We start from the raw sequence: 236,800 nt of genomic DNA on the forward strand, positions 1-236,800 counted from the left end.
CCAGCTGGAAAGCAGGACTGTAGAAAAGAACCTGATGGGCACCAAGCTGAATATGAGCCAGCAGTGCACCCTTGCTTTAAGACAGCTACTGGTATTCTGGGATGCATTAGGCAGAGTGGGACCAGCAGGTCAAGGGAGATGTTCCTTCCAGTCTACTCAGCACTGTTGAGGCAGCACTTGGAGTGCTATGTCCAGTTCTGGACTCCTCTGTACAACAAAGATGCAGAGCTACTAAAGAAAGTCCAGCAAAGGGCCACCAAGATGATTAAAGGACTGGAGTATCTCTCTTATGAGTGATTCTGTGCAGTCATCACAGAAGACTTAACCAGGCTGGAAACAGAAAAAGTGGATCCTTCAGTAATGGGCAAATAAATCAGAAAATTCCAAGTAGAACATCATGGTTTCCCTTAATAACACAAGGCAGTACATTGCCTCAGTTTGGCCTTCCTTCTAAAGGCACCTGATGCAGAACTGAAAATCACCTTTCTCCAAAACAGGTTCTTCAGGATTTCTCATGCTGGGAGCCAAAGCCTGATAAACCTTAAATACACCTCTTTATGGTGGATTTCAGCAGTGATCCAGATCCCAGCACAATCAACTGGAGCCGTCATTGTAAATACCTACTTTCTCATACATATCTGCAACTGGATTTTTGTCTTACAGTCTTTTTCCATTGCTGTAGAACATATTCTGATCAAATTTCTGAAATTAGTTTTCAGAATTTCTTGTGGCACAAGCACGTTCAAATTTCATATTTACTTACGCTTGATTACCCTATGATGGAAAGTAAACTAAACCTCCAGTGTCTTAGACATGTTAGGATTTCTTTGTTGCTGTGATGTAACCCTGAAAAATACACACTGTCAAAATTAACTTAATAAAATAACTTAGTTAAAAATAAGTCAAATTAAAAATAACTTAATAATAATCTATTTCATTTTCCATCAAACATTTTCTTCGGCTGAAATATTTCTACATTTCCAGTAAAGCATTAAAATGTTATCCTATTTGAAAGTACTTTCCAGTCTTATGCTGTGGAAGTTTAACCATAAAATGTAGTGTGTAATTTAGGACATATCACTGTTTGGTTGACTACATTTTTACAGAGTGATTTCTTCTTTTTTAAAAAAATAATGTTCCTGAAAGACTGAAGGTATGTGTAATTCCATGTTGTAATTCCATTACTTTGTTACAGACAGATCTGGAGAAAATGTGCTGAATAAACTGACAAATCTGATCTGAGGAATGCTTGTGGGCAAGTCAGCAGATTGACACTCTAAAACAAAAAGCACTAGGTCTTGTTTCGCAAGGAAAGGCTCTCAGCAGTACAGAGTTACGTAGGAGACCAAATGGCTTTCCTTGCCCTCTGAATGCAGGGCACTCCACATACTCAGATACACAGTCTCCATGGGCATTTCAGGATCAAATTTTGTCCTCTAATGCACAAGTGTCCCGTGCAACTCCTTGGAAGTTACCCAGGGCATCTGATGGCAGACATTGATTTTCCTTTTCTTCTTCACTAAAACATTCCCAAATATTGCCAGTTTTCTTAAGGTCTTTTGCTTGACCTGTGACTGCTGAACTCTACCCAAAGCAGACAAGATGATGTGCTATTATTTTTCATCACTTTTTGCCCTTTGGGGCTGCTCTTCCATTTCAATCAGTTGATGTGCTGAGGCTTGACATACACCCCACCCCACCCTACCCCCGAAATTCTGAATCAGTGACCTAATTTATTTTGTAGCCTTTAAAGAAAATTGTGGCAAACCTACACGGAAGGAAAATCTATACCCTGCCAGAGAAGTGCACAGAACACTTTGTAGCATTAAATATAAACAAAACACCAAGATCACTTCAAAGTGACTTCAAGGTCCCTGTATAGAAGTTCTCTATAAAGTATTCCAGGAGATAGAGCATGGTTGGTTCTTGGAAGGAACCAGCCATGAAGGTGTAAAGTAGCAGATGAGCAAAAGACAGCAAAGCTGCCACCGCCAGGGAGGTAGTGGATAGCTGCACTGGGTAGCAGTGACAAGTACTGGATCCCTTTCAGCCTGGCCTAGAAAAAGGAAGGTTGGTGTTAAAACAGCACAAAGCTAGTCTACTGCCCACTGCCTAGAAAACAGCTGACTATTCCCTCAGCTTCATTTGAGGCTGATAGGAAATAAGAACAAGAACAGAAGAGTAGCTTATGAACCTATTTGTTCATCATATCTGTGAAAATGAAAGCCCTGGAGGTCCTGGCTCAGCCTGCCTGGACCTGGTTTCCTAAGGGCTCTCAGAGGCATAAGACCTTCACACATTCATCCTTGGGTGGGAAAGCATGCTCCTTCATTCAGGATTGCTCACGAGAAATGAAAAATGTTACTACTGAAAAAGACCCTACAGGATTGTTTGAAATTTCAAATATACCTGTTAGCACTTCCTTTAATATTGAGCAGCAGTCAGTATCCCATATGAATTTAACTAAGTAGTTTTTGAGTTTGAAAAATGTTCTAGACTTAGTACTACAGCATATCCTAACTAGATACGCCTCTGGCACCCATCAACAATGCTGCCTTCTCAACCAACCACATTTTTTAATGTCCATTCTACTTTATCGATTTGGAAAGACTCTTTCAGCTTCATGCCCTTGACATCTCAATACTACTTTACAGGTGAAATAAAACTGTTCCCATGATTTCTAGATTGACGTTATACAAATGATACATAAACTATGATAGTGTATTATTGGTGGCTTATTTAAATTTGCAGTTTGGTTTGCAAGATGAGAAAATGCAGTAATTATATTCTGGCTTTTCACTAGATATCATTTTAACTTAATAATAATCCATTTCATTTTCCATCAACCAGTTTCAACATTCAGTTGAAATATTTCTACATTTCTGGTAAGGCATTAAAATGTAATCAGGCAATCACTTAAAATATACTCCATATGTAATCTTTTATCCTCAAACAAGATGATGAAGCAGAAAAAGCAAATGCCACCAATAAAAAGATCATGGTAAATCATTTGATACTGATACAAGCATTAAAATTTAATTATTTAAAATCATTTTTACCCTGTCATTTACAAAAAGTATTGTAATGCTAATCATGCAATGTACTCCACTGTTTCTGAGCCAGAGAATGAAATTCAGACTGAGCAGAAGGGATATCTGATGTACATCCACTCATCACCTGAACAAAATAAAGGATGTCAGATATTGACAAAAATCTAGATGGCCATCCTGTTCAATGCAAAGTGAAAAATAGTACTTTAAAGAATCCTATGTAATCCAAATCTCCCTAAAACAATCCCTGGTTTGGGGGTATTAACTTTATATAATCAGGTTGCTACCCAAGAAATATTGCTTAGACTTACAATCAAAGTGTGAAAATAACAGAAATTCACGAAAGCTTGTCCTTAACCCATGCAGATTATAAATCCTTGGGGATGTACATGATTCCAGAATTCACTAGCACTCATAGCATGGCATCTGATGGTGCCTGAAAGACAGCATGTTCCAATTAAAAACATATGAGGTAAGAACATGTTTCTCTTGCAGATGGTTCTAGCTAGCTAATGTATGCATTTCAGCTGTCAGAAGTTAAACTAGTTCTAAAATAATTTGAATTAGACTTCAGGGGAGTAAGAATATGCTAATTTTCTTATCAAGAAGAGAATGTTTGCACAAAGTTAATGTTACAGGCAATTTATAGCCCTATCTGGTTTCATTTAAAGAACTGGACCCCACTTTTTATCTTTTTAAAGACATCTGAAATAAATGAGCATAGAAGTCAATAACTGGCTGTGTGGTCACAGATTTTTCCAATGCACATAGTGCATTTTTATATGAACAGCAATTGCATGACCTACAATTTGTCTGATAGTTTTGTATTATACTCATCTGGGAGTTAAGGCTCCCAAACTCATTTTTATTTGTCATCTAGACTGTGACTTAAATTCTAAAGTACAAAAAATGACATAATGGCATTAGATTACCAAGATGTACCGGTATTTTTCTGTAATTCTGCTTAAGACAGGAATACAGTATAATGATAACAACAGCATAACTTGAGATGGCCCTCTCTTTTCGTATCTATAATTCATAATGTGCCTTATTTTCAGGGTGATTTACAGGTCAAATTCTCATTATTTTTAATCTCTAAAAACAAGTTCTTCAGAACTTCCATTTTCCATGCAGAGTCTAGTAGCAACAATGCTCAATGTGCAAAGCACTGAGAGCTTGTCAAGTGAAAGGGATTTTTACAAGCACAAGATGATATTTAAATGCAAGTATTACAGTGTTAATCCAACAGGTTAACACGTATTTTAACAACAGTAACTAAATTATCATTACTATCATAATTTAAATCAAAGGACAGCCACATTATACATACGTGGCTTGTGTAGATATGAACTAAATTCTTTACTGACTTAAAAAGAAAAAAAAAAAAAAAAGCTGGTTTAGTGTTTAGCATGTACTGCTTTACAGAAGTTTAAATTAAAAGTTTTTCAGGATTTGTCTTGACCCCTTGGTCAGGAGATTTCTGAAAGATTCCCACTAGCCTCCATGTACTGCTTAGCTAAGTACCCTCAGCAGGAAAAGGAGAAAATATCTAAACCTTTAAATAGTGCAGATTGCAGATTGCTTCAGGGAACAAAATATAAATCACAGTGTGATTTATTAAACATTTTAATGGAGTTTTTACTCACAAGAACATGTCTAAGCTTTTTAACAAGAAGTTAAGCAAGCCAGCAGTTATTGCACAAATCTAAGAGTAAGGAAGACTTCCCATTGTCAGCATCACCAGGGACCAGCAATGTGATCATAGCAGTCAGACAACTTCTGTTGTACGAAAGAGTGCTCATAAAAACTGTTGAGCTGTCTTTTTGAAAAGCACTCTAAGTGTAATTCAGCAATACATTAGAAAAACAGTGCAATTGTGATATATGGTGAATATTAGATTTTTTTTTTAAATGAAATTACTCACTTTTTAGTCATTAATAATGGGTGGATTTCAAAAGCAGGGTAACAAATTATTTAAAACATAATGAATGGTATCATATTTTATAAAAATCTTCAAATGCAACAACTGTAATTCATTTATGTTTCTTCCTGAAAAATAAAGCAGTGAGTCCAACCACTGCACAGTAACCAAATCATGGTGTACCTAAAATCAAGGACTTGAAGGAAAAAAGGACAAGCTGTAGTAAAGAGAACCTTCCAAACAGGTAAGGATGAAGTCCTGACTCAGCAGTGAAAGTTGTCTATCAGCCTCTAGTTTTTAACCTACTGTTATGGGCAAATCCAGTCTCTCACTAGTCCTTTTGCTGTGCTGCTGCAACAGCCATACTGCAGCTGAAATTGCTGTGCTCTACTCCGCTTTTAGTGCAGGAATCCTCACATGGACCAGAGCCAGCGGAGCTGGCTGTGTGCAGTGCGGCTTGGCACTAGGAATCATACAGATGGCAGGGACCATGGTCAAATGACACTGCACACTGCCCTTGCACTGCCAGAACAGGCTCTAGGGGACTGTTCAAAAAGTGGAAATTAAGTGGCTGCAGCTCTCCAAATAAATCAGGCCTATATTCTCCCAAGGTCCTGGACACCTGACTCCCCTTAGAATAGCAGCTTCTGTTATGTGTAATGATCTGTGTGCTTGTCACTGATCATGGTAATATTTTTCTACAGTGTCGTGGCCAAGAGCATTTCTGGGAAAAGGGTTTAAATTTACCCTCCTAGAACCAACACTTCCCTTGTCCACAGCAAACGCCCCAAGTACTAGGTGATTGTGTAGGCATGTGAGGCGGGGGCAGCAGCAATGTACTGTCCAGAAAGATACTGGATTATGGTTGGACTCAATGATCTTAAAGGTCTTTTCCAACCTAAATGATTCTATGAGTCTATCTGAATTTAAATACCTTATTAAGTGCAGAAGATGGAGTTTCTATGTTCCTGTGTCATAGAAATGTAATCTTCTAAGTTACATACTTTAGTTGGGGGTATATGGGAGAAGGGGAAAAGAGGGAAATGTAAGTCTCAGATATGCCTTTCATGTTTTAGGGGCTGATTCCCCCAGTCACCATATGACTATGGTGAATCCCATTCTGCATCTGATCTTCTCGGAATTCTGTCTAAGTCCTATTTCGAATTTCAGTTCCCTTGGTAAATGCCTGGCTTGAAGATTTGAGTATGTTGATACTTTGAACCCTTTTTAATCATGATTCTTCATTAATCCAGCTCCTAGAAAACAACTTTTCTAGTACAAACTTTTTTTGTTTGTACTTTAAAAAAAAACAGCCACCAACATCCCAATGTTCTAAAAGCAGCAACAGCGTGATGAGGCTACTTTCAGTACCTTTCTGTGAGGTCCCATAAAAATTAAATAAAAGTTAAATTCTGCTAGAACCACTTTCTATTTAAAACTTCTTAATAATTAATTAATAAAATAGTAGATTTGAATGTGCTTACTGGGTTTTTTTATATGTTGTTATATATAGGGGAAAGTATAATTACTAAGTGTATTAAAACCACAGTATATCAAAATAAAAACCTGATTAAAACTCTGGAGATACTTCTCTTTTAGATTTTAAATAGTCCTAAAGAAAAATATTGTGGTGATCAGTGGACTGAAAGCAGCCCTGCAGAGAAGGACTTGGGGATACTGGTGGATAAAAAGCTGGATGTGAGCCAGCAATGTGTGCTCACAGCCCAAAAAAGCCAAGTGTATCCAAGGCTGCATCAAAAGAAGCACGGCCAGCGGGTCAAGGGAGGTGGTTCTACCCCCCTACTCCACCCTGGTGAGACCCCACCTGGAGTGTTGTCTGTGTCCAGCTCTGCAGTCCTCAGCACAGCAAAGACACAGACCTGTTGGAGCAAGTCCAGAGGAGGACCATGAAGATGATCAGAGGGCTGGAGCACCTCTCCTATGAGGAAAGGCTGAGAGAGCTGGTGTTGTTCAGCCTGGAGAAGGCTCCAGGGAGACTTTATAGCAGCCTTCCAGTACTTAAAAGTGGGCCTACAGGAAAGATTGGGAGAGACTCTTTATCAGGGAATGTAGTGGGATAGGACAAGGAGCAACAGTTTTAAACTGAAAGAGGATAGGCTTACATTAGATACTAAGAAGAAAATCTACTGTGAAGGTGGTGAGACACTGGGAGAGGTTGCCCAGAGAAGCTGCAGATGCCCCATCCCTGGAAGTGTTCATAGCAGGTGATAGGATGAGAGGAAATGGCCTCAAGTAGTTCCAGGAGAGGTTTAGGTTGGATATCAGGAAATATTAGGGAAAATGTCTTCACTTAAAGGGTTATCGAGAATTGGAACAGGCTGCCCAGGAAAGTGGTTGAGTCACCATGCATGGAGGTATTTGAAAGACATGTAGACGGGGCACTTAGGGACATGGTTTGGTGGTGGACCTGGTTTTCTTAGGTTTGCAGTTGGACTCCATGATCTTAAAGCTCTATTCCTTAATTCTCTGATTCTTGCCTTTTCAGATTGGAACTGATTATTCTTTCCCCTTAACTGCTGGTGTTTTGGGGACTTGCCTGTGGTACTGAAGCCCAGCCCATGGGAAGAGGTCACGCAGAGCGGCTGTGTTTCTGGCTGCACCCTGGAGAGCTGCCACCCACATGCACTGAAAAGTGGATTCTGAGATGGGCTGTGTCCTTGGGAGGAAGCCTGTGCCTGTGGGATGCTCAGCCATGGGGTGAGAGGTGTAGGGAAAGGCTGGACTGCTTTCATGGGGCAGTGTTTATCTCCAGTCAAGTGAAACGGTGCTGTTGGAACTCTCTGCCTTGTTTACACTGTGCATCTTGGTGCTCTGCCTCATCGTCATCTTGCAATGTTCTGGCTGAGGCACAGACATGACATGGAAGGAGCTGATTGTCCTCACTTATGCATACCTTCTCTCCCCAAAGCTAAAGGGGAACAGACAAGATCTTTGGGGTTATGTTGTTTTATTGGACTCACATCGGACATATTAGAGGAGCTGTAGAGAGGGAATGCCAGAGTCCAAAAGTGGGAGGAGGTGCCTGGGGCTTGATCAGTGTCATCTGGAAGGGGAGAAGTAAGAAGCAAAAAGGGTGACCATCGTGCTCTGTTCTCAAATAGACTTGTCTTCAGTGAAGGCTATCTGGCATAACGAGCTGATTTGTGTGCATTTGCCCTTTGTTGTGCATTGCTGTGTGCATGCCTGGGCACTTGTGGCTAACTTCCCCTGTCCCAGTGGCACACTTGTTGGCAACCTTGTTGTGTTATCAGGACATTTCTAATGGTGTGATGCTGTTACTCACTGGCATTTCTTCCCTTTTTGGGGAGGAATGTAAAGACAAGACAAAAAGGTTTAAGGGCAGGTGAAATACATCCCTCAAGTGTTTTTAGAGTGCCACTTAAAGCAATGATCTTGTGTTTGAGACACAATGGAGTGACATACCTGATCTATCTGGCAGGGCAAGCTCGTGGCTAAAGATGAGCTGGAACTACATCTTGTTCAAAGTCCAGAGCCCTTCTAGTTCCAGACAGACTTTGCTAGATGCCCCTGCCCTCCTAGCTGATCCCCAGAACATGAGAAAGGTCTGCTCTTGAGTCTGCTTATCCCTTCTGTGGTGGTGTGTCCTCCTGAAGAGCTTGTGGTGTGTGAGCACATATCGGCATGGAATGGCTGAGCTAGTGGGGAGGCAAAGCTGTTTTCTCTGGACTCCCTTTGCTTAGCTTTGGACCAAGGCAAGGCAGCAGGCCTTGCTGTCCTGCAATATGTCACTCCAGTGAGGTGGTCTTAAGTTCTTAGAAGCCCCATTGGAAGGGGGAGATGCTTAAGGGCTGGTTGTTTCAAAGCAGAGGAGAGGTGGGCAGGCTGCCTTACCTTTCCCAGGCAGCAGTTTGCCAGCCCCAGCTTCACTGTTTTGTTGCCTCCAAGTCTACTTCTGGTTCCCATTGTGTACATGGGAGACCTTTTTTTGTAGATGTCCAGTTCCACCAGGGGGAAGGCAGCGGGACCTGGCATCTGTAGGAGAGGCAGGGAGCTTGCTGGGTACAAAAGGTAAGTGTTGATTCTCGCTGAGTGTCCAGGCGGGCTGTGCTAGTTGAGCTGGCTGGCCGTAGGAGTGGTGTGAGAGGCATGGAGCCATTGGAAGAAGGGCAACTTCTGTTCCTCTGCAAGGAGGCCAATTTTTGGAGAGGGAGGCGGGAGATTCCCATTAGTGCCAATGAACGTCACCCCACCAAAGCTGTTAGTTTTGGAAAGCAAGGGACCACAGGTGTCGACAGAGCCTCCCCTCTTCTGCTGTTAACAACAGGAAAGTCAGGAGACTTATGAGTTTTTGGGTTTTGCTGCTGGTGCAGGGAAGTGTGCATTAACAGCAGCTGCAGCAGGTGCTGGAAACCTTCTGCCCTGAGGAGAGCAGCTGAGCTTCAGCTGCTGACATGAGAGAGCAGAGCAGCATAGCTCACCTTGGAGAGGTCTTCAGCAAAGCCATTGTGCTTAATCTTCCCTTTCATGGAGTAACATGGGCTGGCATGGGTGAAGGCTGTGCTAGGTCCCATCAGCCTAGGCAGGATGTAAGGTGTCCCACCATTATTTACAAACACAACCAAGGATAAGGTTACAGAGATCCTGAAACAGGTACTATTACACCTACAGGTCCACATAGCAGTGGATGCCCTGCCCCTCCCAGCCCGGGCAGTGGGTTATAGTGCAGAGAGCCCTTTGTGACCTCCCTCTGTGACACTCCACAATGTGATACTTAGCTAGCGTGGCCATGCCCTGCAGTGTCTGATGAGACAGTGACTGGACAGGGCAGGAGCATGGAGCACAGTCCTGTGTCTTTCAGTGTGGTGGTGAGGGACAGCAAGAGACAGATTAAGAAGAACCTGAGCACAGTCGATGTCTTTCACTGATGCCCCTGGCAGCCCCACAGCACTGAGGTGTTGCCATTAAGCTGCCCTCACCTCCTCCTCGTGCTTTCCCCTACTTTACAGGATGAGAGAGAGAGCCCCCAGCCACCCCAGGGTGACATGGGAAGAGGGGGCTCCCCAGGAGAGCAGCTCTTTACCAGAGCCCTGTGAAGTGGCAACAGACCAGTCACAGCAGACCAGTGAGTGATGAGCACCCCCAGGGCTGGGCAGGGTTGGGGCCAGCAAGCAAGTGGCTCGATGCTGGGATCCCGCTTCCTCAGCACGCTGGCAGCAGGGGTCCTGTGGGCAGGGGGTATAGCAGTGCTCAAATGCCAGGGCTGCGAGCCAGTCCCAGCACAGCCGCCCTCCTTAGCCATGCGGACTGTAAAGCTCTTTTCACCATTTGGGAAGCTTGCTGGCAAAGATGCTGTGTCCTACTGACTCTTCAGTGTTGCCCCTCCATGTAGGTGAGACACTGCCAGAGGAGAATCCAGAGCATCCAGAGCTCCAACCAAGATGGGATTCTAAGAGCACCTGGTTGCTTTCTTCACTCGACAGCAGTGACATGACTTGATGAGTACATGACCAGGAGCTCCTGTCTTGCTGGGACTCTTGTCCATGGCATCAGCAGGAGGTTTGTGTGAGCAAGGGGACCCAGAATCAGTAGGGCTGCCATGGACTCACTGTCCTTGGGAAGAGGGTTCCTGTTGTCCTTGAGAAGGGACTATCCAAGGGTGGGAATCCAGTGTCCCAGCAACAGTTAATGCCCTCCTGGCCACCAGCAAGCCCTGGTTCTTTGTAGGGCAAACAACAGTGCACATTATCCAACCTTCCTTTCTCACCCTGGGGACCCTCTGTTCTCATCCTCTGCCCTGCAGAGACTGCAGTCTCTGCTTCCAGCTTTTCTGCGGTCCCTGCTGCCAGCACTGCCAGGCATCTCTTGCCAGAGCTGCTCATACTGCCATCGCGGCTCTTGGCATGACATGTCTCTCCTCCCTCCCTTCCTCTCATAGGTGTTTGGAGAGCATCCAGCATTCTCAGAGGACAGAGATCATCCTTGTGGCCACTGAGGCCTTGACAGCACACAACATGTATGACAGGCAAATGGCCATAATGGCCATGGCCACAAGAGACCTTGCCTCCTGGCTGACGGATGTAGGTGCACTGTGGCTGGATTGCCCTGCCCGTGAGCCCTGCCAGGCGTTGTTCCTCCTTCTCTCCCTAACACAGCTGTTTTGGGAACCTGAAGCCATTTCAAGGCAGCAGAGATGCATGGGAAGGGCAGCAGTTTCAGTGGCTGCTGGGGAAATGGCTGTACTCCAGTGGCAGCACCATACTCACCTGTCTCCCCTCCAGGTGCCAAAGATCATGGCATACATCCACAAAAATGTGAAGTGCATTCACACAGAGCCAGCCAGGTACAGCCTGGACTCACTCCTTCTCCTGCTGACTGACCATCACCCCAGGGAAGTGTGCAGGAGCTTGTTGAATACCTCTCCAGCCTGGGACAAGTACTGGCCCTGACATCCCCGAGAGCTTCTTCCCTGTGAGGGGAGGGGCCCACAGGCTCTCTGGCTGCCAGGCCCATGGAAAAACTGCAGGGAATCCATGAGGACCATGGCCCTCCATCCCCATCCCACCGGGCTCCCCAGCCCCAGTGGGTCGGTCAGGCCTGCAGCAGCCAAAGCTGGCCAAGCCAGAGCCCTGCCACCATGGTCCTCCCTGCCCCATGGGGAACACCACCTTGGCCCCCTCCTGCCTCCTCGGGCAGGGTCCCCAGGCATCCCAAGTGATAAGGACAGGAAGGGCCAGGGCTGCCCACAGCCTGGTTCTGTCGAGGCTGGTCCTGGCATGACACAGTGGCTGCGGCTTCCCTGCTGAAAAAGCAGTCTGTATCTGCAGTGCTGTAATGCTCTCACTGATGCTCAGAGGCCTTGTCACTTTGCAGGATGATGGGCAGAGCATGGTCAATTTAATGCAGGTCCGGGTGGTTTTTCACCACTTCACAACAAATGAAACTGTGTTTCATACAGGCAGGACAAATGCAGGTCCTGCTGCCAGATGTCATGCAAACCCTACAGTATGCCACCACTGACACCAAGTTGAAGGGCCTGGCTGTCTTCAGGAATGTGTTGCGGGTTCTGAAGAGGCATGAGGCCAGCCCCATTGCTCTGAAACTCTCTGAAGAGCCCCTGCATCTCTTTGATGCTGTACGGATGCTATGGGAGCCTTTGCCCCACCAATGGGCAGTGGGCAAAGACAGCTGCCACTGGGCCCAGTCCTCCAGCAGGGCTGCTCCCCTCCTCACTCCTCTTGTGTGGCCCATTGGAGGCCTGAGGCCATTCAGCCATGGCTGCAGGTGTGGCCTACAGCTCCAGCACCCAGAGCTGACCCTGGAGCACCTCCCTTCCCATCAGCCACACTAATGACCCTGCTCACCATTGGGCAGGGAGCAGCTTTTTGCTGAAGTCCTCCCATCCTCCTTCCCACCAGAACTCCAGCCAGGTGCAGCAGCTCTCCATAATCCTCTGTAGAGATGTGATCAGTGTGGTGGTGAGGGACAGCAGGAGACAGATTAAGAAGAACATGCAGAAGAGTCTGATCCCGTTGTTCTTCCATATGAATGACCAGATCGAGAGCATGAGCAGTGGTGTGGGGAAGGGTGTGCTGACACCACAGAGGGGGCCTGAGCATCAGGGGTGAGGGCTGCTGGCAGTCAGACTGTTGGAATATGTGTCACCTTGGAGGCCTCATGGCCTGAGTCACTGGGGACAGGGCAGATCTTCCCTCCTTCCCTGCACTGGGCCTACCACTGCCTTCTACCCATCCCCCATTCAGCCCTCCTCCAGTGCAGCCTGTAGGAAAGGTACCTGCAGACCCAGCACAAGCAGGGCTGGAGAACCTGGCACAGACATTCCCCAGGTCTGCCCTGCCTGGTCCAGCAGGAATTGGCAGCAGCCTGTGGTCACCACACACACAAGTACCTACAGGCTTCCTAGCTGTCCCAGCAGGTGTCAGAGGACAGGGCTTGGAGCTCCAAACCCTGTCCCCCAGGGCTGTGCCCAAAAGACCTCCATGCTTTGGGCCAGCACATGTCCCAGCTCCCACAGAGCAGGACAGCCCCAGGAATGAAGCCCTGCTCACCCCAGGTGCCCCTGCATTGGGCCAGTGAACTTGGTCTGCACAGAGGGGTGCAGCACTTGCAAGGGGTGGAAAGCCAGCTTGTTCCCCAGCCCGGGGCAGGGAGGGTGGTGGGAAGGGGTATCAGCCAGAGTGGGACTGGCCCTGCACCCTGGAATCAAAGCTCTGTCTGCCCAGAGCCTGGGCATGAAGGAGACAGGGCAGCCGCAGCTGGAGAGCCAAGTGCCCTCCTGGGTTATTCCTGTGGGGAGGTGCTGCTGGTGCCCATCCTGCTCCGGTAGCTCTGGAACTCCAGCCATTGCTGCCTACAGCAGCGGGCCTACACCTCCTTTGCCCTTCAGTCTGCTCCCCACCCCTGGCAGCGGCTCAGCAGCTCTTGAGAATCTCTGTTCTGTTGGATCTCCTCACACAAGGCTGGGAACAAGGCAGGAAGGTTGGAAGTAGTTGCTCTTTAAGGTCCCTTCCAACCCAAACCATTCTATGATCTATGACCTCTTGAAATAAACATTTTCCCTTTCTATGTCAATTTATACCAGCTGTCTAAGCATCCTCCTGCCATCATCACTGTAACCTACATAAGCATTATTACAATCATACTGGTTATTTTTATATTGGAAACCAGTAGATTTCTCATTTATTTTTATATTGCTAAATATATTTCTTATATAATATTATAAACAAATTTATTCATGCTACCATTTTCAAGTAGTGGACTTCAAAATTAATCAAAATTTTCGTCAAGAATAGGAGAAAATTGTTTAATAAAACCACCAGAATAAGTCAATTACTAACTATCTGAGCATTTGCTCTCTAGTTTTAAAAAACCTTTAAAAAAAAAAATAATACGTTTCCCTTGTCAGATAATGGATGAACGCAAAAAATGTTCAGGCTATATTTCGAATAAATGTTTATAACAATGAAACTGTTCAACTTTAAGGGAAAGAAGAAACAAAGTAACACAATATAATTATGCTGAGTGTTCATTAAGAAATTGGTGTTTGACATTACCAGTTTATAGAAGATGCAGTTTTTAGGTTCTGTATTAGCCTTGATGCTGTTTATCACATTCTGTCAGTCAGAGTTGCTGCAGTCCTTGCTGAGAGCCATAGGGAGCATGTGCAAAACCTCCTCTCACCATTCCAAGTTCTTATGAGTGTTCGTCTTCTGGGAAGTGTGACAAATCCTTCCTTCTATAGCAGGCACTGCATTTACTGGTATTTTTTACTGTGTTTTCTTTGAAGGCTTGTGGCAAATTCAAAATATGTTATAATAAAGTAATACAAAAAAGAATAAAAATAATTGCATTAACTATTTTTCATTTAACTTAAATATTGATCTGTTTGTATGGTACCTCTGGTATATTTAACAAACACTTTAAACCTCAGGTTTTTATTATAACCTATAATTTAGATAAATAATACAAACTTCATGGGTGACACAAGACCATGATTGTGGAATTACTGTTTGTTCAGGGTTTTGTAGGATGAACTATTCATTACCAGAACTCTACTTTTGATCTCACACAGATGAGTTGAAGCTAAAAGTTAAGCTTCAACCTAACTGCTACTGCTTTTTGCTAGATATTTCTGACATGCTGGTTACACACAGTGCTGTTTTAAGACTTTGGCCCTCAAATCCATAGCTTGAAAGAAGACCGTAACAGTAGTCCTATACCTCCTATCTGTTCCTTCAGAAATACCTTTAACACACCGTGCAGCAAGTGCACTAGAGCTCTACGTATGGGTCAAGTCTAATGCATAGGGTGCACGCAAGCACCTAGTGCCCAGGAACTTTCAAAAAACTCCTTCTGATCCACAGACTGAGGACAGTACATATATGTATTATGCAAAGTGCATATGATGATCAATTATTCTAACAGAAAAAAGTCATCAGGAAGTTTGAATAGTATGACAAGGAGAGAGGGATAATCATGAAAAACTAATTTAATTTTAATTTTCAGTGTGAGGAAAAAGAGTTTAAATACAATGCTAGGGAGCTAGTATGGGATTCAGAGAGGGCGAATAACTTGGCTTGACCTGTATGCATGTATCAGGAAGTCCATTAGAAATCCTCAGCCCACTGTTCTGGTTTAAAGTAATGTGGGGGCTGTATTAGCTGTGGACAGGCTGTGAATAGAATGACTCTTTCCTGCACCCAACATGCCAGCTGCAGCAGGATCAATTGGGAAAGATAAGGAAGACATCAATTAGGCCACTTTTATTATCCATCAAAGGGTGCTTGTTCTAGGAGTAGGTTCAACAGAAAAAAGGTTACATTTTTGTCATTGGCTTTTCAAGGACAGAAAAAATAGGTATAAAGCAATTCACACAGCTGTACAGAGATCAAGAGGCATAGCCAGTGAACCTAAGGGAGGATAGTTAAAGAAAAAGATTTAGAAGAAAAATGAGGAGCTTCTGTTTCTCACTGAACTTCTAGACATCTACTTTCATTAGAAATTAGATCATCATTGCATTATCTCAAGCTCTCCATTGTGAAATGCTAATAGTATTTCTAGGTTTTGTTCTGTGGCTTTGACCTGATTTCCTTCATACTTTCTCAAAACAAAATGATCTACTCCCAGCAGAATTTTTGAAGCCTTTACAGATATAGGGTTATAAATTGCTTTGGCAAAATTACAAATAGAACATCTTAGCTAATGTGGATGCTTTGAGACAGACTTTTTTCTGGGTTTTGGCACCACTCATAGAAGCTTGTGATCCTTTGTCTGGCTTATCTAATTTAGATCTATGAAAATGGTTTCAACTGTCTTCACTTTTCACACCGTTCTTTAGAATCGAAAGTCCATGTGTAACAGGTGCTTATCCCAGAATGTCAGTGTCCTGGTTTCAGATAGTACAGGGTTGACTTTCTTCCTAGTAGCTGGTAGTGCTGTGTTTTAGATTTAGGATGAGAATAATGTTGTTAACACGCTTATGTTACTGCTGATCGGTGCTTTCACAGAGTAAAGGCCTTTTCTCTTCTCACACCGCCTGCCAGCAAGTGGGCACAAGAAGCTGGGAGGGCACACAGATGGGACTGCTGACCCCAACTGACCAAAGGGGTATTCCATACCATATGACATCATGCTCAGCATATAAACTGGGGGGGAAAGCTGACAGAGGGCTGCTGCTCAGGAACTGCCTAGGCTTCAGTCAGCAGGTGATGAGCAATTGCACTGTGCATCCATTTTTTTGTATATTCTAAATTTTTTTACCATTATTATAATTATTCATATTTTCCCTTCATTTTCTGTCCTGTTAAACTGCCTTTATCTCAACCCATGAATTTTAGGTTTTTTCCCCAGTTCTCTCACTCATCCCATTGCAGTGGGTGTAGGGTGAGTGAGTGGCTGTGTGGTGTTTAGCTGCTTGCCATGTTAAACCACAACAGTCTGATAGACTTTCCTATCCTATTTTGGAACATATTAAAAGATATTTGGTATTGCATCTACTACTGACTTCTCTGTCCCTCTTTACAGTCAGTTTAAAAACTGTACACCATATTCTGCATTTCCTCTCTATGAAGCAATGAATTTTCTTAGAAAGAGCCATCAAATCAAGTTCACAAGCTGAGACATATGATACAAATAAAATAGAGTCGTTTATTCACAGTCTTTTGGGTGTGGGAAACATTGAACAAGATGCAAGATAGCCAGCATTAGAACATGCCATGAACTGTTCATTTAAGTGCAAGAACATGGATGACAAAGAATAATGCTTCATTTCTTGAGTGTTTTGTATGTCTTTGACTAAAGGAGAACGGCTTTCTGAACTACTAAAAGGATTTGTACTCACTGTCTTAAACTGCCTGTAAGTAAATTCCATTTGGGGTTTTTTTGCTTCTGCATTTCAAATTTGGGACAGGGCCATAGCTTATTGGTAGAAGAATATATTTCAGCCTGTAAGTTTCATGAATTGATGGCAAAAGTCTCTTCAAAGAGTAGGCCTTTAAGTTAGTATTGTAGTCATCTAAAAAAAATTCCTTAGCTCAGTTATCTGTCCCTTCTCATAAGTAAATAGTGTTCTGAATGAAACAGCTTTATTCAAGCATCACTGAGAAGAACCTAAAACCACCGTAAAGGGCTGTATTCATGGCTGTAAAGAATAAAATCTTAGGTGGGATTTTTCAGACCTGCCCAACTAATTCAATATTTAAAATACATATATCCCACCTTAATCTCAGTTATATAAGAGCTGAAGGGGGTCTTCCAGTAACAATATGGTGTTAGCTGCTTTTAAAGCCTTCTTTGTCATATTGAAGTTATTTTAAATTAATTGCAACTTCTGTAACCATGGAAAAGCCAGTACAACAAAATTCCTGTCACTGGTGCCTAGAGGAGATAGAGTGATGCAATCTTCACTCTCTCCAGACGTTTATGGATGTATACAAGACGTTTATGAAAGGCTAAGCAAGAAAAGAAGATTGATGGTGACAGTGTCAGGATGTATCTATAGACCTAAATACTGGAAAAATAATTTGTGAGGGTAAAATGGGGACTTTATCAGAAAGGCTTTTGTCCCTTGAAAGCCTCATACACTAAATCCAAAGCCTCTGAGTGTTAAATACACTTCCCTAAAAGGGGACTAGAATTTTAAAACAGGATTTAACATCCTTAGGAGTCTTTCTACCTCCTCCATTTCCATGTCCTTTCAGAAACCCATCTCTACATGCCTGTAGGAGTGATCATCCCAAAAGGATCAACTGTGAATAATCTGTGAAGCAGCTTGTATTTGACAAATCATTACCATATTCATAAAGTAGCAGCTCTGTGGACTTACAGGGCTGGGTACCCAGAAGCTGCCACAGATCTTTCCTGCCTTTTCTGAGCTGCACTCTGATAATGTTCCCATAGACTAATGTCCTAATATTTAGTATTTTGTGTATTATATAGCTTTATTTGCATTATTCAAAGTCCCAGTAAACTGGATGACTACAAGATGACCACAAAAAAAAGTCTCTGAGAGAAATAAATGGTCACATTCTCATATATGACAGTTCTGTAAATGTACACATTTAAATGCTTATTTCAAAATTACTTTGAATTGTAAGGCTGCAAAAGCATTAGTAATAAAACTATTGAATTTTTGGTTTAGTATGAATTTTTTATTCATTGGAAAAGTGAGTTGAAATTGCTTGGAGCTACCTTCTTAAATAACTTCCAGATTGAACATGTAGATTTTGCATGCAAATAAGACTGAGAGATTGTGGCTACAAATAGCTATATTTAATTTGAATATGCAAAAATAGTATTTGCATGTGTGAACTTTACTAGAAGGCGAGTAAGAGAGTTTAAGAAACAGGCTTGATATCTGTGTCTACTAATCTTCTGCAGGATGGCAGGAATATTTATCAAACAAAAGACATAGGAATATCAGGAAATTAAGAAATTTGAAAACTAATGGAGGAAAAAAGGAAAAAAATGCAATTATAATCCAGTATACCCATAATTCAGCAATCAATCAGATTGTACTTTATGAAAATAAAGCTTCACAAGCATGAAAAATAACAATAAACATATCACAGCTTACATTAGCCAAATATTTGTCAATGGCAAGTTGGTAGATCTTGCTTTACTTCAGATACAGTCCTTGGTTTTTTACTGAGTGTCCTACAATTCCATGCCCTGGTTCTGCATCTGGATGAAGTTCAAATTCTATTCCTGATACCTGAGGAAATCTGGAAGTTAAGAAGACAAATACTGGAGAGGAAAAAGGAATAAATAAATTCAGATCAACCAGACTTAGAGCACAAAAGACATATTCTTAAAATAACAAAATTAGTAAGATCACACTTGCACCAAATATCCTATCATTATAAGAGTATATGAAGGAGCAGCTGTTACTTTTCTTGCCAATAGTCCAGCACTGATCACCTATGTTAAGACATTACCAAATGAAAGGTATTGAAGTTTTTATCCTATTTTTTATATTTGCATAATACAGTAAAAATATTTAAAATGTTTGTTGTAGGGAAGTAATCATTATACTTTGTACAAATATGACACAAGGTTTGTGATACCATTATCAGCATTAAGTGAGACATTTCAAGTGTCTAAGACAACTACTATTTTCATATATGGGTAGAACAGATGGGATGATCGCTTTACAGACTTTCCATCAAGAGCTGGATCTGTAAAACTCCTTTTAAAAAATGTCCAATAGTTGTCTTCATGTAATTCTGACTACTAGCACTGGATCTGCAGCAGGGATGACAGCAAAAAGATGATCTATAGTGAAATCTTCTGCTTGGTATATTCAATTTAAACAAAGGGTATATACAAAATCATAACAGACAATAATGAAAATTCCTGTAGGATTTTTCTTCCATAAACATTTGGCTAAATAATATATTTCTGTGCTGAAAGATTTAAGGTTAGGTATGGTTTAAGGTTATGCTAAATAAGAAAGAACAAGTGTTAAAAATTTGTTGAAATAACAATGATGGAGGAGTCAACACTGCAAAGACGTATACACATGCTTAACTTCATGTGCGCTAAACACTTTAAGAAAATTAAGCAAACATCTTGATTTAATGACTTCTATAGTTAGAGGTGTGTTGTGGTTTTTTTTTTAAATGTTGCACACAAGGGTAGATGGAGAAGCCAAATCTCAATCATAATCCCTTCCATCATAAAAAAATGACAAAGCCAACTTATAACCAAAGCCATCTGGGCACTAGGTGAAAAAGTGATTTAAAACCAAAAAGACTAAACCAAACCAAAATAGTATACAGACAGTCATTATTAGCAAGGGAGAAACAGAAAATGAAGACAGCAACACAACCAAAACTGATTGTATATGAAGACTTGTAGAAGCTTTCATTTTTTAAATAGTTCGGTAGCATTTCAATTTAAAGCATACTTGGCAAAACCAATTCCTCTGCAGATTTAATAAGATCAGGGGTTTATATGTGGGAAATGTGTTCTCAAATTGCTTCTTATTTGATTGAGGAGTGGAAATAATTGCAAAAATATGTTGCTGTCAAGACCATAACCGGAATTTCAGCCAAGCTATTTTGTCTCATTACAGTGCTGCTGTAGGAAGTATCATTCTTCACTCTTACCGTATTTGCTCTACAAACACAATATGCTTGATTCCTGCCTTGGATACCATATACTTTAAAAGACAAACAAATAAAAAACCAATCAATCCACAAATACTGCATAAAAAAGCACCTATTTTAAGTAATGGGAATCACCAATACAATCTAACCTATATATACCAATCTTAAATTATTTCTCATAAGACTATGTGGTCATATATGCACCAGTACAAAACTTTAAAAGACATCTCTGGAGTTTATCTAAGCAGGGAGCATTCCAGTCTAGCATTTCTTCTTACTATATCTGATATAAATGATTTGCAGATAATGATAATGGACAGCAGAAGTGATCAAGATCTGCTGTAAAATGATAAACCCAAGACATTCCCGCAAGAGTAATACAGTTCTATCCATCATTGTCCTTAGGAAGAAAGCTTGACTGGACTGCCAGAGGTGACTCTGCAGGTGACTGAACTACGGAACTCCATTCTTATGCAGGGAATCAGTTCTCATTTTCAAAGGATATCTGTGTTTTACTTGTGAGCTTTGAAAAGTTGAAATTATCTTCTTTTGGGGTTTTTTTTGTGTTGCCTTTGCCAAGGGGGAGGTAAAAAGATTCAAACGATTGTACTAAATTCTATAAGAAAACTGAGAAGAATTTAGTCAGAACTTGAGAATACATGATAACAGCTGATAACCATGTACGTCAGATTAATAGGTAGTAGCTTTTTGCTTAAATCCGTTCTTAGAACCATCACTACCCACCATGCATTTCCTAAGCAATTTTTCTAACTATTCTCCCAGTCAAATGTTCAAAACAAAACCACCTGTGGTCAGCATCAGAAATGTCTTTGCAGTTTAAAGACAGTTAAAATCAGGGATTACAATCAACTTCACAGTCAACCTAACTTTCAACATAGTTTTACTGTAATGTGTGCTAGTATTTAGAATCTCTTGTGAATACCAGTGATCTAATTAAAATTGTCTTGTAATCTCTAGAGTCCCCTCAGGAGCTGAGAATATAGCAGATGCTGTGCTACTACAACATGGCAAAGGCTGCTTTATAGGAATGTACCTGTGGTTGACTATAAATGGTATTAGTGCTGCCTTTCAGAGAAAACAGCTTTTAAAACTTAAATATTGTTGTGGTTTAACCCCAGCTGGCATCCAGGCATCACACAGCTGCTTGCTTACTGCCCCCTCACCCAGAGGGATGGGGAGGAGAATCGGAAAGGAATGTAAAACTCGAGAGTTGAGATAACAATTTAATACATGAAACGAAAGCCGTGCACACAAGCAAAGCAAAACAAGGAATTCATTCACCACTCCCCACGGGCAGGCAGGGGTTTCAGCCGTTCCCAGGAAAGCCGGGCTCCATTGCACGTAACGGTTACTCAGGAAGGCAAACATCATAATAGTGGATGTCCCCACCTTCCTTCTTCTTCCCCCAGTTTATATACTCAGCATGACATCACATGGTATGGAATGTCCCTTTGGCTAGCTTGGGTCACCTGTCCTGGCTGTGTCCCCTCCCAGTTTCCCGTCCCCCTCCAGCCCTCTGGCCGGCAGGGCCCAAGGAACTGAAAAGTCCTTGATTAAGTGAAAACATCACCCAGCAACAGCTAAAACCATCAGTGTGCCATCAACATTGTTCTCACATCATAGCCAAAACACAGCACTGCGCCAGCTACTAAGAAGAAAATTAACTCTATCCCAGCTGAAACCAGGACAAATATTTTGTCAGAAATATTTTATTCACAGTAGGAATACACCACACAACTCAACAGCAACAATCATGTAAGGGATTTAAGTATAAAAATCTAGGGATTAGGGTGTTACAGCAGTATTACTAATAAATATCTGTAATAAAGGAAGGTTCTTATGGATGGTGATCTTTCAATTAGAAAATCCCAACATCCATAAAACAGAATGTTATTGATTGCTGCATTCTTTCACTCTGTCATTGCTTCTGCCTGTTGAATGAGTAGCTATGTCAAGGATAAATTAATTCATATTAATCTATATACCATTCATATAATTCATATGACATGTAATTCACATACTATTATAAACTGATTTTCTCAAGAATTCAGGAAGTAACACACAGAGGGATGTCAAGGGTACTGTCTTCCACTATGAGCTTTCCTATGTTCTGCAGATACAGTAATATTTTAGGATCAAACTGGATAAACAACAAGATTTCTAAATGCCATTTTCATAGGTGATCTTAAAACTAATTTTATAAGGTAATGTATTTTAATAGTAATCAACTCATGGATGCACTAGAGTAACCTTCCATTAAAAATTTAACTTAAATAATTGGAAAAAAAAAATAGGCCACATTCCTCTGTGGTCTAAGTTTACTGAAGCCAGTCAAGTTGTGTTAGGAAGAAATACAGATCTCATTTCAAGATAGAAGGGCAAGTTCACAAACTCCTGTTAAAAATAAACTGTATTTATAAAAGCAGGAAAATCCCATGGCCACAATGTAAACACCATATAGTTAATTGCATCTAGAATAATACAGAATAGAGAGCGCTTACAGCTTCCCACCCCCTAAATTCACACTCAGATACAGAGTCAGGATGCAGGCATGGTAAAGTTCTAAATCCAGGAATATGGAGATGCTTTCTGTCCCAATATTAGTGATATGGCCATAGAAAACTATTGCTTTTTTAAATAAATTTTAACCTAATTCTTATTAGCTGTTTATTTTTTAAATAACTAATTAAGAAAATCACACCCACCTGAAGGTTCTGAGTATACATACTGATCACTGATTTTATACATAAATGTTTTTCTGAATTTCCCAGAACATCAATTTTTTGAAAATTATACTGAAAGAATTAACCAAAGTTTCTTTTATTTTTTTTTAAATTATAAATTCAGATTTTTTCCATAATGCGTGTTCATTAATCTTTTTCATTTCATAATCAGTCACGGCCAACTAGTACCAGATGTACTCCATGTATATGCTGTACAAGTCTGACACTTCATTTGTGTCATAAACTGTGAGAAGTTCTGCTCCTTCTGTTTTAAGTTTTACAGATGTTTCATTAGCTGCTTTGATATAACCTGTATAGTTTAGGTTAATTTGTTTCTAGTAGCAGAGATATCTAGCTTGTTAATCCAGTTTTTATACTATTCCATTTAACTACTTTATTTTTATTGTGCTGTGACCTAATGGTTCCAAAATAAATCTGTCATATACATTGCAGAGGAAACCTGGAAAACTGCATTTGTTGTACATACTCATCCACAATATCCAACACCAAAATCAAACGCATGGTTTCCTAAACGTAAGTTCAGAACATACTTGTTAAAAATTAATACAAATAATTAAATTTTAGCCAAGTGCCACTTTTTCTTATCATTCCCCATAAGCTAGAGATTGAGGAAATATAAACTTCAGCTTGTCCTTAAAACAGACTCGATAGGGGGACTTAGACTGTCTTCCCCTTATTTTAAAAAAAGCTGGATCAATTCAATTTATTTTTGCAGCTATGCTAGATACACAATTGTAAAGACATTTTTGTTCACCTTTCAATTCACAAGTTATATAAATTGAAACAGTCCTAAATCATTCTTATGGGAGCATTATATTATAAAGGCTCAAGGAAAAGTTTGCATTTAATGCCCAGCCAGATAGCTGAGGTAAAAAAAAATCTCTCATCTTAGTACGGTATTATTTTCTGTATTGAACGTGAAATAATATGGAGGGAAAAAAAACCCAACACTATCAGTAGCCTACAAAAAACCATTAAATAGGACAACAGTAGGCATAAGAAATACTGGCCACAGTATTCTCAAATCTGTGTATGTTACAGAATCCTACATAAAGGCAGCACTAAGTGGGCTTTTGGTACAAATCCTGGATCTGCTACTGGTGTAGTCCCTGAAAATGTCCCTCTTCAATGAATTATCCTAGCAGGTTCTGGATGCTAAGCTGCTTCTGCAGAGGATTTAATTGCTAAGGGCAAAATCCCAATTAAAATGGAAATAATACTAGCATGAGTAGAAGTACTATTTAATAATATGGATATGATGTTAGTGTGTACACAGGCACGTTTTTTGGATACAATTATGGTACGTTTCTTTGAAAAATATCATCTTTTCATGTTTCATGTTGTACACATTCTTGTTTTGGATTATATGTAAAACAACAGCAGGAAACCAAATTTCATTATAAGGAATTAGATTTACTTCCTAAAAATTAACTAGCCTCTGAGCTTTGCAAAAGAGTAACCAGAAATAGTAAGGACTGAAAAAAGACTAGCTGACGTCATCCTTCCACCCAACTAAATCCACAGATACATTAGGAAATGCAGAGCAAAACAAAACAAAAAATCCATAATGACAAAGAATCATCTATTTGACATATTTTTGTTTTCCCTTTTTGGCCCATAAGAAGCTTTGTGCTGGCTTAGCAACCCTAAAGGACCTTTGCCTTATTTATACAGGCAGTTGCCAAACAAACTAGCTTGTGTTGCATTATTTCTGGGTTACCGCACTGTTGTTTTTGGTAGCCAGTTTTGTTGTTTACTAGTTCTGAAACTATTTGTCACAATCTCATTTTGGAGTCTGAATACCTGCTGCCCCCCAAAAAAGCAAAGTCTGTCTCAACTAAGAGTCAATTACTCTGTTTATTAAACATTATTTCCTTAAAAAGCACACTTTGGATGGTTTTCCTGTGAATTTTCAAAGCAGATTTAGGCCAAACTGAGAATCTCACATAGCACTAAATGGTCTTCGATTTACCTGCAGTAATGGTCCTAAAGTTGCTACAAGAAGCACTTAAGAGTAGAGATGAGCCATTTTCTTTCTCAAAGAAGTTACTGCTGATTGGTGAGTTTATATTATGGCCTCATACTTGTGGGATACAATTTTCCTTTTACTTCTGCAGTCTTAGAGGCAAATTGTGTCTCTTCTCTCATTCCTGAAGAAGGCTGTCCACTTGTAGGAGGAGTTTTAGGGAAGAGTCTGCAAAAGTAAATGCCCTACAGCCTATGTATCCTATGAGGCTGGGCTCTGCAGAGCACAGACGTACTGTAGTACACTTCTAACAGGGAATGGTACAGCCACAAAGATGCTGCATTTACACAAATCACATGCTTGTCCTGCTGCGACAAGGTCTATGCTGAGGATTGCAGAGCACTGCTTCAGACATTGGATCAAAACAATGTCTTTTTACCCATCACATCAAGAATTCAGGCTGTGTTGACAATGCAAAGACCACAGGCTGCATTAAGGTAAGAACACAACTTATGTTCAAGAAGCTGCAGATGAAAACCCACAACTGGGAATAAACCAACAAAATACAGGTATTACGAAATTCAACTTACCTTAGATTCATTTGCCAAAGACTGCAAGTGGGCAGCACATTTAGAGTAGGAATCATGTATTTTCCTTTTTTGCTACACATAAAGGTGATGGATTTAAGCAGTCTCCACTAAAAATACTAAGTGGATTCAGGGAATCGAACTTTTTATACCTGTTGCAAGTCTACAAGGAAAAAACAAAATAAAACCAGGCCCACTTGAAACACTTTTGTGGCTGTTCATTCATACTTGTATCTTCCTTTTCATTGCTGAATTAGTGAAGTTTTCATTTGGCATTTCCTCAAAATAACTGAAAATATTTACAAATAAAACAGATGAACAATGCTTAGAACACTCCATTATTTTTCAAATGTCAATAGCAGGTGTTGTGTCAACAGAACGCGAGCAAAAAATAGAGAAAGTCTACAGGAAAATGTGGACTTGCTCTTTTTAAGCATCCCACTGACTTGCGTTTTCTCACTTTGACCTTCACTCCTAAATAGCTGCTTTCTTAACATTTTCCATTTCACTTTATTTCATCATTCATAAGCATTTTCTGTTGCTGCTTAGTTTTTTCCACTGTTTCTTCATGTCAGTATGTATTTCTCCTTTTCCTGTCCTTTGTTTCTTCCCCATTTCTTTATTACCCTTCTCTTTAAAAGCTGTACAAATTTCTGGAATACTCAGTACCACTGATACTGCTGTCATTAAATCACTTTGCCAGTGCTCTGTTGGGAAAAGGATTTCCAGTAACTGAATGTTAAGAAATGTTGCTTCCAGCAGTACTGAACTTGGAAAGTGGAAAAGATGCTGAAGTAAATAGTAGCAAATACACTGGAAGAAAGCATCTGTCTCATGAATTGATAAATAAACTTCCATGAAGTGAGAAACCCTTTCATAAGACTAGGGAAGGTTGCAAAAGCAGAAGTTTTTACCTCCTATAGGAATATTTATAAGTTATTATTTCTTATGAAGCTGACAATATTTTTTTAATCCCAAAAAGTCTAAGAAGAACAGAGTTGAAAAGGACCTTGAGGAGTCTATAATCCAATTTCTCTCCCAATCCCAAGGGGTGATTAACAACGTGTGGGTAATTTCTGGCAGATTGTCTACACTTCTCTTAAAAACCTTCAGTTAAAGTCTTCTGTGGAAAACTAATCCAGTCCTTCACTATCCTTAACATTAAAAAGAATTTTCAATCTAACCTGAATCCTTCTGCTGAAATTTATTATATATTTCAGAATAAATAATATTCTGTGATGCCAGAAAAAAAACCCCACATTACTCCTTTCCTTATGCTGTAGCAGGTTTTGTACTTGAGAACTGCTGTTTTCCCTCAGTCATCTACTTCCAATACTTCCAGTCTCTATGGAGTTCACGTTTTCTAGCCCATCTTACAGTGTTTTCTCCCTTTCTGTTCTCTCTGAGTGCCCTACATCTTGCTTGAAGTGCAAGGCACCAGACTGGATAGGTCTTTATCAACTGGTAAAGCCAAGACTGAGTAAATACTAGGTAGAATTACTTCACATATCTTCCTACCTGTAATGCTAATTCTGCCTCCTGTGTGATAGCGGTTTTCTTACTAATAGCTTCACCTTCATATCAAGAAAAATGCCTGGCTCCTGTTCTGCAGGGTTTTACCTACACCAATCTTACCTTTGTATGCTGGAAAACAAAGTGCAGTATCTTACACATTCCCTTACGCAATTTCATAACATTTTATCAGAAGGTATCTTTGATTTGTCAGGATCACAATGAATTCTCATCGGTCTAAGTTCCAGCAGCTATCCTTTTCACATTCATGTCATTTGATTTTATAAACATATTCCCAGTACTGTCATCTGAGGGATACGGGAAACACTGAACAGAGCTGGATTCTCAGCAGGCCTCTGCTGAACCACACTGATGTTAACCTCATGTTAAGAGTCACCCATTGATCACACCTTGAGCTGTTCAAACAATTTTGTCCTCCCTTAGCTTTGGCATTCCACAGGGAGAAGGGGAAGAAATAGTATATAAGCAGATATTAATCCATCATATATATATATATTTAGATATATGTATCTGTAGCATATATTCCAAACAATTTCTCCAGTCTGCTGTGGTCATTTGTGATGAACAAAGGCAGGTTTAGGGATCTGGCCCTGTAAGGCTACTGTATATTGTAGTCTGTGTCTGCATATGAATTTTTATGTAATTTTAAAGTTCATTTATATAATAAATCTTCCTCTCATCATGCGTTTTAGTTTAAGCAGGGTAAGTTTTTAATTTTGCTTATATTAGGAGATCTGACACACAAACTTCCAAACTATAGTTCCAACTGTGATTTAGAAGAACAGAACACAAACCTATTCTTTGAACACACAGAGAAAACAGATGGGAATGAGGACAACAGAGAAATAAGTGAGAAACAGAATAAGAAAAATAAGGACAAACTATAGAGTAGAAGGATAATATGAGACTAGAAAAACAAACAGAAGATGAAAACAGGCCAATTAAAAAACTGTATGGCATAAAGCATGAAAGAATTAAAGCAAAGAAACAACAGGACAAGGTTAAAAAGAACAGAAAAAAGAAAAGGCAAGAACAAAAATGCAAATCCATGAAACAACACTGAAACCAAGCACTTATTTCTTTGCCTTTATACAGTAATTCAGTCCTATATTTTTAGGATAGTAGTCATACATTCTGTCACATTAAGAAGAGGGGTTTCCTGAAACCCTTTATATGTGATCAGCCTGTCAGTTTCCCAAGATGAAACATTTGTGTCTGACTAGTTTGTCTATCTGTGTTTTGACAGCCCACTGTATCGCAGGGTGATTCCACTAACATACACAGGGACCGCCACAGACAGCATCACTGGGTCAAGTCCCTTGCAACAACTACTCAAACCTCCGAAGATTTATACAAAATGAACTTCAGCTGAAGACTTCTATTATACAAAGTACGAGTTTGTGACAGAATCAAGTTCAAAGGTTGCCAGTGATAATACACTGACTGTAAAATGAGCTTAAAACAACACACTTAGTAACAGCTAGCATGGGTTAGTCACAGAATCAAGTTCTTACCCAGTAGGTGTCCCTATGTGGGACAAGACAGGTTCAGCCCATCGACTGATCCCAGGAATTACGATGGAGTCTTCCCTAACTTCTCCCCTCATTTATCCACTTTTTGTACTTCACAGTACGTTGCACATTCATTGACCATACACAGGACTGGCTACAAGTGTCTCGCTTCTAATGCAGATCAGCGCGCATCCTCATACAGCACTACGGAAGCTTTCTGCTAACACGCGTGCTCCCCAAATGGGGTTTTGCCCTCTCTCGGGGGGCTATTTGAGTCAGAGGTCGCAATCTCCCACTGCCACAATTACCTCTGTCCTATTTTCAACTAATTTTCTGTTGATGTGGGGGGGTTGCAACACCTATCAGCTTGTCTCCTTTTGTGGCCAGAGCTTTCCTCACTTGAAAGCTTCTTTCTGCATAACTTAGATAACAGTGTTCTTTTCACCATCCATTGTTTGTTTCCCGTCCTTCCCAAGGCTGACTCCCTTGATTAAAAGTCCCTTCCTTCTTCACTTTCAACAACTTTAGAGAGTCAGCTTGACCTAAACTTTGTGCACACATTCGTTTAACACATAGTTAAACACTAAAACAGCATGTGATAATTCGTGAGTTTAGATAACAAGTCGCCCTCCCCTTTGGACTTATTCCAGTTCAGGGCCAGTCTGTTTTCTCTGCATTTAGGTGGAGCTTGAGTGACTCCAGTCACACACACTTCTGTTAGGGGCTGGTGTCGCCTGCCCAGTGAGGTGTGGCAGTGCCCCAGAGGCGGGTGACTTTGGGATGGAGGTGTGCGTTGGTGTTGCAATGAGAGTGTTTCATCTAAGGAAATTACTTAATTTTAATAATTAAATAATTTAAATTTAATAATTTCTAAAAAATAAATGTAATAATTACATCTAAGAAAATAAAAACGGTCGGCTCCGCAGTGGACATCTTCTCATGTATTCTTGGTGTGACAACCGCTATGCACGTATCAGCTGTGTGGTGCCATCGAGTTCCCGTTCCCGCAGGGAGCACAGCAGAGCCCGGCCGCGGGGTCTCCGCTCCGCTCCAGCCTCCGTTACTCCCACCAGCAGGTGCTCAGACGGCAGGGTGTGTGGTTAGGGAGCCGTGGCCAGGGAGATTCCGTCCGTGCCAGCCATCCTGAAAGCCATAGCTGCATTTTACCCTAAAAACATTTCTGTAATACCATGCTTCTACTAGGTCCCAGTTTTCTCTAATTCCAACCTCCCAGCCCCCCTACCCCCCAAGTAATTTTCCCACACATTCTCAAATCTTTAGATCTTTACTGGCAGCACAACAGCTTCAGTGGGATTGTAAAAACATATTTCAAGACAAGGATATGCTAGATCTTTCCAAATCTCTGCAAGTACTCCCACATGCTGTGTCCTTTTCTCCATCTAAGTAAGATACATTAAAACTGAGCTGCTTTGGTGTTTGGTTTGGGGGTTTTGCCTTTGAAATACATTTTCAGAAACATTGGTCCCGGTGAATATGTCTCCATAAACCCTCCCTCTTCAGGATTCATAATCATGTTTAATTATTTTTTGACTCTTATAAAACTGTTTATTTCACTATCATCCAAAGCCCAAGTCAGAATTATTAGAAAAGGTTCTTATTTCCATCACCTGCAAAGCAGAAAGGAAGAGGAAGAATTAGAGGAGATGGAGGGTGCCAGCCAGAACCTTCATCCATGTGTTTTGCAAGTTCCAAGCAATGCAGCTGCCACCACAAGGAGAAGGCCACTTCTCTTACCCATAAATCTCTCCATCACCTCAATAAGCAAGCAACAAGGTAAAACTGCAAGCCTGCAGCAGCAAACCAGCACAACCACACTACAATAAGTATTACCAAACTTCCTGCACAGGTAAAGAGAGAAAATTAAAGCAATCTTCAACTTACTATAGTTTGCAGAATCGTGCATATAATAAAACAACAAAACTGAAAATCCCAGACAGCATCTTCTGAGAAGCCACCATTCTACCATTCTAAAATACTGGGGTGAGAGGATCTTTCATTTGCTTCCATGTGGATAAACATGCTTTTTTTTTTTTTTGGTTGATTTTCATATTCTTTTTCTCATATTCTTAAATTCCCTAGTTCTAGTTTTCCTTAAAACTCTCCCTGCTTTCAGTGAATGTCCCTGGAATAACATCAGGCAGTACCATCATTCTTAAACCTTTTCTAGATTTTTTTTTTTAAAATGTAATATTTGAAGGTCAGGAAAGCAAAAAAAGGAAGGTCCTCATTCTTATCCTTGTATGTCACACATGCATAGCCAGATTCTCAGAAGTGCCCAGCATTCATCAAGAACAATTACGGGTTTGGGTTTCTTTGTTTTCAGTTGAAAATTATACCCATGAAACGAAACAAAAATGTGAATTTAGCAGGTTGATGGGCTTGGTTAAAGCAGGTTGATTGCTGATTAAGGACAAGTACAACAAAGGCACTTGGCAGTATATTAAGAATGGCTTGGCTTCAGTGCAGCTACTCAGAGGGGCAAGGCTAAAAAGCTTCTAAGGCAGAACAAGAGCTCAGGTTTCCCTGCTGAAATCACTGATCATTTGATTCAACCCACAGTGCATTTTCACATAAAAATGAACTGTGCTGCACTTACCATGTACCAAAAGTACATTAAGTCATTGTGGTGAGCTGTAACGACACTTTCATGGAAACCACATAATTTTCCATGTGATTTAAGCTTTCATTAAAGAAAATATGAAATTGTGGTTATTAAAATAATCTTCTAAATGTGAAAATGTATTGAACCTGCAGGGTAACAGTCAGGATGATGGCTCTTAAGGGGATGTGATCCATTTCTGTTCCTTTCCATAAAACATTAATTCCAAAGTGAAGTAATGATAATTTCAAAAATCAATGTTGTATCTCTTCTGACCATTTAACATAAATGTGCAACAACAGAATAACTGAAATTGAACTCAAAGTTTGCTTTGTAGGACTACAGTATCTCTTTCAAGCATGCAGTTAGTGAATAGTTATCAGGACAGGAATGAGTCAAGATAAGAAGTAGCCAGTACAAAGGCCAAATTCAGGTGGCAAACAGAGGAGGTTTTGGAGTACTGTTGCCTCCAATAAATTTACTAATTTTGAGTTGTATTTTCATCTTCTTATAACACAGAATTTTATCAAGATGACTAAGCCTGACTGTGCAGTTTGATTTAGTTTCCAGATTTTCATTAATTTATTAGCTCTGAGAGTTATATTTGGATTACTCCTTGTGATAATCAGTGAAGCAGTGAAGTTTTACTATCCTTGACCTGCTTCTGAAATCTGAAAAGAATTGTCCTTCTTTAAATGTTACCAAGCTTTTGCTTTTTAAAATCTCAGAAGAGAATAGCAAAAATATTATAAAAATAATATTTCTTTTAAAAATGTACACATGCATCCTACTAGCAAGATTCCTCTCATTGGTATGGTTTATGTACTTGCTATTTCATTGCTGAGCGCCTGCCATGTGACTAGAAGATAGTATAGACACAGTGGCAAACCATTTCTCATGCTGAATAAACAAGGAATTTTGTATAGAACTTTTATTTCTAGTAACCACATGGGTCTACAGAACAACCATGGACATGATTATGACTACAATTTTTGCTATCTACTCCACTTCTATAAATCATACGAATTTTTAAAACATTCCTGAAGATGTATTGGAGGGTCTTTGTATTGGGCCAGGCATTTTTGCTGTAGGACTAAAGGGAATGAAGATTATTTGGTTTTGGTATTTATGCATTATTCTCAGATCCTCAAAAGACTATACTTGGGGGTTTTTTAATTAAGTATACATTCTCTGAATACACAGGTGATTGCAATTTATACTTTTAATAAAAAGCCACAAACCCCACATATTCCTTCTATGCATTCATCTGGCAGTTTCCAACCCACTATATGCCAAACATTGCATTTTTGAAGCAGCAAAGCACTGATAACATCTATAGGCACTGATTTCTTAAACATCCATGTCTTACAGCTCCTCACAAATCCGTGTTTTTTCTTTTCCATAGGTCTTCCTATTCTACTTCAATAATACCAATGTTTTACTTTAAGAGTTTAATCTTCACCATGCCATAAATAATGTACAGATTTATTATATTTAAGACTTTCTTTTAATATTTTACTACCCAGTCATTTACAAAATTTGTCATGGGATTTTTGATTCATAAGGAATTTAAATGATATCATAAAACTTAGTTTGTAATTGTTAGCTCCATTTTTATGCTTTATGACCTCAAAGATAATTTTCTTGGGTTTTTTACAGACATTTACAGGAAGATTTATCAGTGGTCTTTTTTATCTTCCATTCATCGTGGGGTTTGCATTTATGCAAGATTCTCTATCGTAAAAAGATAACATTAAGGCAAATTTAGATTTATTTATTGCAACCATTCTGTATTCTACTCACTACACTAAAACTAAAGGCAAATTATTCCATTGATACCTTCATAATCAGAAACTAATGTTAGCCTTGTTCTTTTCAGAAATAATACTTAATTTCTGCACTTCGAAGTTTTGTTATGCTAATGTTTATTTTTTTGAAGTAGGCATTTGTTTTTTTCTCATAACAGAAGTGCTGCTTACATTAGCATTATTTTAGTAGTATTATGTTTTTTAAAAATAATTCTTTATAAATTATTAAATAAATTTTATTTTAATAAATTCACCACTCAGAGGTGAAAGCAAAAAATATCTGTTGTATGGGCTATTTTCTTAGATCTCTTTATCATTAAACCCTATAATGTGCTGGGCAAATCTGCCTAAATATGAAACAGTTATCTAGCTACCTGAGTGTTCCCACAGATATTTCCATATAAAATCATGTTGAAATTACACATTTAAATACATGTTGTACACAAAATAGAGAAGGTGAGAACATATCCTGGATTATCTGATATAGAATTTATTTCATTCTCTGATTTAAGGAATACAATAGTTTTCAAGTGCCTAAAATCTCACAGTAATAATCTCTAGTACCCTCAGTACATGACTTAAGTGTTATAAAACTGTCTTTTGCAACACTGACAGAGAAGACCGGTAAAACAGACTAAACCATTTTGACATTTTTGCTAGCTCAAGCATGTTGTTTCATGCATTCATAACCAGGAGCAACATGCCTATACCGGGCTGACCTGCAGACAGACTCACTAATCACTGCCTTTTTTAAAAACTTTCAGTGACTGCAAGGGAAATAAGCCTCTTCCTCAGCATCTCCACTGCTAATACAATGCATGGACATTGGTTTTCTTAGTAAACTTGGAAATTGTTGAGACTGACACAAGAGAACTTAGGAAAATATTACTTTTCTTTACAATCTCATCAAATATATTGCTAGTCTGTGTTGAACTGTGGCTATACATTTCACAGGACAGAGATGTCTTTGCTTTGAGGAGTATCTACATAAATTATCTTTAGACATTTCAAAAAAAAGATTCAATTACTGTATTTGGAGTCAAAAACATTGTATTGACTTTTAAAGAGACTATAATATTTTTCTATATATTGGTGTTAGACTAGTAGACACTAAAAATATACTAATGTACAATCTTTGCTACAAAATGATTTGGCTTGCTAAGCCCTGAACAGAGCACAGGCAGAGGAGAAGGGGTGCAGGGATCTGGCACTGCTGGACTATCTCTGAAGGTAGGAGGGTCAACACCTTGGATACATAAAAGACTTATTTAAGGAGCCAGGCCAGAATAGTATCTCCTGTGGTACTCCTTTCCCCAATATCCCAGCCTGTAGGAAATAGTTACTAAAAAGAAATGCCCACTGAAGCTGATATTCTCAAATGCGTTATTACACCACTGTTTATGAGGGTTAAACCGTCTTACTCCACAGTAAACCTGGTACAAAAACGGAGCACTTCATCTCCAGACATTGATCTGACCCTGCCTTTCCAGGGAATAAATTTGTGCTTTGTTTAAAACATACTATATTTACTTAGAAAGGCAGTTCACTTCCTTTCAAAAAATATTTTAAAGAAATCTGAAAAAGTCTCTGTTGTTATTCTTAAGTATTCATTTTCAATCTAGCTTTAAAACTTGCATTTTGGTTTTCTGTCCTAATGAGATCATGCAGAATTACTTTATTTCTTCAGTGCCTGTGTCATGATTTCCTGTTCTCTCTCTCTACCTCTTTCTACAGAAATGGCCTTTTTCACCTTCTCTATTCCTTTGTCTCTTTTCCAGTTTATTTTTTTCCTCCAAAGACATCTCCTCACATTTCTCAGCTAACCAGCATCTCTTTCATAACTTATCTAGTCCATTACATTCTACTTTCTCTTGGAAAATATTACCAGATGCCAATGACCAGAGAAATAAATGGATTAGACAATGATTACAACAAAACAGAAGAAAAGAAACTCCCAAGCAAAAAGTTATCTCAATTCATTTTTTAGGATAACAATATAGGCTTGGTATAGCAAAAACTACATATTTATTTTTATTTAATTATGAGCTGTGGAGTTGCCAAAGAATTTGACTATGTAATGGGTCAAGTGTTCTCTGAATTTGTTTCCAGGTCACCTACCTATGGTCTTGAGAGGATGCTGCGGGAGGGAGCAACAAGCCCCTGCTTGTTGCAATCCATTAAACATCAGGAGACGAAGCTAGCATAAGGCCATTTGTGACAGGAATCCTAGTTTGAACAAGAGGACAGAATCATGCCTGTCTTTGCAGGAAAGTGTTGCAACATATATACCCTCTGTTTTCTCAAGAGAGCATTTTGTTTCCTGGTCTTTTATACTGTCAAACTGACTCTTACTGCTCCCGCAGCCCACCCTGTGATAGCATTTGGTGGCTTAGCTTGGAGCTTTTCTCCCCAGCCGCAGAACTGGGACACCTATAAAAATCATTGCATCTTACATGTCCCAGACTGACTTGTTCCCTGTCACTCCTGCTTCTCCAAGATAACCCTGGGATGCCATCACATTCCATGATGATTTCAGAGATCAGCTGGAAGAATTCAGAAAACATGCAGTCTTATACATTACTGGTATCACCAGAAAGAATCACCAGATCCACTTCTAAATGTGGACATATTGAAGAAACAAATACTCAAAGCAAACACAGGGTAGGTCACTGGGACTTCAAAACCATTCCAGATGTTGGCTGAAGGGCAAAACTCAGCTGTGACTCAGCTTTATACAGGGCAGATATATCCACAGGAACTAAGCTCTAACATTTCTTAAAAGTCACCGAGACTTCTGTCATTGACTTCAAGGGACCAGAAATTCAGCCAAGACAGGTAATGTACAAGCAAACATGCTGCACTCTATGGCAGATTTATTATTATTGTTGTTGGGTTTTAGAATCAGTGTCATTTTATTGTTGCTATAAGACTAGAAATACACTGAAATAAGACTAAAACATATGGCTAAAGTGATACATAACCAACGACTGAAACAGTAGCATTAACATGGCATAGTACTGTGTTTTAATTTCCCTTTACAAATATATATTTTGTTCTGTGTAGGTGTGGGGACATGTTGATTTTGCTTTTTGCCAGTATTAAAAATATTTTCCTTGTCATGAGGCTATGGTTTGTCTGTATATAGAAGCAATATGATGCCCTGGCTCAAAGCTTGTGTTCATGCAGCACCAAATTCAAGCATTCATTTCCTATGAGTAATAAAATAAAGTCTGGAACAAAAAAAAAAAAAACCAAACAAACAAAAAACCTACAAAAAACCCCAAACCCAACCAACCAACCAAAGTGGTGCCCTTAAAATAGCACTTGCAAACTCCAAGTTCTTGCTGCTCTGGGTGCTGAAGATCTAGTATGTTTACAACAGTAGCATCAGAATTACAAGGTCATTTTAGTTTTACCTAAAGTGATGGCAATGCTTGGAAGCGCTGCAAATCCATCAACATGCATCAGTAGCTTCCATTTCTGGGAAAACGGCAAGAAATGTCTAAAAAAAGTTTCAAAGTAGACTAATAGGCAATGTCTGGACTCAAGTAGATACCAGGTGTCTGTGTTACAGTGATGCTCAGCCCAGCCTGAAAAGAAGCTCTCAACCTGCCAGAGTGCCATCGCTGGCATACTCCGAGCTCCTCAGGAAGACTGCGTTTCTGTGTGTGGCGCGTTTGCATCCTTTTGGTATCAAGAACATTACTGAAACATAAAAAATCCCTTTTATTTAATGTCCTGAGGAACTAAAATTGTACCAGAAGTGAGCTGAACAGCCATTAGCTACCCGGCTACGGAGAGGTGCAGGACCAGCCCTGGAGCTGGAGCTGGCCCCGGCCACAGGTTGCCCCAGGGCAGCGCGGTCCCCTCGGTCCCCGGCGAAAGCGGCTGGGACACGGGGCCGGCACAGCCCCGCAGCCGTCTGCTGGAGGGGCTGGTGCCAGGGCCGGGGGCGACTGCGAGCATCAGCCTGGTGAACTGCAAGCGCACCGGCGAGCACAGCGGGAACAACTTCTCCAACGGATTATTATTTAATCTTTTCTATAAGGCACAAGTACGATCTACAGCGTAGCTGCACCTCACTCCCCGAACATTTTTCTCTAGGACGTTTTCTAGCGGCAGAAAACAAGTCTGAGCAGCGAGCCAAGCCTTTGCTAAGGACAAAAATATCTCCTTGGTAGGCGCGTCGAAGATTAGTGCCGACAACTTCGGCAGAGGCGGGACGGGCGACGCGCGGCCGCCCGCAGGCACGCTGCCCCGCCGGCTCCCGCAGCGCCGCCGGCCGCCCGCAGGGAAGGCGCTGCCGGGCCCCTCCCCGGGCCGCGCACCGGCAGGGCGCTTCGCCCCGGCCCCGGCGCGCCTCCCGCGGCGCCCGGGGAGCGAGGCCCCGCCGGCGGCGGCTCGGGGGGCGCGGCGAGACCCGGGGGGCGGCTGCCGCCCGCGCTCCCGCCCCGCGGGGGCGGTACGCTGTTGACAGCGTCAGGCCGCCGGGCCCCACCGGCCCTCGGAGCCGCTGCCGGCGGGCGCCGAGGCGGGAGCGCGGAGTGGCGGGGCGGGCTGGGCTCCCCCGCCGGCAGCATCGGGCGGGTTCCGGCGGCCGGGGGGAGGCAGCCCCGCTCCGCCGGGCACGGCCGCGCTCGGCCCCCCCCGCGCCGGCTGCTGGAAGGAGGGCGGCAGAGCATGCCACCGGCGGGGCGGTTCCGCGGGGACTGACATGCTGCTGAAGGAGGGAAGGCGCCAGCCCCTCCGCCTCTCCCTGCGGTAGCGGAGGCGATGCCGCAGGGCGCTCCCGGGGCTCTCCCGCAGGCGCCAGGCTATCGCCCGCAGCAGCCGCGCTCGCTGCCGTGAGCGGCGCCGTGCGGCCGGGCCGAGGCGAGCGGCGCGGGCCCGCACCCCTCCCCGGGGCGGCGGCGGCGGCGGGGGAAGGCGCTGCCCGCGCCCGCGGGTCCCCGCGGCGGGCGGCTCCGCGCGGCGGATGCGTGTGCATGAGCTCTGCACCGAGCGGGCGCAGGAAGCGCCCCCGCTCCGCCGCCTCCATCTTCCAGGGCAGCAAGACCTCGCCGCACGGCCGCGACAGCGAACGGCGGGGCAGCGGCTCCGACAGCGCCTACCAGACCCAGAGAGCCCTGGACGACTGCAAGATGGTGGGTACCACCGGGGGCTTGCCTTGATTCTCATCGTTCCCCAGCGTTCCCGTGGCTGGCGGCGGTGCCGCTCCTCCCGCCAGCTTGCCTATTCTCGTCACGTGCAGCTGCACTATTTTTAAAACTGCGGTCCCCGTCGCGGGGTGCTGCCCTGTCGCCTCACTCGTGGCCGTTCGAACGCGGGAGAGGGGAGGAGGGAAGGGAGGACGAGCCCCGCGGGGAGCCGGGCGGGTGGACGCTGCGGGACGGCCAGGACGGGGACCGGAGCCGGGCGCCTTGTCCTGCTGTTCCCGGAGCCATCGCCCCAGTACGCGCCACCTTCGTGGTGCTGCCAAGCAGCTGGATTTGCTTTTTTATAAATCCGGCCAGACCTCCCCCCAGATTTGGTGCTCGCTGGAGCCTAAATAGGTAAACAGTTGCTTCCGCAAGGTCGCTGCACTCGCTGCTTGCTGTCTTATGCAGCGACCACGCTCTGGCTCTAAAACCCTTCTAAAACAGGACTCACAATTTGCGGCCCTGAAATTCTGTCCCTGGCGTACGTGGTACCTGCTTCCAGTTGCCCCAGAGCAGCTGGTTGCAGTTGTAAAACTGTCAAGCACCTGCATCCATATTATTTTTGGACTGTCACGTTGTGGTGTGACATTTTCCTCCATTCGTGTTAAAAATGTTTGGATCCTGACACTTTCTTCCAAACCAGCGCCATATACCACATGTCCAGCTCCTTGAGCTACAATCAGCTGGACATTGGGCCCCAGAATTGCTTCTCTAGCCAGTGACAAAAAGTAGAAAACAAATGAAGTTGCAGCTACTTTACTTGCAAAATCTGGATCCCGCTAAAGCTCTGTCCAGTAGTGTTGGAAATGTACCTGCTACAAAAGCTGCCTCAGTGGCTCCATAAATACGCCCAACAAGTGGGTCCTGCTGGGGCCTGCCTTTTTTCTCACTGCTGACAGCATCATGCGGCTAGTTAAACAAGTGCTAGGTTTGTAGAATCCACTGAATAGAAATAAAATATGGTTTACAGATGGGTTGTTAAGGCGCAGTAAGAGCTGGGAGATAAAACCAGTGATGGGGTTTTTTTCTTGTTCTTTGTCCTGATGCTGCAACATCAGTGGTTTTGTTTTCCGTGGCAATGCTGAGGTGGCTGAATGTGTCTGGTTCAGACAAGGGTTGTCAAGTGAGAACTGGCAAAATGTGTCTGGCACAACCAGTTACCAGCTGCAGGATGAAACGCTTTTTGCTTACTGCAGTATAATTATGCTCTGACACAACATAGTACTATTTTTTATTTCTCTCCATTGCTTTCGTGCATTCTCTTAAGCTGCAGAGTAAGAGAGTTGAAGCCAGGTTTAGCAAATACTGTGCCTAGAGCTTTGTTTAGGGTGTGCTTTTGGTTTTGTTTGAGGTTTGGGGGTGGGAGGGTACAGGTGTACTGGATGCACTGGGGTTGTTTCGCTGCTCCAGAAGCAGAGAAACCTATTGGCTACTCGTTACAGTGAAATTTAAGCGTGACCAAAAATGGGTCCAAATACTAGTTCTCAGTTATATGGAGTAATTACAGTGGCATCCATGAAGAGTCAGAATGTAATACTGCAGGAGAAGCAACTCATTTGTTTTCTGAGTATGAGTATTTGAGGGCTTGACTTTAAAAATTGGTAGATCTGCTAGAAGCCAGGTTTTAGCAAGCTTGCATATTGGGATATGTTGAACTCCCAATGGTAATGGTGGCTGCAGAATTAGTTAGTCTTGTCTGGTTTTTTGTAGTTAGGAAATTAAGGTCAAATTAGCAAAACACACATAAATAAATATCCTGTTCTATTGCTCCCAGCCTTCCATCCCCGCCACCATGTGGAGCAAATGGTCTGATATGCTTTCTTTCAAAAGACAGCAAATGCTTCATTTGCTTAAAATACAATCCCACATATGTGGTCAGTGGAATTACACAATAATGAACTTTCCATCACAGTAAAAGTTACCCATTTATCCAATAGCATCCATGTGTATCTGCTGAATATTAGATTTCTGTAAAGGCTGAAGTGTTTATTTACTTCTTTGTCTGTTTTTCCCACCCATGCATTGGAAAAAGTGCTTTCTAGAATCCTAACTGGAAAGTGCCTATCTGCCTATTGCCTTCTCAGAGAGTAACTTCGTATCTGGGTTATTGCAGTTAACTCTGCAATCTGGGTTAGAGGCCAGTGACAGAACAGAAATCGTTACAAAATAAATTAGCAAAATCGCCAATGTAAAAGCAAATGCTACATTCCAATGGCTAATTGTGCTGTTAATCAGGAAGCAGGAGGAGCAAAGGTAATAATTTCTGGAGATATTTTTGTCTTTTGTGATAACAAAAAATAAACTTATGCTACTAGTAAAACAGCTGGGTGTTTGTCTGCGTAATATTTAAGACTAATAACTTGAACACTTTCAGAGATTAAAAGCAGAAACACTACTTTCCTGCAAAGGAACATTTCTAGCTCACAGAAGAGGCAGCTGCCGAGGAGGCCCTAGTCATTTCTTAAATCTTGGTCTCTTGATCCTGTATGCCATGAAATTGAGAGCAGCAGGAACAAGCCCCTAGATAGGACGGGTTTTTTTATTTTTTGAAAAAACTTCATTGTTTTCGCTAGTGTAGTTAAATGTCTCATGTAAGTAAATCCTCTTTGTTTTTCAGCTTGTCCAGGAATTCAATACCCAGGTGGCTCTGTATCGGGAGCTGGTCATTTCCATTGGGGATGTCTCAGCCACCTGTCCATCTCTGCATGCAGAAATGCACAAAACTCGAACCCGAGGATGTGAGATGGCCTATCAGGCTCATCAAAAGCTAGCAGCAATTTCTGGGTAGGAGTCTACTTATATTTAATTAAAGCTGTACTCATATGCACATCTTTGCTAAATACTACAATTTGGGAACTTGCAGCAAAAGCATTAACTTGTGTTTCTGTTTTAGGCATAGAGACATATGACCATAAATTCTTATAGAATGCTCATATCCTTATGATAGTGCAATTTTGGGTCAAATTCTGGTCCTCTTACCAAGATGGTATCCTACTGATTTCAGTGGGTGCTTCTGTGTAAGACAAACAGGATTTTACTCTGTATCGAGTGAGAAGCCTTGCCTTTCAAGGGTGACATAGCAATGGCTTTCAGCCCAGTCCTTTGTTGGATATACCTGTTTGAATAGTTAGAGACAACTAGCTCAACTAGAGACTTAACAAAATCAGGCAAAAAAATAATTAGGTGAAAATTATTTGAGGGAGGGGAATACAAATACTATTGTGAAAACTTGTGTTTACAGTCTGCTTGTATTTAAATCCTTATTTGTATTAAAATAAGGACTGAAGCTTTGCCAGCATATAATATTTTCATGTATTGTTTGATATGGCATCGTATACATTCCTTTCCAGGGTGATAGAATGTATCATCACATACTTGAGACTATACCTGAGGAAAAGATAAACGAGCATAAGTGGCTGCGTCTTACAAAATGGGAATTCACTGCTTACACAAAGCCTAATTATTTGTACGTTCTTCACAGTATGGTGGTCGGGGCATTTGTGTTAACACATGTGCCTCCTGAGTTGTGCCTCTCTGACTATACTTTGTTAGAACTTTCTGCACCTGCCTCATCCACCATATATTTTTTTGCAGCTCTGCCTAAACCCTGTTGAAATTTCTTTCATCACTTCAAAGTATATGAGAAATCTGTCATAGGTTTCGTATATAAGGGAAGACCGCAGTAACAAACTAAACATAAGAAAACACTAGTTGGTCATTTTAGAAGAACTGTCAATGTTTTGAGATGTGATTTTGTGCAAAGATTCTTAAGTTGATATTGTGACTTCAGATTGGTTCCTCAAACAAAATATGTGCTTTTAAGTTACTAAAGTCTCTGAGAATTAAAAAAAAAAAACAACAAACAAACCAACCAAAAGATACAGTTCTGTTTAACCAGTGCACTAAAAATGTGGAAGAAAACAGTAGTGAAATTGATCTTGTGCACTTTCAGACTCAAAAGGGAGACTAATACAAACCAAAATAATATATCTGAATAGCAGAACCTAACTTGTATTTTCTCTTTTTTTTCTTTACCATAAAGAAAAACATCGATACATGCTCATTTAGAAGTGTGGAGTTTTTTTAAGTAATCGTTTCACAATTGGGAGCCTGTCATATACACAGAGATGTCCTGAAGGTTGTGCAGTTGCTGTGAGATTGACATTTAGCTAATCTAAAACTGTTTAAAATAACTGTGATAATGATGTGATATCCGTAACAACTGGTAGGTGTTAGAAACCCTCTGGAAATTACTTATTTGGTTTGACAGACATTTTACAAGATGTGCTTCACATCCCCACCCTCCTACAGCTGAGGAAAGCCGTATGAGCCAACTTAACTTGGTTGGTGTATCTGTGAGGAAAGATGGGAGATGAAGGTGCAGAAAGGATTCATGGTAGAAAAGAAATAGAAGAAGAGGAGTAATAAATGGTCTCAGAGGTTTAGTCTTTTGTTTCAGCACGAAGAGTGATGTGCCCATGGCATAGGATGTGGAATGGGAATCTAATTTGGTAGGAAGAAAAAGTGTCAGGAAGAAAAATACTTAAGGACAGGAATGTATTAATTCATCCTCAGTATTAAATAGGCAGGAGGGTAGTGTATTGCTCAGAAACCACTGGTAGTCAGCATATGGGACAAAGGCTCATTTAGTTCACAGCTTTAGTTCAAAATGCTTAGCACTACACTGTGTGAACTTCTGGGTAACAGAACCAATTCTGTCTTCCAAGGCTTGTTAAAGAAAGCCTGTTGCGTTCCCACCCAGAGAGAATGATAGCAATTAGCTAATTATGTTACTAGACTGTAAAATTTCATTACATATCAGCATTCTGTTAGTTAAGCTCATCAGTAATGTTCAGTTAGTCTCTAAGTGACCTGAGCTGTTTTCCTTTCAAGAAGTTGGCATCACTATCTAGGATAGCATTAAGTTCATTAATCTTGTTTGTGCTGGTATCTTCCTTGGAAAATTAGCAGACAGCTTAATTTTATGCTTATTAGGATTTGAGGCTCTTAAATACATTCCTGATTCAGGCAGTTGCAAGGCACTTGTTCCTGTTCCTAACTTACCTGTTCTACAAGACTAGGGAAGGTAACAAAGAGGAAAAGTGCAAAGACTTGGAAGGAAAGAAACAGGAATGGATTCACTAGAGCTGAGAAAGGCAGTTCTGGAAGAAAATCTTGGAAATGTGGGAGTGGAAAGAAATGCTGGGATGAAGATGGTGCATTAGGAACTAAACACAGGATAGAAGACATGAGGAGGAAAAAACTTTGATCACGGGCATATCAGTTCTGGAATTTTGGACGGACATCAGGGTAGAACAGTGGTATAACATGAACAAGAAGATAAGACTGCAGACCTAGCTGTAGAAAAAGTATACACTGATATGCCAACAAAAGGAAGGGAAATGGAGGAAGTGGAAGCCACTACATTTTTTTAAAAACAGAGAAAGAAAGGAAAACAAAGGAGATGATGAAAAAGATAAGGAAGTAACAAGAAAACAAAATCTTACAAAGTCTGCACTGGATTAGACCATATCACCCCATCTAGCTCAAAGCTGACAAGTGCTGGTAGCAGAGATTTCATAAAAAGTCATATAAAAACCAGGCCACACATAGAATGATGCCTTCCCCAGTATACTTGCCACAGCACAGCAATCAGTAATTTAGGGGTTTCCTGATCAAAGGCTGCATCTGAAAAATCAAACCTGACAAAAACGAGTTTTCACAGATTTCAGGATTTGTCTAAATATGAAGGCCTTCTACTCAGAAAATGCTGAGGATTAATAATGACATCTTTACACTGTGGTGTGTTTAGAAGTGTTGCAAATTAATTTATGAAGAAAAGATTATTGAGAAAGGAAACTTCACATTCAACCTCCAGCTTAATAGGGCCTCATAGCTATTACATCCTCTTCTTAACTTGCTCTCTTATGATTTTTCCTTTTAGAAATAGATGACATTTTATCAAAGAGCAGATGCATGCCTGAATTTACCAACACTATCATGGCTTTCAGGGACTAAAGATTAGAAATAAAAATAATTTAAATTGAAATACACTAGTTCTAGTAGGAATGCAAGTCAAAATAAACTCTTCTTTCAGTGTTGATTTTCTCAGGACTTCAGGTCAATTCCTGCTCACCACACTGATACTAAAAATTCTTAGTGATTTTTAGTTACCTGTCATCTGACAAAAGTGTGTAAGGGTTGGTCCTTTTATTACATTTTCTGCTGTATTAATGTATCAGAAATATCTCAAATTAATTACATTGTGGGCTCTTGCAGTCTCAGATGTCGTAGTCGAAACTGGAGAAAGTAAAGGAGCAAGAAAATGAGTCAGCATTATTTTTTCTGAAGGAAAAGAAAGGAAGAGTACTTGTAACAATAGGAAGATGGGTGGAAGAAGTGTGAATCTCTGTTTTGGAAGGGGGTCTTCTTTATGGGATGATGAAAAGTAGTGGTATTTTAGAAGTCATCAAATAGAGAGCCAGCTTTATTGGTGAAGTATGAGTCTGGGATGTAAACAGTAAGATGACTCAGAACTGTATTTTAAGATACAGGTCTGCACAACTGTGTACACACTTCTGTAAACGTCCCTTTCATATTCTCAAGCACTTGATATGCTTACATAATGCAAGTACTTCTGTGTGCACTTGGCACACTGAAACTAGAACTGGCAGTATCTCTGTGACAGTCTGATATGTATGTTGACAGTGGCATTTTTTTTCCATAAAATGAAACTGGAGCTCAGTTTCCAGTGAGGAGCTCAGGGGTGCGTGGCAATGTACATCTGTGTGAACATAGCTTTGAAAGTGGTTGTCCTCTCTTCTTCAGACTGGTGTTGCAAAGTCCAGAATCTAAGGTGAAATAAATCCCTACACCAGTACAGGCTGGAGGCCAACCACCTGGAAAGCAGCTTTGCAGAGAAGGACCTGGGGGTTCTGGTGAACAACAGGTCGAACATGAGCCAGCACACTGCCTCTGTAGCAAAGAGGGCCAACAGCATCCTATGCTACGTTAGGAGGAGTTGCCAGCAGGTTGAGGGAGTTGATCCTTCCTGATCTGAGGCCATATCTGGAGTACTGTGTCCATTTGTGGGCTCCCTGGTAGAAAAGAGAAAGGGACATACTGGCGTGGGTCTAGTCAATGGCCATGAAGGTGATTAAGAGCATGCCACATCTGGCATAGAAGGAGATGCTAACAGACCTAGGATTGGTTTAGCATGAAGAGAAGGCTTGGAAGGGGATCTTATCCATGTGTGTAAAAATACCTGATGGGATAGTGTAAAGAGGACATAGCCAGACTCTTAATCAGTGGTATCCAGTGAAAGGACAGCAGACACAAACTGAAATTCAGAAAATTTGATTTAAACATTTTTAAAACCCTCTTTTTTTACTGCACAGTTGGTAGAACATTGCAAGAGGTGCCCTGAGAGGCTGTGAAGTCTCCATCCTTGGAGATACTCAGAACTGAATTGGATGTGGTCTTCAGTCGTCTGCTGCAGACGACGTCACTGCTTTGAACAGCACTACGTTAGCTCTAGATGTCCCTTCTGGCCTGTAGCAAAAAGTCACTGTAAATCTTCTCATTAGGAAAATTCCAAGACAAAGTTACCTTATTTGGCATTGAGATGCATATGTTACTTTTATAAAACAGTGGTTAATGTGACTTCCCCTGAGTTCAGGAAAAGTTAAAGAAGTAGACCTAAAAAATCATGTCCTGATTGTATTTCTGTCTTTATTGCAGTACACAAAAATGTTACCGTAGTGTTGCTTTAAAGTACATAGGTTTAGGTAATCTCTACTTTTCCTTTGCAACTACAGTAGACCTCTGATGTTTTCAACAAGCAATAGAGGGTGATTTTTCAAACCTAATTAATATTAGATAAATTCCTAAGGTTGTGTTCAAACTTTCTATTGACAGCCAGTTGTGGCCAAATTCTTATTAAACTGTCTGAATTCTGCCCAAATTATGACACTTTAAAATTATTATCTGCTTTCTAAAGTAAACAAGCAAACAAAAAAGACTGCTCCAAAATATTTTATAAATTAAGAGAAAAGGAGACTTCAGGCTTATAACTTAATGAAAGCTGCATTAAAACAGACATAACAGAAACCATTTCAACTGTTTAGCTTCAAATGTTAAATAAAGCACTGCTGGCAGGCAGTATGGTTGAGCAGAAAAAACTTAGCAACACTTAGCTCAACAGGGAAGAATATTTATAATCCTGAATCAAAAACAAGGTTATGCCAGCAGACAGAGCAACAAGCTAGAGCTCTGCCTAAGCTATATACTGGTCAAGCAGCACGTGTGGAAATCTCTGCCCTCCCTATATGCCTTTACAATAACTGCCATTGTACTCTAAACATACATGTCAGAGTGGGGAGAGTGAGTACTAATGTTGATCCCTGGAGTTCTGAATTACAGGCACTGCCCCTGTATCCTACCTCGGTTACAGTTAGCATTGTGTCAACAGCCAGATGAAAGTTAAGAGCAAGGTAAGTGCTTCACAGTGGTTGTACCATGATAACAGTATGTGGCCTGATGAGAATGTAATTAAATATTAAAAATAATGTGAAGACATGTAAGAAAACAAAGAAAGTGGTTGATATTCAGTGCAGGAATCAATAATGTTATACATGGTAATACCAATAACATAACAACGCCTGAATTCATATGGGGCTATTTGCCAAAATACTGCAGATACTTTAAAGAGTAAGACCTTAAAAATCCTATAAAGTACAAAATGTGGAGATTCTCTGCTTCTGAAAACTGTTGGAAATATAAAACTTCCCGTTTGCACTCACACGTGTATACTAAGATCATCTCAGTAAGTTGTTCCAGTCTGGCAGGCCAGGTCCCACAGTTCTTATAGTCATTGAATAGTACCTTACTCAGCAAGTTGTCCCAGTGGCTTAACTGGGACTGTCCAAAATGAAAAGAGTCAGGGAAATTTTTATCTCCCTTCAGAGAAGAGCTTTCGGGATCTGGAGCAAGTTCATTACTGAGCACTGTTATTGTACAAAATGTCGTTTTCTCTCAACCTTTACATTCAGCTTCTGTAAACATTTACTGTGACTTTCTTAAATGGTTACAAATTTCTTGTGATTTTGAGCTTACCACTTTCTAAGGGCAAATTCTTACTGTGTTAGTTCCACTTTGTCTGGAATATCTTCTGATATATTCTGATTTCTAAGTCATGAAGTGACTCCAGACCTACTACTGTGTATCAGGGACTGCACCTGTTCCAGTGGACTCAAATCACATTTTTGACTAATGGGAGTTGTTCTTCATGGGAATGTTTTGGGAAGTAAGTTCAGTTACAGGTATTTAGTGAACATACTCTTCATGGGCAAATTAGTGCACAATAGTGCACAGAGTATACCGTAGCTTACTCCTTTCTCAAGAGAATAAGGTGCACATACAAGTATTCTCACTGGATTCCTTTGCAAAAATTTCTTTAATTACACAAGCCACGTGCATCTAAAATGGTGGAAAGGGATACTGAAAAGCTAAGACCATTTTCTATGGAACTGAGCTCAGGTGGGTTCTGTTGTTGAGAATAAAATTTACTCACTTTAAGTTGCAGGTTGAAAAATAATTTTAGTCAGATACTTCCAAGTTTTAATAGGCGAATCCAGAAAGCAAATAATGGAGGAGAAAACAAGGTTACTTACTAAAGCTAAAGTTCTCAAAATAGCTAACCTCTATAGACTCACTTTTCCTTTGTACCTTTGTCTTTGGAACTGTGCTTTAATAGGTAGTTGGGACTTAGAAGATAGAAGGTATTAGTATCTCCCTTTATAGATGTGTCTTTCATAACTGGAGGCTGGATTTAGTAAAGGACAAATATACCTAAAAGTGAGTTTAGTATTTACTTCTCTGTGTCCAAAACAGCACTTCTGTAAATCCTGGAAGTTCTACATCTGCAGTTACACAGTGTAGTTTAGTTTTGACAAAGTGGAAGAATTTAGCACCTTGCTTAACAGTAAACCTAATCAGCAGGCAGAAGTGAGGCATTCTTACTTGTCCAAGCTCTGACGAGCTTGATCTCAGAGGTGCTGTCAGAGCATCCTCAGAGCCTGATGCACACTGACAGTTTTGGACTCCTCACAAAACACAGTGGCACCTGCCACTTTCTTTTATAACAAAGCTGAAGGTGAGCCAACTTAATTTCTAGACCAGTTATACCTGCCTCCCAGAAAAATGCCCAGACTACGGTCAGGGGAAAGTGGAAGCTAGAAGTAGTATAGATATCATCTTTGTCAGTCACTTATTTGCCCCTTTCCTTCACCGCACGCTCCACTGGCACATGCACAGCACTTTCCAGTGCAGCACTGCCACTGCCAAGACACTGAAGGACGGCACATGCTGGGTAAGCAAGACAGGTAAGCCTGCCACTCGTGTGAGGGGCCCCCTACAGAAGAGAAGCTGTGTCCCAGCCTGGCAGCCAGGGACTCTGCCCCATGCTCAGGGGTCACCACAAATAGTGATATTCTCCCTGACAGGCATAGAGCAATGTAGCTTTTCCTCTGTGACATGACCTTAAGCTGTGAGGTAACTGCGGGAAAGGAAGGGGCACGCTGCCATCATCTGACCCAGCAGGCAGAGGGTTGTGCACAAGGGAGGGAAATGGTGTAGGGGTCTGCACTGTGCTTGCGTTTCAAGCACTGCCAGTGCAGGTAAACTCTGAGGACTGACTGTTAAGGAACTTCCTTCGTGGTAAGGAGATCTTGTATCATAGTCCTTGCTCCCATAATTTTTTTTTCTGTGTTTTAAGCAGATAAAACACATAAAGATGCAGGGGAGCAGGGATTCAGAACTCAACATACATGCTGAGTATTCTTCAGCATTCTGCATCCTCAACCTGGTGAACTGTAAATTCATCTACACAGTACCGTGGTCTAGGTTTGGAGTAGGCTGCAGGTTTAGGGTGGTTTGGCTTCCATTTTGACATGCCTTCTGCACTCAGCACTCCATTCTGGGTCCGGAACTCCAGCTTGGAAGAGGATACTGAAAAGGTGTCGGTGTATTTTCAGTCCTGCACTGGAATGCCCTTCTCTGCTGTGCACAAGCAGCATTCCACTAGAGTTAGATTCCAGGCAGTTTGTTTCTCTAAATCTAACTCAGCAGTAATGGAGTACTCCAGTCATAAGTAACCCTATTTATCTGTAGCAATGGTTGAAATAACCACTCTTACACTCCTATTTTGACCGTACAAACCTTTTACATCAGAAATTGAAGTGAAGAAGAACAACACAGGAACCAGGGAGATTTGGGAACTGAATAACATGGGCAAGGTCACTTTAGAAATGCTGCAGAATCAGAGCTGACCTTTTTCAGACAATTCAGTGTTTCTGCAAGCATTCTCCTAACTTCGTGCCCTGTTTTGTCCTTCCTTCAGAATATCTGCTATCACTGTTGGACATAAAAAGCTTTTGAGATGTCTTCTGTAAAAGCAATTTTCTCAGGGAGTAATCAGCCAGAGGATCCAGCTGTTAGGTATATCTATAGAAGCAGGAACTGTGGGGATTTTGAGAAGCCTACAGAATTTAAGTGTTGACTTTTTAAACAGTCACTGTTACCTTCGCTTCACTCCGGATTTTCTCATACCCTCGTCTCCCTTGTCATCCCTTCAGTGGTTTTTTTTCTTGTCTTATTTTTGTCATAGCCCATCTCCAAACAGTAATGAAATTAATATCACGTTTGCTTTGTCACATTAACTATTTAGGAATTTTGGAGGGCAGAGAACTGAATGTACTTACAACAAGCCCTGTGGAATCCACTTACCATTACATATGTGGCATTACTGTAATAAACATGATTAACGAGAAGAATTAATGTTTTGAATATTTTTTTGTTTTGGGAAAAATCTTGAAAATCTTTCGTTCAGCTTCTGGCTGATGTTTTAGATGATTCACGTATTAAATAGGTGTACCGGTGGTTATTATCTCAAAAAAATATTGTGTATTATTTAATGTTTTTACAACATATTTCAGTCTTTCAAGGAAAGGCATAATATTCAAATCATAGAATCACTTAGGCTGGAAAAGACCTTTGAGATTAAGTCCAACGATTAACTGTTAATTTGTCCTGTCACTAATGATCTGGGAGAAGAGACCTACCCCCGCCTGCCTAGAACCTCCTTTCAGATAGCTGTAGAGAGCAGTAAGATCCCTCCTGAGTCTCCTCCAGACTAAACAACTTCAGCCGCTCTTCTAAAGACTTGCTCTCCAGACCCTTCACCAGCCTCATTGCCCTTCTCTAGACACAGTCTGGCACCTTTATGTCCCTCCTGCAGTGAGAGGCCCAAAACTGAACACAGTATTCAAGGTGCAGCCCCACCAGTGCCCAGTACAGGGGGACAATCTCTGCCCCAGCCCTGCTGGCCACACAGTTTCTGATACCAGCCAGGGTGCTGCTGGCCTCCTTGGCCACCTGGGCACACTGCTGGCTCATGCCCAGCCGGCTGCCGACCAGCACCCCCAGGCCCTTTCCCACCAGGCCCTTTCCAGCCGCTCTGCCCCAGCCTGTAGCGCTGTGTGGGGCTGGTGTGACCCAGGTGCAGGACCCAGCACGGAGCCTTGTTGAACCTCATACAGCTGGTCTTGGCCCCTCAGTCCAGCCTGTCCAGATCCCTCTGCAGAGCCTCCTGCCCTCAAGCAGATCAGTGCTCCCCCCAACTTGGTGTCGTTTGCAAACTCAGTAAGGGTGCACTCAATCCCCTCGTCCAGATCATTGATAAGGATACCGAACTGGCCCCACTACTGAACCCTGGGCAACACCACTTGGGACCAACTGCCAGCTGGATGTAACTCCATTCACCACCACTCTTTGGGCCCAGCCAGCCAGCCAGCTTTTAACCTAGTGCAGAGTACACTCGTCCAAGCCATAAGCAGCCAGTTTCTCCAGGAGAATGCTGTGGGAGACAGTGTCAAAGGCTTTACTGAAGTCCAGCTAAACAACTTCCACAGCCTTTCCCTCATGCACTAAAAGGGTCATCTTGTCATAGAGGGGCATCAGGTTGGTCAAGCAGGACATGACTTGCCTTTCATAAACCTGTATTGACTGGGCCTGATCCCCTGGTTGTCCTGCGTGTGCCATGTGGTCAGCTCAGGATGATCTGCTGCATAACCTTCTGCAGCACCAAGGCTGACAGGCCTGTAGTTCCCCAGGTCCTCCTTCTTGTAGATGGGCATCACACTGGCTGACCTCCATCTTCTGGGACCTCTCCAGTTTGCCAGGACCGTTGACAAATGATGGAGAGCGGCTTGGCAAGCTCCTCAGTACCCTCAAGTGGATCCCATCCAGCCTGATAGACTTGTGCACATCTAAGCGGAGCAGCGGGTCACTGACTTTCCTCCTGGACTGTAAGGACTTCATTCTGCTCCTCCTCATCCCTGTCTTCCAGCTCAGGGGGCTGAGTACCCAGAGGGTAACTGGTCTTGCTATTAAAGACTGAGGCAAAGAAGTACCTCAGCCTTTTCCTTGCCCTTTGTGGCAATGTTCCCCACCATTTCCAGTAAAGGGTGGGGATTATCCTTGGCCGTCCTTTTGTTTCTAATGTAATTGTAAAAACATTTTGTGTTATCTTTTATGGTAGTGGCCACCCTGAGCTCCAGCTGGGCTTTCACCTCTCTAATCTTTGCCCTGCATAACCTCACGACATCCTTATAGTCCTCCAAAGTAGCCTGCCCCTTCTTCCAAAGGTGCTAAACTCTCCTTTTTCCCTGAGTTCTAGCCAAAGCTCTGTTCAGCCAGGCTGGTCTTCTCCCCCACCAGCTCGTCTTTCAGCCCATGGGAGCAGCCTGCTCCTGCACCTTTAAGAGTTCCTTCCTGAAGAACCCTTGGCCCTTCAGAACAATCCTCCAAGGAACTCTGTCAACCAGGCTCTTAAAGAGCCAAAGTTGGCCCTCCAGAAGCCCAAGGTAACTGTTCTGCTGACTCCCCTCCTTACTGCAAGAATCAAAAACTCTGCCATCTCATGATCTCTATGCTGAAGATGTCCTCTGACCACCACATCACCCACCAGTCCTTCCCTGTGTGCAAACAGCAGGCGCAGCAGGACATCTCCCCTGGCTGGCTCACCTACCAGCTGTGTTCAGACATCTTCCACATATTCCAGGAACCTCTTAGACTGTTTCCACTGTGCTGTATTTCCAGCAGACATCAGTAGGTTGAAGTCCCCCACGAGGACAGGGGCTAGCAATCCTGATACTTCTCCCAGCTGCTTGTAGAATGTTTCATCTGCCTCTTCATCGTGGTTGGGTGGTCTTAACAGACTCACCAGAATATCCACCTTCTTCGCCCCTGCCCCCACTTCTTACCCAGACAATTTTATTATTGCTATAGTATTTCCTAAATAAAACATGTAAGATTACATTTTTATCATACTGTTTTCCTAAATTCTTTCTTCAAAAAATCAAAAAATTATTTCAAATGCCAATTTGCTGGAATTGTAGGCCCTAACACAACAGCACACAGTAACGCCTGTATGTGTCTTGGCATGTCACAAGTACAATCAGTTAATAAGCACTTCCTGAGCAAAAACCTGAGTGATACTAACTTATATCTGGAAACATAGGTTTAAAATGGGATTTAGAACTAAGTTTTAAGAGGTATATAAAAGACTTACAAGTGCTGCTAATTATGAGTCTTCCGTGTCATGCTAATGATCCTATACCCAGAAAAATCAGGGGTACCAGAGAACCTGGTTCAAAATCATTATTAGACCAATCCAAATTATTTTTTTCATTTCAGTATTTCTGAAAGAAAATTTCTTTCTTGGCAAAATTTTGCAAAAAATACAGATCCAATTAAAAGTTGCAGTTGCGCCGATCTATAACCAAGACAGTCAAGAAGAGCACCTTTATGCCCCTCCTTTAAGCCCACTGCTTTGAGATCTGTATCACCAGCATATTTCAGTAATTTTCTTCTCTAGATTTTTACTGAAACATAGCTGATGTCAAAGCTGAGAATTTAGCCATGAGTTTTAAGTGCTTCTTTCCTGATAAATCTCTTAAATACTATTTCATTAAGAAATCCCAGATGGCTGCAATTTTTAGTGTTAGAGACTCTGTTTACCTTGGTTCTGTATAGCTTGGGTTATATTGTTTTCAGAAAATTACTTCTGATTCTCACTGAATCTTACAAATCCAGACTATGTTAGCAGTATGTTCATATATCTTATAAGAAGTGAAAACATGAGATAATGAAGTTGTGTGTTAGAAAAAGACTTCAGCATGGGCTCTTAGAATTCCACATATACTAGGTTTTTGCTTGTGATTTCTTAACTCCCTTTTTATGTTTTGGACTGAATTATTATTCCTGTTAATGGAAATATTTTTACCAATTCTTAATAGTTCTCAACATTCTGAAACACTTTTCTCTAATTCAAAAAACCAGTTGTGATTCTGTGCCCCTCACTGAAATCAGCCACTGCAGTTGCTAAGTTAATTGTGCCAGGACCATGCAATAAAGTGCATGTGCTTCTCACAACCCATGTTCTGTTGTGCCCTGCCAAGTGTTAGACTTCCTGCGGAGTCATCTAAGAAAAGACTTCGTATTTATCATAAACTTTGGTGCATGGAGGTTTGCTCTAGTAAGATGTTGAGTACCAAACAAAAAAGGAGAGCTGCTCTCAGCATCAGCAACTTGCAAGATCAGTCTCCAGCCAAAGCAGATCTCAGATTTTTAGGTTTACACAGGGAAAATTCCAAGCAAATCCAAATTTATTATAAGGTGTGTAAAATCTGTTCTGATTTTTCTAGTTGCTTTATAGTTCTGTTTTGTAACAATTAAATATTTGAAACCATACCTGGGCATTAAGGTCTCAGTCTCATCAGAACAAAGCATTAAATTAAGCATTCCTTAATCAGGAATCCTTCCAGTACTATTAATAACATTATGCATAATTTCACATTTCAAATTTAACATATACTGAAGTGCTGGTTGTTATTGAATACTGTTTCCTTTTCACTGGATACATTTGCAGATCTACATTTAGATTTCCTACATAATCAATTTGTATTCAATGTAGTTCTTCATTGTCTCTCTTACGTTTCATTTTTTACCTTGCTGTTCTTGTCTTTCATATGAATATTTTCTGCATTAACATTTCTTGCCAGCAGATTTGGCATAAGAGTTCAAATACTGTCATATGATATTAAATTATGTGCTCAAAGTTGTTGAAGAAACTGCTTTCCCATTGCAGAAGAAAACAAGTTTGCATTTATTGGGTGAACAAAGAGATGCTGACTCTTTGTATCTCCCTCATGGCAAAACAGATCATTGCAAATGTACTGTTGGTAACCTCCTCAGCATGGCAAATGGTTAAGTGGCAAAATCCTTAAAAGTGCCTTGTTTATATAGCAGCCTCCAATTATTTCTGTGAGTTCTGGAGCTGTTACTGTGGTGAAGCAGAGCTGTCCACCCATATGCATTTACATCCCCTTCCAAAAAAAATCCAAGAAAACAAGAAGCTGGTGCTTTGGGATAGTACGACAGCTCTAACCATAGCCCTTTACAGACTGAGCAATGTGAGGCTGTGTGCTGAGGAACCAGTCTCCTGCAGGCTGAATAACACCAGGACCCTAAAGTCATGGAAGTTTCAAAGGCTGGGCATTTAATTTAGCTGCAGACCTGCTTGAAGTAGTGTGTGTACAGCCTTGATATTCATTTTACATCATTCAAGATATGGAAATGAGTGGTATGTCTGTACAGCTGCTAATACAGCATATTGGATGCCCAAGGAAGACTTCATGGAGGCATACTTGTTTCCCAAGCAGAAATAGGCATTTCAGAGAGGAAAAAACAGTAACACCAGTTCGCAAAGTCAAGTGGAGACTAGAGCAAGATTCAAAAACCTGAAGTGAAAAAAATGCAGAGTTCTTTATGCTAAAGTACTGCTTCCTGAACACATTTTATCAACAGATGGTTTTAAAAATTTCTTTCTCCATATATAAATTTAAATTCAGGAAGCTAATCTATATCTTTTTTCTCTTTCCTTTTTTTTTTTTTTTTTTTTGACACATTCAAGTTTTCTCACAGTCTCTCAGCTGTGATTTTTAACTTGACTACTCGTACAGATTTGGTCTGTGAAATATCTGGTAGGGCTGTGTGAAATACTTCTACTAACACTGTACCACAATTTCTTTTTCACTTGGAATACCATTATATGGAGGTATGTGGATATTTGTGTTTAAAAAGATAAAAACATACACCAGCGCGTAAGAATGACCTATTCAAAGCACTCCTGGAAGCATGTGATACATTCAGAATCCCAAATACTAACTTATTCTGAGCAACCTAGTAATGATCTGCCTGGGGGATTGCTTTCCTTCCAGTTTAGAATTGTAGCAGTCACATTGTTTGACTAGCAAAAAACAAAGAAAAGGTATGAGAATGCATGGATCTTTTCAGTAATTGTTGATGCAATATAGCTCCCATCCAAATCCCAGTGAAGCTTACAGAACATTTTTCCTTTAGTTTCCATCAGTAGTCCTTAGACCAAAGTGTTCTGTCATATTTTTGAGGAAATGCAAATACATTGTTCCTTACTGCTTCTCATTTTACCATCTCTTCACATCTGCTCTGTTTTTCTTATTTTGAAACACAGAAAACCAGAAATCTTAAGTTACAAATAACAAGTATCCAGATCACGCAAATGCTTTATGGAATGCCCTTTGAAAAAAAAATTATATTAAAATTTGTATTTTAAGTAGGTACTAGAGACAGAAAGAAATCAAAAAGAGAAGTATAAATGAAAGCACTGATCTGGTTTAGTGTCCTGTGTATGGTCAACAGCAGATGGCATCACTTGCCTGCAGCAGAATTCCTTTTAAATCCAGTATGTTAGTATGTTGTGACCTAGATCCTACAGCACCAAATACCCAAAGCATTTCATTCATTTTCAAGCCTTTCTGGGAAGTCTGACCCTACTTGTCCACACAGATCAGAACAAGTATCATAGATCACCCCACAAGATAGTTGTTTTGATAGTTACCAAAACATTCTCTTCCCAACTGTTCACCGGAGGAACTACACAGGAGTACAGGTTTTGCAGACTTTTGAAGGAGAGTTTATAAATCATTTATTAATAAGTAGTAAGTGATTAAGGGACATTTTAAAGAACTTAGAAACTTAACTGAAAGGGGAAATCCATAGGCAGCATGAGTTTCAGCTGTCTGCCGTCAAGTTCTAAGAGGCAGTATGGAGGTATAATGGGCTTGAGCCTGGTGGTTATCTGTGCTGTCACTACTGTTTATCAGAGAAATTCATTTGAGAACAACTTGCTGATGCTGACAAGGCAGGATGCTGAATAGTAATTTCTTTGGGAAACATGAAAATTTTCACATATACCACTAATCTGACTCTTTCTTGGTTAACAGACCTTTTCTGAAAGGTCTGTGTTGCAGTTTGGGTTTATTTTTTGCTTAGTATCATACAATTTGAGGCAGTGAGGAAGTGAGATCTTTTGTCCAGCTGAAGCTAGAGCTAAGCAAGGCTGACTTGAGCACTCACCCAAAGATTCCTTTCATCTAACTGGACACGACCTCATCTCAACAGGGTGCCCGATAATGTGCAGGGAGAAAGATTCTGTTCAGCTCATTTTTGGCTAGTGCAGAAGTCTTATGGATTTCCCTAAAGTAAAGGCCAGGGACAGCCAGCTGAAGGAAAGAAAGATGAAAAGGAGGCTTAGAGTTAGCTTCTGCACAGGTTTGGTGGTTAAGCCCTGCGTTTATGGGTTTTTTTAAATCTTAAAATAACTCAAAAGCATAATTGAAGATACACAATTTTGCTTGGAATTCTGAGTGCTTAGAAGTATCTTGTCGGGATATTAAGCTTAGCTAGTGTGGTAGTTTAGCCTTGGCCAACAGCCAAAATCCCACCCAACTGCTTGCTCACTCACTCCTCAGCAGGGTATGGGTAGAAAACAGGAAGAACAGGAATGAGAACACCGGGTAGAGAGGGATAAAGACAGGGACATTGCTTACTGACTGTCCTTGCAGGCAAAGCAGCCTTGGCTTGGGGAAGATTAATCTTACTTATTGCCAATTAAAATAAAAATAATTACTGATATGGGTAAAGGGAAGCAAAAAGATAAACATTAAAACAACACCTTTTCTGTCCCCTTTCCGGTGCTCAACTTCACTCCAGCGGCTCCCCCCACCTGAGCAGTGCAGGAAGGAGGGGGGGGCAGGTTTGCGTGTTATGGTCACCCCCATAAGGGTTTGCCTCTCCTTCCTCCTCACACTTTTGCTCTGCTGTAGTGTGGGCTTCTCCACAGGCTGCAGTCCTGTCAGGGAAATCTGCTCCAGTATAGGCTCTCCACAGGTGGCAGTTCCTTCAGGAATATCCATCTGCTCTGATGTGTTCCTCCCTGCAGGCTGCAGGGAAGATCTGCTCTGCCATGGAGAACCCCCTCCTCCTTTCTCTGACCTTGTTTCTCACTCTTTGTTCCCTCTTCCCCTTCCCCTGTGGCGATTTCTGCCGGTTTTTAAAATAAGTTTTCAAAGAGGTGCCATACACATGGCTGATGGACTTAGCTGTGTCCTGCTGTGGGTCTGCTACGGAGCTGGCTGGAACCGTCTGGAACCAGCTGAAACCAGCTGGAACTGGCTGGAGCCAGCCATGTCCAGCACAGGGCAGCCCCTGACCTCCTGCCACAGCCGGCACCCTGCTGCTACCACCTACACCCAACACACTGTCTTGCCTAAAGTGGAGTGAGTTTAAATACAATTGCTTAATATTAGTGCTATTTTACTCAAGCCCAGGAAGCTTTACCAAGTGATTGTAATCAGTTTTGTTCTCTACTTGAATCGTTTGGATAGTCCTCTGGTAATTTATTTCTTGCCCATGGCTGAGTTCAGCCAGCCAGTAAAATTCACTTCTGAGGGAACAAGTCTAGAAAATTCTGGTCTTTGATTCTAATAATTTCAAGAAATACCGCAAATACTGAATACACTTCTAAGTACATGCATAGCTTTTAAAAACAGTGTGTGATAGTTGTTCCCCTGATAACATAAACTCAGGGGTGTGGAAGAATCACAGTATTTATTAATTAGTAATTAAAAATCCTTTTTAAAAGTAAGGTTACTTCATCTGTAGTCATTGTCTCATGTAGTGAGCTTTCAAAAGAATTTTGGAACTTCAACATAAAAAAAATAATAGAAGACCAGTAATATAAGTGATGCTGTATTTTTTCCTTTCCATATTGAAAATTACTGTAATTTGCAGGTTTATCAAGTAACTTCTGTGTAAGTCAGTGAGGTTTTCTTGTGTAGATAAGAAAAGTGTATTTCCTACTGTTGTGGCTCAATTGTTCTAGCATGGAAATATCTAAGTTGCCATCAACTTGGCAGTTAGAAATTTCTAAAATATAAGTCACTGCCCTGTGCTTTTATTCCGCTTGTATTATCATATACCCAGATTGGCTCTATCAGCCTTGTCAGGGTAATTGGAGATTTACACTGGTCTAACTAAACAAAATCTGATTACATGTCTTCTGTTACTGAAAGTACTGTTGTAACGGCTTCAAAACAGCAATCTGTTTTAACAGAAACAACATTGCAACCATTTATGGGTCTACTAGAAGGAACTATCCCTGCTTTTCCTCTGGCTGGACTGGGATGTGATATAGCAGTTGTATCATGGTATTGCAGCACATTAGTAGAGAACAAAAACGAAAACCCACGTGAAGTGAAACTGGCAGCAGCTTGTTTGAAAGACATATTTAAAAAAAAAAAAAGATCTTAGCACATGAGAGGAATACAAATAAGAATGTTTTCTCAAGATCAGTTTAGAAGAAAATATTGTTGGATGACTTTTCTACTTACATTCCAAATGTATTGGCAAGTCTTTTGTTACCTTTAAAGATGAATGGTTAAGTGAATAAAGGTAAGCGATGTGTTTAAGATCAAAAGCAGAGGCAGGTTTGGTAGGCTATTGCACCTAAGCTATAATCAGAGTGGCCTCTTGCCTTCAGTGTCTATAAGGGGATTAAGTGTCTCATCTCTGCAGTATTTGTCACATTTTCATTCTAGCAGAAGAACCATAATGTCTGAGGTAGGTCTTGTTTCCAGATCATCTTTGTAGTTGCTATATATTTCTAAACTGCAGTGTGCCTGATACTAGATTAAAAGACGATCAGCAGCATAGTATTTGTGGACAGTGATTTTCCACAGTTTATCAAGCCAATTTACATTCCTTTTTGTGGGAAGTACATATATGGGGCATAAGGCAGAATCTGATGAACTCATTTTCACTTTGGATTTGCCAAACCTTTATTTTCCTGTAGCTATGTCTAGGCAGTTCTTTCAGCTCATAACATTTTAGAACTATTGATATTGTTCATAAAAATCATACTTTTCATTAGTTAAGCATAGAATTTGTCAAAAAAAAATATGTTACAAAATGGTGTATCAAACCCTTCATATAAACTAGCTACTTTTTTAGCCAGAGCTAATAACGTCAGTATGTATTTTTAAATATTGTTGATAGTAAAAGTAAAATGCAGCTCTGTTGTAAATGTGTGACTAACATTTTTAAGTTAAATTCAGAATTAGACTATAATCTTTGTTCAGTTTTAGTAGTCTTTAAGTTTCACTAATTCCAGTGAATACTGGATACCTGTGGGAATTCAGGAAAACCTGAAGGTGTTTTTCAGTTGTAACCAACATTTTGGCAGTACAATAAAGTAATGTCAACTATATTGGAAAAAAATTAAAAAATTGAATGGATTTTTCATTCTACCTTTTCTTGTTAGGGAGGGGCATTTAAATCTTGGGGTTTGTGTATTTTAAAATTACTCTCCAAAGAGCTGCATTCACCTTTCTTATATACTCTATATACACTCTATATCCTGGATACTATATGGTTGGTATAAGAGCTCCCTCTCTAGGTTTTATTTTAAATATCAGCTTAGGAAAATACAAAGGAAAGTAAAATCCACCCCTTGTCAGTGCTTCATAAACATATTCAGTTGTACATGACCTGATTTTAAAAAGCAGGTTTTTATGGGAAAAAACCCATAACCATTCAATTTTATAAGTATGAAAATGTAATGTTTTAGATTTAAGTTGTATTTACAAAAATTTGTACTTTTACTTTTCATAGCAGCCTGGTAAACTGCATAACTTAAGCTACTGTTATATAAAGGAATAAACCAGAATTTGCTCTTTTGTAACTACTTTTAATACATGTCGATATCAGAGCTCTGAAACTGTAGAAGTGTGGCTCACAGTAGCACGAGTTTCTTATCAACTGAGTAGTGTTGGTGTCTTTGAATAAGGACTTCTACCCTTTATGACGCCCTGGTGGTATAGTGTCCATGTGACAACTACAGAAATTCCTAGTAAGGGAGGGACATGATATTTGAAAGTATTTAATATACAACCATCAGCATAATTTAGCAAAGACAGAAAGAAGGAAGATCAGAGCCAAATGATCTGCTAGTTTTCCCTAGGCATCAGCAAGTGTTTCTTGGTCAAGTAAGTAATAATACAGACCTCATGATAGGAAATGTCATTGTTAGTGTTAATAAGCTAACCATCTGACTTTCTTTCATACAGTTATTATTATTAATAACAAAACAAAAAAATCTCTGTATGATGTAAACACATTCTCATAGTTCTATTTGAAAATCAAAGACTAGTTTTTTCTAGTGAAGATCAGGCAGGAGAGACATGTGACAGTTATTATGCAATATGCCAGCTTGTATGGACCTATAAATTTTACCCTGCATGCAGAATACTTGCATAAGCACATGTACACCCATCTCACCATTCCCCCTTCCTCATGTATAGGAACACATGTGTCTTGCCACTTCACTGGCAAATCAAGAGGCTTACTCAGAGGCGTAGAATTCCATAAATTCTATCTTTCATCGCTTCCTATATGAGCCATTCATTGCATTCATTTTGTGAAAGGCAGCAATGCTCCCCTGTCAGATGAAGTATCCCCAAGAAGCCACAAACTGCATATTCAGATCCTCTAAGGTTTACCAGAACTTCTTTATCTTACCTAAGTGGATAGAAAGAAGCAAGAAAATTTCTGCTCCATAATGGATGCAGGAAGCAAGTTCAGTTTATTTTCACAGCCTCGTGGCAGCTGTGCTCAGAAGCCAGAGATGAGGAGCTGGACTTTGGCTCATGGGCCAGTACTCAGTGCTGTGCTAGCTCCCATGTGGCCAGCTGCACATAAGCTATTAGCTCTGTTGAGAACATGATTTAGCACAGTAGTTGTATGAGATTGTGTTATGTGAGATTCTCTTTAAGTGGTTTTCATATAGAAATCAGCTGGACTGACTAAAACAGAGGTAGCTGACTTTGGGGGGTAATAATACAAGTTTGCATTAACTTTTTTTTTTTGGTAAATAAATACAAATTGGGTATAAGCTATTTAATAAGAAACATACCATAATCAGCATTCTAGTCCCACTAGTCCCCTGTTCAGCATTGCTCGTGGCATGAGACTGAACGTATTGAAGTAAAAAATTACCGAGTGGAGGGGAATTGTTGACACTTGTAAGGGAAATTTTAAGACCACTACACAGAATGTACTTCAGGGATTATAGAAGTCTTTATGTTCATCGTCATCAGAGCATGTGTCTTTCAGAAATGAAAATGAGGCCTGTATGCATGCATAGAAGAACATTGTTCAGTTGCAAGCTAACGGAATTCTTGTGGTCATTACTGTAATTAAGCACTAATTAAACAGTTTGAGACAATCAGTGAGGGTAGTAGCCTGGAAATAATTCTTATTGTATAAACTGTGGATAATTAAAAATATTTTGCTTGGATAACACTGCTGTTACTCTGAATTTGCATACAAGAGAAGAATTTTGCTTGCAGTTCAATTACAGATGCTCCATATTCTTGAAAAAACAAGAATGGGTGGGAAAATACATCTATCATATGCTGCGATGGAGAGACAGGGCTGCTTGATGCAAGCAAATGTCGATTTATTGTACACAATCACGAGTTTATATATGTTTTCAGAAGCTGCGCGCTTTAAACAGATTGGTTCTTTAAGCTAGGCATTACATACTAGGCAATCCCCGATTGGCGGTTAACTACAAACAAAGGACACTTTAAGTAAGTGTTTACAGTCATCAATTAACAGCAAGGTGTTACCTCTCCTTGGCACCATCCATCCCCCACTCCCCTATCCTCTCTCGGCATGACTCACCCTGTTAATTGTTACCTATTCACACTCCGCGTCCTCCCAGGGTTCCTGACCTACGAGCTCGAGCACATTCCCCTCAGCTAACTGATTGCCACCCATGGTCCTGATTTCCAGGCCCCCTCCTGCAATCATAGACATTTCTAGTTCTTATTCTCATGATATTCATTAATATAGCCTACAAGAAAAATAAATCAGATTTACAGCAGCAAAAAAAACTTAATTAAAATACCTATTACTGTGCTTTCCAATTACTTTTCCAGCTCATTTGTGAATAGGAAGTCACTGATAAATTTTAATTGGCTTATGAGCCAATCATCTTGTGTATAATATCTGCTTTCTTAGTCTGCACAATTAAAAATGTGGTCAATAAGACCAAAGACATTTTAAAGAAAGGTTTTCACCATTTTTGCTTCTTAGAAATCAGATAGCTGTATGAGGACAATACCATTTTCTTGCAGCTGTGTGCAGACCCTCAGTCTTTTTGCCAGTGACATCCAGAAGGGAAGAAGTAGATTCAACATCGTAAACAAAGTTCATGTAATGGCCATGACTTCTAAAAAATCAAAGTATTTCTAACACTTGAAACGATGCAGAGAAAAATAGGACAACCATAATCCAGTGTTATCTGATTGTGATACAAGGAAATTATATTTCCATGATACATGTCCTTTTAGTGATAGACTTGTGGTTAGAGAATCCTAGCTTTCAGAGGAGTTTCACAGATTCAGCTTTACTTGCATGAAAGAGTGGAGTAGATCTGTATCTCCCTATCAGAAAGAGGTCTCATCACTGAGCAGAAAAAGGTTATCATTACCATCTGTGGTGGCTTTATTTCCACTTAGTGTGTGAACATTGATGGGGCAATGCCCTGCAGGTGGAATAGGCAAATCAGTGATTCATTTATCCATTGCTAGTAGTTCATCTGCAGGAAAGAGGAAATCCTGCTCAGAAAGAAAAGTTTAGGCAGCTAGGAAATATGCAGAAACTGAGTGTGCTTGGTTGTATATTGGTGGGACCTCAAGACTTGGGTATTACATGAAATAAGCAGTAAGTCTGAAGAGCTATATTTTGGGCCTGGGTGCTAAATGTGGAAAGTGGAAATGGAAAGAAAGAAAAAAAAAAAAAAAAAAAAAGAAAAAAAATGGAAAGAAAGAAAAATTTAAAAAATGGAATTCTGCACTTCTAAATCTTTTAGTAATCCTTCTGTTGGTAAGGATAAAGATGACTGTTATGTGTGCTCATTGGGAAATAAGCTGCAACAGTAAGTGATGCAGACAATGGAGGGAAATTAAAGCTGTTACCTCCATCGACTGCTTTAATTCCATGGTGCTGAACTTGAGAACAGTGTTAAATGCACATGTAAGAATACATGACACTAAAAAATATTAAAAAATCTTACCTGTAAGCTAAAAGGTAGGACAAATCAGGATAGTAAAAGCCACCAAGAGGCCATGTATTATTTAAATATGTATCGCATGGTTCTTAGATTTAGCTACCAGAGAAATAAAACTGGGTATATAAGACCGAAAGTTCAGAAAGTTAAAATACTATTCCAGAGGAAGAAAACTTTATATACTGTACTTTTGCTGTAATTGGCTAGTTGCTTGTTTATGCTGTGTTTGGTCAGATGTATTCTGTAAGGTTACATTAATTCCTGAAACTGCCTTTTACATCAGAATCCTGTTCTGCTCTAGATTCATCCAGTTTTGTAGTAACTCTTTTACCAAAAATGTTGAAATCATTAGGAGCAGTACATGCAAAACAAAGGACTAGATCTGGCCTTGAAAATGCTGGTACAATTTAGAAATAACAGTCTGCTGCTGAAAAATTGCTCCTGATTTATACTAAACCAAATTTATATCTAAGCATTATGTGTTTCATCTGCTTTGGTTAACACCAATATGATTACATTAAAGCCCCTTCTTGCCATCTGCCAATTTGAAAATAAATGCTATTAAATTTATGGTTATTGTTTATAACAGTCCATTTCTAATCAGCAAAGTGATGACAGATTGAGTTCATACAGCAAATAGGTAGGTTACAAATGAAAGAAACAGCACACGCAACTGCAGAGAAAGTTAAGATTTAACTCTTGTGAAACCAGGACTAGATACTGTGTATCAATGCAAGATAAAAAGTACTAGATACTTGATGCAAGGTAAAAAAGTGTAAAACATTGTAATAAATAGAGCTTCTAAGTGTCTTGAGGAATTTGCAGGTAAGTACAGTCTTGAAAAAATTAAGTTCAGTTTATCCCAAAGCCATTTTGTTTGCATGTATGTGTGTTATAATGCTGTGTGTCTTCTAAGCATAATTTTCAGCATTTGAGAACTATAATTCTTTATTTTGTTACACTACTGCTTGTGCACTCACTAAAAAAATATCTATGTTATTCCTATCCTTTGAAAAGAATGTGAGATTTCAACATGGATCCATTTCTAGGAAATATGTGTTTTCATACGCAGCACAGGACTTGATTCTGAATAAACAAAATCTGTCAGGTATCTTAATTTTTCAGGAAAGTTATTCAGGGTCTTAAGGTTATTAAATGTTTTCAGAGTTGGAATCACTGAGGATAGGAATAGATATTATAGGAAGCAGCTGAAAAGACATCCTCGAGTGTGATTGCTGTTTGTTCTGCCACCATAGCTTTATTCTGTATTTATGACAAGATGCAGGAAATGGCATATCATGCATGGTATAATTTGTCAACAAAAAGAGACTTCACTTTAAAAGTAGAGATGTAGATGTGGCTTAAGAGAAGTGCACATATTATAGTCTGGCCAAAAGAAATAAAGCTGCTGGGGTGGGCAGGTGTATGTTATTGCTCCTGAGGTAACATGGACCACAGCAATTGTAATTTGTACTCCAGTCAGTTTTGTAATGAATTAGCAGGTGGGACCAATCTTCCTTCGTTCCTTCTGATGTAAGTCTAGCATGATTTCTTTTCAATCTTCAGTCTTTTCCAACCTTGTCTTTTTTTTTTTTTTTTCTCCTTTTTTGACTTCATTTTTTCCTTGTTTAAACATTCTTGATTGTACGTCTTACCACTACTGTGGTTCTTAGCAGGTCTCATTGGCATGTACAAACACCAGTAGTCCTCCTTCATGTGCTGTGGAAGTGCTAGGGTTGCTTTTTGCTTTTAGGAAGGTTCTTCCCAATTCTGTGAAACCTTCATGGTCACATTTAGGTTCTGATGCCACTTGGGGGGACTCCTGTCCTTGAGGACCCTTGAGAGCCTTGGAAAACCACAGTTTCTTACTCACTGGGGGTAGATTATGGCAAGTCCTTGCATCAAATGTTCCTTAAGATTGCTCCTTTCTCCTACTCACCGAGTCAGATGCATCATGGCCTACCTTATACCGAACCTATTTTCTTACCCTGGGATATGACTAAGTCTAGTCTTGGTGTCACTGAAATTGGTGGCAGAAGATGCATGCTTTCTAGGCAATGTGTGGTCTCCTTCATTAGAAATAATGGTGAATCTCAAACAGAGGAATTAAAATGTTTAGCTATTCAGTATTCATTTGAACCAAACTTCAGTAGGACTGTATCAACACAAACTGATAGGATTTTCCTTAAAATTGAGTCTTTAAGCTTTGTTCTTAACAAAAGACCTGGACTTAACATTTTGACTGGACCCTGGATCTAGATGCAAATAATCACCTCTTACCTTAGGTCAGAAAGAACCTATTTTACTGGTTAAAGTAGACATTGTCTGCTGTAGGTCTCAAAGCCTTTGGCCTAGACTGGTGTTAAGGAATTATTTGACCATAGCAGCCCAATCTAGTGTTGCTGCACATAATTTGTCAGATAAATTGCTTTTGTTCCTGTGTGGAAATCCACAAGTCTACTTCTACTTCATATGCAGGAGGGTCTTTTGAAGCATCAGTTTAACCATAGGAAGGTCAATCACTGTAAAGAACGTTAGCAATCTTTTTATTGTGAAAGCTTCATTTATATTATTCATAGGCTAGAAATCTGAAAACATGCTGAAAATGTTTTTTCATTTCTTAGCAGTAATATTCAGAAGTACCATTAGATTCAGCTTATTTAGAAAAGCAGGTTCCTCTAGTTACAAAATATAGTTTTGAGGGTTATCTTACCATTTAACACCACTATGTAGCAAACCAATAACAAGAATGTCTGAGCATGTAATGGCTGAAATCCTAAATCTTCAGTCTTACCATATGCTTCCCTATTGACAGTACCTTTGGAAGAAGCATTGAAAACCTAATTCTCAGGTAAGACTGGGTAAATCCTTGGTTAGCACTTACAGAAACAGTTAAGTTTATGAAAAACATACTTCCAGTCCTATTCTTAACTACTTTTTTTTCTCCTTTACTGCAGCCCAGAAGATGGTGAAATTCATCCTGAAATCTGTAGACTATACATCCAGTTGCAGTGTTGCTTAGAAATGTACACAACAGAAATGCTGAAGTCCATATGTCTGCTAGGATCACTGCAGTTTCATCGGAAAGGTATTGAATTGCACAAATATACAGACACTCGTTTTAAAAAATTACAGTCTTTGGGGCAGGCACTGGTATTCATGAAAGACAAAGCACTGTGCTGGTTTTGGCTGCGATAGATTTACTTTTCTTCATAGTAGCTAGTATGGGGCTATGTTTTGTGTTTGTGCTGAAAACAGTGCTGATAATACGGAGATGTTTCTGCCACTGCTGATCAGTGCTTACACAGAGCCAGGGCCTTTTCTGCTTCTCCCACCACCCCACCAGCGAGCAGGCTGGGGGTGCACAAGAAGCTGGGAGGGGACACAGCCAGGACAGCTGACCCCAACTGACCACAGGGCTGTTCCATACCATATGATGTCATGCTCAGCATTTAAAGCTGGGAGAAGAAGGAAGGGAGGGACTTGGGAGTGATGGCATTTTTCTTCCCAAATAACTGTTACAGGTGATGGAGCCCGGCTTTCCTGGAGGTGGGTGAACCCCTGCCTGCCGATGGGGAATGGTGAATGAATTCCTTACTTTGCTTGCCCACGCAGCTTTTACTTTACTTGTTAAACTGTCTTTATCTCAACCCATGAGTTTTCCTACTTTTACCCTTCTGATTCTCTCCCTCATCCCAACCGGGGGGAAGTGACCAAGGAGCTGTGTGGGGCTTAGTTGCCAGCCACAATTAACCACAGCAAGCACCAAACTATAAAATGAACTATACCACTGAAGCTTTTCAGCTACTGAAGAAAAGCTGTATTTCTGTTTCATTATCATCATTCTTACAGAGGTATATCATATCAGGTACATATCACTAATGTCCTGACAGTTTAGAAGTCTGAGATTTTTTTTAAAAGAGTGGTCCCAAACGTTTTAGTTGTCATTAGTCAGACTGGTGGGCAAACTATCTTAGTCATTTTATTAGAGGTATTTGTTGGGTATGATATTTGAGGGAAGGTGTTTTGTGGAGCAATATGGTATGGGTTTAGTACTAAATTGATCCCTTACTACCCAGCAATGCCAGCTTATAGCATAAGACAGATAAATACAGCTAAAATCAGCCCACCTTTATAAAACTAGATGCTAGATTCAGAACTAATATCTACCTCATAGAGTATTTTTACACACAAAGGAGATGTCCTTGCTTTAGTGAAAATGCATCTTTCTAATGATTATATATATGATTAGCCACCTACTGAAAGGAAGATGTAGAAATGCAGATAATTTACTAAATAGGGGCATTGTAACCTCTGTTACTCAGTGGTGGCATACACTGATTGGGACTATATCTGTGCTGATTCTAACTACTTTTTCCCCAGATAATATCTCAGCAGAATATACTAGTTAAAGACAAGACAAAGTTCTGTAGTGAACTGTGATGATGATTTTGTAATGAACCTTACGTACTTCCTGTCATGTTGAAAGATCCCATAATGTTTTTTTCACATCTAGCTATAGGATACAGCTAAAGCCACTGGTATTTTTGATATGAAGTTAAGAACTGGAGCTTTTTAACTGCTCAACTGAGCTTCTCAGTGATTTTCTCAAGTTGGAAAGAAATCTATAAAATAGGAAGAGACAGAAGTAACAGAGACATTGTATAACAAGATCCCAATAGCTGCTAAAATTAATCATAATTTTTTATTGTGCTACATTTCCTAGCATTGGCTACAGTTGTCAAACCACTATCTGTAATTGCAGAAAAGAAAGTAGCCTGAAGTGACCTGAGTAACCCTGATATGTCTTCTTTCTCCTTTTTACCTCTGGATGGAGACTACATTAATAACTTAAACTAAACACCAACTAGATGTCTAAACTTGAATAAGATGAATTACAGCATTACACTATGGGCCAGCTTAGTTCCTATCTGGCAGTACTTTTGATATACACTGGTTCATCATCTTACCATAGAAGAAGTCATAGTAGCTGTTCTGCCATTGCTAAATAGAGTAATTTTTGGCCTATATCCATATAGAGACTTGGCTCCAAGTTTTTCTGACATTCTTTGAAAAAAAATCATAATAGGCAAAAATTCTATAATCACAGAGATTCAAATATTTTTAATTTTGGAACTGAACCAATAGAACATTGCTCTTGTATATTAAATACTTGGTATTTACAACACCTAGAAGTATTGTAAAAGCATCATGCAACAAGGGAAATTCCAGTTATGTGTTAAATATTTTTTCACATTGAAGGTAGTCATATACTAGAATAGGCACCCAAAGAGGCTGTGTAATCTCCATCCTTGGAGATACTGGTAACACTAAGAGCCTTGAGCAATCTGATGCAAGTTGGCCATGCTATCACTAGGGTATTAGACTAGGTGACCTTGAAACGTAGTTATTCTGTGTTCTGCCAAAACATATTATTTTCCAAGGAGTAGAATGAACCCATACCTTTCTTTAATTCCTTTACTTAGGGCAAATGGAACTGCAGTGTAGGCAAAATGCAGAAATTTATCTCTAGGAATGAAAGGAATGATGATTTCACCATTATAAAATATATGGTGTTGCTGTTCATATATAGCTTTTTTATTTTTTCACCTGTCTAGTTTTTCACCAAGTGACCATATTAAAAAAATATTCTTTTCCTTGTGTATGAAGAGTACTACCCTTAGAAAATTTGCTTAATTCATAAATTATTGTGTATGATGTTCTTCCTGTGTCTTAAAGCTCATTTTTGAAGGTATTTTCCATTTGGATGTAATATTTTCCATTTTCTAATCCTCTTACCTGTTGGGTAAGTGGTTTGTTAGTTTTTTAAATCTTCCATGAGATTTCACCTATTTATGTTTTCACTTGGGAGCCAGCAGAGATTCAGGTAGAATGACATGCAGGCTGTTCTCAGCAACTTGCAGCTAATAGATAGTAACGTGGATACTGGTATCTTGACCAGACGTTTTGAACCATACTATAGAACTGATAAAGTTAAGGCAGTGGACTGATGCTGATGCTCTTTTCCCGAGAGAAACTCAGCCAGTGCTCCCTGAAATGCTACACGATGATCTGAAGGGCTGGGCTTTGAATATTTTCTCTTTCACATCACTGATCTTCTCATATTTTCTTATCTTTCTGTTCTACTGAACAAACATTCCTATATATACTGTATAGTATATATCAAGCTTCCTGTACAGAAAGGCCTTGCACATTTACAGTGGTTTAGATTAATTTACTGCTGTCATACAACCTCTGCTAGAAAAGTCTGATAGTTTTATTTCTTTGAGATATAACAGTCATAGCGGGGCCAAAAGCCATTAATATTTCCAGCTGTGTTATGCAGTAAGTAAACAGAGGTAAGTGCTCTCTAATAAATTTTTTCTAAGACACATACACCACAAAAACCCAATGCTGAAAATATGTTATGATTGCAAAGTTCAACATTCAGAAAGTTTGCAGAGAACACAGTGAAATGTGCTCAAGTAGCTTTAATTCAAGCTTTTTGTAGTTACCAAGACTTTTGTTACCTAATCATGTATTTTATTACTTTTTCCACAATCCCAAGAGTCTAGCTAACTAACTTGGCTAACTAATTTGGCAACATTTACTTGTGCATACATCTTTCTTTTATCCTAATTGTTCAGTGTCATGTATTTATTGCACACAGTTCTGTGCTAAAGGCAAAATCCTTCTCTTCCTCAGACCTTTCTCAGTAACTCATACACTGATGGGAGTGTCTTCAGAACAGCCTTGAGTAGTGAGGTAGTAGCAATTTTTCCCATTGTAAGGAAGGAACAAAGAGAGATTAGGATTGCTAATTTAGAATCTGAGATTGCAGTGCACTTTATGCAGTGCTGTGTGTTCATAGAATAATTTTTCAGTAGCAGCTGAGCACGAAGAGTCTCTGGGTTGAGCAACCAGACAATTAGAAATACTTTGTCAGTAACTATTTTGAGGTTCTGAGTTTAAACAACTTGGATAGGATCCCATGAGAACTTTGGGTACATATAGAGTCCATTTTTCAGAGTAGCACTCTGAGAAACTCTCCTGTCTCTTCCTGCAGTCCCTAATATGATGGTTTTAAGGATCTTGCTGTCCCTTTTGACATAGCAAATACCTGCTGGAGATAACTACAGCAAAGACCTATTGGGGGGTGGGGAGTGGCAGATACGGGAAATGGTAGCTCATGTCCCAGCTCTTCCAGACAATCTTCTGAAACTTCTCACTGCATTTGTTCACCTAGTTTTCTTCTGCATCATTATCACACTCTGGCAGAACTTCACTAAATAGAATCATCTTAGACTTTGTCAAGCAACAGATGGGCCTGCAGCTTCTTTCATAATTTTGGTTTTGCTTTTATTTGTTCCCCTGCATCATTTGAATTACATAGCTTTGTGCCTTGGGGAGCACTGTCACAGTTCTTAAACCTAGTAATACTTACTAAAATTTGAATTAAGAGTTTCATGGAAAGTAAGATACTCCGAAGGAGCTTAGGTACCCCTCTGAAGTGTTTACAAAATTCAGCTCCAATTCCTTTAAATGTTATATGTCTACTTTATTGCCATTGCATGTTCCCAACATTGACTATTCTTTGGATTAAATAATCAAAATGTGGCTTAGCTAGCAAAGTCTTAGAGGAAGTAGTTGGCATAATTTCTGTCCATGGAAGCTGCTGAATGTGATTATGCTTTTTCCAGATTAATACAGAGGTTGTCAAGGTCCCACACTGAGAAAACTTAGAACTACCTCAGAGTTCTTAAGTACACTTCAGCATACATTGCTGTATTCAGCCACAAATATTTTGGGGTCAAAGGTTTTCACTGATACCTTATAAAGAACTTCATTGCATTTTTAGTATGTAAACATAACAGATAAAAGAGCTTTGCGGATTCGTGTTTCCACAATAATGACATATTCCTTTCATTGTTAGAAACTGTAAAATATTATTATTATAATTGGATCATTATGGCATGTCACTGTGAAAGTGTACATTATGGAAATCTAATGTCTATAAATGTTTATATAGAAACTATTCATTTCTTAGGATGCTTTACAGATACAATTGACTTGTTTGGTTATATCAATACATATATTAGAAAATGTCTTAAAAAACCCTAAACTGGAGATTGCCATCATTCTATTAGCTAGCTATGCACAAGGCACTCGTTGTAGTAGTTAAGGGAATAAGCCCATATAACAAATCAAAGGCAAGAGGGGACAGTTAAAATTAGCTGGAGGTGTTTTCCAGAGCTGAAAACATGCTGTAAAATTAGTTAAAGCTACCTTGTCAGAGAAGGACAAGGTTTGAAACTGGTTGTCATTTAGGCTGAGTTTGAACAAAATAAGTCACTGCTCACCTGTAGTTATAAGAATATCATTATTATGGTCCAGAATCAGTTCAACCTGTTATATTGTTTGTAACTTGCTGAAAAAAACCGTACACACATGGAGAGGTAATTCCTGCTGCCAGTTATTTGCACATAGCTCTAGTCATTTTAGTAGAATTTGAATATCTATGGGAAAAAATGAGTCCAGGATACATTAGATTCCGAGAATGTTACAGTTTCTTGGCCTCAGAGTGTTTTCTTTTTTTCCTGTGTGTTTTTTCTTAATGTTTATACTTTAATAATTTCTCAGAACAAGATGCAAAATACTTTAACACTTATAACCTATATATTGTTTATTCTTACCATAAGCCTATTTGGAAGCCTTGAAGAAAAAATCACAGTTCCGTTACTGTAATTGTGATGTGTGGTCCCCATGTGACTTAAATAAATGTAGCTGAGGGCAGAATCATACCAGCTGAATACTTAAGTAAGAAAGGGAAGAATTGAGTCTTATGGGAAAATCATTAGGCTTTTGTGATGTAAATTCAGACTGAACTCATTCCTGCATTGTTGGCACATCAGAATGATACCAAATCACAGATAACAGTGTATCATGTGCCATATGAGAGGTTCAGAGCATAACTGCTGTTTTTCCAATATGTTTTGCGATAACATGTATTTCCCTAAAATAGTGTGTAAGAGCCTGTGATAGCTTATATTGGAGATTACAAAAATAGACCCTACGTTCAATAAAGGGATTTTTGTTTTATTTGACTTTGTTTAAATTACATGCTATTCAGAATTTTGAAGCAGAAAGGCAGGATTGTTTAATGGATGTACTACAATCTCAATTCTATTTAAAGACTGGAAGATGTGTGTAATCACTTACACATATTACACAAGAGGGATAAGATATGGGAGAGAAGAGAAGCACACAGGTGTGGAGAAACAAGCATTGAAAAAATCCAGAGAACCACCCATTGTCATGTGGACACCGTGAAGAGGCCAAACTAAATAGAACAAAAAACAGGCATGGAAGGAGGAAAACAATTTATATCACAGAGTTGTTGCTCCTGTTGCATTTTCCTTAATAATATTTCCAGTGAGACAGTCTATGAGTTCTGAAGGTCCCAAGCATAAGTCAGGAATGTTGATCAGGCTGTTAGCCGTATTTGCCACATCTCTTTTTTACTTTCTGCACAATTCTTTCCTACTCCCCTTCTTATGTTCTCCTTTTCATTTACCTTAGCTGTGATCTATAGCTTGTGCATTTATCCTTAATTGCCAAGTTAGAATTCTGATGCAAATGCTGCCTTCTTTTTGAGAGAGGGCTTCTCTCAGCTTTGTTAAATTCTGTTACTCCCCTCAAAGATGTTTTCAATTCATCTGCAGTGAAATCTGACTAGCTCTGAGGCACCTATAATAGATGGTTTTTTCATTGTGTTTCTCTGCGAAGTAGGTGATTACTAAAAGTAGGCGCATAAGGTAGCACAACTGAAGCAAACACAGAGCCACAGAAACAGTAAGGAGCACAACAGGTGAGACACAAAAAGCGTAGTGGTCACAGATGATGTATGTAACCTTACTGAACTGACAATTTTCTGCCCTTATATTTATCCTCACTCAAGCTTGATCTTCAGCATTATTTAATTAAATTAATTTCATACCAAAGGCATTTTCTGCTCCTTTAAATAAAAAATATATGATGAATTTATAGCATATAGCATAGGCTAGAAGACAGTACTCTGTCTAGTCAACTGGCAAGAACAGCAAGTGTATGTGGATACTTCGGACAACACTGCATGCATGATCAAACTCCAACTGAAATTAATGAAAGTCTGTTGAGTAAGTTGAAAGTAAATTTTAGGGTTCATATCCCTACTTTAAGAATGTGTGATACAAAAGCTACCCTTACTGCCACTACAAGGATGAGAAGATTAAAAAGCTTGTTTCCCTACATGCTATACCATGTAGAAATGTTAAGTCTGAGTCATATACATTATTCAGGCAAAGCCTTTATGACTAGGTGATTCTTTAACAGTTTTCGAGTGATTGAGCAGATGCTCTGAAATTCAAGAAAGGCTTCATGAATTGTTCATATACAACAGAATTACTGGTAAAGAACTCTTCAGTTGAAATCTGCACCATTCATTCTGCTAAATCTGCAAGACCTTGCCTTTGTGCTAACAAAAAGAACATTAAGCCTCAGTGCTTCTGCTTTCAAGTTGCAAAAAAGAACCTTTACTGTTATTTCATCTAGCATTTTTATTGTTTCCATTGAAACACCTTTCACATCCCTGAAGGATGCATCTATAGACAGGGTTGTTCTTGACAGCATGTCACCGAAGGTCAGGTCAGAGTTCCAACATAACAGTTCAAAATAATGGGAGAATTAACTAATACCTAGTCCAGCAGTAACACCTTCAGATATTAGTTGCAAATTAGATCGTTTCCCTGGGGCAACCTCTTTTACAAAGAAGTGGTCTTTGAGATATATTGGTAACAGTATGTGTGTTGTGTGCTTTTTGTAATGGAAGAAGTAATAAATAATGAAACTTACAGAAATTAACAATTAAAATTGAACAATATGAGCTGCCTTCAAATAACAGCATAAGCTGCAGTTAAGAACTAGAAAAATTAAAAAGTTATACCTACAAGGTGATACTGAGTAAAACATATAATCTAGAAAGTAGGTTTAGGCTGCTGTTCCACAAGCAATTGAGTTAGCATAATAGCTTGTTACCACCAGAAAGATCTCGACCCTTCCTCTCTGTCTCCCCTTCCTTATCACGCCTTCACTTCTTTCCCCCTTCCACTGATTCTGGCCACAGGATCCTCATCCTCCTGCGGCTCTTGCTCTCACACATGTAGGGTGCTTTGCTGACCTGACTTAAATCAATGCAACATCAGAAAACGTCACATTTTACTTTTCCTTTTATTGGCCTAATCTTCTACCATTTGATGAGTTAAAGTGGCTCACAGAGATCTGGCAAAGCAGAATTTAGCAGTGGGTGCCAAAGTAAGCAGCAGAGAAGGGATGCTGAACATCATTCTTTTATAGATGACAAACTTGTTATGTCAGGTCATGCAACCTCTTGGGATCATAGATGACTTAGCTGGGGGCAAAGCAAGGAAAAGGGCTTGCTACTGGCTCAAAGAGTAATGAAAACATTAAGAAAGTTATGTTCTGTAGTGTAAGTAATGTCTAGTTTGGCATTCAGACAAGTAGCTAAGAATATGGGGTTTTTTTCAGCAAAAGAATAATTTACCAGAATACAATAGCTAGAGAATGTGCCCAAAAGGAGTTTCTTAAGATCCAGGAATTTTAAGACCTAGTTTAAAAAAAAACAACAGGGTTACAAGCCTGATAGTGGGGATACTTTTATGTGTTGTGGAAAAGTAATATAGCATTGTTGACAGCCTTGGTCTCTAGTGTCCCAGAAAAATGGGCTAAGTGACCACTACTGTATTAGCTGTTCTTTGTCTTTCTGTTCTTTTGTCAAACCTTATAGGAACTACTCAGGTTCATCCCAATGTGAAAATTTTTCAAATTGCAAAAATTGTCAGATGAAAAAACATTTTGCTACTCAACTCTTCATACCACTGGCTAAACATTGACCTTTTTTTCTCCATTTTTAGAAAGTTTTGTTTCTTTCTGAGATTTTTCACTCCATTTCATAAGTCAGAAAGGGAAAAAAATTAACTTCTCAATAACGCATCTGGGATGCGCTCCAGTTTGAATTTTCTCATTTAAATTTATTTGGTGCCAGGACTGTACTTGTCACTACAGAAAAGGAATACTGTCAGACAGTCCACAGGAGGTTTGCAAGGACACCAAAAAATCCCACCAATACTTAACTCTTGCATGCTCTACTGTCATGGTCCACATCCTTTATTCCATTCTCTTCCTGACAAAAGCCCTGGCATATCTGTGAAGACCCCATTCAAGTCTGACACTGCACTTCATTTTCATATAGTGAGCATGAATTAAGCAAGTGTAAGCATGAAAATTCAGAATATAATGCATATTGGGTTGTGAGTAGTGGCAGCTATGTAGCACTTTTAAAATCACCAAGTAAAGAACTGCACGTTTTTGTGTTTTCCCTTAGTATTGCTGTAGTACTAGGAGGCATGGGTTGCAGTGTTGTTCAGCATCAGAGTTTTTGAAGTTGCTTTCAGAATGTATGCTGTAGTTTATTTGCTTCCTTTGTTCTGGTTTGCCCTCTCTGACTCTTATTTTCATGTCACGTGTAAGCCACTGGAGTTTAACTGAAACCCTTCATAATACTCACTACGTAAAATTCTAAGGTCCACACATGCCTGTGTGGGAGTTCACTTAGTTTTGTTTGGTAAGAGTAACATATAGCAGCACTCTGATTAGCAGATCGGTGTGGTCTGCTGTCTTTCTGAACAGTTCTTATTCAGAGTTTGCATTCATCAGTCTCTTCATTTATACTGTGCAAGATCAAGATCAAAACATCAGTGATAGAATCTAAGTATAATTTTAATTGATAAATAATGGGAATGTATGTTTTGTTTAAATATTTTAAAGGAAAAGATCCTTGTGCTCCACCCAAGATCCTAGATACTAAAGTGGAGGAGAGTTCTGAAGTACCTATTTTAGAAGACACATCATCATCACCAACAGATATTCAACAGCATTTATGGCAGGTTTCCACAGATATTGAAAACACTGAAAGGTATGTGTAGCACTTCATCCCTAAATAAAACAAGCTTCTGTCTCAGGTTTATTTGGTCTTTTCCAATTAGACAGCCAGTGTTGCTACTATAAAAGGTATTACATTTACATTTACATAGGTTACATTTAACCTATCTGAGAACCACTTCTAAAAGAAGGACAGAGAGAAGTGTCATTCTTAATTAGGCTAATTACCAGAGGGTAATTGTCAAAAACAAAGGGTGGAAAATTATGTTGCAGCGGGCCACATTCTCTAGAAGAGGCAGCTTTTGTCTCACATTGAGTGGTTTCTGATTTTGTTCCTGAAATCTGCGGGCTTCTGGTTCTGCATTCCTAAATTGAAAGCATAGAATATAGTTCATTTCACTTGTTTCTGCCTGTAGTTACAAATGTGGAAGCCTTAGGAGGGGAGGGGAACATCATCCACAGGTTTCTGAAGGTGGACTTCTCTTACCCTCTTAACTGTGCAGTTGAAAGACTCCTTTATTAAGTTGAAAGTTCTCCCTTGCTAAATCTACTGCCCTTTATTTTGGTATGCATCATCTGATACATGTATGTAAACCAAATACTTGCCCAATAGATCTTGTATTTATTCCACCATTATTTCAGCACATAAAGCTATACTGTGACCCATTCCCCATTCAGTCTTCAACTGCTGTTCTATTGTATCTCTTTCAACTTTTGCTTCCACAGAGATATGAGGGAAATGAAAAACCTTTTAAGTAAACTCAGGGAGACTATGCCTTTACCACTGAAAAATCAAGGTAGGTTTTGTATTTTCTTCATGTAAGGAAAATTAAGATAATTAAAGGGTTTTCCTTCCATTCTGAAAAATCTAGAGGTTTTTTTTTATGGAAGTTACAAAAAGGAAAATATAAGTGAAATCTCTTCCCTAGTGATTCATTAGACAGAATTTAGTATCTGAACTTTGGCCTCTCAAGTTTCACATCAGGTATTCTGGACTTTTATAGATATAATGTCTATAGATAAAATAATAGACTTTTCCTGGTGACATGAAGGCAGCAGCACAACTAATTCCCTGTGTCAGGACGCTTGCTTTTTCAAAGGTAAAGAAGGTGTAAATTGCACAGTCTATGATAGGGATCCTACTGAGCGATGGGGTTTGCTTTGCCCCTACAAGGCTTGTAGCTTCTGTGACATGACACTGACTCTATGCAGAGAAGATACGTGTCTTGAGTTTGCTAACAGCCTGCTTTTCCTGGCCAGTAGCCAGCTATAAGGCATCTCATACAAATGCACAGAGGGGTAGTATCTCCATCCTATGCATGTATTTAGCAATAGGCCTTCATTTTGTGGCCCAGCGACGTTAAATATTCTACATCTACAGGGACTCTCTTTTCTTCATGTAAACAGCATTAAAACAATATTTCCTTTTTGATTTTTTTCTTAATAATGTGTATTTCTTAAATGCTCTCTAGTCTTTGCACAGTGGCAGCTAAGTATGGCTGGTATGTCCTAGATCTTGTCCCAAGTAACTAAGTAGTCTAGCATTCATCATAATATCGTAAGAGATTAAGACAGAATGGATTAATTCATTACACAATTAACAGTTTATGGAAGGATGGCTTGATGGAAAACTATGAAAGGAGAAAGGGGATTGCTTATGGTACAGATGTGCCGTTGCAGAGACTGGAAAAATGCCATAAAGTCTGTGCCTAGCCTAGAAGGAAGAAGCATGATGTGGTGAAATAAGGAACAAAAAGACAAATTTGGAAGATATAAAGCATATAGATACTTGAATTCAGAACATAGATGTATTCAGTATCTATGTGTGCAGAATTTTTCTTTGCTGTCTGGTGTCTACGCTGCCCTTCAGCATTGGCCAGAAAATCACTGGTCACCTGTGCACCAGAATGGGAAATATGTCAGCCAGAGTTTAAAAGCTCTGAGACATGCCCCAGGATCAGGTAATCATAAATGGTGTTTTGCAGCTCCAACAGACTCCAACTGTGATCATAGTTTATAGATGACCTCTGAGAATGGATGTCTCAGGAATGGACAGTCATAATCATCATTCATACAGCACTTCAAATTTTCAGAATGTTCCAAGACCTTTAATTAGTTAAAGCTAAATAACATTATATAGAACAAACAAACATCATTATAGGTAATTAATATGGTCTGGACTGTAATTTTGACATGTATTTGAATTACAGGCACTGTTTAAGAGAATGATTATGAGGTGAATGAATGCCATTGAATAAGCTGATCTTTACAAGACCTGATCCTGCTTTCAGCAAATGAATGACTGTTTTGCTGTTGATTTCAGGAACAGCTGGCACAGAGTTAAGATTGCAAGTCCACAAAAGCTTTACATAATGTTACTGACTGCTCACAGACCTGATTTTTGTATGGAATTCTCTTAAGTGACAGCAGGAGTTACTATGCTAGGAAATTTAGTTGATGTGGTTTGTAAGCTTGAGTCACAGTGTTAAATGGTCTCTTATGTATGTTCTTATAGTTAAGTATTTGTATTACAGTAGTGTTTAGAACCTACAATCAAAACTAGGCCTCTGATGTAACCAGAATAGGAACATAATGAGGCATAGCTCCTGGCCTGAAACCATGCCTGAAGATGGCTCAAATTCAAAGTGAATTCTAAAGATTTTGCAAGGTAGCTTGCTGATAGTGCCTGAGGTAACATAAGTATAGACACTAATATACATGTTTTGTAGGAATTTTAAAAGTTTTTATATGAAATGCAGAAGGCTAACCAGAAACAGGATGAGCATATTGTGCTAACTTTCCCAGACAAGTGCTTTTTCTCTTGATGTTCCAAGATGTTCCAGTGTTGCAGTTTTAAATGGAAAATCTCCCTAATGTGCACAGACAGCCACCCAATAACATCTGGGTGTCTTTTGGTTTGTTTTTTTAATGTTTAAATTAAGCCAGAATTTAACCTTAGGATCACTATTCCCAAACTTGTGTATCTACAAGTTCTCAAGCTACTTATGTTTAGGTTTCTTTGGGACCCTAACATTATTCATCCATGCAAGAATATTGTGGCTTAGGTGTCCCAGTACTGGAGGTGTCATTTCATTTAGATTTCATCATGAAACTGGTATTCTTCCTGCCAAAATTTCTATTACCTTATCATGGAGATCCTGATAATTAGCATTGTAAGACTCTTCTATACAAAATTCAGGTTATTATTTGCTCTAGGAGAAGGCTGAGGTAGTCAATGACTTTTTTGCCCCGCTCTTCACCTGCAAGTGCTCCAGCCATACCACCCAAGTTGCAGAAGGCAAAGACAGGGACTGGGTAATGAAGAACCACACACTGCAGGAGAAGATAAGGTTCGAGACCATCTGAGGAACGTGAAGGTGCACAAGTCCATGAGACCTGATAAGATGCATCCACTGGTCCTGAGGGAACTGGCAAGTGAAGTGGCTACGCCACTATCCATCATATCTGAGAAGCTGTGGAAGTCCATTGAAGTTCCCACAGATTGGAAAAGTGGACACATTAACCCCCATTTTTAAAAAGCGAAATAAGGAAGCCTCGGGAAACTACAAGCCAGTCAGTCTCATTTCATGCCTAGGAAGAGCATGGAACAGATCTTCCTGGCAACTATGCTGAGGCACATGGGAAATAAGGAGGTAATTGGTGACAGCCAACATGGCATCACTAAGGGCAAGATGTGTCTAACAAATTTGGTGGCCTTCTATGACAGGGTTACAGCATTGATGGATGAGGGAAAAGTGACGGACATCATCTACCTGGACTTGTGCAAAGCTATCTCGCATAACATCCTTGTCTCTAAACCAGAGAGACATGGTTGGGCAGACCACTCACTCAATAAGGAATTGGCTGGATGGTCACACTCAAAGAGTTGTGGTCAATGGCTCAATGTCCCAAGTGTTGACTGGTGATGAGTGCTGTTCCTCAGGGATCCTTACTGGGACTAGTACTGTTCAGTATCTGTCAGCGACATGTGCAGTGGGATTGAGTGCACCCCCCAAAAGTTTGCCAACACCACCAAGCTGTGCAGTGTGGTCAACATGCTGGAGGGAAGGGATGCCATCCAGAGGGACCTTGAAGGGCTTGAGAGGTGGGCCCAAGTGAACCTCATGAAGTTCAACAACGCCAAGTGCAACGTCTTGCGCCTGGATTGGGGCAAATCCCAGAAACAATACAGTCTGGGTGGAGAATGGACTCAGAGCCACCCTGAGGAGAAGGATCATGTTGGGCGCTGTTGGTGGACAAAATACTCAACATGACCTGACAATGTGCACTTGCAGCCCAGAAAGCCAACTCTATCCTAGGCTGCATCAAAAGAAGCGTGGCTTTGATCACAATCAAGGGAGGTGATTCTCCCCTCTACTCCACTCTGGTGAGACCCCACCTGGAGTACTGCATTCAGTTCTGGAGCCCCCAGCAAAAAAAGGACATGAACCTGTTGGAGCTAGTCCAGAGGAGGGCTGCAAAGTTATCAGGGGGCTGCAGCAGCTCTCCTGTGAAGAAAAGCTGAGACAGCTGGGATTGTTCAGCCTGGAGAAGAGAAGGCTCCAGGGAGACCTTATAGCTGCCTTCCAGTACCTAAAGGGGGCCTACAGGAAAGCTGGAGAGGGACTTTTTCCAATGGCATGTAGTGACAGGACAAGGGGTGCTGGTTTTAAACCAAAAGGGGGTAGATTTAGATTAGATAGAAGGAAGAAATTCTTTACTGTGATGGTGATAAGACACTGGAAGAGTTTGCCCAGAGAAGTGGATGCCCTCTCCCTGGAAGTATTCAAGGCCACATTGGATGTGGCTCTGAGCAACCTGGTCTACTGGAAGGTGTCCCTGCCCATGGAAGGGGGGTTGGAACTAGATCTTTAAGGTCCCTTTCAACCCACACCATTCCATGATTCTCTGCATAGAACAATGGGATCTATTATTTAATCAAGCAGGTGCTTTTAGGACACATAAATTATATAAACTGTTTTGTATGCATACATGCTTGTATTAAAATGTGGGTTTTTTCATCACAGATGATAGCAGCCTCCTAAACTTGACACCGTATCCATTGGTAAGAAGACGGAAGCGAAGATTCTTTGGACTGTGTTGTCTTGTCTCAAGTTAGAAGATTAATCACAGAAGCACCAGGAAAATCATAACTTTGATTAAATCACTATTATTTGACCACTGAAAAGATGAACGTTGCTATTCTTGATTATAAAGTACATTTTCTACACTAGCCTATTCCTTTTTCTCTTCTGCTCCATCCCCCTTTTCCGAATAAGGGTTTTAATAGTTTAAAGTTGCGGTGGTCAAAAACCAGCTGTGGAATAGATCTAGCATAACTAAGAATGTTTTTAAAACTTTTTAAAGTATGTTTTGCATGCTTACTTTTAACCACTTGGAGAAAAGACACATGAATTATGGTTAATTGATAATTTTGAAGTTTTTTTTATTGTTTGAACTGCAGCTAAAAGTTCGTGCATAGTACAGTACTCTTACTAGTATCATAGTAAATAACTTGGATCATATTCTAACAGTCTTTAAGCATAGAAAACTATTTAACAGCAAAAGTATTAAAGTTCTAAAACATTTAAACAATATTGTAACAGAATTTGCACAAAATCTCCAGTTGCTTTTTGTGCTCTCATTCATATTTAGTCTTCCACTATATCTCAATTTAAAAGCTTCATAGAAAAATATCTTAATTTATGATACACAAACCATATATGAAAATACTTAGAACTTGTAAATACAGAGGAATCATAATATCTACATACTGTACAATGCATAGAAGCAACAGATTTCCTTTTAAGCAGATAGTATCTCTACAAGCTTTTTGGAAAAATAAAGAATTTATTAAAAGAAGGTGTATTAAAATAAACAATGTAAAACACAACACCAACCCATTTTGTTTCCAGTACAATTCAAAGCATGCTGTCTGCATATCACTAAGTATTAACTCTTATAGGGCATGCCAGAATTATCTGAGACTGTAAGATATTAAAAGTTTTACATTGTTAATAAAGTTTTTTATTTAAATTAAATGTCTTGTTTCTAGTTGTATTGCTGGAATATGTCTCTTTTTTTCTGATTTTTTTTCTGAATAGTACGCAAGGTTTTGATAATTTTTCCATTTCAAGGAGCTTGTTTAAAAAGATAAAAAATCAGGATGAATATATAAATGCTAAAATGGCAGCTAGTAGCAGCAGTAGATATGAATGAGTCAGACTCACGGTACTGATCATTTCAGGATGATAGGCAAGACACCAGAACTAAACTCGTGCTAGACTGCAACACTATGAAATCCATAACCATCTGTAACTGCTGTAGAGAGCAGGTCACCATACCCTTGTAGTCAGTAATAAATGAGGAAGGTGACGAGCCCTTCTGCCATTCCACCATGATGCAGCATGTCAACAGGAACCAAATTCCCGTTTACTGCATAAGGGTTTAGTGGTGGGTGAAGGGGTGCTGTCGCATTGTCACAGAAAACACCCACACAGTTAAATTCTCTGTGGCTTTTTGATAGAATATTAGCATGCTCCCCAAAGCAGTTTGTTAGAGACTGCTATTCACTGAACTGTATCTGGCACCTACAAAGTTTGATCTGGCCGATTTTTCTGCCAGTTTTTCTCCCAGAATGCTGTTCCCTGAGAAAGGATGGAAACACTCGCATTGTCAGAAATATTAGTGTACTCTATAGCAAGGAATAAAAATTCAGATCTAATTCCCAGGAAGGGAAAGCAGGATTTTTTCTTGAAGAGCCATACCACTCCTGGTTTAGACATTTATGTAACTGAGTGTCCAGCATTTCTCTGGAAGGGTATTTTTCTTTTCACTCAGATAAAGCAGTGTTGTGTTTTTTTTCAGGTTGGACTGATCTGATCACATTTCATACTTCGGTCTCCCAGACAAAAAATACATTTTTGAATAATCAGGCCCCCAATAAATACTTCAAATGCAATGAGGACCAATAAATCTAAAATGCCTTCATTGAAACTGTGTTTCCATAAGCGAAATTAATTCCAGCTAAGGAATGCATGACTGAATTCTTTAATTAGCACAGAAAAAGGTAACTGCAATGCGTTTTAAGATTTCAGGTCACACAGTATTCTTCAGCATACATAGCATTTAATGTGGGGACATCCCTACACACTCACAAAGCTCTGTGCTTGTGAGCATGAATGCATTTTAAGAAGAATGGAACCAAAATCCACAGCAGGACTTTTTTTCAAAGTTAATTCTTTGACATTTTCCCCCCATCCCCCATGAACAATGTCCTCCTTAATCAAATCCTAGTTTTCTGTAATAAGTAGTTAAAGAATGTCCAAAAGATGGCAGCACTGACATGTTTTCAGTAGAAGTCTACAACAGACTGGCTCTACGAGTCCACTACGTTTTGCAATTGTTAAAACTTTGGAAAAACAACTCCTGATGCCTAATGGCTATTAAAAAATATTGTCTGGGGAGATTATCTGTAATTAGAGTTAACCAATTAATTCTGGTTCAGCGTAAGTTAAAAAGACAGACTGGTACTGTTTTATTAATGCTGTAGACATGAGTGCCAATAAAACAGTGCATGAATGCAAGGCTGAATATGCAGTGATGCTATGAGAGAGACAGGGAGAAAGAAAATTTCACACAAGCAAACTGTGATTCTTCTAAAATCTTATTATATTGGTACACACACAGAAAGTACTGTATCAGGTCAATGTGATGTCTTTTTTGAACAGCTGCTTTCAAAGGAAGATGGACAGATTAAGTAGTAAGCATGTCCAGTGCAGTACCTGCCCACATCATCAGACAGAAGTTAACATGCCAAGTTACATGACAGCTCCTACCTCTGTATTTTTACCACATCTATTGGAATGCAATATATGTGAGACAAATGTATACATGTCAATTAATATGCAAGGTTTTTACATCAGTCGTATCTCAGCACAATGAGTTCCACAACTTCAGCATATTCTGTGATGGAAACAGATTTACCTATGTTCTCGTTAACGTCCTTTTTGATTGCAGTGTTTTAAAATGTACCGTCATATGTACATCCTTGTACCTTTTGTTATTCTGGAAACTTTAGTTGTGTCTCTCCTTCCTGAACCAAAGACTACTAAAATTTCAGTCTTTACTCATTTTGAAACCTTGCCATACCTCTAATGAAATTTGCAGCTTCTCTCAAACCCCTTGCATTTATGATACCTTTTACTAGTCCTAATGGACACATGCTGTAATTCCCAGGCTTTATGGCCACTTAAGGAATATTCATGATCAAAGGTGAATGAAATGTCCTCCAGTTATCTTTTAATAGATAGTGGCCATGAACCAAGGCCTGGTAAGTATCTGAACTGAAGAGGTGTTAAGGGATAGATTGGCTTAGTTAGGAATGCAGAGGATTATCTTCCCCTAGAATTCAAAAAGAAACAAAAGAACCTTTTTAAGCCCCAGAACGTTGTGTAGGTTCATGAAAGATAAATGCCGATGATATTACTACCTTTTAGTTTAATGGAACAGTGAAATGTGGGACAGAAGTTAAAAAGTTAACACATCAAAATGGTATACAAATCACTTAGAGATGATTTAAAACCATTCTTTTATTTCTGTATTTTCAAGTATTACAAAATAAGACAAGCTGGCATTGATAAATGCCTGAATGCATGGAAGCAAACAGTTTAGGGAAAATACCAAGGAAAACAGTACTTGCTTTGTAAATCCTTAATGGGGTTTGAACATTTTAGTTAAAAATGTTATAGGTTAAAGGCACCAAAACTCTTTTGCAGGGTGAGAAACACGAAGCAAAATTTCTGTACCCACCAAATACGTTAGGTTCCCCCAACTCTTTTTTCATAAACTTTGTTCAGCTCTAGCTTTTCAGAACAAAACCAAGTTCTTTATAACCACCATTTGTTTCTGGTACCTTTCTTCTTTTCATGCATATTTAATGTCACAAAAAATACCTGTTTAAAAAGTTGGTTATATATGTACAGTGTAAAGTTTTCAGAGCAGAAGCAAAATGCCACTATATAGAAATAGAGAGTAAATCCATATTGCAGGGTGCCTGTTAACTTACCCAATATGCAAAAGCTGGCATGCAAAATCTGCATGTTAACTTATGCAATAAATAAAAGATTGTTCCTGTGACTTATTAACTATTCATCCCATAGCAGGCATACTTGGGATGGGATACAACATAAATACATTATTTTTCCAATATAAGGTAAATACATAACTATAAATTAAAGGACTTTCAAGAGTCTGAAGAGCTGTATAGACTGTGGTAAGGCTAAAACTGCTGTAGGAGATGTTTATTACATAGCCCAAAATTTATTTCCTTTGAAGCAGATATAAAGACTCTACAGATGTGAAGACAGAAAATCAGTGGGAGTATGGTAAACTAAATGAAAATGAAGAGACAAGAGAAATACTAAAAAAACACAACAACAAACTTAATGGAGCTTTTTGTTGAGCACTGTGGTGGGTTGACTTTGTCTGGATGCCAGGTGCTGACCAAGCTGCTATATCACTCCCCTTATCAACTTGACAGGGGAAGAAAAAATGACAAAAGGCCCATTGGCTGAGATAAGGACAGGGAGATAACAATTCAATTACATCATGGGCAAAACAGACTCCACTCAGGGAAATTAATTTGATTTATTGCAAATTAACAGCAGTGTAGGATAACAGGGAATAAGGAATAAGAAACAAGAAATCTAAAACCACCTTCCTCCACCTTCTTCCCAGGGTCAACTTTACTCCAAGTTTCTCTACCTACTCCACCTGTGTGGTGCAGGGGGGTCGGGAATGGGGGTTATGATCAGTTCATCACACTTTGTCACTGCCGCTCCTTCCTCTTCACACTCTTCCCCTGCTCCAGCTTGGAGTCCCTCCCATGGGAGACAGTCTGCCATGAACTTCACCAACATGAGTCCTTCCCATGGGGCTGCAGTTCTTCATTAACTTCTCCAGCGTGGGTCCCTTCCACACGTGGCCCTTCAGGAACAGACTGCTCCAGTGTGGGTCCCCTGTCCCCTGCTGCAGGTTCCGCTAGAAAACCTGCTGCAGTGTTGGCCCCTCTCCATGAGATCACAGGTCCTGCCAGGAGCCTGCTGTAATGCGGGCTGTCCGCAGGGTCACAGCCTCCTTCAGGGCACATCCACCTGCTCCAGCATGGGGTACTTCATGGCCTGCAGGTGGATATCAGCTCCACTGTGGACCTCCCTGGTCTGCAGGGGCACAGCCTGGCTCACCATGGCCTTTGCCACAGGCTGCAGGGAAATCTGTACACCTGGAGCACTTCTTCCCCCTCCTTCTTCACTGACCTTGGTGTCTGCAGAGTTGTTGCTCTCGTGTAGTTGCACTTCTCTCTCCAGCTGCAGTTGCAAAGTAGTTTTTACCCTTTCTTAAACTTGACATCACAGAGTCACTACCACTGTTGTTGACGGGCTCAGCCTTGGCCAGCAGTGGGTCCATCTTGGAGTCAGTTTGCATCGGCTGTGTCCAGTACGGGGGCAGCTCCTGGCATCTTCTCACAGAAGCCACCTTCTAACCCTCCTGCTACCAAAACCTTGCCACATAAATGCAGTACAAGCACCCACATCATGCTTGTTTAAACCCTGGGGGTAATGTGTAAATATGCAAGCAAAGAAAATTCAACCTATGTTGTGCAATGACACTATGTTGTGCACTAGTTTCTTCACACATGAACAAGCATCATGATCATAAAAGGGTCAGGGCTTTGAATTTAGTGAGAATATAATGGAGAAGTGGGCAACAGCAGGAAAAAAAGAGAAAAAGCTGTGAGGCCTTGATGAGATCCAAATAATTTTCATACTTTAAAGAAATAATGCTTCTACTTTCCCACTTTGCCAGAAACAAGCATTAGTCACCAAGAGGTAAATACTTTGATTTAGAAGTACCTAATGATGTTCTTCAAGGAAATTCTAAATACAACATATTTTTCATGCAAGGTATCTCTAGAAGTAGAACTATACTAGCTTTTGTATCAGTATTCTATAAATGCAGGTACAATTGAGTCTAAATTTATTTACATGTCATTTATGAGGGGGACATATATTCCAGAAACACTTCACAGAATTATTCATGACTGGAAGCATAAAATGTATAGATGCTTTTGAAACAGTACACAAAGTCTGTGTCAAGTGCATATTGGCTTAATAAAGCCCTAAGTAAATTTCAAAGTCTTGATAGGGTTTACATTGTAACTAGAACCAGTGTCAGGTAAATGTCACAGCATTAATTGGTATTAGTAGTTCACAGAATCATGGAATCATTGGTTTGGAAGGGACTTGCAGATCATCTAGTTCCAACCTCACTGCCATGGGCAGGAACACCTTCCACAAACATTTCATGAAAAACATTGTGCTAGTATAGAAGTGCCTATACATGGGCTCTTCAAATACGAAGCGTCGTGGAATCCCAGCTACAGACTGGGGAATAGCAAAGAGGAGAAGAAGCAGTTGAGGAATGTTGGACAAACTCTTCTGTTAACAGCCTGGGGTTACTCAGATGGCTTGAGAGAACAGTAGCATTCTTCAATTCTCAATGATAAAACAGTTTTATCACCAAAGTGATTTCAACTGATTTACTATAGTTGATAGAGCAAAAGCAGCTGATACGGAATCACTGACAGTTCTGTGCATGTCTACTTAAAATCCAATTCAGTTAATGGAAATAAACCATTGACTTCAAAGGCAGGTGAGTTGAAGCCTTTAAGAAAGCTAAGAACAAGCGACTGTTTTCAAAAGGAGTCAGTGAAACCTTAATTTGTCTCCTTTTTAAAAGCAATTAACCTGACTGTTCTTCCACAGGACTAAAGACAAAAATAGACGCGTTTCTCACAGCACTGAGTATTGCAGTGCCTAACTTAAGACCTTTGGCTCCCAAAGTAGAAATTGGAATCCTAGTAATAGGTCCTTAGGTGCCCTAGAAAATATGCTGAGCTTCAAAGCCTGAAGGCAGCATGAAACAGGAACTGAGCGGCTTAATCATATCACTCATAGTCATGGACAGAAGCAGAACATAAGACACATGGAAACTGATTTAATACCGCAGATTCAGGTGCCTGATCAGCGATCATTTTCAGAATTAAAGTTTTGGTCTGTGGCACCTAAATTTGCCTAAGACTCACTAAATTTTATTTTGGGTCTGCTCTGGACACCAAAGAATGGAGCAACTATTTTATGCTCTGATTTGGGACTCTTAGTCACTTCTAAATTAGAAATAATTTGCAAAGGAACTTTAAGCAGTGCTCAGCTCTGCCATTTGGTACCTGATTATCCATATCCCAGATGAGGTTGATAAGGGTATTACAAAAAATCCCTCCAGGAAGTGGCCTTTTAACCTGTATTGAGCTTAAGAATGGGGAAATGTAACTGCAACAGATTCTAAATCTTTGTCAAGTCCTAAGCAAGAATGTAGTATTAGCTTTTCCTGGTCATGACAGTGTGGCAGCACACTGAATTTTACTGAAGTATTTGATTACTTGACCAGGAGAAACAGCTTAACCCTTTAATATTGCAGGGATCCTGACTATTAGAAGGTAGAATATGCTGTTGATGTGTAAATTCATTACAAAAAGAATACCACCCAAATGTAACAGCTCGGTTTACCTGCATTAAAAAATAAAACATAATTTTGCCCTCTCTCTTAGTCCTAAAGCTTCTGAACTGAATAGAAGAAATATTCAAATTGGCATCACTCAATGATTTTTCAGGGTGGCTGTGAAACACAAACACTGCTCCCTTTCAGAGATAGAAAGAGGGATTAGCTAAAGGTTGGAACTAGGTGTTTGTAGACCCTCATCACCTAATCTTCCCTCCCATTCCAAGTGGCTTTTTCTAGCTGAGTCCTGAAAACCTCCCAAGATGGAAAATACCACAGCCTCCGTGGACAAACTGTCCTAGTACTGCTATACTTCCCTAGTGAACTATCAAATATGAAGGATTTCTAATGTGTCATCTCTCAAGAACAACATGTAATGTTAAATTTGCTATATTATTTCTCAATACTTTTAGCCTCATCAGTGTTCATGCAAAAAAATCTTACATGAATTCTCTTCTTTCAGTGCAAGTGCACGGTAATAGGCAGCCACAATATGAACATCACCCCCATACTTGTTAGTAAATTATACTATAATCCTTATTGCTCATTTCCCATGTTTCATTTCTGTGTTACAATTTAAGCATTGCTGTGATTGAAGGAAGGTCTTTCCATTTGACTGTCATACAGCTTCCACAAGAAGACAACAGGGTTTTAGAGATTTCAGAGGTATTTCTGTGTAAAGTTCCTACCAACTCGACGGTTTTTGGTAATTTCTAAGGAAGACTATCATCTGATTTCCTATAGATGAAACATTTTAACCCCTTCTACTAAAAAAGACTGCAGGAATCATGTCTGCTGATGACTTGTTCAAAATTTCTGTTCCTAGTGGAATCACAACATTTGATGTACATGCTGGTTGGTGTGGCAAAGAGCAGTCTTCTGCCATTTGAGTATTTCTGTGTTCCAAAACCCCAGGATTTTTATCATTCTCTATAAAGATTGTCTGTTCTAGCATTCTTTTCTTCTAATCAAGACAACCTTATTCCAGATACAGAATTCAGCTAGATATTTTGGTTTTAAAAAGGAACACACCAAAGACATGTAGTATACTGCATCATCCTTAGTATCTGGGATCAGATCTTATCTTGCATAGAATAGAAACAGTTCAAGTGTGATACTCTTCTTTTATCTAGCCCAGATCACATCACTATTCCACCATTTTTACACTTTCCTTGGATCACAGAAGGAATGAGAACAGATATATTATGAACCAACCTCACTGCCACCCTGGTACATCCTTTTAGACTGACACAGAATTCTGTTTTGTGTGAACCTGAAAAAGCTTTAAAATAAAAACTATTACAAATGCATTTTTGTGGAAGAGAAATATCCAAATAATAGTAGTGCAAATTATGACGAACAGTGAGTAGCAGAAACAATTGGTGAAATACTTTGTTTCAGCAATCACATTGCAGAACTCTTAGTAACACCAGATTTCTCTAGAACAAGCAAATGGACAAAATCTTGTATACTGTCAGGATCTGAACCTGTCTTCGGATACCTGAGGGACACATTCATTGCACTGAGAATCACCATGCCGCTCAGGCACAGCCAAGAGGAGGTTTGGCACCAGAACAGCAACCAGTTGCTCCACCGGCTTCCTTATAAAGAGGGACAGCACCCCCTAATCAACTATGACAGTAATATAAGTAACTTATGACAAGGAACTACTGGAGAGGGTCCAGCGGAGGGCTACAAAGATGGTGAGGGGGCTGGAGCATCTCCCTTCTGAGGAAAGGCTGAGGGACCTGGGCCTGCTTAGCCTGGGCAAGGCTGAGAGAGGATCTTATCAATGTTTACAAATATCTGAAGGATGAGAGTCAAGAGGATGGGGCCAGGCGCTTGTTAATGGTGCCCAGTAACAGGACAAGGGGACACGGGCACAAACCACAACACAGGAAGTTCCACCGTAATATAAGGCAAAAATTCTTTACTTTGAGGGTGACCGTGCCCTGGAACAGGCTGCCCAGAGTGTCCTGGAACAGGTGTGGAGTGTCCTGGAACAGGCAGTGGAGTCTCCTTCTCTGGAGACATTCAAAACCCACCTGGATGTGGGTTTTGAACCTGTGCAACCAGTTCTAGGTGAACCTGCTTTAGCAAGAGCTTGGACTAGGTGATCTCCAGAGGTCCTTTCCAACCCTGACCACCCCGTGACTCTGTGTGTGATTGCACCCTATGATAAAGCATAGGATCCTACAGCAAAGAAGCAGAACGCACAGATACAGAACAAGCTTTCCCCCAGTCACAGCTTCCACGCGAATAAACCCGCCTCAGGATGAAGAGTAACCGAAGACCCAGTCGCACTTTCAGCGGGAAACACACCGAAAGGGCCTCAGCACCAGCACCTCCCCTGTCCCTGTGGCGGCTCGCGGGAGGCGGGAAGAGCTGGCGGGAGGGGCGGGCTGCAGCCGGCGGGGTCGGCGCTGCTGCCGCGGACCCTCGCCTCCCTCTCGGTGCCCGCCCGTTGCCGCTGCTTTTCCCTCCCTGCATTGGGTGTGCGTAAGCCTTTCACAACAGGGATGAGGCTGTAACAGACTTGGTGCGATTAGAGAAATGCAACAGGAACAGCTTTCCGTAGCGATTGAATTTAGGGGCCTTGGTGGGCTTGTGTGTTGCAAGACACGCAGAGGCTGCAAACAGCATGAACGCTGGCAAGCTCACTGCAGGCTGCAGAAGGCTGGGAGCTAGGACATGCTGTTAGTATATACCTATACGTTCTGCAGGCCATACTCTAGAGCCAGGTCGTTCAGCCACAGCCTGTACACGGAGATTACCTCTGCAACTTACCTAAGTGCTTCTTTGCAAGGCAGAATCACAGTGTTGCCTCTGGCCTAGCCGGGGGGAGGCCTCTTCACTGAAGCAGTTCACACAGGGCTGCTGGGGACTGCAGCACCATTGCATTGCTGCTGTTTGGGCTTTTTCTGTTTAGATTTAAAAACACCAGTGTAACATATCCAGAACTAGGTGTGGTGGTGTGTACCCAACCACACCTGTTGTTATCCTTCAAGCCCCCCACAAGGTGCCAAAAAACAACTGCTTGTGGTCACAGATCTCAGATGTGGAAACCATATGAGCTACTAGGAAGAAAATGAACTGTCCCAGGCAAAACCCGTACATCATGCCATCGTAAGGAAAGTTTTAAATTACAATTTCAAATTACACTTGTAGCTTGATTTAATGTTAAAATCTTGTCAGAAAATGGGAAAACTACAGTAACCAACTTTTATCCCATTTCAGGAATAAAAGCGCAGTGATGCGCTGATTTCTCTTTTTAAAATGCCTACTGGTCTTATAAAGGTGACATTCCTTATTACCTATGTAAGAGGTATCCTACCTATCGTCCAACTTCATGGACACAAAGCAAGAGAAGCTAAGGAGATATCTGTTTCTGCTCCCGCTCCGTCCTGAGCTGCTTCAGTCACTGAAGAGATTTGTACCGTTATTTTGGGAAGTTTGTGGTCCTCTTTAAGTTCCAGGACCTTGAAGGTACTGAATGACAGGTAGCAAAACATATCCTTTACTAGCAGAACCTTCCTTTTCTGCATCAAAAAGAGCTGAGCCAGGCTAAATGCAGGTGGACAGGAGATACTTTCTAGGGATCACAGTGTGGCAAAGGTTGAAACACTGACTTTAAACTGTTCCACAGCTGAGTTCTTTTATATTAAATCTAGAAATCTTTTGCTTGAGATTCTATTTCCTTGTAGTATTTTTAAAATCTTAGTTACTGCCTTAGTCGTATCTCAAGTAAGAGGTATGCCTTTACTCCTTGGTTGGTGGTTGTATCCTCTAATGTGTTGTTGTTTTTTTTTTTCCAATTTAACCTGCTCCCAGCGTATGCATAATCTGCTGTCCAGATCTAGCTTCACGTTTCCAGTCTTAGGACATTTTTTGGTTTTGTGTCTGAACTCATTTAGCTTTGAACTATCTGTCTCCTCCTCACTATTACTTGAGACTTCACTTTATTTCCTATTATCTGCAAACATCTGTGGTGTGATATTTTTATTTCTTCCATTCTTTTTAAATGTATTTAAGTACCAGTAGTAATGGGACTTGAGTCCAAAAGACCACCTGGTTCTCTTTGGCCAGTCTGTTGCTGTCTCATGCAACTGCATCTTCATTTGACCCATTTTATGTACCAAGCTCCGTCTTTCCGAAGTTGTATTTCTTGCTCTTCTGGAACTGCAGTTCTTTGATGTATAGAAAGTTTCTGCCAATTTCCAGCCTAAATCTGCTCCTGGACAATCAATATAAATTTGTTGTACTTATATTATCTTCTAAGTGCTCCCTTTTCTTCTATTTACATCTTATCCTCTAATATTTAGTGAGGTCTATACCCTTATAAACTTGCATTTTGTTAATTGAAAAGTCAAGTTTTTCTAGTTTCCTGTTAGAGTGAAAATGCTTTCTTCCTCAAAGACTGCATAAATACCAATTTTCTTCTGGTTTTGAGTTCCCTTAGTAACATTTTACTGAAACAGACTTAATACAATGCCCTTATAAAATTTAAGAGGGAAAAAAATCAGTATATGAAGGCTTTGTTTAGGAATAGAAAAGAACTGTTTAAAGCATCCAGCACAGAACAAACCCATCCTTTAATAATGTGAAGTGTGTGATTTTTTTCCCCGCTCTTATTAGGAGTAGCTTATTTGTTTATATCTATTAAACAAAAAGTACTCTACGCATATGTTCATTTCACAATGGAAGATAAACATGTAGTCTCTACTTTTTCTTCCTTTAGTTTGCTTAGCTCCTGTATTCCCTGCATTAACTTAGAAAATTATTTTTTAGACATCTGGGAAAATTTAAAGAAACAATTTGTACTGTCAGCATTGAAAAGAGGCTCTTAAATCTTTCCTGTGCTGCAACTTAGAAGAAATGTAATAAAGCTTCTAAAGCTGGGATTGGGTGGGAGAGTTGGGGAGAAAGTTGCTGATCCCAGGAGCAGCTCTTCTGGCTGCTTTTTTCCAGATTCAAACTATTAAATCTCTTTCAGTCAGGAGAAGATTAACAGCAGAAACAACAATTGCACGTGGAACAGATCTGGCAGACGTTCTACAAGAAATCATTGAGATTCAGAACACTTCAAAGAATTTGGAAAGGTTTGGCAAAGCAAATTCGTAGAATTTAAATGTAACAGAAATGGTTTCTTAAAAAAATCAATCTTAAAAAATTGCTGTCTTTCAAAGGATTAAGAGTCTGCTTTTTCTCCTTTAAAAGAAACATTCAAGTTCTCATTGGTACAAATCCACAAAAAGACTTTTTTTGTTAGACACTAATCCTTCACCCTTCTTCCAGTACCTCGCATTCCTAGCCCCTGGCACAAGCAACCTAGTATCTTAGAAAGAAAACTTCATCCTCCTCATCCTCCCTATTTCTTCTATTCTGAAGTTGGCCTTAATACCCCAGGAATTTCTTTAATTTCAATACCTCACAACAAAGCTGATCTGAACAGGAAGAACGTCAAAGGGAAACTTAAGCATCCTGTTGCAATGGTTTGGCAAGTTAGCCTTTCTGTCGCAAACCATCATGTACCAGTTACCTAAACACAAAAATAAAATTATTGAGTCAAGTGTCATATTAAGAAAGTTTTTAAGGCAAATGCCTAGATACTTCTGAGGTCTGTTAAATGCCTACAAGCATCTGGATTTCTTACATTTTGTTTTAAAAGCTTTCTATTACGTATTCTCTAAAGCCTATTTGAGACAGCTTGCTATTATTGTCCATTGTTAGAGGCCTCCTGTTGTCTTCAATGATAGTTTCCCCTGTGATGGTTACTTCACTTAATTCTTGAAAGTTTGTAAAAAGCAGTGTAAATACAAGTGTAAATAACCCCAGACTCCTTCTATAAGCCCAAGCCAAGTGTTTAACCCATTTCTTTCTAAATGTTATGTGAAAAACTGAAGCCTGCACAATGGATTTCATGTACTATGGAGTCCCATATACCCACGTTTCTTACATATACAGAAAAGGAAGACTTTGTCTTGATGCACTAGTTTTTACAAGTTGGGTGTGTGTGTGTGTGTGATATTTCTGACTCCCTTTTCTCTTTCTTTAATATTTCAGAATTAATGTTTGTTAATGTAAAATTAAAAACATTAATTTATTTGGATCAAGTAACTACTTTTGAGCTTAATCTCTACACCCAAATCACACAAAACTCATGCTTTTCAGACTAGTACAGGTAAGTGTTTTGGAATAGATGCTTTCCCTGCAAATGGAAGAAAAGAGAGATAAGAGCATAAAGAAAGAGAAACAGAGGCATGTAACAGCTGTAAAGTATTCCTTGGTGTTGCCCTTTGGAATGCATACAGTCCAGGATCAGTAAAGGCATAACTGACTCTTCATGAACTGACTAAATTTTCCTGAAAACTAGAGGACCAAAATTTTGTTCACTTAAAACATTAGTTGTTTCTACCACAAATTAATTTCCATTAAGTTTTAAGTCTGAAAAGTTGTTCACATTTGGTTTGGCAGAAGAAACAGCTAGTTTTTATGGACTTTTCTTAACTTTCCCTAGGAAGAAAAAATGACTTACAATAGAGGAAAATAACTAATCGGTAGGAATTTAAAATAAACACCACAAACATGGAGCAGAGCTTAAACTAGTATTTCTGTTGTATTTAAAACAGTCTTGAAACCCCCTTCTCCTCAGATCTGGGCTGGATACGAAATACTCTAATGATCAAATTTTTTGAAATAGATTTACATATAAAAATTAGTTGCTGAAGTTGATCAGCTGTTCTTGTTTGCATTGTCTTGGGACCATCTGTCTTCAGTTTTAAATTACTGTAGTGGGGTTGTCCCCCAAAATAAGCTGTAGTTTTGTTTTCTTTAATTAAGTATAGGAGTTCTTATAGATAAACACTGTAATTTGTACACTGTATTTTCAGAGTATCACCTCATACTGTTCTGGCAGTTTGGAATAGAGGATCCATAAAGGTGGCTTGTAACTGCTAAGCTTTAAGGTGCACTGGGATGAAAGGATGCTAAGGCAATATTCATATACTGTTATTATACAGAATGCCTCTTACAGCTCAACTTAATTCTTTGTTGAAATTCCCTGATGGTCAAAATTCTGCCAGGATGTTTTATGAACTATTACACTAAATTAAAGCCTCAGGAGTATTTATATACAATACAGATAAAAAAGGTTTAATAATTCTTCTTTGCATTATGCTTTCTCAGTGGGACAAATATTTAGCTTACACAGAAAACAGTAAATAATAGTCACATTTTGAATACTATGCTAGAGTTTAAATGAATTCTACTGAATAGCCTGTTTCTATTATAGACTTTTGTCCTTTATTGCTGTTATTTAAACTATAGCATTTTAGGACAATATCTGCATTTCTAAACAAGTATTTCCCTCTGATCTTCCTTCTCAAACCATTTATCAATTTTTTAAACATAAAAATATATCCTTGACAGGAAAAGATTTTCCTGTACTGGATAATAATTGGTTTAGACTGCTTCTGTCTTTTAATTTATGAAATAAATAAATAATAAATAATTTATAAATAAAATGTACTTGCATTTATCTAATCCTTTTGGTTTCTTCATTCTTGTACCTCTTCTGCAATTGCTTATTCTCTGCTGCCACCACCTCAATCCCATATTCTTCTTTAACCCATAAATTAATCTTCATGATGGCTGTACTAGAATTTCTTGTGAACAGTTTGAGTGTTCTGGTATTTTTATTACAGAAGCATTTTAAGCATATTTTTCTTTCTATCCTTGTTCTTACATATTGTGATTTGCAGCTTAGAATCTCCATTAACGCCTTTCTTGGTACTACTGGCTCGAGGCAGAGGAATTGTGGTAAGAGGCACCAAGCGTGTGCTTTGCCTAAAATAGTCTCTGATGTAATTCTGACAAGTTAAGACAGGTGAGTCCCCAAGACACGACAATGTCGGAACTACTTTCTAACAGCTTCACTGCTGTCTCTGCTGTGGAGACTATGGGGCACTGCTGAATAATCAGTTGAGTTAAAACATTTGTGATATTTGACATTGTGTTTGGCATGCATAACAGATTGTGCCCTTTTTTAACTGGGGAGAGAAGATGAGAGACGATGTGAGGAACTGCAAAGGCTGCTCAGAAGTTCCTAGAACTGGCTATTGCATGAAAGCGGTAACAAGCACCACGTCAGATTCACTACTCATGATACTCCTTGGAGTGACCTACAGCTGTACCTTGCTTTGTTGTCAACTGTAAAAGCAATGAGTAAATACAGAGTTCAATATGCATTGATTATCTCTGCAGCTTTGATCTCCTTAAAGTTCAAACCTGTAAGGTTACTCAATCTGTTCAAAGTTCATAGTTAGCCACTGCAATTGCCTTGTGGCAATTCTTAGCTATATTACGATTCTTCACTACAATTTATTGATGAAAGAAAGAGAAGACAAAACCCTTCAGCTGTAGAGCTGTATACTACTACTGTATCACTCAGTAGTTATTTTTCTTTTAGTTTTAGTTCTACTTTTTGTGTACCTATGGCTAACACTTTTGTTTGCCCCTCATTTTACACTCCCTTGAAGACTGCACAAAAAACAATATAGATCTTTGAAGAGATCTCAGAATACAAAATAAGTACCTCACTAACCTGCAGAAAATATTAAAACTCCTAGAAACAAACTGACACTACCAAAGCCATAATCTAAAATACATAAACTTAACAAGTGATGGTGTAATATTAACACAAATTTTGATGGTAAGAGAGCATGTAATGGTAAAACTGAAAACTAGTATTAAATTGTTAAATGATCAGTGATGTATACGTCACTTTTCTTACGCTGCAAACTGATGCTAGTAGCAATAGCTACTATATAATAATACTTCAGAAGTTTAAGAGATCATGAAGATAGCAAGTATATTCACATTGATCAAATGCCTGCAAAGATCTTGAAAACTACTAAGCAAGGAAGCGTAACTTTAGCAAAGCCTAAAAAGAAAAAAATATTGCATTGTTGTTCAACCTCCCTGCCAATCTGATACGTATTCAAATCAAGTTAAAACATGTTATACAAACTTACTTGATTGTGCTGAAGATAACTTTCTATTACTCTAGGTACATAAAGAAGTATATATACTCTGCATCATGGAAGAGAATAAAGGGCGTCTCACATACTGCAGAGAATGGTGAAACTGATTTTTGTGCTGTGAATGTGTATTTTCTTTAGGCATTTGTAAAACAATAGCGATTCAGCTTTGATTCAGTGATTCTAGCCTTTGGTGCATTTTATAGCACAGGCTGTTCCCCAGCTAGTAGGTGAATTGCGGATGTGCACATTTTTCTTCTGCTATCTGGGAGAGAAGACTGACGTAAACAACACATGTCTACTTTGTTTTCTGGTGCCTATTGATAGAGGTTGGTTTGCATTTCAGAGCCTATGTAAGACATATGGAGGTTGCTGACTCTTACTTATTTTATCCATTTGGCATGCCCTTACCTTCATTTCTTTTCTTTATCCCACCCCATATACTACTCATATGCATTATTTTTGTCGTTCTGAAAATAGGCATTTCATTCTGTGACTGAAATAAGTTGAAAGGGAATGACAGTCCTTGTTTGTATTAGCATCACCTTCATAGCATTAAGATCTTTGGTGGTTTTGAGTAGCAGGCATAAAATTAATATCTTGGGCCTCCACAACAGCAGCAGTTACGTCAGGTGCTGACCTTCAAAGTGTGATTCATGAAAAGTGAAGGCACTTTGGTCCAAGCTCAGACTCAAATGATAAAATAACATTTATTACAACACATCAGACTCACTAAAATTATGGCTAAATCAAATATGAAAACCAGTATTTATTTTTGTATAACCTTTAAAGATTAGCAAATATTAACTTGGCAGAGAACAGTTCATTGCAGCACCTCCTTGACGTATCAGTTAATAGACAGAAACGTTGAGCAGTTCTGAGGAAAAGTGTATTCACTTTGATGTGTATCTTTGTAAATAAAATTGTAAAAAAAAAAAAAAAAAAAGAGCTCCCAAGAACTACAACAAAACTTAAACCCAGAAAATAAGCTGACACATAGTATTCTGTTACATAAATGCCTGGATTGAGAGAATAGTGGTATTTAAATTGTTCAGATCAGATAATTCTTTTTCCAATGTGAAAATCTATGTATACTAGTAATAAGTGGCAAAATACGAACACTGAAATTCATGCCTTACACTTTTGTACAAAATACTATCACAAATACCATAAATAACTGCTGTAATACTACATGGAAGGTAGGCAATCTTTTGATATTAGCAAGTAGCCATTTTAGATTCTAGTTCTATTTGAAACAATACAAAAGTATAAGGAACACTACTAAAATATATACCAGCTGCTTTTCTGAAATTTATTCCTCTAACCATTTTCTAATTTGTCATTATAGTTTGATGGATAAACTATACTTATGCATAGAGGTACACTAACTTTATTAAAGTTTGTTTACTTCTCAGCCATTCTGGTATAGAAAACCCAGTAAAATTTCCATTCTGTTTCTGGCTTCAGTTGAAGCTTTCAAAACTTAAGAAACAAGTGAAGTACAAACTCTTAATTCCCCAGAGCTGGCATCATGGGATCACAGGGAGATCATGGGACAATTACACAGGAGGTCTGCATTCCCCTAACTTCAGTAACTTTTCCAGCCTTCTTAAGTAAGGATTATTTTAGGGGGAAAAAACCCACAATGAGTTGTGTCTTAAGCTGTGGCTTGATCAAATATTTCCTTTGGCAACAGTACTGGCTTAGAGTAGCCCACAACTCCCCTGTTGCTCTCTACAGAATGACTGGCTTAGAAAATTAACCTAGTAAAAAATAAGCTCTAAATAAATAAAAAGTGTGCTCCACAGCAACACTAAAGAGACTAGAGTGAACAGGGTGGCAGAATCTGTTAAATTAGTACTTATGAAAGAAATGGTCCTTATACTACACACAGGTATTAGCTAAATGAGTCGTCTCCTCTTCAGTTATATTATCCAAGCCCATCCCAGAAATCATGATATAAGAAATGAAAAATTAGACTAGACCTAAGCCAGTAAGAAGAGCAGATGCAAGCACTTCACTATCCTCTACTGTGAGGCCTCACATTATTTCTCTTTGCTCTGTGGCTTCCATGAGTATTTTGATCTTCAGTGCTCGCCAGCACAGCACCTGCAGCATGAGTTACCCAAAAATAAGGGTGCTGGTCTGAGACATAGAAGTTTGAAAGACAAGAGTTAGATCTAGGTATGTCACTTTCAGGCCAAATGCAATAGCCATTAAAATACCGTAAACCATTTTGTACTGACTCAACGCTCTAAGCCATTGTAGAAAAGACAGACAATGGCTATTAATCATTAAGAAAGCTTAGGTGTTGCTCTTCCTCATATTCAGACTCCCATGAGACTCACTGCAGCTGTATGCCACGCTGCTCAGGTGGAAGCAGTTCTGTGTCTAGACCAAACCAAAACCACAGGCATGAAGAGCATTTGCAAGCTGTAAATGTAGGCACTTTGAAGTTTAGATATTTCTGGGGTAGAATTATACACCTAAAATCTGCTCAACTCAAATGTATCAGTCTGTCTTGAACCTGTACCCTACCACCATACAAGATACAAACTGGATACACCATAATCCAGTTACAGAATTTTGACATACTTAACATTAATCCCGATGGCAAATAGTAAATTTTGCTACTGACTTCAGTATCATTGCTTACATTCCACAAGAGTTTGGTTGGTTTGTTTTTTAACTTTTCAATAGGAATTTTATTAGAATGAATAGAGGCTTCATGATTCTTGTGAATTGTCAAGCCTCTGAATTTCCTGGTTTGGTTCATGTAGGCATTAATCACCACATACTGTATTAACATGGTTCTTAGAACTTGGTAAACAATCTTGCTGGACAGTCTTCTGGTCTTAGGAAGTGGCACTTTATATCCACATCAAAGATAAAATGACCATAACTGTAAAAGAAAAAAACCTAGGCAGAAAGGACTTTGAAAATTTAATAGCTTTTGTTGGTTTTCAGCTTGCTAACAGTGATCCTGCCAAAAGAATGTATAATTGTGTTTTACAGTCATGACTAATTGAATTTTAAAGATAATCTCAAAGGAGCAATCTCCTACCTTCTCATTGCTCATTCTTCCCTCCACCAGACCCAAACGTTATTACATATATTAATCAGTAAGTGTAAATATGAAAGTAAAAAATTTTATGCAAAACATGAATTTATTTAAAGGGTAACATAACAGAAAATCTCTCTTGAATTTCCAAATTTGACTTAACCATTCTGACATAAAGCATATTTAAGTGCAAATCTTCCTACACAAAGACTTGCAGACAGAAATTTACCATGTTCTAGTGTAAAGGATTCCAAACACAACCAATTACAACTGAACTAAGAATGAAGAACTAGTTAAACTTGCACGATTCAGTATGAATAAACTTGAAACAAAGAGTAGATCTTTTTCCCAAATGATCTGTTTAAGAATTTGAAGCACTGATATTTGCAAATAGATTTCTTAAAAATATATATCCCATTTCAGAACAAAAGCATTGCAAAGCATAAATAAATTTCATTGGAAAGAAAAAATAACGTTCTCTGAAGAAGTGAATGCAATAGGCCAGCACCTCAGTCACTACTAGAACTGTCTGAACTATCAGAAGATGAACTTTTTTCCTTTCGTCTCTTCTTTTTCTCCTTTTTATGATGTTTTCCTTTCTTAGATTTATTCTTTTTTTCCTTTTCCCTTTCTTTTTTGTGTGATTTTTGGTTATTTGACTTTGGCCTGTCCTCTTCAGCTGCACTCGATGAGGAAGATCTAGTTTAAAAAAAAAATAATACAGATTGTTACATAATTAAAGAAGGAAAATACCATAATGTTTTGGTCTGAATTTCAGTATTTACATGATATCACAAATCAAATTTAGTGTAGAATTGTACAGTAGCATTCACTGAAAAGCTTATGATATCTCAGTCTGCATGTTCAACTGCATGACAACCCTTCTACTTAGACTACAGTGCCACAAAAGGAGTACGTTTATACTACAGATTAATTAACAATGGCATACATAGGCAAGTTGTGTGTTTTTCAACCTTCAATGAGAAAAAGACTAAGAGTACAGACCAACAGAAAACTGTCCACAGCGTGACAGTAAGAGCTTCTGTTTTTCAAAATATCACATGATCAATAACAATGCTACAGTAATGCCTTCAGACAAATCTTGATGCATTTCTCGAAAACAAAAATCCAAGAGAGGGAGATATGACAAATTTGGATGCTATTGAATCTGGTAAAATTGGTCTCTAACCAGCAGTGATGAGAGATTACATACACAGAAGAATTACGATGACAACAAAAGTCATGATTGTTATACTTGAGGGCAGTTTTGCACTATTGGTACATGATTAAATATTAATTACTTGCATGTAATGTCTACAGCTTGCAGGTTGACTCCTTTCTACTGTCTTCATAAGTGTAAGTTAGAGCTACACTATGTAAATAAGGAAGGGGGAAAATGCCAATAAAACCAGGGATAAATCCTGCTTCTTTATTTCTGAATTATTTATTCTTTATTTTCTGAATTATTTCTGAATATTTCTTATTGTGGCCTCCAAATACATTAAAAATTTCCTAGCTCTCAGTGCAGTTCCTGGGATATTGTCTCATCAACAGTTCTAGTGACTAACGAGTCTATATTCTCATCTAAGTTAGTCAGTCAGCAGGCTGACTCAGATTCACAATAAATTTGGGTATCATGACATTTTGCTTTGAAACTGGAGTAACACTTTTTTTAGGCTTCTACAACAACAGGAACATTAAAACTCAACACATGCTAAGTAAAGCTACAGAAGTTTTCCTTTTGATAGTTACATGTTCCTCAGACTGTGTGTGTGTGTGTGCAGGGAATCTTAAAGTGTCTCTGAATGGCAGGGAGGCTCCATGTTAGCTAAGCGGGGAACCAAACCCATATAATCCTCCTTACTCCTTGTTGTTTTCCCTCCACATCTTGCCTAGTGTTGGATAGTCAAAGGGAGCATTGCTTTCTCACAGCTGCAGACCTCCAGCTTGCTAGAGCTTTCTAGACTTCCACAGTGCTAACTCCACAGCAGAAATCCTGTGGCTTTACCATTACTCAAGGAACAAACAAGTTCTCATTGGAAAACAGGAAGCTTTTCAAACCACAGATGTACTTGTAAATAAAGCTGCATCAAAAGAAGCCTATGTTTTCTGAGAAACAACCCAAACATCAGAAATATTTCTAAAGTTCTGTTTTGAAATGAAAATAGGTATGTGATAGTTACCTTTTCCTTGGTCTCTTTAATTTTGTTTTTTCTTTGCTTTTTCTTTTTTGTTTCCTTTTCTCTTCCTCCTCATTTAAACCTATAGATAAAAAGTTACAGTTTAGAAACACTTATCTGAATTAAAATCAGCATTAAAAGAGTGTCTTCAACAGCAACATAAAGTTAATAAAAAATTCTTGTTAAAAGTTTCTTTCCTTCCTCCAAATTCTGGTCTAGTACAATTGTTTCAGAAACACTTTGCAGAGTAGCAAGACTTTTTATACTATTTTCATTCTAATGACTTTGATCTAAGCACTGTGAATGAAGGAAGGCCCGTAAGATATAGCAAAAAGTTGTGACTTTTCCTACATGTTTATATCAGCTTTACATTCTCATATCCATTCTTCTGTATTTTAAAAGCCCAAGTCTGAAAACAGGTCATGTAACTGGAATGTACAAAAAACCCACCCCAAAACCAATTCCTTCAGGCTTACCTGAATTACTTTCACAATACTCAACTGATGCTCCACAAATATCCATGCTGTAACTAAGATAAATTTGAGTTAATTGCCAATACACTGTCTACAAAAATCGGCAGGAGTCACCCCTCATCTAGTCATGTTTGTTTCCTGCCCTAACACGTATAGTATCTTCATCTTTCACTTACAAAAAATATTTTTAGCACACTGGATGGAATTTCTGACCTTCAACTTTTCTATACTTATAGAAAGTTTATATATATACTTATAGAAAAGTGTGTATATATATATATATGAACTATATATATACTTATATAGTTCAAAAAGTATTTTTGAATTTTCTGAAATGTAAATCCACTACATAAATACACATGACAATGTCAGCTAACAGGAAGATACTGACTTTACAATTTATCCTTAAAACAGATAGCTATTTTTAAGCATTTCATCTTATTTCTATCATATGATTAACTTTCCAAAGAGTCTGCATGCTAGTGCAGTTATTCATTTGCTAACACACACAGAAATTACTGGCCTGTATGTAAAAGAATTCAGTAACAGTTACAAAAAGCAAAATACTTTGGAGCAATTAAAAACCATGAACAAGAATGTGTGAACATTTAAGAAAACAGTGCAAAAATCTAAGTGCAAACAGTGCAAAATTATTGAGAAGATGAGGCCACTTGAAAATGGCAAAATCTTGCCTGTATTATTGACAGTTAAAGATAGGTATCTCTTTACAGTATGCATAGCAGCCACAGCGTGAAAAAGAACAGATAATGAACAGGGATATTACAAGTTCAAGTAAACAGCTGTTCTTCCTGCAGATGTTAACCTTCAATCAGTTTAGAGCCAAAAAACCACCTTACATTCAAAAGTACAAAGTAAGTGGGAACAAGTTTTTCCCAAAGAGATTTATTCCGAGAAAGGACTGTCATAGTACCAGTTCAGCACTTTTGACAAGCAGACTATCCACTTCTTTTGAAGTGTTCCAGCAAATGACAGGGTTCTATCTATCACTCCTCCTTCCTAAATAGCACCTTTAGCAGGAACTGAATGGCAAGTCTGGAATGTGAGAGCAGCAGAACAAAAAGACATTTCAAATGGGAGATGGGAAGAACGCTCATTTAAAACATGTTGTGGTGGAACAACCTCCCCTTCTTACTTAAGTTAACACCCTCTTTGGAGTCCAAATTCAAATGAATTCAAGTATCTGCTAAATAGCCATCTATTCTCTCTCTGACAAACAGCTGGTACTCAGACCTTCCAAACAGAGCATATTACTTCTCCAAATATGAATGTTTAAATTCAATTCATTACCTGTTTCAGTCAAAATACTACTTAGAAACTGGAGAGAAATTCAGCTGTCTTATTTGTCATTAGTTTTAAGAGTTACGATCAACTTTAAGACATTTAACTTACATGCCATTATCAAAAGATCAACTCAAAGCATCCATGTAATTTTCTCCTAAGCAGCAGCTTAGTAGAAGTCTTATAATCTTTTGTATTTAGGAGCCCTTTTTGAGATGTTCCAAGTGGGTACATGATTAATTTCCTATGAAAGAATTAATAATAATAAAAAAAGATGCGGGTGTATCAAACCTCTAAAGTCTGAAGACATGAAGTAAAAGACCTACTGACGTGTGGAATTAGACTCTATAACTCGAAAGTTATAAAGTAGGTATGTTTATTGCGCGCAGATGCACGGGGGATCACTCCTCCACAAGCGTGCATGCCCGAAGTGACGAACCATCTCACATTTATACAATAAAACAAATGAATATTCAATTAACGCCTATACATATTCGTTACCTAAACCCGCTTACTCTCGCTTCGTATGTTAATTAGCTTATCAGTCCTTTGCCTGGAATGTGGTGGTCTTGCAGGTTTGTAGGTGATTCATGTTCTTGTGACCATCTGATCTTCTCCAGCAAGGAGACTTAGCACTCCCTCCCTCTAGATAGCATTGGAATATCTCTCATCCTTTTCTCATTCTTTTTTAAATAGCCCCTTTGTTAGAGAAAGAATGGCAGGCATCTCCCCGTCTCCCCTTTGTTAGAGGAAGAGGGGCAGGCATCTCCTCAAAACTGTAGGCGTCTCCTCAAAGCTGTGTGCCTATGTGACCAGACATCGCACCCATGACTAGTCACCATACCCACATTCCTGAGCAGACATATACAATCACAATCGATGTCCATTGTCCCCATTTCACACTATTTCTCCATATCACTACTTTTAAAGTTCAGGCTAAAAGAACTAATAATAGTTATCAAAAAGGAAAAAAATGAGAGTTCCAGTACTTCGGAAGACCATTATCCCATTTACTCTAAGAAAAAAAAAACAAACAAAAAACCACCTTACTCTTTTTATCACGCATGGCTTGCAGTCTCTGTAGTTCCTCTTCCTCACTGTCTTCACTGCTAGTGCTGCTAACATCTAAAACAATATCTCTTTGAGGATCTACTCGGAGGAAGTTTCGACATTCAAATGTCAGATGACCAGCTGAACAAAACAAATATTCGGAAGAAAAATTACAATTTACCAAAAAGTATCAGAAACTAAAGAACATCCATCCTAGTATTACTCAGTTTTGATAAGTGAAAAAAGGCTAGGCTGCAATCTGTGAACAAGGAGGGAGGAGGCTTACTCTGAAAAAGCCTCAAAAAATTTAACAGGTCATGTAATGTTATTCCATTTAATGCTGCTTTATGACCTCTTTCTTAGTTCTGTTAAAGATTTTGTCCAACCTTTGCCTTCTATTTTTTTAATGGTCTCCGATCCTTCCTAAAGAAATTACCTAACGGCATTAAGTGAAATACTTAAAAAACTACAGCAAGTGTTTTATATTGCTTTTTGTCTCCCTCTAGTGAAACAGAATAATGCTATTTGCTTATGAGACATAATCTTTAACAACCAGTATTTAATACCGACTAAGCTACTACTTCACTAGTATTTTTAGTTTTCTAAATTACATTTCAATAATCATAACCAGAGTTAGAAATCTTGTGCTAAATAACCTATTGGAATAATAAAGAGAAATAAAACAAACCGAAGAAAATGGTTTGAGAGACACTAAGCTGAAGACACATGAATTCAAGTAGCAATTGAAATAAACTCATCCTCTTTACATCAAAATTCATATCATTATCAAAATCTGGAAGACAGCTTTTAGGAACTTAAATACAGGTTGGTGATTTGACAAGTTTCCTTTTCGTCCAGAAAGCTTCTGATCCTTACTTCACGTAGTAATGAAGCACTAAATCTATACTGATATCCATGCTTCTTTGGAAGAACAGATACACAAAAGCAATTCACTGCCAAAATTTGTTGGGGACAAAGTCCACAGCAAAAGAAGAAAGCAAGCTTTTTTCCCCCTTCACCCCACAAAATGCTCATTAAACAAAATAGATTAAATCAGTCTGTTAAAAAAGTTCCACACAATTCACTGCAAAACAGTGTCCATTCCTTCACTGTTCTAAAAATAAGTTAGCAATTAACAAATAAAAATGTTCATCAAGACCTGTCTCCATTCATCAGGAGACTAGCCACACACATGCTCATCTGATCTGAGGATAATGCAAAAGCCTGAGCTAAATGCTAAGTACGTAACTTATAAGTAACAAAATTAACTGTTTCTTGAAATACAGAAGCCAAAAAGACGTGTGTTTTCTTAGCGTAGAAGATCATACAGATTTAAAATTATTTTTCCTTTTAAAACAGACTGGACTTGAGCTGAAATGCCCAAGTTCACAGTGAGACTCAAAAGAAGTACAAATGATAATCTCAGTAGGTATCAAAGACCATGCTTTCAATTTAAAGTTTCTCAAGTAATTGCATTGCAAATTTAGTATATATGACTGCAATAGCATATGTTAGCATATGTTTCTTTTTTTTTCTGAGAAACTCAAGGGTTTTCAAAAGCAGCGATAGGTGTGAAGAGCCAGAGAATGAGTAGGAAATAGGAAATAAATAAATAAGTAAAATATGATAATTTAAACTGACAATGTCTGGACAACAAGGGAGAACACTATTTTATTCCCACTGCCAAAGGCAGTTCCAACATCACAAATTGAAGAAAACATTTTAACTTCATATCGCTTACTACAGACTTACGGTAGCCACACTTCTTGCATCCTGCTCTGATGTTATCCTTATTTCCACCTGAGAAAGAAAATTTCATTGATTAGGTTGCTACACTGAACTCTGAAGTTTCTTTTAAACCTGGCTTGCTACTATTAATACACAGACAGGACTCATCACTCCTCAGAGTACTAAGTACACTAATATATCTCCTGAAAAAAATTAAAGAACAGCAAAACATGCATTTCTAAGGTCACTTTTCTGTGCAGTAATCTGTCAGAACAAATTTGGCTAGTATAAGCTGATATGAATTATTGAGTTTCACATAGCTTATTGCTAAATCCTCAAATGATTTATTATGACCTTTCTGTTATAATTTTAATAGTTATTCCACTTCTCTGAAAGATTATGCATTTGCTTAGTTACAGTATGCACAGTATTACCAAATAGCTATCTGACATTCCAGTGATTCGTAACTGTGCACTACAACTTGTACCACAAATGCATGGATGTTGACAGACATTCACTGGAAACTCTGAAGTAATTTATATTTTAATTACAAGAGCTGTCTTAAAAGGCAAATAAATTAAAAAAAAAAAGCTCAACAGTCACTCCTGGAAAGTGACAAAAGACAGACAGAAGCAATTAAAAATAGAAAAAGCTAAACAAATAGTTAAATGATTCTGAATCCAGGCAACATGGCACCAAATACAAAGAGTTAGTGAGTGCAAGAAAGCAAGTGTAGACTAAAGTGAACAGAGTAACAGAAAAGTCCATACGTGCTATGCATGAAGGAGGACCAGAACAGCGCAAATTTTAGGTATAGAAAGTGTTTGATTTTCCCATCTGAGCCCACAGTTAAGATAAATAGACATAGCAGGACATGACTTGGAAGAAAAGAAACCACACAGGCCTGCCCCCCCCCCCTCCCACCCCAACAGATCAGTCTTAAGTTTAATCATCTGAGCTTATTCGTAACAAAAATCAGAATCGAATTTCCAAAATGAAAGGGTGCCCTTCTATCTTCCAACTGAACAGAGTACGAAAACCCCCAATGACTGAAACAGTTACATACGGTTTTCTGAGTAACTACGTCTTTATCTAAATAATTAAGCAAACATAACAAGAAATCTGTGACAGAGAATCAGAACGGGGGTACATCAGCTGCAGGAATTTAAACTTTGATTTACTGGGACAAGTACAGTCTTCAGAAAATTCCACTCCAAACAACAGAGAAACCTTCAAACCCTAGACTGAAAAAATACCTTAGAAACTTGGACAACTTTGGTGTATGCCCCAAAGAGTACTGGAAGGCTAAGCAATAAAGATACAGACATTCCATTATGACAGTTTTCTGCAGATCCCAGAACCTTAGTATTACATATCTCCTTTGAGGTCTATAAACTCGGCAGTGTTTAGGTGTCTGTTTTATGACTATTATTTTGAGGGAAACCTACCAGAGCTGAGGTGGGGAACATGGAAGAAAATTTTAAGAAGAACAAAAATATACCTGTATCTTTCAATGCCATGTCAAAAAAATACTCAAAACAGCATCTGCTTGTCCACTACACCTCAGAACTAGAAAGCAAGATCACCTAAGCTACCAACTTTGTCTCACCTTTCTGAAATACTCAGTAAACTTCAGTCCTACTGAGTAACTGACCTGTAGGTAAAGAAAGATTTGGTATTCCATGCAGGGGAGGTCAGTACAGTCATGCGCACACAACAAAATCTCCTTTAATATGTGCAGGTGCCATTTTTCAGGATTTCCAATAGCAAGACCCAGCAGATGACAAGAATATTGTCATCACATACTCCCACCAAGCTCCTGAGACAGAATTTTTATTATTAATTTTGGTTTTAAATAATAGTGTTAGCAGCACGGTTTTAGACTAGATGAAGTTTTACATTATTACAAGCAAAGAAATTACTATAAGATTCCTTTTCTCACTCCCTTCTTCCCAGCTGTTAAATTCTCAAGAATGTTAACAACTGACACAGCAGCAACCATCACTAAGCCCCGCATTCACTCAGTGGAGCACCAGGCTGCAAAAAAAGCTTTGGAAACCTTTTAACACAAACACAAAATGTCTTCCTCTAGAACCCCTTCTAGAATGGGAGCAAGCTTATTAAGATCTTAAGAGAAGGTTATGAAAGCTCAGGCTTGTTCAGCCGTTCTCCAAGCAAACATTCCTCACGTCTCAGTATAAAGAAAAAAGTGACAGAGCAGTAGCTGTGTGTTTGGCTAACACAGACCTGAACACCTCGGAAACTGCAAGCATGTCTACCCGCCCAGCCTCGCCACCGTTCTCAACGGGTCCATTTAAGTAACAACGCAGTAGAACACAAACGTTAATCCAAGCACAACAGGCGAGGAGGAAAAAACAAGGCTGACACCACCCCCCTTTGGATCTACCTTTGAAGAAGGCACCTTACACCAACAGACAATAGGAAGGCAGCACTCGGCTACCGCTCAACCAGAGCGCTTGGGGAGAAGCCCCGCAGGCCTAAACGGAAGCGACAGCAAGGCTGCGCTCACCGGCGGCTGGCCTGACATTGCCCACCGCCACCCGACCGCCTCCCTCCCTCCCTCCCTCCATCCCGCAGCCCCACGCCAGCCGGTTTGGAAACGCCGGTGTGCGGAGCGGGAGCGCTCCCGCGGGGGCAGCCCTGGCGGCCTCAGGGAGAGGCGCCCCCCCCCGGCCTCACCCTTTGCGGCGCGCCCTCCCCGCAGAATTTTCCATCAACCCGCCGCTTCTTTCCCCTTCCCCACACGCGGGCCCTGGGGGCAGCCGGCTGCTGCTCCTTCCCTCCCGGCTAACCCGGCTGGGAGCCCCTTACCCGGCAGAGCCATGGCGCCCGCCGCCACCGTCCTTGCCGGCCCAGCCCAGGCCTGCAGGGGCGCCTCTCGCCACCAGAAGGCTTTTCCCGGCGCACCCTCGGACCGTGCAATTTAGTGAGAGGACGGGGGGCGGCTCCCTACCGCGGGGGAGCCACGGGGAGGAACTGCGGGTGTTTATAGAAGCCTCCAGGTCCTCCTCAAAGCAGTTCGTTCGTCACTGACTCCCGCGGAGACTCCGACCGGGAACTTACCCCTTCGTCCTCCCTCCTGGCTTGAGCAGCCGCCCCCACACCCTCCCGGGCTACGTAAAGGCGCACAAGATGGCGGGGGGTCGGGGTGGTAGGAAACGTTAGGGGCGAAGCGTGGTCGAACATCGGCGCCTGCCGGGACGCTCCTTTCCTGACCATGAGCAACATTTACATCCAGGAGCCCCCCACCAACGGCAAGGTGAGGCTCGGCAGGGGCCACAGCCCGCCGGGCTAGGCTAGGCTGTCGGCTGCCGGGGAGTGGTAACTGCGCCGTGGGTGAGGGGGCTGCGCGCGGTGCGTGGGCGCGGAGCTGCCGCTGCGGGTGGGCGCGTCCCCCGGGGCGGGGGGAGGAGGCCGCTCCGTGGGGCTTTTTATGGGGGGGCCTCCTGCCTCGGGAGCGCGGCTGAGGAGGCTGTGGGGGCCCGCGGCTGAGGAGGCTGTGGGGGCCCGCGGGGTAGGGGAGCGCGCTCCGGGGGTGGGGGGCGTCCGCGCTGCGGTTGCATTGAACGGGGGATGTGTAGAAGTTGTATGTTGCGGGCGTGGAGGGGACGGGCGAGGGGTGCGTGCGGGACGTGGGCGGTGGTCGTTCCCGTGTTGTGGTGCCGAGGCGATGCAGCGCTTAACGTCGAGCACCCGAGTCGAAGCACGACGTGCGCCGCGTGGGTACGGTAACACGGAGCAGGCCTTGGAGCGATTCATTTCGTGCCCTCTGTTCCTGGGTCTGTCGTAGGTTTTTAATTTTCTTACGATTTGCCGCTGAATTTATTACTTTTAAGAGAGGTATATGCCTTTGGAGATTTATGGCTTAATTTGCCCCCCGCCCCCCCCCCCCCTCCCCCCATGTTGCTTCACTGTGGAAGTGATAAAGGATATCTAAGTGTCATGTGTCAGGTACCAGGTCATTGGCGTTGTATATATATACTTCCGACTCAAAACGTGTATGAAGTTCTAGCAGTACTATCTAGAGCTAACGGTAGCTACCTGGCACATTTGAATGTCTGCTACTGTTGCTAATATAATAAATTCAGGAGAGGTTTTTTTTTTTTTTAATTCCACGAGATAGTCTTTGATTGGTGATGACGTTACGATAAAACTGATGTTGTATATGTCTATATTTTTTATAGGTTTTGCTGAGAACAACAGCAGGAGATATAGATATTGAATTATGGTCAAAAGAAGCACCAAAAGCATGTCGAAATTTCATCCAACTTTGTATGGAAGGTAATGATTGAACAGGATAGGAGTTCCTGTAATTATTTTGTGTGCCATCTTTGTGCCTTTTTTGTAAAATACAGGCCATAATCATGTTTTAACTTTAATATGTTAATGTGTTTATTTGTATTTAGAAAATATTAACACTCAGACAGTGTTTTTAAGGAACACTGTGGAAAAAATGTAAAAATTTTAGATGGTGTTCTCAGATGTAGCATATGATGTAATTTTACTGAAAAGTTGTATGTCAGAGGCTTGGGAAGGCTTATTTTCAGCAAGTCTCTATGAAGTATAACTACTTCTTTAATGAAATGGTAATGATTCAATATTGGACATCCTCCAAAATTCTCATTTCTGTTTTACATATACTACCTTTTCATTTTTTTCAGTGTTTCATTTGGTGTAGTTTTTTGTTGATGGAAGCTCTGTAACACTTCACTGAAGCAGTGGGTACCAGAATGAGAAGCTCCCTATTGGGAAAACTGTAACAAGAAATGTGGAGGACCTGGTGCCTTTATGTATTTTCTAGGTGCTGTTATTATTCCATTTATGCGTTTATAGAGCAGCTAAGAGTTCTTTTAGCCCTCCTCTGTTCAGTGAAAATGGCAGCCTAGCATTTGTGCTTCCAGCACAGATCTAGCCTGTTCTGTGTTCTTACACCTAATGTGGAGATGTGGAGATTTTTTTTTGCAATGGTATATCAATTTTTTAGCCCTTGGTAACACCTAAGAAGTTGGTTATCCTCAGTGATGAAGAACTAGGCTTTATTTCCTTTCTGAATTTGTCTGACTGCTGTGTAGGATCCTATGTTTTGTGTAATAAATTTGAGTATTTCTCGTGTGAGTATCCTGGCATGTAACCATCCATGAACATACCTAGCTATGCTGCAACATTGTCATGCAGCATGCTGCAGATTTATTTTTAGTTATTTATTTTTTAAAAAAAGTCAACTGGAAATACTGTCAAGTTAAGTTTTACTTTTTTAATGATCTCATAACCCTTGTCTGATAGATGAAAGAAGATAACTTAGGGAACAAAATGTACCATGTATTTAATTCTGTGAATATTAGCAGTTTGGGTACAGTGTAGGTAGTGAAGGGGGTAATGCCTGTGCTGCATGTGGGTGAGTAAAAGTGCTAATTATTTGGTGTATGGCTATGGCTAATGATTAAGTGTGAGATGCTGGCTGGGAAAGAGTATAGTCATTTTAGCTTTCCTTTTAATTGATGCACATTGGTAGCATCATTCCTTTGATAAAACTTAATAGCTGAAAAGAAAACAATTCATTAGGATCATCTTGTTGATGTGGTGTCTTTTGCAACAGAAATGTATAACACTATGGGTTTCTTTTCATAAATGCCATCAGCAATACTTTGTAGCTAAGTCAAACGGAGCAAGACAGTGGAAGAGGAGGGAGGTCAGTGGAAGTAGCACAGTACTTGCTTTTTGGAACTTCAGTCGCTGGACATCTCTGCATAATGTATATGAAAGCTTGATTTTGAGACCACTTACATGTATTTAATAATTTTCTTTTTTTTTTTTTTACTAGAGTATTACAATAACACAATATTTCACAGAGTAGTACCTGGCTTTATAGTGCAGGGAGGTGATCCCACTGGTACTGGGTCAGGTGGAGAGTCAATCTATGGAGCACCCTTCAAGGTACATGTCTGTATATCTTATGCATTAGTTTTCGGTCATTCTCTATCGGTTGTTCTTTCTACTGTGTTAGGTTGTTAGGAAAAAAAACCCCATATATTAGTAAATGCAGCATTTTACATGTACAGTAATTGCTTTCACATGTTGCTTCAGTATTCCTGAATATGCCTTTTTGAATTGAGAGTTTTTAAATCTAGCTGTTCTGATATTACAATAAATGCATAATCTTAGTTGCATGAACTTCACAAGGAAAAATAGGGGAGGGGAAGAGTGAAGAGTAGGTATTGATACGTGGCAAACTCAGATACAATGTGCTTAAACAATGTACACTTCTGTATCTCATTCACCAAAGGTTTCTGAATGTTGTGTATGTGTTCATTGGTATGATTGATATCAGCATGCCTTATCTCTAACCAGGAGACTCAAGTCCTGAGTAAAATTACACAGCACACTAGCTGTGTTCTGTTCTGCCTGATAGTTTTAGTTCATGTGGGGCAGGCACATTTAACTGGTTACTGAAGCTGCATAGCCTGTCTCTGGGCCTTCCATCTCCCTGCTGCTAGGGTAGACTCAAACATATACCATGTACGTGAAGTTTGTTGGAAAGGTTGGGTGCTAAAGCAGAGAATAAACAAATATTGCCAATGCTGTAGTAGCATTGCTGCTTAAAATTAGTGGTATCTTAATATTGCAGTGTTTAGAATTGTGGTGATACTGCCATGGTATTAATATATCACTCATCACTTTCATCTTGCTTTGAAAGTAGTCCTGTTCTGGACTTGCGGTCTTATGGTCCAGAAAATGTTCTTCCTATGGAGTTTTGCAGTGCTGTACTATTATAACTTGTTACTGAACTTCCAGTTATTTTACATGAATTATAAATTCTCAGCTAAATACACTGGTTAAGAAGAATGATAGCTTTACAAGAAATGTATGAAATGCCGTTACTTATAGAAATGCTTTGGATTTTATTCATATTGCAGGGATAAAAAATTGCAACAAAAATAATAAGTGATTATTAGGCAATAATTGGAAAAAGAAAGTTAACAAGACAGAACTTAGAGTTTTTATTAAATCATGTGTCTTTCTGTTATTGACGTACTAGTTTCTAATTTTTTTCTTTTGGTGCTTGTTGGTTGTGTGTTTATGGTTTCTTTTGAGAGGAGATTGTTGTTTGCATTATTATGCGCAGTGAGATGAGAAAACTGACTAAAAATCTTTTCTGCTGAAACTAGAAGCTTTTAAATATAATTGTGGCATTAAGTTTCAAAATACTTTGTTTCTATTACTGTCTGAATTTAAAAGAAAATTAACAGCATATTTTCTGCATGTGCATATTGATATAAATAAGCCATAGGTAAAGAAGTGGAAGAAATAGTTACATACTTAAATCATGTTCTTGTAACTTCTGTCTTTGCCAGGATGAGTTCCACTCACGATTGCGATTTAATCGAAGAGGACTTGTTGCTATGGCAAATGCTGGTCCCCATGATAATGGGAGTCAATTTTTCTTTACATTGGGTCGTGCTGATGAACTTAATAGCAAGCACACAATCTTTGGAAAGGTCTGCTACACGAACTAGAGTCCCAGTCCAAGTTTGACAGAAACTACTATAAAATTCTCTGTTCAAAGGCTGTTTCAATGTTCTTTGCTGCTATGTACATTTGAAATTTATTTCACTGATTTCTGAGTAATCTCCGTTCTGTTTTCTACCTATTGTTTGCATGATTATCTATTTTGCTGTTGTTGTTCTTCTAAATTAGATTTTTGTGCTTCCTTTGAATAATATTACCAATATTACGGCTTTTGTTTTATTAATCAATTCATCTAATACTAGTGCCATTTTAGAAAATTCTGTTCGGAAAATCTAATTACCCGAGAAGAATCAGGAAAACGAAAAACATAGGATGAGTTTACCTTCTCATGATTTACTGAAAAGAAGATAAACCAACTATTTTTTTTTTATTTCAGTGTCTTTTTATTTTCCTGTTTCACAACTTTGTAAAAATTTTACACCTTCCCGTGCATATGCTCTCAAACATGCAGGTTTAGGTACCTGTATTCCTTCAAATTTTGCTGTTAAATTTAAAAACCCACCTTGTACCTGCTGTCTTACATGCTTACAGTATTTTCTATATAATTTGTATTTTCAAAATTCTTTGCAAAGTAATTGTCTTGCATTTTGCAGAACAATTAACAAAAAATACAAGCAAGGACTTTGAAACCTTCTTTATAAATTTGACAGGTTACAGGGGATACAATATATAACATGTTGCGCTTGGCTGAAGTAGAAGTTGACAAGGAAGAGAGACCGCTCAGTCCACACAAAATAAGAAGTAGTGAGGTGGGTATGTTCAAGTTTGAAATTACAGAAGTATTTTGGTTTTGTATGAAAACTTGCCATGTCTTTTTAAATTTCATTTTAAAATATTGAATCATTTAATTATAACAAAATACTTAATAAAAGTGTGTCTAAAATACTACTGTTTTATAGGTTTTGTTTAATCCTTTTGATGACATTGTTCCAAGACCAAATAGAAAGCTGAAGAAGGACAAACCAGAAGAAGAAACTAGAAAGTCCAAAGTAAAAGGCACAAAGTAAATATATGTAGCATAAGTGGTGGTTAATTTTCTTTCATCTTTAATTTGCAGCTTTGTAATTTTCAATTTTTGCTTTGGAAAGGCAAGGCTTTACCAAAATGCAGAGAGGAATGTTCTCTCACTTGTCAGACAGGGAAGTAGGTTTTGCCTAGATCATAGAAATCTAGTTATTCTGATTGAAGTCCTTACTGTGCATGGGCGGAGCTGTAACTGTTTTATGATGATAGTTTGTTGCAAAGGAGAAGTAAAAGGTAGTTTAAGCCTTTCCACATAGGCAAGAATGTGCAATCATTCTCTTGTGACTGAAATGACACTGAAGTTAATACCTAATAATAACTGGGTTGAGGTGTTTCAACTTACTATCAGCTACCAATTCTCTCCTGCTAAAATAATTAGCAAAAGACAGGTATGTACAAAAAATATTTTTAATATATTATATAATTATTTATTTTATATATACATATAATTATTTATATATATATGAGAAACAAAAATAAATAAATAAATAAGTTTTGACACGGGAAATCTCAGTTTCTGTGAATGAAATTTGGTAGCCATAAACATGCAATGAAAATTAATAGGAAATGTGAAGTGTGTATGCTGTCAGTTCTGCTAGATAGAAATATGACATGACTGACTAGTTCCAGCATAGTGGAGTAATAAATCTTGGAAGGGGGGGAATCATTATTTCTTTTAATTACATCCTGTGAATGTTGTGCTATTGATGTCTTTCTGAATAGACATATCTTGAAATTTTTGTGTTTGGTAGTTGAATGCTGCTCTGTTGGGGGAAAAAAACCCCTGAAAAAATGCAACTGATCTATTTTCAGAGCTGTCAGCATTTGAGAGTGTAAAAGTTAGTCAAGGCAGAATTTCTGAAATTCCTTATCATTTTCTAAGTGATGCTTAGCTATCCTGATTGGCTTGTTTCAGAAAGAGAATAGAACACTCTTCTCTAAATATTCATGGTTTATTGCAAAACAAGTTGTTTGAAATTGGTACATTTAGCAGGACAGAAAGTTTTTTGAAGAATTGCATACAATATGAAAGTAATATGTTTAAAGTCTTTTGAATGTTAATAAGAAAGTGTTTAAAGTTTTACTAGAACATGTGTTTTCTTACTTAAAGAAATTTTAACCTGCTTTCCTTTGGGGAGGAAGCTGAAGAAGAAGAGGAGGAAGTCAGTAGAGTTAGTCAGGTACTTAACAAATCATCCCCATTTTTCTTTTCAACTTATTTACCTTTTTTGCATGTTTGTGAAAACTAATGTTCTTAATCTTGTTCTTGGGTCTGAGTTTTGAATAATAAAGCTAGAAAGTACTTCAGTTTTTATGATTCTGCTATTTTAAAGTTGAAAAAACAGAGGTTTTTAACTTCTCTAACTTTGTCAGTGCCTTCAGTACTTGGTGATCTTTTTATATTTCCATAAACATAGTTTCATACTTCATAGTGTAGATCTATGTCTGCTGTTTAAAACTCATGGAGGTGATAGGTACTTTATTCTTCTTTACTTCCATAATAAGAGCGTGATTTGATGGTAAAATACTTCAGGTTTGAAGTAAATCAATTTGTTCTTAGATTCATTTTCTAATGTATATCCATTCTGTGTGCAAAATTAAGTGGGTTATTGTGGGGAAAATAGTGCATTAGCATAGTTTAAATATTGCATTATTGTGAATTGTCCACATTCACAGAACTAGGGTTGCATAGACAGTCTTCGATCTAACATTTCCTTACCTTAATTTGCCACTTAAAATAAGGTTAGTTTAAAAATTTTTTTAATAAGTTGTCCTTCTCATTTTTGCTGCTGACCAAATTATTTCTATAGAACCCTAGGCTTTCTGACTTACTTGTACAGTTTGGGTACCTACCTGCTTCAGTTAGTGATCGGACTACATGGTATCAAGTCCTATACCACATAAGTGAAAAAATGGTCCTCAGGATTTAGGTCAAATATGAAAGACAACACTGAAAAATGATAGACTATCTGACAGTGAGATGGTATCAGTCAGGATGATAGTAGAGGTTTATCATAATAGTAGTTTTGTTTTTCTTTCTTATTTCAACTTCCTAGTTGGACTATGTTTGTTTACCTTATGCTCGTCTGTAGTTCTGTTCCCGGTATACATCTGGTTTTTAATATTGCATTTAGCTCTGTTGCTTTGTTCTTCCATTTCACACCACATACTTGCTTGTCAGCTTGAAATGATCTAAGTAGAACACCTCTTTCATGAAAAGCCCAGTTGCAGTGTTGTCATGCTGTCTTCAACTCAGTCTTGAAATCTCATCCTCGTATTTGTCCTGACTAAATTCTGGACTAGCTGTGGCTGGTAAAATTTCCAAATAAACCCTTCATGAAGAATTTCTATTCATGCTCTACAAGAGAATGATTCCCCCCCCCCCCCCCCCCCCCCAAACCTCATTGCTTGTTTCTAGTAGGTATAGATCAGTATCTGTGTAGTTTTGTACATAATCTGTATGTTCACATACTGTAACTTAAGATTCAGTACTCTTCAGTAAGAAATATTGAAGGTCAAAGTTATTAATGGGTTTCTTTGACGTCTACAAATTCAGAGTCCTGAACTTTTTTTTGGGTTGCTGGATGCAGTAAGTCTTGATTGTTTCAATGTAAGAAGGGTGTACTTTTAAGGACTGAGATTGGGAGGGAAGTCTGCAAATAACTGAGGAATCCTGTAACAGATCTGGGAAAAGGGAGCATTTTCTATGAACTTTTAGTGCAGTGAGGCTGAGGCTAAAATTACCTAAAGAGTAAATGAAAACATGTATTGGGATGAAATTTTTACAGTATTGAATGGTTTCATGTTTATATGCGAAAACTAAGATTTCTTGTCTTAGTCACATCATATTAGCCAAGTGAGCATGGAATTTGAGAATGCCTCCCTAAGTCTTTTCTTGGTCTTCCCCATTAGGATCAGTTTTTCACTCTGGACTTGTTCTGCCTGCACTACACTTAGTCTAAGTAAGCAAATACATTTTGGCTTTGCTGCAATGCATTGCCATACTGTTGTCCCTGAGATTAGGGAATTTTGTGTCCAGGAGTGGCAAGAGTGGAATGGTTGCATGAGGGAGGGCAAGTGAGGAGGCAGGAGGGATTCCAGCACAGGCAGCATGCTCCCCAACAGGGGCACAATCCCACAGGGTCTGGATACAGCAGGCAGAGTTGGTTGCTGGTAACAGGGTGCATCAACAATCCTGAACACAGCAAGCAATTACCAAGACCACACTCTGCATCCAGAGAGTCCAGTCAGGAGCAGCCGGAGACAGGATAGGAAATGGGGCTGGAGACAAGTCAAGGTCTAACAGGCCTATGCAGAAGATAAGGGTTAGACACAAGTACACCTCTGACATAGCTCAGGCATTGAGTGGCTTCTCAGGCCTGAGCTGAAATGTGCTCATGGGCAGAGGAGCTCCATGTAAAACTCCTCAAGGTCTTTAAGGTTATTAGTGCACTCAGGGGCGTGGCAGTGGGGCCACCACTGGTTGTTGATTATTGTTTAAACTAAAGCTTTCAGTGTCCAAACTGCTCATTTAATTGTACTTGTTTGGAGCAGTTTACAAAGGTGGTAAGTACTTGTCTTATGTTTCATCTAGCTCCTGAACACACACAAATTACTCCTTCAAGGAAGCAATTTTTCATGTTGCTGAATGTGTTCATCTCTTTTTCTCTACATAATAAAAAATTCAAAGTTGTGTTTAAGTGAATAAGATTTTATTTTCCACACAACTGCTGTCTTCCTGAAAGAATGTAAAATGCAGAAGCATGGAGATAGGTCACAATATAGGTTATTTCTGTAACAGATTTTAGGTCTGATTCCAGTCTGAAATGTAAGGTGTACTTTTTGGATTAGCATGGTGAATGCTTTCTTACTCTAGTCTTTCTGCCTGAAGATCTTGCGTGTTGTTAGATTTGATTTGCTTGCTTCAGTAGGAGATTCTTGTATGATGTATTGCAGGCTGATGTATTGTACGTTGTTGATTTTTTTTTTTATTATTTTTTTTTCCCACCTAGGAGTCTAGTGTTTTATCAGTTGCTGAGTACTGCTTTGCAGATGGTAGTTCTTTGAGTTTGTCATATGCCATTATTGGAAAGTCAGGTTCTTACCTCCTCCTTCACTCATGTATATATGTGCTAGGCTGTATCTTTATGATGTGTAATGATTGTGATGATTGCAAAGATATTTTTTTAAATCCATGGGGTCAGTTTGATGCTCCTTTATCTGGAACACTTTCTCTGTTCTGCTATTAAAAGTGTTTATGTTTACTGGTTAGGCTAAAGCTAACAAGAAACAACTTACCTTTTTCTTACCGTTACCATTTTTCACCATCTGTTTTCTCAAACTGAAATTTACAAATTTACAATACCTTATTTCTTTTCTTTTTTTTTTTTTTTAACAGAGCATGAAGGGAAAAAGTAAAAGTAGTCATGATCTGCTGAAGGATGATCCACATCTAAGCTCAGTTCCTGCTGTCAAAAGGTTAATATGTGATTTCCAATTTCCAGAACCGGTTTACTTTCCAGATATTAGGCTTGATTAGCATCCTTTATGCTCATTGTTACTCCTTAAGAAATTAAGAATGGCAGTGCTGGATTGGACCAGATGTTCCTCTGTCCCAATGTCACCAATATTGGCTGTCAGTGGATGCCCAACAAAGAATAGAAGCAAGGCAAGCATGATGTTTACCTGAGTAGTCTCCCACCCTCCATCTACTTTCAGCTCAGGCGACTGATCAAGAGTTTGATGTGGTTCATCTATTTAGTTATCCTTAATAACCATCAAAATACCTATTCAGTCTCTTATAACATTGTTTACATGCACATGCTCCTGTCTGCTGCACAAAGAAGTATCTCTCCTTTTTGTTCTGATCCTGGCTGCTACTGGAATCATTTGGTAAATTCTAACAGTTATGCTGGAAGAGACAGTGAGCAGTTAGTCCCTTTATACCTCCCTTTATCACAATCCTTTCCTAGGCCATCTTTTCTAGCCTAAACTTTTAAAGCCTGCTCAACTTCTCTTCACAGAGAAGTTGTTCTGTTCCTGTGGTTATTCTTGTTGCTCTTGCCAAGCCAGGTGCTGTTCTAAAACATCTTTTCTTTTCTAAACCTAAACAGCTTATTAAAAATTAGGTGAATCATACATCTGTATGTTTGCATAAAGATTGTCTGTGTTTTCTTCTCTGTCTCTTTTTAATACTTATTAACTTCTGATTTGCTTGGAAGGGACTCTTAAAAGGCATCTAGTCCAACCCCCTGCAGTGAGCAGGGACATCTTCAACTAGAACAGGTCTTCAACTAGAACTCAGAGCCCTATCCAAACTGACCTTGAATGTTTCCAGGGATGGGGCATCTGCCATCTCTCTGGGCAACCTTTTAAACAGTATTTTAAGTCTCTGGGACTTCAAAGTAGTTAAGATTATTTTTCTTCTTTTAGTGAAGAAGCAAGTGAAGAAAAGGATTTGAGTGAGGTAAGTAATTTTTATTTACACATAAGTCTTTGTTTCTTACCATGTGTGAATGTGAATTAAATTTTCTTAGGGGAACAAATGCTACTTTTAGAGGTTTTTGGAAACTAACTCAAGTCAGATTTCCAGCAAAAGGCTGGAGGCCTTTCAGAGCTCTAAGGTTTGGCCATTGTGATCATTTGCAGCATATACCACCTACTGTATTTTATAAAAGCTGCTTACCAGATATTTCAGTCAGCAGATTAGGTATATGGGAGGTTATGTACCACAGAGTGACAAACCATTAATAAAAGCCCTGAAATTGCTTCTTACAAAAAAAAAAAGTTGAAGTTAAGTTTGTTACGAATAATGAAATAACTCCAATATCTTGAGAGGAAATCTGTTCTGTGAGTGAAAGTCCTATTAGATTTCTTCAAGGAAACAAAACCTCAGTGAATGTTTATCACTTAAGTTGTATTGATAAAGATTCTCACCTCTGAAAGACAGGAAATCTGAATAACCAAGCAGTAACATTCAACCAAACATGGAGGGTGTTCTGATTACAGGGAGACTGTCGTACATGGTACAGATTAAGATTGCTAGCTGAAGTGTGTCATTTCTGCCTCCAGCTGCATGTCGTGCAGATGCCCTTTTGAGATGCAGTTGTATAGGATGTTGGCAAAGATGTAACATTTGATTGGGAATGTAATCTCCCATTCCCCAGCCTGAATCCTGAGAATTGCTGTTTTCCATATCTATCCACCATGTACAGGCAATGTGCACACTGTGGAAGTGAAGGAAAGACACAGTTCTTGTGCCTGAAAAACCCAACTGTCTGCTGCCATGTTGTTTCCTGTTTTTTTTCCACAAAGTATAGTATGAGTTCAGGTTCTTGGACACTTTGTAATTCCTGCTGTGCAGCAGCATTTAAATGTTAGAAGGGTTCTGAGAATGGTATTTAGTTAATAATTCTTCAGATGGTCTAATAGTCCTTTAAGTGAACTGGATTCAGGGAATATAGAAAAGGAACATGTTAGATGTATTTATTTAAATTTTTATTTTTCAGCCTGATTAATCTGAATGCTGTTATAATGCTGTCATGAAGCAGGAAATGGGAAGGTTTTTGGTTTTTTTCTTCAGATGTTGTCCTTAAATTTCATTTCATTGAAAGATCTTAGGTATACTCTAGCATTTCAGGTAGTTATCTGAGCCTTCTAAAGTGGTGCTAGTATTGTATCATCTTTCTTAGATTTATTTCAGTTAACACATCACAGGATCACCTCCGTATTTACACGGCTGCAACACATTGGTAATTTTATAGCCATCCTGTGAGCAAATAATTCTTCCAGATCTCCATACCTCCCCCAAATAACAAGTCCCTAGCGTGTAAGAGAAACTCCTGTTATTATTCCCTAAGTGCCTGACCTTACTGTTCATGCTATTAAATATCATCCTGTTTCTCTTACTGCAGTCCTCAAGGTGATGCATTTCATGCTTTGAGAGTTGGATCCTTTGTATTAACAGTACTTCATTGCTATTTGTTAAACCTCTTTTTGTGCCTAGGTCATTAATTAAAACATTATTTGAAATATGTTCACAAGACTGAAAATTTTCTTCTCTCCAGTGATTTTCCTCCATTTACCCTTTCTGCATAAGTTATTTTCCTCTCCCTGTTTTTCAGCGAGTTACTGAACAGTGAGTTTCATTAGTTCTATGGATAGATAAATCTTGATATCTACCCCCGATTAAAAAATCTTCTCAAAGGACTAAATCATACTACATATAGTAGCCACTAGTCATTCTGACACAAAATCTGTCATTACGTTTATATTTCCAGAGCAAAGAGAAGAACAGGGCAACTCTACCCAGCTAACAGCAGCAGCAAAAACTAGTACTAGGCAGTTTTGCATTTCTGTGTCACTAGGAGAACACCATCTTCCAACTGAACAGCGTCTTACCTCCTGAGTTTCCATGTAGCCCATTCTGGGTGGAAATGTGCTAAATTTATTAGCTGGTAATGAGACTTCAGAAAAATGCAAGCCTAAAAGATACAAGATCAGATGGAGTTAAATGAGACAGAAGAGGGACTGAAGGAGGACTCTGGGCAGGAGAAAAGAGTACAGTTGCAGGAGGGACAGGGTTGAGGAGAAAGGTTTTATCCTATTTTGTTAGTGTTTTTCTGGAAAAGAACTGGTGAAATCCTGTGCAGAGTGAGGGGAATAGAAGGCTCAGGAAGTAGGGAATTCAGCTGAGTTGGACAAGTTGCACCATTTTGTCTTTCCCATTTTAAAATAACCATTCATGTAACCCCCTTCCTCTTACTCAGATTTCTGAAATTTTTAATTAGCTTACTACTCAGCAGTTGTAATTTGTCTAGAGTTGTCCATTTTTATTCCAGGAATTCCCTTTCCAACTCCTTGTGTTTCAGTGAAATGCTCTAACCTAAGCCTTAGCCAAATCTCCACCAGGTGTCTGTCTTTATGCTTAGTTGTTAAACACCTGGAACACAATCCTGTCTTCTTCCTTTTCTGGATTCTGTCCCCTGCCATTGAGGTCTGATGTCATCCCATCTGCCTGATAATTTACAAATCCCTCAGAAAGTTTCTTTATCTTCTCTGTCACACAGTAACTTTCTTGGAAATTATGGGAAATGCTGATTGTGTTTTACTTTTTTTTCCTCTGTTTAAAAAGAATGGACGAAGCCCCCGAAACAACCTTTTAGTTATTTCACTGACAAAATATTCAGCTGTTTTACTGTGCTGATGTTCACAGATTTCATTTTTTAGTCCTGGTCAGTCTTCTCTTGTCTAAGTCTAAAATCTAAGCATGGTAGTCAGAAGATTCGTAACAGTGTCTCAGATACAACATCTGAAATCCAGCTCTTGATTTTTCTGTTCTATTCACAAAATTGTGCCTCTTGCTACTTTAATTTTTCTCCCCTCTCCATGTTTATGGACAAGGTCTTCATACTACTCTTCCTCCTGTCAGTGACACCCAGGACATGCACATTGTCTTCAGTGTTCTTCTGCAAGTACTGACATGCTGACAGTCTCCTGGATGCACTGCAGTCCTCTGGAATGCCAGTTCTAAGTCTGTCCTTTCCCTCTGTGTGGTTAAAATTGCAATCATGAAGCATCTTAGGCTTTTTCTTTAGCTAATCAGCATAACTCCAAAATAAACATTAAAAGATGTGCCTAGTCTTTTTGAGCTGGGAACCTTGCATTGAGATTCATCCAGGCTTCCTTATTCAAGGAAGGAAGTAGTCAGACTTGGATCCCTTGGTCTGGTCAGTCTGCTTCTTCATTACTGAAAGTAGTGATTTACTTATCTCTCAAAAAGTCTTAGAACCAAGTTGGTTTATTCCCTTTTGCCTTTGCTAGGCCTGGAAGCATAATACCTCAGTAACAAGTCAGGATGATTGATTCGGCAGATCTTCACAGCCGCTTTTGATCAATGTGGTTGGTATTTGTAAATTCCCTCGCAGTGCCTGATGGGCAAGTCTTTTCCATCCCATCATCACTGTAGGGTAGCCCTGTAACAGGAAGTTCTTAGTAAGTTTTGTTTCAGTGGAAAGTAAAGGAAATGTTTAATGTATTGCCTTGATGAAATTTTCAATTCGTGAGCAATGACCGGACTAATACCACATCGATATGAGGTCTTCTGCAGACCTGTAAGGGTTTACAGTCCAGAACAGACTGTTTTAGTTTTTTCCTACGCAAATTACATCTTTTTTGTATGGCTCAAACTATTTAATTACCATATTTCTATTTTTCCCCCCCTCTGAAGCAAATGAGGTATTTGAGAAGTTTGCTTAAAATGAAGTATTTTCTTTTTTTTTTTTTTGTAAGGTACTATCTTTGAAAGAAAAACTTTCCATATTCAATGTTCTGTAATAAAAAAAGAATGTTACCATTTTAAATCAATACAGGAGGAAGAAGACCATGATGAAGATGCTGATAGTGTAGAAGGCGAAGCTGCTAGCGATGAGAGATTCCAAATGAAAGAACGCATTGCCAAGAAGTTGAAAATTGATACAAGTGAAAATGCTAAACAGCAACTTCAAGAGGAAGAAACTAAGTCAGAAAAGAAAACAACTAGTCGCAGGTACTGTGCCTTCCACCCCCCCACCCCCCCCTTCGGCTTGTTTACAGTTAGATTTTCTGCTCAGTTCCAGTTTTGCGTTAACTACATTGATAGATTAGTATTGCATGCAAATTATTCCCCCCAGCTCACCTCCAACTGTGGAAAACAAAATTGCCTTTTGCTTTCTCATTTCTTAGTTTCGTTAGGCACTTTGAGCCAAACAGTTAAGTCACATTTTGTTAACACTGAGCACTTACTGATACCTTAGGGGAGTTTTGTTTTTCCCTGGGAGTTATAAATGAGGAGTCTTTATATGTGTTTGTCAAGCTTTACTTTTTCTTTCTATTTTGTAGAGTTGTTGGTTTGTTGTAGGGTTGTAAGGTTGAGTTTTGTGTCGTCTTTATCTCATAACACGTGGTGGTCAGCCAGTGTTGAGACTTACAGGAAGTAAAGGCTTCCTTGTCCAACATTGAGATTTACAGAAAGCAAAGGCTTCCTCATCATCCATTAAAGTCTGGTTTAACACAGTAGTCATTCTTGAAGTGTACCAGTTTTCCAATGCTGCAATTCGTACCTCAGTTTTTAAATCTCATCTAGAGCTGTTCTTAGAGTTGGAGTATGTCTGTGTTTATTAGTGTAGCACTGTATTCAAATTACTGAATTACATATTCAACTCTTTACAGACATAAAAGCCTGGGTTCTAGTCATCCATTGGGATGGATAATGTGGATCACCAAATCTGGTTACTAGTCCTAAAATTGAGATTGATGCATAATTCCAGTGGTAAATTACTTGAATTATTATCTTGGGTCAATTGAAATGGCTATATGTTGGTATGTGGGATGAGTACACAAGGTAGTTTTCTGTCTCAAATCTTGCAGAAACGTGCTGAAGCAGTTTCCTGACTGCAGAACGAAGTAATTGTTGGTTTTCAGTACTCTGCCTTCAGTGATTGAATAATCCTGTACCTTAGTAACATTTGTGATAGTACCCATAATATTGCCTAATACAGAATAAGTACAAGTTTCTCAGAGTCAGTGAACTGTTTTTGAGCATGGAGATTGGACAAATACAGCTATCAAACACCAATCTGTATCAGATAGTGGAGGCAAGGATTCCAACATTTAAAAGTTCTCCAAGAAAACTCTTTCTGAAAACATACCTTCAATGACATGGCAACCAAATAACATCTTTGGGACAGCAAAAGGCATTGCACTCTGTACATACTTAGCTGCCTGCCTACCTGTCCACCAATCTGTTTAACTGTCTGTTGGGTTTTACAGGGATGGCTCCTGGAAACAACTTTGCCTAAGGTATAATAAAAAGTTTGTAATGTGAAAGGAATATGTATGTTTTAAACCTACAGCATATCCTTAGGAGTGAGATACTCTGTGCCCAAACTTGCGTGACATTTTATGACATTTTCAGACATTTATGTAGGCATTCTGTAAGTTGCTGGTTCTGCATGCGGGTCAGTGTGCTGTGGTTGTATTTACTTCACTTTTTCAGGGCAGTAACAGTAGTACTATAGCCAAATGGGTTATCTTAACTCAGAAGAGGGTTTTATTGGATGCTGTTTTAGCATTTGTGAGCCGTAGCCTTGGGAGATATTGCCTAATACCACAAGTAACATCACTTTCTAGACTTAATGTTTTTGAAATAATTGTCTGGCATCTTCTGGCATGAAAATCTAAGATATGGTATTGTTTATTATAAATAAGGTGTTATTAACTTTGAGATCTTATGAGATAAATTAAGATAAACATTAGCAAGTTTCATTTTCTGGAATAGTGACTTTTTTATAAGCGTATGGGAGGTGATTGGTAGTATTCTCATGGGACTTCACCACCCACTGTAGTCCAAGTGGATAGAGATGTGGGTCATGCAAATATCAAACAAAAAGTTGGATCTGCCGTACATAGCTTGAAGGGTAATTCTACTAACTTATTGGAGGGCCAAGAAACATGCTATCTATCAGAATTCTTCATCTCATCAGATATTTAAATGTGCTAACAGAATAATTGAACATCTAAAAATATTTTTTCAGAGTACCGTCTTTTAATGTGCATGACGACTTCTACAAATCTGTGTTCATTTGTATCGGTCCTGTTTCTTTTAATACAAATCCATTTGTGAAGTGAGAACTCTCCATATCTGTTGCAGAGAAACAATATGGAAACAATAGCCACCTTCTCAATTTATGGTACTGAGATCCAATACCACTTCTAAAGGCAGTTGTACTTGGGGTACACAAATGGTAAAGTTCATTTTAGTCATTTCATTATGCATTTGAACCTTTTGTGTAGGTTTTAAAAAAATAGAGACACTTTCCAATTTTGTATGAGATGGGAAACCTGGGGAAAAATAATTTCCCACTCATTCTGGCAAGTTGTTAGAGAAATTCCACACGTCTGTTGTTTTTAATTAGAAAGCTTAAACCTAAACTTCAAAGTATAGAACAGCTGTTTACATGAAGAAATGTATACAGATAAAAGAAGTGTTTGCCAGCATGGCAAGAGTGATCAAATTTATCAGCATTACATCGAGTTTGTAAAATGGCAGTGGCTTGTGATGATCATCAATGCTTCAGAGTAAACAGTCTTCTAGGTTGGCAGTTAAAGGTATTGTTTTAAAATTTGTTTTCATCCTGTAGGTGGGGCTCGGGTGCTACACATGTCTGGTTAGCAGCTTTTTTCCACGACTGCTTATTTGCAAGACATGCAGTGTGCGAGTACAGCTGGCTGCACAGTTTTTCATTGTACAGCCAACAGTTTCAGTTGCATCCGTATAACACATGTGCTATTAAATAGCAATATGAAATAGGTTTCTAGAATAGCTAAACTACTGATGAAGAAAAGCTGACTTTTTGAGTGGTTAGTATCACTTGAATTTTGTATTTCCTGTTGTATATTTTTTTTCCTAATAATCCTATGAATTGCAGTTGAACTATGTAATCACATTTCTTTTGGCTTGTAAGCAATCATTGACTATCATAAGGAGATGACTAGTAACAGCAGTAGTTAGTATCAATGATTGTTGTAATTAATATTATCTATATTGCCACTCCTTTGCATTCCTAGTTTTTTTAGTATGCACCTTGCATGTCATAGGTAAAATAAACAATCTTGTGAAGCTTTAGACACCTTGTGTGATATATAAGAAATTACTCATTTTTTGGAGAAATCTTAACACTTTTTAAGGTGTGATTCCTCTGATTTCTTTTTCTCCATTTGTTAGAAAACAGATTGAAATAACTAGTTTGCTTGCGTATGTCTGCACTTGGTCAAGTGACTTGCATCCCCACTATCATTTTGTCATCTAGGTGCAATAGTAATAAAATCAGTTAATAATGCTAAGCAGACATGCTCAAGTTCATACTAAGTCCACTTCAGACCATGCAGTAAAAAATTGCATATAGGTAAGACACCATAATACTTTCTTAGCATCTGAATAAACTTTGACACACTGAGTACGCAAGATTGCTTTCCTGAAGTGCTGTCATAGTACTGTGTAGAACAGCCAAAGGTAAATTTTATATGTAATCTCATGGAAGCCTTTTAAAAGACCTTTAAATCAAGATTCCTTATCGTAAATCTGCAATTGTTACAAAAGATGAATTGGGTATTTTTTGTTCGCAAGTTAATAATACATGGTAGAATATTTTGTTCTAAACGTATTTATTGTGCACTTGTTACCTTGTGCTTATAATGCAGTCATTATAATGAAAAGAAAAATAATTCTAGAGACTCACAAGTCTGCTGTCTATAATCTTCATTGCAAGGTGGCTGATGTCATTGCAAGACTGCTGTCTGTAATCTTTGAAACACTGTGGAAATCCTCTGACTGGAGGATGTTGCAGATCTTATGCCTGTTTTCAGAAAAGGCAGTCATCATAGGGATTATCTATTTAGCCTTACTTTTGGTCCTTGAGCAAATAATTGGGTAGGTTCTTTTGGAAGCTGTTTCTGGGCACGTGAAGGAGAAAAGGTGATTAGAAATAGTCAGCATGGATTTAGGAAAGGCAAGAGGAGGGGAAGAGCAGTGGTTATCATCTGGTTTGAGCATGAGGCTAGAGTAGATGAGTTTCTGAGGTTCCTTCCAACCGGAAGGCTTCTGTAATCTCTTTTTTTAAAAATTTTTTTAAAAGCATTATCTTCCCCCGCCCACCACCTTAGACTCCACTGAGGTCTGGAATTACAAGCCAAAACAAGTCCAGCAGCATTTTAGCTGGTTTTTTTAATTGTTTTTATCACAGACATACATTTATTTACTTATTTTATTTAATGCTTCTACTTATTTAAATGTAATCCAATATCTCATCTTGTGTTCAGGAAGCTACCTTTATACTTTTTTCTGACTGTAAGTAGTGGCAATGTGATGCAAATACCATATACTTAGAGCTACTTATTCACTTTGGAATTCAAAATTACCCATTTCTGTATAGAACTGAGATACTCTTTCTTCACAATAATTTACTATTTCCAATTTATTAACAATATTTTTAACCCTGCTAGCATTTTCTTAAACCAGATAATAACTGTTGCTATCAGGCCTTGTCCAACATTACAGTTTGTCTCCTTGCTTTTCAGTTTACCACCAAGAAGTATAAATTGTGCGTTAATAAGACTGGCTTTTGAATTCTTGAATACAAACTCTCTTTGCAACAGACTTCAAGCTTCGCTATACCTGAACAACTGTTGCTGCTTTCACATAGCAAATTTAGGTATTCTGTTAATAGTGTTTTAAGCCAAATGAGAGCATTGGATACACGGTTCATCTCATGTCATAATTTACTGCCAGTTACCCCAGTATGGAGCTCACTCTTTGGCTACAACTGAACAGGAAAGGCATTGAAATACAACGTGTAGATATCAAGAGAGTGTAGTTTAGTCCTGTTGTGATTTAGCCCCAGCTGGTAATTAAGTACCATGTAACCACTCAATTATTCTCCCGTCACCCGGAGCGATAGAAAGGAGAATCGGAAAGGAATGTAAAACATGACGGTTGAGATAAGAACAATTTAATAATTGAGATAAAATAAAACAAAAAAGCCCAATAATAATGTTACAATGAAAGGAAGGGAGAAGGGGGAGAAATGAAATCCAAAGGGAAGGGAGAAAAAAAAGCAAGTGACGTACAATACAACTGCTTACCACCTGCTGACCAAACCCCAAGCAGTCCCCAAGGAACGATCAGCAGGCCCCAGCCAACCCCCCTCCCAGTTTATATACTGAGCATAATGTCTCATCATGATGTCTCATGGTATGGAATATCCCTTTGGCTAGTTCAGGTCAACTGTTCTAGCTATGTCCCCTCCCAAATTCTTATGTCCCTCCAGCCTTCTTGCTGGCAAGGCCTGAGAAACTATAAAGTCCTTGATTTAGTAAACATCACCCAGCAACACCTAAGAACATCAGTGTGTTATCAACATTGTTCTCACACCAAAATGGCCCTGCACCAGCTACTAAAGAAGATAATTATCCCAGCCAAAACTAGGACAAATCCACATGTAGTCAGTGAGTGTAATCTGTTCCAGTATTTAGATACCTTACCCCTAACAGCACCTCATCCAGTTTTACATTATAATTTGTCTGGCTTTAACTTGGAACAAATTTTTTGCTGTGCCTTTTTCTGAAGTTCACTGCAGTATGTTTTATTTCCTGTTGCTGCTTAAATTCTAATTGAGTCCTTTCTGTCTTTTCGATAAACTGTATTTATTGAGTTCTTTCTGTCTTTTACAGTAAGACATTTTTTCCAGCCATTCAGTCACTTTATGGCTTTTTTTTGTTGCTTCTATAATTTTTCAACATTGGTTAAAGAGCTTTGACCAGTAACTTATTATTAGTTTCACTAGTGCTATATACAGATAGCAACAACTTTTTTTCTTACTTCCAGCTCCCTGTTTATTCATACAGTGCCCACATCAGTCCTTTTTACCAGTATTCCACTGAGATTGCTTATGTTGCTAGGGCTTTCTGGATTATTTTCAGTCATCACTCTTCAAGAACTAGTTTAACATCTTGTACAGTTTTTCTGTTTTACTTCCTAGATTTTGGCAAGTTGTCTTCATCTTCTGTTCTACTTAGCAAGGCTAGGTTGCCCAGTATCCTGATAGGAGAATTTGCTACTGTGACAGTTTTTGTGATTCACTAGTAGCAGACTTAGCACTGAGTTCCCTGGAGTGAATAGATCCGTTTCCAGTCAGTGGTCTCATTGGCAACTATTTTAAGCAATACCTCTATAACCTAATTCTTAGTTAATGAAGACGTTCTTCTGGCCTGTTTGGTGTTGCTGGTTTATTTTTTAAGGACTTTCTTACTGGAAAGTACTGGGAAGCAAGTTTTCCTGATTTCATACAATAAGAGACATTATTTGGGTTGACTCTAAAATTAGCCAGGTTAGCAACTAGTCAGGAACTCATGTTGAATTCTGCTAAGAAACTCTCTGAGAGCGTTGTGTAAGAATCAATAATGCTACTCTGAAACCTCATTGGTTTTGACTACTCTGCTTTTTCTGTGGGAAGGTTTAATTGTATTACTGTATTCGAGCCTGAAGTACTTTTTTTGTGTGTGTAATCCACTGCTTTTTTTGTAAAAAAAGACATTGCTAGTAAAATTGATGTAAAATTAATTTAACTGTTGAGCACATGTAAATTGATTAGTTTTCATTTTTGGATGTGTGATTAAACTAATAGCTTTAGCTGCAGCTTGTTATAGTACAGACAAACCTATTGCCCTTTTGTCATGATCTCTTAACTTTGGATCCCAGTGTCTTTGTGGAAGTCCATAAAGTGCCAGGTATTAGATTAATGGGAAACATCTGTTAAGTGTTAAAAGAATAAAACAAGAAAAAAACGCCAAAACTGTCAAGTTGAACCAAACAGATGAAAATCTGCCACTAGATATATTGTACTACTACAGAAGATTGTTGCATGAGATTGGCTTGAAATCTGTAGTCTCTCTTCTTGTCTCTTTTCATATTGGGGTACCTTCAGATCTTTGTTACAATGCTACCTACATTTTGAATTTAATTTTTGTAGAATTTTTAAATTCTTAGGTGTTTAGAAGTATTAAGAGTAATGCTTCTATTTCATCTGACAGTGGAAGCTTAATTGTAAATATTTGTATTTTGTTCAGAATCACTCATTCTATACTCCAAAAAAGACATGTTCACTGTGTAGTTATCATGCTTCATTTGTATGTGTATCCTTTTAAAACTAGGATCAACCTTTAGTTATAAACCAGCAGATGAACTTATGTTGTTTCATTTTAAGTTCATTAAAGTGGGCAGTTTGTGCTTCAGCCTAAAATAAGCATTGAAAGCTATTTTAAACAATTTAATAGATAAAATTGTTCTATTCCATTTTATGGAATAGAACAACTACTGAGTGGTGATGTTAAATTTAACTTTTTTTCTGTCTGCACTGTGCTAGATACAGGAGTGTGTTCAAAGTACATTGTCTTGATTTGAAAACAAAGTAAAGATGATTACATAACACATGACAAAGATATCTGTGTAATATAATTCTCTAAAACGTTGGCTACAGAGTTACAGCACTTTTCATTTGACTTCGTTGTGCTGTGTATAGCATGTATTTTGGATAGGGTGGTAACTAGAGATCTGTAATCTTTAATCCAGGAGTGGGGGAGGAAGTATTCTATGACCAAAAAAATCCCATCTTTCTCAATACTTCTAACTGGTTCTTCAGTGCTTCCTTGTATTAACTCTGTGCTGTGCTTTGCAAAACTATGCTAAACATAAAATTTGTACTGCATAGTCTCTAGCATTCGTCACCCTGCCCTCTGATTTTTAGGTGTAGTGTAATCAGCATAATGTTTTGGAGCTTTTGCAGGGTACTTAGCTAGAGTTTACAGTCAGCATCCCCAGAGGTTCGTCTGTTAGACTACTATATGTTGTGTATTAAAATACAGTTTAATATATAAAATATTTTAATATATAGTATTAGAGTCAAAGCTAGATACTGGGAGGCCACCTATAGATTCTTGACCTTGTAGCTCTTGTGGCTTGCAAGAGACTGAGAAGCGTAATGGGATAATCCTACACACTGAAATTTTTGCAATTAGATGTCAAAGGACTTACCTGTTTTCTTCTGTGATCTCAACTCCTTTTATGCAGTTTTGTCCCATAGTATGCTGACAAAAAGGTCTGAAGTTGTCTGGAAAACATAGCTTATGAACTTCGCAAGTGAGTTACTGTGCTCTTCAGAACTGCCGCACAGCTCTTCTCAAATAGGATGCAGAACCTATTTCATAATCCATAAAATCCTAACCAATATTTCTGGAAAAGTGCAAAAACTCATATAATGCTTAATTTCAAGGGAGCAGGTAAGCAGCAAATCTTTCCTGCTAGTCCTGTTTCAGTACAAAGTATCAAAATGTTACTCTTAAATCCTAATCGTTAGTGGCTTTTTTACACTAAACATGCCTAGGACTGTTCTAAGTGTTACGCCAGTGTTTGTTCAATAGTTAACAGATTCGGATTTCTATTTCTGTTCTTATACTCTCATCTTGAAATATCATTTGAAAAGCATTTGGAGAAGCAGTAGCTCTCTGATGGAAAGTACTAGGTACCTTCTATATTATGCAGGTAGTAACTACCTAGATGTTTTCAGCATATGAGAGGACTAGAGGAGCAGCCCAAACAAAGCGGTAAAGAGTTTGGAGTATTAGTTGTGAGCAAGGAATTAAGTTTTTCAGTTAACTATGAATTGTCTTTACAGCATAAGAATAAAGCAGCTGTCACATATCAAGATCAATGCATTTTCCTGTTTTTACTCCGTAAGTGTAGGCATGTCTACATACAGCCCGTGTACACACATCCAGCAAAAACTTAACTCAATGAGCTCAAACTTAGCATTGTGACTTGCTTTAAGTGGGGCCCTACCTTTTGAAGAATTTAGGGATTATGTCAAAAATTAAGTAGACAAAATAATGGTCCATTAAATATTATTATACAGCATAATACCTAGTTGACACCGTAAGTGCATTGTACTCCTTCTGATTTACACATGCCTCCTGTGGTTTGCAGGTGGAACGCTCTGGAATCCTAAGCACTTTTAGGGCTGTGTATACCTAAGAGAACATGTCTGTTGTGGTTTATTACCCCAGCTATGGTAAGGAGATGTGTGTGATCTGGAGCTACCTGTTAGGAAAAATAAAACTTTTTTCTTTTTTTTTTAACCTGTGGTGTTGAGAAAAATCAGACACAAATTGGTAAGAATTCATTGTCCAGGTATCGAAAAACAGCAGGAACAGTATTGTTGTAAGCTAAGTCAATGTGACTTTCATGAAGAAATCTGAAATAGGAACTTATTTTGATATAGTCTGTTAAATTGGTGTCCCAACTCTGAACATTCTGTGATTCTGTAAAAGAATGAATTGTTTTGAATCACAGTTTGAGTGTGTATTTGATTAATGTAGTACCTGTTTTAAGCTTCTGCCTTTTGAAAAATACAAAGATGTGGAAATGTATATGTTTGTAATTTAGAAACGGAACTTTTTTTGGCATGTTTGTGAAGGTGTCTTTATAAAATGGATCCCCAGAAAAATTATGTTAGATATTTTCATGATGCCTTGCTTGATCTTGACTATGGCTAAACTAGAAAATGACACAAAAATTCACTTTAGGTATAAGAGGGGAAAAAAAAAAAGGAAGAAAGATTTAGTCCTGTATGTTTCCAGAGTGTCAGAAAGAAGGGGCGTGGTTTCAGAATCTCCTGTTTTGGTATTGTTATCCTGACTTTGTAATGATCCCATACACAGACTCACCCACAGGCCATATGATATCTTAAGGTCATACCTACCTGCATGTCAGATGTTTGTTTTGATAGACTTCCACATTAATTTGTGTGTGTTCTGTATGCTTTGAGTGGCATATCACGGCACATAAATCTGATATGGATTTGAAACCAAAGTGCTAATTTATAAATTGCCATTTATCTACAGTCATATGGAAATTGCTCACTTCTGCAAAGGTTTACATGACTCAATGATTCCAGTGAAACTATTAATGTAAGTGAAAATTCATCCATTAAATAAGCCTGAGAACCACTGAAATTCCTTTGGATTGGAATTTGATGATCATTGTATGGTATGAAGAATAAAGGAGAGGAAGGAGTATTTTGGCTAAAATGACAGAGAAAGGTCTTACCCTTGGGACCGAGTCACTTTTGTTAGTGTGGGATTTTTGTTTGGTTTTTGTGTGTTTTTTTTGGTGGGGAGGGGTCCCCACAAGGCTGGTTTAAGGGATTATTGCCTTCCTTTCCTGACCCCTTGGCCACTTCTTGCCGTTTTTTCCTCAGTTAGAGTGTTACAGTTGCTTGTGGACTTTCTTGTAAAACAGATCCATTATACAATCCCAGTAAATTGAGTTTTAAGAAATCAGCTACAAAACTAGGGCCAGCAGTAAGCTTGTCAAAAGACAAGAGACTTTGAAGCAAGTTTTAATGCTGTAGAGAGTGTGCATGACCTACCCACAGCACACTGCATAAAAGATACAGACATCACTCTTGGAAGGAAATGAGAACAGCATCTTGCTGGGACTAGAACCCTGAAAGATACTCACTTTTGTTTTAATCCTTATGTTTTACTAAGTCATTTGGTTATTAGGATTTTTTCTCATCTCAAGTAAGATCATAGTACTAATACTTTTATGGTACACTTAATTAATATTTTCTTTTGATTTATACTTCTTAGTGCATGGGGGGGATCACTCTAATCTGACTACTTTTCTTTAAGGAAAACAATAATATTTGATTTAGCTAAGTGTAATGTTTTTAATATATCCAATCTTTAAAACAGTTAATCAGTTACTTTTTGACTGACGAGGTTCTCTGGTTCTCTTTCTAATTACCTCAGGAAATGGAAAGAATTATCTTCTTTTCCTTTGGTAAAAATGAATTCCGAAGTTAACCATAAGTTTAACAAGTCAGAGTGTTCCTTTTCATTTGCATTTTTATATTTTGTTCAAGAATGTCAATATTTCAGACACATGTAACTGACATACAAGAAAGATTACTTCAGAATTGGTTTTAGAAATACTTCATTTTTCTGAATAAGAACATTTACTTAGTGTTAAGGATTGCAGGATTCTTTTTTTTTTAATAATGTAAATTTTTCTGTATTCTTTACCTTAATAACATTCATTGTAAAGAGAAAATAATCCTAGACATACTCTTTATGGAGTTTTTGATTGGCAGTAACTTAAAAGCAGACTATACCATATTAAACACAAACCTAGATTGTTTGGGCACAAAACCTAGAATCCCAGCAATGAGATTTTTCTTGGCTAAGCATCAAAGCATTTTAATAGGTATAGTGTTAGCCAGGGACAAAGAGGAGATTGTTACTGTGGTATATTTCATCCTGCTGCTACTTGGCAAGAGTCACTGTATTTTTAGGTGAAGCTAGTGTGTGCATTTGTCTAGTCACCTGGAAAAAAGGATGCGTAGATGACCCGTGAAAATGCAGTTAGCATGATGGAAGGTGAGAATGTGTAATCCTTATTATACAGTGAATTGTTAGCAGTATGTTGTGGGTAAGATATAATTTCAAAGAGCTGGAGTGTTCTCAGTTGTTTAGCTGCACATGTGGGTGGTTTTTTTGTTTTTTTTTTTTTTAAATTTCTTTTGGTAACATAACAAGATGGATTTAACAGTGGTATAGCTGCATACTTTTTAATTGCTAAATGTTCATGCTCCATTTCCTTTCTTTGTTTCAACAGAGTTGAGTAGCATGGGAAGAGACATTTTTGAGGTTTTTGTTTCTATTAAAGAATAATTTTTTTGTCAGTACAACAGTACATCTTAAAGTGATAGGGCAGTGAAGGATGACTACAGCATGTTCAAACATTTTCTTTATTCATCGCATCTGCTGTTTGTCTCTAGACGGTCAGTTCATGGTATAATTCAATATTTGTATTATCTTACATGACTTACTACAGAGCCAAAAAGGTAATAGGTATTTTTAATATAGTGTGGAACGAGTCATGTTGGTCATGAGACTCTGGTTTTGGAATCTTTATAATTAGTAATGTTTTATGAATAAAAATAAGTAAAATTCAATTCATGCCTAAGAAGTTGTTAAGTTTTTGATAGTATTTAATAGTAGTAGTTGGTAGTTTGGTAATACAGAACAAAATAAATTGCAAACTTTGTGAGCAGAGCATATTTTATTAGGAAATCTTTCAGATAGTAAAGAAAACTGCTACTAATTTAATTACTACTTTTTTTTTTTTTTGCCTCCAAGATTGTAGCTACTACATTGTCTTAGGCTGCATTTCATATTACTCTCCATCCTGTTTCATAACACTTAACATCCAAATGTTTTTACTACAGGTCTTCACTGAGTTGTCTGCAAGTCCACCTATCTGCTTTGCTTTGCAAGTGGGATAATAGGTTTTCTGTCATGTTTTTTGTGAAGAATCTTAACAAATTGTTGCCTTTCTAAGCCCATTTTCTCTTCAGCCTGAAGTATTTGGTTTCTAATCAAAACATAATCGGCATTGGAGAGTTAGATACCTTAGTGATGAGCTTGAAGTAAATTCCTGTATAAATTCGGCAGTGGGATTCAAGCTTTCTTTCTTCTTCCTCTTTGGTCAATAGGGAAGCTCAGCTTTCTTTGAGAGCTATGCAGTATAGGGTAATGAAATTTTTATTTTGCATCTTTTATCTTTGTTGTTTTAGGTTTGGGGTTGGTTTTGTTGTTATTGGTTTGTTTTTTTTTCAAAGCAAACATCCACTTTCCTGTGTTATTCTGCAGGTATATAGTCAATACTTCCAAAGCAAGCCACTGTGTAACACCTTTTCCAGGACATTTCCTTTACTGCTGTATACACATAGCAATATCATTTTCTGATTCTTTGCCACGAGCAGAATTTTAATCAAGCAAATTTGTAGTCCTATCCTTACTGTTGTTAGGCTTCTACTCTGTTTTTATTGCACTGCTACTGAGTGTCACTTATATTCTCATTTCCTTTGAAAGTTTTCGGTTTTCTTTGCTATTCCTCACAGCAGTTTACATTATTTGCAGGAGGTGTGATTGCTGCTGGAAGACTGTTATTAAATGAAAGTTGAATTCCACTGCAGAATGTTTACTCTTACTAAAAGATTTTTGCATAGTAAAATGGTAATACATCATTTTTTTTAAGTCACTTTGAAGTGACTTACATTAAGTGATTTACATTAAATGGTGTCATTAAGTACAATAATAATTTACTTCTTTGTATAAAAATGTTTAATTTTTAGTAAAGACATTTGTATCTAGATAATATAGCTTCTTAGTTTTATATTTTTCTCATATTCTGAATGTGGGCAAAGAATATTGAAGAAATTTTGAAGAATTTCTTTGTTAGTGTGCTCATATTTGAATCTGCTTTCTTTGAGAGTGGTAAAGGAAATCATTTAAGAGGAACTTCACTAATGATGATGGTTGTTTCATCTGCTTCTTGTATTTTAAGGGGGTATTTTCGACGCTTTTCACAGATACATTTATAGTGATCATAGTTTGTTAGCAGCATTGCTGCCTGCATACTTCTGGTGGATATTGTATGTATCTTAGAGATGTGGTTTCAGGAATGCTGTTTTAGATTAAGGGATTCTTTGTAAATTTTTCCTTGGTGTTTCTAGCAATGCAATTCAGAGTTCTGTTGAAGGCATTTCTTATTCTAGCTTCATAGACAACTTGATACTAATATTTAAAAGTAAAAAAGCAGTGGCATTTTCTAGAACTGAAGACCAGAATATACTACAATGATCCTCACTTTTCTGAGGTAATGATTGGCAAAATATGCTTTTGTACTCTTAGAAATCTGCTCTCTATGGATAATATTTCTGGGGAAAAGGCAGGAGGGGCGAAATAAGAACAAACCAAACCCCAGGCATTGCACTGTTCTTTTGGTCTTAATCTTTAACACTGTCAAGTATTCCTGAATGGATCATTGTGGACCATATTTATAGGTTGGCATTCTGCAGTGAACTTTACAAATCCAGTCTTGTAAAAGTCTTTCAGTTGTTCTTTTTGATTCCTTGCATGACAATAGTACTGTTCTCTCACATTTGTGAACCCCTAGAATAACAAGGCCATAGTTGTGGCTTAAGTTGAAATTATATAGCAGATTCTGTAGAAGTTAAAGCAATGTCTGTAATCTGTTTCTCCCATAAACAGTAATATGTTTTGTTGTAAATGGTAGTAGTTGCAATTTCAGTCTGTTTTATTGATACTTTATTAGTGGTTGATGAATTTTCACAAACATATTGTTAAATATTTATGTGCTGCTGCTGCTGCAAAATCTCTCGCAAAGAAATTCAAGTTGTTTAGTTTTGGTTGGTTGGGTTTTCTTCAGTTGGGTTTTTTGGAAATTATGAGTGTGATTATATTGCATGGTGTTTTGCTTTCCACATGAACAATTTAAACCTTTATGTAAGTAGCTAAGAAACAGTATTACTATTAATAATATTCTTCAGTTTTAATCATGTTACCATTTGTTAAACTTCATGGTTTCAGATTCATTTTGCATATAAATGACAACTCTCTGGTTGCATACTCTCCTAGTTAACAGGGACAGTGCTAAAGTATATGTAATCTTTTACACATACTCCACTTAAGCAGTGAAGCATTTCACTTGCAAAGCGTGTGTAACTAAATATTTTTTTTATTAGTTGATCAACTGTGGTTTTAACATCGGCATGCAGGCAGTGATGATATGTATTGGTTTCTGCCTCTTTATGCTGATCTCTTGAATTTTATATTGAATGATGCTAGTGTAAATAGTATCAGATCTCAACTACCACACTGTACATGCAGTTTATGGTCACAGAGACAATAAAAATGATGATGTCCTTTTGAAAGTGTGTCTGTATTGTACAGAAAGGCAGCTTTCCTGAGAATGTTGATAGGACAGCAGGTATGACTAATATTCTGCTGTAGTCTTGTAAAGTGATATTTTTACATTTATGAATTACATGCTCATAAACACACTTTAGTGCCCTGTGTGCTTGTGAGTGTAATCTGAATTCGTCATAAATAGTTATGCAAAATATTTTCATAATAATGTGTTGACAATTTTAAGATTTTTATGTGTGTGTGAATGTATCTTTACTGCTACATTTTAGTATGGAATTTGTAATTTGTTTTTTTTCCCTCCATTTTCTTTCTGTGAGATTACTTTCTTGAAATGAGTGATAAATTGGATAATTTCTTGCAGCACAAATTTTTGTCTCTCTGAGAATACAGTTTATTTGAGAATAAGGAAGTAAAACATGGCACTTACAAACTAGACCCTCCAACCTTTTGCTGCAATTGTTGTGATTTCTGTAATTAAAACTTCTGCTATTTCACTGAGTCTGAAGTCAGTAAAACTGACTAAACATGGTAATAAGTATCACAGTAAATTTTAGGGATTATGTTTTGAGGACTTAGCTTTTGAGGCTTGTTGCTGGGCAGACTTTTTATTGGTCAAGAGTCAAGAATATGTACAGACTGAAATACTCACTCTGATCAGAATACTTTGCACATAATGAAGGCAAAGTATGTAAATAAGATGAATTATTTTTGAGCAAAACCACTGTGGTGTTTTAATCAAGAACTGTAACTTTAGTGAATTTCAGTACATGTGTTCCATAAAAAGTGTACACAAACTGATTTCTGTTTGTTATGATCACTTGACTTCAAAGTTAAATTTAAGCATGGAGAGCATAGTAGAGTTTCATAATAATTATAGGTATGAAAAACTATTTTGGATGTTTTATGAAATAATTTTTGGTGCTTCATGAAAATTATCATCACAAGCACTTGCTTTATTTCTGAAAAAAGATCTAAGATGTATTAATCAAGATTTTGAGTAGAGTTTGTGTCTGCATGAGTAAAGAGAACCCAACTTGAATCCTTATAAGGGTATATCTGCTTCTAATGAGAAAGAGCTGTTTATCTAATGAAAATGGAAAACATCCAAAAAGCCTGGACTTTGAAAGGGAAGGCAGAAAAGACTGCTCTGATGATTTAATCCAGTGTTTTACCTAATAAAGCACACAAGACTCTTAAAATCTTTTATCTCACTTATGTTCTGGTGGAAAAAATCCCATTTTAATGTAGAGATTTATGCCCTACTGAAAGAAAGGGGCATAAATACAGGTACCCCATGAAAATTTTCTTTAGGTGCCTTTCTTGTTAATTTAATAAAAATGCTGCTTCTTTTTGGTCTGCCTGTTGGCTCCTCTTAGAACGATTAGACCCTTTTTCACTTATGTTAGCATATTCATCTTCATTTGCAAATTGTGACCAAATCACTCTTGAGTTTTGTTTGATAAATTAAGTAGATGGAGCATTAACCTTCATTTTGTGGCATTTTACTGTTTCCCCAGTCTTTGTGGTATGTAAACTTGGCCAAAAGTTCTTACCTTTTCTTCCTTCACACAAGGTAGTCTGACATTCTTTTTTTTATGTCCAAACGTAGTAGAAATAAAGTAATATTTTCATGGTTCTAAGTTAATCTTTCTGTGATTTTTGCTTAAGAACAGTTTATCAATGTCAAGCTTATAATTATTTGGTTTGTATTTTCTCTTTGTAAATAGTGATTTAACATTATGGTTTCACCCTCTTCTTTCTCCCGCTACTGGTCTGGAATTTTCCTCCTGTGTTATTCACAACCAGTGTTCCCCATGGCTCAGAAATCTTTTAAAGGGTCTTTTAAAAAATCTTGGATGCAAATCCTGTGGCCCTTTTGCTCTTTTTGTACTGCTTAATTTTTAGTAGGTCTTCTTCCTACAGAAAGAGCTATTGAATCCTTTTTTCTTTTTTTCCCCCTTACATTGTTAGCCCTTTTCCATTTTTTAGGAGTCAATCCCTAACATAAAAAGCAAATCTAGAAATGTAATTTTCTTCTATATGTGCTCAAAGATGTGTGACTGTATAACTTCAGCTGTGTCCGTTGTCATAAAAAATGGACAATAGTTATTTAATTATTTTTTTTTTTATTTAAAAGTATTTTTACCTTGTTAAAATAAAACATGAGGGCTAAGTTAAGGAAAAAAATACTTGCTACCATTAGTACCAACGTTTGGTACCATTTTTTTTATTCAGGCATTTGGCAGCAAATCGCAACCAAGCAGCTTCACACTTTTCGCTGTACACCTGTTTATTCTTTGTATTTCTCTGGATGTTGAATATAAAGTTGAAGCTGCTGATAAAATCAAAGTATCAAGGCCAAATATCATACGTTTAGGACACCTTTTAAAATACAACTGCGATTAGAAACTAATGTTTCTTTTGTACTCTGTTAAAAGTTGAACTAGGTCTCTCTATGAAAGAACACCTGACAGAAAACCAGTTTGAATTCATGTAGTTCCTACTTGATTTGCTGGAAAATACCATGAAAAATTATTTTTGTTCCAAGCTACCTTTACTAGTAACTAGAACAGGTATTTCCATCTTCTATACAGGATGGCATTTTGTAGTGACTGCCTTTATTACCAAGGAAGTGTTAAAGGGCTGGACTAATGCTGCAGGATGGGTGTCCAGGCAGCTTGTTACTCTCAGGGACATTAGGATATTAGGGCATCTTGCATGAGGGAAGAGCTCTGATAAAACAGATATTACTATGAATTGCCGTGGGAATAGTGACATAAAATACACAATTTCATGGAGCTAGCTCTAGCCTATGAGTTTTCATTTGTCTCTTTACCATTAGCTTCTTTCCCTGTGGTATGTTTTCTAGTTCTCTCAGGTCCTGGAGCTCAATTAGTGGCACTGCCTCTTCCCTTTCCAGTAAATTAGGGGAATTGCTTTAGGGTGTCAGAGAGAGGGATCATAAAAGTGGACAGAAGAGAATGATGTAGGATGCTGCATTATTCTCATCAGCCCATTTCCAGGTAAGGGACATTACGAAAAAAGAAATATTGTTGCAAGAGCAGGTGAGAAGGCAGTCTGAGTTTCAGTGGATTTTGTGCAGTGCTACAGCAGTGTGGCTTAACTCTCTGCAAAGGGAACTTGGTTTTAGAAGTTGTATAAAACATGTTACTGCAGTGTGGAATTGAAGTTAATAAGTCCTGCCCAGCCTACTGGTGACATGTGGAGACATGCTGTATTTTCTTGCACAAGTTCTTAGAGCGATGGAGTTGACCATTTTGGACCATATGGTGCTGTGTTGGGTCAGCACAGCTTATTGAGTCTGTTTCTGCAGCATCTAGGCTGCACCCAACCCAGCTTCTGGAAAATTTCTGGTTATTTCTGCATAATGCATGTAACCCTCCAGAATGTGGAGGCTTTATTGGAATATAATGAGCCAAAGCGGGATTTATGTATTTACTGGGAGGGATGGGAACAGGGACAAAACTATGAGAAGCCCTCCCAAAATACTGGGGAATGTAATATCAAGGTATGGAAGTGTCTCATTGAGAGCCATCCTTGGTCCAGTATATCTGATACCAAGTTAGACTGGTAGATCATTTTGGACCGTAGTTGATAACCATGAAGTTAGCTGTCTTTGTACCAAGTTTATGTGCTTGGAACACAAGGGAAGGATGACAGACCCGACCTGGGAAAGAATCATATATTGTTAAAGTTTGTGTCTGCTTTTTTGTCTCATTAAAGCAATTTTTGCCCTTTTCAGACTTCATCTGTCTCTGGAGATGATTGTTACAGGTGATGCTTGTCACAGGTGATGCTTGTCAGCCTGCTGTCTTCACACATGTATGGCTAGATGCTTTGTGATCTGTGGCTGGATTCATAGGGTTCTTCAAGTCAGCAGAGGCTGATTGTGGGTAAGGCTAGTAGGTCATGCCATGCCCCCAGCTCACTCGGTGTTGAGTGTCCGTATGGTCTTATGTTGCATCTTTGTGATACATAGGGGTGGATTTTTGGTATGTCTCTTCCTAAGCCCAGACACAAAGAGTATGTATCTGCAGCTTGCTGTTATTGTGACTTTGAGCGAGATCCCAAAACACTATCTAGCCCTCTTTGTTGAACCGATTGTACTACTTGGTGTTATAACTGATTTATTCCAAGTTGTTATCCATCTATTGACTGCTATGAGGTCTTCTAATAATAGGTAGTTTATGGAACTATATACTATTACTAGTCTGTTCAGTTAAATGTGTGATAATGGTGTATTTGTAGTCAACAATTAACCTGAGGGGTTGTTGATGATCCAGAAAATCTGGTAACTGCTACCTAGGCATTTTATATGGTACTATTCTTGTTTTGTGAATAGTAATGGATAAATAAAACAACCATCAACCTCACAAAAGTTAGTTTAATATATACTCATTCACTAAAAAGACATGATGGAGGATAAAACATGAAACAGTAATGATCTGGATGGGCCAGTTTGATAGTGGAATACATTATCAGGTAAGCAGACCTTTGATGCTTTCCTGCACATTCTGCCTCAAATTGTAACAGAAAAGACAAACCCAGGAAAATTTTATTCATGATAGATCATATGGTAACTAACATTAGGAAAGGACTATAGATAGGATTACAGATTTAGTTCTGAGCTATTTCTAGAAATTATTTGGACCATACTGAGGAACTGAAGTTGAGCAAATGCTATATTCCAAAGTGGTATCAGAATATTTTGTTCATACTCATTGCTTGGCTATGTTGCAGCTACTTGGTTTCTTGTGTCCTTTTTAGAGAGATGCAGTTCTTATCACTTTGATTAGTTCTCATTTTGACTCACAGTGTACTTGAAAATTTATGATCCTCTCAGTAAAAGGGTTAATGTACATTGTTTGACAACTTCCCAAGTTGGAGAACAGCAAAGCATACTGTAGTCACAGTTGGATAATTTAACAGCAAAATCACTTTTTAATGAGAAGTGTATCAGCAGTACAGACCTTTTGAAGTTCTTCTTAAGTTTGGCTGATAAGCAGCCATACTGAGCTCATTGATGAAAAAGCACCATTTGCTGGACAAGCTTCATGCTTAAGACTGGAAGTCACAGTTACATCATTCTTTGGTTAATTGGCCGCACCTGTCACTTGTTAACAGCTCTAATCCAGTAGTCTCTGAACCACATGTTGAAAGGTCAGCAGGACCAGGAAAGAGCCTGGTGCACTGGGAAGCATTGTTAGGTATAATCTTAGTTTAGCAGCCTGTTGTGCTTGTTAAATTCAAATTGCCACTTTTCAGCTCACTACATGAGCTTCTCAAAATGACAATGTTGTGAATGACTTGATAGTAAAGTACATGGTTCTTTTCCTTCAAGGCAATGCTTAATTAACTTAAGAATACAGTATTTTTTTTACAGAATGTATTTTCGGGGGTTTGTCTTTTGTGATGAAAAAGACTTTATTTGTTCTCCTTGAAGTAGAGTGTAATTAAATAATACGAATATAAAACTTACATGTAGCCAGGGAAAGTACATCTGGATTTCTTTATATACAAAAATGCACACTTATGAATTTGTTAGTATTTAGATGTCCCTTCCATGTCATTGAGGTTTGGGTCCTTAGCTGTCTCAGGTGCTTGTCATTGGACTGCCTTTTATCACATAGTCTTATTCAGGGAACTGAATTTTCAGTATAGTTACTATCTTATTGTAGATAAGTAGTTGTTTTGGTGTTCCTCGCTCTTTGTATACTTAAGCTATCTGTGCTTTTTCAGCTAGTTAAATAGTTTGAGTTCTTCAGTATATCTTGAAAATACCTGCTTTCTACATATATTCATGTTGTATATGAATTTTGAAAGTACATCTGAGTATGTTGGGCACTAGAATTTGAGATAACTTGTATGCTTTGCAATTTTTGTACATTTTCTAATGAGTAATTTGCTAAACTTGTTCAGACAACTTGAATAAGATAATTCCCTTATTCTGCACATAGTGTAGAATACTGGTGCATTATCCCCCTTTACTTCAGAGGAGTAATTCTCATACTATTGAATTTAAAATTTAGAAATGTTCTAAGTTTACAATTTCATAACAGTTTGTGTTTTAGTATTTTGCTGTTTATTCTATTGTAAATTTTAGACAACTACAAGTACACAGAAGATGTGATAAACCAAGATTTCAGTATTAATGGTTGTTGCTAAGAGATTAAGTTTGACAAGAGGCATATTGCATTACTTGACTGAGTCTCTTGTAACTTTCTGTATCAAATAAGAATGTTCTTGCTAAAAATTATGATATACAATGGTGTGAGTTGGAAGGGACCATTAAAGGTCATAGGGTCCAGCCCACCTGCAATGAACAGGGACATCTTCAACTCGATCAGGTTGCTCAGAGCCCTGTCCAACCTGACCTTGAACGTTGCCAGGGACCGGGGCATCTACCACCTCTCTGGGCAACCTGTTCCAGTGTCTCACCACCCTCGTCATAAAAAATGTCTTCCTTTATATCTTGTCCAAATCTACCTGCTTGCAGTTTAAAACCAATTACCCCCTGTTATATGGCCAACAGGCCCTACTAAAAAGTCTGCCCCCACCTTTCTTATAAGCCCCCCTTAAGTACTGAAAGTCCACAGTGAGGTCCCCACAGAGCCTTCTCTTCACCAAGCTGAAAAACTCCAAGTCTGTTAGCCTTTTCCCATAGGAGAGGTGCTCCACACCTTTGATCATTTTTGTGGCCCTCCTCTGGACCCACTCCAACAAGTCCATGTCTTTGCTGTGCTCCGGCTTCAGAGCTGGACACAGCACTCCAGGTGGCGTCTCACCAGAGCAGAGTAGAATCACCTCCCTTGACCTGCTGGCCATGCTGCTTTTGATGCAGCCCAGGATATAGTTGGCTTTCTGGGCTGCAGGCACACATTGCTGGCTCTCACTGAACTTTTCATCTACTGGTGCCCCGAAGTCCTTCTCCACAGGGCTGCTCTCAATCCTTTCATCCCCCAGCCTGCACTGATACCAAGGGTTGCCCCAACTCAGGTGCAGGACCTTGCACTTGGCCTTGTAGAACCTCTTGAATTTCACCATGGGCCCACTTCTTGAGCTTGTCCAGGTCCCTCTGGGTGGCATCTCATCCCTCAGGTGTGTCAGCAACACTACTGAGCTTGGCATCGTCTGCAAACTTGCTGAGGGTGCACTTGATCCCGCTGTCTGTGTCTTTGTTGAAGATACTAAACTGTATGGATCCCAGTACAGGCCCCTGAGGGACACCACTTGTCACCAGTCCCCATCCGGAATTTTAGCCGATGACCATTACCCTCTGGATGTAACCAGCCAGCCAATTCCTTATCCACTGAATAGTCCATCCATCAAATCCGTATCCCTCCAATTCAGAGGGAAAGATGTTGCAGGGGACCATGTCAAAGGCCTTACAGAAGCCCAGATAGATGTCATCCAAGCTCTTCCCTTGTCTGCTGATGTAGTCACTCCACCGCAGAAGGCCACTAGCTTGGTCAGGCAGGACTTGCCCTTGGTGAAGCCATGCTGGCTGTCTCAGATCACCTCCCTGTCCTCTGTGTGCCTCAGCATAGCTTCTAGGAGGATCTGTTCCATGATCTTCCCAGGCACAGAGGTCAGTAGTTCCCAGGGTCCTCCTTTCTAGGCTTTTAAAAACGGGTGTGATGTTTTCCTTTTTCCAGTCACCGGGGACTTCACGTGACTGCTGTGACTTTTCAAATATCGTGGAGAGTGGCTTGGTAACTACATCAGCCAATTCCCTCAGGACTCTGGGCTGCACCTTGTCAGGTCCCATAGACCTATATGTTGAGGTTCCTCAGGTGGTCATGAACCTGATCTTCTCTTACAGTGGGGGCGACTTGGCTCCTGTGTTGCAGTCAATCCACTCTGAGTGTTGGGGTGAAGAGAGGTTGCCAGTCAAGACTGAGGCAAAAAAGTTGTTGTGTGTCTCAGCCTTCTCATCTCTTGTTATCAGTTTGCTGGTCGTATTCATTGGATGTGGGGGTACGCTTTCTTTGACCTTCTGTTCCTGGCTGACATACCTGTGGAAGCCCTTACTATTCTTTGCATCCCTTGCCAAGCTCAGGTCCAGCCATGCCTTGGTCTTCCTGACCTCATTGCTATATAACTGCCTAATGTCCTTGTAGTCTTCCCAGGATAACTGTCTCTGCTTCCACTGCCTATGCATTTGCTTCTTGCTCTTTAGTTTGACTAGCAGGCCTCAACTCATCCATGCTGGTCTGTTGCCTTCATTTCTTGATTTCTTATACCTGTGGATCGAGAGCTCCTGCACTCTATGGAACGCATCCTTAAAGATCTATCAGCTCTGTTTTGCCAGCGCTTGTCTCTGAGGGAAGTTTCCTATTGACTAACTCTTCAAAAGCTTGAAGTTTGCTTTCCTGAAATTCAGGATCTTAACTTTACTATTTGTTTGTCCCATATCCCTCAGGACTGCAAACTCCATCAGTGCGTGATCACTGCAGCCCAGGCTGCCTTCAGTCAACATGACCAGTTAGCTCATTTGTGTTGGTGACCAGCAGGTCCAGTAACACATCCGCTCTGGTAGGCCTGTCTGATGCCTTTGCTTAAGAAGTTATCCTCAACGCATTCCAGGCATCTCCTGGATTGCCTACAGTGTAATAGTGTAATAGACATTAATAGGTATTGGGATGTGATGTCTAGGTCACTTCAAAGTCTGATGACTCCTGTTTAGATTATCATTCCCCTTTTTCTTCTGTTTTTGAATATATTGCATTAATAGCTTCAGCTGGTGTGGTTTGGAATTCACAGAAATTTTTGAAATTCCAGTGTATGACACCACTTATGCTTTAATATAGATGGGCTACAGTTGATGATGATTATTATTAAGTAATATACGTAAGTTAGTGGTCTTAGAATACTGTGTATTGTCCACTTCCCTTAAAAATTTAATACAGTGCTGTTAGGCCACCAATTAAACAGGCCTGTCTGGATAAACAGGTGAATCTCTAGTTTGTTTTTAGAGCATAAGACATGTTTTGTCTTTTCTGTATGACCTTTGCAGAATTTGAAATGTTTCCTTAAGCTTTTCAATATGAATTTTAGTCATTTTTGTTCAAATTTTTGAAGCTTTATGGAATAAGATTAGCTGCCACATTCGGTGACTATAAATAATATTAAAACTACCCTGATCTGACAAAAATGGTCCCCATTTTCTTTTAATATATATAAGTGGTCCAAATGAAGATGCTTCAAATGAAGATGTCACCTGTGAAGTTGAAATGACCATTTTTCTCAGAAAACAAGAGGGGGAGGATGGGTGGGAATGAGAAGGGATGAGGGATGTTGATGGAAATAGGCAAGGAAGGGAAGAGTCAGAAGAGTATGGTAAACAAGCTAGGAAGGTTGAAGACATTAAAAGGATATGAGAACCAGGTCAGTGAGCAGCACATGAGAATGGCAGGTTTAGAACATGGTGGGCAGGGGCTTGTGAGAGAATGGGAAAGGAAAATCAAGTGACTGGCAGGTTAGAATGAGAATCGATAGATAATAGATAATCTGACTGAAGGCAGGATGAGTTTATTCTTATTCTTTCTTACATGCACAGTTCTGAATTGAGTCTCATGACTCCATGGGACTCAGGAATCATGTTTCTTCAGAGAAGGTGTAGTTTGAAGGGTTTCCACGATGAAATTAACACTTGAATATTAATCGTGGGATTATAACATCTGATCTGTAAGTGGTTTGTTGTATAAGGAGTAGATAATATTTTTGAATGCATGTACATTAAATGCTATCCTAGTACCAGTGTTTGTGATTCATTATTTTGGAAAAAAATCAGCAAGAAATAGCAGTGACATGAAATATTGCATGTCATTATTACAGAAATCACAGTATGGTAATATTCTCTTTAAAAGTATATGCATATTGTAATTCACTATGCAAGGGATAGATGATAGTGAATCAATCATTTATTAATGCTTTTGTTGTGGTAGATAATAAGGTCTATGCTTATTTTTGTGGATATTTTTGCCCACTTTAAGATGATGTCCTCAAACAAGTTAAGTTGTTGCTGGTGTTTCAGTGACTAGAACACAAAATGGAAAAAAAATACTTTTATTGTGAATTGAGGTCAGCAGTTGCTGTTCACCTCCAGGAAAAGAAGATGGACTTAATAGGTTCAGATTACTCTGAATTGCAATTTTTTTCCCCTTTTTTTTCATAATTTTTAATGCATATTTGTGAAACACTCAAACTGACAGCTTCTTCAAGACTTACGTAGGGATATTAATTACAATTTTCTTTGGAGTATTCTGATGGTTTATTTTACAATGAAGACATGGTCCAGGTCTCAGATTGTTTCATATATACTTAATGTACTAATCTTTTTTCTTACAATTCAACGTTGAGCAATTTACTTTTCACTTACAGTGGCCTAAGACAAAGAACAACTAAACTATTTCTTAGGTATATTCAGGTTACTAGCTGTTTTGATTACAAGATACAGTATCTGAAACTAGCCATTTTGTTAAATTGCCCAAAGAAAAACAGATTGTAAGATTTAAAACAAAGAAATCAATTCAGCCCTCATGCAAATTCGGATTTTGATCAGGGTCATAATATGTTTGAAGTTAAAGTAAGCTTTCATCAACAAAGCATGTTTTTCTCATTTGCAAAAGTCAGTGCTTAAATGAAAAATAAATCTTTGGCTATTTAAAATAGCTCTTTTTTATGTCATAGCTTCTCTTGCGTTTCATGCTGAGGTTAATATCTTTATGTTAAGTACTTTTAATGGAAAATGGCATTGAATTAAACTATGCAATAATCTTAGTTGCTGTAGAAGTGTAGAAACTGAATTTAAACCAAATTATTGTTTTTAAAAACAAGTGCATGATCCCCTGGAAATAATATTTTTAATTGAAGCTGTTGGGAATTTTAATTCCACCCCAGCCAATAAAAAAAAAAGAAAAAAGAGTTGTAGTTGGTGGAATTTTACCAGTATTTGAAATCGACATAGAGACACTAACTTACACCCTTCCTGTATAACTGAATTCAAACCTCTTTGGAAAAAAAGACTTATGCCTACCAAGAAAAGAGTGTTTATTCTGCTTTATGTATGAATCAAAATCCAATTATACTTTTAAAGGATTATTATTACTAATGTACGGAATTAGACTCTATAACTCGAAAATTATAAAGTAGGTATGTTTATTGCGCGCAGATGCACGGGGGATCGCTCCTCCACGAGCGTGCATGCCCGAAGTGATGAACCATCTCACATTTATACAATAAAACAAATGAATACTCAATTAACGCCTATACATATTAGTTACCTAAACCTGCTTACTCTCGCTTTGTATGTTAATTAGCTTATCAGTCCTTTGCCTGGAATGTGGTGGTCTTGCAGGTTTGTAGGTGATTCATGTCCTTGTGCCCATCCGATCTTCTCCAGCAAGGAGACTTAGCACTCCCTCTAGATAACATTGGAATGTCTCTCATCCTTTTCTCATCCTTTTTATAAATAGCCCCTTTGTCAGAGGAAGCAGGGTAGGTGTCTCCTCAAAGCTGTGTGGCTATGTGACCAGACACCACACCCATGACCAGTCACCATACCCACATTCTTTGAGCCGACATATACATCACAATCGATGTCCATTGTCCCCATTTCACACTATTTCTCCCTATCATTAAATCTGTTATAATCTTCTTATTTTTGTTTGGCAGTTCTTCAACAAAGATGATCGAAATAATATGTTCAACCTTAAGCTGAGATTATTTTTTAGTCATGTAATGTATTTCTCTCAAGATCAGTTTTATGGGCTGTCCCTCAAATTTTGTCTAATTTGTATGATGAAAAGTTTCTTTGCAAAATTTCCAGAAGCCAGTCAAAAAAGGAACTGTTACTGTTACATAAATCATTTAACTTGTTCAAAGACAAAGAATAGTTCTATTTTGCATCTGCAAAACTATTTGCAGTCGGTCCCTTTATGTGTTATAGGAAAACTTTAAAGTTGTAGCTGTAGCCATTTTCTGATGGATTTCTGAAGGATTAAGCAGCTGTTTCCATAGCCATGTAATCAATAAGGCTGTAGAATATTAGTGGGGGGAAAATGCATTCATGGGTGTCTGTTTTCATTCAAGCACTTCCTCCTCAAATTCTCTGCCCAGTAACTTTTAGGTTCACTGTGTTTTTTTTCATTGACTGCTGAAATGGTAGTCGCAGCCTGTTGGCAGAAAAGGATGGTTTTGAATGGTGGGTATTGTTCTGTTAATGTTAGAGGCCTCTAGCTAGGGGATCAGCAAGAATGCCTGTTGAGATAAAGTGACAATGTTGTCTGGAGTTCATGGGAATAACTTGCTGATAAACTATGACACTACAAAAAGCCCTAAGGGCTGAGGGTGGGAAAAGTTCTATGAAACTTCATATATTGCTCAGCAGAATTATTATTTACATGCTAATTCATCCATCAGTACCTATTAGGAAGTATGAATTCTAGGTGCATCTTGCACAATAAACCTTACTTATTTGTACTGTTGTTTATAAAATAATTCTTGAAACAATTACAAATTATGAGATTGTATTTCTCTCACCTTTCATGTTGTTTTTTTGATGCCAGACTGTTTAAGGCATCATTTTACCCTTACAGGGCAAGGGGTTATGCAATGTTTATTAAGTAAGTATATTTCCAGTACTCTTACCCAAACTTGTATGCCGAAAGGCTAAATAGTAAGTTTCTCTCTCATACCTCTGAAGAGTAACTCTTACATTCAGACTAATTGTAGATAAGGATTGGTGCCATCATTATTCCATCCAGTTCTGCTAGAATACTCCAAAAGATACTCAGTTTAATTTAAATACATTTATAACAAGTATTTGTGATTAATATGCTGTTATAAAAATATATGCTTCTACATACCTCTGGAATTAAACTTTTCTGTGGTTCTTGAAACATTTTAGGAAGTACTGCAGATTGGAATTCTCAGAGACTGTTATTTCATCCCTACAGTAATGTATGCTTTAAAAAATTTTGTAACAGTTGTTGAAACTGTTAACTTAGAATCATGGAATCATTTAGGTTGGGAAAGACCCTTAAGGTCATAGAGTCCAACCATAAACCTAACATTGCCCAAGTCCACCACTAACCCATGTTCCTAAATACCACATATACACATCTTGTCTGTAAATACAATGGTGCGCAACCAGCATGAGGTAAAAATCCAAACACTTACGAACTAAGATTTACTGTAACTCTTAAAGATTTATGTCTAGGATTCATATGTATTTAGACAAGAAAATATAGCATGTCTCTTATTTCCCTTTTTTTTCTGTCTTGAGTGATGTTTCTTACATTAAATCATCATGTTGTAATTATTGTTCATTGATTTCTATCATCATAAAATTTAAGCATTTATTGTACTGAAACTGGTGAAGTATAGATGTTCCCTTTGGCTGGACTGTTTTTTCAATAGTGAAATTGTCACATGGAAGGAATAACAGAATTAATCTCTTACACTTTTTAAATTCTTACTATGGTTGTACAGTCAATTTTATAGCTATGTATTTGATTACATTTGTGAAACCTCATCAGCTCTGTAAGGCTATCCCTTGCTTTGAGATCCAAATAATGCATATTGTAATCTAAATAAGTGGAATGAAAATGACCTTTTTAGAGTACTTGCAGAGAATATTTTAGAGCTTCCATTGTTGCAAATATACGGGGTTTCTGGATAACTTAGAGTCTACTGGAATCTTTTAGTCTTGAAGTGTGTGGGTTGCATACCTTTATTTTATTAAATACTAAAAATTGTTCAGACTTGTACCTGAAGGTTAAGTCATTCTGAAGTCTTCTGCGTAAGGGTCTAGCTAAACAGGTGAGTATGAAACAGAGTATAAATACATAGGGATCTGTAATTCTTGTGTGGTTACTCTTGCTCTAGTAAAAATGGGGGTTTTTTCTGGCTTCAGTTCCTTGAAACTTAATTGAGCCTTGCCATGAATTTTTTTTTTTATATATTTTCCAAAAAATAAAGTGTGTCCACATGGGGGAATGTACATTGTTGTAATAGTAGTGGTTAGTTGTAGGCTAAGCTCCTGTTCTGTTCATAATCTTCTAACTCCCTTTTTTGTAACCAGGCAGAAAGAAGCTCTAATACAGTGTTTCTTTAATTTTCAAGACTAATCTGAAGGCAGTACTGAGTAAAATACTTTCTGCTATTCTGTCTTTTGTATGATCAAAATGACTTCACCCATTCCTTCTTTGCCCAAAGAGTGAAGGAGGTCTGTTCTGTGGCCCAAAACAATATTTCAGGTGCGTCCTCACCGGGGCCAAGTACAAAGGAACAGTCACTTCCCTAGTTCTGCTGGCCACACTATTTCTGATACAAGCCAGGATGTCTTTGGCCTTCTTGGCCACCTGGGCACACTGCTGGCTCATTTCAGCCAGCTGCTGACCGACACTTTCAGGTCCTTTCTGCCAGGCAGCTTTCCAGCCACTGTGCCCCAGGGGTTGCCCTGGGATTGTGACACAAGTGCAGGACCCAGCACTTCTGCTTGTTGAACCTCATACAATTGGCCTCAGCCCATCGGTCCAGCCTGTCCAGATCCCTCTGCAGAGCCTCCTGCAGATCCCACAGATCAACACCCCCCCCCCTACTTGGTGTCATCTGCAAACTTACTGTGAGTGCATTCAGTCCACCAACACTTCGGTCACAGTCTAGAGCACATGTCTTACAAGGAGCAGCTGAGGGAACTGAGGTTGTTTAGCCTGGAGAAAAGGAAGCTCAGGGGAAACTTTATTGCTCTCTACAACTACCTGAAAGAAGGTTGTAGTGAGGTGGGTGTCAGTCTTTTCTCCCAAATAACAAGTGATAGAATGAGAGCAAATGGCCTCAAGTTATGCCAGGGGAGGTTTAGATTGCATATTTGGAAAAATTTCTTCACGGAAAAGGTTGTCAAGCATTGGAAGAGGCTGCCCAGGGAAGCAGTTGAGTCACCATCCCTGGAGGTATTTAAAAGATACATAGCTGTGGCACACAGGGCTGTGGTTTAGTTGTGGACTTAGTAGTGTTAGGTTAGTGGTTCTCTTAAAGGTCCTTTCCAACCTAAATGATTCTATGGTCTGCCAAGATCAAAAACTGCAGTAATGGGAACTCTGACCTGTTTTCTTCATCTGTAGGCTCTTGCATTGCCAGAGGATGAGACATAAGAGTTCTGAGAACCTTTGCATACTATCTGAGATTCTTTCTATGAAGCATCCTTTGCAAGGGCAGAGTCAATCCATCTTAAGGTTTGCAACCTCAACAATACATATTGTCCACACCTATGAAAATTTTTGCCATACGCAGGCTCCGTTCCCCTCTAGCACAAAAGATCTGGTGTCATACCATGGAATCCTTAATTGGTTATTCTGATACAAGAGATTTGGTACTATCATTTCCAAGCTTTTTTTCTCCCTTTTCTAGGTATGCTCCATTGCACTTTCTTTTCATGTTTTGTTTTAGTCACGGTTATATTAGTTTACTGTTTGAAGCCTTATAGTTGCCAAGGAAAGAAAAAACACATGCTCAAAATGGGTACTTAAATGGAGTTATTGAGGACTATTGTTTTTGGAAATACGTGTTAAGGAGCTCTCAAAAGAAGTAAAATTTTTAGCTTCTGGCATTCATATTTCACAGTATAACAATGCATTTAGTATCTTAAGGTCTCTTCCTATAGTCTGTCTTTTTTCTACTCATAAATCAGCCAAGAGATACATTTTGTGACAACATTGATGTAAAGAGTATAAAGTTCTTATTCTTGCTTTCTTAGCGATCTAAAATGAAAGGAAGTAGGTTTTGCATTGACTTGAGAGGTTATTTATATTTATTGAAAGAGTAAAGAGAGGATTCTTTAAAAAAATAGATTACTTTTTCACCATTAAAATAAAGATGTAAAGTACATGCAAGTTAAGTTAATTTCCTAATAGCATGAATTTATTATATTAAGTATTGATCACATGTAGTTCTTATCTCCAAGTTTTGCAGTTGTATGCTAAAGGGTCTGTTCCCTCAGTGTAGATACACAGAAGCAGAACAGGTAACAAATCTGGCAAATGCCATCAATAACTTACTGATGATAAGTATTTAAAGAATGATGTAAAAACCTAAACACTAGAGGGTGACTGGATTACTTAGTGAAAATGAAAAGTTTATTTGGCAATTCCAAATAATAATGAACAGGTCTGCAGTTTTGAAGGTGAGATTAATTTACTAGTCTCTTTTTAATGATGACTTTTCACTATACCCCCAGCTCCTGCTTACGCATTTTTACCATTTACTGTGCACACCTTTCCAGGCCTCGTCAGAATCTGACTTATTTCACTTCCCTGTAAGAAAATTAACTGAGCAAAAGCCATAAACTGTATGCTTTTGTAAAGGGAGTGAGGCTGCCTAAACTGGATGTTGTGGTAGAGGAAGGAAGAGCAGATTAGAACGGCAGTAGTGCAATACCTTCTGTTTTCAGTGTCAGCGAGAGCAGATTAGGAAGGAACAGTAGGCAATACCTTCTGTTTTGTGTCAGCAGCCTATTAAATTGTCTGAGCTGTTCATGAGACCTTCATCTATGCGTACTGGTAAATCTCAGTTTCAGTAGTATTTCATTATGTTGCTTTCCAGTTGTCAAATTGTATTAAAGCATATCTGGTATTTTCCTATTTTGTGAACTTTACCTTTCCAGTAAATCTTTGTTATAGTTACAGGTACAGTTGTTAATTAACTGTGAATGAGAAATGTGAACTGTTGTGAGTCTATGGTAGAAAATATTTGTTGAAAAAATATGAAATAGCGTGATTTCTGTAGAATTGGTACTATTGGAACACTGACTCTGGAAAACAAGAGGGATGACAGACAAGTTATTTTGATACAGGAAGCCCATTTTAAGATCAGACATTTAGTTTTCTCATCCTTCTGTGTCTGCCACTCCAGCAGTATTAGATTGTAATGGTATGTCTTGGGAAAGACAAGAGACCACAGGTTCTCAATAGAAAGAAAGAGTGTGTGGGAATAATATCCTTCAGTTCTTTAAAAGTTATTTCCTTATTGTGTTAGAAATTGAGGGACATACTGATAAGAACCTGAGAGGCCTTATATTCTCTCATAGCATGTTGCCAATAACAAAGTTTTCAACTTCAATATAACAAAAGAGTGCATCAGTGAAGCTTACATGGTCAATGTTTTGCCACTACTTCCATTAGTACCATTATTCCAATAATGAGGAGGATAGCCTGATGCAGAACAGCAGGTGTCTTCCCAGTGTTTCCTTGGGAACTTACTTTACTTGATGAATCTGACATACTGAATTCAAAGGCATCATCAGATGCTTTCTCTCCTTCAGATGTATTTTCTGGGGCTTAAATGGTATTGTTTCTGCTCATTTTGTTGGGTTCAGGTGGAAGGAAAATGAATTAAAGAAGAAGAAAGCTTTTAGAATTGTCTCCCTCCCTCTCTCCCTGAAAAATTTTTAACAGGAAGCTGGAGAAATTTCTAAGTGAAGTTATGTTTTCTTTTCTGTGGCATACTTACTGCTCTAGCAGTCTGCCACTATGAGATCTTTCTATCCTTTTTTCATATCTGTATAGTTCATTGCTCTCTCCCAGTTTTTTTCTTTCCTATTTAATTTCTCTGTCTGATTTTATTTTGACCTTACGTTGAGCGTTGTCATGAATTTGGTTTTTTTTCCTGTCTGTCTTCTGTTTCTTCCTGTTTCTCTCCAGCTGGTGATAAGTTCTATTATCCACTGCCTAGGCTGACAAAGATTTTAAATGTATGCTACCACAAATTCTAAATATTTTCATTGTTTTCATTTTAAAGCTTTATTTTTTTACAGCAGGACAACTTAAAACCTGATTTATTTCATATTGATTTCTTGAAAAATATGTCAAAATGGAATTTATGTGCACCCAATACTCTTTTCAGGCTTTAAGTGCTTCTAACTAAATAAAACAGGGAAAAAATTCCATAATGCAAAATGAACCATATTATGCCCTCCAACTCACCGTCCACAGAAGAGTCTAGGGTTACCTTAACTATTTGCTGACCCATCAATAAAAGTACATTTTTGTTATGGCTGTCGTAAGAGTTATGGATTCCATGATTTTAATGTTTTTAAAAAAATGTCTATGACTTCTGACACTGTGGGTTTTTTTAATGTGTGTAGGAGGTTGTGATGGTAAACAGTTTGAACGATTTTCAGTGAGAGCTTTCAGAGCTGCCAAGTTAAGCTTTGAGCTCCATGGGAAGCAAGTGAAGAACAGGAGCTCAGCAGCAGTTCGGCAGTGACACGCAGAATTATGCATGCAAACTCTCAGTGAGAATTTCTAATTCTTCCAGAGGTTGTTAGGCTTCCACTTCCTCAGGAGGGTGGATTTTTTTTTTTTTTATATTGTTACTTGGAAAGGTCAATAACTATATAGCCGTTCCTGTCTGAGATCACGCTGTAGTTCTCAGAGTGAACTCCACTCTTGGTTTCTGGGGTTTTTTTGCCTTATTTGGTGGAGTCAAGTACTTGAACTTCTCGGTATAAGAAACTATGGCTTACAACACTTCGCACTGCATTTCTATAATCTTTAACCTTTTATGTCAGCTCATGCTCTCAGTTTTTGAAAAATATCTAAGAAAGAGCTCTTACATATGGTTGTTGATTATAAACACTGAATCAATTTCAACAAATGCTGTTTTCTGTTTTGGTTTGAAAATATGATAAATTGAAATAGCAAAAACACTGAGTTTGTGGGTTTTGTGGTTCCTGAATTTGGCTGGGACTAAGGTTTGCAAATAACTTCAGGGACATAAATTAAAACTGCATTGGATTAAATAATGGTTTATAGAAATGTAATCTGTTTTTACCTTAAATGCCTCTGTCTTTTTCCACTCGTCTATCTACATGTGCCAGTGCCTTATAATTTGATATTAACAGATTATCATATGAAGAGTGGCTTTCAAAAGCACACAAAAATAATATGCAGCTAAGTTTTGTATTACAGATTGGTCTTGAAGAGAGATATTTACATGCATGTATGAAAGGCTTATGTTAAATGTCATTTGCTGTGATAACCTGTGGCACTTTGTAATCTCTCTCAAATGGTCTGATCTTATGATTGAAAAGCGATGCAAAACCAGTTATGCTTAATCAGGAAGTATTTTAACCCATGCATGCTTTCTCTTAATGAAGGGGCCTGTTTTGCTTTTTTTGTCAAGTAAACTGAGTTTTTCAACTGTGTTGCACAGCGCAGTCAGGAAGTTTAGGCTAGGCAAGCTTCTACTTGATAAATAGACCCAGTATCCTTGAGGCACCATGTCCATTCAGTTAAGACCACAGTTTTCAAATTTTAATTTGAGAGTCCATCTTTTTTGTCCAACGTATGAAATGACTAGGATTTTTTTCAATTTTCTATCAGTACAGCATATATAGATAACATATGGAACTGTATTGTTAGTGTCAAAAAATGTGGTATCTTCAGATACTAGCAACTTGTTATGAAGGGGCATGAATTAATGTTTTTGTTCTTAGTTTTTGAAGGCCAGGAAGTGCTATTAGAGTATGTAATCTGACTTCTTTCATACCACTCATTCACTTTCACAGTTACCTAATACTGAAACTTGGTTATTTCATGTTTTAGTCATTAAGCAATTATTGTTAGTAAATTGGCGTATAACAATTGTGCGTATAACACAGCTAGAAGGATCTAGTAAGAGATATATCACCAGTAGTCAAATAAGTAGTGTATTAGAGAAAGTATTAAGATTTGCCCATATTAGTGGGCAATCTGAAGCAAGAAGGTGAACTCCCAAAATTTCTTGTCAGCTGAATCTGTGGATAAAGTCCCTTGTGATGCCCAGTTAGACATTTTGAGTCTTTTATCTCAGGATTTTTTTTTTAATTGCCTGAGAAGAGTGGTGTAGCCCCTCTGATACTTTATCCCCATTATTTTTCAATTACTTATTCTATTAAGGAAAGAAAATAACTTCAGCAAATTGTATAAAATGGGGTAAAAGTCTTTCTTCTTTTTTTTGTATAGTGTCATGTATGATTATCATTACTGTCTTAATTCAGATTTGCTACTGTTGTGACTATGTTAGAACTGTAAATGTTAGCATTTCGCCGTAGACTGTGAAGTATGTGCAGAGAAGGTAGGGCCATTTGTTCGTTAAAGAGCAATAAAAATTGATCAAATGTTATATTCTTAAGATAGTGAAGTTTGTGCTTATGCTTTTGTCATGTGGGAAGTGATTTTTAATAAATATAGGCTTACTGCCAGGAAATTCTTGGGTAAACAAAGGCCTATTCTATTACGCGTAGAGAGGAGTGTTTAGGAATCTAGGAAGAGAGGTATAAAAGGGACCTTTGAGGGCACTCAGAACAAGCCCCTGCTATCACAGGTACAGAATTATACAGTCCCTTTCAGGAATTTATCAAGATTTATTCTAAAAGAGAGTGTGCTGGTTTTTTCCTTAATTTAGATAGGTACTACCACATACATATATTTTCACTGTTACATTTGGGTGTTTTTCTTTTTCTCATGTCAGAGATTTACCTGGACGTGATTTTTGATTTTCTGGAAAACAGTTAGACTACTCTCGGCACCTAGTTATTTATATATAATTAGGCTTTTTCAGAGTTTTTAATATAGAAATGTGACAGCTGGCTACATTTTGTTTCCCTAATGTGCTTACAAAGCTGTCTTCTTTTTTGCTGCTTCTCATCACTTCTTTACTGTACATCCTTTTCTAAATACATCCTTTACTACCATGCTCCCTAGACATCTACAGTTTTCTTCAGAGTAGCTGAAGGAATAGATTACGGTTTTATTCCATCCTTGTCATTATATCCTTCATTTATATGACTGACATCTATGAACTAGATTAGTGATATAAGAACAAAAGAAGAAAAATAAAAGCAGACATATTTTCTTCTCAATTTGCTGCTTAAGTTTTGGAGATTATCTTCATTCTTTTGTTTTACAAATACAATGACTGTTTTGTTTTCATGAAGTCCAGCAATCCTCTTTGAGTCAGAGTGTGATTAGACACAGCAATATTTCTGCTATCGAATACATCACATTTGTGCAGAAGAGCACAGAAGAAGTTTTATCTGTTCATTAAAAAGATTCTGTCTTTTTAAAAGTCTACCATGCATTGATAAAATGTGTAGATCAGGACTGAGGTCTAGCCATTTAGTTTATAACAATGACTGCGAGTAATTTTCATTTTCTTTAAGCCAAATATTTTTCACATATCCTTCATAGATTACACAGACTCTGGAAGAGACCGCGAAGAGAGTATTTCCTTGTTGGTCTGCATGATTCTGCCATTAAGTAGCCGGGGGTATATTAAATTAGCCCAAATACTCGAGCTCAGGTATTCTATAACAGCTTTGGAAAGTACAACAGATCCAAAGGATTTTCACTGTATTTTCTTTCCAGCTCTTTGTAGGTAACTATCAAAAATTACAGCATTAGAGTAGACCATTCTGTCTCTGTGTGTAAGTGAGTAAACGGTGCCTGATTCTGTCACCTTCGTACTAATGATTTTTCAAAGAGAATAGTATGCAGTGAAGACTTTGGTCAGAAATCTATGGTTTGCACATTTCATTTTTATACAAAAGTCTGTGTTCTGGTCTATGAATCTTAGTTAACTTTGGACAGTATAGATTTTTGAATGCTTGGCAAGGAAGTATGTTTATTTTTGCTAACAGTGTGGAAATGCGAAACTTTCCTTTTCCCCATCATGTAAATTGGAAATAGAAAAAAGTGGCATAGATTTTTGGAACTATTAAATCATCTAGTCTGACCTTGTGTATACCATGATTTGTCCCACTTACCCTTATTGTAAGCCCAGTAACCTGTGTTTTTTGAAGGCAGAATTTGTGTTCAGTTGCAGAATATATTTTTGGGAAGTGGTTATTTTGACATGAAGATAAGAAAATATGGAGAATGTACTGCTGCTTCTAGTGGCCGGGAGTACCTCCTGTGAAACATTTGTGCCCAGTTTGGTACTGGCAAATACGTCTTTTTGCTTTTCTCTGCTAAATGTTAGGTCCTTCTCAATTCTCAGTGTTGTTTCCTCTGATTTCGTTTGTAGACTTATGTTGTATTTCTTCTCAACGTTTTTTTAATTTCTTTTTTTTTGCCTTGGAAAGACAGAATAGGCAGTCTTGCACTCTTTATACAAGGTATTTTCTTCAGTAGCTGAGCAATTTTTTGGCTCACTTCTGTGCTACCTATGAAATCGCACTTGTCAGAAAAGACCTATTTTCTATAAACTTACTAAATATTTGAAACTTTCCTACTTACTATTTACAGAATATCTTTGCTTTTTCCCCTCTCCTTTTTCCTTGTATTTAGTAGTTTGTTGGTACCAAGCTAACTGGCTGATAAACCCCCTTGGTAATCCTAAATTCACTTTGCAAAGATTAGCATGATATTCTTAGTCTTCTAATATTCACATGATGAATTGAAAGATGAGGAGACAGTCTTGCAACTAAGCCTTTTAGATATTTAAATAGAAGTTGACAGATTAAAATGTATTTATTATTCAAGTAGATGGAGTTGTAACAACTTCCTTTATAACTGGTGGCCAGAACAATACTGCAGCATTTTTGCATGGTATGATAACGCAATTTCTGGTTTTGCCAAAGAGAAAAAAGTACTTATTTTTGTGTTCATCTCTCTCATTGTTATACATAGTGTTTTCTAATTCTAGTTGCTACCTTCACTTTGACGGTGAACCTGGCTGGATTTTCTGTCAGTATCGTCCTTTTTCTGTGTTGCAGAATTGTAATTTTGGGCCAACTAAATAGCTGTCTTCAAGGGCTTTCAATTACAATCACAATTTCTTTGAATTCTAGTGTTCTGGGTTGGTTTTTTTTTTAAATAATTTTAAAAGCCTACTATAATTTTCATCGCTGTAGGAGAACAGCTCAAATGTCACACTGTTTTCATAAGGTTGTGAGCTAGTTTGCTCTTTTTTTTTGGGGGGGGGGGTGTGTTTATTATTTTGGTTTTTAATGTGTCATCTTTAAGCAGTTGCTTAAAATTCAATAACCAACTAACCTTCACATCTCGTAGTGAAGGCCAAAATGCTTTGTGTTGGATGCAGTATCAGTGATGTCAAAAGGTCATATGATACTCCTTAAAATTTGCTTTCATTTGAACTCCTAATACAAATTTCCTAATACAATTTCTGCTTTTTTTCACTTAATGTCTTCTAAACAGGTAATTTTAAAGTATTGTGCTTTTTTTTGTTTGTGTTTTTGCTTGGTTTTTTGGTTTTCTTTTCAAGGCAACACCTATAAATATTCTTTTTTAGGATGTTCATTTTTTTATTAGCTGTCAAACTGGTCTGCAGGCCTGAAGATTTCTTCAGCTCCAAAAGTATTTTAAACTAATTTCTCCTTCCTAACCTTCTTTTACTCTGTACTATCTTTATTAACTAGAATTCTGATTGCTAATTTCTACCCAGAGTTTTCAACACTTCAACCGTGTGTATTGACCCAGTAGGTTTCAGTAACGTCAATTATATCAGTTAGCCAATTATACCAATTAGTGTCATCTCACTAAGTACTTGGAATGTACGATCACTCATACTAGAAATAAGGGCATTGTAGTAAATTCATGTAATCTAAAGGCAGAAGGGATATATTAGGTCATCTAGTCTGTCATCTCATCAGCAGGGGATTATACTCTTTCATACTTTCTAAAATTATGTTGAGGACAAAATGTTTCAAGTTATGATACTTCCATCACTTCTCTAAATTACTCCACAGCCAAATATGTTTTCCCCAGCAAAATTCCTCTCTTTGTTGTGTTTACTACTAGATTATTAAGTAACTTATCTTTAAGGTACTAGCAATTGTCTTGATCAAGCAGAACTTCCACCAGTATGGTTGCGTATTTGTTATATTTGTGCCCCTATTCTTCTTTTAGATTGGTGTGCCCTTTCGTAAAATCCAGCTTATATGTATTCTTCTAACAGGAATCTTTTGTGCAATTTTGATAGCTTTTTCTAGTGTTACGAAGAGTGCTTCTATAAGTGAGTTCATGTGTCTTAACCACTATTTTCCACTAGAATGTCAAACTGTATTAATTCCATTGCATCTCTCACTGTTGATATAATTCTTCTTAATGTACTGACTTTTTATAGAAACATGTAATCATACTGCTGGAGAGAAGGAAGAGGGTCATGTACCTATCAGAAATACCATTTCATTAAAATATTGGGGTTTTAATGTGGTGTGGTTTATTTAATCTCCACATGTGTTTGGATAAACTTTGTTTCGTGTATTCATCTTTGGAATGTTTTTTCCTCTGCCTGTTCCCTGCAGTCAGATCATAATTTTTTTCATATAGTTATTGATCCAAATTGTTTTTATGTATTTAAAATATCTAAACAATTACAATTGTTATTGTTAAAAATTATTGTGGATTAATCTTGAATGGTTCAGTGCAAATCCTTGGCATCATGTAGTGAGAAGTTATGTAGTTGGTCATTATCTATTTCTCTCCTTTGGTACTAGGTATCAAATCTGTTTAAAGTTGGCAGTTTCTGTGCATGTTTTATTGCTAGCTTATACCACGGCAGCAGGTAAATATTGCAACAGTACAGCTGTAGTAATGTGAGTTCTGAAAATGGGGAGAAGGTTCACAAAATTTTTTAAATATTCAGTGAGCTTAGATAAAGTAGATAATGACTATTTGTGTTTTTAAAGAATTATTTTAGTAGTTGTTTCTGTGTGTAGTGTATAGTGCTTGCCTTTTGGTGGAGATGTAGAATGTGCAAACATTTCACTGGAAGTTAAAAATGCTGACTCATTGAATTCAAGATGCTAGGCTCTGGGTTATGGAGTGAGAGGCTTGTTAAGACTGTGAAACAGGAGACAGACAAAACAGTGTCCATGACTTAGAACTTCTTAGGAAATACATAAACATGTGGCACAGAATGGAGACAAGAGAAGGAGTTTGGAGGTGTCTCAAGGAAATGAAGTTATAGGGAAAGGATGCATTTTAATGAAAACTCACTGTGTGTGCTGGAAATGTCTTTTATATGCCCCCCAAGCAGATGAAAGGGTGCTTTTTTCTTTTCATGAATTGAGACCAAAACATAACATCACTACTCCACTGGAGACTCCTGTGGGACAGGTGTGGTCAGAAGAAGACTGCTAATGCTGTCTGAAGGGAGGGAGCCTGAGTGAGCAATGCTTTGAGACAGTTAACATTTACTATTCCCTAACAAGTTTTCGCACACATTTCCAGACCATTTTTTATGAAGCTTACTTAAACAGTGGCCATAATATTTTTTTTTATTTTCCTTTTTTTATTTAAAAAAGAAACAAAACAAAAAAATCAGTCAGATTTTTGGGTTTGCTGTGTTTTGGGTTATTGACTTGAAGATCTTTGTATATAATTCATGCCTATCTGTATTAAAAGATAACGTGAAAAATGTAAGTGATACTGAGTTAATCTATCATTTTTCCGTGAAAAGGAAATGGACAACCCAGAAGTTACTAATTACAAGTAGTTTGATCACCAAGAGAGGCAAAGGCACATTTGCTCTGTGACCAAGAAAATAAGTATTTCAGAATTGCAGATGGGTTGTTGAGCACAGTGAAGTATATGTCTCTAATGTAACAGTATTTTACATATATTATTTTGTGTGACAGTATGATGGCAGTTGAATGTTACATCTTTAATTCTGTGGTCATTAAGTGTGTGTTACCTATTTTTCAAAATTAACATAAATACTTACACAAAAGGTAAGCTACTTCGATCAAATACAAGACAGGTATGTCTTGAATATAAAGAGTCTTGAAGTACTTGCATTAAGTTTAGTTGGTTAAATTGCAGTGTTCTCATAAGCCTATTAATGTTATAGGAAGAGAAAATCACAAAATATTCAGAGATACAAATAAAATAAACTTTTGTCATTAGCTCAAACTATTTCGAATGTATAAGATTGTTCTTTTCTATGGGAGACTGAAAGACTTGTCAAACAATACATTAAAAAGGCTGACACCAGCCTTTTATCCTTCTTCCTTCTTATCCTTCTTAAGAAAAGTGGTAGCTGTCAGTAAATTCTATACTTTTGGGTTTAGAGAAAGGGATAGGCATACCTTTTTGACAATTTTCTTCTGATTTTTCTTTCCATATACTTAAAATTCATATTAATACATGCGTGAAGCACATAAAAAATACAGAAGAAGCCAGACTTACTGCAGAACTTGCTATCCTGAGAACAAAACTTAGAGATTTCATTGAGAAGATCATTCCTATAAACCCCAACCAGCTGAACAGAACAACATGGAATTTTATTTTCATGTCAAAATGCTTTTAAGTCATTGTTTCTCAGGCCATAAAATCGGATTGTTCAGTTCTAAATGATTTAACATTCCTAGCCCATTCATGCAATGTTAAAAATGTCAGAGCAGCATGAATTTCCATTTCAGTGTGATACTAGAGAAGAAATACTTCTGAATTTGAGATTTGATTTTTTTAATATTCTTTTTTTTGGGGGGGGGGGGGGGGTGTCGGGGGGGGTCGGGATTAAAACAATCACCTTTACATCCAGCAGATGAGCATTCCTTTGATCCCAGCACTTGACAAGTTACTAATTTGTACAATAGTGGTGCAGCTTCATAGCTGACAACTAATTCGTTTTTTTTAAGTTCTCAATGTATCTTTTTGGGGACTTCAAAATGTAGCAAACAACAGAACAGCAGATGTATTGTTTTGTTGTTTCTATGCTTAAAAATATTAAATATATAAAAGCAATTTATTCAGTTTAAGTTTTAATTTCTGAGTTCAGGAACAGAGAAGACCCCAAGCAGTAAAAATTGCCTGCAAGTGGTGCCATAGCATGAATTATTCATGAAAAAATATGTAATACCTGCTACCAAATGTAAATAAAAATATAACCAAAAGCAAACCAAACCCCACCCTACAAAGCCCTGAAACTTAAGTCAAAATGCATGTGCAGCAATATTCTCAAAATATTTTGTGGACTCGTTTCCATGCATGTTTAAAACTCAGACTATTCAGTTAGAAAGTACTATTTAATGAATTAGGACTACATTTTCCCTCTGCCCAACACCTAATATGTAAACATTTGCAAGTGTTAAGTATATGAGAGAGTGTATATACTGTCTTCTCCTGTTCTTCTGGCTACTAGCCTGTCTGACTGGATGTCAAGCTAACCACCCTTGCAACTGATAGTTTCACAAACAAAATGTTTACTGAATTTCTCAATTTAGCAAGTGTCTCCACCTCTAACTCTCTTAGGGGCTCAGAAAAATATTCTGAAGGAAATCAGTAAGTATTTTAAGGTTAAAGGGAGTGAGTCTTTTAGCAATGGTACTGCAGTTGTGCACCATCTCAATGCTTAATGCACTTGGAGGTGGCTTAAAAATAATCAGTATGATAATCAGCTGTGCAGTTTTTGTCAAAATTACTTTTTTCTTTCCTCGACTGTAATAGTTTTATAGGACTCCTAAAACCACTCCTTGCCTGCATAAACTAGTTTGGTTTGCACTTGCATGGAAAGTAAGATTGCCAGTTATCCCAGTAGTAGTTTCATACGTCCTAACACCACGAGCTATATTCAGTTAATGTTCCAGCATAAAGGTTTATTAAGTATGAGCTCGGCACTGCACTGAATGTACTCCCATCATATCTTACTTTTGTGATGTGTATTTGAAGTACAGGTTTGTTTTTTTTTTTTTATCCATTTACAATGACAGTTCTATAGAAATAAGTCTTTATTTGTGTTCATATATGAAGGCATTTGGCAATTAGATACTGGAGAGAAAAGTTACTTTTTGTATGTGTATATATATGGATGAAAAATGCTATCTGGTGGTAGATCATGCTTATTTTTAACAATAAAACTGTGAATTGCTATTGTTTGTTTGTTGCCACTGGATGGTGTTACCTGTATGGAAGATGGTGTAATGATAATGATTTTTAAAATAATATTTAAATATTTTTGCTGATTTTAAAGTTCTCAGCAAAGTTGCTGTTTTAAAATAAAAGGTAATTTATTTTCTGTTACTTCTAATAGTCTTGATGATTATTGACAGTGAGGGTATTGATGCTACTATATGTAACTGGATTTAGGTAATTTCAGACTGGATTTTGTGTTAGTGTGGAAAGCATATAATCTTAGCTAGTGTACTGCCAAGCTATGGGCAAACAGAGAAGTGGGGATTGGGGGTATTGATACAGCATACAAATACTGAGCACCAAATCATAGGATTGTCTTTAGAAAATAATGTAGTTCCTCTTGTTTAACTGTTTTGATAAGTTGGATTAGAGAAAGACAGTGGGGAAAAGTAAAGAGGACAGAAGGTGGCTATAGACTGACATCTGTTTTCCCGTGGTGTCAGTCAGGGGTTTGTGGGTATTTTGGCTGAGGATGAGTAAACAGGAGGCTTTTGAGAAAGAAATGTTAGTCCCTGTTCTGGATTTTATCACGGAATTTCAACCCAGACAAAAGAGGCAATAAAAGAGAAAGCAAAGTAATATTTAGGAGAGGAGCTAACAAGTATTGATGTACAGACCTAGATACAGCTATTATGGAAACCTTGTGCGAAAGGGTTTAACAATAATTTTACACCGTAGTAGTTACATGAAAGGCATTGCCTGAATTCATTTTACTTGTCTGTAGTAAACCCACATTTTCGTATTTCTGATGCAGATATAGCCTGATAGGAGTCAAAACACAGCAGTTGTATAGGATTGGTATCTTGTTGTACAAATGTAATCAACAGTGAACATGTGCTGTTGCCATATTCCATTTATAAGTACTGAAAAACTGCCAGGGCAGCATTTTGAGCCAGTAGTTTGTATTACCTATACCCAAGGCAGTCCCTATATATTTCTGTAATACCAGCTACCTCGTACTTAGGAAGAAAAGCACTAAGAACTACCATTATTTTCTCATTTCATATGTTGTCCTTTTTAATGCAAAGGAACACAAGATTTCAATCATCATTTAGTGTAAACTTCATTTTGCATTTATTTTATTTCTCTCAAATCTAATTTCTGTATATCTCTGTAACTTCAAGGCATCAGTCCTCTCCAGAAGCAGTAAATTCCGTTACTTTAAAAAGACAGTTTTTTAATTAGAGTTCTGTTTTAAGGAAGCATCTCTGAAACTTAGGTTTTAAAACAGTATTTTCATATTCAAATACACCCACTCATCTTTGTTTTCCTAAATGCTCTAGACTGTGCTTTTAGAGAACTTATGAACCTAGGCCCTATTTCTGCAGCAGATGATATAGTCTAGTGAACCTGAAGGTAGTAGCACTTTACCATATGGTATTAGAGGTGTGAGATGCAGTTGATACTTATGCTTCCTTCCAAATGCATTCATTCTCTAGTTTGTTTTTTTGATAGATCTGATACTTAAATCAGTAGGATTTATATGACATCTGTTCCTGGTTTAGCTCTCACTGGCTTCCTTTGCTTGCTAGACAAGCTTACCACCTAAATTTTTAAGGCAATGTTATCTGTTAGTATTGAATCCTTTATCTAGAAGATGCTAAATATTGTAAACTGCAAGAAAATGCAGAAGTAATCAGAAGACTGCTTTGTTTTCTAGTTCTGCATAGTTTATAAAATGTAGCTAAGAAGTAATAAATATCACTTAATAAAAACTATTTATTAATTTTGCCTTAGCTTCTTAAAGAGTTTTACTGCTTTCTCCAGAATGTTAAAGAAATTACTTTCATTTGTCATAGGGTTCTGGCACATCTGCTTAGTGTCAGGGGTGGGTAGAAAGGGCAGATGTGAAGCCTGGCGAGAGAAAGGCATGGCTGTACTTCAGTGGGGCTCACTACTGACCCTGCTATTTTCACTGTTCCACATACCTTAAACTAGTTGTGGGAAAAACTGTTCTTAATGAATTAACCCTTCTCTTTAACCTTTAAATTTTTTTTAGTAAAGGCATTAATAAAAGTATGAGCAATATGGCTTTTCACTATCTCATACACCAATCATAAATGAATGGATTGCCTTTTTTCTTTTATTTTTATACCACACCACAAATCATGCAATAATTTGTAAACTTAAGATTGCACCATTCCTTGTAATAAGTGCTAATCTTTCAAGAAAGATAAGGCAAATATACAAAACACAGTATTTGGCAATAGTTTGCGTAGGGGTGAATTGTTAGAAGGAAAAAGTAGGTAGCGGAGCAGTCTGAAAAGAAAAACAACTGATAGGCAGGAAGCACTGTTGCAAGAGTAACTACTGGGAAATTAATGAGCCAGAAGTCAAACACATTAATACTTGACTGGGATGAATAACCAAGCACTTTTTAATCTAAAATAAATGCTAGAACTAGGTCGACTCGATATTTAATTTTTTCATGTCTTTTTTTAGGGTCTTAAATGGTCTTGTTGATGTTTTTCTTATCTAGTAACATAGTGAGGCAGAAGAGTTGGGCAGATTCTTGCAGTTGCACTGATACAGAAGGCTGCTAAGATGATCAGTGTTACTCATAGGAATGCAGAATAATTTTTCTGTGTCCAAGCTACACAAAGCTGATGTTAAGTACCTACAGAAAGAGTGTGTGAAAGTAGCTGGCTAGGAGCCAGCCCAGTGCAGGGTTCATTATCAGGAAAAAATACATGTTTGAGGAAAGCAAGCCAGTGAAATAACTTGTGAATAAACTTTAAAAACAAAAAACACCAAAACCCAAGAGCAGGTGGAAGCCGCCTACATAAGATGGATTTATGCAGCTGTGGGACATAAACATGTCGATACAGTAACTTCCATATAAGTGTGCTGTTCAATTTTTATTTTTTTCACAATGTTGTGAATTCACAAAATGTTGTGAATATGCAATTAATAGTTTCATGTTTTTATGGTTTTGGGAATACTTTGATTACAACCACAATCCAATAAACTGTTGTTGGTTTTTAAGGGCTTGTATTATACACAGTTTAAAAAAAATATTTGCCAAGTTTTAACTTGGAGATTTCCCATTAGTGCTTTCTATTATCACTTTACTATATCGCTTGCAGTGTTGGCTGTTATGCAGATCCCTTGTTGAGCAAGATTCTGTAGTAGTGAAATTCTTTGGAAAGTAATGAGTTACAAGAAAGTTTCTGCATGTACTGCTTACTTGGTGATTAAAATTTTGTTTAACAGAGTTTGGGTTTACTAATTGTGAAATTTTCTGTAATATAAATATGTCAGTAATAGAAATCATTATTCATCTTCCCTTTCTGTGTTTTGTTCTGGTAAGACATACTTTAAACAAAATGTGCTATGGTTTGATATGACCATTTGGTCATTTCTGAGAACAGAGATACAAATGAGATTATTCTTTTATACAGGGCACTTTAAAAATATGTATAATATTTTACTGGTGAAACAATTATGGGCCTGTAGTCTGTTTGTTGATACATTACTTCAGAATAACATGAACACTAACTGTTTTCCTCATCCAAATTATATGAAGCGTAAACACCAGCCTTGTCTTGGAAGTTAGAATTTTAAGGATGTTGTGGCACAAATAGTAAACTGATTTATCACTGTGTTTTAGAAGGCATTTATACAGAATATTAATCAGCTTCTTGCAGAGCACTAAATTTAGAGGTATGTAATACTGTTCTGTTAGTGGTTTCTTCTTCTAATGGCCATAACCACCCAAAACTGTGGATTGTGAAACTTCTCTTTTTTTCACTAGAAACATTAATTGCTATATAATGTCATGAAAATAGCTGCCTAGGTTTTCTTTACAAGCTGCATTATTTATTTTTTTTTTCTCCTTTGGAAAGTACAGTACCTACTAACGGATAGGGAAACCTCAAAAGGAGCCAGTTATCCATTTGAATGTTTTAAGTTTTACTAATCTGTCTAGAAATCTTTTTGTAAAGTACCTGTGCATCTTTTGGTATCTCTTGGATTTCATTCAGTTTAGAAATACAACTGAATATAGTCTTAACCAAGCATGTTCTTGTATGGCTTGGCTTACCAAAAGTGTAATTGATACTGAATTGATATGGTGCAACTACAAGATTACTCACCTCAAGTAGCTATAATTGACAATTTAATTTTAAGCTAGTGTGCTTTATTTTGTATTTGTGATTGCCAGAGTGTATATACAGTTATAACTGGTCAGTGGACAGAAGATAACTACTAAAGCTTTTGTTACCTAGTCATGTCTGAGGGTGTAAAATGGCATGTTACTAGTGGGGGTTTTAAAAGAACATGAACAGAAAAGATTCAGGATGCTTAAAGGAAGGGGGAATCAGAATATTTGAACTGGATATCAGAAATATTTTCCAAATTACGAAACATAAGGAATTTGTTGTTTCAGATATTTGAATCAAGAGTACCAAAAAGGAGTATGTCTTGTAGAAATGAGGAAGTAGATAAACAGAATAACCTAGTAGATCTTCTGCATTTTCTTCCTCCAGTTTTAAAAATTGTTTGCTAATAAATTTGAAGTATCCCTTTTTAGCCGTTCCAAAAATCAGTTTAATGTTTGTCATGTCATTCTTCACAGTGAAATTTCAGCCACGACTGATATGACCAGAATATTAGTTCCACAAAAATTTTTAAAGGGAACTGCAACTATCTCCACAATGCTGGCTTTAATTAGGTTTGTTTCCCTTGTCTTCTGTGGCTTTCATGTTACTGCTTAGTTCTTCCCATCGACTATCTGTATTTTTAACTTTTTCCCAGATGTGTTTTCTTGCAATTTTCAAGACAGAGTTCTTTCTGCCCATATTTTAATTTTTGTAAGTCTGTTAATGCATTTCTGTTTTCTTACTGGAGATAACAGTTATTTAGTGTCTGCAGATTTTATTAATGTGCTGTTTACTGTCTGATTCATGACTTAGCCGAGTCAGTTCACCCCTCACAAATAGCTAGTGAAGAAACACAGTGATGAGCAATACCAACAAATTCAAAACACAGATGACCGCTTGAAAAGTAAGATTTGTGGTATTAAAAGCATGGCAGACTGGGTAAAAACCAAAAGAGCAAAATCACGTATTTCTGAAGTAATCTGGCCACATGGAACAAGCTTATCTCATGTGTGTTGCATCAGTATAACTCCAATTCAGCCATAATGTGAAATGAAACACTTTTTACATGAATAGTATTTAGTCTGAGCATAAATGTAATTCGATTTGTGGAAGTGCAATGCATCTGTATTAGCAGACACACAATGATTTTAACAACAACAAAAAAAAAATTCTGCTAGCAGATGGTGTCCAACAAAGACCACTATTGTTTCAGTGTGAGATGCTTCAAATATTCTGGGCATTTAGCCCAGACAGAGCCATTTTTCCTATAGTATGTGACCAGGCAATAACAAAAAGAATGAAAATAGAGGTGTCAGTCCATATAAAAATATTTTTAAAACTTAATATATCTAACAAGTCAGTGGCAATTATTAAACCAAGTTAAATTAACAAAACTGATAAGATTGTTCTTTTTACATTTTCATGTCTCTCCAAACAGTTATTTGGCATTCTGCCTTCCAGGAAAAATGAGTTTGGAAAGTTAAGCTACCTGCTGATACTGTTTAAATGCCCACAGATAACATAACTCAAGCTGCATTGTGCCTGAAAGTGAGTGTTAGAGCAGTCAACAGGAACAATAAAAATCTGTTCAAACAGAAAATCCACAAATCCCAAGGATTTGGAGCCTCCCTATGGATTTTCCGCAAATTTTGCTGTTTTCAGCAGAATCTAAGTTTTTATTATAAAGGTGAATGGCAAAGCTGAAAAGAAAATTGAGTTAGTAAAGTATGTGCTGAATCCCCTGCTCTCCTTTTGCAGCCTCCTAACTGGGGCCGTCTGCCACATATGTTTTGAGTTTTTCTTTTTTTAAAAAAAAAAGCAACAACAAACTCCCACTTTGAATATCATCTAATACTTGCTAACTTCAAGAATAAACTTCCATTATTCTCAGTACTCTGAAGTAGTTCTTAAATCCATGAATTCATTTTCTTCAAGTCAGATGACTGTCATCCCTCAGTTTAGTCTTACCCACTTTCTTTGTCCGCATGTAACTCTTCAGAATGTGAACTCTGGAGCATACAGCTGTATCCTTCCGTTTATAGCTGATATATTTTCTAAGAAGAATGAGATTAAGTGTTCCTGAGAAAATGCAAGGATATTACTGATACACATTTAGGTTAAAATGTTGGTACAGGTAGCTTGAATGAGGGGTGACTGTTGATTTTAGTTTACAACCATCAAAGTATTTTTGGTTTTAAAAAGTAAAAAAATCAGATTAACTCTCTCAACTGTTGTGAGAATTCAGTTTATGGTAACTTAAGAGCCACGAGAGATTTTTATATAAAACATTTCAACTGGCATTCCTTATTTGAGACTATTTAGTGATAATCATTAGTAGTTCAGTGAAAACAGGAATAGGACTTTACTGATGGATCAACAAATGAAAACCAGATCTCAAATTGGTTATAGTGATAAAAGGGAAGTACCCAATACTCTAGTTAGTAGGTATGGATTTTTAAGTAGAAAAACCTAAATTACTGAATGTATATTGCTTTTTTAATGTTACTATGCATGCACTTCATGATAGAAAGGAGGAATCATATTAAAAATGCCTTTTTTTTCTTCCTAAATGTAACGGAGAAGTAGTGATGAAGACTAGGGTACCCATTCTCAGTGTTCTAATGATGTTTGTTATTCTAGCAGTGAATTATGGGTGCAAAGTTAAAACTAAAACAGAATATGCATTCTGGTAGAAAAAGCATTGGCAAAATTTAACATTCTATATTGTTGCAGTAGTAATACTTCTTGCTTGGGATCTCCTTAACTTTTTCTTTATAGTATTTTTTTCTTCATTGATCTTGACTGGCAATAGAAGTTCTTTGCCAGTTAATTTTAGTAAGAAAAGGAAAACTTATAAAAAGGAAAGGACATCCTTTGGTTTCTAAGTGTAGATATCATCATTATTTCAACTGTCTCTCTGACTTAAGCACTGAGTTTTATTGATTTACGGGTAGACTTTTACATTTTTAGCTGATTAAATAAATGTAAATTCAAAGCAACTTAGAAATAATTTATAGTTTGATGCTGAGAGTTTTTTTGTATGGAGAGACTCCTATCAACTCTGTGAATTTCTCACAAAACAAAGTTCACCCTTAACATTATGTATTTAAATAAAAACACTGTTGAAAGCATTGTTTGTGATGCTGTGTGCCTATTTTGTTCCACAGGTAGGGATGCACTGGGCCCAGTTAGTAACTTTTTTTGCTTAATCCAAATGAGCACTGTCTTTAGCAGGTCATTAGTGCTACAACTGAGCTGATTTTCTTGTCTGTTTAATGGAACTCACCTATACTAAGAATAATTTGTTTTTATAGAATCTAAAACGTTAAAATGATGATGCTATATGAGCAGTATTATGTAGGATGTTGATAATTCATGAGGTATACTATGTAGTATATAAGCAATAGTAAAGCAGTTGCATTATTCAGATTTTTAAAACAAATTACTATATTTACACATGATAAAAATATTATTTTAATTATATAATCAATTTTTTGTATTTGGCCAATAGGTCTTGCCTACAGCACTGATCAAATTAATGTCAGTGGTAGCACTGTTACAGGGACTGTTCTTGCGATACTAAATGTAGAAGTACTGTCTGTGTCAACTTAAATATAAAATTTAGACAGTTGTTTTATAATAAATTAGATCTGCAAGGACAAAAATTTAATTGACTGAAACCTAAAAAGATGAAAATTGCAGGATAGTTATTGATGAAAGCTGTTGGGTTAAAATGCATGTCATCTTGCACCTGTCTTATAAATGCTCAAATATAAGCTTATAACTTAACTTGCATGCTTACAGCTAATTGTTCAGAAGTGTTTCAACCTCAGCATTTTAAGTGTGTAATACATGAACAGTAGTCTTGCTGAATTTTTTTAGCATTTTATTTCAATTTGAGATACAGGAAATAAATTAAACTGTACTTTGAATAACACAGTGGAATTATTTACATGTAAAGTGAAGTACAAAAGTGCAGTATTTGAGACCGTACTTACAAGAGAAATAATTGGTTAATTATGCCAATATGTTATCTCTGTGTTGTGACTACTAGAACAAAAAATAATGTTAAGCATGATAAAATAGATTTGATATAAATAATATTCCTTATTAGTCAATTCCCTGCTTTGCTTTTAAAATCAAAATAAATGTTTTCAATTACAACTGGAGTGAGATGATCATCTGAAGTGAACATCATGATTCAGGTCCAGTTTGAGATCTGCTGCAAAAATAAAACATCTTTGGTATTTGGTTTGAATTTTTGAGACTTTCTTTAGCCCAATTTAAAAATACCTTTTATTCAGTCTAATGAGGTCTCAAAATGTTTTTTCTGACTCACCTACAGTCCATGCTTAATTGATGTACAGATATGCAATAATAATGTAAGAGGCATTTTGGGGCCATTCTGTCTTCACATGAGAAGGGAATGGATAAAGGGAAGAGATCAGAGATGGAGCTGCTTTGTAAGAATGTGAAATCCATCGGGGGTAAGGAGCAGATGAACTTAAATATTCTTCTGTAAAATAACCTAGAGCTCAGATAGTGGTTCTGTAACTCCGAGTTAATCAACCTTACTTTTTGTTCCTCACAGACTTAACAGATTTTAATAGTTGTTGAATTCCTTTTAAAGTCTTACTGGGAAGCTACTATGTTGGTGATTCTTGTGGCTGATTTTATAGTTGAAATAAAAAAATCAGATGCACAGAATGTACTAGGCACACTGAAATACATGATGATACTGTGAGAAGCTGGGGGAGTTTTTCTGGTTGTGCATACATTAGTGTAATTAATTCTATAGTCTTCAGGCATTTGCTGGATAACTCTGCATCAGCTGTGGTGTAATGGTCATGTGTTGACTGTTTGGTATGGAAGAAGTTCACACAGGTCCTAAATACCGAGTAGGGCTTTGATTATATTTCAAAATCCATCTAATGATTATTAAACTCCTTCCTTATTTAACCATTCATGCATTACTTAAGAATTAGAAACTTTTTTTTTTACCTTTTTACATATCTCAGTTATTGCTTTCAAAGTTATATCGAACTTTTCCAGTTACATGAAAAAGAGAATGATCTCTCCTAAAGCTGTGAAAAAGCCTACTTTTCCTCCATTCAAAACCAGAAAACAACAGATCACTTTCTCTGAGGAATACTTTTACATAAGAGTTACTTCACCAAAAACCAAGCAAAAAAAACCAAATATATTTTTTGTACCTTTAGACGTGGACCTCTCCAGTATGGAAAATATCACTGTACACTTACATGCTGCTAAATCAAAGTAATAAATGTCAGGTTTTTAGAAGTCATAATTGATTTAAGAATAACCTATGCTGGATTAGATCAAAGATGCATTTAGCCAAATATCCTGTCTCTTGACAGTGGCCAGAAGCAGGTCAGTTCTAAGATACTACGGGGGAACTTTTTCTGTTGCCAACAATTGCGATTTTAGGGTTTATTTAGTCAGAAGGTTCATTTGGCCTGTTGTGTTTAATATTCTTCGGTGTATTTTTCTTCCGTGAATAGATGTAGCTGCTTTAACCTGTTTGTGCTTTTGGTCTGTATGACGTCTTGTGACAGTACATTCCTCAATTTGATTGTAGCCAGTGTGGACAATATTTCCTCTTGTTTATTTTAAATCTGCTGCCTGCAGTTTCATTTTATACCAGCAAGTCCTTGTCATATGAAAAGTAGTGAATAACACCCATAGCTTACATTCTGTTGAAGACATTTCTGTCCTGTATTTGTTTAGATATCATTTTCAGGTTCATTCAAATCTCTAATTACATTGTAATTTACCTTCCATATGAAATGTCCATATCCAGCATCTCTCATCACATCCTGTATCTAATGTCTGGATTCTGAATCAAGAACAAACTTGGGAAGTGGTGCGACATGAGGGATTTCTTCTTTCAGTGGACAGCCAGAGGGACTTCATGGCCCATTCTCACTGAAATCCCAACTAAAAGTGGTCTGCTCCATCTGTCAGCATATTTAGATACAGGGGATCATAAAAATAAGGCACAGGGTTCTTAAAAGGTTCTCTTAACCATCCTTGTGTTCTGATACAGAAGTAGTTGTAGACTGAGCTATGGTGCTTGACTGGTGAGTGAGCCACAGTTTTTCCAGAGAGAGAGAATTCTCTAAATACTACTTGGCTGATTGTGAATGCATTGTACAGTGCATCTCTGAGGATCAGTTCCCTGAAGTGCTGTGTTTACTGCGTGCCTGTGTTTTCTGCCTTTTAACAGAAAATGAGAAACAAGGAGCAGGATGCTGCTGCCAGAGCATCTCATCCAGCCCCTACCTAGCACTCTCTGTCTTCAGGAGCCCCTCACACTTAGACAAGAAGTATGTTGTAAGACAGAAAAATTGTTCTGACAGTGGAAATCCTGGCTTTTGACTTTCCCAGAAAGTCCTGCACCTTCACTCTGTCGCATCATGTACATGTGGTCCCTTCATGTGACAAGAGTGCTTGGGAAAGGCAGTGCTCCAGCTCAGTTTTTTTTTCTTCCTGCCAGAAAAATTCTTTCCAGTCTGCTCTCTCTTGTCTGGATCAGAGGAGCCCCTAGAAGAGGGGCAGCCGGGAAGGATCTTCAGGCTGGATGAATCACCCTGTTGGATCTTTTGAGGCTCAGATAATACTATTGGAAAGAGGATGGGTTTTTTTCGCTTTGAGTGAGGCTCAGTGATTGCTTCTAGACTTGAAACATTCTGCAAATCAGTCTTTAAACTGATACTAAGTTGATGACATTTTTATGTATAGAAAAGCAGTTGTATGTAAAGTTGAGTTTTAGAAGATTAAGTTACTTTATTTCTCTTCAGAGAGCTCATTTTCAGTCTTAGTAAAAAAAGAGAATCTACTTGCTTGTGGAGGATTACAGTAGGTAGGTTGAGTAGAATGTTTAGCTGATGTTTCAGACAATTTGGCATTGATCCTGCAAACACCTCAGCACATGCTTAACTTCAAGCCTTTTTTTACATGATTAGAACTGTTAACCACTGTGTACTCGGGGTTCTCAGTTGTAGTTTGCAGTAGCAGAACATTTGAATAGGATTTGTTTATATAAAATATGCATTATATAGAGACTGCAGAGCAGACTCACTTGGGAATAATGTTGCCATTTCGTAATAGGGAAGAATGTTAAAATCTAGAAATGTCTAAGCCAGCTAACTCTGAAATATTGTTGGCAAGATTGTCTTTTTTGAATCTGGCTTTTCAATATAATTACAAATCAAGTAAAGTTGAATGTTTGTTTTATTTAAGGCTGCTCCTGTGACTGAATTTACTATTTTGTATAGACAGGTGCTGTGGCAGGTCAGAAATGTATGCTGTATGTCTGTGGTGACTATATTTTACAGTGTCTGATAGGTTTTTATGGAAGTAATTTGGTGATCTCATCAACAACAAGTCTGTTGTTTCATTACTATCAGATTCAGTGTGTTTGTGATTAAATGAGCAGAATGGAGAACATGAAGGGAGTGCTGTTCACTTTGCAATCATTCCCATCTGTTATAAATTTTTATCAGATGTTGGGAAACAGCAGGCAAAACTCAGAGCAAGTGTTTTACCCAGTTTCCAAGAAACAGTGATATGTAATTGGCGTATGTTGTGCTCTTAGTTCAATCTGTCTATTTAGATATTTGATATCCTATGGTATACTGGTATTAATAGAGTATCTAGAAAGCTATTTTCATCATTCCTCATGTGATTTTCTTTTGAAGGCTCTGATGCGGATATATATATTTTGGTACTTGGTAATTGTGAGCATTCATGGCACTTACTATAAAATGGAGAGTCAGAGTGAGATTTGGAGAGGAAAATCTCTGTTAGGCATATGCTGCTGTCGTAAGCGTCTTTGCCTCTGTTGACGATGTATTGGCCAGTACTGTTTGCCTCAGAGAAGTGGGAGAGGAATCCATCAGCAATACACATCAGCTGATTTATAATTAGATGGTGCCAAGGAATGAAGTCTTACATTCCTGAAATTCATTTTTATCATTAGTTGTTCTAAGTAGATGTTCCTGGTTTTCATGTAAATGTCTGAGATACTTTTAATAATGTGAAGGCTCTTACTCCAAAGAAATTATCTGTGAAAGAATTGTGTGGTCTTATCTGAAGAGTGAAAAATATTTTATCTTTTTTTCCTAAATTACTGAGATTTTACAGTCTCCTTGACTCAGATATTAGAAGTCTGTAACATTTGTGGTTTTCCTGCGTTTTTTTAATGTTTCCTTTGTTTAATTTTCTTTCTGAAGTGAGTAATTCCATCTTCATGTCAGGGGCGATTTTTCATGGTGGGAATAATCTTTGTTATCCTTTCTGGAGTTTCCTGTATTATTGTGTTGGCCATTTTGACATGGGTTATCCAGATTCATTTATAGTATTCTAAACTGAACAGTATTGGCTGTCTCTGATAGTGCCACTAAAATACTTCTTGTATTATTCTGCTTAATAACTGTACCTTTTATGTTACTGTTTTCCACAACTATGTGTTAGTAGAGGTCTTCATTGAGCTGTCAGTAGTAAAGTTCAGAGGCTTTTCATGAATTCATTTTGAACTCATTTTGTTACTTTAGAGCTGTGTAAGGTGTACGAGGATTTCCCTCTGTAGTCTCCTTCAATTTTGGAAGACAGGTCAATCAGAATTTCTGAGAACCTGACTGTGGCCATTTGTTCTATTCTCCATTCCTGAGTTACAAGCATGAGAAATCACTGAATTTTGACTGGGCTTTACTGAGCACCTGATTTTGGATCTTCTGGAAATGTCACCATCAAGTACCTCACTCAGTTTTTTAAGTGTATTTAATTTGAACTATTAATTTTGCCTTATCAAAAGTTTATTGCTTATTCTTTTCTCAATTTGGCTATTTTTTGTAACCATGTGCTTTGTTTTCAATCCATTTCTCACCATTTGCTTTCTCTTTTTTTTTTTTTTTTAAAGACTCATTTGTGAAGGCTGTTTGAATACTTAGAGCTGTTCACCTTATCCATTACTCTGTTCATCCACACTTTCACCAACACATTGGAATGAAACTACTAGTTCATTGAGATAACACAGAGACTTACTGTACAAGCTTATGTTCATTGTATTAGTTACTTAAAGCAACTCACCAGAAGCTGCCATGAGGTTTACTGTTTTTCCTTGGTCATCCCTTTTGTTCTAAAGATACAGTGTTTGTTAGTCATCTGATACAACATTGTTTTTAAGGTGAGTTAATGGAACAGCCATTCCCGACATCCTTCCAGAGGATGTACTCCAGAGTTTTATCACACTTTAATATGTTGGTATTTCTTCTCCTGACACCTCTGTCTCTGATCTTGTCTCATCTTTGTCCAAGTCAGGTCAGATACTTAAGAGTTTTCTCCCTAGCACCTTCTTTTGAGAAAGCTGACACGAATCAGTCATTTATCTTATCGGCAGTGGTTTTGTTTTCCTTTATTGTTCCCTTTAATCCCATGTGACCTAGTGACCTCTTCCTTCTCTTATGTTTTCTTGTTTTAATTAATTCAGTCATTTTAGCATTAATACCTTCAGCTGTTTCCTCTTTAAAACTCATCATAGCCCCTTTTATACATCTTTTAACATGTGACCTGCTACAATCTGTTCTGACAGCCCTGTCTTTAGATTTACAGATACAAAATTATTTGCTTTGAGTAACCTCTTAAACTTTGTCCTTCAGTCACACTTAAATTCCTTGTGTTTCTGGTCCCCTTTTTTGTGAGGTTTGCATTGCATCTAATACTTTTTTGTTTCACAGGAAGCATCTGTGTTAAAAGCATTTACTACTTTTATCTAAAACATTACAACTTGTCTGACTTGCCTGGTGAAACCACCCTTGTAAGTTTTCATATTGACTTACAGATTTGGTTTGCTTCCTCTAAAATGGTAGAACAATATGATATAATGTTCTAGATTTGAAAGTAAGAATAATTAAAGAAAACAATTAGCGGCTAATCGAAAAAATGTGTTGAGTTGGTTTACTAAAACAGATTCTGCAAAAGTAGCCTGTCTCTAGGTATTTCCTGAGAAAAAGTAAGCTTTTTTTCTAGGCTAAATATATATGATAAAACATTATTCTGGACTAAGCTGGAGGAAATGGTTAAAATGAAAGTGAGGGGAATATAGATCAAGAACTGTAAGATAGGTAAGAAGTTGGTTAAAGGAGAATATAAATGATGTTGAAAGAGCAGCTATTGTTTTGGGTCAAATTTATTAGAATAGTTTTTATTTCAGGTTTTCGGTAATACTTTAAATATTAAAACAAACAAAACAAAATCCCCAAAGTTTGTTAAAATAATCTTGTAAATAGTACAGAGTTGGAAAGTAATGTAATGAGATGGGATTAATTTGGGTAGGAATATCCTAATGGAAAATTGGATGATCTCGAAGCTTGAATAATAGAAATAGGGTGAAGCTTAACAGTCATAGGATCATGCACGAATTTACCCTGCAAGCTGTCATCCAGAAGTGACAGAGGAGGGAAACCTCTTAATTACAACAGCTGTGAATGACCAGTGTGGTGTGTAATTACAAAAAAAGAATAAAGGCAAGTGCATTTCTGTGAAGCATTAACTAAGCATTTAGAATCCAGATACATATGCTATTGACCTGGATGAGAGATGCTGGCAATCTCCTCCAGTTTTTCTGTTTATTTGTTTTAGTTTAATGGTGTTGCTGTCTTACATTAGCCACAGTTAGGTTCTTCTCTTACATTGTGAAAATTTAGGTTCTTCTGTCTGTTCCAGAACCTGCTTTGAACATGGATGTGCAGATAATGCATAAAATCAGCTTTAAGTTAAAACTATGATATATGCTTCTATATGTACCCTAATGCATACATCTGCAGTTTCTGGCAGTGTGGCTGGTGGCTGAGCAATGTAAGCAAAGAAAGTTTGTAGGGAAAGCTAATACCTTTTATTAAGCAAACTGGAAGAAAAATAAACTAGCTGAAGAAGAGCTCATGTGCACTGAAACCTGTGGGGTTTTTTTCCCTCTCCATCTGTCTTAGTTGCCATAATGGAATAGATCACTTCCCCCGTTATATCTTTCTTCTTCTTGCACAAGTTTATACTTCATGCTCTGCCTGTGGGCACTGCTATTTTGCTAAGCTTCTCCCAACAGAGTAAAATGGTAATGTTCTTCATCAGTTTCGGCGAGTGAGAATTCATTGGTTAGTGCTGTGATGACATAAATGACATACAGTGTCATTTATAATCCAATATGCCTAATTACATTAAAATAGAGTGCCAGTTATCTGATGCTTTAATTATGTGATCTGCTTATTCACACTCAGGTTTATGGAAATGGAAAGACAATAGTCTTTGATCATGCCAGTCCTATTAGATTGCAGCACTGAAGTCTTTCAGTAGTCCTAGATAAAATGTATAAATATTGGTAGTTTGTCCATAAATTCTTTCAGTGCAGGAGTTTAAACAAAGACTTACAGTACTAATTTCAAACTGTAGTTTACCAATTACTGTTAGAATCAAAACCAGCATTAAATGTTAGCATTAGTGTTAGCACATGTGTCCACACAGGGCCCAGCAGCTATATATTAAAATACAGGTTTCCAGTGTCAAGACCTGCTGAATATGTCTCCCACCATTTTTGTATCATCATCTTACTTGAGATATGACTGTGGTGTAGCATTTGTAGAAGTCAGACAGATATATAGCTGATTTCTACAGCAAAACAAGGCTGGCAAAAAGACACTGTGTGTTTTCCAAACCTACAGGGTTTTTTCTCATTTTTACAGCTGTAAAATTTTTGCAGTGTCAGAGATGAACAATAATGTAATCCAGACAAAAATAAGATTCCTGAACCCTAGAAAGGTCTTATTTTTACATAGAAATGGGGGAATTTACTATCCATTCCAAGAACTGCAGGTTCCCCAAGGGGCAGAAGGGGGAATATCAGAAAAGGCTTCAAATCTGACATTTTAGAGCAGACATTTCTCTTGATTCTTCCACACATTCTGCACATCAGGTAGTTGTACAAGTCTGACATTTTATATTGTTTCATTTTATTGTTAGTGGTCTATTTAGAAATACTACTTGTATTTTAACTTAGAATTGGAATTTTCAAACAACATATTATGCATTTTTTTAGTATCTAGCAGAAACTGAAAGCTGTCATCTGAACAGGGGTTCTTCCTCATTGTTCCTGATATTAAGGTGTCCACTTGTCTGTTCTACAATGACTTTACCATATAAATCATGGGTGCTATTGACATCATCGGCATTGAAAATTGTCATTAGTAAATTTAAGAAAGAGAACATGGAATGTGCTTTTTACCTTAATACCTTTGGGAAAAGAAATGCGACTGCGTTGAATCCAGGACTTCCTTCCAGGCTATTAGCTTACATTATGAAGGGATACAGTTGTACTACAGCTCGATTTTTACTTGGTTTATCTAAACTAAACTAGAATAATCTATTCTGCCATGAAATTAACATGACCAGTGTTAAAGTATATTAAAGTACTTCAGTATTAATTTTATTTTATTAAGGTGTTAAAGGATGCTGCTCATGTAAAAATTAAACTTATGTGACAATCTTGACATGCTTTTATTATAGATAACATTTTAAAAATATGAAGTAAACTGAATAAGAGTATTTTTTTTCTTGTTCTGATATGTATACTTTGAACAACACTCACTAAATAATGTTACTATTTATGGATACCAGTTAGTAATTTTCCTCTGATGATACTGAATGAGAAGACAGCAAAAGCAAATGAAAGGAAATGGCCTTTAAAAACAATAAAACCAACGTAATTATAACACCATAAAAAGAGGAAGGGAAATAACATGCTATGCCATCAAAAATAATAATTTAATGTAATACTTTTTATTACAGAAGACAGTACTTCCCTGAATAAATTCTTGTTTCAACTACAGCATATCTTTTAGAAAAATACACAGTCCAGTGATGCAGAATACATCATAACCTTTCAGTTGTTCAGTCACTGAACAGTTTCTCCATTATAAATTCACATTTACCTGAGTGAATCCTCTGACTGTGAGGCTCTCTGTATAGTTTTGGCACCATCTGAGTACCTAAGTTTTGAAAGAATGTGGCCTTGTTTAATATTGTGTGTGCAGGGTCAGTGATGACTGTGTGCTAGGATAACCTCAAGCAGGTTGGCCCTAGGGGCTTAGGTGCCGTTTAGAGGGGGAAAGGTGAATACTCTTGAATTGTAGTGAAGTTTAGACTGGAGTTGGAATACGTTTGGAAATGTATAGAAGGCAAAGTTTTCAGGCATTTTGTGATGGGAATGGTATCAAGTGAAATTCAGCATCTACTGAGCTTTGTCATCACTGGATGGGGAATATCTAAATTACAGTTTCAAATATATGCACCCACCTTTTCCCTAAATCACAGCTGAATAAGGTCCTGTGCTTCTCTAGGTCTTATTTGTGTCTGTGTATCATATATATTTTATTAGTTACAGATTTTATATGCTTAAATAAATACAGCCAGTTATGGTTTATATATACATGTGCATGAGCCTACAAGTACAAAGAGACATATATATATATGTATATATGTATGTATATAGAAAAAGATGGGTAGGTTTGTGTTTGTGCATATCAAGTATAATTATATGGTCACTTACACCAAAATCACAAGTAGTGTTTATTTCTGTAATCAGTTCTCTTTTCCTCTGCCAAAGTGAAGACAAATACAGAACTTCTCCTTTTTGAATTAAGAAGTTACTTTGTAAATTCAGAAGAACCCTTATTACTTGCAGCAAGACACCTTCAGTACATGGCACTTGAAAAAAAGGTTTATTTAACTTAGAATATTTGGCTAAATTTCCAATTTATTTTATTCCTTATTAACTAAGTATTAATTCCTGATTTAAAATGCTAAAGAAAACCAAAATAGATTTATTAGAGAGCTGGAGCGTGGAATATGCGATGTTGTAAAGATAACTGCAAAACCCCCTACTATTAAGAGAAAAGTGTATTGAAATATAAAGCTTTAATACCAGTACAGATAAGAGCTGAGAGATGGAAGATCTGTATAGTAAACAAGCACTGTAAGTGGGTTTTGCAGGGCTAATGTACTGAAACTCTATACCACAGCATACCACCTTGAGTTTTTGGATCTATGCTTGCTCACAACTCATCAGCTACGGGTGCAGCATAGGAAGTCTGTCCTTGTTCACTTGTGGGTTAGATCCTTAGTGACAGAACTGGGCTAAGAGTTATGTTATTAACCTTTAGTCTTGTGTTCAACCCACTGCTTCCCACTGCATTTGGTCGGGATGGAATCCTGATCTGCCAAAATCTTCTTTCTTTCAAATTCAGTAGGAGGATTAAGGTCAGGCAGTCTCCAGCAGATTGTGTGTGGAGTCTGTCCAACCGTAGGGATGTCTCTAGGCTTCTAGGATATTATAACATTATATGACTTGTGATATTAATCTCTGAAATATTTTTAGACTTGTAGTCAAGAAACTTTTAAAGATTATGTATTGAAATAATCAATGAAAAAAATCTTTTAACCTTGGGATCATAGAAAATAGAGGAAGATTTTTCAGACCAATACTTCTGCGTGTCTGAGGCCTGCTTCACCATGAAGTACATAAAACTGCAAATAAATAACGAAGGTACTTCTGCTGTATTGGAGTTAAGGGTTCACAGTCATTAGGTGCAAGCTGAATTGTTTGAGATATGTTGATCCACTTTACTGCTGGCTTAGGGATTAGCAGACAAATAGTGTTTATGGTTGAATCACAGAATTATAGAATGGTTTGACTTGGAATGGACATGTAAAAGTCATCTAGTCCAACCCCCCTGCCATGGGCAAGGACATCTTCAACTCTAATTTGCTCAGAGCCCCATCCAGGCTGACCTTGAATGTTGCCAGGGATGGGGTGTCTATCACCTCTCTGGGCAATCCATTCCAGTGTCTCACCACCCTCATAAAAAATTTCTTTTATCTAATCTGAATCCAGCCTCTTTTAGCTTAAAACCATTACCACTTATCCTATTGCTACAGGCCTTACTAAGAGTCTGTCCCCGTCTTTCTTGAGTACTGAAAGGCCACAATAAGGTCTCCCTGGAGCCTTCTGTTCTCCACACCGAGCAACCCCCAACTCCGCCTTTCCTCACAGGAAAGGTGCTCCAGACCTTTGATCATTTTTGTGGCTTTCCTCTGGACCTGCTTTGACAGATTTGTGTCTTTGTTGTGCTGAGGGCCCCAGAGCCAGACACAGCACACCAGACGTGGTCTTAACAGAGCAGAATAGAATCACCTCCCTCAACCTGCTGGCCATGCTTCTTTTGATGCAGCCCAGGATATGGTTGGTTTTCTGGGCTGCAAGTGCACTTTGCAAGCTCATGCTGAGCTTCTCATCTGCTGGTGCCCCAAGCCCTTCTCCACAGGGCTGCTCTCAATCCTTTCATCCCCCAGCCTGCACTGATACCAGGGGTTGCTGTGACCGAGGTGCAGGACCTTGCACTTGGCCTTGTAGAACCTCCTGAGGTTCACATGGGCCCACTTCTTGAGCTTATCCAGGTCCCTCTGGGTGGCATCTCATCCCTCAGGTGTCATCGGCAAACTTGCTGAGGTTGCACTCAATCCCACTGTCTGTGTCATTGATGAAGATACTAGACAGTCTCAATATGGTATCCCCTGAGGGACACCACTTGCCACTAATCTCCATCCAGACATTGAATTGTTGAAATGGGAGATCAAAGACAGAATGAAGTGTTGTCAAAATATAGGGATTGTTCTGGGATATCCAAATCGAATGTGGAATAAAGTCACACTGGGAAGGGAATGTTCTGGTTTAAAAGAAATATGAAATCAGTGAAAAAGAATACTGATATGGCTATGAATATGTCAAATTAAAATACAGATACCAACAGGAAGGGCCAAAAGAGTCAATGATAACTTGATTACATTACCATGATGCTTAAAGTAAGCAAGGAGGCATCTTTTAAACAGTTTAGATGAAAAAGCGGGTGGGGGGACACCTGAGGTAGGTTATGCATTAAGTCATCTCGTATATTAAAATGGTAAAATCATTATATAGAAAATTTAAAATTACTCAATAGGTATTAATGTTCTGTGTGTGGAAGAAAGGAGTAAAAAGTTGACATCCATTAGAAAGCAGGAAGTTGGGCAGCATCTTTCATGATTAAGCATTTTCAGGTAACAGGCCTAGCTAACTTAGTCTAAAAATGTTGCTGAAAATGCAATCCTTTCTGCTGTACTGGTGTTCATTTTTAATAAAAAATGGAAAATCATGAGAATTCCAATGAACAGAACTCCTATTTCAGAGTCTAATCATGGCAAAAGGTATGATGTAGAGAAATTAAGACAAGTTAACCTTACTTGACTCCTAACCAGGTATAGCAGAATGCTTTGTTTGGTACGCTCTTCAGGAAAAAAAAAATAGACTGAAGTTGCATCTAATGCTGGTTAGAGTGATTTTTCGAGTAGTAGATAACTTGTGTTGCCTTTTGGGGAAACTGGAGGGAGGGGATGACAGGTTTAAAAAGGATAGACTTTTTTGATTTATAAAAATAACTGTTGGTGTAGTGTTTATAGTACAGGTAGACTTGTATCAAACATTTGTTTAAAAACCACTGATATCTTTATGTTTAAAAAGACTTTATAAGAAAATGATAGGATGCATGGGAACAGACCATTACAAATAATTTGAATTGAATACCTAAGTGGCCATAATGACATAAAAACCCTCTTGTCATACAATTAAATACCAGGCTGGAAATTAGAAATGCAGGGTTGTAGCTGCAGGATAGTACAACTGCTGAATGACATTTTTGAAAGAAGTGACTAAGAGGTGGGTTTAGTGTCACTGTGGAAACTCATGTGAGTGGTCAGTGCAGTGACAACCATGTGTTCCTTGGTGAGTTAAAACTAAGGTGCCAAGTGCACTATTGGCAGGGCCCTACAGGAATGCTGGAACCCATCAGTATGTCTCATTCTGAAGCTGATGTTCAAAAGGATTGTGGAACACACTGCAGGGTGTCCTGAAGTAGATGGTGGATTAAAGCTGGGAGAACATCCTTTCCTTTAAAAAGAATTCTTGAAGAAGTATAAATTACTTAGTTTGCTAAAGGGAAGCCTGAGTGGTGGCTAAGATAACAGTGTAGAGGTGATTTTTGATCATGCATTCAAATAGTTTACTAGGAAAGCTGATGCCTTCACCATGCATGGTGTCTTTAGGTTGTAACTAGATTTCAGCCTGAAGTTACCCAAGGTCTTGTAGCTCCTAGATTCTGGAGTTCCTGTCAGTTCTAGGAAACTAACGCACAGTCCTCTCAAATCAAGCCACAGCTGAACCAGGTAATTCAAAGGGATTCCTAGACCTGATTTCACTAGAAGTCTTACAGATTAAAGGAATGTATTTATTCTGAGGAAGCAATCTGAAAATTCTGGAGTTAGACAGTTTGTCCTGAAACAGTTTGACTTTTTTTTAAAAAAAAGTTTTCTGCAGAACGATTATTCTGATTTCAGTAAACTTTAGTATGATTAGGAAAAAGGAATAATCTTTTTTTATTGCTGTGTCATTCTAAAATTAGACTTCAATAGGCAGGTTTTTGGGTTTTCTTTTTTCTTACAGTGCTTTTTGGAATTAAGTATCCTAGAAAGTATTGGCAATATTACTTAGAGAAAAAGAATATGCTTTATAATTCTTGTCTTCAGAAACACTTAATACATAATTTATTGTATGCATGCACGCATATACACAGAGTTATTTCTTTGCTTGATCTTGAATACAGAACAGATGGTTGAGACTGTTATGACCATTGTACTCAGCCTATCAGTAAAGTTGTTTAAGAGCTGCTATCTTTCAGGATCTTCCAAGTTCAGTCAGAAAAAGATACTGAGGGTTATACGGTTAAGAGATTGTAGTGATTACACAAAAATAGTTAAGCTAAGCTACTTCAGATAAAAGGGTAAAAGCTGTTGTTTATGTATAAGCTTACATATTTGGAAAGTTACGGCTTTCATTTACTATAAAATGTAATTAACTTGCAAAAGTTATATGAAAAAATCACTGGTAGTAGGAAATTTGGTCCATGTCATCTAGCTTTAGAAGAAATTTCTGGAAGATAGAATCCAGATTGGTGCTTAAGCAATTTCACTGAAATATTCTTCACAAACTGTGGAGATAATAGATCAGTTTTAAAGGATTGGCTACTTTTCTGTTTTCAAAATACGAAATACAGGAAGGAAGTACTTCTTGGGTTTGTATGCAACATTGGCAATGCCATTTCTGGAAAAGAAAAAACAGTCGCATGTCACTTCTTTGTTTTCTATTTGTGTGTTTTGGCCCTTCAAAATGGTGGTAAGTAGTCAGAGAATGAGTTTACACCTGCTGTGGAAGTACCTCTCTGTGTTGAGGGAGGAGGGAGGACAGCTTCGAGGCTGCAGGAAGTGGCAAGGAGATGAAGAACAGGGAGCAAGAGCAAGGGGAGAGCCTGCAGTGTAGCAGTGGGACTGAGAGAGCAGTGAGGCAAGCTTGGAGGGGACAGAGCCTGTGTAGAGACAGAAACTTTCCAGGGACAGGTGGCAACTGCATAATTGGCTACAAACCAACTACTAGGTTATATGAAACCTCAGTGCAAATGTAGGGCGCAGGTACAGACTGATTTGTAGTCCCTTATTTTAATTCTACTCCATCAATTTGACATTTTCCTGTTTACAGAACGTCAGTTATTTCTAGTTCTGTTCCAGTAAATCTGGCTTGTGAGTATGGCCTGACATTTCTACCAGTCAGTACTTGTGGCTTCCTCTTCAGCATGCAGACTTTTTGGATTACCCTGCTCATCAACTTAACTTGGTAAAGTGAACCTAGGAATAATAACTGTAGGAAGCATGGAGCCTCTAAGGAGCGAAGTATCAAAGTCCTTTATTGACACACTACTGATCATAGAGAGAGCTTGAAAAGGCATTTTAGAATTAGGCCGTGTAGGAGTTAGGACCTTCTGTGTTCTGTGCAGAAACCTCTTTCCACGGGAGGGGGAAAAAAACCACACACACTGGAGGGGTGTGTGGGGTGTGTGTGTGCACTGAACAGTTGTCATTAGCTAGTTTGTTCTTCATACAATAATAGCTGAAGGCAACTAAGAGAAAGAGTGTGTTGTTGCTCTTACAGGAAAACTTCTGATGTGCTAGGCTTTGTTACTCATAAGTGCCACTTGTAACCCCCGCTTCCTGGGTTCCTGTCACTGCATTTTGACATTCTAAATATTGCAAACATACTTCTATTGACATGAGTGTTGTTTCTGCTGTACAACTTCTGTAAGAAAATGTTACAGTGTACTAGATTAGTGTTGTGATGCAGCTTGCTTCCGTACTACCCCCAATTTATATAAAAGCAATGGAGTTACTTGGGTTAAAACTGTCTTTTTATCCTTCCTCTATGGCTTTCTTTTCATGATGGAAAAGGAGAAATGTAGTTGTTAAAAGCTGTTAACATGCCTTAGTGTAGCTTCTGCTATGATGTTGCCATCTGTTCTGTTCTTTTGTTGTCTCTGCTAATGAAAATATGAACTTTCTTAGGTTCTAATTGATTTTTAAGCCATGTCCCTAGCATTGCTGAGTCAGTACCTTTCCTTGTTTATATCAGAGATTTACTGCCCATTGACTTCGATTCTGTTTTTTCTAAGTGGCTTTAGATTCCCAGAAGATAAATTCTTGTAAATATTTTTCTCTTTGCAGTGAGGAGCTACGGAAAGAAGTGCGACAGCTGAAGCGTGAACTGCTGGAAGCAAAGCAGAAAAAAGAAGAGCGAGGTTTAAAACCCAAAGAAAAGGAAGGTAAGAGTATATTACATCAGGTGTTGTGTAGATCTCCAGTTAACATTCCAATTTTGAAGTTTTTACTAGTTTTGTGTTATATGTGGTTAAATGTGGACACCATATTGTTGAAATTTAGAAATTTTTTTCCAATAAAATTGAATTTCCTTAATAATGGTAGTAATGTAAGGATGCCAGCATATAAATAAATTGTACAGGTGGCATTTATTCTTTCAGATGAGGTAGTATTTGTCCTTCCAAGTTGGGCAAGCTTCTGGATTTGAAATACCATGGTGTATGATTGAATTCTTTGGTGGTATATTGGGTCTTGCTGGGCCCCACAGCAGCCCTCGCGGTGCTGTGCTTGGTTTGGTAGCTGGAAAGGTGGTGATAACACACCAGGGTTCTGGCTGCTGCTGAGCAGGGCTCACCCCGCATCAAGGCTGTCTCTCCAGCCTTCCCCTCATCCGCACCAGTTGGGGGGGGGAGAAGGGGGCAAGATATCAGGAGGGGACATAGCCAGGACAGCTGACCTAAAGTGACCAGGGGGATATTCCATACCATGTAACGTCTGCTCAGATATAAAAGCTAAGGAGAAAGGAGGAGGACAAAGCGGGGGGGCATTCATTATTTATGGCGATTGTCTTCTGGAGCAACTGCTACAGGTACTGAAGCCCTGCTTCCTGGAAAGTGGCTGAGCATCATCTGCTGGTGGGAAATGGAGAATAACAACTATTTTCCTTTGCTTCCGTGCATGTGACTTTTGCTGTTGCTTCATTAAACTTCCTTTATCTTGACCTCAACAGTTTTTTTCACCTTATTTTCTCCCCCCTCTATTCTGCTGAGGAGGGGAGTGATAGAGCAGCCTGGTGGGCACCTGGCATCCAGCCATGGTCAACCCACCACAGCTGGGTATTTACCTGTTCAAACATGACTTAGAATTCTGTCTTCTTGGCATTCTGACTTGAAAAGGTACTTAAATGCAGATGGTTAACTTTGAACTCAAAGCTGCTGACTTCAAACTTTTGTGCATCTTAGGACACCAGTGGAACTCAAATTCAGAAAGTCGGTTCCATGTGCGTTTTCCATAAACCTAAGCAGAATGGGGTCTTTCAATGCCTGCTTCCTGGTCAGAAAAAAAAAATATTCTATTTCTTTCTAAATGTGCATGAGTTGCTAAGTTTATAATAGTATGTAAAGTGCATGTTTTAGTGCAGGTGGATGTGTTACCCTTTAATAGCTGAACTGAAGAAAAAGAAAAAGGACTGTTTTTTAAGCACACTGGTGTTGCTAGATACGTTTCTGGAGTGGATTCTTGGTCCAGTTCTCAATACCATAAGAAATATGGAAGAAAAAATAAAATTATTCAGAAAAAAAATCCAAGCGACACACAATTTATAGGAGTGATAGAAACTATAATTTCTAGAAAAATTCATGGACTCTCTTGAGCAACAGATGAGCTTGGTCAGCAGCCAGTTTGGGAAAATGAAAAATATAGTATCCTGTACTTGTGTATGAAACCTAGCACCAAATTTTACAAAGCAGGAGCTCTGAAAAAGGCCTAGTAATCATGCTCAGTTACTGAATTGATATAAACTATTGTTGGCAAGACAATGAATGCTATCACTGGCCATGTAATAAAAGAACTGCAAGCACAAAAGGTAAAGAGTAGTCCTTCTGTACATATATGATAAATTATTTTTAGTAGTGCCATGTATGGCATGTAAAACTATTGCTTCAACATTATCCCTGTTCTGGTGCCAGTTAAGTCAGAGGACTTACTGCAGAGTAATTTGAGCAAATCCACCTTTACAGTGACAGACTAAAGTAATACTTGGCCAATACTCATAGTTACTACTATGGTACAGTTTTGAAGGATACCTTTCATTTGAGGAAAGGGAACCTAAATGCCAGAGTTGTTTGGGGGTTTTACTTTCTTTGAAATAATAAGCAGGTGGAAGACAATCCTATTGGCAATCTGTAGGTAACAGCTAATGGTCAAAATAATCTTTTTGGAAAAATCTTGGTTTTCCTTGTTGTGATTACTGTCAGAGCACAGGAAGGAGTCTGTTACAGTAGCTGATGAGAAAGATATGTGGCAGGAAAGAACCTATTCAAAAAGTTCTTGGAGTACCTACACTAAAAATTCTAAGAATAAACATTTTCTAAACTTTAAGATACAATTAAAAAAATTACATGAGATGCAAATGGTGAAGGGCAAAATGATTAATGAAAATACAGTAACAGGAGATGAATGAGCAAGAAGAGAGTTCATTGTCTTTGGCTAAACAAAGAGGAAATAAACTTGAATGCTTGTTTTCATTCTCTTTAGCACAGCGGTCAACTTTGATCGTATGGTTACGTATGATTGGTTGGCATAGAAAGAAGTATTCCGGTACAGAACAAGCAAGTAGAGACTACTTAGATAAATTAGGTGCATTAAAATCATTGGAACTTGATGGTGTTCACTGAAGCATATTAGGGAGTTGGCTAAAGCAGTCCCAGAGACATTAATATCAACAAAAGATTAACAAAGTGCTTTCAGAGTATTGTTTGTAATCAAACTGGAAAGCAGGATTTCTGGGAACCTGTTTATTAGTGATCTGGAGAAAACAACAGATTACCTTTACAAAATTTGCAGACTAAAAAAATATATGGGAAATACATGGGACAAGGGAAGGGGAAAATGAAAGAAAACAGTAAAGAAAAAAATAAACCCATGTGATAAGGTTGCATTTTCACATGGGGTTGTTAAACAGAAGAGCCGAGTGGCTCACTCTCTTCCCTTCCACTACTCCATGTTAGAGCTTTTACTGATGTGATTCCGTTTAAATTGGAAGAAAAGTGTGCCTTTTAGCTATGGTAGGATATATTTGTGTGGGATTGGTAGACTGAGTCAGTTCATAAAGGTTAAAAGCCAGGTCAGGATAAACAAAATACATTTACCTTGGGAGATCTTGGGCGGGGAGGAGGGGGGGAAGGGTTATAGTAAGTGGTTTGTATGTATCTCAAATGATGAGTTGCACAAACACAAGATGTTAGGTAGCACTTGGGCAGCTTAAAATCCAGAAAACATAATAATTAGAAAGCTGAGAGCAAGCTGATAGTGGCATGCTATTAAAAAAGACTAAATTGTACCATAAAATATATAAAATGGACTGTTGTATGCAAGTCAGACTCATTTTCTGTTCAGCCTGAGCAAGTCTTCAGCCTGAATCCTTTGCCCAGTTTTGGCAATTGCGCTTGGAAAAAAAACCGTACAAGGCATCTCAAGGGAGGACAGAGGAGAGCAACAAAGGTGATTGATGATCTAGAAAGCATATTTGAAGATTGTAAGAATTTTGTGTTTAGTTTAGAGAAGAGGTGACTTTGTAAAAGGAGATACATTAATGATCATTAAGAATGTTAAAGGCTACTATGGAGAATAATTTTCCATGTTCTATGGAAACACTGTGGAGAGGACAGGAGATAATAGGTTTCAATTGCAGCTGAAGAGATTTAGGTTAAATGTTAGGGAAAACTTCCCAAAGGTACCGGGATAGCTGACCTACAAAGTGGAACTTCTCAATAATGAATTAAATACTTCTTATGACTGATGTAGATAAGGTTGATCCTGCCTTTTGGGAGGAATATGCTTAGATGTTCTGTTTTTCAAGATTCTGTGAAGTACCACTTAAAAGAAAGGTAAGATGTCAACCGAATAAGGTTTTGATGGGAAGGAAAAACTAAGCATCCTGTTAATGGTGATAGTTAGGTGGAAGCATTACCAAAAGCTTTGTATTTACAGTCACTGTGAGTCTTCAAACCAAGCAGTTAAAATAGAGGCTTGGTTGTATGTCTACCAAAGTAATTCAGCAACGCAGTACTCTCTTTACTTTTTGCTTTCTCTTCATATAATCTCTTCTGGTTATCTAGTTAATTATTTTGTCTGAAAAGAGAATGTCCTAATGATGTTTTCCTTTTTGAGGAGGTCTTGCACAAAGGAATGTAATTCACTATATGATCAAAGAAGCTGAAAAATTTTCTGGTAGTAGGCAACCTACCATTACAAAACGCACACACAAAGAATAAATGTAAAAAACTCATTAAACTGAATTGATATGGTCTTGAAGGAAACTGTTGCTATATTTAGATAGAATTAACATTTACTGTTTAAAGGTGGTGACTGAAAGATAGATGAGAGATTTGTTGTATAATTGGCATATAGTTTGGATTATAAAGGATTCTGGATTAAATATAAGAACAGCTTAATTAAGAGATGAGTTTATGATGCCAAACATGTAAACATGATTGAAATGCTACTGTGAAATACCAGAATTAACTCAGCATTACCACATGGCCTTTTCATTAGATATTTAACTGAAAAATATGTTACTTGTCCTCTGTCTAGCTGTGGATGCATATTGACACTGGTAGCATAAAATAGCCATAAAGTTGCCATAAATACTGTGTGTTTTGACACCAGAATTTAGTGCAACCAATATAACAAATTGAAAAATGTCAATTGTTGAGGGAAAGAGTGCAAACAAAATATGAAGCTGTGATCATATTCTCTTCTGTGAATTGCTAGCTTTGCTGAAAGGGGTCGCCCTGTAGGATATAGTCTTTGGGAAAAGTTTTTTTTAATAAAAAAAGAGAATTTTTAATTTCCCATCCCTGCTTCTAAGGGATTTCTGTGGTATCTAATAAAGTCCAGGTACATTAATAGCTAGGTAAGTAATCAAATCTTGCTTTTCTGGTTTTCTTTATCCATGCTTGGAATATATTTTTCTATCTCTAAATCCTTTTCCAGCTCTCGGTTTGAATATTTTTTTAAAGCCAGCAGCAATCAAAATACAAGGTAGAGATTCAATCTTAAGTAATTTTTTTAGATCTGTCCTTAAAAGTTCAGGAGTCAGATTGTCTTTGCTAATTTATCAGGATAACAGCTCACTTGGCAGTATTGACAAAATTCAGACTTAGAGAGAAGAACTGAGCTTTTAAATAAAAGAAAGATTTTAAAATGTAGGGTAAGTGGTTTTTACAGTATTTTATAGGTCATCTTGTGTATGTCATTTAAAGTTTCATTCACTGTCTTTAGTAAGTAGATTATTTAGTAAGGAAGTAGATTTACTTAGTAAATAAAATTACTTTCTAAATTTGTTTAGTAAGAAGGCTTTCTGACTTTATGGAATCAAGAATAACAATGGCATAATCTGTGCCTTGCAATGTAGGGTTCACATTTGTGACTTATAGGAAAAACTAAGATTCCAGAAATAAATTTTCAATTTTTCAGGAAAAGGTGTTTTGGTTTTCTTATTTAAAAGTAAATAAAATGTTTCAAAGTATCAGCTACACCAGAATCCACATAACTTTCTCAAACATTAACATTTGATGATTAAATCACATGCTTAAATTGTTTGTAATACAAAAATAATTAGGTGATGAAAAGATCTAATTTTTGGTGTTGGCTGTTTTTGTCTTGACTTCAGCTGATGTCAGAAAGTATCAAAATGCTGACAACATCAACTGGCACTTGCTATGTACAACGGCACTCTTTCTATGATGTAGTCTTTCTGATTAGTGCTGTTATTTAAATTAGTGATCCAGTTCGCCTGTCATATAGTGTTTCCCATCTCCATTTATCCTTTAGATATGCTTTATTTCCATGTATAACTAAAGTAGCAAGATCAAAGTTTGCCTTATCTTTTGGTGTGATCCCAACACTTACAGTATGATTTAGTAATGCATGGTCCCAAAACTGTTTGATTTGGAAGGGTTAGATTTGTCCCAGTTAAGAGGAAAACCAAAACTTGAGTTGGGAGTATACTGCTGTTGTTTTTGTTGCAATCAATTAATTTTCTGCTAAGAGAAAAGAAAGAAAGGTCACAGTGAGGAAAGCCAAACGGGTGACCCCTTTCATGATGCAGAATAAATCCATCTAGAACTGATTTTATGTTCTGCTCCACTGCTACAAGGACCTTCCCAAGCAAGTGGCCTGTGAGGTTTAATTAGTCATAGGCACAGTTCCAGTTTGTGGTAAATTTACTGTAACAGGTTGTCCTGGTTATTATCAGACATTTTCTTTCATCAGAAGGTGGAGCACCAGGTTCAGTTTTTGCAAAGAATGCTCTGTTGACAGGGCTCTTCCAGTGGGATTATTCAGTTGGTGAAATACTTTGGAAAGTCCAGTATCCACTGAACCTCATGTGGTTTAAGGCTCCTTTTCAACAAACCATTAGCTCTTTCTATCATCCCATTTGATTTGGGGCAATATGGGGTGTGGGATACCCATTAAATCTCTTGTTTTGCCCAATTTTGCACCTCCTTGCATGAGAAGTGGGAGCAGTTATCACTTTGGAAGGTGTCAGGAGTAGGCAAACTTGAGAACCAAGATGATAGCCCCTGTATTGTATTTTGTCCGTCGGCACTTAGTTGCTGTAAAGAGTCCAGATTCTACTTCTACACCTGTTAAAATATATTCATACCCAGCTAGGGTTTCAGCTGGTGAATATAATTGATTTGCCAGGTAGACCATAAGGTTTTACCTTTGCTAATGTACAAAGGTGGTACTTTAGTGGGGTGATCTGGTCATTATCTTAATTTGCACTGGGAACATTCTGTAAGAATAACTTTACAAGTTTTCCTGTGTCGAGGCCAGCCTTTGCTCTGTGCAGCAAAATGAAGTACTTCTTTATCTGTATGAAATGATTTTTGATTTAGCTGTTCTCCCAAAGAATACTACTCAGGATTTAAGGAATTCCCTAGTTTTATCTTACTGCTTTTGGTCAACTCATCCACCTTTTTATTCCAGTTTGTAGCTGGCTCATTGTCTTTGGCATGAGCTTTTACCCATCCCATCCTGAATGGTGTTTTCCTGACTATATCTAGTAGTAATTGCCAATCTTGAGTTCTCCATACTAGAGGTCTGTTTACCTCCTAGTGTAGGGATGCCCACTGACAGAACCATTGTGTGGTGCCAGCCCACACAGCATAGGAGTCTGTGTATGTAATCGTTGCTCCATTCTGTGCTGCCAAAACAACTGCCCTTAATTCTCCTGCTTGTGCCCTACCTTTACCACCTTCTATTACTTGTCTGCCAGCAGCAATATTTAATGCAACAGCCTTGTATTGCTGTTTACTGCGTATTCTTTTTGCTGAGGTGTCAGTGAACCAAATGTCTTCTGATGGTGTTCCCTCACTGAAGGGGAGGCGCATTTAAAATTGGTGAAGGTTTAAAATGTTGTTGTAATACTGATGAGTCTACATTTACAGCCATTTGTAATTTGGAAACTGCAGAAGGTCCTTTGGTTAATTTCATTCCTTCTGCAGTTTCTGTCAAACAAGCATACCGTTTTCTGACTGTAGGTTTTTGTGCAGCTCCTTCTGGGGGAACAGGCCCCTTTAGGATTGCTTCTAGCAAATTAAGTGGTGCTCTGGTTTGTATGGGTTGTCCCTGGAGTATTTTCTCAACATGTTTTACTGATTGGACTAAAGACAAAAATCCCTTTTCCCACTCAGAATATCTTGGCTTTGTCTCTTTAAATGCAGTCAAGCTGAATAATAAAGGTCTTTTTGGTCCATCAGAGCCAGTTTGGAAGAGGTTACAGTAAGTACCATGTTCAGCAAAACCCCATTCTGAAGTAATAAGGTTATGGGGGTGTGCTGATCCCAACGAGTGATATGTTTTTATTCCTCTATTAAGAGTTTTAACTGCTTCTTCATGTTCTGGGTTCCATTTCCATAGTTTTCCTTTTCATAAAGTAAGTATAGTGGGTGCGCAATGATAGAACAATCCCAGTATATGTTTTCTCCAATATCCTGGAGTGCCTATGAGCTGTTGTTATTCTTTCCTAGATTGGGGCAAATGCAGTAGTTTTGTTATTCTCAAGGTAACTGGAGGAATCATTGCACTAACTGTTGTCCACCAAGTACCCAAAAACTTCACTTCTCTAATTGGTCCCTTACATTTTTCAGACAGGATCACAATTTCTGCTTCATTTAGTGCTTGCCTTACTGCTATTGCTGCTTCCCTCATCTTTTCAGGGGAATCTCCTCCTGTTGTAATATCATCTATATTTTGGTATAGTTTCACATTCTGAGGAAGTGAGACTGTTTGTAAAGTTCAGCAAGTATAAGCAATTACAGGTGTGTGTTTATACCCTTGTAGTAGTCTGTTGAAGATACATTGTGTACCTTCCCAAGTAAAGGCAAATTTCTTTATATCTTACTGTCATAAGGGGACCATGAAGAACTTGCCATTTACATCTAGTGCTGCCATCCATGGCTGCTTGTAGGGTGGCTGCTAGGGTTGTAATATTAGGTACTGCATCTGTTAGTGGGTCTGTATTAGCACTCAAGCACCAGTAATCAATTGTAAGACAGCATTTCCTGTCCAGTTTTCAGACTGGCCAGACTGGTAAATTTTATGGGGAGTGGGTTCTGAGGTTCTGGAGATGATTTGTTGGTTTTCCACATCAGCTCTGACTTCAAAAATTCGTTTTTGTGCTGCAGCAGGAATTAGGTGTTGTAGTACATTAGTAATTTTTGACTCAGGGAGTACATTTGTTGTGTGGAGTACACACCCTGTAGCTTCCTGATATTTATCAGGGTTGGGGTGATATTTGAACTGAAGGACCATAGCTGCAGTCTGGCAGGCGCCAGGTCTGGCCATTCAAAACATCGAACCCCAGAATGTTTTCTTTGTGATCTTTAATCACAAAGGGTTTAGATGACATGCGCATCTCGCCTGGGAGCCATGAATTAACCCTAGTGGTTTGACAAATAACACTTGCTCTGGTTATTTCAGTGGTTTTAACTCTTTGCTATCTGGGTCATATACGCAGCCTCTTGGCTTCCTGCTAACATTGAAGTGTGTACACCTGTATCTATTAAAAATTCTAGCAATTGTCGTCGAGGGCCAAATGGATTTAGAATGTTTGGGCTGTTGTTACCTATGCATTGATAGGGTTCCACTTACTGCACAGACAGGCCAAATTCTTGACCAAGGGCTATTTGGGTTTTGGTCTCAAATTTCGAGGGAGAAAGTGGCTATCACCCTCTCGTGGAGCTGATGATGGTGTCTGAGTGTTTGGAGTGTTTACCGTCCTACTGCTATTAGTGCGTCTCTGCACTGTGTGAATTAGATCTTGGATAATGCTGGCAGGTTGCCTCTGAATTACAACTCTTGGGATGCCTATGCTTGATCATATAATTCTCTCCACCTCTGAGTCTGGGTGGATGATCAAAGGGTCCATCCTATTCAGGGATGATGGTATAACTTGCCTGACATTACAGCCTGTATTTTTGGTCTCACTAGGTTGATCACTGTATCCAGCTGTCTACACACTAGGGCTTCGTTATATGATGCTGAAGTCAGTGTCTTCTAATTTCATCTTGTTTTGCAATGAGATGTTTGAGCGTAGCAGGGGCTTCCTTAATTAATGGTTTCAGCATATCATGATTTACAATTGCCAGTGTAGGGGCATCAACAGGATGGTGCTCATGCGTCATGTGGATCCAGGCAGCTCTTGTAATAGCTGTGGAGACCTTGTTCAAAGGTTTAATGGGTTTTAACAGGGGTTTTCCTCTTTCCAGTGTATCTATTCCACTAGCCCAGTATGCCACCCTGCTTGTTACTGAGTGGGATCATCTGGGGGCCCAGGCCCAGCATTTATAAAGACACCAGCACCCCAAAAGCCATTGGCTTCATTGCTGTTTAGTAAGATTCTGTCTCCTCCAATTGAACATACTTGCCATAAATACTCAATTCAGTCTCACCTGGCTTATGGCCATAGCACTATTGTGAATTAGCCATCTGAATTGGATTGAATGGGGTTGTTTTTCGGGTACAGTCTCCTGCTCCACCCCAAGGTCCAAAAGTTCCTTCTGTTTTTATAATGGGTCTGTTTTCATATTAAGGGAGGCTTGAGGCAGGTAAAAAAGTGTTTTCCCCAGTTTGTTGTTGTCGGGTTCACCCCATATACTTGAATCCCATTCTTCAGGGGTTGCAATTCATTTCGTAATTTGTACAATGTCAGGGAGGTTGGGAGCCCACATAAGCATAATTTCAACCTTTTCTTCCAGTTTTTGTTTTTTTCTGGTTTTCTTCCTCTAACTGTTTCTGCAGCTGCTCAGTTTTCAAAGATAGTAATAACTTGGCTGCCTTTCTGCCTTCTATTTCCTCTTTCAGATTTTGTTTCTCTTTATTGCTATTCTTCTTATCCCAACAAGCAGCTTCTATGCAGGTGCCTAACATTTTGCAAATAATTCCTTTCCCTTTTCCATGTTCTGTAATTGCCTCTGGCCACCTTTAACTGTTTTTCTCCAGCTTCCTGATCATGCCAATTATCATGAGCCCATTCTTCTGAAAATTTAGGACTTGGATTTATTCCATGTTTTTGTAAGTAATCAGTGATATCACTTGCCATCCTGCTGACTACACCACTTAGTCACAAACGAGTGGTTTAGGTTAAGTCATGTAAAGAATCACCATCAAAGGTATAAGTGAAATAGTTTTAATAGGAATTTGTGGGAGTGCAACTTCACAAAGTTCAATGGCAAGGTTCACTTTATTGCTTACTACATAGATAAATTACACAAAGAAGAAACAAATTAAGATTAAGCTGGAATGATTTACACAGAGATTAAAAATGTAAAAGGTTAAGGGAGAACCCTCCCTTTGAGTCCAGAGGTTCAGAATGGACCTCTTTGCTTTCCAAACTGTTAATAGAATTTAGGTATGGCTAGATCCAATCTTAACCTCAGATTTGGTCAATGGTTTATATCTAAAGGATATCAGAAATATTCACAGTTTAAGGTTGATCATAGGATTTTAACAGCACTTAATCATTGGTTTATCATTTACAAAGTGAATCAAATAGATTTTACTTAAATTATAACTTAACTATGGATTCAAAATATTAATACTTAGGCTATAGTTACTATGAGGTTACTAAATTCACATGCACATGCACACAGTATTAAGGAAAAATAATTTCACACACAAACTCATAAAATAAAGAAAATGGGAAAGCCACAACAGTGGAAGATACTTCAGGTTTGTACTAGAAAACTGAACATGAATTTACACTGTGATGTGGCTGTGATTGTGTGGTCATTGCTACAAAGGCATTAACTGTAAAAGCACAGTTGTACTACTGTACTCTGTTCCAAGTATCATACCACCAAAAAAAGACACTGGAAACGACTGGACAACCACCACCCCCAAACTAGCAGAAGACTACATGAACTAATTTATTGGGAAATACTTGAAGATATGTCTAATTTGGGTAGAGTGGGATGGCAGGGTGGAATCTTAATTGTTTAAAGATGGTAAGTGAAAGAAATGAAGGATACCTTTACTGTGAAACAGCCATTTACAACTGAAAAATAACTGTAGACCCTAGAAACACTTTAGTTTGAATATAATGCAGTGTAACAGCAGTAAAAGTGTTGTACCTGAGCAAGTAAGTTTGCCTCAAAGTTAAAAGCATTTATTATATCTCACTTAGTAATTTTTTGTTTATTGAACTAAATTTTCATCAATGTAATAAAACTGTCAATATGTGAGACAGACTGCTAGATGTGTAACAGTTTACCTGTTCCGCATTAATTTACATATAAGAAATTACATATATTTAAAACCAATTACTGTGAGGAAATGAATGTGTGTGTAGCAGGAGATTTTTCTACTGTTCTCTGCCTATCCTCTTGGGGAATGTGGGATGGAGAGTGAGTTGTGTCATGCCGCATCAGGTATGTCTATCCAGATGGTGCAGACACTAGCATGGTGTCTGCCTATGCTGTGAGCATTAGGAAAAAATGCTAGTTCAGAGGCTATGTAACTGTGTTAATATGAATCTGTGCTTGATTAATAAACACTGCATCTCAGCTAAAACTTGCAGCTGTAGTGGGAGACCACAGAACTGTGAGAATAAGTCTTAGGTCATACTGGACTTTTTGCAGGATCAGGGCTAATTCTGAGAGGACATTTAAGGAATAGGTGGCAGCACAACACATCTATTTTATGTCCACTGGGCAGACCTTTATTAGTGTGGGTATCACAGTTAGTATCGCTGCTTCAAATTGTTCATGTTATATATTATACCTACCTAATTTTTTTCTGTATTCAGAGATGAGAGTAATTAAGAAAGATTTGGGGGTGAAAATTTAAGTGTTTACATTGTTTCAAGAGGATTGAGAAGAAAAACTTGATTCCCTCTGTACATGTTTGATTATAACCAGCCTTCCAATTTGTGAATAAGATTGTTGACTATGCCAGACTGCTGTCAAGACCTTGCTTTAAATAAGATGGTTTTCTTTTATGTGACATTTGCTGTAGTGATGCCAGAAATTACATCAAACACTATAAATTGAGTGCTGAATTACTTAAGCATTTTGAAGTGCTTAATAAAATATTTGAAAAAACTTCTCGAAGTTCTGTAGTGTAAACCTGTGAATATACTTCAGTGAGGTTTGCTTTAGATAAATACCATCTGCCCACTTGTTTAAATATATGTTGTTTTTAAATACTAGTAGTATTTAAGTAGTATTTTAGTTTTACATGTTAGATCATTTTTGTAAATTGATAATCTGTGAAAGGTGAACTTTAATTTTCACACATGAGAAAACAGAAAAGCTACAAAATACTATCTGAGCAGCAAAACCTAAAAACTGATATAAAAACCAACATTCAAGTGTAAAAATTCTACTGAGGCATGACATATTTTCTGTCTTCTTTTAATTGTAGTATGGTAATCCAATGATAGAAGTATTTAGAAAACTCAAAATCTAGCAAGGATGCCAGTTTAAGGTTATGTTTTATTTCTGTTTTATTCCTAAGTTTGGGTAATGTCAGTGGCACTTAAATAAGATTTAAGTCCTGTCTTACACAGTAACATGCTTTCTTGAAGTCTGAGACTAACCAAATTATGCACCCTCGAGAATATCATGAAAACAACAAAATCCAAATTTTAGTGGCTTGGAAATTATGCAGCATAAATACATTAAGCATGAGAATTTTGCAGTATATACAGTATAGCTGCATTGTATCAAGGTATGTGTCTTTATTGTGTCACTTTTGCAAACCTTTGTTTCACTACTAACATTTCTCATTTAATCTCATAACATAATACCCAGCATCCCTATTTAGTCTCTTCCCTGCTGTAGTGAATGCCTTTCCCTCTTGTCTCCCTGCAAAAGAAAAGAGGACAAAAACCTCACTGTAAGCCAGCTTTGATTTTAGTAGTAAACTGAAGCATGTGCTCATGATTAATTGACATAAGCAAATTAACCACGTTTTAGACTGGGACTGTGTGTGTAAAAGCTACCAAAGTTCAGAAGACTTTCACTAGAAACTTACACTATTGCGTATTAAAGGTTACACTTTTTTAGAAATCAGTGGGCTATGCTCTTTCAAAGAATGTTTTGAGACTCTAGGAATTCTAAGATTTTATTGTTTGAGTCTGTTAATGATCAAGTAAGTTTGTTCTAAAACTGTTGCTTTTTTTTTTTCACTGTAGCAAACTGAAAATCCAGGTATAAGTCCAACCCCTGGAAGCTCATCTTGTAAACAAATCTAGTTATTCATGGTTACTAAATCTGACTTGTAGGCAAACAGTAGCTCTTCAGGAACTCAGGCAGGCCAGAGCTATAGTAACAGTAACTGAATAGTATTTAAAGGTGCAAAGAAAACCACAAGTAGAATTGGTCCTAAACAAAAACATAGTGGAGAGTATGTTTTAAATTCTTTGAAGCATAATATTATTTCATATTGTATTTTCCTGTAGATTCACTGTTATTTTACTTCACAGGAAATTAATGTTTTTATTTTCAAAGACACAGTATTTAATGCTGGAAGAAATTTTTTTCCTGGATTCTGGAAGAAGTGTGTTATCTGTCTTAGCTCTTAATTATAGAAAGTGGCTTTATGTTCTCCATCTGTCACTTCTGATAGGAATTCCATTTTAATTCATGAAATATTGAGATCTATCCGAACTTCTTCTGTAATTCATAAGGGTTTTGTTTGTTTTGGAACAAAAATAATTCTTCTTGTCAAGATTTGAATCTCATCAAGATTTTTAAAATCAGTACCAAATATCTCTGTACTTCCAGAGGAATGCAATATAAACGGAATATTGATGAATAGCCAAAAGTGGAATGTATTGCACAAATACAGGAATGTGTTTTAGGCCTCTTAATTTAACACACAAAGACATTCAGTCATAACTTCTTTCATTTCAAACAAGTTGTCCAGGTTTTTCAATTTGTTGTTTTCCCTTTGGTATTTAGTCTAGCTATACCATACATTTCTTGAAATTTCTGCCCAATAGCTCTTTTATCGTTTCAAATGTGTCATCTGAGTTGCTAAAGAATACATTTGAGATACTGGAAAAAAGTTAATGAGTCCACCACATTTAAAATATACACAAACCCTGCTAAATAAACCGGGGTGCCCTTTAATACAGATTTCTTTGTATTCTCTACTTGTTATCTTACCTGGGTTCTGCATGAACTCATGATCATGTATGCAAAGTGTATTACAAGAGTTAATGGGACTACTTTTGTGAAGTTCAGCATATCAGGAATGTTTTGCAACGTAACATACTTGTTGTCTTGTGTAAAAATCTTCATGCTAGCTGTACCTTATCAAAGAAAAAACATAAACCAAAATTCTTTCATTGATCCTTGTCAGTACTGTAGGCTCTTTCTTTTTTATAGTGATATTAAACCTTCAGACACAGCATGTATTTTTCTCTATCATAATACGTATTGCTTCTACCCTTCTGAAGATTAGTGTTTCCGGTAATGCTTTCAGCAAACCAAACAGCTTCTTTCTCCAACAAATGTTTTATATGCAGCTTCATTATTTCTTTCTTAAAAAGGAAACAAAATGTCTACATTTTATACAGAATCTACCACCTTTGCTACAAGGACAGTAATTATTACAAGGTTTGTCAAGACTGGTACAAATAGCAAAACTGTTAAATAGCAAAGATCATACTGTGGGAGATTGTATGCATACTGAAATACATCTGTCTCCAATTGTACCTTATCCATGCTACAACTGGTGTACATGCTAAGCCAAAGTTGCCCCACCTGCAATGTTAGAAATGAAGCCCAGTGATTAAGGCCAGTGTGAATGTGAGCATAAGCAGTGATTGTACTTCTCTAATCTGCCTCAGTCAGCAGGCCTAGAACTCATGCTTCTTGGTTTTCATATCGTGGAAGATAAAATTCAGTTGCAGTTTCTGAAATAGATCATGTCTGATGGAACTTTTCTTGAATGTTTACTATCAAGCTTTCTCTTCTGCTCTACTTCCTATTTAGGGATTCATACAAAACCATCCAGACTGCCATTCAGTTCAGTTCAACACCCCTGGATCAAGTTCTCATGTCTTAGTTATACTTCTGCAATTTTGTAGTTAAAACCTGACATCATTTGAACGGTTTCTAATTTAAGTGTGAGCATAATAAACCCTTCTGTATTATTATTTTTTTTTTAAATCAGTCTCTTCCTTTCTGGTTGAAAGACTTTGGAATATCTTCCTTAGTTTCAGGCTATCGTTGGAAACCATGTCCCAAAAATGAAGTTTTAGGTTAGATTATACCGTCGTGTTGGCATCTGTTACTCATTAAAGGAATATTCCAGGACAGAAGAATCTATCTGAAAGAAAATAAATTACTTAAATGCTAAAGTTTTTGTCTCACTAAGATGAATGGTCTCTTGGCAGTAAATCAAGCTAGCTAAGGTAAGTAGCAATGTACTTACAAATTCTGTTAAAAGTAGGATGAAATGGATTTCCAATAAGGAAGGTTGTCTTTTTATTTTTCTTTTCCTCACCTTCCTTACTGACAGAATATACACAGCAACTTGTTCAAACTGTGATGCTATTTACACTTTGTGATGAGATGCCACTAGGGCACGAGTGCTACAAGATCCCTGTAACTTGAACTAGCATCTTCTGCATCCTGCAGTACTTAAATGAGACATTTAATTATTATTTCACTGCTGTGCATCTATGTTGTGTTTCATTAATTTTTGTTTGAATAACTCCTCTTAGATTAAGGAGTTTGGAGCTTAAATATTTTAATACCAATGTAATGATCCTCATACTTTTGCTGGATCAGCAAGCTGGACCTAAGTTTTTCAAGCTTGATGTGAAGATTAAGTCCATTGTACAGTGCTGTCATTCTTCATTTCTCCAGCTCTATTGCAAAAGATCTGGAGGGGCTCTGGAATGCTGACTGGGAGATAGAGAGTAGTAGCCAGCAATCTATTTTTACATTTTAAAATGTTTTTTACATTTTAAAAGAGTTCTTCCCACCAACAAGTATCCCTTCTGGATGTCTTCTTTTGCTTGCTGGTTACCTGAGTTTATTCATTTTATTCATTAATAATTTTCATAAGGAGTTTTTACTTACCAAAACTGAATGTTTTATTTCTATTAATAAAAATAAAGCTTTGTGTCTTTGAAATGATTGTTTGGAATTTTCAAAAGTTTTTAAATTAGTTAGAAACTCACTGACTTAGGGGCTTTTCTTGAAAATCCTTTCTGTTGTATTACTTGCTTTTAATGTGGTTTATAAGACCTCATAGAGAAATATAAGCATGTCTTTAAGTCATTTTATTGAAAGGTGCAGAAATATGATGCATACAAGTGCGTAACTGTTTTGGTTGACTCTCCCTGAAGTTAGTTCAGGTGGATCTGATTATCTTTTGTCTGACTTAGGAAAAGGCTTTCCTAGGAGGCCGAGAATGAAGTTGAAGATTAGAAAAACTGACAGGCGAAGACCCTAGAAAACAGTAATCTCACGTCTTAAACTGAAATGTAAAGTATTTGTGTTAACATTAAAGTGACAACCATATGAGTGTGATAAAAATACACAAACACACAACTGCAGGGGAATTTAAGATGTTTGTATAAGAACTATATTTGAGCTGCACTAGATCAAACTAAAATCTTAGTCAAAAGACCTATATAACTAAGGACCACATCTTCTTTAAATTCATCATATCTTTATCAAAGTTTGGATCACAGCTTTAAATGTTTATGGCCAGCTTGAGACTTGTCATTTTCATAAGTATTCAAGAACGCTTTTCTCAGTTCTTTTACTTGTCATAGGTGGGAAATTATACTTATAATTGGGTAAATGGGATTTATTTCAAATTACCCCCGAAGTTAAACATACCCAAAAGGTTGTTCTTTGTAAGAAAGCAAGTGGTTTTGTAGTTCAGGTTCTTTATCTAGAGGCACAATGTTAGTAACACAAGGCAGTAAGTTGTTTCCACACAGTGATCAAGTTTGATTGGATACATGCATTCATGCGAAAACTAGTGGTTTGTCTTCACAAGGGATTGGTCTTGAATTAAGAATGGAGATTTTTATTAGTAGAAAAAACCTGATGTAATAGGGGGAAAGATGGAGATGAGCCATTATGATTTTTAGTTTTATACTGTACTTTGTTATTCTTTCCAGTTCATTTGCTGTTATGCTGCATGAGGTTCTATAGTAGATTTTATTTCATTTATTCAGAGGCTTAATAATCCCTAAATGTCTGTGTATATAAATTTATCTTTTTTGGTCATTCTAGAAGATGACTTTTTTTTTTTCTTTATCTTGCTGGTACCTGTAATCCTCTGTTCTTCATTTTATCCAGCATGTCTACTGGAAAACAGGAAAAAACCAGCTCTGAATGGTATTGTGTATGTTTGATTGTTTTCCCTGATATTCTTTAAATACATACATGTGACGTATATATTAGAATAAAAAGGATGAGATTTTATTTGTAGAAATATATAAATAAGTAATTTACATGTAGATATACCATTAAAATTTATTTCCTCTTATTATAAAATGCTGTGTTTATGAACTTTATAGAAAACTTCAGGTGAGAGAGAAGTTTGTTTGGAATCAAAAATTTTCTCTGGGTGGCAGTCAGCAGTTATGTAAAAAAAGCTGATACAGGCTTTGATTTAGATTCACAGTTCATCAGGCTGTATATCCTGAAATTTGATGAAACATTTTCCTTCATAAATTTTTTCTGTTGATCATTTGAAGTGGACATCTGGAGTTCTTCTTCGGTTCCTTATCAGGAATAACAATCCTGTAAATACGTGTACATAAATTTCAAATATACTAAATCAAAGTGTGAAATGTCGTAATGCTATTCAAGAGAAAGAAAATATGAAAGGATGGTGTTGATAATTTTTGAATTGCATTTTCGTCATGTTAAATTATTAATTTGTTATGGCAAGAGTAGCTGTTGACTAGTCCAGATATTACTTGGTTATTAAGGAGGCTTTTTCCTGATTGACAAAATGATCTCTAAAGTAAAAATGTTATGGGTTTTTTCCATATTGCAAGGTTAAGCATTTGGTTTGTGGCTACTTCAGCCTACAAAACAGGAAAACTGTGAATGTGTCTATAGGCAATATTTGTCTATATTTTTCTACTCTGTAACAAATAGTCATAGAATATTAATACACATAACAGTTTGGCTGTTCCAAGAAAGAGTTTCAGGAATTAAGGTAAACTTGTTAAAGGAATTTCAGCAGTTTTCATTTCTCATCTTAACATCAGGGGTTTTATTTCTGTTACCCTGCTTTCCCTGGCTCCATAGCAAAATAAAATTGAAACAAGAATTTCTGGACTCATTGTCTGCCCAGTACAGTGTTGTGTTTTTCACTTCAGCAGGTAGCTAATCATTCTACTTGCTGAGAAAGCAATACAACTGAAACATTTTATGGAAGTGTTTTGCTTGGTTTTTCAGAAGTCAGAAACAATCTCCAAAATGGTACTAAATCATAAAACTAGATTTAATTTGTTTAACCAAATATGTTTCCTTACTCAGAGGAGGAACCTGCTCCAAACAGCGTTGTTGAAGAATACCTTCAGGAGAAGAGAAAATACGAAGACAAGAGGAAGCAGCAGCCAAAGAAAGGAGTTTCTCGTGAAGATCAGGTAATAGTTTGACAATCTGGCGAAAAAAATCCAGAAAAAGTTCTGAAAATATTTCTTTCTTCATTTGTTTAAAAATAAAAGTTTTAAAATACAGTAAGTTTTATTTTTCATTAAAAAAATAGTCTTATTTGTAAAAATAATTGTGTACCATCTAGTTGGCAATTTTGATTACCAAAGTAGACAGGTAAGTGAAGTTTCAATGTGTATTCGAAAGTGCTGTCGGTTTAGTCACTAAAATCTTCCAAAAGGAAAATGCTGCCCACACAGATGTATATTTGATTACATTTACAAGAGTTTGCATTTCTGTACAGTGCTTTCCTTGGCTCTGCAGCTTGCCATAAGGTAACATGGGAGAGAAGTTTGCATACTTGGCATCTCTCCACACTGGGGTTTTTAACATTTTAAGTTATGTTTTAAAGAAATTACATTCATCCATACCTTTTGGTGTTGTGAACAGAAACAGTTTTTAATTGTACTGGGGAAAAAAATAGGCTTTTTAAATATAATGAAAATTATTTTTCAGAATGGATGTATGTAGACTTCAGTATGCAAATATGAGCAAAGTTTGACATAAATATTTGTTTTTTCTAAAATAAGAAAGTTTCAAACTGTTAAATACATGAAACTGCCTGTGAAGTGGAAAATACCGTTAACTGAAAATCTGTTTACATCCAAATGCATTGGTTTATAAGTGCATGTCAGTTCAACTATGAAGATTTTCATATTCAACTGTTGAAGCTAGAAGAGATTGGAAACTTTAGGCTTAGTAGCTTAAGAGCAGTGGCTGGCAAACCTTTATATGTGTGACCAGCTGATACAGCTCTAAACTACTAAGTTTATGGAAACTTGCATTCAAAAGCCCATTAACTTTGAATCAAAGAGTACTAAAGCTCTGTTGGCAATGTGGATCAAGGGACTTAAAACCACATCTAATTAATTTATAACAGTCCTGTCCTGGACATCATAGGAAAACAAGATGAGATGATAGGGATGTGCCTGCTGTTAAACAGTAATTAATCAAGTTCTTTGTAGTCCATTTCACTTGTGGAGAGCCTCTTGTAGCCTTGTATCCCTTCTACCTGGTCCTACAGCACAATGCCATTTTCCATGGTAACTCCATGCAAGAATTAAAGAGGGGGGAAAGGTATGTGTCTCCTTACAAACTAGATATTGGAAGTCCTAACCTTGTAATTCCACAAGAATCAGTTTATAAAGTTACTTGATCCACAGTATGGCATTTAATCACTCACTGCAAAAATGCCTACTAAGATACTTAGAAATTATTTCTGTCTCCAGATCTATTCACAGCACCTCTGGCACCAGAGAAAGATAGACAAGACAAAAGGAATGTGTCTTTGGTTGTTCACAATTCAATGTAAAAATTTCATATAAAAAGGGTTTGTTTCTTGCCTTCTGATGGCCTAGGCAGGGATTTTGTGTCTCAGCTGTTCAAAGTACAGGCTTTGTTTGCAACAGTATGGAATGCTATAGAACTTGAATGTTTTGCAGGTCCAAATTATCTTTGAAGTTTTCCTCACTCCAATCTTAAACAGAAAATGAAAAAAATAAATGCAAAAAATGCTCCAAAACCTGCCTTTGGCAGTGCTAAGATAAGTGTTTGAAAGAATCCAAAAGCCAGGAAACTCCTAAAGTTAAGATTGCTCCCAGAAGGAAATTTGATTCCAGTGAACACTTCTGGTATTTCCTATTTCTGTTTTCTATTCTTGTTTAGTTTTTATTCTTTTAAATTTGAAAAACTTGACCAAACAAAACCAAACAGCCATACAGAGGTGTTTTACAACATAGGCTGCCAACCTATCACCTACAGATCAAATGTAGCCTGCCACGTAAATTCAGTCAAGTGCTTATTCCCTGATGCTTTCCTTTCCAAGAATATCTCAAATATCAGCAAGAAGTGGGCTGTGCAGATTATTCATATGATCTGCCCTTTTGCTGAAGAGCCCCCTCTCCTATCACAAGGCTTAGGCATACAATTCTTGCATAATCAAAATATCATCCCAGGTGATAGAAACAAGATCTGTGGTACCTCAGGTGTCACCTGAGATTTAGTGACTTCATTGTAGCCAAAAGACTGGACAATGTCAGCTGGAGAATAAAACAGCAAATATAAATCAGTATGAGCTTAATGTATGCAGTGCAAGAACCTGTATCTGTATAATTACTTAAGGTGCATTCATTGCATTAAGGTTCATTCATTGCAAAGTCAAAAGCTTTGAATTTTTTTTAGTGTCAGTACAGAATTTAAAAGATCAGCAATGTAAAGTATATAAATATCAATCCAACTGTGTCTTCAAAGCTTGAATGATCTGTAATTTATACAATGGATTGCTTTACAGTAAAAATTGTCAGTAGTCTTTAAAATCACCTATTTTATTCTGTAAGGAGCCACAAGGTTTTATTCCTTAAATATGCATTTTGATTTCACTAGACAGTCAGACAAGTGTGCTTTCACACCTGCAGGACGCCGTCCCTGCTTTCTCTTGCTGCCTCAGCATTGCCTGCTCGCTCTCACTTGTTCTCTTGACGGGCACTCTCAATGCATTCTCGATTTTCTCAGACACACACCCCCCTACTCTAGCTCTCTACAGTGTTTCTTACAAGTTCATATGAAAGATCATTCTTCCATCTCATTGTACTATTTCTCAAAATAATAACAGTTCAAAGATGTTGTATATACATATTGTTGTGTGTAAATATGTATAACATCTCTAAACCCATGTATTTAATTTCAGACACTGGCACTGTTGGACCGATTTAAATCAAAATTAACCCAGGCAATTGAAGAAACTCCTGAAGATGAGGTTTCTGAACCTGAAGTAGATAATGATGAAGGATGGTGAGTTTTTTGGATTTGGATTTCTGTGTTTAGAGCTGGCAAGCCTACCACACTGACAGAGTCTCACTGTTAAGTGTAAATTCACCAAATCTGAAGGCAGCTGCTGCAGCAGGAGTCTGCTAAAATGTACTGGTTCAGCACTCCAGAAAAAAAGGCAGAAGTGTATAAGATGTTCTGCATTGTGTCCTACTAAAGTTCTGTGTTGGGGGTGATAGGTATTTTAGAAATTGATGGATGAGGTTAAGATAGACTCATCTGAACTGTAGGGTCACTCCAAGGAAGCAGGGTAGCATTTGAATTGGTAAAGCACTGCAGGAGTTATGACCCCAACAATTCCCAGTCAAGGAAGCAACTTGTACTGTGTTGTCTCATGTTCATCTTCCATCCTAAGAACAAACTGTAGGTAGGGAAGGGGATGAAAATTGGTATGATTTGAAGTGTGATCCTGAAGTCCTAGGCTGCAAGCTGTTAAAGAGTAATAAAAGTATCTGCATAAAATTGCTAGGGAAAAAGCAAAACAACATTGCAAAAATGTTTTGTAAGGATGGGTCATCTTATTTTACAAGGTGAGCAATATAGCTGGTCTAACGAAATAAGTTGTCTGTGCCTACAACTTTTTCCTGAGTTGTGTGCCTAAGCCATCACAAGTACAGCAACACTACCACTAAAATAGAAACTTAACAAAGTTTTTTGTGTTTTAAGACAACGAATATTTCTGTATCCCAGAAAACTTAAAATTATTAAGTGAAGGTATGTCAGATGTATGCTTATGGTCTTCCTAAAGGCTCCTTTCTTGGGAGAGGGAAACCAGTTGGATACCTGCCTGCCCCAAAATCTCCAAACTAGCACCAGAACTAAACCTGAAAAATTTTAATTACAATAAGGAGAAAAACTAAAATATGTAAGCATGTCCAACTGACATCTTTTTAAAATAGAAAATAAATGATGTACCTAAATGTGACTCAAGCATCCTGTATCTGTTTCTACAGGACTTGTACAAAACTGTAAGGTAATCACGTTAATTAAATTGGTTTTCTCACATAAGACAACAGTTGGCACTGGTAGGATATACAGACTGTCTAAATAACTTTGTTATTTTTACTTTCTACAAATGAGAAAGATGTGCATGCTGAAGTAAGAAAAGACACCGTAAAAAAGGCTGTGAGGAAGTTAAGATGTAAAAAACATTTTTCATTCCATATATTAACTCATATATTTTTTCCATATGTTGATAAATGAAATTCTTCAGCTACCTGTAAGTTACACATCAAGTTACGGTAAGCTATATTATAAAAATGTGTGTTTATATATATATAGGATCAGAATATCTTAAGACTATTTGAAGATACATAGCATAAAAATCACAAAAAACATCATAGGTCGTAAAAGGTAAGCTGAATTGCAAATTCTGAGACCAGCTGTGTTGATGAGACTAAAATTTTAGATCACTCTTAAATAACTTCCTTTCCTGCTTGTGTCATATACGTAATGAACCATTGCATATGTTTTAATTTAATAAGATAAAACTACACAGAATCTGCAACTTTACGTTCACACCTTCTTGCTTTTCACTGAATTGAGCTGAGACCTGACAAGGGAGATTCTAGGATTTGTAGAAAACTTCAGATACATGTACTAGCAGAAAGAATAACTCCAGTAGTATAGCACTTGTGGAAATCTTACAGTTTATAAAGCAACATTTTTACATAAGTATTGTGTAATGAGTGCATTTGTTTTTTCAGTGTTTTTTTGTGGGCATTAGTGTAGTCTGCTTTCATCTTGACATATCTTGGCATTTCCATCTGGAAATGCACTTAAGTGTTACTAAGTTGGGTATTAAAAATCCTGTGATTCTTTCAAAATGGTAGCAATTCAAACATCTTGCTTTTCATTTTATTGATTAAAGTCTTTATTTAAAATTATTTTGTTGTTTTCAAAGAACTCAGAATTTCTCACAGCTATAATCTAACCAAGCCCTCTATGTCTCTCCTGTCCTCTCCTCTCCTCTACTTTTTTCTTTTCCTTTAATCTCTCTGCTCTGCTCTCTCTCTGCTCTGCTCTCTCTCTCTGCTCTGCTCTCTCTCTCTGCTCTGCTCTCGCCCTCTGCTCTGCTCTTCGCTCTCGCCCTCTGCTCTGCTCTTCGCTCTCGCCCTCTGCTCTGCTCTTCGCTCTCGCCCTCTCTCTGCTCTTCGCTCTCGCCCTCTCTCTGCTCTTCGCTCTCGCCCTCTCTCTGCTCTTCGCTCTCGCCCTCTCTCTGCTCTTCGCTCTCGCCCTCTCTCTGCTCTTCGCTCTCGCCCTCTCTCTGCTCTTCGCTCTCGCCCTCTCTCTGCTCTTCGCTCTCGCCCTCTCTCTGCTCTTCGCTCTCGCCCTCTCTCTGCTCTTCGCTCTCGCCCTCTCTCTGCTCTTCGCTCTCGCCCTCTCTCTGCTCTTCGCTCTCGCCCTCTCTCTGCTCTTCGCTCTCGCCCTCTCTCTGCTCTTCGCTCTCGCCCTCTCTCTGCTCTTCGCTCTCGCCCTCTCTCTGCTCTTCGCTCTCGCCCTCTCTCTGCTCTTCGCTCTCGCCCTCTCTCTGCTCTTCGCTCTCGCCCTCTCTCTGCTCTTCGCTCTCGCCCTCTCTCTGCTCTTCGCTCTCGCCCTCTCTCTGCTCTTCGCTCTCGCCCTCTCTCTGCTCTTCGCTCTCGCCCTCTCTCTGCTCTTCGCTCTCGCCCTCTCTCTGCTCTTCGCTCTCGCCCTCTCTCTGCTCTTCGCTCTCGCCCTCTCTCTGCTCTTCGCTCTCGCCCTCTCTCTGCTCTTCGCTCTCTGCTCTTTATTTGTTTGTTTATCATACCTCAGAAGAACAGATTATGAAATTTTAAAATAGAAATTCAGGTTATTTTTCTGACATGTAAGTTTTCTTTCTACATTTAATGTTACTTCAATTATCTGGAAATATTGCCTTGCTTTCTTTGCTTATATTCTTTGGCTATTCTAACAGGTAGATCAGAACACAAGCGTCTTGGCTGTGAATTAGTGGTTTTGAAACAACAGAGAAAATAATTTCCTAAATCACTCCCCTTTCACAGTAACTGTTGTTACTAACTTGCTATTTCTTTAAGTTTTCTCTTGTCACCATCTTATGGGCTGCTTCTTCAGACCGTATAGCCTTGTTTTATTATGTCCTTTCCTATCTCAGTCTCTGTAATGATGATAACATACAGCATAATTTTTGAGGTCCCTTGATTTCACTCTGCTTTGAGATTCTTCTGAGCTACCATTGTGCTTCTAAGTTCTCCAAGAATTACAGAATAGACTATTTCAAGTGGAAGGGACTGCAACAATCATCTGGCCCAACTGCCTGGCCACTTCAGGGCTGACTAAGTCAATGCATGTTAATAGCGGCATTGTCCAAATGCCTCTTAAACACTGACAGGCTTGAGGCATCAATCACCTCTCTAGGAAGCCTGTTCCAGGGTTTGACCACCCTCTTGGTAAAGAAATGCTTCCCAATGACCAGCCTAAACCTCCCATGTCCAGCCTGAACCTCCCTTATGCAGCCTTTCCATGAACCTGAAAGACTGTTCTTCATATCTGATATTTTTCTTGTCACAGTAATATAACCAGTCTTTTAAAGACTGTATTACACAGTCCGATCAGTGTTCCCTTTCTGAGTAACTACTGACACATAGTTGGCAATAATCTGTAAGTAATACTGAATGAAGAAGGGTGCTGTAATTTCAGACTATGAAGTTGTATTTTTCTTCAGAAAATAATATTGCATTCAGAATTACACTAAAACAAAGACTTAGAATAATATGAAACTACGTAATAGACCAATAATTAACTTATTATTAATTTTGTAGTGCAGTTAATGACACGTTAACTTTACAAACAGATGAGACATCTCTTCAAAGAATTTTCTTCGAAGCTAAGTAAATTGTAGAATGAACATGTTGCATAAATTTGCTATGAACACATGAAGCATCAACAAAGGAATTAAGTCTTCTAAAAACTATTAATGATTGTTAGAATTGCTTGGAGTGGTAAATATATTTTGGGCTAAGTGTTTACATTTTCAGTGTCCTTGCTGTGTTGGAATATTTGGGATAATTATAGTGACTTTACAGTTTAATATTCTTTCTTAATTCTAAACTACTCCTCAAAAGACAATACTTCTACTTTATTTGACTTCTATTAAATATAATTAGCATGTGACATATGCATATATGATATGCACAAATTCTGTGATTTTTTGTAGGTTATGGTTGCTGTTTTTATGGGAAGTGAAAGCCTGCCAGTATGCTTTGCTCTACTGTCAGGTTGTGTTATCTGAGGTGAAATGATTGCCTCTAAGACATTTTTATGTGTCTGCATGAGTGGCCACACATTGAGGTATAATTTTCATTTTCTGTCAAGATAAAAACCATTACCAATTTGTTATGTTTTCTTTTATTTGGCAAACTTCTCTGCATATTTGGCTGAGCTGCTGTGTTGGCATGCTGCATAGCAGACATTTGGGCATTTTTCAGCAGCATTCTACTTTTTATGCAAGAAAAAAAGAAGAAATATGACTCTATTGTAAACACTGTATATGGTGTTTGATAATTATTACCAGATTTTACTGTCTAAAAAAGCATCTGAGGAAGTGTTGTGAAGAGAACTGAAGAGAAATGCATAATACAAAGGTTTAACATGAAATACAGAATCTTTGCTGAGACATTTCTATTGCGAACAGTACTGCTATGTAAGAACAATTACATACATCTGTCTGCAGCAATCAAAATCCAATTTCCCCTACAGAATTCAAAAGTATCAAAATAAATATGGTTGATACTGGCAGAAAGGGTATTCATAGCAATAAAAATGTCTGCAAACAAGTAGAAACACACATTTTTACAGCATCTCAGTACCTCAGGAAGGACATGCCTGATGCTAGTTCTTCTAGGCACAACCATTATTGTCCCTGTGGTTCCATGTTGAAAACTATTGCTTATACTTTTAATGATTTGTGAGATATCTTCAGTACTATTGGATCATGAGTTTTTCTTTATTAACTTACAGTCCAAATGAGTCAGGTGCATGGCTTCATTCTTCTCTTTCACAAAGGCTGTACAGCATGCAGCAGAGGTAGGTAGAGATGATCTGGAAGAACTGGACTTAAAGTCTTACCCAGGAAGACACGGTGGCAGTAAGGTGTCATCTGCTTAGAGACTAATAGTATGAAAACCAAATATGTCACAGCAGAAGACCCAGCTGGAATAATTTATCTACTTGGTACTCACCATCTGGTTTAGCGGATAAGCCTGAATTTGAAAGTGAAAACACTGCACAAGGCTACATTTTATACAGAACACTGCAGCCTCCTCATCTTCTTCAGCACTTGGACTGCTGTACACATATAGTTGCATGCCTGTGACATGTAGTCAGGTTGTCGTTCCGCTTCAAGGCTCTGATTATAGTATCAAATAGTTACAGCTATAGTAAACCCCAGATTTCAGACCAGAAAGTGTTACGGCATTTGCAGATGATAAAACTGGTGATGCAGATCCCATGAATACGACAAAAAATGTTTTGCTTAAAGATAATCCATCTGTGGGAGAAAAAAATCTGATGCAATCAAACGTATTCAAAGTTTGATTGCTTTAGTTAATCTATGCAATATATTCCTCTTCAAATAGGATAGGAGTGATACTTAGTACTCTGAAACACCCTCCCATCAAGTAATTCTGGGAGTTCTGAGTGGTTCATCTCTTCCAAAGCATGAAATCGGAGACTAGATACAACACTCGGCTAAGTCTTTGGCAGTGTTGAGTGCAAGGATTACTTTATTTGTCATTGTTTCTTTCATGCCTGGTTTCCAATCCCTTCCAAGCTACATATCTTGTCCTACTGAATGGTTGCCTAACCTATTTGTGTCTGTACACATGCTGTTGATGGCTCTTACTGAAATTCAGCCATTGCACTTTCTGAATTTTATCCTGTTTTTATATACAACTCCCGTTTACCAAAGTCACGTAAATTCTAAATTTTCCAATAAACTTTCAAAACAGTTCTTCACAAAACTTCATATTATATATACTGTCTGTAATTATATTCTTCCCCAGTAAAGTTGTAAGTGGAAGTGAACTAACCAACCCTACCACATGAATCTTTTTACTATGGCTATCTAGTCCTAAAAATAGGGCTTTCCAGCTGAATTTTTACTAGCCTTACCTACTTAAGAAATGTAAGAAATACATATCTATGCTTTTCCAGATGGAATACTGGTCTTTGTGGAAGGAACGGATTCTTTGCCATAAAAATTCACCTGTCATATCCTTAACCAAAATTCTGGACTGTCTTCTGCTCCTCTCTGATCTTTGAAAACAGGCAGAGGCTTCCCTGAAATTGCTAGATTTATTGATATACTGAAGTATTGCTAGTCCTATGAGAAATTTTACAATCCTAACAGTTTTTTGAAGTGATGGAATTTTCTGCAGAAAAGAGCCCACCATTTTCGTTCTTTAAAGCTCACCTGGTTGCCAAGTCAACTTACGGTATTTCTGTGAAGGGTCGCCATTGTTTGTGCATTCTCACAGATAAAATGCGCCGGAAGGTTTACAAACCAGCTCCAGTACCACTCCTGGATTGAAAGCTTGTCATGATCGAGTAACCCAAATCTCGAAAGGAGCAGCCCTCCATACATCTAAGAAAACAAATACAATGCACACTAAACCAGTTGAGTTTACAGTACCGTACAAAACCTGGAAGACACGTAGGCTAGCAAATAATGGTGATTCTTTTTTTTCATAGATTGATTGAAAAGATACTCCCATCCATTCACTTCTAAACAAACTAAGTCCTTAGTTGAAGTACATAATATCTAATAGGCAGCAAATAATAGAAGAGCACCAGAAGGTATTGGTATATGAACATTGTATTGAGGCAGTATTCTCTTCTTACTTGAAAACTGTTTCTATGGTGGTAATCTAAGTCCTGATAAGTATGGTTTTACATTATTGTACTTCTTCAGTTTGGATTTTATGGAGATGCCCCATTCATCCTGCAGGACCTTCAATTAGAAACTGGAATATTAACATGTGAAAGCCATTCCTTACCTATTGTTGCCACTAGGGAAGCAGCCAAAGTTTGTATCCTCATCAGTAGAGGGGTTTGGTCTATTATTAATCCCATCAATTCACAAGTCAAGGCTGCAAGTAGATCTCCAGTTGATTTTAGGGTTTGTGTTACAGTAGAGCCCAGTAATATTTTCTTCATTCTGCACCTGGCTAGAAGTTTAGGATTTCTTCTTCTGGATTCAGATCTCATTACTGGCCTCTATCTGCTCTACAGCTATTTAGAACTTGACTGTGACTGCCAGCATGCTTCATTTAATTAATAGCATGTGATGCCAGTGCTTCAGATCTGAACCAGTGCCACGCTTCATGGGTGAAATGTGAGGTGTTGGATGTGAACAACAAAGCTTCTTAATCTTTAAAAGAGATGGACTTTTTCCTTCCCCATGAATGCTGTCGTAGCTGTAACTAAATGACAGTGTAAATGAGACAGTCACTTTATTTTTGGGAGGATGTCTAGTCTTTGAAACTTACTCTTTCTTTTTATATGAAATAACATAAATCCATTCAGCTTTGAGACAGACTGTGGGACAAGAAAGAATGAGTAAAATGGGAGTTTGGAATGAAGTGGTGGTTTTTCACATAGGTTTTCAGTTTAAAATTCTTATGGTTAGTTACCTTTGTTGAGACTGAGCTATTCTAAATGTTGGTTAATTTAAGGGATAGGAAAAATAGGCATTTTTTACAATCAAAGTAAGTTATAAATCAATGCCTGAAAATACTTTTCAACTTCCAGTCAAAAGGTTGTTGTGAAAATTATGTGAAATTCTTCCATCTTAAACAAAAAGGCTTTTCAGATCTTGCTTAATAGATTGTTTCATGTGCATGTTGTGTAATTACATGTTGGCATGACTATTGTCACCTTAGTTATTTATGACAAACCTCATTTAAGATAGGGAAGATTAAAAAGAAATCAAGTGGAAATTTAATGGCACTGTTCACTTAATTAGACTGTTTAAAATCTTGTGGCTCTCAGAAGGCTTTTAAAGATACCTTCTTTCTGGTCACAAAATACTGTTTTGATTTGTGCAGTGCAAATGTTTGCATGGATCCGATCACCTGATTATAGCAAAAAATAAAGAGAATGGGTGTGCTTTTATTAATTTATTGCTTCAGTGGTCAAAAACCACTGAAATTCAGTACTAACCATTTAAAGTGCAACCTGGTTTGTATATGTCAAATTCTGTAATCTGTTCCCAGTTCTGAATTTTGCAAAACTGCCACTGAGGCCACTTAAACATGACAACATCGGGTGCTAATGCTAAGCCCTTGCTGTCATGACATTAATTGCAATTAAACTGTATAACTTTTTACACACTTTGTAGAGACAGTTATATTTTACTCCAGAAGAAACAAAAAATAAAACTGTAAAATATTCAGTTAAGTTACTCTCTATCCAGCATCAATAGTTATGTCCTTTATCTTCTTTAAAAGTGCAAGGAAAACTTCTCTCAGAATATTTAGCATTGGTTTTAGTGAGAAATCTGGTGCAGTTAGAAGTGGCAACACACACTATTTATTTTTTTTTTTATATTTTCCCAGCAAAAGACTTTGTGGCTGAGAGATACTTGGGTTTAGAACAAGGTATCAAGGCACCACCTTTCCAGTGTGTGTTGTAGAGAGTAGGTTAAAGTTGGTTTGGGTTTGTTTTGTTATTTTTTTTTTAATTGAAATAGCAGTTTCTGGATCAGGTAAATGTTGACGTTAGCCAGACTTGTTATATTGCAAGATTTCATTTATAGTAAGAACTAAATCATGGTACACACTTAGTATCTACTCCATGTAAATTTGATAATGTCTTCCACATTTTATTTCCAGGATTTCCTATTTGATACAGTATCTACTATTAAACTTTGCATAGTGAAATTCTTCTGGACAAACGCCTAAAAATATTCGTTATATTTCTTTCATAATCCTACCTTTATAAATGTTTCCTAAAATACAGTCTCTTTCATTCCTATAATACCTCAGACTGAGGACTGTGAAATATGGCTTCCTCAAGATTAGCACTGGTCTCTGCAGATTCAGTACAGAAGCTTAACTGTGACACTCAGAAGCACACTGAGCTCCTGAAAACTAAGCAGCAGTCTTTTTCACATGCTTATGCTAGCTTGGGGAATGAAAGAAAAAGTGCTGCTGTAATTTATGCCAGTGAGACACAAAGAAAGATTAAAGCCACTTTTGCTCCCCTCCTCCCATTCAGACTTGAGCCAATCTTGCTCCACTAGTCTGGAAAAACTGGCTTTATATTAGGTCTCTCCTGCTAAGGCCATTGATTTACTCAACTACGTTTTTAAAAAAGTTGACAAAATACTTACTTGATTGTTACAAAGGATAAATGAATGCCAGAGTTCTATATTAGAAACACATTGGAAAGAGAGGTTTCTTTTCTCTTTGGCAAAAATTAAGTGTTTGTTTGGGTTTTAATATTGCCACTAACATTTAACAGAAGAAAGAAAAAACCCCAAACTCCTGCTGTAATTTTTTTTTTCTCCAATTGTATCTCCACCTTCACTTGTCTACTGCTAGAACGTGGTCAGACCTTGATATGTAAATGCTAGCACTGATTCAATCAGTAATTTTGTATTAAGGAATTGTTCTTCTGCTGAAATTGTATATTATTGTTGTATATATTTATTGCTTCTAGCTGTTTAGCATGCCTGAGAAACTCGGGATTTGGGGTGGGGTTTTTTGTTTGTTTAGTTTTTGTCAGTTCTTCCATGTCTTGAGTTTATTTGGACTGGGCATCTGGACCTGGAATCAACTACTGTTTGACTTAAATTCAGAGATAATCCATGCTTTGCTCAAGGGATATCTAGTGTTACATTTACTGTCTGGAAATCTTAAATTTTATTTATTGCCAGAAAATATAGTGAAGAATGAAGAAATAATTTTCTAAATCTTTAATAGCCTAGCTTAAGCTTTCTGCATATTTACACACCTTTTCAAGCACCCCAACTTCATCTCATTCAGTAACATGTTTAAACAGTAAGGATTTGGACATAATATGGGGAGAGGGAGGGACAAAAGAGAAAGGAGGATATCCAGAGAATGTTGAATGTTATGAACATCTGGGTATTTTTGTGCTAGAAATGCTCTCCTCTCTTTCCCCTCACTCCAACTTTGTGCTCTGGTGATACAGTACTGCCTGACTTTGTGTTAATTTGGGGAGGCAGTTTGCTGACTTTTAGAGTATCAGGTATTGTACAAGCTGTTGCCAGAGACAGGATGCTAGACTGGATGGATCATTGGTCTATTCCGGTATGGCGATTCCCTTGTCCTTATAGTAAATGCTGTGTAAAATTTTTCTACGTTGGTACACTGTCTGGAACAACATCTGGAATTTGCGTTACAGTCTTCCACACCAATCTACTCTACCAGGAGCAGTTGCCTATTTAAAGCGTGCAGTTTCTTTCATCAAACTACTTAACATTTTTGTGAAGGGGACAAGGATATAGTGTGACTAAACTATATTTGAACTGGTACTGAACACATGTGATATAAAAATAGGATAACTGAACTTTTAATAGAAATACATTTATTACTTAGAATTGTAAGTCATCATGGTTTTACATATTTTTAATTCTGATCCTATGAGAGCTAATCACATTTTCCCCTAGTGCTTTGATTATTTTTTGAATTCTGTGAACTTTTCTGTAGTTGATTTTCCCTTTCTCTTAGAAAGTTACTTGCAACTAAATCTTCTTTCAAGAGAAAAAAATGCTCAGTACTATCTTGAACAATGGAAGAATATGCTGTTACATTAGTTGTCACCACGAATAGTTTACTTTGTTGTTAGCTTTGCAAAAACTGAAGTATCTTTTGGCTTTTTTTAACCTGCATATCCCATACTTAGTGAGACTATGAGTTCCTTATTATTTTTCCAGTGAATATTTTGTGTGTAGTGTGGGGTAAAACTGAGCGTGTAGCATTCAAATAGAGTATCTAAATATTATTATGTTAGATATATCTGGAAGAGTTCCATTCTGATCATTTTATGCTGAGGCTTTCACAAAGAGAAGATACCAACAATTCAGTCCTGGCCCTGTGGAGGACCCACAATTTTCTGGTTATTCTGAAGAGGTTAAACCAATTTCTTCATCCTCCACTACTTGTAATACAATTTCAAAGAGCTAGTAAAAATTAACAGAAGTGTACGGTCTGACTTTGTATAGTATCTGTATCGGGTTTGCTTGCTTGGAATTGGGAAGATATTTGCTCTGTGTAAGAGCAGCAATAATACATTACCTTCATTGTTAACATCCAAATGCTGAAATACTGTAGGCTAATAGTACTCCATTCATCCAAAGCTAGAAAATACCACTTTTAGGTCTTGCAGAAACAAAATTAACCTCAGGAGAGTACTTGGGTGTTGGGGTATTTATAGCAATAGTGAAATCTTAAATTTCAGTTTAACATCTATGTTCTGTACCATATTCAATAATATAGATTGAAGCAGTGTTGTTTTGGTGTAGAATTAAATACTTAACCTGTGAAACTGACTATGATATGGCAAATATCTGTATTTATAACCATTTTCTTGATACTCTTCTAAGCATTTTTTTTGTATTAGAAACTTCTGTGGAATAACTAAATCATTTGAATTTGGCTAGACCTGCATAGCAAATCTTATCTCTCTTTTTAAATAGCGAGTCAAGTTTGAAAAATACAGGGTTTTATGAAAGTACAAAATATGGAGGGACAATTGGTCTGATCATTAGGAAAGGAGATGGGGAAGGAAAAGCAAAGAAATATGGAATGGTGGAAACAAGCAGTGAAACAAGGAAGAGTGAAATCTCTTAGCGGTAACAATTACAGTAGAAACCTATGACCACAGGTTATTACTAGGAGGCAGTGGGTGGCAGTCTCTTCTCCCAAGAAACAAGTGATAGGACAAGAGGAAATGACCTCAAGTTGTGCCAGGGAGGTTTAGACTGGATATTAGGAAAAAATCCTTTACTGGGAGTGTCATCAAGCACTGGAACAGGCTGCGCAGGGAAGTGGCTGAGGCACTATCCCTGGAGGTGTTTAAAAGATGTGTAGCTGTGGCGCTTAGGAATATGGTTTAGTGGTGGACTTGGCAGTGTTAGGTTTACAGCTGGACTTGATCTTAAAGGTCCTTTCCAACCTAAACGATTTTGTGATTCCATGATTATAAGCTTGTTTAAAGTGAAATCAAACCCAGTTTGGCAAACTAGGCTCAAACAGGAACAGTGTGTGACACAGTGGAAGGCTTAAATACCAAATGCTACAGAAGGGTATGGGCTTTCATGAGTAGTTTAGCACAGCTCCAGTACTAGGAGGTAATGAGACAAAACATACTCAAGGAGGCATGTTATCTGCACACATCTTTTATTGTGGTAGCAGTGGCTGTGTGAAATAGTGAGAATTGAAGAGATGAATCCAGGGTGAGACTGTCTATAGCAGTTACTTACGCTATCAACTCTCATTGCTGCAAGAATTGGAACGTACTTAAGTACTTGCGGAAAAAGTTACGTTCCTTTTCATGATCTGTAGTAGAGGAAAAACTTGGATTACAGGACTCCTTTGCGTGAAAGGAGGGATGATGGGTTATCTCTTAGATGAAAGCAAAAACAAAGCTGGATATTGAGATGGGGCAGACAGAAACCAGGGGACGTGCCTGCAAGAGTCATGTTACCCAGAGCACTGAGTGATGGTTGCAGATTTCATTAGAGACATAAACATATTTCCTCTCTCCTGCTGCACTGTGTTTACAAAACTATTTGTAAAGCACTTGGACACTTGTGCAAGGAATGGTGACAGGAACCTGAGCCAAGAAGCTTGTTTTGGTTGTAGCATCTCAAGTCTGAAAAAAGGTGAAAACAAGATTGGATGTTATTAATGTATTTCATCCTTCAAGATTGCCATTCTTTTATGGTTTTTACATTCTTTTTGTCTTGTTCATGCTCTTGTTCTCTTGATACAAAATGTTCTATTCTCAGTTGTCATTTGACATTTGTCCTCAATTCATTTACATTTTGGTCAGTCTCTTTTTCTCATTCTTGTCTTTTTTTTTTTTTTCCAGTTTTTACCTTCCTCATTTTATCTTTCTTTCTGATCTGTTTACTATCTCTCAGTGTTTCTCAACTGTCTCTCCTCTTCCAATGCCACCCGCTAATCTGCTGGAAGTGAAAAGAGTGCCAGAGAGTTCATTCTTCCAGAACAGCCAAATTTTTTTTTCCTTGGAACAGAGATCTCATTTGCTTTGTTCTGTGGATTCACTCATCTGTAATTTCATCTGTTCACATGAGCTACATTTCTATCCACTGCCTACATATCATGAGGGTGGTGGGAGGACAGTGGTGTAATGTTTCCTACATTAATGCTTATGTAGTTTAACATACACATTTACAGTATTTGGAGGAAAATTTTGGTGGCAAATAGAATGTAATCTAAGGAAAGCACTAGTGCTCCACTACCTCTTACTGTTGTTCTTTTAAGTATATGGTGCCTTGGTGATAATTGAGAAAAATAGGTGGCATCGTACTTGCAAGCAATGTTGAGGTCAGAAACAAATGGTAATACTAGCAGTTACAGTCCATACTGGTGTCTCTTTTCTAGACAGGCTGTACAATGCAAGAAGCAGCACTGAATTTCCTACACAGGCACTCCTGCTTTGTTCATTTTAAGCATCCTGATGGAGAGAACCAGTAACTTCCATAAAACTTCGCAACAATTTGCAAAATTATGTTATTATAAATTTTATAGCAATGTGATTAGTTGCTTACTTAATTTAATCTGCATTTAGAAACAGCATGTAATTTTTACCTATGTTCTGAGTACCAGTTTAGCTACGCTGTAACTAGTGCATTTTTAGTAACATACAGTTCTGCATCTAAAAAGTGAAAAGCTGTTTATTACTTGTTCTTGATGCCTGCTGATTGCAGAAGCAAAGGGTATATGACCAGCTGCCATGTTTTATACAGGCACCTCCAAATGAATCATGGCTAAAACTGCTTAAGAAGTTACTGCCTCTTAACCAAAAGCTACTACCCCCACAACAGACTTGACAGAACATAACTTTTGTCCACACCTGACAATGATTTACTGCAAAGCTCAGCTGTTTAAAATGCTGACATAGGTGAGTGTGAGGTAGTGTCCCAGGCTCTCTGCTGAAGTGGTGGAGACACCAGAGGGCATGGTGTGTAGAGTCACTTGTGCAAGGTTAAATGGACAGCAAGTGAGCAGGTAGCAAGCAAACAGCTGTGTCAGTTTGGTAAGCCAGTGTGGAATTAAGCAATGCAGCTTTGTACTTTCATTTGGTTAGTATAAAAATCACTGACCTGGAAACCTGAGCTTCATCAGTAGTGCAAAAGCATAGCGCTTCCTTGCTGTTGCTGAGATTCAAAATTATTCAGTTACTGACTGCCAATTCAGTTTCTCCTGAAGGGCGGCTCTGGAAAGGCCAGAGCTGTTGTGATACCAGACTTGTGTTTATGCTGCATTTAACGTGACTGACACCTAACAGCCAGCAGCTGGTGTATGGTTCAGATCCACTGCATGGCTCATGCATCTCAAAATCAGAGGGATTACTCTATGTTGTGTCTTTGCTTACAAGTATCATCTCACTAGAGCAGTTCAAAAGAACATGACCAGTCTCCTTAATAAACTGCTTGAGTCTACCGGGAGAGCAATGTGTAGGTGGGTTCATTCTGTGATGCACAGCTGGAAATGCGGTGTTGCCTGTACTAGACTATTGAACACGCAGCTTAATTGTGTTGTAATACTTGAATGCTTTCTGGTGTGCTGAAGTTTCTCTTTCAGCTTCAGTTGCATTGTCTCACTTGTTACCTCCTAGAAAGTAATCAAACTGATCGCCATGGTAATGTATGAGTCACCATAGCCTATGGACATATAGGAGCTATTCTGCTGGTAACTGTGAAGGAACAGTCTCATTTACTGACTTGAAAAAAATCATTATCTGAGAATATCACTAGGCCAGGGGAGTATCCATGTACCTTTGAAATCTGTGCTGTCTCTGAAAACATTCTTAAATGGATTCAGATATTTCAGTCTTAATGTTTGAAGACATTTCATTTGCAGAATACAGAAGAGAGCCAAGTAAGGAATGTCCTTTAATAGCACTGAAGGAAAGAAGTGCAGTACAGCAGAACTGCTGCTCCCCCAGTCCATGGAATAGGACAACAGTTGAAGTGTAGGATGCTCTCATCTGGCTGGGGTGCAAATCAACCCTCTCCAGAAGTAAACCCATGCTTATTTTGGTTTGCAGCAGTATCTTGAGAAAAGAGGTTAAGAAACTAATTTTGTGGTTACTTCTAGAGAAAGTCAACAATTTGCACACGTAGATATTTTAAACACAGAATCATCAGTTTTGGCAAGCTATTTTATTACAACTGGTTTTGAGCAAAAACAACCCTAAGGCGCAAAACTTCTTTTTTTCTTCTGAGTTTTGCATAGGAGAACTGACAACCTTTCATACTTCAATTTTTGAAGAAAAAATGTGTTTTAAAGTTATATGTCTCACTCATTTAAAATTAACTGTCAACAAGCAGTGATAAGCACAGGTTGGTAGGTTCCTGCAAACCAGAGATCACTTTTGCACAGTGATGCAGAAGCATGACTGGGCAGCCAGCTCCCCAGTGAACCCAGGAGCATGCAGAAAGGAAGAGAGCTATAAAGCAAACAAGGAAAAGTCTCATGCAACCTGTATTTGTGGACTTGCAGCCCTAGCTCCACGCTTGGAAAATTAAGGAAGTCAAACTGTTGTTGGAGGACCCTGAGTAAGATAATTGTAAATTCCAATAATTTATATAGAAATAATTATTAAATACTTCCTCTGCTCCTTAAAAAAGGGAACAGTTTGAATTGGTTTAGGAAAATACTATTAAGTATGATTTACCATTTAAATACATGCAAAGCAGGTCTACCTGTGAAGATGTTTGACTTGTGAAAAATAAGCTTAAGTTCACATCAGGAAAATATTTTTTAAAGCCTCCACCAGTCTGTGTTTATTTTGCTTTATCTGTGAGATGCTGCATCTGAAATTGATTCTGGGAATATCAAAAAGTTTCTTAATATTGTTTATTTTTAATCACAGCTGGGAACACCTCATTGGAAAGTTATGAGTAGGAGTCAGAGACTACGACTTCTTTCAGCTTCTGGGGAGAAGTAAACATTGCTTAGTCTGAATCTACTGCATCTAATTTGCAAACTACCTGTGATGTGCAGTGTGACCTGACCCAAGAATTAGAGATGTATTTATTTTTAATTCCTGTTATTTGTATCCTGCAAGTGTGCTGTGGCACACTTTGAAAACCTGAGTTGATGAAATGGCTAAGTGCGACTACACTTCTATGTACATTCATATAACACAGTCTAAAACCACTCACCATCTCTTTAGGACTGTATTTTAGTTCATACTAGGATAATGTGATTTGGTATGTGTTCTTAAAAAAAAAATATTTAAATGCTCATCTTCAATAAATCGAGAAGAATATGACAAATGCAGAAAGCACGTTAACTAAAATAAATTACTTCAGTCCCTCCACTGTGAGACAATGTTTTTCTAATTAAACTACAAATATGCAATCATGAGTCACTCTGATGGTACATTATGTTATTCTGAATTGTAGATATGACTAGAAAAGTAAGTTTTGGTGTTTGTAGTACATATAGGGTTATAAACTACTGAAGGTTTTACACACTAGAAACAACTGAAGTATTTCCATAGGACCGGGTAATATGCAGGCATGCTGACAATGCTTTACAATAAGAGATCTATGAAACCCACACGTCAAGAATCAATTGCTATGAAAAGTCTCAAATTTTGGTTTTAGGATTTTTCTAAAGCATTCAAACGGATCCCATACAATCTATAGCTTTGAGTTTTGTCAGGTAATAGTACTATGTTGTAATCTACAGTAACTGACCTGGTTCTCCCTCCCTCCCTTTCTTTACGTATGAAGATTTGCACTAGGGCTCATTGAAAAACCTAATATGGGATCTCTTACATGTTGCAAGGGACTGATAAGGCAGATACTCACTGGCCACAAAACTTTAGTTCTGAATATCATAATTACAGATCATAACTTTCTGTTCTTTCACTGAGTTTGAGCTATGTTTTATTTTGCAGGATGTCACATGTACTTCAGTTTGAAGATAGAAGCAGAAAGGTTAAAGATGCAAGCATGCAGGATGAAGACACTTTTGAGATCTACGATCCACGGAATCCTGTAACTAAGAGGAGAAGAGAAGAAAGCAAGAAGATAATGAGAGAAAAAAAGGAAAGGAGATAAAAAGAGTGTAAAGCCAGCCAGAGCTGCCTTGAAAAGTGACTGCAATAAAGTACTGGCTCTTTTGCAAGCTGTAGTTTCTAAAAATATCACTGGACAAGTGTGAAAAGGAATCTCTCTCAAGAACCTGTTGTGCAGTTTTGAAGCAGAGCTATCATTTGTTTCTTAAGTTGTGCAGTCAAGTGCTTGCAGTGCATTTATTATCCAACCTCTCTAAAGGTTTTTAGAATTGTGTATTTTAATAAAACAGCTGGCTTGATTTTTTTCTGTGTTTTAATTACAGTAGTTACTGTTTATTCAACATGTGCTAATCAAAAAGTTTTCAAATTAATGAATGAGAATTTGTCTAAGTAGGAGTGAAATTAGGAGGCAGAAAACCCATCTGCAGGCTTTTAAGATCTTCTGAAAGTATTATTTTAATTATCTGTTTTAAAGGCACATGAATGTTACAGTGGTAAATGCTACCTGCCTGAAGCACTCTGTCACAGAATTAAGATGGTGCACTTGCAGAATTCTGTAAATGGTCCCGGCTTTCTTGAAACTAACAAAATTTAATTTGAGAATTTGGTTATTTTCTCCTTCTTTTGAAATATGTATTCCAATACAAATCCCTGCTTGGGAAGCTGGGATAACACGCAATCTGAGGAGTGTTATTGCAGTATTTGGACCACATGAACAAAAAGAGAATCTGAACATACTGTAGTGGTTGCTTAAACTGTTGCAATACCAGAAACATCCCTCTGGTAGAATTATCACTGCAAAGTAGCTGGTAATGAAGATTGGTTTGTTAATTAGTCCAATACAGAAGTGAAAAAAAGTGATCAGCTCATAAAAAACATAACCCTTTTTTTTAACAGTGATTTTACTGTTTTTTGTCTGATCTTACTGATTTTATCTGAAAATGTACAGCTCAAGTTTCCAGTTTAAAGACTTTCCACAGATTTTTCATCCCCGGATGCTAATATTTTTACAGAAAAAAATGGGAATTCTCAGTGCTCCTTACAGCATTTCTGATGCCACAGAAGCTTGAATTACCCATATGGGCAATAGCTGAAGAAGAGTGAGTGCAAGTGAGCAAGGTCATTAAAAGGTACAACCCGAGGAGTGTTTGGCTGATGTTGTTTTTAGAACAAGTTCAGTAAGGTATGGTGTCCTTATCAAGCTGCCACTGCCAAACTTCTTGATAGGGTCTGAGGTGTGAGATACATAAACCTGCATCGGTGGGTTAATATGGCCCAAATGTCAGAGGTTAGATTAATACAGACTATTGCTTTAATGCATGGTGCAACCTTTGAGATAAGAAGAAAACTTGGATGTGTGATGTGAAATCCTGTATAAAGCTGTCATTATCCTCCTCTTAGGCTGAGTGAATTATACTGTTCCATGGTGTAAAGAAGTTAAGAGGGGTTACATTCTTAAACACAGCCGTTCAGAAACTAAGTTTTTTAATCATTAAGTCATTTGCCATCAGGCTGCTATTGGTGAAATCAAGAACATCTCATGTCACGTGCTGTTATCTTTATTCATTGCTTTGTGGAGAAAATTTTAAAACTGTTATTACAGGAAATGAGCGTATCAAAGCCCCATTCTGATGAGGATAGGAGAGAGGAAGAGAGAGTGAGCGTGTGTGTGTGTGTTGGCAGAAGAGGTCAACGTGGGGAAAGCGAGGGCTGGATCTAGAAAGAAACTTGACCATCAATTCCAGGAGACAGCTACTGCCTCTGTAATAGAAAAATGTTCTAATGACATGTTTTTCCTGTAAGCTAAAGGAGGATGCATGACTCAATGAATGGGCAACTTGACTAACACCCCTTTTAGCTGAATCTTTTTGCCAGCTACCTGCAGCAGCTCTGTGTGTGCTGTATTACACAATTCCAATTTCTAAGCACTAGACGAGCACAGGGAGAAAAGCTTAATGCCAGGTTTAGGGCTCTGCCCAGTAGGAAGAGGTCTGAAAGGCTGGACCTTGCATACACAGGACTGATAATGTCACAAGAACAAGAGAGCAACTATCTTGACATTTTCTTGATAAGTGAAGCATGTACTGAAAATCAGTGAACATTTTTACAGAGATAATACTTCTTATGTAATTAATGCTGCAGTTGAAACCAAATGTGTTGCCTGTTTAAGCTCATTCTAAACACTACACTGTTACACTTTCTGCTAGGAGAGCACAAGGGCTGGACCTGGTGGAAGGATGTTTACCCCAAGCAGCTGTCTTTTCTGTGTCTTATCACTCTAAGCGTTAATGGACATTTACTGCATTAAGCCAGTGTTCCCAGTAGTAAAGCCGGTATGTGCTTTGCACTAAGGCTGGCTATCCGGGTACAAAAGAGGAAAGTTTCTGGAAAGGAAGCGGGGTTTGATGTCACCTTTTTTTTAAAATGAGAGTTGGGACCAACATTCCTGGCAGTTTGCATTTTGCTCTGTACCAAACCCATATGTAAGGCTAAGGATATTTGGATTAAAATCTTTCAATTTCATTTTGATTGTGAATGGAAAATCCACTTTACCTTGATGGGGACAGCTGGAAGTGCCTAGCCCTGGATGTTTGCGAAGGTTTTTGGACTACTTGAGTCTAAAATCAGTCCTGTGCCACAGGGGCTTGGCACAGAGCCTTGTGCAGGCAGAACTCACCATGAGGGAGCATCAATGAGAAATGCTACAAACAGACAGATTCAAGCATTTTTTGGTTATCAAATCTAGGTGCTAAAAATACTTCATAATACTTCCCAGGAATATAGAGCCTCTAAACATTTTTTAATAACTACAAGTAATTGTTAGAAGTGATACTAGTCTTCAGGGCCAGTCAACCCTGCATAGTATTTCACAAGGTGTTCATTAAATAAACTTCTCTCAGAGTTCTCAGTTCAGCTGTTTTAATGTCATTCAATACTTCTTCAAGAAAAGAAAAGGATCTGCCTTTATTCCTTCCGTAGGGAAAGAACAAAACTATGCTTGTAGTAAAGAAACCACACCTATGCAGTAAAGTTACCTTCCATTTTTAAGGAAGGCAATTTTAATAGGCATCCCTGTTGTTACTTTTTCTTCCTACAACCAGTGACAAAACTTTCTTAGCACTAAGGACTGACATATGCCACACTATGGGAACATTAGACATATGTTAAAACTATCAGGCAGATAATCTCAGCTAATCATCTGAGAATCACTTAGAAATGGACTGAAGTGTCTAAATTTTATTCATTTCACTAAGGCAAAAGTAGTTCTGCATTTCATTTAGGAAATGTCTAGAGCAAAGTTAAACCCAACACCAAAAATTAAGAACCTCAAAGAAAGAGGCTGATGTGGTGACAGTTGTCTGAAACAGCTAGTTTGCAATGTGACAGCAAGCTCCCATGTGGCCAGTAACAATCCTGTATGTTTCCCATACTGCTAGGCTAGTAGAAGCATCTTTTAACTCAAACCAATTTCATTCATCACCTGGTGTTCCTATAGTTACATTAAATGTAGAATCCTACAGGGTTGCAGTATTTTTAATACACTGAAATACATACACCTTTTATTTGTCAATAGTGAAAAGCATGTGGGAAATGCAATGTGGGCATGCGTCCCCCTCTCCAAGAAGCAGAAGTCTTATCCTAGGTTATTGGCTGAAAACTGAAGGAACAATTGGTTTTGTGGCTGTCGAAATAATTTTTTCAATGGTAGTGAGATTTTTCACTGAATATCTTTTCTTGAATCTTTTTATTAAGCAGCAGCCATGTTCCACCCTGGTGGCTAGCACCTCACCTGTCTGTATAAACTTGAGCAGAATGTCTACATAGTTGTAATATAACATCTAGGAATATTTGTCTATGCACTAGTAATATAAAACCAGTGTTTTGACATTTGAAGTTTCCTTTCGTAAAAGATGCTATTTTTGTGCACAGATCACTCAGTTTGAAGATGCACACCACAGTGCTGGTATGTAAAAGATTTCTGTGAAAAAGTCAGTGTTTAAAATGTCAGGGTATCATTCACTTCCCCCCCCCCCCCCAACCTGCTTTTTCATTACTCAATTCAATAAAAATTTTGTAAGTCCAAACTATGACTGAATTTTGAATTAGAGCACAAAGGTCAGGGCTAAATTAAGTGGCAGCTAAATTGCAGTTTCAATACATCGGCTTTGCTGCCAGTACAGTGGGCCAGTGTTGACAAACCATCTGTGAGACAGAGTCCTTCCAGTCATGCCTGTCTTCCTTTAATTAGAAGGAATTTAACTTTCCTAAATGAAAAGAAAGGGTGGGGGAAAAGTATTTGGTCCCTGCACAGACCATTCTGTTGGTAAAGTGGACATTTTTGTTTCCAGACCAGCTGGATTTCAAGTAGTTAGGTCCTTCTAGGCCACAGCTGGTAATAGCAAGATCCTCCAGAACAGCTTGAAGGTTTGCCTTATGAATCCTGTTGGTGACGCCAACAGCTAGTACAATGTACCCTTTCTGCTTTGGAGCTAAAAAACCGCTGATTTCCAGCTGAAGCTGGTTTAATTCTTCCAAAGAGCTGCTACACCTAGGCTGCTAGGGGCATAGTCTGCAATGCCACATTACACAGCTTTCCCTGAGCTGCTGGCTTGCAGCATGAGCAGGTTTGGGAAGAGGTTGTCCGCACAGTCTCCCCCAGTAAAAGAGTGTCTGAACTCCAATAGTTAAAATAACTGCACACCAATGTTGTCTGTTTTTGTCTAGAGGACCTCAAGTTTGCAGGAGCCACAGATATGTTTTGGCAACATAAAAACTAACCTCAGACAGAATGGATAGCTCCAGACTCTGCCT

General features: G+C 38.1%; 3 protein-coding genes and 1 long non-coding RNA gene across 4 annotated transcripts; 2 read left to right on the top strand and 2 right to left on the bottom strand.

The window, feature by feature from the left end:
- Positions 1-16,597: 16,597 nt before the first annotated feature.
- Positions 16,598-26,599, bottom strand: LOC114016367 (uncharacterized). Its single transcript, XR_008730360.1, has 2 exons — positions 18,545-26,599; positions 16,598-17,420 (listed from the first exon to the last, which is right to left on the bottom strand). It is a non-coding gene; the product is annotated as an uncharacterized LOC114016367 (long non-coding RNA).
- A 10,735-nt stretch (positions 26,600-37,334) lies between these two features.
- Positions 37,335-82,676, top strand: RGS7BP (regulator of G protein signaling 7 binding protein). The gene is made up of 6 exons (XM_055699574.1): positions 37,335-38,012; positions 40,684-40,850; positions 66,597-66,727; positions 76,522-76,669; positions 77,362-77,432; positions 81,663-82,676. The coding sequence occupies exons 1-6, from the start codon at positions 37,854-37,856 to the stop codon at positions 81,752-81,754; spliced, it is 768 nt and encodes a 255-aa protein (XP_055555549.1). The 5' UTR covers positions 37,335-37,853; the 3' UTR covers positions 81,755-82,676.
- Positions 82,677-100,972: 18,296 nt separating this feature from the next.
- SREK1IP1 (SREK1 interacting protein 1) lies at positions 100,973-111,051 on the bottom strand. The gene is made up of 5 exons (XM_055698535.1): positions 110,915-111,051; positions 108,107-108,154; positions 106,355-106,495; positions 103,536-103,614; positions 100,973-102,051 (listed from the first exon to the last, which is right to left on the bottom strand). Exons 1-5 carry the CDS (start codon positions 110,925-110,927, stop codon positions 101,862-101,864), a joined length of 471 nt encoding a protein of 156 aa, XP_055554510.1. The 5' UTR covers positions 110,928-111,051; the 3' UTR covers positions 100,973-101,861.
- A 2-nt stretch (positions 111,052-111,053) lies between these two features.
- Positions 111,054-233,129, top strand: CWC27 (CWC27 spliceosome associated cyclophilin). The gene is made up of 14 exons (XM_014281333.3): positions 111,054-111,362; positions 112,288-112,384; positions 113,925-114,037; positions 115,456-115,599; positions 116,281-116,379; positions 116,530-116,633; positions 117,765-117,834; positions 121,053-121,132; positions 122,087-122,120; positions 126,025-126,200; positions 192,789-192,886; positions 211,700-211,809; positions 214,563-214,666; positions 231,869-233,129. Exons 1-14 carry the CDS (start codon positions 111,321-111,323, stop codon positions 232,029-232,031), a joined length of 1,434 nt encoding a protein of 477 aa, XP_014136808.1. The 5' UTR covers positions 111,054-111,320; the 3' UTR covers positions 232,032-233,129.
- The last annotated feature ends 3,671 nt before the right edge of the window (positions 233,130-236,800 follow it).

The sequence above is a fragment of the Falco cherrug genome, chromosome Z, assembly GCF_023634085.1.
Source record: "Falco cherrug isolate bFalChe1 chromosome Z, bFalChe1.pri, whole genome shotgun sequence".
NCBI classification, from domain to species: Eukaryota; Metazoa; Chordata; class Aves; order Falconiformes; family Falconidae; genus Falco; species Falco cherrug.

Bases quoted from the DNA above. Each gene is read 5' to 3' on its own strand.
- RGS7BP (XM_055699574.1), top strand. From the start codon at position 37,854: ATGAGCTCTGCACCGAGCGGGCGCAGGAAGCGCCCCCGCTCCGCCGCC. The intron at 66,728-76,521 runs GTATTGAATTGC...AATATTTTAAAG, and splicing joins ACTGCAGTTTCATCGGAAAG to GAAAAGATCCTTGTGCTCCA. The intron at 77,433-81,662 runs GTAGGTTTTGTA...TTTTCATCACAG, and splicing joins TTTACCACTGAAAAATCAAG to ATGATAGCAGCCTCCTAAAC.
- CWC27 (XM_014281333.3), top strand. From the start codon at position 111,321: ATGAGCAACATTTACATCCAGGAGCCCCCCACCAACGGCAAG. The intron at 112,385-113,924 runs GTAATGATTGAA...TTTTTTTACTAG, and splicing joins CATCCAACTTTGTATGGAAG to AGTATTACAATAACACAATA. The intron at 214,667-231,868 runs GTGAGTTTTTTG...TTTATTTTGCAG, and splicing joins GTAGATAATGATGAAGGATG to GATGTCACATGTACTTCAGT.
- SREK1IP1 (XM_055698535.1), bottom strand. The intron at 103,615-106,354 runs GTAAGGTGGTTT...TTTTATCTATAG, and splicing joins AGCCATGCGTGATAAAAAGA to GTTTAAATGAGGAGGAAGAG. The intron at 102,052-103,535 runs GTAACTATCACA...TTTTTAAACTAG, and splicing joins TTAAAGAGACCAAGGAAAAG to ATCTTCCTCATCGAGTGCAG.